At 49.8% G+C, this 277,904-nt stretch overlaps 13 protein-coding genes across 38 annotated transcripts in view; 8 read left to right on the top strand and 5 right to left on the bottom strand.

The window, feature by feature from the left end:
* Window positions 1-1,776, top strand: part of PES1 (pescadillo ribosomal biogenesis factor 1) — a 7,567-nt gene extending 5,791 nt beyond the window's left edge. Inside the window, exons 13-15 of the mRNA XM_074844258.1 lie at window positions 1-118; window positions 455-622; window positions 1,108-1,776. The exon at window positions 1-118 is cut by the window's left edge and continues 31 nt beyond it. Coding sequence (XP_074700359.1) covers window positions 1-118; window positions 455-622; window positions 1,108-1,194 — 373 coding nt within the window. The 3' untranslated portion in view covers window positions 1,195-1,776. The remainder of the gene's footprint in view (window positions 119-454; window positions 623-1,107) is intronic.
* A 5,170-nt stretch (window positions 1,777-6,946) lies between these two features.
* GAL3ST1 (galactose-3-O-sulfotransferase 1) lies at window positions 6,947-14,245 on the top strand. 3 transcript variants are annotated; one of them, XM_074844459.1, is made up of 3 exons: window positions 6,947-7,276; window positions 10,371-10,504; window positions 11,910-14,245. In XM_074844459.1, exons 2-3 carry the CDS (start codon window positions 10,380-10,382, stop codon window positions 13,057-13,059), a joined length of 1,275 nt encoding a protein of 424 aa, XP_074700560.1. In that variant the 5' UTR covers window positions 6,947-7,276; window positions 10,371-10,379; the 3' UTR covers window positions 13,060-14,245. The 3 variants fall into 3 exon arrangements, with proteins under 3 accessions (XP_074700560.1, XP_074700559.1, XP_074700557.1); XM_074844458.1 differs by lacking the exon at window positions 6,947-7,276 and adding an exon at window positions 8,652-8,699; XM_074844456.1 differs by lacking the exon at window positions 6,947-7,276 and adding an exon at window positions 8,923-9,201.
* A 5,278-nt stretch (window positions 14,246-19,523) lies between these two features.
* On the bottom strand, window positions 19,524-21,197 carry MTFP1 (mitochondrial fission process 1). The gene is made up of 4 exons (XM_074844387.1): window positions 21,084-21,197; window positions 20,474-20,601; window positions 20,163-20,395; window positions 19,524-19,742 (listed from the first exon to the last, which is right to left on the bottom strand). Exons 1-4 carry the CDS (start codon window positions 21,133-21,135, stop codon window positions 19,667-19,669), a joined length of 489 nt encoding a protein of 162 aa, XP_074700488.1. The 5' UTR covers window positions 21,136-21,197; the 3' UTR covers window positions 19,524-19,666.
* Window positions 21,198-21,356: 159 nt separating this feature from the next.
* On the bottom strand, window positions 21,357-26,030 carry SEC14L2 (SEC14 like lipid binding 2). 2 transcript variants are annotated; one of them, XM_074844385.1, is made up of 12 exons: window positions 25,902-26,030; window positions 24,401-24,476; window positions 24,252-24,295; window positions 23,983-24,042; window positions 23,674-23,862; window positions 23,124-23,219; window positions 22,797-22,857; window positions 22,634-22,717; window positions 22,335-22,441; window positions 22,114-22,253; window positions 21,849-22,018; window positions 21,357-21,755 (listed from the first exon to the last, which is right to left on the bottom strand). In XM_074844385.1, exons 1-12 carry the CDS (start codon window positions 25,953-25,955, stop codon window positions 21,604-21,606), a joined length of 1,233 nt encoding a protein of 410 aa, XP_074700486.1. In that variant the 5' UTR covers window positions 25,956-26,030; the 3' UTR covers window positions 21,357-21,603. The 2 variants fall into 2 exon arrangements, with proteins under 2 accessions (XP_074700486.1, XP_074700487.1); XM_074844386.1 differs by lacking the exon at window positions 23,124-23,219.
* Window positions 26,031-29,984: 3,954 nt separating this feature from the next.
* On the top strand, window positions 29,985-34,104 carry RNF215 (ring finger protein 215). Its single transcript, XM_074844283.1, has 10 exons — window positions 29,985-30,266; window positions 30,765-30,893; window positions 31,135-31,206; window positions 31,284-31,369; window positions 31,994-32,048; window positions 32,349-32,453; window positions 32,594-32,710; window positions 32,786-32,923; window positions 33,123-33,225; window positions 33,363-34,104. Exons 1-10 carry the CDS (start codon window positions 29,985-29,987, stop codon window positions 33,383-33,385), a joined length of 1,110 nt encoding a protein of 369 aa, XP_074700384.1. The 3' UTR covers window positions 33,386-34,104.
* An 818-nt stretch (window positions 34,105-34,922) lies between these two features.
* On the bottom strand, window positions 34,923-42,117 carry CCDC157 (coiled-coil domain containing 157). Of its 2 annotated transcripts, XM_074844280.1 has the most exons (10): window positions 41,740-42,117; window positions 40,738-40,909; window positions 38,671-39,379; window positions 38,270-38,347; window positions 37,735-37,925; window positions 37,310-37,477; window positions 36,783-36,951; window positions 36,167-36,306; window positions 35,253-35,326; window positions 34,923-35,179 (listed from the first exon to the last, which is right to left on the bottom strand). In XM_074844280.1, the coding sequence occupies exons 1-10, from the start codon at window positions 41,985-41,987 to the stop codon at window positions 34,939-34,941; spliced, it is 2,190 nt and encodes a 729-aa protein (XP_074700381.1). In that variant the 5' UTR covers window positions 41,988-42,117; the 3' UTR covers window positions 34,923-34,938. The 2 variants fall into 2 exon arrangements, with proteins under 2 accessions (XP_074700381.1, XP_074700383.1); XM_074844282.1 differs by lacking the exons at window positions 34,923-35,179; window positions 35,253-35,326; window positions 36,167-36,306; window positions 36,783-36,951 and having other exon boundaries at window positions 37,192-37,477.
* Window positions 42,118-42,420: 303 nt separating this feature from the next.
* Window positions 42,421-56,025, top strand: SF3A1 (splicing factor 3a subunit 1). Its single transcript, XM_074843890.1, has 16 exons — window positions 42,421-42,607; window positions 44,675-44,787; window positions 46,112-46,316; window positions 47,144-47,401; window positions 47,830-47,904; window positions 48,611-48,761; window positions 49,236-49,429; window positions 50,068-50,185; window positions 50,297-50,482; window positions 50,841-50,962; window positions 51,137-51,379; window positions 52,082-52,292; window positions 53,046-53,200; window positions 54,020-54,121; window positions 54,342-54,413; window positions 55,302-56,025. Exons 1-16 carry the CDS (start codon window positions 42,542-42,544, stop codon window positions 55,401-55,403), a joined length of 2,373 nt encoding a protein of 790 aa, XP_074699991.1. The 5' UTR covers window positions 42,421-42,541; the 3' UTR covers window positions 55,404-56,025.
* A 2,149-nt stretch (window positions 56,026-58,174) lies between these two features.
* TBC1D10A (TBC1 domain family member 10A) lies at window positions 58,175-69,158 on the top strand. The gene is made up of 9 exons (XM_074844086.1): window positions 58,175-58,435; window positions 61,764-61,863; window positions 64,834-64,941; window positions 65,257-65,363; window positions 66,067-66,181; window positions 66,459-66,524; window positions 66,868-67,057; window positions 67,378-67,532; window positions 67,761-69,158. The coding sequence occupies exons 1-9, from the start codon at window positions 58,230-58,232 to the stop codon at window positions 68,151-68,153; spliced, it is 1,440 nt and encodes a 479-aa protein (XP_074700187.1). The 5' UTR covers window positions 58,175-58,229; the 3' UTR covers window positions 68,154-69,158.
* Window positions 69,159-69,945: 787 nt separating this feature from the next.
* CASTOR1 (cytosolic arginine sensor for mTORC1 subunit 1) lies at window positions 69,946-74,971 on the top strand. The gene is made up of 9 exons (XM_074843999.1): window positions 69,946-70,120; window positions 70,241-70,311; window positions 72,721-72,914; window positions 73,066-73,198; window positions 73,433-73,556; window positions 74,161-74,274; window positions 74,351-74,433; window positions 74,578-74,672; window positions 74,756-74,971. Exons 1-9 carry the CDS (start codon window positions 70,008-70,010, stop codon window positions 74,819-74,821), a joined length of 993 nt encoding a protein of 330 aa, XP_074700100.1. The 5' UTR covers window positions 69,946-70,007; the 3' UTR covers window positions 74,822-74,971.
* Window positions 74,972-107,460: 32,489 nt separating this feature from the next.
* On the bottom strand, window positions 107,461-132,346 carry HORMAD2 (HORMA domain containing 2). 2 transcript variants are annotated; one of them, XM_074844013.1, is made up of 13 exons: window positions 132,041-132,346; window positions 130,329-130,419; window positions 129,317-129,461; window positions 127,380-127,443; window positions 126,330-126,366; window positions 125,052-125,072; window positions 124,286-124,312; window positions 122,961-123,028; window positions 119,929-120,080; window positions 119,117-119,370; window positions 118,159-118,264; window positions 117,016-117,080; window positions 107,461-107,805 (listed from the first exon to the last, which is right to left on the bottom strand). In XM_074844013.1, exons 2-13 carry the CDS (start codon window positions 130,377-130,379, stop codon window positions 107,701-107,703), a joined length of 1,095 nt encoding a protein of 364 aa, XP_074700114.1. In that variant the 5' UTR covers window positions 130,380-130,419; window positions 132,041-132,346; the 3' UTR covers window positions 107,461-107,700. The 2 variants fall into 2 exon arrangements, with proteins under 2 accessions (XP_074700114.1, XP_074700115.1); XM_074844014.1 differs by lacking the exon at window positions 130,329-130,419.
* A 1,344-nt stretch (window positions 132,347-133,690) lies between these two features.
* Window positions 133,691-155,216, top strand: LOC141931884 (acyl-CoA dehydrogenase family member 11-like). Its single transcript, XM_074844621.1, has 15 exons — window positions 133,691-134,111; window positions 139,678-139,910; window positions 140,512-140,611; window positions 141,487-141,604; window positions 142,671-142,813; window positions 142,915-143,064; window positions 143,552-143,646; window positions 143,922-144,021; window positions 145,512-145,652; window positions 146,434-146,526; window positions 146,936-147,043; window positions 152,546-152,717; window positions 153,684-153,750; window positions 154,053-154,225; window positions 154,939-155,216. Exons 1-14 carry the CDS (start codon window positions 133,812-133,814, stop codon window positions 154,177-154,179), a joined length of 1,947 nt encoding a protein of 648 aa, XP_074700722.1. The 5' UTR covers window positions 133,691-133,811; the 3' UTR covers window positions 154,180-154,225; window positions 154,939-155,216.
* Window positions 155,217-156,149: 933 nt separating this feature from the next.
* On the bottom strand, window positions 156,150-241,791 carry MTMR3 (myotubularin related protein 3). Of its 16 annotated transcripts, none has more exons than XM_074844604.1 (22): window positions 241,637-241,791; window positions 240,907-240,950; window positions 209,511-209,591; window positions 204,371-204,451; window positions 203,890-203,979; window positions 202,557-202,673; window positions 195,197-195,279; window positions 192,649-192,815; window positions 188,765-188,861; window positions 187,144-187,257; window positions 180,406-180,611; window positions 180,056-180,187; window positions 177,927-178,038; window positions 176,584-176,779; window positions 174,761-174,946; window positions 173,224-173,394; window positions 170,938-171,083; window positions 168,871-170,287; window positions 166,304-166,414; window positions 165,683-165,771; window positions 164,104-164,130; window positions 156,150-161,687 (listed from the first exon to the last, which is right to left on the bottom strand). In XM_074844604.1, the coding sequence occupies exons 4-22, from the start codon at window positions 204,371-204,373 to the stop codon at window positions 161,516-161,518; spliced, it is 3,636 nt and encodes a 1,211-aa protein (XP_074700705.1). In that variant the 5' UTR covers window positions 204,374-204,451; window positions 209,511-209,591; window positions 240,907-240,950; window positions 241,637-241,791; the 3' UTR covers window positions 156,150-161,515. The 16 variants fall into 16 exon arrangements, with proteins under 16 accessions (XP_074700705.1, XP_074700710.1, XP_074700717.1 ...); XM_074844609.1 differs by having other exon boundaries at window positions 241,697-241,717; XM_074844616.1 differs by lacking the exon at window positions 164,104-164,130.
* A 9,327-nt stretch (window positions 241,792-251,118) lies between these two features.
* ASCC2 (activating signal cointegrator 1 complex subunit 2) lies at window positions 251,119-277,635 on the top strand. 6 transcript variants are annotated; one of them, XM_074843775.1, is made up of 19 exons: window positions 251,119-251,213; window positions 253,433-253,532; window positions 254,629-254,787; window positions 255,120-255,290; window positions 257,009-257,138; window positions 259,032-259,099; window positions 260,786-260,896; window positions 261,820-261,932; window positions 263,998-264,072; window positions 264,619-264,726; window positions 266,292-266,360; window positions 267,090-267,164; window positions 267,431-267,617; window positions 268,174-268,388; window positions 270,026-270,145; window positions 273,639-273,863; window positions 275,609-275,720; window positions 276,284-276,360; window positions 276,874-277,635. In XM_074843775.1, exons 2-19 carry the CDS (start codon window positions 253,452-253,454, stop codon window positions 277,040-277,042), a joined length of 2,265 nt encoding a protein of 754 aa, XP_074699876.1. In that variant the 5' UTR covers window positions 251,119-251,213; window positions 253,433-253,451; the 3' UTR covers window positions 277,043-277,635. The 6 variants fall into 6 exon arrangements, with proteins under 6 accessions (XP_074699876.1, XP_074699880.1, XP_074699879.1 ...); XM_074843778.1 differs by having other exon boundaries at window positions 251,131-251,213; window positions 253,437-253,532; XM_074843777.1 differs by lacking the exon at window positions 251,119-251,213 and adding an exon at window positions 251,218-251,304.
* Window positions 277,636-277,904: the final 269 nt, after the last annotated feature.

Genomic DNA, 277,904 nt, shown 5'->3' with positions numbered 1-277,904 from the left:
AGAGGAGGAAGAGGAGGATGACAATGACAAAGAAGAGGATGAGGAGGAAGATGAGTCTGAAAAGGAAGAGGAGGTGAAATTAAAGAAGATGGAAGAGCAGAAAACTCAGAGCAACAAGGTACGGTGCCTGGCAGCAGTCTGGGAGCTCCGGGACGCGGCAGCTCTGGTGAGCTCGGTCCCTGCTGGGGCTCTGCTCGCTGCGGGGTGTCCCGGCCACGTCCCTCTTCTGGGACCACCGTGGCTGTGCTGCTCCTGCGGCAGCCACCGCACTTCGGGGTTCTGGATCCGTGATCATGAGCTGCAGCTCCCGTTCACGCTCAGGACCTGCCGCCTGGTCTGGAGGGTGCTTGGGCCTCTTCTGCGGCCCCCAGTGAATGGCGTGGAAATGTCTGACCCTGGGGAAGGGTGGTGGGTCCCTGGCATCTGGGGTCCTGAGCTCTCCGGCTCCCCGCAGGCGCTTCCCGTGAAGGTGACCGCTGGCAAACTGCGGCTGGAGGACAGGCAGCGCCTGGAGCAGGAGCAGCAAAGCGAGGAGAAGCGTCTGGCTATCATGATGATGAAGAAAAGGGAGAAATACCTCTACAAGAAGATCATGTTTGGCAAGAAGCGCAAAATCCGAGAGGTATGAGCGTAGGGCTGCTGTGGGCCAAGGACTCTTGCCTGGATCCTGGTGCTGGCTCTTCCCAAATCAGCTTGTGGCTACGAGTCACTGAAGCCGGGTCTGTCCCCATCTTGGGGGAGAAGGAGCAGCCTCTGTTTCTCACACTGTGCCCACTCTGGGCCTCTCCCTTCCGCTCCTCTGTACCTGGTGAGGGCATTGCACGAAGGTGGGCAGGGGTGAGGCTCTACAGGCCTCTTCCCCAGCATCTCCAGGCTGCGGTGTCAACCCCAACAGGGCAGAGCTCCTCGTGCTCCCTTCAGGCTGCAGCTCGTACTCAGCAAGTGAAGCTGCCGCCCCTCTCTGTGCCCCACGCCTGGCCCGGGTGCCAGCAGCAGATGGGTCCATCTCTCCCACATACAGCTGGAGGCTTGGGTGGGACCAGGGGTGGAGCAGCCCTCGGTGTCTGAAGACCAGTCTGACTGTGGGTCTTGGGGGTTTCTCCACAGGCGAACAAACTCGCTGCGAAGAGGAAAGCCCACGACACTGCTGTCAAAGAGGAGAAAAAGAAAAGCAAGAAGGCGCGACGAGCGTGACAGGGCCCAGGGGCTCCCTGCAGGGCCTGGCTGGGTGGCCGCACCCTGCAGACACCATTGCGTTTGGGTGAAAAACCCTCAGTTTTGCTCTTGGGACAGAAACGCTAAATTAAAACTTCCCGTTTGTAAATACACTTCCCATTGTGCCTTTTGCGGGGCTCCCTCGGCTCCCCTCTGCTGGTGCTGCTGCCTGGCCTGGGCTGTGACATCGGTGTCACAAGGACTGTCCCCTTCATGCTGGTGCCTCCTGACCTGCAGGAGTGGCAAGTGAGGAAGAGGAGGCCAAGGAGAGCTCTGGGCTCTTTCAGGACCCTCCGGGACAGCCTGGCGGGGGTGAGGAGCCAAACCCCCATGGTGGAGCAGGAGCTCTCCAGGACTGCCTGGCATGACAGGGCATTACAGTGTATTTTTGAGGCTTGGCACAAAGAGCAGGACTTTGCCCCAGCTTTGGCGGAGAGGAGCCCGCAGCAGAGGGGAACCTGGCCTCTGCCCAGTGCGGAGCCGCCCTCCCAGCATCCACGTAGTAGGCTGTACTTCTGTTGTATTTTTATTTTTAAATAAAGGTGGTGACGCTTCACCGGTGGCATGTGTTGTCTGTTTTCTCCTGGCCACGGTGGGGTGGTGTGACTGTGCTGTGTTCTGCCCGGTGCTGGGCACGGCGGAGGAGGAGTGGAGCAGCTCATCCGCGATGTGCGTGGGGCTGGAGATGGCTCCTCATCCTGCCCTGGGTGAGTAGGTACTTGCGAGGTGGAGCAGAAGGGTCAGAGCCCGGTCCCTGCTCCACAACCCGGGGGCACCGTGGCTGTTCCCTTGCTCCTGGTCACCTTTTGCCAGTCCTTGTTCCCAGCAGCAGCTTTGGGTAGGGTCTGCTCCGCCCCAGCTGGGTGCTGAGAGCCAACTCTTGAGTCCATTTTGTTCAACCAGGGGAAGCGCAGAGTCCTGCCTGGGGGAGGAGCAGCCCCAGGCACCAGGACGTGTTAGGGGCCACGAGGTTGGAAAGCAGCTCTGCGGAAAAGGATCTAGAGGTCCTGTTGGGCACCAACTTAACCATAAACCACCAACGTGCCCTTGGGGCAAAGAGGGCTAATGGTGCCTCGTGAGGAGTGTTGAGGGAGGTGGCCCTGCTCCTCGGCACTGGTGAGGCCGCTCATGGAGTGCTGTGTCCAGCGATGGGCTCCCCAGCGCACGGAGACATGGACGCGCTGGAGCACATCCAGTGAAGGGCCACCAAGATGACTGGAGCATCTTTTCTAGGAGGAAATGCTGCAAAGAGCTGGGACTGGAGAAGACAAGGTTCAGGGGGATCTTACCAATGGGTATAAATACCTGAGGGGAGGGTGTGAAGATGGAGCCAGGTTCTTCTCAGTGGTGTCCCATGCCAGGACATGAGGCGACAGGCACAAACTGAAACCCAGGAGGGTTCTTCTGAACAAGAAACACTTCTTCACTGTGAAGGTGACCAAGCACTGGCACATGATTGCCCAGAGAGGCAGTGGAGTCTCCATCCATGGAGACACCATGACCAGGGATGTTGGGCCAGCTGACCTTCTGTCATGGTTTGAGCCCAGAGGGCAGCTTGAGCACCACACAGCCATTCACCCTCCCCTTCCCCCTCCAGTGCTGGGAAGGAAAAAATGAAGAAAAAGGCTCAGGAATTAGGATAAGGACAGGGAGGGGTGTCTCACCCATTAGGGTGACAGGCAAAAGATAGACTGGTTAGGGGAATTAAAAAAAGACATCACTTTAATTCAAAACACTAACAATGACACTTAACAGACAGAAAGAGAGAGAGAGGAGCATTACCACATCTTAAAAACACCTCCCCCCACCCCTCCCTTCTTGCCGGGCTCAGTTTTGTTCCCAGTATCTCTACCTCCTCTCCAGCACAGGTAGAAAAGCGCTCCTCTGCGTTCTTCCCTCTGCTCCACGTTGGTGTCCCTCTCACAGGAGACAGCCCTCCACCGTGAGTCCTCCCCGCAGGATACATTCCTCTTGAGGTGCTCCAGCGTGGATCACCTCCATGTGTTGCAGTCCTCCCAGTGCTGAACTACAACGGCGGGGATTGCTTCTTCCCACAGAGTCCTGGGGGTTCTCTGGGTGGATCTCTGCTCCTCCAGTGACCCCCATGGGTGGCAGGGGGGTGGCCCTGCCCTCTCACCACGAGATACAGGGGGTCTCTGCTCTGGCACACCTCCCCTCCTTCCTCCTCCCGCTGACCTCAGTGTTCACATAGGTGTCCTTCTCATAACGCTTCCTCAAAGTCCCACCCCCCTCTCAAGTTCCCCTTCTTAAACACATTATCACAGAGGTGCAGCCACCATCACTAATTGCCTCGGCCTTGGCCGGAGCTGGGTCTGACTTGGAGCCGGGGGAGCTTCCAGAAGCTTCTCACAGGGGACCACCGCTGTAGCCCCCTCCCCTGCTACCAAAACCCCCGCCGTACAAACCCTGCACACCTCCAGAGGTGCCTCCAACCCCACTGGGACGCTGTTAGGTCGCTTGCCAAGGAACAAGGCAAAGGTTTTGGGGGCTCGCTCTCCCTCTCCCAGCAAGAGGCCAGGGCAGCGATTTTTTGCGTGAAGGAGAGGTTATTTTGGGGCTCTCGGCTAAGGTAAAGCAATGCATGGAGAAACTAGGGCGGCCCCAGCGTTGGTGGCATTATCCCCCCCCACCTTTCCCCTAAATCCTGTTTCTTTTCCCCCAAAACAGTCACCCCCATGTGCCTTTCCTCACCGGGGCCTATGCACAGCCCTGAGGCCTACTCATGGCTGTCTTCCTTCCAGGGAGAGGAGGAGGGTAATGCTTGTTTTTGTGCAAGATATGGGGGGTTTTTTTCCCTTTTCTAGCCTATTCTAGAAGTTGGGAAGGGGTGTCCCAAGGTGGGGGGACTTGCTGTGGGGTTTTTGTAGGGTTTTGGTGAGCACGGCCTGGTCGGGGTGTGAAGGTTGTGTTGTCTCATGGGCCTTACGTGAACACCCTTGTCTTCAGCAAAGGTGAAGGCTGTGGTATCTCATGGGGCTTGACAGGGACACCCTCGTCTGCAGCTGTGCTGAAAGCGGTGATATCTCACGGGATTTTTATGGAGACACCTGGTTCCCAGCTGTGGTGAAGGTTATGGGGCCTTTTACGGGGACATGCGGTCTCTGGCTGTGGTGACAGCTGTGCTGTCTCATGGGGCCTTTGGTGTGGACGCCATGTCCCCAGCCATGGTGAAGACTGGTTGTCTTACGGGCTTTTTGTGGGGACACCCTTGTGCTCCGCTGTGGTGAAGGTTACGTCATCTCGTGGGATGTTTTGGAGGACACCCTCTTGCCCAGCCCAGCCGAGGTGAAGGCTGTGCCACCTCATGGCACTCCTGTGGGGAGTGGCGGTGAACTCACCGTGAGTGCTGCCAGCCCGGGGGGTTGATAACCCCCAGCAGTGACAAGCAACAGCACAGATAAGGAACTGTCAATAACGGCCCACCTTTCTTTTCTTCTTTCATTTTTTCTTTTTGTCCCTTTCACCCTCTTTTTATTCGTTTTTCTACCTTTGGGGGCTTGGGAGAGTTTTGCCTTTCTTTTCCCTTTTTTTTTTTGCTTGCTTTTTCCATCCTTCCTTGTCTTCACATCTCAGAAAAGGAGGGGGTTTGACCACCTCTGAGGCTGCACCCCCAGAACCGGGCTTCCACCATGCAGTAGGAGACCTTGAAAGGGGCTTCCCAACCCCACGGGAGCCACTGGACCCCGCGCTGGGACAGCAGATAAGGAAAGGGCGGTGGGACCGGCAGGCAGAGACAACTGCAGGCAGCAGCCCCACTGCCAGCCTGCCTGGCCAGATGACCACGAACCAGTTGCACCACCCCAACAGCCACCAGTTCCCCTTCTTTCACCAACACTAATGACAGCTTTTCTGCCCGATAAAAGCTCCTGACGCCGCACCTGGCCAACGAGTGTCTGACGGGGCCAAGCCCTGGCCCAGACGGGGTGTGCCACCGCAGTGCTGCTGCCCGCCGCTCCGACCATCTGCTCGTGCTCCTCTCCAAATCCCTCTGCATCTCCAGCTCTGGCACGCGTTTCCCCAGCGGTCACGGTTTTCAGTGTGAGTGCTTTCTTTGGACCCCCAAATCTGGGGGGTGATTCACTCTGCCTGCTCCCAGGTCAGGGGATGGGGGACAAGGGGTGGGGGAGCCCTCCTGGGGATGGTTTACACCCCATGAAGTGTGGGAGATGGGGCGTCACAGCTGCCCAGCTCCTTTACATCATATCTCAAGGCTGTGAGCATCCCTCCATTGAGCTGCCACATCCCAGCCACTGCAGTCCTCTTCCAGCTGGAAACCCTTCACAGCGCCATCCCCCCAAAAAAGAGGGAAACCTGGAATTAAGAGGAGAGGGGGTGGGATGGCTCCTTGCCCCTGCACTGCTGTTTCCAGGGCAAATTCAGGTAAGAGGATGGAAAGGCGAGTGGCCAGAGCCAGAGCAGGTGGTGGAGCCAGGGGTGTTATTTAATCCGATGTTGTGGTTATTTCATGCAGCAACCATTACCTGTGACACATGGGCCTCTGGGGGGGCGGAGGGAAGAGATGAGTGATAAATCCCAGGCATGACTCCAGCCAGGGCTGGGTGCAACTGGAAACACGTCAAATAAGAGCTCGGGGGGGCTGCGTGCTTGCGGCGCGCTCGGGCGTTACACTGCCTCTGAGCAGTGTCCCCATCCCAGCAGCAGCCTCTGCCTTCCCCGCGGCAGGTGGGCACGTCCCGGCGTTGAATTTTGGAGGGCGCGCTCTCGCGCTTGCTTGTGCTTGCTTGCACGTTTGCTTGCTCCTCTCCATCGCCCAGAGGTGCCCGTTCCTCTCCGCTGCCCACGGCCAGCCTGGCATGGCTGGCACAGCTTCGGGCTTTAATTTTGAGGAGCCAGATGGGATCCCTCGACTGGGGCTGGGGACACCAGGGGATGTCTGTCCCGGGAACATGCCAGCGGGGACAGTGCCTGCAGGGAGGCAGCAGCTCTTCGTCCCTCTTCTTGCGATAACAGAGGATATTCTGGCTTTTCTCGTCCCCCAGCACTGGCTGGGGCTGTCGGGGGTTGCGCAGGTTAACCCCAGGGTGAGAACCGGTCCTGCCGAGGCAGGGCAGGATGTGGCAGCTGCCTGCAATGGGGCAATAGCTGCCTGCCCACCTGGGGCTCGGCAGGGTGACCCCAAGCCCTGTGGGGACAAGCTCGGAACCCCAAACACCTCCATCATGGATACTCAGGTGGGTGCCGGGCATGGCCCAGGGGTGCCCTGCGGTTACACCCCAGGGAGCAGGCGGCTGGGTCAGGGCTGTGGGGCCACACTCCCCACCCCAGGGTGAGCTCCAGTGGCAGGAGGTGACAGCCTGGCCATAAGCCGTCCCATGGGAGGAGGATGGTGGCTGGTGAGTACTGGCCCCGCAGGGAGGAGAGGAGCTGGGTGCCACCACCAAGGGGCAGCCATTGTCACCCGCTCAGCCGGCAGCACCCCGCCACCCTGGCTCCCACTGCCGTGGGTGCCGGCTTACGGGGCCAATCTGGGCTGGGGGCTGGCAGTGGCGTGGCGGTGCAGGGGAGCGGAGAGGCCGGGTGTGGGGCCGGCAGTGACAATGTCCCCGTTGAGGCCGGCACCGCAGATGGAGACAAATGGCCCCCTTGTTTTCGGCGCTGGCAGGCAGCGGGCAGGCAGCGGGCTGAATGCCTCCTCTGTGCCGCCGGGAGTGGGTGGGGAGACCGGAGGCTCGGGGTGGCAGCAGGCACCCAGGGCCTGGCCCGGCCGTCCCGGGGGAGCCGGGCAGTGCCCGGCCGCAGCCCCGCATCCCTCTCGGCAGTGGCTCATTTCTCTCATTCTTTTTTCCCCCTTCCCAGGCCAGTGATACAGGGCTGGGACACTGGTGATGCTATAAAGATCGTGGGCTGGTGGGGAGGCTTTGGAAAAGCCAGCGTTTGCGGGGAGCTGCCTGGGACGAGCTTATTCCATGTCGGAGCAGTATTGGCACCCCCGACCCGCGCCGCCCGCTCCCCCTGCGCCCCGGCCAGCCCAGGAGAGGAGAGGGACGGCTCACCGAGAGCAGCTTAAGCAAAGGAAAAGGTGATGTTTGGGGGGCGGTGGGATGCTTGGGGGGCAGCTCTATGGGGCAGGGTGCCAGGGGGCAGGTGGGGATGGGTGTTTGCACCCACAGGGGTGTACAAGGGGGACTGGGGGGTAGGAAGCACCATGGCTGTGTGGCATTGGGCACGTAGGAAAAAAAGAGCGTGGTCGTAGGCTTGTAGGGGCAGGAGGAGCAAGCAGCAGGTGGATGTGTGTTCTCTGCGGTGGTTTGGCCTTAAAGGAGATGGCTCCTATAGGAAAAACCCGAAAGAAGGCTCAGAGATGTCCCCAGGGACCAGGGGAGCTGCTGGGACATGGGGACAGGGCTGTGGAGCCGCGTGGGCCATCCTGGGGGGTGATCCGTGGGGAAATGGCTGGTGCAGCCGCGTCCTCCAGCTGGGAATTTCAAGCAGCCGGCAGAGAGCTGGCGCCGCGGCTGCCCCGCGCTAATGGGAGCCCCAGGAGCAACGCCTCCATCGCCGCATTTTTCCTGGCGAGCTATTAATAATTAAGCCACTCATTTAAGGTAAAGTCAATAGAGTAACTGGGTAGGGAACTGTTTGCCCAAACCACCCCAGGGGAGCCAGCCTGGGTGGAGCGAGACATCCTCTTGGCATCCCGGTGCGTGGGGCCAGGGTGCTGTGCTGTCCCAGGGGGATGGCGGGGTCCCCCGCCGGGCCGGGAGCTGCGAGGGGAGTTAACAGCGCCAGCTCTCTTGCTTCGGCAGCGCTGTGCCCCGCGACGCGGCGCCAAGGACAGCCTGCGAGCCGGTGGGATGCCGCTTCGCTCCCGGCTGGCAGCACCCACGCAGGTGGGTAACGGGTGTCCCCTCCGGCGCTGCCCGGCTCCTGCCAGCGGCTTTTCCAGGTGATGCCGGCGCTGCGGATGGTGACCATGGCGCGATGACGGCCACAGTGTAAGACCAAACCCTGGCTGCTCCCAGGCACGCGAAACCCTCTGGGCTTCACACCCGTGCTGTGATATTGGGGTAGGGCCGTAGCCACCCGCTGTGGTTACACCGTACACCCCTGTGTCCCTGCCATTCCTGCCACGCTTGCCAGCGGCTCAGAAAACCGCCTGGGAAGAGGTGGGATGTGACCAGCCCTGCCAAACCCGGTGGTCCCTGCTGCAGGGCAAAGTGGGGGAGTGCCTGGGCGAGCTTGGGCGCGCTTGTGGGGTGCCGCCATGTGCCCCCACCCCATCGGCATCCCCCAGCTGCCGCGCTGGGTGCCAGGATGAGCTGTGCCCAGCACCCGGCCGCAGCCCCAGGCTCCGGTTGCATTTTCCATTCATTATTCATCGAGCTGGAAATCTCAGCGGCAGGAGGCAACTGGGGGGGGGGGGGGGGGGCCGAGAGAGGGGGAGGCAGGCGGGAGCAGCAGCTGGGGCTCGCTGTGCCCTGGGCACCCTTCACGCTGGCCGGGTAACCTTTCTGCTTGGGGTTTAGCTTAGAAATCCTTGGGGGTCTTTGCTACGTGGGGGTTGGAGAGGCTAAAATGCGTCTGGGTGTAAAGCACGGCTCCCCCAGCCGGGATTTTGTCTCTCTGAATTATCTGCTGGAGCTACGAGGCTCTAAGGGAACGATGCTGCGGCAGGCTCAGGGGGCTGGGGGGTGTTTGCAGGGTGTTATTCACTGGAGCGTGGCCAGCCTTGGCCGAAGGATGCCTGGGAGCCAGAGGGGTGCTGCTAAATGGGGGTGCAAGGCTGGAGGGACCACCCAGGGCTTTGTCCTCCAGGTCTGGGGGTGCTCCCCGTTGCTGGGCTCCGCTCCCAGCCCCCCCAGCAGCAGCTGCCGTGGTCACGGGTGGCTCGTCCCCTTGTCCTGCCTCAGAGGACAGCCCTGCTGCAATGCGGTGGCTGGCGCACCGGAGCTGCCGGTGCCCCCCATATCCCCAGGCCTGCGGCGAGCGGCGGCGGCTGGGCAGGTGCTGCCGGGGGCTGCGGGGGGAGAACGGCACCGGGGAGGGGGCGGCCTGGGGGGCGGCGGGGCTGGGGCTGCCTGCTGTGGGGCTGTGTGTGCACGTGTATGCATGTGAGCGTGCATGTGTGAGTGTACATGTATGTGCATGTCCGTGTGCCTCCCCGGGCATGCATGTGTGTGTCCCTGTGTGTGCACAGAGGTGTGTGTGTCTGCCGGGGTGTGCATGCATGAGCGTGTCTGTGTCCTTGAGGGGGATTCGTGAGTGCATACGTGTGTGTGTGAACATGTGTGTGTGTCCGTGCATGCACGTGGATGCACGAACACGCACAGATGTGTGGGTGTGCATGCGGGGGTGTGCACGGAGACGTGTGTCCCTACGTGCACGCACGCGTGTGTGCATGCATGGGTGTTTGTGTGCAGGTCTGTGTGCAATCGTGCATGTACCTATGTGTATGAAAGTGTCAGCTGTGCATGGAGGGGGGTCCTACCCTGCCCCGGACCCCCTTTGTCCATCAGGTCTGCGTCCCCCTGGTCCCCACCCCGAGCCACCCAAAGGTGCGGGTGCTGTGGCCCGAGGGGAGCCGTGAGCCCCCTTGCAGCCGGTGCTGCTGGAGGGGCTGGGAGAAGCGGGCAAGGCTGCGCTGGGTGGATGTCACAGCATCCAGTACATCCCGAGCTGATGTAGCTCCTGATCCAGCCTGGAGATTTTCTTGCAAAAAGGGATCCCAACCACCCTTGGAAAGCTCCTGCCCATGTCAGTGATTTTTCGGTGCCAGGGTGCAGCCTGGTAGAGGATGTTCACTCTGCGGGCCCCGTGGCACAGCTCCTTTCTCCCTCCCATCTCCAGCCCTGCAGCCTCTCCAACTGCTCGTGCATTGGGCCAGGGAGTGGCTTTGGATTTTCTCAAGGCAGGCAAAGGGTGCACAGGGCAGCCAGAGCTGCTGCTCTTTGGCCATGAAGCCATTGCGCCCACTGCCAGGACACACATGGTGCTGGCTCACCTCTCTCCCTGCAGTGCCAGTGCCGAAAAGCGCAGTGAGAGGCTTTCCAGGACTTCCCATGCCTGTGAGATGTCCCCGTGCCTTATTTGCTTGTGATTTGGGTCTCACAGTCCCCTCAGTCCTCACTTCTCCATCCCCTGGTGCTAACAGCTCTCCTCTCTGCCGGCCACAGGTGACCAGGATGCTGCACCATGGGAAGCACTGGAGGTCCATGTGCAAGGGGCTCGTCCTGGGGACCCTCCTGACCAGCTTCATGCTGCTGCTCTACTCCTACGCCATCCCCCCACTGCAAGTCAGCGTGACAGAGTGAGTGTGGGGTCCCCACGGGTCCCCCCTGGTAGCTTGGCCATCCTGTTTCACAATGGGCATCCCCAACCAGAGGTGGTCCTGGGGCTTTCCAGGCTCTGGTGGCTTCACACCGAGAAGTCCCCTTCCTACAGCCTCCTGTTGGAGACCGCGCCCTGTTTCGTGGCAGGGGGAAAGGTGAACCTTAACTCCTTGGGGGGCAGGGGACACACCCCAGGGGGGACCCACTGCAAAATGGCAGGCAGCACTCATCTCTTGGGTGATGGAGGGGACAAGGAGGTGCAGGAGAACTCCTGCTCACCGCAGTTTCATATCCTCTGGAAGAAGGAAAAGCATCACAGGAGATGTTCCCTGGCAGCCAGGAGCAGCAGGCAGAGCAGAGACAGTTTTTCAGGAGCTCTTTATCAAAGGCTCGTCCTTCAAGAGCAACCAGAGAGCTGCCACATGTAAACTCTCACCCACAGAGATAGGCACGGGTAGGTTCAAAGCTCTCTGCTGCCTGTCATGGTGAAAGCTGGTGCTCAGCAGGGCTCAGCTCCTGGCCATCTCTCCTGGTATTAAATTTATCTCTAAGCTTATAAACAAGATTCACCTGTGGGTGTTTCATAAGCTACGTCCTGACCCGTGCTGCTGGGTGGGATCGTTATCAAGGATCAGCTTTGCAACTTCATTAACGGTGTCCAAAGTCTCTGGACACCGTGGTCTCTGTTCCCTGCTCCGGGCATCTCAAATAACACACAAGTTGTTCTCAGTGCTCCCCGAGGGCCCATGAGCTCGTCTCTGGGGCCATGCCCTAGAATTATTTCCCTCTTTGCTGCGGTGCTGGATCCTCCACGACTCCTACAAGGGGCTGAGAGTTTCCAGACCTCGCAAGAACATTATGAGCTCCTGTCCATGGAGTTATGGCCATGGGGAGCTCATCTCAATGCACGTCTCAACATCACCTACACCAGAGCCACCGCGGCTGTGCCTGTGGGGAGAAATGGGGACCCCCTGCTCAGGCTGAGCTGATGCTGGTAGGGACTGACCACTGTGAAGACCCCCATAGTGGCACATCCTCGGTGGCTGGGGTTGTCCAGAGGTGAACAAGCTTGGTTTGGTGGCTCAGAGGTTCATCTGATGTCAGGGGGCTCATGGGGGTGGTGGGCTCTGCCCTGCTCACCAAGGGGCTCCTGCCAGGTCGGTGCCCTGGTCCCACTGGGCACATGACTGGGGGTGAAGGGAGCTCTGCCCAAAGCCGGGCTTACCTCTGCTGGGGAGCTGGGGGCAAGAACTCATCCCCAGGTCCAGCACCCATCCCCAGGTCCAGCTCCTCCAGGAAGGAAAACAGCTGAGCCTTCATGGTGGCTGGGCTGCATTGGCCAAGCTGCCCTCACCATGGTGTCCTGTCTCTTCTCCCCACCAGGATCCCCGTCCCCTCCTCCTGCTCCTCCTACCCAGCCCCCGGCAAGGCGCCTGCAGTGGCCAATGGCACAGGCAGCCCCTCGGGATGGAGCTGCCTGCCCAAGCTGAACATCATGTTCATGAAGACGCACAAGACAGCCAGCAGCACCATCCTCAACATCCTCTTCCGCTTCGGGGAGAAACATCGCTTGAAATTCGCCTTCCCCAACGGCCGCAACGACTTCTACTACCCCTCCTACTTTGAGAGCAGCCAGGTGCAGCACTACCGGCCAGGTGCGTGCTTCAACATCATCTGCAACCACATGCGCTTCCACTACGAGGAGGTGCGCAAGCTCCTGCCAGCTGACGCCATCTTCGTGACGGTGCTGAGGGACCCTGCCTACCTCTTCGAGTCCTCTTTCCACTACTTTGGGCGTGTCATCCCCCTCACCTGGAAGCTGACGGGGGACGACAAGCTTGCGGAGTTCCTCCGGGACCCTTGGCACTACTATGACACCAACGGGTTCAACGCTCACTACCTCCAAAACCTCCTCTTCTTTGACTTGGGCTACGACAACAACATGGACGCCAACAGCCCACTGGTGGAGGAGCACATCCAGGAGATAGATCGCCGTTTCCACCTCGTCATGTTGCTCGAATACTTTGACGAGTCCCTGGTGCTGCTGAAGGACCTGCTGTGCTGGCAGCTGGAGGATGTCCTCTACTTCAAGCTCAACGCCCGGAAAGGCTCCACTGTCTCCCGGCTGACACCTGAACTCTATGAGAAGGCCACTTCCTGGAACCTCATCGATGCCAAGCTCTACCGCTATTTTAATGCCACCTTCTGGCGTAAGGTGGAGGCCTACGGGAGGGAGCGGATGGCCAAGGACGTGGCCGAGCTGCAGCAGGAGAATGAGAAGATGAAGAGCATCTGCATCGACGGGGGACACCCTGTGGATGCCAGTGCCATCCAAGAGTCCTCCATGCAACCCTGGCAGCCGCTGGGGGAGAAGTCCATCCTGGGCTACAACTTGAAGAAGAAGATCAACAAGAAGCACCAGAAACTGTGCCGCAAAATGCTGACGCCCGAAATCCAGTACCTGACCGACCTGGGGGTCAACCTCTGGATCACCAAACTATGGAGCCGCGTGCGGGACTTCCTGAAGTGGTAGGGGACGGTGGGTGCCCCGCTCTCCCCGGGGAAGAACCAGGTGCTTTTCTTTTTCTTACTCATGGTGTGTTTAAGTTGGACGTGAGCAAAACTGGCTGGAGGCTCCAGCACCCAGGAATGGTCGGGGGGGACCCTTCATCACCTTCCTGCAGAGCCCCAGCTTGGGCAGGAGCCTGTGAGGGGGCGTCCATCACCCACTGGCAAGGAGATCAGAGCCTCTGCCTCCACCCCAGCCTCCGAGGGGTCAAGGACTAGGGGCTTGGGGATGTTTTTTTCCAGCAGGATCCACTTCTTCCTTCCCCGTGGAGAGGCCGGAGGAGGTATTCATGAAGGACATCACCTCGTCACAGCGGGAGCAGGACACCCATTCCCACGTTGCTGGAGGCAGGGACGTGCCCAGCCAGCAGTGGCAGGGGCTCCTCCTGGCCCGGGGTGGGCAGAACTGCCAGCACGGAACCCAAACCTCAAGGGGCTCCTCTAATCACCCCATTTCCCTTGAGCCCTGGTTTGGGGGCTGCCTGTCAGAGCCTTGCTGCACCACTCCAGGGGGTTCCAGCCCATCATGTGATGAGTGTGGCACATTCTCAGCTCACCCACAGCTGTCAGCCCGTGGCAGGCTGTGATCCGAGGTCACCTGGAGCCATTTGGAGAATGGAAAACCCACCTCAAAAGCTCCGGCATTTATCAATGGGCTCATGGTTCCCGCAGGTGAAGGGCATACGTGCAGCAGGTCCCCTCCCAGCCCCCCGTCGTCCCGGTTAGAGGGTCCCGTGGCCCCAGTCCCTACAGGGGACATCCCAGAAGGCCCACGGGGTCTGGTGAGAACTGGCGTGGAGAGGAGGTGGGAAGCAGGGTCCAGCGGCCACCGTCCCAGTGATGCCATCCCCCAGGCACGGGGGGAAGGAGGCCGAGGACAAGGTCTGTCCCTTCCCCATGGTGGGGACAGCCCTTGGGTGTCCCAGCCGGGCTGGATGACACTGGCAAAGCCATGTCCTGCCGAGAGCGGCCCTGGCTGGGCATGGAGGTGGCACCCATGGCTGAGCCTCCCCGGCAGCGAATGGACCCCCGCCAGCCCCCCAGCCCGTGTTCTGCTCCCTTTGTAAAGACCAGAAATAAAAAAGCAATTCTACTTTTGTAAGATAATTGTATATTTGGCAGTTTTTAATATAAGGATGGTCTAGCTGGTCTCCATCTGTCTCCTTCTTCTCCAGTGGGTGGGGAACTCCCAGCGTGGGGCCGTGGCCGCAGCAGGATGCTCCGCCGGTGCCCGCTCCTCCCGGGGGCCCAGATCCTGCTCTGCCCAGGGCTATGTCCCGGCAGCCCCTCGGGGTCCCGGCTCTGCTCTCCCCGTCAGTCCTGGGGGTGGGAGCCCCGTGTCCCCACCACAAGCGGGGCACTTGGATCTGTCCCCACTGTCCCTGCAGAGCCACCTGCGCTGCTGGGGGCTGGCATGGGATAACCGTGGTGTGCAGGTGCCACCAGGAAGATCTGCTGGTTTTGCAGGGACACCAGACCCATGGGACAGCCACCAGGAGTGACACAACTCACTTGTGCCACGGGGTCCCAGCTCTGCCGCTGACAGGTGCACCCCGTTTTCAGGGGTGTCCCCAGGACTTGTACTGAGGCTTCTCCAGCCGAAGCACCCAGCACCACCAGTACTGGGATGGTCCAGAATGGCCAGTCTGGAGCCACCGCTGGGGCCACCAACTCAACTGCATGTGACACCGCCCAGGGACACTGGGACAGGTGCTGCGGGCACAGAGCTTGGGGCACCTCCTGAGGTCCACAAGTGTCTCCCATCACATGCCAAGGTCTCCTGCTGGGAGCAGGTGCCAAATCCCACCTCGGCCACCAGTTGTCTCTGCAGATGGGGGGTGGAAAAGCCCCTTCCGAGGCAGGGTGTTGGCTGCACAGCCCACCTGGGATGACGTCCCCGTGGGGCTCTGTGTCCCTCTGTGCCCAGGCCACCAGATCAACCCACGCAGAGGGGGCTGTGATGGGGTTTTCAGACCATCTGAGACAGGCACTTCACCAGGTCTCTGTCCTGGCTGTGACCAAACTGCTGCCCCCGACCAGGCTGCCTGCGCCCCCAGTGCTGTCTGTCCTGGAGAGCGGCCAGCAGCGACCCTGGGGTGCGGAACAGCAGCTCTTCACTTGGCTGGGGCCAAAGGGTGGAAGGGAAGTCCTCCTGCTGAAGTCCCCCATCCCAGCACCCAGCAGCCTCCTCCTATGGGCTTTTGTTCTCAATAAATGGGACAAAGCTGGGACAATGGGTCCAGGATTGTGGGTCTGGGGCTGCAAGTAGGACCATAATGGGATGGGGGTGGTGCATTGGGGACCAGGATTGTGTGATGGGACCGGGATTGTGTATGGGACCATGACTGAGGTGGGATCAAAATCGTGGTGGGCCTGTGACCTTGTGTAGGACCATGAGGTGGGACCATACTATGAGGTGGGACCAGGAACATCCATGGGACTAAGACTGAGTGGTGGGACCAGGCCATGTGGTGCCAATAGGACCAGGGCAAACTGGTTGGACCAGGACCACATGCAGGACCAAAACTGCATGGTGGGACCAGCACCAACTGGTGGACATGGGGCCATGCAGTGGGACCTGGACTTTGCTCAGGACCAGGACCACACACAGAACCAGGCTGAGTAGAGGGACTGAGACTGTGTGATGGAATGGGGACTGAGCGGTGGGTGCAGATCCTTGAGATGGAACTGGGATGGTGTGTAGGACCAGTCCCCCACGTGGGACTGCTGATTGACTGCAGAGAAAATCAAGGAACTCCTCAAAACCCGGCAGCACCAGCTGGGGCCCATTGGCACCCAACCCTGGTCTTTAAAGGCCCCCAGGTGCTGGGGGTGGAATTGCTGCTCCCTGAGGATGGGGCTGTGTTGGTGGGTGCTGATGTGTGAGGCTGTGCTGGGCATGGCAGGTGAGCAGGGCTGCTCCCCTCAGTCCCCCCACTGGTTGTACTGGGGGAGCTGGGTGGTCCTGTCTGGGTGCTGGTCCCCTCCTGGATCTGCTGGTACAGGTCTCTTTGGTGGAGAGAGTTCTTAAAATGACTCCGCACTCTGGGGATGTGTGGTGGCAGCAAGGGGGCTGGCCAGGAGCTCCTTGTGCCCCCTGGTCCCAGCAGGTCTGTAAGGACCTGGTTTGGGTAGGGGGACTAGAGCCATTGGGGGGGTACATGGCTGCTGGCAATGGTCTCCCATCCCATGAGCAGCTCCCAGGTGTGCCTGGTGCTGGGGTGGCTGGGGACACTTAACCTTGCATTTTGGGAGGGTTGCGGTGACCCTTGTGGAGCACCCCCTCCTCCAGCACCCACCACCACAGTGACTACAGTGGTCCCACCCCAAGGCCAGACCACCAAGACCAGGGGTGGCTCTGGCTGGGGGAGCTGGGGATGGAGGAGCATCCCAATGTGCCCAAACCCAGCTGAGCTCCTGGGTGCTCTTCCCTCCTTTGTGTTGCTGCCACCTGCCCTCCATGAGTCCCAGGACCATCTGAGGACCTGGATGTCCCCACTGTGCCTGGGACATGCTGCTGCACTCTCAGCCATGCTGCCTAAACCCTCCCTTTGCTGCAGGGACCACCAGGGCTCCAGCTGCTTTAGAGTCCTCAGGTCACACAGTGGTGGCTCCAGTGGTGTCCTCAGGCATGGGGACAAGGGCTGTGGCCCCAGTGTTTGCTGCTGCCACCATGCCTGATGGGGCTCATTCTCACCATGGCTCAGAGGACCCCATCATGAACTTCACCTTGAGGCTCCTGGATGGTGAGTGCTCTGTGTCCTGTGTTGGGTACCAACTCTGGGGAATGAGACCACAGGATGGCTCCAGCCAAGACCCCTGGGCTTGACCAGCAGCACCCAGTGCTTTCTGCTGGCTGGCCTCAGCCCTAGGGCCCACCACGAGAAGGTGGCCACCTCTACAAGACCTCCACTCCCAGTCTTGCAGAGGGTGTAAGGCTTTGAGATGTTCCCAATCCTGTGCTTGATGCTGTGATTGGATTTTGGGGGTCAACTGCCTGTTCTGATGGGTGATGTGCTTCTCAGCTCTAGGCGGGGGGGGACTGGGAAGGTGCTGTAGCTCTGGAGAGCAGGCAGGGAAGCCAGGATGAGGTGACAGAGCCAGCGCAGCTCTCGGCTTCCAGGGACAGGGGGTGGGCTCTGAAATTAGGGAGCTGTGGGCAGGCACCTGCCTCACAGGGGTGGAGGCAAAGAGTGGTGGGACTGGCTTGGGGATGTCGCACTGAACCCACCCTCCCTTCTTCTTCAGGGGACCCCAGTGCCATGAAGAAGCCGCTGGTGCTCAGCCCCGGCTCTGCCATCCGCCTGGAGGCCAGGGTCAACTTCAGTCCTGGTATCTCCCTGAAGATCTACGTGGACCAGTGCTATGGGACCAGCTTGGAGCAGCTGGGACACTCCAGGAGGGTCTTCATGGTGGTGAACAGCCATGGGTCAGTGCGTGTGGGGCAGGAGGTGGGGATTGCTGCTCCAGGCACCCAGAGGTCCTGCAAGACCCCCTGATGGGGAGGGATGTCCAGGGCCTGGAGACAGTCTGGGAATGTCCCTGTATTGCTCTCCTGCCTCAGGTGCCTGCATGGGCAGAAGCTGGGGAGTGTGTCTGTCCAGCATCAGAGAGGGGTGTCTGTCCTCTGGCTCACCATCCTGGCCCCCACGCTGGAGGATGAGCCCGAGGAGGAAGAGGTGAGCTTGGGGTGATGTCCTTAGTGGTGGGACAGAGGTCCCCTGGGAGATGACCTGCGGCTCCCAAAGCACCATCCCTCCTGGGGCATCCTGCTTCCTGCTGGGGTGGTCTCAACCCCACGGGGTTGGGTGGGAGGAGAGCAGTACCCCCGAGGAAGGACATGGTGGTGGCATGTCCTGCCCGGGGCTGGTGTCTCAGCAGGTCTATGTGCGCTGCCTGTTGACGGCGTGGGGTCACAGTGCCAGGTCCTGCTTCTACAGCCAAGTCACAGCCAGGTAAGCTCGGCCCCAGCACAGGCTCCCTGCCAGTGAGTGCCCCAGGACACGAGCACCCATGGGTGCTTTGGGAGCAGAAGCCACTTGTCAACAGGACCCATGTAGGGGACCAAGTCACCCCCCTGTGATCTGGATGCCACATTTCTGCTGTGGTAGCCAGGTGGCACCACCACAGATCCTGGCTCCCTCCTGGTGCAGATGAATTGTGCCCAGGTGACACCATGCACCTCCCCATCTCCTCTGGGGTGGCCAAGGTCCAGGCCAAAACCTGGAGGGACCTGCTGGCATGGCACCATGTGGGCCTTGTGGTGGAGCCTGGGGACCCCTTGACCACCCCCAGCTCTGTCCTTTCCTCCCAGCTGGCACAACGCGGAGGACCCTTCCCAGAGCGCCCTGTGCTGCTGCTGTGACACTGGTTGTTTGTCTGGTGACATCCTCCTGGGAGAACTGTCAGGTACTGGGGCTGGGATGTGGTGGCCCCATGTGGTTTTTGGGGTCTTGGGGGCAGTCTTGGGGGGCAGACTGTATTTATTGGCCATGACCTCCTGCAGGGCTCCCAGGAGAAGGGACATTCCACTGGGAGACGGTTGGACCATTGCTAGTGCAGAAGGAGAAGGCACCGTGGTATGAAGGTGAGTGGAGCCCCCCAACCATCTCCCCACGGCCCCAAACACACCATCCCAGGTGCCGAAGCAACCTCTGAATTTTTTTTTCTGTTGGTTCTAGCACCGTGCCGCACAGTGAAGAGGTTCCTGCTGGCCATGCTGGCCCTGGTGGGCAGCGCCCTGGTGGCAGCCGCGCTGGTGGGGGCTCTGCTGGGGCTGGCCTTGGCCACCTGGCACCTGGGCAAACGCCGGCAGGGACGGCGGCGGCGGCTGAGGCGACACTGTCCCTTCCACGCTGAGCTGCAGAGCGTGGTGGGGGCCCTGGTCCCCAGGGAGACAGAGAAAGGGGGTGATGTGGGTCCTGACTACCACAGTCTGGCACAGGGCTCTGCGTGAGCTGGTGACACCCCCCCCCCCCCCTCCTAACCAATAAATGGTGGTTTTTTTTCTCTAAAGCTTCTCCTGGTGGCACTATGTGGATGTCACCAAGGGCTGCAACCATGTCCCCACAGGGTGGGACCATACCACCATGCCTGGAAGCCACATCTCCTGGTACCACCCCGTGGTGCTGGAGCTGGTGGCTCCTGGCTGAGGGGGATTGGGGTCCCTGGAGGCACCACTGAAGATCTCGGACATGGTGGTAGCTCCTTGGGGACAGTCCCCAGGATGTCCCATGAGGCTGGTAGTGGCTGTGGAGGGATGGAGGGGTTCCAGTTAGGACCTGGGGGTGCTGGTGGGGTGATCAGGGCTCTTCTGGGCATGCAGGGAGACCCTCCAGGGCTTGGGACACAGCCAGGCCCATGTGTCCCACCATGTGTCCTCGCTGGCTCTGGCACAGCCATGGTGCCCAAGCATCACTCAGCACAGGGTCAGACTTGAAATGGTTTATTAGGACCAGCCAAAGGGCAGGGTGGCCACTCCAGGGCCATCACCAGAGTGAGGGTTCACAGTAGATGGGTCACAGCACCCCAAAATCAGCAGCATTGCCTCAGTTTCCCCAGACCAGGGGGGCTCAGTGTGGGGCCGGGGGCTCTCCTGGTGCCCTGTAGAGCTTGCGGAGGCTGGAGTCCATCAGGAAATCCACAGACCTGTGGCAGGAGAGGGGGTCAGTGGGGTCCCGGGGGGTTCCTTGGGGTACAATTAAATGGCTGTGGTGGTGGGGGGGGGGCTGGAACTGTCCCTCCTCCCCCTGGGACCCCGTCCCTAATGTCACCGATGCCTCAGCCCTACCAAAACCAGGCGTAGTGCAGCCTCCCCTCACTAATCCTTGGCTCAGCGCCCAGCTCCTGTTAATCTCCATCCCCACAGGGCCGTGTCCTGGCCAGACCCTGGAAAACCCCTTTGGAATGGGGACACACACACACACACCCCCCCCCCCCCCCCCAAATGTCCCGTGTCACCGCATGCTCCCCCAGGCCCCTCCTGGGAGAAGAAGCGCTCCAGGATGGGGTGGCAGTACCTGTCTGTCCCCGAGGGGGTGTCCCTGTGGTTGTCCCCTCCCGCCTTACCTGTCGATGGGGGTGATGATGAGGGGGATGGCGGCCAGCCCCAGGGCGGTGGTGGCCCACCGGCGGAGGGGCAGGGGCCAGCGGGTGAGGGCACCCAGCAGGGCCAGCGAGGCGGCGCAGAGGCGGTTGATGGTGATGCCGGGGATGGCCACTGAGGCCAGGCTCTGCCAGATGAAGGTGTCCACCACGGCCACCCCCACCCGCGTGGCCTGGGCAGGGTCCTGTGCGTGGGCCTGGGGGGAACAGGGGGGGGTCAGTGTGTGTGTGGGGAAGCAGCTGGGGAGGGGGGGGGGGGAGAGGGTGACACTCACGGTGGCAGCTCTGCGGCCCTTGTCGAAGGCATCGGCGGTCACGTAGGCGGTGGCCACGCCGTAGCTGGCCCACACCACGGGCACCGGCACCAGCGGGCGGAAGGACTCGCCCACTTCGTTGGCGTAACCTGGGGGGCGGGGGGGGGTCAGCGGGGCTGGGGACCGGCCGTGTCACCCCTGGGGTGTCCCCGTGCCACTGGGAGCAGGGACAGATCCTGCGCGGTGCAGGGAGGGGGGGGGGGGGTTGGAGCAGCTGGGTCACCTTGGACCCGCACTGCTGCTGGTGTCTGTGACCGGTCCCCACCGCCGGGACCAGTGACCGGTCCCGGGGCCAGTGACGGTGACTGGTGCCAGTACCCGCTGGCAGTGTTTGGTGCGCGCGGCCGGTGCCCAGTGTCGGTGCCCGGTGTGTGGTGCTGGCACCCGGTACCGGTGTCAGTGTGCGGTCCCGGTGCCTGGCGTGAGGTCCCGGTAGCCAGTTCCAGTGCCTAGGGTGCAGCGTTGCTCGCCGGTACCGGTACCCGGTGTCGGTGCTGGGTGCCAGCACCCAGCGCACTGCCCGGTCCCCGGTCCCCAGCGCAGTGTTACGGTGCCCGGTGCCGGTGCTCACCCAGGTAGCGGACCCACGTGTCCCGGTAGAGGTCGGGCTCCGCCGCCCCCATGGCGCGCGCGCTCCCGCCGCCGCCGCCGCCCGAGCCCGCCCCGCCGTCACGAGGCCACGCCCCCGAGCCCGCGTCACGTCACCATGCCCCGCCTCCGAACGTGCGTCACCACGCCCCGCCCCGCGCGCGAAATGGCGGCGGTCACGTGGTGTGCGGGGAGCGGCCGGGGGGCGCTGTGGGGCAGCGGGGGGGGGACACACAAAAACCAGCGGAGACCCGGCTCAGTCCATCCCTTTACTCCCCCCCCCACGCAGCAGCGGGTGGGCGCGGGCCCCCCGTAAGGCACAGAGAAGGGGGGGCCCCGCGCTCAGCCCCCCCCCCCCGCCGCCTCGGCCCGTGAAGCTCCGGGACTCAGCGCCCACTCTCCATCCTCCTGCGCGGGGAGGGGTGGGGGGGGGCACCCTGGGGGCCACAGCCGTGGGGCCTGGGGGGGGCCCTGTGGTGTGGGGGGGGGCCCCGGGGCCTTGGCTAGGGGCTGTGGTTGAGGGCCACCTCGCTGAGCCTGTCCCCCAGCTGCTGGATCTGCTGGGCCGAGGCGGTGTCGGGCAGCAGCACCTCCACGCTGTAGCTCACCTTCTTGGCGTGGAGGTAGCTGTAGGTGTTGTCGAAGCGCAGGACGTCTGGGGGAAAGAAGGGGAAGGGTGGGGTGTCAGGGACATGGGGAGCGCTCAGGGGGTCCCCCCCAGCACCCCGGGGAAGGGGGACGCGCTCACAGATGCCGGGTGTGGAGCAGGTGAGGGAGCCGTCCTCAGGCACCATGTGGGAGTTGTAGCGTTGGTTGGGGTAGACCTCGGTCATCTCGCCCGCCCGCTGCCGCTCCCCGATCTTGGTCTTCAGGTACACCCCGAAACCCACGTCAGCTCCCTCCGACCTGAACTGCCACCTGTGCCGGAAGAGCCGTCAGGGTCCCACGGCCAAGCTGGGGACACCCACCATTGTGTTGTCCCCGCTTTCCTTGGCACAGAGCCCCCTCCTCACCTGAGGACGCAGCCGGGGAAGAGGATCTCGTACTCGACCTGGTGGGACGACCCGCGGTTGACCACCACCGTGTGCTCGTACTGCTGCGCCAGCTGGTCCCGCACGTAGTAGTGCTGGGGCACGTCCCCCCCGTAGTTGATCTGGAAGGGGATGGAGATGGAAGCGGGTATGGGAGGGACCACCCGTGCACCCTTAAGGGACCCAGTGGGGGCTTCTCCTACCTTGCTCGAGCATTTGGGGTCCCCGTCGGGGTCTGTCAGGGTGCCCCCGTACTCCACCGGGATCTGTTCAGGGTCAATGTACCTCTGCAGGACCTCCTTCCAGTTGGCTGGCGGGGGGGGAGGACCGCAGAGTTTGGGGGGGGCTGTGACCCTTGTGGGGAGCCCCAGCCCAGCTGGGGACCCCCCCAAAAGTTGCAGTTTCACCCCAAGTGGAGGGGGACACAGCAGCCCCTTTTTGGCTTCCACTGGCGCCCCCCCCCCACAGCTGGGGACACCCCGGGGAGGGGGTCAGGACTCACATCCCAAGACCACGACCTTCTTGCGGGTGTCCTCACTTAGGAAGTGCTTGACGAGGTTGTAGGCCACGGGGAAGATCTTGGGGGCTGAGGGGTGGACGGGGGAGACGTTAGGGTGGGGGTCAGCACCCAGCCAGGGGGAGTGGGACCCCAGGGCTGAACTCACCCTTCACAATAAACAGGCGCTTGAGAGACTCGGGGTAATTCTCCTCAAACATGGACAGGAGCTACAACACAGGGAGAGCTTCAGGTCATCCTCCCGTCCCATGTCCCCACCTGGGCACAGGGGGGAGCACAGCGGGGCACAGGCCGGGACCCCCACCCCGAAATGCCGGGGGGGGGCGTGCAGGGCACCAGCAGGGAACTGCTCTTGCATCATCCCTCGGGGCCATGAGTCAGCCCGGATCCCTGCGTCACCCGTGTCACCGCCGCAGCCCAGGAAGGCTGCGGTCCCCAACCGGGGAAGGGGGGGGTCAGGCAGGGAGCCCCTCACCTCCCCGTATGTCTCCACAGCTGGCTTCCAGAGGTGCTTCAAGCCCAGGCCCTCGCAGTCGTAGACCATCAGCACCATCTCGATCTTCTTGCCCAGCTGGGACAGGAGGACGGGGGGCAGGGGGGTTGGGGCTCAGGCAGCGCCCGGCTGCTGTGGGGACCCGCGGGAGGGGGGGGCTCCCCACCGGCCCCGGGGACTGGGTAATCCCTGACGGGCTGGTCCCCCCCTGGCCAGAGCCTCCTCCCAAGTGCTGGGGTGGGGAGAAGGGGCATCGCGGGCTGGTGTGGGTCCTGGGACAGGGGCACAGCGGGGACGTGGGCTGGTGGGGATGGACAGGACGTGGACTTGTGGGGCTGGCAGGGACACGGACTGGTGGGGATGGACCAAGTGTGGACCTAGAGGGCTGGGGAGGACGTTGGGTTGTGGGGATGGACCAGACACGCACTGATGGCGCTGGCTGGTGGGGACACGCATTGGTGGGGACAGTGGGGAGCTGGGCGGGGGGGGCAGGCAGGGATGGGCAGGCAGGGACGGGCAGGCAGGCACCCACCTTCTGGCTCTGCTGCTCGCACTGGTGCCGCAGCACCTCGCAGTCACGGAACTTGTTCTTGAGCAGGTCCTGCTTGGAGGCGGAGAAGAGCAGTCCCTTGGCGTCCAGCGGCCCGATGATCTCGTACCAGATGGGGCTGCCCTCCCGGTCGTAGCCACACATCCCCCCTGACATGTACTTCTTGATCACCTGCAGGAGCATGGGGGGTCAGGGGGACCACGCACCCCCCCCCACCCACCCCCCCCCCCCCCCCGGTGAGGGGGGACAGTCACCTCCAGGGACACGCACCCCAGGGCTGGGGACACCCACCTCAGGGGCCTCCCAGGCGATGATGTTGTCGGCGTCCATGCGCTTGCGGACCTCGACATGCTGTGAGGGGGGTCAGAGCAAGCCAGGGTGAGGGGATTTGGGGACCTCCCCATCCCATGGGATGAGGTGCACTCCATGGGCAGGTCACCCTTGTTGGGAGAGAGGGGGTGGGCTGGTGGCCCATGGCACGCTGTCCCATGCCAGGTGACAACTGGGAGCTTGATGGCAGTGTGGTGGGGTCCCCCCAAAAAGCGGGGGTGCCCTCTCACCTTGCGGAGCATCGCCTCTGACTTGGGCAGGTCGAAGGAGCGCGCTGCAAGAGAGCAGAGAGCTCAGCCCCACCACCAGCATCCCCACCCCCCAGCTCCACAGCCTCCCCTGGGGTCTTCCAGCCCCCTGCCCCCCACCTCGGGGTTACCTCGGAGCCATTTCAGGAGGAAATAGTCGTCCTGGGAGGGCAGGGAGGGCAGCACGTCTTGTAGGTTCTCCCGAAACTGGAGAGAAGAGGAACTGTTGGCAGAGGGATCCCCGCTCCCACCCCAAAAGCCCTAAGGCTGGAGGTTTGTGCCCTCCTTGTCCCCCCCCCCAAGAAAAAAAGTCCCAGCCAGGACTGAGACTGTCCCAGGGCAGAAGGGACACCCCATGCCCTGTCCCTACCACCACGTCCAGCCGGGACAAGCGGCCGGTCTCTGCTTTCCTCCCTGGCAGGGGACTATCCCCAGGCCGGCCACCAAGCACCGGGTGTCCCCAAGCCGGTCCCCTCGCACGAGGGTGTGAGTGGGGCTGTCACCCACCCGGCACCCCCTGGGCAGGGTCCCACCATCCACCCTTGCCCTGCAGGGACCAGAGAGACCAGTCCCCTCCTCTGCCACCACCAGTGGCCTCCTTTGGGATGGAGACGATCACCAATTACTGCATGTCCCCTTGCTCTGGTGACACCCCAGCGGGTCACAGCCCCCCCTGGGCAGGCAGAGCGAGCAGGAGGGTGGCAGGGTGCAGAACTGGGGGGGTTGGGGGGAGCCAGGGCACCCTGGGCACGCGGCCCCGCTCACCCCAGCCAGGCTACGGCCCAAATCTCTGTACCAGTCAGGGACCTCCCTTTAATGAGGCTGATTAGATTATCTCCCGCTGAATTTAAGTGTAATTAAACCCGGGATTAGCTTCTTCACCCTGAGAAAAACAAGGGGCCGGCAGACGGGTTTTGCAGCTCGCCTTTCTTGCCTCCCGGTCGCTGCCTTGGCACAGTTTCGGCTCCGTGCCCCATGCCTGCTCCCACCCCCCGGCCTCTGGAGCCCGCTGGGGTCATCGCCCGCGTCTGGAGTTTGGTTGGGTTGGAAAGGCAGCGATAAGATAAAGTCCCCGGCGTTGCCCTCTTGGGGAGGTGGAATAAACCCGGATAAAGCCCGGCACCGCGGCGAGGTGCTGGTGAAGGCGTCGAGGGTGGCCCTGGGTGGCACGGCCACCGCGGTGGGTGACCGCCACTGCTTCGGCCGAGCATCCTCGGCCCCCGGAGCCCCACGGTGGGCGGGGGGGAGGTTTCCCAGCCGTCGGTGGGACCACCGGGAGGGATGGGAGAGGGATGGGGGGCTCGCCGGTGCCCAGGACCCCGGTGGGCCAGTGGCGGGGTGGTTCAGCTGGCAAGGGGTCCCCCCCAGAACGGTCCTTCCTTAGTGGGCAGCGCCCCGGGGGGGCTCAGCCCGGGGGTTGGGGCTCCGGGGAGAGGCGGGGATGAGGCAGCGGGAGCACCCCAGGACGGGAGCCGGGAGCGGGGGAGGGGGGGCGATGCCGGTCGCCGCGGTGGGGGGCGATGATGCCGGTCGCCGCAGAGGGCAGCGGATGCAGGAGCGCCCCGGGGCGGCCCCGGGACCCCGGCCCCGCTGCCCCCCCGCAGCATCCCCCGGCTGCCGGTCCCGGCTCACCTGGGCCAGCGCCTCCGCCTGCCGCGGGCTGAGGTCCCCGACGCGGCCGCTCATGGTGCCCCGGCCCCGGCTGCGGGATGCGCCGCCTCTGCCGGGCGGCCGGGGCGGCGGCAGGTTGCGGAGGCTCCGGAGCGCCTCCCCCGGCCCGCCCCGCCCGGCCGGCCCGCCCCGCCCGGCCTTGGACCCTGCCCGCCGCCCCCTGCCCGCCCGGTCAGCGCCCGCCGCCGCCCCGAGGGCTGGCCGGGGGGGCACGGGGGGGCGTGGGTATGGGGCGGTGTGGGGGCATGGGGGGGCTTGGGGGTGTAGGGGTTAATGGGGGCATGGGGGGGCTTGGGGTGTGGGGCGGTATGAGGGCATGGGGGGGCTTGGGGGTAATGGGGCTAATGGGGGGGCTTGGGGTATGGGGCAGTATGGGGGCATGGGGGAGTGTGGGGGGCTTGGGGATGTAGGGCATAATGGGGGGTTGGGGTATGGGGCAGTATGGGGGCATGGAGGGGCTTGGGGGGATTGGGGGTGTAGGGGGTAATGGGGGAACGAGGGGGCTTGGGGTATGGGGCGGTGTGGGGGCTATAGAGGGTATGGGGGGGCTTGGGGGGTATGAGGTCATGTGGAGACTTGGGGTGTATGGGAGGGTATGGGGGCTATAGGGGAGACGGGGGCATGAGGGCGTTGGGGTATGGGGCGGTATGGGGGCATGGGGGGGCTTGGGGGGACTGGGGGTGTAGGGGGTAATGGGGGCATGGGGGGGCTTGGGGGGACTGGGGGTGTAGGGGGTAATGGGGGCATGGGGGCATATGGGGGCTATAGGGTATGAGGGCATGGGGGGAAAGGGGGGCTCTGGGTGAGTACGGGGGGGTATGAGGGAGTGTGGGGGCTATAGGGGGTATGAGGGAATGGGGGGAATGGAAGCTATGGGGGAGTATAGGGGACATGGAGGGGCATAGGTATTATGGGATGTATGGGGGGGGTGAGGGGTGGGGGGGTATGGAGGGACGTGGGAGGTATGGGGGTATGGAGGGGACAGCAGTGTATGGGGCTATGGGAGGTATGGGAGGACACGGGGGGGACATGGGGCAGGGCTGAGGGGACAGCGATGGGGACAGCGCCAGAGATGGGAGATGGGGACAGGGGGCAGATGTGGGAACAGGGATGGAAAGTGGGGCAGGGGACAGAGATGGGGACAGGGTGACAGGGGTAAGGGACTGGGGCAGGGGCAGGGTGCCAGGGAGAGGGGACAGGGACAGGGCAGAGGCACCAGGGACACTGAGCTCACCCTCCCACCGCCAGTTCACGTACAGTGGCCCTCGCTCCCCAGGGAGAGGGGACCTCCTGAGCAGGGGACCCCAGCCGGGGGGGGGGTCCTGACCAGGAGATGGGGTCCCTGCAGAGGTCCCACACCCCAGCCCTGGCACCCACAGACTGACTCCAGTGAGGGTCCCTGTGGGGCTGTGTGTGTCCCACGGAGCTGTGGCTGTCCCCTGGAGCTGTGTATGTCCCATGGACCCATGGATGTCCTGTGAAGCCATCCGTGTCCCATGGAGCCATGGATGGAGAGACACGTCCCATCGAGGCATCTGTCCCACGGCCCTGTGGATGTCCCATGGAACCCTACATGTCCCTTGGAGCTGTGGGTGGCCCATGGGGCCATGGCTGTCCCACAGAGCCATGTGTCCCCCATGGATCCACAGATGGCCCATGGAGCCATCTGTGTCCCGTGGACCTATGGGTGTCCCAAGGTGTCATGTATGTTCCATGGAGCCATATGTGTCCCTTGGAGCTGTGGCTGTGGCATGGATGTGGCATGGATGTCCCCTGGAGCCATCCACATCCCATGGAACCATAAGTGTCCCATGGAGCCATATGTGTCCCTTGCAGCTGTAGGTGTCTCCTGAAGCCACCCACATCCCACGAACCTGTGGATGTTCCACAGAGCCTCCCACAACGCAGGTCCCATGTTCATGTCCCCTCCGTGGGGCAGCGCTCGTGGTAGCAGCTCCCCAGGCTCCCATTTTGGGTTCCACCAAAGCCACGCAGAACCCCACATCGGTGACCACCAGCCCCGGAGCCAGACAGGCTCCCAGGCTGCTGTTTATGGCACAACCGAACCCATGGCAATAGGGATGCTTTGCCGTGCGGTTAAACCGGCTCCGGTTGCCCGTCGTGGGCGGAGGGGCCCTGCCCACCCTAAGATTAAACCCCCGCGGTTGCAACACGGTTAGGGACGCAGGGGACACTGGGGACACACCCAGACCCGTCCCGCGGGCATCCAGCAGCCATGGGAGCTGGGATGTCAAGACACCGAGTCCCCGTCCCTGGCGTGGCCCCTGCCCTGTGGCAGCTGATCCTCCCGGCAAATCCCCCCGCTGGCACATGTGCCCGGCACACGTGGCCGGGACAGCGGCACCGGCGGGGCTGCCTGGCACCTGCTGGAATGGGGACAGTTGAGGGGTGTCAGGTGAGGGGGGGCAGTTGGATTTTGGGGTACTTGGGTGTTAGCATGTGCCCATGTCACCCAGGCGTGTGCCCACACATGTGGGGTGTGCAGATGGGGGGTGCCCATGTGTGCAGGGCTACACGTGTCCCCGTGCACCCAGGGCTGTGTCCCCGAGGGCACACGTGTCCCTGCAGCCCCGTGGTACCCCAGTGTGCCCCTGCACCCACAGGGAAGCAGAGCCATGTGGGGCGTGTCCCCATGCCTGTCCCTGTCCCACTGCCATTGCTGGTCCCGCTGCCTGTCCCGGTCCCTGCCCCTCTCCCAGTTTCTCTCCCTGTCCCACCGCCCAGCCTGGGCCCAGCCCTTGTCCCTGCCTTGGCTCCTGTCCCCACTCCCTGTCCCTGTCCAGGTGCCTGTCCTGGTCCTCGTCGCCATCCCTGCCCCTGTCCCCATCCCCATCCCTGCCCCTGTCCTTGTACCTGTCCCTGTCCCTGTTCCCATCCCCATCCCCATTCCCCATCCCCATCCCTGTCCCTGTCCCACCGCCCATCCTGGTCCTGGCCCTTGTCCCTGTCTCGGCCCCTGTCCCCTCTCCCTCTCCCCATCCCCTCTCCCCATCCCCTCTCCCTGTCCCTCTCCCTGTCACCATCCCTGTCCCCTCTCCCTGTCTGCGTCCCTGTCCCCATCCCTGTCCCCTCTCCCTGTCCCTGTCTCCTGTCCCTCTCCCCTCTCCCTGTCCCCGTCCCTGTCCCCTCTCCCTCTCCCTGTCCCTGTCCCCATCCCCGTCCCTGTCCCCTCTCCCTCTCCCCTCTCCCTGTCCCTGTCCCCGTCCCTCTCCCTGTCCCTGTCCCCCTCCCTCTCCCCTCTCCCTGTCCCCGTCCCCGTCCCCTCTCCCTGTCCCCGTCCCTGTCCCCTCTCCCTCTCCCCGTCCCTGTCCCCGTCCCTCTCCCTGTCCCCGTCCCTCTCCCTCTCCCCGTCCCCGTCCCTGTCCCCTCTCCCTGTCCCTGTCCCTCTCCCTGTCCCCTCTCCCTCTCCCTGTCCCTGTCCCCGTCCCTCTCCCCTCTCCCTGTCCCCGACCCTGTCCCCTCTCCCTCTCCCCGTCCCTGTTCCCATCCCTGTCCCCTCTCCCTGTCCCCGTCCCTGTCCCCGTCCCCGTCCCCTCTCCCTGTCCCTGTCCCTGTCCCTGTCCCTGTCCCTGTCCCTGTCCCCTCTCCCTCTCCCTGTCCCTGTCCCTCTCCCTGTCCCCGTCCCTGTCCCCCTCCCCTCTCCCTGTCCCGTCCCCTCTCCCTCTCCCCTATCCCTCTCCCTGTCCCTCTCCCTGTCCCTCTCCCTGTCCCGTCTCCCTGTCCCCGTCCCTGTCCCCGTCCCTCTCCCTCTCCCCTCTCCCTGTCCCCGTCCCTGTCCCCTCTCCCTGTCCCTGTCCCCGTCCCTGTCCCCTCTCCCTGTCCCCGACCCTGTCCCCTCTCCCTGTCCCCGACCCTGTCCCCTCTCCCTCTCCCCATCCCCTCTCCCTGTCCCCTCTCCCTGTCCCTGTCCCCGTCCCTGTCCCTCTGCGGGCTCTCGGGCGCCCCCTGGCAGCTCTCGGCGGGGCGGCGGCTCCTCCGCGCCGGCAGGGGGCGCTGCGGGGGAGGGGGCGGGCGGGCGCGGCCATGGCGGCGGTGCGGGCCGCGCTGCTGGCGCCGCTGCTGGCGCTCTGCCGGGCCGGGCCGGGACCGGCGCCTGCTGCCCGCGTCGAGGTGGCGGTGGCCGGGCCCGGGCCGGGGGATGGGGCCGGGAGCGGCGCCGGGAGCGGGGCGGGGGCGGCCGCGGGGCCCGGCGGCTCCTACACGCTGCGCGGGGCCGTGCTGGGCGCGGGGGGCGGCCGGGCCGGGCCGGGCCGAGGGGCCCCGCGGGAGGAAGAGGAGGAGGAGATCCGCGGCCGCCTGCTGCTGGTGAGCACCGGCACCGGGGGGGGGCTGTGGGCACCGCGGGAGGCAGCGGGCACCGGGGGGGAATGGGGGGGCCGGTGGGAACTGGGGGGCACTGGGAGACACTGGGGGCAGTGCGCGATGGGAGAGAGAGCGGGGTGGCTCTGGGAACTGGGGAGCGGTGGGCACTGGGAGGGAATGGGGAGAGGGGAGCAGTGGGAACTGGGGGGCACTGGGGGTTGGTGGGGAGGCGGGGACCCTGGGGGACATGGGGGGTCAGTGGGCTCCAGGAGGCAGTGGGTGCTGGGGGGCACAGGCCAGGGCAGGCAGCGAGGGGGTGCTGGTGGGTGCAGGCAGGGGTGGGGGGTAGCAGGGGCCAGGTCCCCCTGTGCCACCCCAGCTGCTGTCCCCGTCCCCACACAGTGCCTGGCTCCCCAGGGTGTCCGGGGACAATGGAGGTGCTTTGGGGTTGCCAAAGGCCATCCTGGGTCTCCCCCCCACTGACGCTGCCGTGCCCCCCAGGTGGGAGACGCGGAGCCGGAGCTGGGTGCTGCCGACAGCTGGATCGGTGTGGTGCCCGTGGGCGAGGAGCCGGCCGAGGCCCCCCGGGGTCCCAGGGAGGAGTCCTTCACCGCCACCGTCGTCAGCAAGGTGACTCTCCGCTTGGCCCACAGCGTTCGCAGGCCACAAGCCCACAGGGCACCTCCTGGGGTGTCTCCTTGCCAGATGTAGGGGGGTCCTGGCCTGTGGTTGGTGGCAGGGGGGTCCCTGACAGCCCCTCTTGGGTGCTGCCTGCTCCCTGCGGTGGGATGGGAGCTGACCGAGGGCACGGCCCAGCTGCCCGTCCTCCTGCCTGTCCTGCCCTCTGAGCCTGTGCCCTCTGCCTCCGCAGATGAAGCGAGCCCTGGTGCTGGGGGCATCAGCCCTGCTCATCCTGGCGCTGAACCAGAACGCCATCCGGGAGGTAGGAGAGTCCCGGCGGCGGGTCCCCGAGCCGGTTTCGTGCCCCGCTGACAGCCGTTGCTTTTCTCTCCGGTGCAGCTGGATGTTTCCCAGCTTCTTGCCAAGCCTGTGATTGTGATCCAGTCCTCGGACAACGTCACCAAGCTGCTGGGAGCGCTGCTGCGGTACGGGCTGGGGCAGCGGGAGAGGCTGGGCGAGAGCCGTAGCTCTGGGCCTGGTGCTGTGACAGCCAGGGGCTGCCCGGAGCGGGTCTCTCCCACAGCGCATCGCGTTTGTTGGGCTGGTGTCAAGCTTGTGCTGTGCAGGGCCGAGACACGTGTTTCCAGGGAGGGTTTGAGTCACATTCAGCCCTTCCTCAGGGCTTGAGCCCTTCCGTGGGTCCCCACGCGGCGGTAGGGGCTGACAGTGGCCTCAGCCAAGATCTTTAGGACTCAGTACAAATTAGCCAGGCGGGCTGGGTATCAGCACCACACCGGCATCCCCACGCCTGCAGTGTTAGGACCCTCTTGGTCCTTACACGTGGGAAATCGGTGTCACTGCTGCGGTGTCACAGGTGGGGAAATTTGAGGAGGACTCAGAGGTCGCTCAGAGGGCTGGGCACGGCTGGGAAGGGGGAGTCTCGCTGTCACCTCCCCTGCGTGTTCCTTTGTCCTCAGTGGCCCCCTTGCCCGTGGCTCAGTGGGGCCGCCCGTCCCTACGGGGAAGGGGGTGCTCCTTGGCACTGGGGTGCTGCAGGCCAGATCCTGCTGCGCCCACAGGTTGACACTTTTCTCATCTTTTGCTCACAGGGGGCTCCGGGCTACAGCGAAGATCACGTACCAGGCGGTGCTGCTGGAAAACCTGGTACGTAGGTCTGCCACCTCCTCCTCCTTTCTCATGGTGAGAGGGCAGGGGCATGGCTGTGCCTGACCGGTGGGGAAGCTGAGCTGCAGGGAGCAGGAGCCAGATCCACGAAGGCTGTGGAAGCTGCTGGTGCCTCAGTTTCCCCAGAGACTCGCTCTGTGGGAGCGGGACAGCTGGCAGCTGCCGGCGGTTCCTCCTCCCCTCAACACGTGTGATCCACCCAGCGCGCCGGGTCCCCCCGGCCTTGGGCAGCGCCGTGAGCCGTCGCGGCCACCGGCAATGCCGTTTCCTGCCTTGCAGGGAGTGACCCTCACCCTGTGGTCAACCTGCGGCCTCTCCCGAGGGGGCCTCTACGGGGAGTGGCAGGGGGTCATCTGCACGGGGGAGAACAGCTCGCAGGTCCAGGTACGTGCGCTGACACCGGCTCCTCATGTAGCCACGGTTACTGGCGTGGGGGCAGCGGCGATGGCGGAGCCGGGAGCAGAGTGGGGGTCTCCGGTTCCCCCACTGCGGTTCCTGGCTGCCCACCGGCGCTGTTCCTGCAGAAGTACCTCCAGCAGCTGTGGAACACCATCCTGCTGATCGCCCTGCTCCTCTGCACCGGGGTGATCGTGCAGGCCCAGCGGCAGTCGTGGCAAGACCCGTCGGAGCAGGATGCTGAGGTGGGAACATCTCCGCTCTGCTCCTTGCCGGGGAGGCCGGCGGCCGGGCTCTGACCCTCTGCCCTGCCTTCGCAGCTGGACCTGAAGCAGCACATTCGGCGGCGGCTGTCGGCGCTGAAAACCCGGCGGTACCATCCCGGCAAACCGCTCCGGAGCCGGGCCTGCGAGATCGATAGCTGCGCTGTCTGCTTGGACCAGTTCCACAAGAGCCAGGTAGGGACTGGGGGGGACTGGTGCTGCACTGGGAGGTCTGGAGCCTGTCCTGGCCACCAGCTGGGGCCACCTGTGCTCTTGCCATCCCTTTTGCCACCCGGGGTGAGCCTCCCAGCGCTGGCCGGGGTGTCCCTGCACCGCGGTCACAGTACCCTCGCCCGGTTCTGCTCCCGTCTGCCCTCCGCCTCTCTCCGTGCAGTGGCTGCGGGTGCTGCCCTGCTCCCACGAGTTCCACCGGGACTGCGTGGACCCCTGGCTCCTCCTGCAGCAGACCTGCCCTCTCTGCAAGCGCAACATCCTGGGTGAGAGCCGCACCGGCCCCCGACCGCGTCCTCCCGCCGCGAGGGGGAGTGTGTTTGTGCCGGGGAGAAGGGCTGGGGAGGAATCGGAGCCCCCCAGGCTCCCCCGTGCGATGGCCCTCCATCCTTCTCCCTTCCAGGGAACTGCCTCACGGAGAGTTAGCCGGCCCGACGGACACGCTCCAGGAACAGACCCATCGCTGCTCCGGGGAGAGGGAGCGGGGCAGGGGGTGCTCAGCAAGCAGCGCTCGCTGCCGGAGCGGGTTTGGCACGGCTGTGCCTGTCGCAGTGCCCAGCCCTGCGGGGAGTGAAGGATCTCGGGGCTCTCCCTGTTGGGTGTGAGTAGAGGGGTGGGGGGGTCCAGACGGCCAGTGCTGGGGGGCTGCGGGAGCGGGTGCCAGGGAAGGAAGCTACCGAGGCACCCATGGGTGTAACAGGGCGGGGGCACGGAGGCTGGGAGAGCCCTGGCCTGGCTGCACTCTCCCCACTCATAGTAATTTTTCTAAGTCTCTTCTTTTTTGTTCCTGTTTGCCAGTGGCTGTGGTAGGGTGGGCAGAGCCTGGCTTGGGGCTGCGGCCTGAGCCCCTCTGCGCTGCGGGGGACAGGGTGGCAGATCTGGGGGTGGGGGGGGGGGGTGGGGGGGGCTGCTGGGCGACCCGCTGCCTCGCCGCGGGAGGGCAGGGGGGTTGAACGCTTTATTTATACTAATTTATTAGAAAGGGCGGCACGAGTCAGCTGCAGAGACCAAACACGGGGCTTGTTTGAGCAAACATGGGTGTGCCCTGGTGGCCGTGAGCCCTCACCGGCTCCTGTTCCACGCGGCGGCCGGAGCTGGGCTGCAGCATCGCACGCGTCCGTCTATTAAATACAGAGCAAGGACAAGCTGCCGTGTCTTGTGTTGGGGCTGTTCCCCGAGGCTTGCGAGGTTGCCCGGGGGTTCGGGACCGGCCTGCACGGGCGGCTCGGTGGTCCCCAGCCCCTCTGGGCGCTCGTGGCTGTTGGCAGCGCGGGGAGAGCCGCTTTCCCAGGCTGTGGCGGTGAGCTAAGCGTGGCTCGTGCCCCTCATCCCCAGCTCTGCCTTCCTCTTCCAAGCAGCATGGCCCCATCCCGGCCACCTCTTGGGAACGGTTTTGGCGTGAGCTAACGCGCTGTGCCCAGGCCTTGTCTGGGTGATGGCACGGTCAGAGCTGGGCCGGGGACTCCAGCAGCAGCTCCGCTCGGGGCAACCAAGCTCCAGCACCCAGGAACATCCCAGGCCGGGCTCAGCTGACTCTGCAGGGCAGCTCTGCTCGCCCAGGGAGCGTTTCCCCCGGGTCAGCCAGCCCCAGCCCGGGCCCTGCAGCGGGGCTTCTCCTGGGGCTGCTCTGTGGAGGGAGAGGAGAAAGGGCCACACCAGCCCGGCCCTCTGCGCCGTCACCCTCGGTTTTACCCCAAACCACAGCGTTGTCCAGCGGGGAGGGACAGCAGGGGGAAACTGCACCGACCTGTTTGGTGCTGCAGGAAACAAAGCGAAGCCACAGCGGCTGGTAGCTGAGCCCAGGTCTCCCTGGGCTTCCTACGCCCACCGCGCGCGGGCTCAGCGGGACGGGCAGAGAGCGGCTTTCCCAAGGGAAGGTGCCTCGGTGCTGCGCAAAGAACAGGTCACGAGGTCCCACGGGGCAGGGGGCAGGCAGCTTCTCATTGAACGCTTCACTTCTGCCTTAATCCTAAGAACGTTTATTTGAGGTGGCCACTGGTGCAGCGAGAGGAAGGGGGACGTGCTCTGCCTCTCCCAGGTGGCTCGGGGTGGTTGAGCAACAGCCCCGCAGCCAGGAGCGGGAGGTGGGGTCCGGCCTCACGTGGGGGCTCTGCCGAGAGCGGTTTTAACCGCCGATTGCTGGGAGCTCGCTGCCGGGCCTCGCCTGCCCGGCCCTGCGGCCCCACGCTGTCCCCACTGCTGCCTCGGCTGCTCGGCTGCCTGCGGGGGGTGGGAGCGGTTAGAGGGGAGGAAGAAGAGGGAAGCTCCCCAGCTCCTTCCTCTGGGTTCTTACCCTGCGCTCTGCCGGCCGGCCTCCCCGCCGTGCTGGCTGCCGAGCTGAGCCCACAGCTGGGTCTGCGGGACGAGCTGCGGAAGAGAAGAGGGGGTGAAATTTCCACCCCGTGTGTTCAGCTCCAGTCGCACCCCTCGGCCTCTGCCCCTGGCAGCTGTCACAGATGAGCTGGTGGCGGTGGCACCGTGGTACAATGGCCACCGTGGGAGTTGGGAACCAGCCCTGGGCACCTCGGCCAAGGCGCTTTCCCTGAAAACACCAGTTAAACCAGACTGATCTCCCAGTGGCACACCCCAAAACCACAGAGCTGGACTAAACCTAATGGGGCTGAGCCAGGGGGGCTGGCCCAGAGGCAGGGCGTTGCAGCAGCCCCCTGGTGCTGCCCTGCCCGTGCCATTCGCTCCCGGGGTGCCAGTGACCCTCGTGAGCTGCCTCTGGCCACAGCCTGGCACTGGGGCCATGCTGGAGTGGGGCTGGGGCTGACTGGCAGCTGCAAGCACCGTGTGTGCTGCAGTGCCCCAGCATCAGCTTGGCCGCTCTGGCTTGGAAAGTATCAGATGGGAGCAGTTCAGCTGCCTTGAGGTTGAGATGGGCTCCTGAAGGCAGGATCAGGCCCTGGGACAGAGGAGGATCACAGCCTTCATGCCCTTCTGGGAGTGGTTTTATCCAGCTCAGCCTGGTGCAGGCTGGGGAAGCAGCTGCTGAGGTGCAGGGGACATTGTGTGAGGAGCCCCACAGCCTTCTGCTCCCCAGAGCCTTCTCTGCAAGGGTACCTAACCAGGGAACCAGTCCCCAGGGGATGTGGGAAAGCGCCAGGGGCCATGGGGTGGGCTCAGGGTACTCGGCACCCTGCTGGCACATGCCCTCCTCTCCCTGGTGGCACCCAGCTCGCCCTGGCTTGAGCGCAGCCTCACCTTCAGCACGCCCTGCTCAGCAGCCGCCTTCACCTTGGCTATCGCAGACCTGAGCCGCATGTTCTCCTGCTCCAGCATGCTGATCCGGAGGCTGTTGGCCTTTAGCTGTTTCTCCATGTCCTCGGTCAAGCTCCCGGTGCCTGCAAACAAAACACAACGTCCTTGCAGCAGGAGGCAGAGCTCTGCCCAGTGCTGCCTGCCTGCTCGGAGGTGTTGGCTGCTGCCCTCCTGCCTCCCAAGCAGCGTGGCTGCCCCTTGGAAAGGAGCCTGCCCCAACCAGGGAGCACCAGCACAGCCTGGGAGGTGGCAGCTGGGATGCAAAACAGTGCCAGCGGAAACTGCAAGGGCAAAAAAAAGCTCTTCCCATGCCCTGCCCTTGCTTTATTTCCTGGCCCAGAGGTGGGATGAACAGCACTCACGCAGGGAGGCGTGTTAAGGTGGCAGCAGCTTAGCACAGCCCAGGGCCTGAGCCCTTCCTGGCTATTAGTGGGACAAACAGTGTTGTACAAATAACGCTGGCGTGTCTGGGGCTGGCACGATCCCCTGCGAGCTCTGGGAGACCCCAAAGGCACAAGCCCACTGCAGGAAAAGCAGGCGCTGCTGCCCACTCCCTTACTCTCAAACTGTGTCTCAGTGGGGATGTGGAGCTCGGGGAAGAACACCAGGAGCCTCTCCCGCTCCTTCAGCTCCTGCAGCTGCTCCTCCAGCTTGGACACATTGGCCTGCAGCTCCGAGACAGACTGCTCTAGGCTCAGCTTCTCCCGCTGCAGCGTGTCCAGCAGCTCCTGTATGACACAGCAGAGAGGGGGTGAGGTTTGCAGAGCGCTCTCCCAAATCTCCGGACAGTACAGTCTGGGGGAGTCAGACTGTATATATAAACTTAGGACTTAGGAAGGATTTCTTTGCAGAAGGGGTTGTTGGGCGTTGGAATGGGCTGCCCAGGGCAGGGGGGGAGTCCCCATCCCCGGGGGGGGTTGAAGAGTCAGGTTGACCCAGCGCTGAGGGATCTGGTGGAGTTGGGAACGGTCACTGTGAGGTTCATGGTTGGACTTTTCCAACCCAGCTGTGTCCCACCCCAGCTGCCCCCCGGGGAGCCCCGCTCCTGGCAGCCCCCACAGCTGCGTGCTGGCTGCCAGCGCTGACCTGCTGCGCCCGCAGCTGCTGCCCGCTCTGCTCCCGGCTCTCCTCCAGCTGCTCCGCCAGCCTGGCCCTGTCCTCCTCGGCCTCTCCCAGGCTGGCCTGCAGCTCCTCACGCTCCTGGTCCAGGCTGTCAAGCTGCTGCAGCAGGGTCTTCTGCTTGGCCTGCAGGGACTGTACAGGGCAGCGAGCTTTACACAGGACAGTGGCTGAGAGGGCAGAGAAGGGGTGTGGGGCAAGGAGGGCTCAGCCAAAGCCATGCAAACCCAGGGCGAGCTCCTCAGGGATCAGCACCACGAGTGGGATCTCTACACCGTCCCCTCCTATGCCCTGGCTTAAGGCCAGGGTGTGAAGGAGCTGGCCCGAGCTCAGCCCTCTCCCACAGAATGCTGTGGGGCTGCAGAGCGGGGCAGCAGCAGGCCCGGCCATACCTCCTGGTGCCTCAGCATGCTCTCCACTTTGGCCTTCTCCTTCTCCAGCTGGGTGGTGGTGGCACTCAGCTCCTGGCCCAGGCTCTCCTGCTGGCCAGTGAGCAGCTGCACCTTCTCCTCCAGCTCCAGCACCTGGTTCCTGGACACCATCGTGGTCCTCATCTCCTCCAGCAAGGTCGTCCTGGTGACCTCTGGGGAGAGACACAGCACCTTTAGCCCAGCTGGGGTGGGGGGAGAAGCTCCCAGGTGAGATGTCTTCAGGGGGCCCCACGCCCTCTGCAGGCCTCAGCGAGGGGGAGGCAGGTCTGACAGGAGGGCTGTGGCCCCCTGAATCTCCACCAGCACAAGCCTGCTCTGGCGCTGGGTGATGTTGGGGCATCACTATGGAGGAGGCTTGTCCTCTGCCCATTCCCACCAGCGCTACGCCCGATCGATTCTGGGGGAGCCGGGTGCTACGTGGGTGTAGAACACTTGTGAGATCAGAGTGAGGCTGGGGGAGAGATGTCCCAGCTGGGTGAGCCCCAGGGGTCCTTACCCAGCTCCTGCACAGCAGCCTGCTTCTCAGCCAGCTCTTCCTTTAAGGCAGAGAATCGCTCTTCCAGCAGAGCAGCTCCTAAATCAGCACAAAAACTCTATTAATTAAACAGCTCCTCAAAAAAACCTAAAACGATGCCACAAACAGCCACACCAAAGCATTTTTCATCCAGTGAATGTATCATGCCATGCTTCAGCAGGGAGGAGGCGGTGAAAGGACATGGACAAGCAGCTCCTGCTGTCTGGGGTTAGTCTCACAGCAGGGAAAAGCCCCCAGCACCTACAAAAATCAGTGGCAAAAGCCCTGCTCATGGTGGTGGGACCAAGATTTGACCATGGACTCTGTGCTTCTCTTGCAAATACCCATGGGTCTGGGAGGGGATGCTGGGAACAGGGTTGTACCTTTCCGTAGGTCATCCTTATCCCTCTCCAGCCTGGCTACAGCCTCTAAATACTCTTTGTTCTTTACTTCCAGGCTCTGCTCAGCCTCCTTCCTCTGCTGCGCTTGGGTCTCCTTCTCTGCCTGAAGCAACCGGGTAAAGTCCTCAACCTGTTTCTGCAGCTTGTTCTTCTGTTTCTCTGACTTTTCCAGCTCAGACTTCAGAGGGTTGACCTGCTGCAGTAGCATCTGGAGGTGTTTGCCGATCCGGGAGAGGTCCTTGCTCTGCTCCGAGGCCCAGTAGCTCATGTCCATTGCAGAGAGGGTCCTTTTCCCTGTGGTCTCCTCCACCATCTCCTGGAACCTGCTGAGAGCCGAGGGGATGTTCTGGCTCTGGCAGATGCTGGTGATGGCTTTGCCGACCTCGCGGAGGCTGGCCTGGGCACTGCCACAGGTGTCACAGGGCCCCTGGGGTGACCCTGTCGTCTGCGTGGGGGCGCGGCTGCTGCTCTCGGCTCTGCTGCAGGCAGCCCTGGGCAGGGACCTGCCCACCACATCGCCGTCTGGTGCACGGACACTCGATGACAGGCACAGAGAAGTGGACTGGGAAACTCCTGTGAAAGTTCTTAACTCCAAAACGTCAGGCAAGCAGTGTTTCAGGCACTCCTTCTCAGGTTTCCCAGCCTGGGGAGGGGATTGCGGTGTGGGGATCTCCTTCCTGCAAGCTGCCTTCTGGTGGAGAGAGAGAGCACAAAACCAGGGCCCAGGTCAAACAGTCAGCTGCAAATCACAGAATCACAGAATGGTTTGGGTTGGGAGGGACCTTACAGATCACCTAGTTCCAACCCCCATGGCAGGGACACCTTCCACTAGCCCAGGTTGTCCAAAGCCCCGTCCAACCTGGCCTTGAACCCTTCCAGGGAGGGGGCAGCCACAGCTTCTCTGGGCAACCTGTGCCAGGGCCTCACCACCTTCACAATAAAGAATTTCTTCCTTATATCTAATCTAAATCTCCCCTCTTTCAGTTTAAAACCTTTACCCCTCATCCTATCATTCACTCCCTGATCAAGAGTCCCTCCCCATCTTTCCTGTAGCCCCTTTAAGTCCTGGGAGGCCACTCTAAGGTCTCCCCAGATCCTTCTCTTCTCCAGACTGAACACCCCCAACTCTCTCAGCCTGTCCTCACAGGGGAGGTGCTCCATAAGAGGCCAGATACAGAGGTGTGAAGCGTGGGGACAAGGCATCAGTGTAGGCAAGGCGTGATGAGGGCAGTGAACCCTCCTCTTGGGAGGACAGAAGTTCCTAGAGCTTGGAGGAGGACAGCTACCAAGCACTCGGGTTCCTTGTTTACTGTGCTCCATTACAACCAAAACACATGGCTAACAAGCAAAATGAATTTGCTTCCCACTTCCTGATGCAGGGTACAGGGGAATTGAATTTTTACAAGCTGCCAGGCAGCTGTCCAGTCACCACTGCTTTAGCGGAGCTGTGGTTTCACAACAGGAAGCCTCAGCAGTTAAACCTGCTCCGTCCTTCCCTTCACACCTCCTGCACTATCTCCTGGTTATGCCAGATGAATTATTGTGAGATTTTTCCACGAGAAGGATCATTCTGGGGCAAAAAAAAAAAAAGTAGGAGGGGCATAGTCTTTTTACCACAAATTATTTACTGATTTGAGCCAGCTCAGCCCCACAAACAGTGGGGTTGGCAGAGCTGCAGGGGCAGCATGTTGGCAGGAGAATATTCTTCCAAGCAATAAAGGCAACCAAACTCACCCATCCCGAGATCCTGGAGGAGGCCTGGGGGAGGATGGATCCAGCAGCACAGCTGGGAGCGGTGGTTAGAAGAGGGAAGGGACTCAGGCTGAGAGGGGACAGTGTGGGACAGATGTGTCCTGTCTGACACATGGGTCAGCACTCGGAGGGTCATGAGCCAGGAGCTCATCTGGTGTGGACACTGCGCATGTCACGGGGCGTCCCCAAGAAGGACCGTGACCTCAGCATGGTCCAAATCACAGGGGGGGAGGCAAGAGCCATTTCCGTGACCCCTGCACTCAGCTCATGGGGTGTCAGAGCCCGCAAATGTCCTACCTCAGCCAGGAGCTGCTGGTAGGAGGCCCCCAGTTTCAGCATGCTGAACCAGTACTTCCTCACTGTCAGCCCCATGGACATGCAGGGTCCCACTGTCTGCGCTGGGGGAATGGCTCGCGCACTGAGCAGGTTTTCTGTGTAGCCCGTGAAGCTCTGAAGCAGCAGGAGCAGCCTTTTTCAACAGAAATGAAACACAGCTTAGACCAACAGAGTATTTGTAATGTGGAATGGGCCCATGGCGTTTAACAGCGCAGTGAGCCTGAAGGGCCAGTGCCGAGGCAAGGGAGGTTGTCCAGCTCCCCACCCCCCAGCCAAAGCGAGTTTGGCAAAGGAAGGTGAGTATCAGTGCCCCGTGACGCCCCCCAGGTCTGAATCACTCCATGGAGCAGTATTTGGTGGGATGAGAATCCTCCTGCAGCTGCTGGGATGCAGGCTGTGCATGCTGCTTGCAGCCAACCTATTCCGAAGGCTGCAGGGAAGCTCTCCTGAAAGATTTGGAGCACCCACACTGCCGATATCAAACCCTAATTGTTAGGGCCAACAGCTCTGTGGGAATGGCTCATCTTTTAAAACAGAGTCGTATTTATTGCACGCAGATTGCAAAAGGTGCTTTTGCCTCCCAGGCTGGTAGGTGCAGCTGTGTCTGAGTGTTTCCAAGGTTTCAGGGGGGCAATTTAACCAGTGTATCCCCATCTGCCCAGGTGCTCTCATCTCCCAGGCAGAGCAGCAGCTTGCTCTGCTCCTTTGCGGCCAGCATTTGTGCGGGTAGCTCTGAGCAAGGAAAGGAGTTGGGTTTTAAAACTCAGCGTAGAGCTGTAGAGCATGAGGCTGAGGTGCCAGCACACTGCTCATCATGGAAACATGGGAAAAGAGCATCCAAAACACTTGGCCGCGTTCGACAGGCTGGAAACACAACTGCCCCCTTCCCTCTGGAGGAAGGCGCCGCTCTGCCAGCCAAGCTTCTTTTAAGAGGGGTGGTTGGGGCTGGCTTTGCCTTCTCACCTGTCTATCACCAGCTCCAGCAGCACCACATGGGAGTGCTGGGTGAATTCGGGGTCGTTCTCGGTGTAGCAGTACCGCTCCAGCAGCGCCACCAGATCCAGGTCACAGGACACTTTATCGGGGAACTTCCAGGAGGGGAAACGCACAGCCCCGGCCCGGGAGGAGACGTCAGCGATGGCGGCCTGCAGGTCCCTCAGGTCGGCCTGCAGGCTCTCCATGCAGCCGGCGTGGCCCAGCAGGTGCGCCATGCTGCTGAGGCCTGCGGGCAGCGGCCTGCGGGCTGCGACAGGGCCGCCAGGCCCAGGACGGAGGGGACAGCCCTACGGGGGGACACGTCGCTGGAAGGGGACCAGCACAGTGGCCTCCGGGGCTGGGGGACACCGGGGGGTCTCGGAGTCGCTGGGCCGGGGCAGGTTTTGTCCAGGGATGCGGCAGCAGAGACGCACCTGCCCGCGCAGCCGCCTGCTGCTATGGCAACAGCGCAGGCCACGCCCCCGGTTGGCCACGCCCCCCGTCACGCCCCCGCGCCGCAATGGTACGCTCCTCCTGCCCCCGCCTCTCCCTGCGGTGATCCCCCCTCCCTGCGGTGACCGAATGGTACTGCCCAAGCGCATGCGCGCTGCCCCCCCCCGCGGCTGGCCGGCAGCCCGCCGTGCTCCGTCACTTCCGGCGCGCATGCGCGGCGCCTCGCCCGCCGCCGCCATTTTGTCCGTCGCAGCGTCGCTTTCCTTCGGTTCTCGCTTGTCTCGGCCCAGGAGCGGCTCCGGCGGGGAAGCGCTCCCCGCCGCCCCGAGGGAGCATCATGCCGGCCGGACCCGTGCAAGCCATGCCTCCGGCGCAGCCAGCGCCCCCCGCGGAGAGCAAACCGGTGCGGGCCGCGCGGGCGGGGGGAGGCCGCGCTGAGGCGGGGGGTGGAGCGCGGGGTGCCCCGGGGGCCTTGGGCTCGGAACGGTTATTTTGCTCTCTGGTTTCTTACACTGACCCACTTGGAGTGGGTTTTTTGGGGGGTGGGCAGTTCCGGCCTGCTGTTTGCTGCTGATTGCCGTGGGCATGGCCCGCAGCTCCCCTTTCATCCGCCCGCAGCTGCTGGGGGGGCGGGTGCTACGCACGACATAAGGCCGAGTCCTTTCCTCGAAGCGGCCCAGGGTTGTGAGGGTTTGCTGTCAGGCATAGGAACAGCCCTGCGAACGGGAGAAATGCGTGGAAAAGATTAAATACACCCGTCCCAGTGTGCTTGAGAAAGCGTAGCAGTCCCATGTTTCACAGTACCTTCCCTGGTTCTTTTCTGTCTCAGCCATATTCACCTCCGAGAAGCCTCTTCCCGACATGGAAATTCAGCTCCGATGTAGCTGGAGCTGCTGTCCTGGCTGCACATCCCAGCAGTTTCACACACCAGCATCAGCAGCCGTACAGCAAGCCAGTGTAGGGAGCTGGTCTGATTGAAAATCTTGGGTGATTGGTCCAGCTAATGCAATTAGGAGGACCAATTTGCGTGATTCCCCCCAAAAAAACCCCAGTGACTTGCATGCACATAAGTTAGCAAGGCAACTCAGTCTCACAGTTAAGTAAAAACATCTCTCAAGCATGGTGTTGCCTTATCCTTTAGCTCCTCGATATGATGTTGTTTGGAGGGAGTGGGAATGAAAATAAAAATATTTATGGTACCTTTCTCTTAACACACTTAGGGTTGTATTTGACTCAGTTATTAATTAAAAATAATTTTAAAATAATGTAATAAGGTTGTATTTGACGCAAGAGCATTTTCTGCCTTGGGGCCCCAATGGATTTTGCAGAGCTAGTAGCTTTACTGGTATTTTAAAATTTCCCTGACTATCCCTGTTAATATTATAAACATTTCCCAGAGACCTGTTCTCTTTTATAACAGCTCTTCCTGTGAAAGTTGCTTGGTGAGGAAGGAGGAGTGACATCCTTAGTATCCTGCAAAGAGCAGCTTCTGGTCTTGCCAGAAGACAAAGCTGTCCACAGGGAGGGTTCTGGGATTTTAGTTTGGGTCCTCCTATAATATCAGTGAGAAAAATGCCCTGCAGAACTTTTCTCTATGAAACAGCTTTTGATACAATCACAATAGGATTCAAAGCTATGTTTTGTTTAATTGTATTTAATATAGATTCTAGTTTCTTGTAGTCCCACAGGTCTCTAGGAACGTTCATAACTTTCAGACCTGTATAGCAATGCTGAGTTATTCCTAGATGTGGTGTTACAGACATTCCCCTGTGCTGCCTGTTGGTTTGGTATTTATAAACCTACTCGGAGTCAAGGCTGAGATAGTAAAAATGCCAGGAAGGCTTGTTTTGGCTCCCATGGAGGGTCCTTCCTTGTTGTCTTGCTGTGCCTGGCCCTGCAGCGGGTGCCCTTGACAAGCAGACAAACATTATCTACCGCCCTGAGAAGCTGAGGAATTTGTTTGTGGGACAGGTGATGCAGATTGTTAAACCAGGGCTTTGTGTCAGGAAAAATTCAGTGATTGGGCTGAGGAAGAGAATAGTCTGTCCTGTGTGCCATTTGGAATACTTAATTCTTACATAGCATTCATTAAGCACAGGATTGCACAATTTTTTTAAGGTGTGTTAGAATTGTTACTCCCAATGTAGATGAGGAAAATAAGAGAGGAGAAAGATGAATTTTCCAACTCAACCACCTGAAAATAAACCTAGTCTGGGTTTGCAGCCTGCTGGGCTATTTTTCACCCCTGCTGCTGATATATAGTACATTACTCAATATTACTTGAAGTTCCTTCTCCTGTTTTCAGCTTTGATTTAGGCTATTTGAATTAATTATCTTAACTGATTGCAAACAGCACAATGAAAGATGTCTTCCTGAGCCACCACCTCTTCACCTGTTGAATAGTTGCTGTAGTTGTGCGACAGCAGTACAGAGGACTGTATATATGTGTATATATACATTTTTATTACAGCCAGAAGAGGAGCCAAAAGAGGAAGCAGCACCAGCCAAGCCTGTGGTAGGAATTATTTACCCTCCTCCAGAGGTCAGGAATATTGTAGACAAGACTGCCAGCTTCGTAGCCAGGTAAACAACACCGGCGTGGTCTCGTGTTTCCTGGGATTTTCATGCTTATCCTCTTCAGTGCTAATGTCTGCGCAGCTCCAGAAACTGAAGCAGGTCACAGTCCTGTGACTTTATGTGAAGGATTTTAAGGATTGAGTCTATACTGATGGGACTATGGAAAAGAAAATGACAATATTGTGCTTAAGAGGTGTTGTGGTGGTTTAGCCCCTGCTGGGGTCTGAGACCACGCGGCCGCTGCCCCTCCCCCACAAAGGGAGTGAAAATACAAAGCCCCAAGACTGAAATAAGGAAAGGTTTAATACAACAATGCAATAGCAACACAACAAACAACAGCAATAACAGTAATAGTGATAGCAATGAACAGAGCAAAATAGCTACCAAATACAGCAGTGGGAAGCACGATGTACAAAACCATGAGTGCACTGCGCTCCGGTGTCCGCATGGTATCTGAATAACCCGGCTAGAGCTCCCCCCCCACTGCTGGGGAAACTTAACCCTATCCTGGTTAAACCAGGACAGGTGTAAGACACACATTGCTAGAAAAACTGTGGTAGTAAATAAAATGAAGTTAATGGCAAAATCTATAGCATGTGCTGCAATAACCAGGTAGCAGTTCCTGTTCTGAATAATCTGAAGGGGAAACAAAATTCCAGGTAGAAAGGGAGCCTCGTTACGGATGCTGCATTGAGTGACAAAGCCAAGAGGAGTCATGGCTCTGTTTCACAGTGTGTAGGCACGTGGTAGGTGATGAACTTTCCAGTACGAGGGTGCTCACTTGCTTGTTGAGCTTGAGGTTAAGTCCCATCCCTGTTTGTGTACAGCAGCTGGGACGTGTGTGTGTCCAAGCCTCAGACATCTCTCTCTCTCCCCTGATAGCCAGAGGGAGAGAAGTGCATACCTGCAGAGATCAGTCCGATCCTCTCTTAGGATAGATGAGCTGCCCATCATGTGTGGGGTTATTTTTCCCCTGTCTAGTGAGTAACTTGTAAACTTCATCCAATAAACTGTCAGTCCAGTAAATGGCCTTTTGCTTGTGTGTAGCCAAATGAGATTGTGGAACACTTGTGAGTGTGAGTTTTTAGCTGTCCTAAGAAATACTCACTGTGAAGTGTTACAGGCATTTGTCCTAATACAGTGTATAACTGGTGCATGTACAGCTGGCTGCTACGGTGGGTGTGTTACTCAGAGGTAAATTCCTTCCATTTAGGAGAGAAAATTGTCTTCTGAGGGGCTGATGCATCAACACATCTTACTGTGAAAGAAACAGACATTTAGCTTGAGTTGATGCCCATTCACCTAAACAATTTATCTTTTTTCTCCACAGAAATGGTCCAGAATTTGAAGCTCGAATTCGTCAGAATGAAATAAATAACCCTAAGTTCAATTTCTTGAATCCCAATGATCCTTACCATGCCTACTACCGGCACAAAGTCAGCGAGTTCAAAGAGGGTAAAGCACAGGAGCCCTCGGCTGCTATTCCCAAGGTCATGCAACAGCAGCAAAGTGCTCAGCAGCAGCTTCCGCAGAAGGTGAGTATTCCTTTTCACTTTGGCTGAGAACTTGGCTTCTAACTGGTTGTGTTGCATCCTGATGCTAAGCAGGACATCTGAAAGACAAGGCAAATGAAGGAGTTACACATTTGCATAAACGGCGGCACTGAGAGGCTTAGAGTTCAGTGTCTGGGGCCTCGTTTTGATGCAGATCTGCATCCCCCAGTTGCTGGTAACTCAAAGTTATGTGTGAAAGAGTCAATATATTTGTTCTGCTTGGTCCATTTTAATTACATTTAGTTGCATATTGACTGATATGGCACTTACACTAGTGATCGCTCAGACTGTATGAGTTTAGGACTCCTGCCATAGGCAGGTGTTTAGAATCCCTTGGAGTTCAGTTTGGGCTTATTGCATGCACTGTTTTGTAGAAACGTTTCCTTTTTTTCTGCCGGAAGGATCAACTTCCTCTTAAAATGTGGAGTACAAAATGTTGCTGATTTTTAATTGTGCCTTTATGCATACTGGATGGGGAAAGCACACAGACTGAGTCCAAGTCTTTTACATGCTCTGCATGGCCAGCAGTCACACTGTGTGGTATTGACTGTCCGGGGGGATTATAGCAAAGTTCTGGTAGTTTCCAGTTTTGTTGGCTGTTGGAGCAATGTTGTTTTAATAATAGACCTAAATACAGATGTCCGGATATACCCTGTGGTACTAATTTTTTTAGTCCTTGCAGCTGCCAGGATATCTATCTAGACTGAGGTTGCTTTCCTGCAGCAGCTGAAGGAAAAATGGGTTCTCCCAAGCGTTTGGTAAGGGTTTCTTGAGGGCAGTCACTGATGTGTCGCCGTTCTGCTCTGCAGGTGCAGGCCCAGGTGATCCAGGAGACTGTCGTTCCAAAAGAGCCACCTCCGGAGTTCGAGTTCATTGCAGATCCTCCCTCAATCTCGGCCTTTGACTTGGATGTGGTGAAGCTCACGGCGCAGTTCGTGGCTCGGAACGGGCGGCAGTTCTTGACTCAGCTGATGCAGAAGGAGCAGAGGAACTACCAGTTTGACTTCCTTCGCCCCCAGCACAGTCTCTTTAACTACTTCACTAAGCTGGTTGAACAGTACACAAAGGTACTCTTGGCAGTTCACCTGTTGAGTTGATTTTTTTCAGCAGCCGTACTGATTTTTGAAGATTACTGCAGCCCTACAAAACAGCCAGCCTAGAAATATGTGCAGGTCCAGGAGTCCATCCTTTAAATCTTGCTCTTTAAGTAGCATAGGTATATTACACCATACGATGTTGGCAATGTGCAGAGCACTGAACACAGTGGGCTGTTACAAGTTGTGGGTTTTTAAATATGGAGGGTAGTTGGAAGGGCAAGAGTGAATATTTTTAAGTGCAAGTATGAGCAATAAGTAATAAGAGGGTTGCAACAGAATAAATGAAACATAGCCCCAGGGGTCTACTGATATTTTTATTAGTGCAGAAAGAGTAATTGGTTTTAAGGAGGCTATGGCAAAAAGAATTGTCACCAACTGTCATGCAAAATATCTTTTAGATCTTGATCCCACCGAAAGGCTTACTCCTCAAACTCAAGAAGGAGGCTGAAAATCCCAAGGAAGTCCTAGATCAGGTATTACATGAAAAATTTGCAAACTTGCTGAAGCATTTCAGTTATGTTTTGAATTTTTTCTCGTTTCTGACTTATTGGCAGCAAATATACAGAGAATAAAATGGATGTGTCCCCTGTAGTCACTTGAATACAGGGTACTCAAGCTTGTCTTTAAACTACCAGCTACTGTTAGTATTGGGGAATTGGGGATTGTGGCAGCATAGAGGCATAAATACTGCACAACACCATTTCCAAGTGCTTTACAAAGTAGAATGTTTCCCTCTCAAGACAACTTCACCATGACACCTCCGTCACTTGTAGTCCTTCCAAGCTGTTCTTTATTACTTTGACTTCCGTCTTTGTCACGAAGACTGCTTTTGCTGTGGGAAGGTGGCGTTACAGCGTTGGAATAAAGTGTCTGTGAACTGTTTGCTGGCTGTGAATCTTCAGTGATACCTGGGTCACGTCATACCTGGACGGCTTGGTCTTGGCTCAAGAAGATTGCAGTTCCAGCTTTAGAAAACTGCTTGACAAAGCTGGTGCAGTACATTACTCAATAGGCAAGCCTGTAGTTTCTAAACAAAATACAAGTATTTCTTTGTTGTGCCAGGCCTCTGAAGTGGTGCTTGTGTAACTGCCCTGAAAGTAAACTTCTAGATGCTGTAGAGATGACTGTGGTGTGATTCTTGTCTGACATTTGGTTTGTGCTTTACGTCTGCTTGTGCAGGTGTATTACAGAGTGGAGTGGGCAAAGTTCCAGGAGCGAGAGAGAAAGAAGGAAGAGGAGGAGAAGGAAAAGGAGCGTGTTGCTTATGCCCAGATTGATTGGCACGACTTTGTGGTTGTGGAAACAGTTGACTTTCAGCCCAATGAGCAAGGTACTGAAGTTAACCATTGTAACCTCTATGAAATTCTGCTCCCTTTGAGTAGGGGCTATGTCCTGAAATGCCATATTGAGACAGACACTGGGCTTTACAGCTGCATGTCCTTCAAAGCTGAAGGGGAAAGCCTTCTAGTGAGAGTGTGCAGGACTGGTTTTTTTTCTGGAGTCAGTAATGTTCTCCTTGAACAAAGTCCAGGACTGCGCTAGTGTCTGCTTTTCCCACTTCCACCAGGACAGCAGAACTTGTCCCACTTTCTAGCAGTGCTTTCACCTGTAAGCACCTTCATGTGTCATGGATGTTGGTCCGTATAGACTCTATTATATACCTTTTATATACCTTGTCTCCCAGGAGATTTTAATGCCACTGCTTTGTAAAGAAACTGCTTTTAATTCAGGAAACTGATACTTCTGTCTATGCATTGAGCAACAAAATGGGATAGAGAAACAGAAGCTGTTTTCTGCATTGTAGGGAATTTCCCTCCTCCCACCACTCCAGAAGAGTTGGGAGCTCGAATTCTGATCCAGGAGCGTTACGAGAAGTTTGGGGAAAGTGAGGAGGTAGAGATGGAGGTAGAGTCAGATGAGGAAGATGAAAAGCAAGAGAAAACAGATGAGCCCCCAGCCCAGCTGGATCAAGACACACAAGTGCAGGATATGGATGAGGTAACTAACCACTAGAATCAGTGTTCCTTTTGTCCCATAAAGTTTGTGTGGTTTACCATGCCCATCATTTTCACTGTAAGAAGTTCCTCAGTTTTTTGAGGAAATGAGATTTCCTTCTGAAGGAATTTCAAAACAACCCGTTTCTGCTAGAATACGGTATTTTTAATGTTTGCCATGACAACACAGTTTCCAAGAGAGAAATCCAGTAATTTTGTCACCTAATGGTGTGGATTTTATATTTCTGTGATCAAGCCTTTTGGGCTTTCTTCTGCACAGTCTGGAACACTGAAAGATGACTCATTTTAGACTCTTCCTCTACCCACTCTTTGTAAGCTGTTTTTCTGGTAACAAGGAACAAGAGCATGGTTAACCATAAGCCCCTGCTTGCTGTGCTGTGGTAATGTGGAAGCTGAGGAGTACTTGCTTCCTCTTCTGGGTCCACTGAGTTTCTGAATCATGATTATCCAGAGGAACCACTGCAGCATAGGTGTCCAGAGGCAAAATAGCACTGTTGTTTGAAGCTGCATGATCAGTTCTTCCAGCACTGCATAGGATTTTTATGCCTTTCTCAAATCGTGTTTGTTGATATTGAATACAGGAACTTGGTTACGATTTTTTTTTTCCCCCCCTTAAATAAGGGCTCAGATGATGAAGATGAAGGTCAGAAGGTTCCTCCTCCTCCAGAAACCCCGATGCCACCGCCTCTCCCTCCCACTCCAGATCAGGTCATTGTGCGGAAAGATTATGATCCCAAAGGTAAATCAGGGTGACAAAGAAAAACTTTTTCTTCCTGAATAATCACAAAAGCATTTGTTTCTAGGCTGCATCCTCTGATATGTTTTTAACAGTGTGGTTTTGTTTTTCTAGCCTCAAAACCATTACCACCTGCTCCAGCTCCAGATGAGTATCTTGTTTCCCCCATCACTGGAGAGAAAATTCCTGCCAGTAAAATGCAAGAACACATGCGAATTGGTCTCCTGGATCCTCGATGGTTGGAGCAGCGTGATCGATCCATCCGTGAAAAGCAGAGTGATGATGAGGTCTATGCCCCAGGTCAGCCTGAGCATTTGACATGGCTTGCAAAACAGAGTTCCTAGATGGGTTGGTTTGGTGAACGCTTAACCCTTACTCCCCTCCAAGTCCCACCGATAAGGACCATCTTAAATGTAGTGTATGGTATGGTGTCCTTAGTGTGCCGATCTTGTGGATATATTTGTCATTAGTACACTGAAGCCTTTCTGTAAACTTAAAGGCAAGAGCACTAGCTGCTGCTGACCAGCCATCGGTTGCAGTCTCTTTCTAAAAAATAGCAGCGCTCGGCCATTAGGTACCAAATAATTTAAAGATTAACAGAAGCTTGATCATCTTTGATTATACCACTTGAGATGGGAATTTCTCTTTTTGCCTGCAGGTTTGGATATTGAAAGCAGCTTGAAGCAGCTGGCAGAGCGCCGTACTGATATCTTCGGTGTAGAAGAGACTGCCATTGGTAAAAAGATTGGTGAAGAAGAAATCCAGAAACCAGAGGAAAAGGTAGAGTGGAAGCTGTGTTTTTTTTTAACATATTCCTGTAGTATTATGGATGTGCAGAGAGACAGGAGTCTCTTGAACTTTGTTCTTGCTGTAGAGCTGCTCTCTTGATTTATTTGCAGCTCGCGTTGCAGCCTGGACAGGCTGCAGTTAGTCTGATTTATTTTATCCTCTCAGGTGACCTGGGATGGCCACTCGGGCAGCATGGCCCGCACACAACAGGCTGCTCAGGCCAATATTACTCTCCAAGAGCAAATTGAAGCTATCCACAAGGCCAAGGGACTGGTGCCAGAAGATGACAGCAAGGAGAAGATCGGTCCCAGTAAACCCAATGAAATACCCCAGCCACCCCCTCCTTCTTCGGCATCAAATCCTCCAGCTAGCGCTCAGCCTATCACGTCCGTGCCTCGTCCACCCACAGTAAGTGTTTGGGCTTCCAAAAGCAAATGGCTGTGGCTGTAGTTAATTAGAAGGGAGTCCTGATGAAAGTCAAGGGTTATAACAGCAGGGCAGTGGTTTAGAAACAGATTTTAAGTGAAGTTCATGTTTCCAAATGACTGTTAAACCATCAGAGGAACCCTGTTGAACTTGTTGTTAAAAATGCAACATAAGATTTAAGTGGAGCTCTTCATCCTTAGAGGTTCCAAACAGACTTAATCAGCTGGGCAGAGGAAGAGCCTGGGCACTGAGATCCTGGGGGAAGGTAGTATGGCTAACAAAGGAATGGGTGGGGGCCTTTTTTTAGGTGTAAAAAGGCGTGATGCAGAACAAAAGTAGCCGCAGGCAAGAAACGTTCACAAGTGACTCACTTGCCCGTTGTTTCTGCCCAAGGGTTCTGCTACGTGACTCTGAAATAGCTCCTTCTTTAAGATTGTTACGTGGCTTGTGGTCTGATACCTGCGTGGTGAGGGAAGGAAGAACTCTGTAATCTGCTCGTGAGGCTTCTGTGCCCGTTTACAGGCAGCTTGGGCTGGCCATACAGTGGGCTCGCTGAGCTTCGCAGCAAGTCTTTGGCCAGCAGAAATCCTCTGTGCTTTGCCCTGGTTGTTCTAATCAGGATTGTGAACAGCAGCCGAGCATTCCTGCACGTACCAGCTAAGAAAAACTACCCTCTCTCTCCAGATGCCCCCTCCCGTTCGTGCTGCCGTTGTTTCTGCAGTTCCAGTCATGCCTCGTCCCCCGATGACTTCCGTGGTCCGTTTGCCTCCAGGATCTGTCATAGCCACCCCCATGCCACCAATAATCCATACCCCGCGCATCAACGTTGTCCCCATGCCGCCCTCCGCCCCGCCCATCATGAGCCCCCGCCCGCCTCCCATGATAGTACCAACAGGTCAGTAACTTCAGCTTTTTCTGGTTACTTGTCAGCTAATTCCTGTATAATGTGGGCTGGAGCTCTGATTCTTTTCCTCTTTTGCACCTCTGATAGTGGCATGTAATTGGGATTGTGGGCCTTAAGTCCCATCATTAAGAATTTTGGGGTGTTTGATACGACTTATCTAGCAGTACTGCTTTTGGGCTCAAGACTCCTGCAGTGTGAAATACAGAGAATTGTCTCACCCATTTTCTGTCTGTGTCCCCGGGAGCCTGCCCAGGTGAAGGTTAAGAATCTGTGCTGCTTTCCAAAAGGAACCAGAGTAAAGAGGCACTGCCAGCACCTCACTGGGTGTTACAGCTTGTTGCTGCCACAGGAGGCTGATGTCTGGCCCCTTTCCTCATAGCAGCTTCAGAGCATGAGGTGCTTTTAAGTTGAAAAGCACAACGTAAAAAACAATTCTTCCTATTTTTTTCTTTTTTAAATCGAGGTGCTGGCACTGCTGTGTGCCAAACTGAGAGCATTTTCATTTTTGCAAGATCTGCAGGAAGCTCTTATGCTGCTTGTTGTCTTTTCCTGGACTGTTTCCCAATAGATCTCCTAACGTTTGAAGTTTGCATGTTACTGCTGGTTATGTTAACTTCCTCCATGTATTGTGGCATTTATTTTCAGCCTTCACTGGTCTGCTAAAAGTTTTTTGTGTTAAGGGAGTGGCTGCTGTATACTCAGTGGATGACTACAGGTTGTGTTATGTCCCCCATCCCATTTCAGCATTTGTTCCTGCGCCTCCCGTGGCTCCGGTTCCTTCCCCAGCACCGATGCCTCCTGTTCACCCGCCGCCACCGATGGAGGATGAGCCGGTCTCAAAGAAACTGAAGAGTGAAGATAGCCTGATTCCAGAGGAGGAGTTTCTGCGCAGGAACAAGGTGCGTGTGTGGGCTGGCTGCTTGTTGAGAAGCGCCGGAGCCCTGACCCCGCTGGGCTGTTCAGCCTCCTCTGCCCAAAGGGGATGTAAAGCCGGTTCACTACGCAGAGGGCAGCTGATGTACTTCAAGGGAGCAACTTTGAGATGGCTCCTGAGCAAGCAACTGCTTTGTATTTTACTGGAAAGAGCAATGCAGTGCTACACACAGACGTGTAGTAAGATAGTACTCCTGTAATTAAGGGCAGTGAGACGTAGGCTTATAGTAATGTACAGAAGACCTAATGCTGCTTGATAAGCTTTTAAGCAGAGGACTGCGAAGCTGGAGATGCAAGGAGATTTAATATATCAGTGTCAGCATGATAGCGTGGTAATGTGGTATATCCCATAACAACGTGAACTAAATGTTAGACTGAACTCCTTCCTGAGGAGTGCCATCATTGTGGGTTGAGTTTTAAGTGCTTTAAGAAGGCTGTATGGTTTTTCTGGACATCTGCACAAAGAAGCTGTCTTCTGTTGAATGCTTCATACGTTCGCTCTGTAAGACTGTGGGTGCATGTGATGCTTGGTGAATGGCACACAGAAGGAGGGACTAATGAGAGAAATCCAACTACACGTTTTATTTTGGTAGCAGTGAAGTGACTTTCTCAGTGTTGAGGCAAATACGTTTCTGTGTGTTCCCTGAGAAGTTGAGATACGTGGCTAGTTTTGGAAATAATTAATTCGTCTGCCGCTGTGTGTCTATAAATAATTTGTCTGCTGTTCTTCTATCATAGTCCTGAGCTTCCTTGCCTGTAAGAGACGTTATCTTTGTTTCCTCTAGGGTCCAGTCACGGTCAAAGTCCAGGTTCCCAACATGCAGGACAAGACGGAGTGGAAACTGAATGGCCAAGTGTTGGTGTTCACCCTGCCGCTCTCAGACCAGGCATGTAGCTTATTAACCTGGCCTCTACCCCTTCTTGTTGTGCTGCTGAGTTTCTTTGCTTTGGGAACAGCAGCTGACCTGCATGGCAGGAGCTGTAAGGCTCTGGATGTTCCCCACACCGCAGCCTCTTGCCCAACAGGGTTGCGTGGCTGGGGAGCAGTGCTGCCTGCCCCTGCAGTCGGGGGAAAAAAGCCTGAGCAAGCTCTTTGATTCTTCCTAGGTGTCTGTTATAAAGGTTAAGATCCACGAGGCCACAGGGATGCCAGCTGGGAAGCAGAAGCTGCAGTACGAGGTGGGTTTAAGCCCTTCAGATGCTGTTTGTTACTTCAGTGCGTTCTCACACACAAACTGACTTTTTACAAGAAAAAGTTGTAATGTACCTCCTGAGATCGGAGAGAGCAGAGGCAATGTTTTTCCTGTCTGTACAGCACGCTTGGTTACAGAACTGCACACTGTTACAGCGGGACAGGCCTTTAATAGGTGGCATCAGTGGATCTTCACATTGTCACTGCTGCAGATGAGTCTTCTGAGCTTGATGGTTTTCTTTGAAATTTTATTGGGAGTTTTGACATTTAAATGCAGCAGTCTGCTCCCACTGCTCTGTCGTGTGTGCTCTGGAAGGTGGGCGAGAGTGCCCTGAAACCCTGGCAGCTCTGAAAAGAATTTCTCAAAAAAAAAAAAATGAAAGGGAAGAGATCTCTCTCTCTTTCTCTGGAGCCTGGAGCTGTTAGAAAGGCGCTGTTCCTTTTTGATAACTTGGTTCCAGTCATGCATGTGCACACACACAACCTGCTGCCTAAGCAGTGAACTTTGTGCACTTATCTCCTCAGGAGTTCATCTGTGGGGAGATACTGTGTTAACCCTTAGCAAGAAAGGAAGCTTAACTTTTTTTTTTTTTTAAGGGAAAAAAAGAAAAAGGGGAGGGGAAGAGGGGAATGGAGCCTGAATAACTTCACTTGTTGTGGTGACCATCTTTATGTGTTTGTAGAGGTATATAGTGTATATTGTCCATTTGTACTCTTGCATCATTCCCAGTTTACCCACTGGTGCCCATCTTCTGAGACACTGGGAACTCTCCAGGGTTTTTCAAAGCCAGGAGGGCTTCATCTGTGTGGGGTTTTGTGGGAAGGGAGCATTAAGATTTCTGCTGTGACTGTTTTTTCTTTCCTCCTCCCCTCAGGGCATCTTCATCAAGGATTCGAACTCCCTGGCTTATTACAACATGACAAGTGGCTCTCTGATTCACCTGGCACTCAAAGAAAGAGGAGGCAGAAAGAAATAGGAGCCGTGGAGCCCAGAGACGCAACATGGCTGCGTTGCCACTTGTGTAACCCCAACCCTTCAAATCCTCCAGCCTTTTAGGGGCTACTGCGACTGCCTGCCAGCTCTAGTTTGAAAAGAGAGACTATGAACCCCGTGTTTGCGTGGCTGATGAGAGGGGAAGTTGTTAGAGCCCTGAAATGTGTAATGTAGTGACCTAGTATGTAACTGCAGCGGCCTGTTAGTGATCCATGCTTTGCCGAGTGCTGGCTCTCCGTTGAATTCCCTCATGAAGCAACGTTGAGGTCATGCCCGGCTTAGTCTAGATCCACCTTTGAGGGATTTACACTGACCAAGAACATCATCCGGCTGACTACAGTGCTCGCTGCTTCATTTAACCTTTTTCTAATTGAAAACTTCTTCCTTCTCAACATACTTACTAAGCTCCTCGTTCTTTCTCTGTCTCAGATCTCTCTGCAAGAGCCTCTTGCACTGACCCTGACTTGGAAATTTATCCTCCCTCAGCATGAGTGTACGTGGCTGTTGCCTGCGGTAAAGGAGATCTGGGTCTGTGCACGCTGAACGGCTTCGTGCTTCTGTACAGGCTGTGATTTGTTTTAATAATAAACCATTTCGGTGTGGGATTCTGTCTGTCGCAGCTCGTTCCTTGGGTTTTAGGGTTTTTTAGACGGAGATGTGCTTGGCTTCAGCACACTTGGATGGGTTGCCGGGGAAATACATTGGGGTTTTGTAATTAAGTGGTTTACTATAGGAAATCCTTTTATTTTCCAGGAAAGCCTACAAGAAAAGGGTTTTGTTAAAATTTCCCTAGTGCTACACAGTTATTCCTGAATGTAAAGCATGTATATAGGAATGCTTATGTCTGTGGGGGCAGACAGACTGCTTTGAACTTAGTGAGATTTTTACTGGAAAACGTGTTTTACGCTTTGTATCATTCAGCTGGCAGCTTGGTTCTGGAGAGCATAGGGGTCTGGAAAACAGATTATTTCTGTATCTTCAGTCAGAGCTGTGCTGCAGTTTGATAGAAACATAACCACAGAGCAAAGTTAATTGACAGAATTAGGTGCTGAGTAAGAGGTGGGTGTCTGTGATTTGGGTACCTGTCTTCTTTCGGGATAATCCAAAGACATGGATGATTATTTTTTTTTTAGTGGCATTACAGGAACATCCTGTTTACCTTTTTCTGCTCTTAGGGGAGAGAGAGCTGAAGCAGGAGGGAAGAGCCAGCATCCCCACGGTGCTGCTCTCGTGGGCGGGAGGAAGCCCTGTTGCTGTAGGGAAGGTGCCTGGCACTGTGGCCCAGCCCAGGTGGCCAGCGGTCCCCAGCCGCAGTGGCCAGCTGCTGTCTGACAGATGCCCACGAGTCATCACACAAAGGCTGCCTGCCCCCTCCCAGCTGTAGGACAACACATTTGGAGCATCTCAGCAGGTGTGGGCAGGGGATTTGCCCTGCAGGAAGGTGTGATAATGACTTTCCTTTTCTTTTAAAAACTAGACAATAGGCATAATCTTGGGGAAAACAAAACAGGGCAGCAAGTGGTGTTTTCCAGAGCTGATTAAAAAAAAAAAAAAAAACCTGCCAAGAAAGCTCTGAAATGGAGAAGTCATGTTTTTACATCCGGTGTGGGGCCCAAACGTGATGGGACTGTATTTAAGGTCATCCAGCCTTTCTTGTCCAGCTGTGCTCGGTGCCCGAGGAGCTCCCCGATCTGACGTGTGTTTCCTTGAGGTCTGGCTCAGCGCTGCGCGGGTGCTTAGGTGACATTTTTCAGCCAAGCCCCTTTTACCAGCCTGGCAGGGCTGAGCTCCCAGCCCGGCGCTCCCCCAGGAAAACTTGCTGCTAGAAATAGCTTGCGTGGAGCCTTGCCAGCCCGTTTCTATCTAAATATTACTGATAAATGTTGTAACAGACTGTGCGTGTGTATATCTAGTACAAAACAACTGTTATCGGAGCCTTCCACTTCAGTGGGGAGGACCTGCAGGGCTCAGACTGCCAGAAAAATCTGGAAGTAGGTTGAGTTGTTGCTGAATTTAATGAGCTTGGTTCCCTTGGTCCTTTGGCAATTTACCCAGCATGTTACCCACTTTGAGACGGGTCTTGCCTCTAATAAAAGCCCAGTTCTTTGCTGTTCAAGGGAGAAAAGTGAGTGCTGGGCTCACAGCTGTGGGTGGATGGAGCTTGGTACCTCCCGTCCTGCAGAGCTGCCCGGGGAAGGCTTCACCTGGGGCAGGTCCCGATAGATCCCAGACCCAGCGCTGATAGATCCTTTTGCGCTGTATTTTTAGAAGAGCCAGGCCCGTTTTACCTGTCGGGGCTGAAGGGGACGAGGCCGCTGGTGGATGGGAGATGTCGGGGTGAAGCAGGGGTGGTCCGGCTGCAGCATCCCCGGGGCTGGGGCGCAGGTTCGGGGGCCGGTGCAACTTATAAAGGGAATAACGTCCGTGCCTCCGGCTTCAAATCATCCCCGACCGGAGCACGGTCAGCCCAAAGGCATCCTCCTAGTGCCCCGTCTCCCAATATGGGCCCAGTTCAGCCCCCCCGCAGTCCCAGTGCAGCCGCGCCGTGGACCCGGCCCCGGCGCTGCCCCACGGCCAGTCCTAGCCCCGCCCCCGGAGGGCAAGCTCTGACGGACAGCTCCCTCCCGGCCGCTCGGCCAATCGCTTCCGGGGGCGGGCGCTCCCCGTCGCCGTCCGTGCGGCTGGTTGGCGGGCTGCCCCGCTCCCGCCCAATGACGGCGCGGGGGCGTGGCGCGGCGGGCGGGGGGCGTGGCCGCCGCCGTGGCCGCGGCATGGAGGAGCGGCCGCGCCGCCGCTGAGCCGCGCCGCCATGGCCAAGAGCCGCGGGGGCGGCGGGCCCGGCTCGCCCGGCAGCTGCCACCACAGCCTGGCCGGGACCCGCGAGAGCCTGGCCGAGCCGGGCGGCGACGAGCTCAGCTCCCTCGGCTCCGACTCCGAGGTGAACGGCGGCGGCCCCGAGGAGCGGCGCGTCGACAAGTTCGGCTTCATCGTGGGCAGCCGCAGCGCCGAGGGGCCGTGAGTGGGGCCGGGGCCGGCGGGGGGGGCGCCGCGCGTCTCGGGGCGCTGAGGGCCCCGGGGAACCGCCCTGGGCCCGGCTGAGGCCGCCGCCCGCCGGCCCCTCAGCCCCCGCAGGGCCGGGCCGCGGGGCCTCGGCCGCTGGGCCGGGCCGGTAACGGCTCTTCCCGCCCCGGGGGCGGGTTGTGCCCCACCGCCCCCAGCTCCGGCCCTTCGGGGCCGGTCCCCGGCGCCCCGCCGGCAGCTCGGCCCCGCTGTGGCCCGCGCCCCGGAAGAGCAGCACCTCCGGGGCGGGTTTGCGGGTGACAGGGGCGCGGGTGAGCGCCCACACCGCTGCTCCGAGGCCGCTTTGGCTCCGTGCGGCCGCCCGGGCGCCAGTACCGCAGCGTGGGGCGGCTGGGGGCTGCTCTGTGCCCCGGTGTCTCCGCGGGGGGTGCCCCCGGGCCGCCCCCCCGCCCCCTTCCCTGAGGTATTTAAGCTCCGCCGGGGGAGCCGGGTCCCGGCCTTCGGTTGCCCCCACCGTCCCCAGGCTGTGCTGCCCGGGCCCGTACCCAGGGGCACGGCGGCGGAGGCCTCCGCAGCCGGGATGTGAGAGCCCTGAAAGCGGTTCCAGCTTCTCCGCGTCCCTCCTGCCTCGATGAGGGGGGAAAAGCTGGAAAGCGGCGGCCGCCCCGGGCGCGGGAGGGATCTCTGGGAGCTGCCAGCAGCGCCGAGGCCTCCTCGCCGAGGTCAGTGTCTGGTTACCTCCAGGCCTCTTCTGCTCCAAGCGCTGGATTCCGGCGTATTTTTGGCCGCCGTCAAATGGGGGAGGCCGGGCCGTTGTTCGGCATCCTGCCGCGGAAACCGGTATCGGTAGCCACTGGCCAAGGCACCGTAGCGAGGAGGCGCTGGCTGGTCTCCATCTGCGGAGGAAGCCCTTGGAGGAAGCGGGGCAGCCGAAAAAATCAGCTGCGAGCAGCCCGTGACAGGGCCCCGGGGCGGTGCCGGCACCCAGGAATGTGCTCCGAGCTGCCGGCGAGCTGGTTGGGCAGCGTGGTTGGTGTTTGCCTTCGTGGCCGTGGTTTTGCAGCAACACCCGGAGAAATGGGGGCTCGCAGCGGGACGGCGCGTGGCAGCGCCCTCCTCTCCAGTTGGGACGTTACTCCGCTGAGGTTTGCCCACCTGCGTGCTCTGGTGTCAGTTGGGCCCCGTGCCTCAGTTTCCTCATCTATGAGGAGCAAAGCGTTCGCCTGTCGTAAGCCTGCGGGTGTCACTTGGCCGGTGTGCGGGGAGAGAAGGCGCCAGAGGTTTGACTGCTGGTCCTGGGCAAGGTGCATCGCTCTGGGTGATAAACCCTGTCCCTGCCCTCTGGGCTCATGGCACCATAGGAGCGTGGTGGCCTCTCCTGCCCGGGGTGCTGCACCCCGTCCCGGCCACACACTGCATTTTGGGGACATTTTGGCTGTCCTGGCTGCCTGTCCCTGGGTGCTTGGGGTGGATGTCCCTGTCCCTGGGGTTCAACAGGCAGCAGCTCCCCTGGCCAAAGCTCCTGGTGCTGGAGGCAAGTGTGTGCTCCTGGGGGTGCCAACAGTGTGGTGGCTGCGGTCGCTGGGGTCAGAGCCTTCCTCCTGTGCCCTGCAGATATGCTGGGGCCAAATCCTGCCCTTCTCCAGGGCTTTTATCTGCTCTCTGTCTGCCTGGGAGTGGATCAACAGGAGTGCATGGCCTGCCTCCATGGCTGGTGTCCCTCTAGCTGGAAGGGTTTTGGGGAAGCACAGGGAGGGCAAATAGAGTGTCCCAGCATCTGTGGAGGGTCTGGGGGTACTGGGAAGGGCTGAGCTGTGGGGTTGTCACCCACACTGGGTGCGGAGGAGTGCCTTCCCTGCATAGGGCATCTCACCACCTCCCTCTCGGGGTGCTCCCACCCCATCCTCCCCGCCTTGGCCATCTGAAATGTCTCCAGTCCTTGCTCTGTGCCCGCTGCCAAGCAGCCATCAGCTGGTAACAGCTTCCAGTCTGGGCTGGCCGGGCTCCAGCAGGCTCACAGCCAGCTCTTGTATCCAGCGTCCAGCGCTCCCGAGCTTCCCACGCCTCAGAGAACCCCAGCTCCTCCGGCAGCCCAGGCTCACCGGCTCGGGGCCAGTGCTCCCTCCATCCCCGTGCCGGGCTGTGCTGCTGGCCAGGGAGCTGCCGGCCATGCCCAGCCCGTGCTGGGGAGGGTGGGGTGGCCGCCCTGAGCAAAGTGGATCCCTTTGGAGCGGGTTTGCTCTCTGAAACAATCACACTTGGCCCCGTCTGACCCGCTGCGGTGGGTGGGACCCGGCAGGGAAGGGCTGGGCAGGGAGCAGGGCAGTGCTGCCAGCTGGATGCGGCCCTGGGCTCTTCGTGCCGTTCACTTTCCAGCTCCTAATGCAGAGAGGTCTGGGATGAGACCGGGCCTGTGTGTGCTGAAGTGGGGCTGGGTGCTTGCACCTCCCTGGAAGATGTCCTCAGAAAGAATCTGGCCGCTCCTGAGATTGACATGGCCATGGGGCAGTGTGGAGCTGAACCCAGGAAGGCATCGAGTCTGGCTGAAGTTGGTCCTTCTTCACTGATGGCTTGAAGGAGCTTTTCCTGGGATGTCCATGCCCAGGGCCTGGCTGAGCTGTTTGTCACCCTGTCACCTCGCAGAGGGTGCATGGCGGGGGGTGTTCAAGGCCACGGTGATGGCTTCCCCCTCGCCGGCTTTGGAGTCACAGCAGCATCCCTGCCTGCCTCGGCAGGGTTAAATCAGATTCCCCGGCTAGGCTGGGCCGTTGCTGGAAAACACTCCCCTCCCTCCCTCCTGGGGGACCCTCGGCCCGGGCTCGGTGCCGGGCCTGGAGCAGTGCCAAGCTTTTGGGGCGCGAGCATGACTGGGGCTGTGCAGATGACACGATGCTTATGGCCTCGGCTTTCTCCGTCTGCAGCCAGCCTCTGCGGGGGGGGACGAGACCTTGCTCAGCTCAGCTAATGGCTCTGGCTGTGCTTCCCAGTTCCCCGCCTTCCTGGTGTGCCCTTCTCTCTGGGCACAGGTCCCCAGAGATGCTCAGGCACATGGTGGGTGCAGTGCAGGCTGCTCCTGAGAGGTTTTGAACTTGCTGGGGAGTTGGGGCTGCGCTGGCGTGGTGATTTCACGGGTGGTGAGCGCTTCCGGCAGCGCCAAGCAACTGCCGAAACACCGGCACTCTCAAGCGTGTCCCAGCCGGGCTCTGCACCTGCAGAGGGGGCTGTGGGGGGCACCCAGGGTGCTGGGGAGGACAGGGAGAGGCTCTGTGCTGGAGGGAGAGCTTGGCACCACACTGACCAGCTTCTTCTCTCCGTCCTACAGGCTGGAGGAGGTGCCCTTGGAGGTGCTGCGGCAGCGGGAGTCCAAATGGCTGGATATGCTCAACAACTGGGACAAGTGGATGGCCAAAAAACACAAGAAGGTAAGTGACAGCCTTGTCCCCTGAGGCTGCCCGCAGACAGCTGTGCGGGCGAGGGGGGGGCGGCAGGGAGGGACAGCCAGGTGCAGCCGTGTCCCCTTGAGGCTTTGGGGCAGTCTGCGTGTCACCAGGTCCCCCCAGACAGACTTGGTTGCCTTTGGTTGGTGCTGTGGTCTTGACTGGGCTGTTCCCTCCCCGTGACGTTTCTCATGGTGGGAGGGAAGCTGGAGCCTGGGAGGGCTGAGCCTGTGGTCCCGAGCCAGCCTGCTCCTGCCCCCATCTGCTCCCCACCGAGCTGGAGCCTTCCTAGGGCTTCTTTGGCTGCCTGCAGGCAGCCATGGGAATTGTTCGGTCATGGAAACTTCTGTTCTGAGCATCTTGTAGACCAAAAAAAGCTCTGAGTAGGAAATGTTTGAGCCTGATGTGCGTGACGCCAGTCTGCAAGCCGGGGTCCCCAGGAGACTCGTGGTGGTGTGTGCTGGGTGGCTTTGTGGCTCGGTCCGTTGGTACTCCCCGACCTCCTGAGCCTGCGAATGAGGCGGGGATGGGATGCAGCAAGTCCTGGGATGCTGCTGTGTGTCCGCTGGAAGCGGTGAGGCTGCTGGCATGGGCCAGCGGTGCCTGAGAGCGGCCAAAGGGCCGCATCCTCCTCCTCCTCCCCGCTACTGGCAGAGCCTCCTGGCACCGCTCTGCATGCAGTGCTCCCAGAGCACCGTCCCCGCTCAATGCCTGGTGAACGATGCAGGAATCCCTCATCTGTTTCTTGGCCACTCACAAAGGATCTGGGAGAGCTTTTCGGGACATGGCAGGCGGGCGCTTTGTTCTGCGCGCAGTTTCCGCTGCTCCCCGGCCATGCCACAGCGTGGCCTCCGGGCTCGGGTGAATGCTCTGGCAGCCGCATGCCTGGCAGAGGAGCTCCCTTGTGCTTGGGCTGAGCTCCTGTGGGTCTCTGTGGGGCTGACGTGCTGTATAGTCTGTCCTGCGGCAAAAATCCAGGCCCAGAGCCTCTGAGGTCTGCTCTGGAGAGCTGCTCCATGCCTGGAGCCCTGGGGCTGCTCGGGGAAGGGTGCCAGGCCTGGCCTTGGATGCTGTCGACCGTCCCTGCTCTGGCAGGAGTCTGGCTGCTTTGGTATGGGGCCACGCCGCGTGGCTCAGGCCCTGCTGCTTCAGAGGAGCTCCCTGTGCCTTTGAAAAACCCCGGTACTTTTCTGGCTGCCTCACCGGGGTTGGCTGATGGCCCGGGGATCTCTTGGGCCAGCTCCTGCCGGGCTCACTCACACCTGCACCGCTACAGCATCCCGAAACGCTTCCTCCCTCGCCCGCCTGCCCTGGATCCCAGCGGAGCTGCGACCCCACGTCCTTCGTGGCGCTGGGCTGTGCCAGCGCTGCGTGCCAGTCCTTACCCTTTCCACCCAGACTGAAGGAGGGCAGATGTGTGGGCAGCTCCCACTGCTCTCCGGGGACGGGCAGCGCTCTGGCTGCTCTTTGCTGTCAGCATCCCTCAGCCCAGACGTGCTCCTGGTTCCCTGGAAGGGCGCGGGGGGATCCCGGGGGCCGGATACCCCCAGTTCGGGGGCAATGGCAGGAGCCGGTACGGAGCCAAGGGGATGAGATGCTCAGCTGCTTGGCCCTGGCTGCCTTGAGCCTGGCCAGCTGGAGGGGCTGCTGAACCCAGCAAGGCAGCTTCCTTCCTGGCAGTTTAGCCAGCAGGAAGGGGAGCCGGCTCAAAACAGGAGCCGTCAGCAGCGGCAGAGCTGCCTGCAGCCACCCTGGGCATCGCCCGCTGCGTTTCCTGCGAGCACAAAGGCCCTGTGGGGCTCGGGACCTGCCTGGGTAAACAAGCAGCGCTGCAGCGAGGGAGCAGCAAACCCTCCCGGGGATGGGGCATTACCACCACGCTGGGCTGCTTGGAAGCACAACTGCCTGCCCCCGAGTTACACCAGCAAACAGGGAAAAGGAGCTCTGGGCAGGCAGGAGAGGCTTTGGCTGTGGCTCACAGAGCCCTGGCATGTCTCTGGCACGTGGCATGTGCCACCTGAGTCCCCACTCAGGGCTTTATGATGGGTAACTGTGCTGAAAGCACCGGTCTCGTGGGGCCCATCTTGCTGCATGGCCTGGCCAAGGACCGTGAGGAGATGGTGCTGCTGCTTCCCCCGGAGTTGGAGCGGGATGTGTGGGGGTCTCTGGTTTTAGTCCCTGCTGAGGTGCTGGCAGTGGCAGAGTTAAGCTGGCTCAGCTTCCCACTGCAGGGTAGGTACCAACGCTGCCTTGCCTGGACTTTGGTCCTGACTGGTGGCCTGTGCCAAGGAAACCAGGGGCCAGCGGTGGGCACGGAGCCAGCCGTGCGTGGAGCTGGGCCCAGGCCTGCCCAGGGTGAACTGGCAGAAAGGCTGGGGTGCTTGGCAGGGTGCATCTCCCTGCTCTCCATGGCCCCATGGGTGAGCAGGAGGGCTGGGCTGGGGGCTGCAGAGCCCTCCCCTGTGTCCCCAGCGCTTCCCATGGGCCATGCTGGGGTGGGGAGGGAGCCACCTGCTCCCCACCTTAGCTCCAGCGTTTGCTTTTCCAGTTCCCAGCAGGATCCTGCTTTGAGGCAGAGCTGGGCTTGTTTGGAGCTGTTTGCAAGCCACAAAGCCTCGGCCAGGCTCCTGGCACCCGTCAGCAGCTCCCTTGTGCTGGTGCAGCGCCGGCTGCCATCCGAGCTGGTGTGTTCAGTGCGATGCTGGGGAGAAGGGGGTGAGCAGGATCTCTGGCTGCAGGTCTCTGTTGGTCTGTACAATGCCAAGCGCCGTCCTGGGACACGTGGCTGGGCACCCTGTCCCCAGGGCTGTGGGGACACATCCTCTTGTACAGGGAGGCAGCAGGGGACCAGCCTGTGACCGTGGTGCTGGGCCTGGCTCCCGTCTTGCCCTGGGGGCCTCTCTGCTCCCCACTGCTCCCCGATTTTCCCCATGACTGCTGTGTCTCTCCCCACAGATCCGGCTGCGGTGCCAGAAGGGGATCCCGCCCTCGCTGCGGGGCCGTGCCTGGCAGTACCTCTCCGGGAGCAAGGTCAAGTTGGAGCAGAACATGGGCAAGTTTGACGTGAGTGCTGCAGGGGACCTTCCTGCGCTGCAGGGGACCTTCCTGCACTGCCGGGGAGGGTGTGCTGGTGGAGGGGGGCAGTGCTGGGATGGCTCCTGCTCCTTCCAGGGCTGGGGTGTCTGTTGGGGTCCCAGACACTGCTTGTTCCTGCTGTGGGGGGGCCAAGGGGGCTACTAGCATCCCAGCCAGAGTGGGCTGACCCCCGACCTGATGGGGCTCATGTTTGGGGCAGAGCCAGGTTGGGACCATGTACTGTAGTGGGGCTGGCACTGTACTGCTGTGGGGTGTTGCTCACCCTAACCCTCTCCTCCCCAGGAGTTGGATCTCCTCCCGGGTGACCCGAAATGGCTGGATGTGATCGAGCGGGATCTCCATCGGCAGTTCCCCTTCCACGAGATGTTTGTCTCGCGTGGAGGCCATGGGTGAGTAGAGCTACTGTGTGTCCGGTCCTCGGCAGCCCCTGGGCTGGACCAGCACTGTGGGGTGGGCACTGTCTATCCCACTTCATGGAGCTGCGGTGTCCCCCCGTGGTGTCCCCCCACGGTCTTTACAGCCCCTGGCTCACAGGGTGTCCAGGCATGGGTCAAAAACAGGATGGCTTTCCTAGGAGCTCAGTAAGTGGGTCGCAGCCCTCAGCACCAGCTCCGACACCCAGCAGGGCGGGAGTTGCCGTGGCAGGAGGGCAGAGGGAGGGGGCAGCTGGCTGTGGTCTCCGTTTCGCCAGGGAAATGCCATTCCCCATGTGTCAGGGAGCGTCTGTGTTCCTGTGCTTCCAGCTGGGTCCCTGCCCGGCCACAGCTCACCCTGAGCCAGCATCCCTGGCAGATGGTTGTCTCCCTGCCTCGCATCTCGGATCTGGGCAGAATGGGGCCTCTGTGGGCAGAGCTTCCCAGAGCAGAGCTGTGGTTATCGTGTCCCACAGCCCTGGGTTTGTGTGGAAGAGGGATCCCAGCCAGGGATTGACCCCGGCTCATGGGGGAAGAGCGGTGGCTGGTGGCCAGCCTGCAGTGCTGGATCACCATGCGATGCCCAGTGCTGATTTGGCCTGCTGGGATCCACTGGGGGGGCTGCTGGGCCATGTCCGTGCCCTCTCTCCACCTTTCCCTCCCCGGGGTGTCTCCGCAGGCAGCAGGACCTGTTTCGGGTGCTGAAGGCGTACACGCTGTACCGCCCGGAGGAGGGCTACTGCCAGGCCCAGGCCCCCATCGCCGCCGTCCTGCTCATGCACATGCCGGCCGAGGTACGAGCATGCAGCCGGGAGGGCAGAGAGACCCAGTGGCCAGAGAGCTGGGACCAGTGGGACAGTGTGGGTCACCTCGGGGTGATGCTGGTGGGTAGGGTGCTTGGCTCGCAGCACCCGTTCACCCCAAAGCTCGGCTGGTGCAGGGAGGTGCCCTTCGCCCCAGTCACGCTCTGCCTCCTCCCGCCCATTCCCGTGGTCTCTGGGAGCGGGGGGGGGCTGCAGGGACATCCCCCATGGACACCTGGGCGCTCACCCGCTGTCCCTTGGCTTGCAGCAAGCGTTCTGGTGCCTGGTGCAGATCTGCGAGAAGTACCTCCCTGGCTACTACAGTGAGAAGCTGGTGAGTGAAGGGCCGGCAGTGCCTTCGGTGGTGCCAGGGATCTGAGATGTCTCCAGGCCGAAAGCTCCCCCAGCTCCTCGCCCCAGAGAAAAAAGGGAGCTTGGGGAGATCCCGGGTGCTCCCATGGTCTCCATGTTGTGCCGTGGTCCCCAGGAGCATCCCACAGTCAGGGATGGGGGGGCTCAGCGTAGCTTCGCTGCCAGCGTCCGTGGGCACAGCTCTGCTCCCGTAGCCAGGCCTGGGTCTAGGTCTAGCTCTTCGGCTGGGGCTGGGCACTGGGGAGCTGATCCCAAGGCTGGGCCGGGGCTAAGGGGCTCCCTGGGGCTCGATGCCCTCCCTGCAGGAGGCCATTCAGCTGGACGGGCAGATCCTCTTCTCGCTGCTGCACAAGGTCTCGCCCGTGGCCTACAAGCACCTGAGCAAGCAGAAGATCGATCCCATCCTCTACATGACGGAGTGGTTCATGTGCGCCTTCTCCCGCACGCTGCCCTGGAGCTCCGTCCTGCGCGTCTGGGACATGTTCTTCTGCGAAGGTTAGAAGCTCCCCACCATCCTCATCCTCCTCCTGGCACGTGGACAGCACTCGGGGCTGCAGCAGGAGCGCTGCCACAGCTGCTTGCCTCTGCCTGGCACATGGGACCCGTTGTAGGGCAGGTTTGGGGCAGTCACGTGCCTGGGGTGGAGACTGGGCTCTCTTCCTGGGGGTTAGGGGGACATGGATCCCAAATGCACTCTTGTGCGTGTCCTGACTGCTATTGGGACTGGGACCTGGTGCCTCACAGCATCTGAGGGACATAGTGGCAGTGTCACCCTGTCCCACTGGGTGCTCGCTGCCTCACTTCTCCCCTTGCAGGGGTGAAGATCATCTTCCGGGTGGGCCTCGTGCTGCTCAAACACACCCTGGGCTCCTCGGACAAGCTCAAGTCCTGCCAGGGCCAGTACGAGACCATGGAGAGGCTGAGGGCCCTCAGCCCCAAGATCATGCAGGAGACCTTCCTGGTGCAGGAGGTGAGGTGCTGGGGAGAGTATGGGGGATCAGTGCCACCCAGTTGGCTGCCCCTGGGTGGGCAGAGCTGGTGTAGCACTGGGGGCAGTGCCCAAAAGGCTTGGATTTGGGGTTGCCTCTGCCCCAGGGGGTATCCCACACCCTGCCCCAACGGCTGCGGGGCCAAGCTGGTCCCTGGTGGCACTGGCACTGCCCAGGGAGGTGCTGATGGCACGAGTCTGTCCCCACAGGTCATCGAGCTGCCGGTGACGGAGCGTCAGATCGAGCGGGAGCACCTGATCCAGCTGAAGAAGTGGCGGGAGACGCACGGGGAGCTGCAGTGCAAGTCCCCCCCGCGCCTGCATGGGGCCAAGGCCATCAGCGAGGCCGAGCCCCCCACCCGCAAAGCGCTGGAGCCCGTCCCCTCCATCATCGTCCCCCCCGGGCCCGCTCCCGTGCCCAAGGCCCGCAAGAGCAAGGAGAAGAGCCGAGAAAAGGGCCCGACCAGCCCCGCCAATGGCCCCGGGGCCGAGGGTAACGGGGCACCCGGCTCGGCCCGGGAGCTGCTGCACCCCCAGGTCTCCCCCCACCACCAGTCCAAGGAGAGCCTGAGCTCCCGGGAGAGCGAGGACACGTATTTGTAGGGCTGGCGCGGCGCTGGGTCCGCACCCCGGGCAGCCGGGCTCAGCTGGGCTGTGCACGGACTCGGGCTCAAGGACACCGGCGGGGGCTGTGCGGGGACCGGTGGCGCCTGGCGCTGGGGGCTCTGAGCTGGAGGGGTGGGGACGGGCAGGCTGGCATGGCTTTGTGGGGACACCCTGCTCCCCGTGTGCGGGGATGCTCGCTCGGGGAGCGCTCGGAGCCGGGATGGGGCATCCCCGGGAGCTTGGCCAGGTGTGGTGACCAAAGGGGACACCTCCGGTCTGTGCTGGGTGCCCACCCCGGCAGGGTGCTGGCACCATGAGCGGTGGGAGCCCTGGCAGGGGGTGGCTGAGCCACCTGAGCTCCCTCCCCACGGCTGGGGGGGGCCGGGCTGCCCCCTCACACCCTTGTCCCTGTCCCAGAGCCCCTCGACCCGCTGCCCCCAGGGTCCCTCCCGCAGCCCCCACCCTCCTGCCCGCCCTGCGCCAGCCGGGCAGACCCAGACCCAGTTCCCGAGCACTCGCGCCTGGCGCAGGGGGACTGGGGGTACGTGAGGAGCCAGGGGGCCCCCTTGCCCCCCTCCTCTTTATCTAGTGAGGATATATCAAGCTGTAGCCCTATATGTAGTACCAAATTTACCTACTCACTGAGCCTATTTATTATTCCTCCGTGGCAGTAACCGTCGCAGGACAGGGACCGAGGTTGGGAGCTGCAGGCAGGATGTGCCGGAGGCAGTGGGATTTGATGCCAGACCGTGGGGCTAAAGCCCCCCCCGCCCTGTCCCCGGGCTCCCCGTGGCTCGGGGGGAGCGTTCACCCTGCCGGGGCTCTCCCCACCCCTGCGGCCCGGCGGAGGTGAGACGGGTGAGCGGCCGGGTGCTCCTCCGTTGTGGGGTCCCCTCTCTTCCCCTCTGCCCTCCCCAAGGGCCGGGGGTGGCTTTGTAAAATAAAGCGGGGAAAAATGGTTTTGTACAAAGGGGTAAAATAAAGCAGGATTGTGTAAAGGCACACCGTCTGCGGCTCCCACTGTCTTCCCTTTGCCCTCTGGTGCTGCAGGTTAAAGGGGGGCACGGGATGAGGGGTGGCACCTCCCACCTTGTGCTGCATCAGTGCCAGCTTTGGGGGAGCACCCTGGGTAGGACCTCCTCTCCCCTGGGTGCTCCAGCCCTGGGGGGCAGGTGCTGGGGAGGGACCTGCTGCCATCACCCTCTGTCACCGCCTCACCGGAGCCACCCCCAGTGGCCAAGCCCTGCCCCGACCTTGCTGTCTCACCCAGCCCTGGGGGGCCCCTCTTTGAAGTGCAAATGGGAGGACGCTGAGACCTGCCCCAACCTGTGACAGCGGCCACGGTGGCTGCCAGGCCCTGGGGGGGCTCCTCGGGGGGCTGCCACAGGGTGAGCACCAGCACCCAGACCTGTCCCCTCTCCCACCATCACCGCTCCTGTGGCCGAACGGAGCCAGGAGACCCCTAATTCACCCTGTGACACCCCAGAGCTCAGCTTTCCACCCACAAAATGGTGCCCCCCCTCCCTGTGCCTCCTGCAGGCAGGAATTCTGCCCAAACCTCCATTCCTCTCTCCTAAACCCCCTTGTCCCGGGGGGGTGCTGGGGTACGGTGGGGTGGGCACTGGGGCTCCCAGCGGGTCCTGACTGGTGCTGGCGGGGGGGTGTTGGGTCCGGCTGGGCCCCCTGCGACCCCGGGACGGGCACCCCGGGGCTCCGGGGGAGGGGGGGGGGGGCGGTGGCCGGGGCGGGGCGGGCGGTTGCCCCTCCCGCGGCGCGGGGCGGACCCGGGGCGGGCCGGGGCCGCGCTTATAGCGGCGGCGGCGGCGGGGGGGCCGGTGCGGCGCGGCCGCCATGGACCTGCACATCCTGGAGCACCGGGTGCGGGTGCTGAGCCTGGCCCGCCGCGGGCTCTGGCTCTACACCCACCCGCTGCTCAAGCTGCTCTTTCTGCCCCAGCGCTGCAGGTACCGGCCTTCCTCCCCCTCCTCCTCCTCCTCCGCTGAGCCCCGCACCGCTCCAGCTCCCCCCCGCCCCATCCCGGTGCCCGGCGGTGTTGGGGTCAGCAGCGACCGGTTTTTCTTCAGGTGCAAGTTCTTCAGCCTGACGGAGACCCCCGAGGACTACACCATCATGCTGGACGAGGAGGGCTTCAAAGGTACCGTGCGGTGGCTTCCACGGCCACCCCGTCCCTCGCGGGGTGGGCTGGCACCGCAGACACGAGTTGTGCACGTTCTCAGCCCACCCGAGCGCGGCGACGCCCTGGGTCTGGGCCACAGGGAGCGAGTCCTGGCTTGTAGCGAGGTGCGTGCCCATCCCTGGGGCTCCTGGCCACGGAGCTCCCACCCTCTCAGCGCCTGCGCTGGGGATGTACCAGCTTGCCCGGCTGCGGTTCTCCCAGCGTGGCTGCCTTCGCCCTAATAACCCCCTCGCAGGCAGAGCTGCCTCCCCACGGGCCTGTGGGACCAGGCTGTGAAACGTGGGGTGGGTCCGTGGGGAGCCTGGCACCAGCTGAAAGCCCGACTGCTCCGGGCAGGGGGCAGGGACCACCAGGGATGCCCGCAGGCAGCGCTCCGGGCTCCCTGCCCGCACAGGCTGCTGCTGCCAGACCTCCTGCCACCATTCCCTCGGCCGCTTCCATCTCTTCCCCCTGCCCGGCGAGGGCTGCGACCCCGCACCTTGGCAGAGCGGGGCTGATTCTGCGCCCGTCCAGGCTGGTGGGGCTGAGCCCTGCCTGGGGGTGCTGCCTGGCAGCAGGGACCAGGGTTTGGGGTGTCCTGGGGTGGGGTTGAGCCCTTCCAGGCTGGTCCTCCTCCCCGGGATGTGTCATTTGGTGACCCAGCGTGTGCCTCACCGCTGGTCCTGCCGGGGGTACCGGCCTGACGGGCTGTGCCGGAGGGTCCGGATCCTGTCCTGGCTTCCCACGCCCAAACCTTCCTGCCGAGGCCGCAGGAGCGGCCACAGTTTATCACCTTGGACGTGCCCCAAGGAACAAGGGTCAGCGCTCCGGCCGCGGGGCACTCGCCGGCCAGATCCAGCTCCCACCTCCCTCCCCAGCCCTCAGCTCGGGGAAGGGGCCGCGGGGCCAGGTTCTCCCCCCCTCCAGAGCCAGAGCCGTTCCCCATGTATTGTTTTATTTCGGGGCCTGTGGACAAATATTCCTCAATCCCGAGGGGAAGGCGGGAAGTGCCGAACAATGGTCCTGTGAGCTGGCAGCCCCGCTGCGCAGTGTGTACCCCCCTGGGGCTGGGGGGCTGCCAGCGTCCCCCCACTGTGGGACCGGGGAGGGGGCCCCTGGCAAAGGAGAGCTACCCCCCCTCTGTTCCCTTGGGGATCTGGATTAAGCCCCGGGGTGGGTGGCAGAGGGACAGCGGGGTGTCCCCCACACGCTCACGGCCTCGCCCAGGGTGGTGTTGAAAAGCGATTAAGCGGCGAGCGCTGGGACGGGTCCCCATGTCCCTGTGTGTCCCCCCCCGGCCCTAAAGCTCAGCCCTGGGCCAGAGCCGAGGCCGTTCGAGCGCTTCCTGCGCAGGAACAGGCGCTGGAAACACCCGCCGAGGCCTCCGGATCCGGCCCCGCTCCCACCCAGCCCTGAGCCGTGGTTTGGGAGCGGGATGCGGAGCCTGTCCTGTGCTGGGGTCCCCCCCCATGGATGTCAGACCCCTCCCTGGGGCGACCTCCCCTCTGCCACTGGTGTGATGAGTTTGCCTTCTCAGCTGGGCTGGGACGCCGGGTGCCCACCGAAGGGCTGGGTCTCCCGTGGGTGTTGCCTCCCACCTTTGCCAGATGAGTCCTGGGGCACCCCGGCAGCACCAGCCCCTCTCCTGAGCAGGAGGGTGGGTGCAGTGGGGGGGACATGAGCACAGTCCTCGTCCTCCCCCCCATCCTGGGGCAGGAAGGAACCGGCCAGCACTCGCCCTCCCTGCCAACAAAAGCAGCTTTTTGGGAGGCAGCCCTGGCCCCTGGCCAGCCTGGGCTTGGCCCCTCCCCGCCGGGCTGCCACGAGGTGCTGGCACCCCTGGGATAGTGGGGGGGCCCTTCCCTCGTCCCCTCCGGTGCCCCATGTCCCCCCAAGCATCCCTGGTGCTGGATGTTGGGCTGGGGGCTCTTAGGGAGCATGGGAGGAGCTGGGCAGCCCCAGGGCCGTGGCAGTACTGGTTTTGGGGTGCAGCACACCCTGACACCCCCCCTCACACCCAGCCCAGGGTGCTGGTGTGGGGAGAAGAGACACATACCGGGTTTGGGGGGTCGTAGCCTCAGCCCCACTCATCCCTGCGGCCGAATTCAGGTGCTGTCTCAGCACATGGAGCAGCTGAGCCCTGTCTGGCTCGTATCGCTTGTGGATGGGGCTGGCCTGCACCCTCAAACCAGCGTCTCCAGCCCCAAGCGTGGGGCTGATCCTGTCCTGGTTCCACCAGGCCAGCCCATCTCCCGAGGGACAGGGTGACGTGGGGTGCCTCAGCCGGTGCGAGCTCTGCGGCACGGACAGGGCGTGGGGCAGCAGATGCCGTTCGGCTGCGCGGAGCCCCGGGAGCCTCGTGCCTCAGTTTCCCCTTGTCCCTCGCAGAGCTGCCGCCCTCCGAGTTCATGCAGGTGGCAGATTCGACGTGGCTGGTGCTCAGCGTCGTCTCCAACGGGCGGGCGCCCTCCGGCTGCCAGGCCACCGGTGTCACCAAGATCGCCAGGTCGGTCATCGCGCCGCTGGCCGAGCACCACGTCTCGGTGCTGATGCTCTCCACCTACCAGACCGACTTCATCCTGGTGAGTGCATGGCAAGGACAGGGACAGGGACACCGGTGCCGTGTCCTGCTGGGGTGCTGGCTCCAGCGGAGCTGGGTGGGGACCCCGCTGTCCCTGGGGGGGCTGCAGGGGGGGGTGGTGGTGCCGGCCCTGATCCTGCACCCCTGGCCAGGTGCGGGAGCGGGACCTGCCGGTGGTGATCCACACGCTGGCGGGGGAGTTCGATATCTACAAGGAGGAGGGCGGCGAGTGCGTCCCTGTCACCTGCGACGATGTGAGCAACGGCTTCCTCAAGCCCAAGCCGGGTGAGTGATGCCAGGTCCCATGTCCCCCAGGGCCACCCTGTCCCCAAGGCTGCCCCATCCCTGCCGAGATGCTCCAGCTCCCACCGGCAGTACCCGCATCCTTGGGGGGACCCCCAGGGCCACCCCTCTGCGCCCTGAGGGATGCCGGGCTGTGGCTGCGGTGGCCACAGGGTGGCACTGCGATACTGTCCCCAAGCTGTCCCCAAGGCTGACGGGTGGCTCTCCCCCTGCCAGCCGCTAGCCCCACGCTGCACCCCGTGCAGAGCCCCCAGACCCGCTTCTGCGTCCTGACTGTGGCCCCCGACACGCTGCCCGCCATCGCCACCATGCTCATCGACGTCCTCTTCTACTCCCACAGGTGGGTCCTGGGACGGGGACACAGTGGTGGCCCCTCGCCTGGTGCCACCTGAACTGAGGTGACCTGTCCCTGCTCTTGCTCCCAGCGGCTTTTCAAGCTCTGGGTGTTTTGCAAACTGGTTTTGCCCTCCCAAGCGTGCTGGGGGGCTGCAGCCATGTGGGTGCTGGGGGTCCCACTGCCACCGTGGGAGATGGGACCCCCGAGGTGGCTGGAGGGACAAGCCCCCCATTGCAGCAAAGCCCAGGGAGGGGAGTTGCAAAAAAGAGAGGGGTGAGTTGCAACAGGCTGGTGGGAATGGTGCTGGGGCGAGAGGATGCTCCGGGCTGGGACCTCCCGCGTCCCCCAGGATGGGGTCCCTTCTGGTGGGACCCTCCTGCTCTGGAGGCACCACGGCATTTTGGGACTCCCCAAAAACCCGGTGTCACCCCTGTCCTGCCTGCGGCTGGCAACCCGCTGCCCCCTCCTCTCCCCCCTCCTCCCCTCACCCTGCAGCTTCCCAACATGGTGCTCTAAGACACCCAGTGCCCCCACCAAGCCCTTCTCCTCCCAATTTCGGGGTTATGACCTCTCCCTGTGGCTCTTCCCCCCCCCCTCTGCTCTGCAGCCCCCCGAGGGAGGCTGGCGCCGGCAGCCAGGACCTCGACTCCATCACCTTCTTCGCCTTCTCCCTCATCGAGGGCTACATCTCCATTGTGATGGACGCCGAAACCCAAAAGCGGTAGGTGCCGTCCCTGGGGCTGTCTGTCTGTCCCCGGGACGGGGGGGGGTTACACTCAGGTCCCCACCTCTCTCAGGTTCCCCAGTGACCTGCTGCTGACCAGCTCGACGGGGGAGCTCTGGCGGATGGTGCGGATCGGCGGGCAGCCCCTCGGCTTCGGTGAGTGTGGCTGTGGTGGTCCCCTCCGCTGTGCCACCACCACCCATCCTCCCCCTACCCGGGGGGTGCTTTGGGGTGATGCTCTCCCTGCGTGTCCCCATGGCTGGGCCACCACTCACCCCCCGGGTCCCTTTCCTTCCCCAGACGAGTGCGGCATCGTGGCGCAGATCGCCGAGCCGCTGGCCGCCGCCGACATCTCGGCATATTACATCAGCACCTTCAACTTTGATCACGCCTTGGTGAGCCCCTGCCCCTCCCTGCCGCGTGGGGGTGTCCTCTCGGGGCTGACACCCCCTCTGTCCCTGTCCCCCCGCCCCGGCAGGTCCCCGAGGAGGGCATCGCTGAGGTCATCCAGCTGCTGCAGCAGCGCCAGGAGAGCGGCAGATAGCGGCCAGCTGTCCCCACGCCGGGTGGCCCAGCGCGGTGGCACGGTGGGCTCCCCCTTTCCCTGCCCCCCATCCCCTATATTCATTATTTTTTAATTTTAAGGCTCCCCCGGGTGTGGGGCAGAGCCGGGTGCAGCATCGCTCCCTACCTGCTGGGGACATGGTGGCTTCAGGGATCCGGTGGCCTCGTGGCAGTGGGACAGTGTCCTGTGGGAGGGGGGAGCAGTCCCCACCGTGCCACCCCACGGGTGAGGCCACAGGGCAGCCCTGTGCCATCCTCTGCCTCCAGCCCTGCCTGTGCCAGGCTGGGGTGGGGGGCTCAGGAGGAGAGTGGGTGTCCCCAGGGACCCGCTGGAGGAGGGGACATGGGGGGGGACATGCCAGAGAGCAGTGATGTGCCACCACAGTGCTGGGGGTGACAGCCTGGGGTTGGTGGGATGTGGCCCCATGCCCTGTGTGTGTCCCCACAGGGATGGGAGGGGGGGGGTGGCTGTGATGCTCTGGGGCACCCGTGGACAGGCCCAATGGGGGGTGAAAGCATCCCTGGAGCTGGGGTTCCCCCTGACACCCCAAAAATCTCCAAGCAGGGGTGGGGGGGGGTTGAGGTTCAGCCCCAGCCCTGTGTCTCCTCCAGGGTGGCCCCATGCCCCTCCCTGGGCTGTTGCCTATTGTGGGGGGACAACAGTGACCAGCTGTATTTTCACATAGTTTTTAATAAGTCAATAAAAGTCCTATTATTTTTATTCCCACGTAGTCCCGGGGGGGTGCCTCAGACTGGTGGCACTGGGTAGGATGGGAGCAGCTGGGATGTGACAGGGGGACGTGGCACTCCCTGTGACCCCGCTGTGAAGTCGCCAGGCTGTGGCCAGCTCGCCTGCCACATAGTTTGGGTGAAAAAAAAAAAAGCAAAGGCAAGTCACCAGCCCTGACAAACCAGGGAGGATGGTCCCCACCCCTACAGGTGGCCAGCAAGGAGAGAGGATGTGGGAGATGGTGACAGCATGGGGGCTGTCCTCTCCTGGGGTGCCTGGGGGGTGCTGTCCCCATGCGGGTGCCCCCAGGGGTCGCACCTGGCCACCGAGCGAGACTCAGCGGGAGCACGAGTGCAGCAGAAACCTCTTCGGGGTCCTTTCCCCCAGGGTGGGCAGCTCAGCGGGGCTCAGGCCAGTGGGTAGTGGGTGACCACGGCTCTGCTGCCATCCTGTCCCCAAAAACCGGCCCCCACTCCCCCAGGCACCAAGCGGGGAGCGTGCCCAGGTCCTGGCCGGGTCCTCCCCACGTCAGCTCCCACACGCTTGCAAGCCGTCGGGTTCTGCAACCTCCCCGGGCGCTTTCTTTCCTGTCTCACTCTCTTGTCCGGAGTCATGAGACGCTGGTGACGTGCGCCCAAGTGATGAAGAAATTGCAGCCGGCCCATGCGGTCACCGGCGCTATTTTTGTCCCCATTGGGTATTGCACAGTCCTCTGCCACCCACTTTCCTCTGGTGGAGTGGCCATCGTGGTGGCCTCCTCCCTGCCCGGCCCCACACGGACCCCACGTGGAGCCCTGGGAGGTGATGGTGCCATGCGGAGGGGCCAGGGCCACCCGTGGCCATGGGGGGGATCTGAGGGGGGGGTGCGCTCTGCCTGCATGGTCCTGCTCCCCCAGCCAGGGGGCCTGGGGGCCTGTCACGGCACCGCACATGCTGGGGGTCCCACGGGGTGATGGAGGGATGGGTGGATGGATGGAGGGATGGATGGATGGAGGGATGGATGGATGGAGGGATGGATGGATGGATGGATGGATGGACAAGCAGATGGACAGACAGATAGACGGGTGGATAGATGGATGAGTGGATGGATGTAGAGGTGGTGAGGGATGATGGTTCATTGTATGGATGATAGATAGATAGATGGATAGACAGGCTGACGGATGGCTGGACAGGTGGATATATGGACGGATGGCTAACAGACTGTCTAGACAGACAGATGGATGGACAAAGTACTTCAAGTAGTGGGGAGAGAAGGATGTTCTGGCTCCTCCACCCCTCCAGGGCTGCCCTGGGCACAGCCCTGCCCACTGAACCCAGCCTGGCCACCACCTCTGCTGGGGGATGCCCCGAGGAGGAGGAGGCAGCTGGTGGAGGAAGCAGCACTGGCCTCACTCCCGCAGCAGGGAGTCCTGCAGGTCATGGGGTGGCTGGGAAGGGGAAATTTTGGGAAAAGAAAACATTTCTTCTTCTGGAAGTGAGTCATGGACACGCTCTGCCGCCCTGGAGGAGATGTCATTTCTGGATTGTCCCCCCGTGCTGCCACCAAACCCTCTGAATGCACAAATTTGGCACGGGGCGGGAGCTCCTCCTGCTCGCTCCAGCAGTTTTTGATGGTCACCAAAATCAACCAGATTGCAACGCATCTCAAAAAGCTCATAAAATATATTCAGTTTTATGGGGTGGAAAAAGCTCCCACTGGTGCCGGACTCCTGGTGGGCTCCATCCGCCGGGACAGGGGGGATGAGGGGGGCAAGGGGGTTTGCGCTGGGTGCTGCCGGCAGCACCGAGCCCCACGGCAATGCCAGCTGGGGCCGTGCAGCCGGTTTCTCCCATGGCTGTGTTGCATAAGCCTGTCGCCGCAGTGAGGGCAGTGCTGCCTGCACCGCTGCCCGCGCCAGGCTTCCGCTGCCCTCAGCCCCCGCGCCCTTGGGCAACACCCAGGGCCCCGTGTGGGTCACAGCACGGCTGTTCGGCACCGGGTAGTTGCGTTTCCTCCCTGGGGCACCCTTGGGTGCTGCTGGACAGAGGGGCTGAACCGTGTTGCTCGGTGTCCCCCACTTATCGCCCGAATTCATCACCCAGAAGGGTGGGGGGGGCGAGCAGAGGGACAGACAGACAGAGCATCCTGCAGAGCATCGCCGAGCGCCGTGGCTGGGCACAGTCCCCTGCCATGCTGGGATGCTCCAGAGGCACCTCCTGGGCTTCCACCTCCCTCCCTCCCAGGCCAGATTTTCGGGTCCCACAGCTGGGCTCGGGATGCGAAGCCCCGTGATGGGACACGGGTATCCCCGTATGGCTGACGTCCCCATCCCTGGGTGCCAGCCCCGCTACTGCCGCTGCCCTCTTTTGCATTTGAGTTTCGGGGCAGCTGAGGCTGGTTTTGGTTCAACCAGCCCGTGGGACGCTGAGCAGTGAAACCGGGGTGACTCAAAGCAGCCCGTTCCCAAGAAGCTGGGTTGTGGGGATCCAGTGGCACCGGCACGGCCGGATCCAGGACGAGCAGCGGGACCGCGGGCTCCCCGGGCTGGACCCACCAGGACTCCCTCGAGGAACTGAATCGAAGAACAACCCCATCGGCCGGCCAGCATCATTTCCTCCCGCCGGGGCGGCTCACCCTGCTCATTGGCCCCCGGGGCACGGCTTCACTTCTCGCTGGCTTGCCGTTGGGTCCGGGTGCCTCCTTCGGAGGTGGGGGCGAATGGGTGCACTTTAAAAGGCGAGCTTCCCCATCGCCGAGCAGTTAAGGAAGTCGCTCGTGCGCCCGGCAGCCCCGTGCCGAAACACCCTGCCCCGGCCATGCGGTGCGTCGGGCGGCCCTTGGGCGTGCTGGCAGGTAGGTGTCTGCCGGCGTCCTCTAACTGCCCTCTCGCTCGCACGCCGGCTGCGCCGAGCCGGCCGGGAGCGGCGGGAGGGAGCGCGGCGGCGGGGGCCCGCGTGGGGTTGGGTCGGCGCGCCGCGGCAGATGTCGTTGCCGAGGCTGTCCCCGCCGTGCTGTGGCGGTGTCACCTCCCAAGGGCGCCAGTGGGGGACGGCGACGTTGCCCCCTGTGGCACGTGGAGCACCGTGGATGGACACCCCGTGGGGGCTCCCTTCTTCCCCGGGGGGATGGTCAGGAGGGGACATGCTTTGGGATAAGTTTGGGGACAGATGGCAGAGGGTCAGGGCTTGCTGGCACAGATCCTGCACCCTGCCCGAGCCCTTCAACCCCCGCAGCGCAGCCGGGCCGGGGGCTGTGCACCGCTCCAGTGCCACATCCAAAGTCCGTGGGTGACGGGGGGGCCAGGACAGGGTCTGAGGGCTGGATCCGGGAGTGTCACTGCTGTCCCCTCCTTTGCGGTGGCCCATGCTGGCGGGAGGAGCTGCTGGGGCAAGCTGGGCTGTGCTGCCTGGCTGCTCAATGGCACCTTCATCCTCCTCCTCCTCCCCGCTGGGTCCCCAGCAGCCTTGTGGCACAGGGACTGACTTGTCCCTGTGGCAGGACCAGGAGGCTTTGGCGCAGGGGATGCGTGTGCCTGGCACACATTGTTCTTGCCTCCAGGCCTGATGCCGGGCTGATGGGCACACGGGGCCAAGCTGTCCCTGCAGCAGCTGTCACCGTGGCACCAGGGCATTGATGCCCATGCGCCAAAACTTGTCCCTTTCTGGCGCAGAGAGGGGGCTGACTCCCTGCACCCAGCGATGTCCCAGTGTCCCAAATCTGCCTCCTCTTCCTCCCCAGCTGTCACCAAAGGGATCTTCATCCTCTGGGCGGTGCCGGGCCAGGGGGGTCGGCCCCCACAGGCCCCCACCCTGCAGCAGATCCACGCGCTGGTGAGGCACATGGCCGAGGACGCGCAGGAGCTTTTCACCTTCTATGTGAGTCCCCTTCCCGGGGCGAGGGGTCATTCCTGTCCCCTCCACTGGGGGACACGGGGCTGGGCCGGCGGGGGGGGTGGGCGGTCCCCATGCTGCTCCCATCTGACATCCCTGACCTTTCCCTGCCATCCCTGAGCAGGAGGAGAACCAGCACCTGGCCATCAACAATCTCTGCCGCACCAACCGCCATCCCGAGTGGCTGCGGGGAACGGTGACAGGGCCCGGGGGGCTGCGGGGGCTGCGGGGGACCATGACCCGCATGGCCCAGGAACTGCAGGACATCACCCGGCACCAGCGCGACCTCAACCCCCCCGGTGCCGAAATCCTCCGTCGCTTGGCCAGCACCCACCTGAAGGTGCGAGGGCTCCTCAGCAACCTGGAGGGGCTCTTCCCACCCTCCAGCCCCCGCCCCAGCCGCCGGCCCCCGCCCGGCCCCACGGCACCCACCAAGGTCTTCCGGCAGAAGCTGGAGGGGTGCCGGATCCTCTGGAGCTACTCCCGTTTCATGGCCAAGCTCAGCGCCCAGCTGGAGGCCAGGAACCGCCGAGCGCGCCGGGAGAAGCAGAGATTGCGCCGGGGCTCCCGGCTGCTGGCACGCTCCTAGTGCAGCCCCGCTGCCACCAGAATTGTCCCTGTCACCATCACCATCTCCATCCCATCCCCATATCCATCTCCAGCCCATCCCACCCCCAGGATGGAGACTCTCCGAGCGGCCGGGATGCACCGCAGAGACCCTTTAAGCTTGCCCGGGTGAGGACAAAAGCGCGCTCAAAGCAGCTGCCATCACTTTGGCTTGTCGTGGGGACCAAGCTGTCCCCGTGCCACCGCTCGGCTGCAGGACAGCCCCGCTCCTCTCCTGGCAGCTCCCCCACATCCTGCCCCACGTTTTGGCAGCCCCGGTGCGGCGAGGAGCCGCGCACTCCGGCGTGCTCGGGTGTCCCCCAGGTGCCCAGCGCTGCAGGATGGAGCCGTCCCTTGTCACCGAGCCCTGATGGATTTTCCAGTGATTCAATGGGTCCGGTGACCCAGCCTGACTAAGAGCCGCTCACCCAGCACCCGCCGCGCTGCCGGCAGGGTGCGGCCCTGGCCCACGGAGGCCACTGCTGGCACCAGTGAGTGCCACCGGTGTTGTCACCCCCAGCCTGCCCGTCCCTGCCTGCCCTGCAAGCTCAGTGTCCCTGTGTGCTTGGTGTCCCTGTGTGCTTGGTGTCCCTCCACAAGATCAATGTCCCTGTGTTCACCCCTGTCCTCGTTCCTACACCCTCAGTGTCCCCAAGCCCTCAGCATCCCTGTCCTTGTCCCTGTGCTCTCAGTGTCCCCCTGTGCTTGGTGTCCCTGTGCTCACTCTTGCACTCTTGGTGACCCTGTGCTCTTGGTGTCCCCATGCCCTCAGCATCCCTGTACCTGCAGTGTCCCCCATGTCCGTGAGCCCCCGGGGCCGCGTCGCTGCAGCCCTGACTGTGTCAGGCAGGGGCTTGGCTCTGGCCACCACACTGTGACGGTGGGTGGTGGCACCCACTCCCTCCCCACTAATTTATACATTAATATTTGTGTGGTTATTGTATTTATTGAATCTTGGGGTTAATTTAATACATCCCCACAGTGGGGAGAAATATTTAAGGACCTGTTTTTAATATATAAATATCTATTTTTATGATAACTTTTTTTGTATGGTGTTAAACTATGAATGTAACAAGGGTTTATTTATGAATATCAATATTTTTTGATACTGTGAGAAGGGTGCCTGCCCCGGGCATGTGGCACCCCCGTATTTTTGTATAACAGCAGAAGGAAATAAAGTGTCGACCTTGGCCCATGGGCCACTGAGCAGTTGTGTCCCTGTGTCTGGGTGTCCCTGTGTCTGGGTGTCCGGGTGTCTGTGGGCAGAGAGGGGCTCTATTCAGGTGGCCAGGCTGTGCCCGTTGTGCTCGCCGGGGCACGTGGCACAGCGTGGGATGGCAGCATGGGGTGGGATGGGGCCTGCTCTGCTGTGGCACGTGGTGTGGGATATGGCACAGCACCGTGTGGCACGCGGCGCGGCGTGGGATGTGGCACAGCACGGTGGCACACGACGGGATGTGGCACACGGTATGGCACAGGACGTGGCACATCATGGCGTGGCACGTGGCACGGGGCGGTGTAGCCACACTGCATGTGACGTGGCAAGAGGTGGCATCTCATGGCATGGCCCGGCACCTCCAGGCGTGTGGCACAACACTGCATGGCACCACGTGCCATGTCACAGCCCTGGGTGGCAAGTGACCCCGCACGGGCCAGGCCATCGCCGCAGCCAAACCAGAGCGCCACATCCCTGCCGCCTGGCCAGGGCCACCGTGGGGACCAGGCCACCCCGCTGCCACCGCTCCCGCTGAGTCAAAAATCCTAAGACCTGGTCATGTGGCACCGCAGAGTCACTCGTTCCCCGCCGTGTGCCGGTGCCCGCTGGGCTGCCCGGCACCGCCACCGGCACCACCGCCTGAGTCAGTCGTGGGGAGCATCGCCGTCGGGACGGCCACCGCCACGCTGGCACCCGCTGCCATTTGGGGACCCTTGGGGTGGGGACGATGTCACCATGAAGCAGCCTGGGCCGGCTTGCCGTGCCGTGGGTGACCGTGACCGTGCCACCACCCGCCGGCTGTTGTCCCCCACCGAGCTGCCCGCCCGGCTCCGAAGAGGAGGCAGCTTGCATGGGCTGCGGAGGGGAGGGCGCAGGTATGTGACCACCCCGGGACCGGCACGGAGGGGTGGGGGGACCCCCAAATAGGGAGCGCACAGCAGGCTGAGTGCCACTGGAGGGGTGCTGGCAGTCCTCGTGTCCCTGGTGTCCCCGTGGGGATAGGCTCCCTCCTTGCAGGGCCACCCAGGGGGACCCCACTGCCCACCCCCTGCTCCCATCCCTGGGAAAAGCCACCCCACAATGGGGACATCCCTTGGCCACGGTCCCCAAGGCTGCTCACCCCGCCATGGCCAGGGGTCCTCCCACCCGTCTGGGATGGGAAGCAGCAGAGTGCCTGCCTGTGGGGTGACACTGGTGGGTGACACCAGTGGGGCGACACCAGTGGGGTGACACACCTGTGGGGTGACACCAGTGGGGCGCAGGGGCAGCAGGGAGGCAGCTCCAGGCAGGGAAACATCGTGAGTCAAAGGGGAATTCGGGCCCTGCCGTTATTCAGTTATTTGCTGTTATTCAGTCCCGGGCTTCCCCGGGGAGGGGGCACGGGGGCACTGGCCCCACTCACCCCCTGGCATGGCCCCCCCCCGGCCCCAAACCTGCGGGACCCCCCCACCCGGGGGCTGCAGTGCCGGCTGAGATCTCGGTGTGTCCCCCTGTATGGGGACAACATGGGACAAGGACCCAGAGGGGACTCCGGGATGGGATGGGATGGGGATGGGGCGGGGGGTCAATTATGGGATGGGGATGTGGCAGTTCTGGGATGGGGATGAGGAGGGGGCAATTATGGGATGGGGATGGGGCAGGAGGGGGCAGTTCTGAGATGGGGAGAGGAGAGGGCTGGGATGGGGCAGGAGAGGGCAGCTGTGGGACAGGGATGGGGGGGGGGGCAGTTCTGGGTGGGGCAGTTCTGAGTGGGGATGGGGCAGTTCTGGGTGGGGATGGCGGGGGGGGGCAGTTCTGGGCTGTGGAGCGGCCAGTTCTGGGCTGTGGCAGCAGGGGGCAGCATGGGGACAAGGATGGGCGGGGGGGTCCGGGCTGGGGACACGTGGGGGGACACTTCTAGGGGGGATGGGGCACAGGGGAGGGATGGGAGGGGGGGTTCGGGCTGGGGACACGCCGGGGGACACTTCGGAGGGGATGGGGCGCGGGGGGCAGGGATGGGAGGGGGGATCCGGGCTGGGGACACGCGGGAGGACACTTCAGGGGGGATGGGGCACAGAGGAGGGGGGGCTCGGGCTGGGGACACGCGGGGGGACACTTCAGGGGGGGATGGGGCACGGGGAGCAGCTATGGGGGAAACAGAGCATCAGTGTGGCAGCGGTGGCCTTGGGACGCCCTGGGCTTGTCCCCATGTCCCTGGCCAGGCTGGTGGTGGGGGTGGTGGGGACAGCAGGGACAGCGGGGACAGCGGGGACAGGCTGCCTCCTGCCCAACCTGCCCCAGCTCCGCTGCTGGATTCCCCAAACCGGGGACACCCCAAGGGCACCCCACAGGTTCCCGTCCCCGCAGCCCCCTGCTCCCTCCTGGGTCCTCCCCAGCCAGCCCCCTCCCGCTGCCTCCCTGGGACCTACTGGGACCCCCCCACCCATGTCCCCACCTCGCCAGGCTCCTGCATCACACCGGGGCAGGACCCACGGGGGGACGTTCCTGCTACCAAAGGGGATTTTCCCGGGCATCTCCCATCTCCTGCATCTCCCCCACCCAGCTGGAGCATCCTGCAGAGGGGGAACACCCCCCCCTTTCCTACCCCCCCCAGAAAATCTATTATAAATGAAACCCCAAAGCCCTGCCCAGCTCTGGGACACTGGCCTGGTCCTGGGTACAGATTTTTTCAGGGAAAGGGCAGAAAATGGCAAACCCATGGCAATCCCTGCACACAAGCCCCCCCCACCCCCCCCCAAGGATGTTTCCTAGTGCTATTAATTAAGAAACACCAATTCCCCAACTAATTAAGTGCCATCAGGCCATCAGATATCCATCATGTGCTGCTCACTGCACCCCAGTAAAACCAGGCATGAGGCTGGGGGGGGTGGGGGGTGTGTGTGAGATGGGGCTCGTCCTCCCCAGCCCCCTCGCTTCCCATCCCCATCCCCACTCGCCTCCCAGTAAGGCCAAACTGGGTTGAAATGGGCTTTGGCTGCCGGGGCATCAAAGCCACCTGGCAAACCTGGTCTCCTGGTTCAGGCACGGGGAAACTGAGGCAGGCAGCAGCTATGTGACCAACCCCCCCCACCCAGCACAGGGGGGTCCTCGTGTCCCCGCTGGATGTGTCACCCCCTGCCATGGGGGACAGCCAGGGTCATGGCGGCTCTTGCATCACCGTTCCTCGACTGTCACCCAGTCGGGTTCACGCTGCCAGCGTAACCAGGGCACAAACTTGCTAAACCTGATTAAAAGTTTCAGTTCAGCCGTGCCCCTGGAGAGGAAAAAAATATATACAAGAAAAACAAAAATCCCTTTAACCTCTTTTTCCCCCAAATCGGGGATCAAATGGCCCCACAGCATCCTGCCCCCGCGGGACCCCCATGAAGGGTTGACCCCCACACACACACTCAGGTGTTTGCTCCCACACTGATTTTTGCACCTTGCCAAGCAGACCAGCACCCTCCTGCCTGCGCCCTGCCTGCGCCAGGCAGGGGGACAGCCCCGCCAATGGAAGGGTTAACCCTGGGGGGCCGGTCCAGCCTCTCCCTGCTGGGTGGGTTTGTCCTTTTTCCTAGAGAAAACCCACCCTTTACTTCTAATATTTTTGCCCAAAGGGATGAGCCGCCAGCAGGCCAGGGGACATCGATGCCACCGTGTCCGTCCCACTGTGACCGGGGGTCCCGCACCCCTCAGGGGACCCTGCCACCACCTCCCCGCACTTTTTATCCCTCCAAAACCCCGCAAAACCCCCAAATCATATTCCACCCCCCCCTTATTTTATTGACTGCTCCGGCAGCCAGCGGGGAAGCCCTGATCCGGGGAGGGGGACCCGGGGGTGAAAGTGCTTGTGGCTCCATGAGTCACGGCGCGACGCGTTCGCCATCGCGCCTCGACACCACCGCCGGCACCCGCCACCCCCTGCGACGCCCCCAAACCCCACGTGCTGCCGCTCACCTCCCTTCGGGGGGGCTTTAATTCATATTTCCCCCCCTCCCTCCCCACCCACTTCCCCAGCACCTCCCCGACCTTGTGCGTGAAAAAACACAAAACCCACAATCCTGGTGACATCAACTTTATCAGAAGTTTATTTCTAAGAATCATTCAGGATTTCCAAAGCCCTCGACTTCCTGATTTCCAGTTTCAATAGAAGTAACGATAGTGGTGCTGCTCCCCCCCGCGTCCCCCCCTCCTCCCCTTTCTTACAACACAGACTGGCTGCCGGACCGGTATATAAACCCCGAGAAGTCCCCCAGTATGAACATGAATTTCTGAAAACTTCCTCTGCCAACACCAATCTCTATTAAGTCACTCCCGGGACGCGGCTCACAATGAAGTTCGTGCCGGCAGGTAAAAAAAAAAATCAGCTTTGGGGAAATTATTTCCCCTTCTCCCCGCTTCTTTCCTCCCCCCCCCCCCCCCCCCCCCCTTTTCCTGGTGATGCTCGGGCACAGGCGGGTCCCAGTTCATCGCTGCCACCAGAGCCGGAGCGAGGGCTCCCGCCGCGCTGCGTCCCCCCCCGGGATGAGCATCTCTGGGAATTGGCAGCAGGGAGCAAAGCGCGGCGCTGGCGCGGTGCAGCCAACATCTGGACACTTATATAACTGGAAATGCTTCCAAAAAAAAAAAAAAAGCAAGCAAGGGGGGGGATTTTTTTTTTTTTTTTTAGCTTTTTTGGCTTTTTTTAATATTCCCCCCCCCTTCTGCTTTTCCTCCTTCTGGGTCTCTCAATGCCGCGAGCCGCTGCTGTATCGGGAGCACTGGAGGGATGGGGAGGCTGCCAAGTGCAGGAGGGGGGTTTGGAGGGAGCAGCCGTCACCCCAGCGGCAGTGCCAGGAGCCCCATGGGGCAGGACCCACTTGGGACCCCCCACCCACCCAGCCCCTGGCACATGTGGGTGCTGAGCCTCGCTCTGCCCAGCTGTGAAATGGGCAGAAGGCAGCAGCCAGGGAGGGGCGCAGCAAGAGGGGCTTATGGGGGGTCAGGGCATCTACATCCCGTGGGAGCACCCAGGGCCCTGGGGGCGCGGGGAGGAAGGGTGTCCCCCCCCTGCACAGAAGGGGAGCGGCAGCGGGTCGGGAATCGCAACACGCCCAGGTAAGTCCTTTCCCACCTGGGCAGGGTAAATAAAGGAAGGTTTGGATTACCCGGCACCAGCGGCGTGTCGGAGGCACTGACAAGTGCGGGCAGCTTCGGCGCTTGTCACGGCCTGGGGACTTCGCCTGGCAGCACCCCCACAGCATCGCACGGGGCCCCCACCCTGCCGGGGTGCTGCCAGCAGCATCCGGGTCACCCGGCAGTGGGGACCCCCCCGGGGTACCCTGCCCCAAGGATGCAGATCGCGGTAGCAGGGGTCCGGAGGTGGTTTGGCCTCTCCGAGCAGGGATGCTGGTTTGGGGGGGTCCCCAGAGATGGGGGGTTGGAGCACCCCGCTCTCACCCCGCCGGCAGGAGGGGGACGCCAGGGTGACCCAGCTGCTGGTGGCTCAAGGGTCCCCTTGTTCCGCATCCAGAGATTTCCTGGCCGGCATCTCTGGCAGCTGCAGCGTCTCTCCCCAGGGCTCCTCGGCGCTGCGCCCACTTCACAGACAGGGAAACTGAGGCAGGCGGTGGGGCCGGAGGCAGGGGGCGGGGAGGGTATGCCGAAGGCAGGTTTCCTTGCGGGCGCCCCCACTGAGTCAGCTGGGGCTGGGGTGGGGCCTCGCTCCTGCAGCGCCCGGCCGAGGATAACGGAGGGGAAAGTGCTTTGCATATTTGATCAAACCCGACAGGTCGTCACCGGGCCAGTTGCGAAATGTGGGAATGCCGCGGGGCGCCCCGCCGGGAAGGGAGGCTGGGGAGCGCCTGCCGGGGGGCAGGTGAGGGGGACAGGAGCGGGATGGGAGCCTCGGCACAGCCAGGATGGCAAAATGGGGTGGTCTGGGGGCTGGACGGCCTCCTCTTGGGTGTCCGGGGCTGGGGGCATCCTCGGCGGGATGTTCTGCATCATGGGGGTATCAGCACCGGCTCGGTCCCCACTGTGACACTCTCCTCTCTCCCGCACAGGCGTTGTGCCCTTCGTGGCCCTGCTCCTGCTGCAGCGGCGGCCGGTGGCCGGCCGGGCCCTGCTGGTGACCGGCCCTGGCTGCCCTGGTCACGGCTTGTGCCGCTCCAACGTCCAGGAGCAGACCCGCAGGCAGGTCGCGCTGCTCAACGCCACCGCCCAGGACCTCTTCAGCCTCTACGTAAGTGGTGCTCAGGGACACCCAGGACCCCCCGGGGCTGCGTGCTCCATCAAGCGCATGAAGTGGGAGGGCTGGGGACACTGCGGGGATGGTGGCAGAAGGTGCCTGAGGGGGGACAGGGGACATGGGGGTGACGCTCGCTTCTCCTCCCAGCTGAAGTGCCAGGGAGAGCCGTTCAGCAGCGAGACCGACAAGCTCTGCAACCCCAGCGGCGTCTTCTTCCCCGCTTTCCGTGTCAACCGGACAAGCGAGAAGAAGGAGGTCATGGTGGCCATGTACAAGCTCTTCGCCTTCCTCAACGCCTCGCTGGGGAACATCACGCGTGACCAGGAGGAGCTCAACCCCACAGCCAAGGAGCTCCTCGACCGGCTCCACAACACCACCAAGACCACCCGAGGCCTCATCTCCAACCTCACCTGCCTCCTCTGCAAGAACTACAACATCTTCCAGGTGGACGTCAGCTACGGGGAGAGCTCCAAGGGCAAGAGCACCTTCAAGAAGAAGCAGCAGGGCTGCCAGGTGCTCAGGAAGTACGTGCAGGTCATTGCCCAGGCGGCCCGTGTCCTCCTACCTCATCTCAGCCCTCCGTGAGTGCCCGCCCCAGCTCCTCTGCCTCCCCACCACCGGCCATCCCCCCACCGCTGCCTCCTGAACTCCCGCCTTCCTATTTATTACTCCGGACCCTATGCTGGGCCCATCCACCCTCCAGTAATTTATTTGCCCCTTGAGGGGTGAACGTTGCAGTCCAGTGTGTCCCGGGTGGAGCAGAGCTGGGGCCAGCATCCAGCATGATGAGGCAGCACATCCCCAAGGGGATGCCAGGGCCCGGGCTGGTCCTGGGATGCATCTCGGCCATCCCCATGCTCCCACAGGGTGCGGGGAGCTGTGGGTGCTGCGAGGGGCTGGTGGCGGGGCCGGACTCTGTCCCCCATGGCTGGTCTCCTCCATCATGGAGAGCAATCTGATGGACATCCTCGAGCATCGTCCAAAAGCCTCCACTTCCCTGGGAAAAAGGATTGGGATGAAGGACACTGGGATGCTGTGGCTGGTGGCGACATAGGGACACGGGGACATGCTCCCCCTGCGTATTTTGAGGCTGGGCTCCCTCACAGAGAGCCGAACTGAGGGTACCAGGGTGGCTGTGGCGGCTGGGGCTGGGTCCTGCCGCTTTGGACAAGGCCACTCGCTGGGACAGAGCCAGTGGCTGCCCCACCGGGGAGTATTGTCCCCCCGCGCGGGTACGGCGGGACGTGGTGGGCCGGTCACTCCCCTTTGGAAAAGTGCTTTTCCTATCGGAAGGGCTCTGAATGTACTAGCAGCCAAGGGCTGGGCTTCGCACAGCCGAATGCAGCCCGGGCACGGGGACGCAGGGACGCGGGGACTCGGGGTTGGGCCCCAGGCCGGTGGCAGGAGGCGCTGGCTCGCTCCTGGCACCAGAGCGGGCTGTGAGGGTTATTTATTGCCTCGGTGAAAAGCCCAGGGTGCACTGAGTGCTCTGACCTGACTTTTAATAATGTTATTAATAATAATAATTAATAATAATTATTAATAAGATTTGTGGTAATATATATAAATAGAATTCTATTTAAATATTTATTTTTTTATACTTCTTTTCCCCCTTTTTTTAAATAAACCAACAGAAATGGACTGTATTTGGCTCCTCTTTGCTGGGTTCCTTTTGTGCTCACCCTCAAACACTTCTGCTTCTCCCCCAAAACACCCTTGGGGCTGCCCTAAAAACCTCTCAAGCATCGCTGTGGGCTGGGGGTCCCTGTCCCATGTCCCCTTGCTCCTTCTTCCCTTCCCATCTCCTACGGGATGTTATCTAACTGTGAAGGCATTTTCCCCAGGGGATGTTTAAATCACACTCTCCGGCTGCTCAAGAGCCCTGGGAGGGTTTGGGGACCATGGTGCAGGGAGCATCATGGTGTGGGGACCATCGTGGTGTGGGGATCCACGCTCAGGCAGTGCCTGGGGATATGGGGAAATGCTGAAGCCGGCTGGGAAGAGGCAGAGGGAGGCAAGCAAGAGTGTGCAGAAGGGGGGGCAGATAAAATCACAGCCGCTTCCCAGGCAGCCCTGGGAGAGGCTCAGCAAAGCTTCGCCAGGGCCAAGACCACCTAAGGCTCCACCAGCGCCTTGGTCCTCTGTGAGTGTCTCGGATGGGGCTGTATTGGTTAACAAGAGGCTGATTATACAGGAGACGTTGGAGCAGGATGATGAAATTTTCCTCCTCCTCCGGAGCCCTCGGGCCTCTGGCCAAACCTCCCAGGCATGAGACAGCAAGCGGATGAGCTAAGATCCTGTGTGATCATCTCTCGCGTCTCGGAGGAGCCCCGACCAAAAAACCATCGCAAAAATTCAAAAATCTCCCCCAAAACCCCTCTTGCTTTGCCCTGCTGGGTCGCACTGCCCGGTTGTGTCCCCCAGCTCCTACAGGAGGTTTCACAGCGTCGGTTTGCCCCCCCAAAACAGCACTGCTGCGGGCAGCCTCGTGCCTCCAGCAGCCTCGTGCCACGCCAGCGGTGACGGCAGGGGGAGTGGTGCCCAACTCCAACCCAGCCCTGCTGTCCCTTCATGGCAGGGGTGAGCCCCAAAATGACGCCAGCTTCCCTGTCCCACGGCGGAGGCACCCAGGGACATCCCCGGATGCCGTGGTGGGTCCCCAGGCACGATGTGGCTTTCTTTCATCTTCCCATCCTGTCACCAGGGAAGGGACCCTGGGTGTCCCTTGTGCCACTGCCCTGCTCAGGGTTACAGCCCATCCGTGGGGCCCGTTTCCAGCCTGCACCATGAGATAAGATGTCCTCAAACTGATACAAACCCCTCCTAAATGCACAGATAGAGCAGGGCATGGCGACAGCCTCAGAGGGGAAAGTAGTGTCTATTTGGGACAGGCACCGTGCAACGGGGCCAGGCCCTGCAGCGCATGCCAGCACCATGATGGCTGCCAAGGTCACCGTGTCCCCATGGCTGGGGACACGCCGGTGTCCCCATGGCCATTGCTGTCGGGCCATCATATGGCCAACATCTCATATGCTGGAAGCTCAGGGCTGGACATCCAGGCTGAGCCCGTCTACGTGTAAATATCCACATCTCATCCCCACCGGGGACGTGGCAGGTACCTGGGGGTGCCACCAACTGGGCTCCGGGGGTTCAAGGGGTGGCAGCAACTGGAGGGGCTCAGGATGAGCTCAGCAGGGCTGGGAGCTGGGCTGGGGACAAGGTCCTGCGCGGCAAGCACAGCAGCGAGGAGCTGTGCACATCTGGATTTCTCACGCTTGCGTTCAACGTCCCTCCTCAACCAGATGGCAAAAATAAATAAATAGAATAAATCAGAGCCTCCTGACATAAATTGGGAACTCACGCCCGGGCTCTGCGTTTCATGAGTCTCCCTGGAAGACAGTCAAACACAGGCGAGGACAATGGGTTCACTTCTCCCCTGTGTCGGGTCATTCCCAGTTAAGGCTCATTAGCGGCGGGCGGGGGATTAACTCTTCCTTCCCTGGAAAAAGCCAAAGCGTGGATGAGACCCTAAAATTCCAAAAACTCCATCGTTCACCCTCCCCCGGGGTTTTGGGGTTGGGGCTGGAGGCAAACCCCAGCTCTTGCCATTGCCCTGGCTCCTGGGAGCCAGGATGCGTTGCCCTGCTCTCAGTGTACGTCCCAGACTCGAGGGAGATGGAAAAGGGCTTTCAATGACCTCAGCCAGCGGCCGATCCCACCCAGCCGGTGCTCAGTGGGAGCGGGCCAGCCCAGCGAGCCGGCCCGCAAGCACCAGGGGGGAACCGGTGCTGCAGCTTCCCCAGTGGGACCGCAGGACCCCGTTAGTGGTTCTCCTTCAGCCTCAGGACTGGAGAAACGATTTTGGCTGGGACGAGAGCCAGGGGGGGCTCCGGGGAGCCATTCGTTGTGATGGGAGCGATGCCTGCGCCCCGATAACGGAGCGGTCTGACCATCGGCGCGCAGCCCCGAGCGGCGGGTCAGCACTGCCTTCGGGGAGCACAGTACGTGAGGAGCTGCTCCTGCCCGCAGTGAAGTCAGTGCCGCTGCCTGGGTGTGACTAACTGACCTCAGACCTTGGCCCCGCGGCGCGGATCATGTGCTAACTGACGCCGCGCGCAGCCCGGCCGGACGGGTCCGCGCCGCTGCCCCGAGGCCACCAGCCAGACCAGACTTGCCGTCCGTGGGCTGCAGGTGCTGTGCCGGGGCACCGCCAGCTCCGCATCCCCCGCAGGGCGGGTGGTGGGTGCCCTGTGCTGCATCCCCAGTGCTCGAGCCAGCACGAGCATCCCAACCAGGGCTGACCCCGCGGGCAAAGCCAGGGATGGCGGTTGGGCCATTCTGTGAAAGATCTTGGTTGGAGCATCCCACCTGCCCCTGTGTCCACCCGAGCTGGGGTCAGACCTGCTGGTGCCCTCAGTGGAGCCCCTTCCCCATCCGGGAGGTCCCCCCAAGGCTCCGATATTTGGGAGACACGTTCGGCTGGTAACAATCTTCCTGTCAGGCTTCTGACCCCACACAGGGTCCCAGCGGGTCCCCGAGAAGGGGAACATCACATCCAAAGGGCCGGCCAGCAGCTCTTCCTCACCGTCTTGGGCTGGCCACTGGCCCGAGCACGGAAAGAAGAGCCGAGCCCATCTGAAACGCATTCGTCCCCGGGCACTGTTGCTGCAATAGCAGATGCTCCTGTGAGTCCCCAACCACATCACAGCTCGGCGGCGCGGGAACCGCACGTTCGCATGGGAAGAAACAGCCCTCGCCTCGAATGGCTCAAACTCCTAATTGGAGACCAACCGTAACAAATAAACAAGACAATGGGCTGGAGGCGAGATGAACGCAACCTCTGTCGCAGGACCCGGCTCCGAGAGTCGCCTCCGTGCCCGGCGGGGGACTTGGCATGGGCCAGCAAGAGCCAGGGGGAGGGCAGGGCTGGATCCGGACCCCCCCGGTGGAGTCACTCACTGTGTGACACCGCTGGAGCTCGGGGCTGGCTCGGGAGCTGGATGACACATCCCCAGTGTCCCCCGAGACCCTTGTCGGCAGCTTTGCTAAGCAAGTGTTTAGTCTCGCGGTGAGGCACAGGGCTTCGGGGACCCTTCTCCATCACGCTGCATCAAGGACGAGACGTGCCGCTTTGTCTTTTGCTAGAAGTGATGCACGGGGGCCGGATCCAGGTATCTGATGGTGGGGGTTATCTCAGCACAGCTATCGCCCTCAAACAGAAGAAGGGGAAACTTCCGCAGCCCCGGGTGCTCTCACCACCGATGGAGGAGCCTCGATAAAATGCTCAGCACCCCACCAGACCCTGATAAGACACATAGCATGCAGAGCTCCCAGCCGGCAGTGTCTGTAAGGGAGCGAACATCCCAGCTCTTCCATCCGCACTCTGCTCAGGGTCTCATGCGACGCTGAGTCTCCCTTGCAGCCTCTGAGCCCAAAGCCCAGAATGTAGCAGGACCTGCAGGGCTGAAGCTATTTGAGGTGCATCTGCTTAACAGAGGCATTTCAGATGGCCTGAACTGACATAGCCCCCGGCTGGGGAGGGGAAAAATCAGGGCTCAGGGGGCAGATCTCACCCAAGGAAAGGCAGAGGACTGGCAAGGGTGAAGAGTTGGGAACCAAGCCCTGAATAGGCTCCTAGAGGAGTGGACATCACTGGGAGAGACCCACCAGGACGGTGGGGATGGTGGGGAAGGACCAGACCTGGGACCAAGCAGCAGGTCCCCGGGGCCCCCGGAGCCAGGGTGGCACAGCAGGGCTGAGTGGGACACACCGCTGCAGTCCCCGTGCCCCTCCTGCTGCCACAGCTTGCGGCCCTTGTCCCAAAGAGCAGAGCAGAGCAGGTTGTACCACCTTTGGCTGCGTGGCTCTGTGGGAAGATGAGTCCCTGCCATCATTTTTCCCACTCAGAAAATTAGCAAAAGTAGTGGAGATTCCTGGAGAAACGGGGAAAATGGAAAGCAGAAGATTTTTTTCAACGTTAAAGGGAGATGGCAGAAAAGACCGATCTGCCCATCTCTGAAGTGTCCACTCATTTGCTCTCCCCAAGCTCTCTGACCCCAGGGACTGGCAGCAACTCCAGTCCCACGTCACTGAGGGGAGAGAGGGAAACGCTCCCAGTTAAAACTGGGGGATGCCCGACCCTACAGCACCCTGCTCATCACCGCGTGGCACCCAACCCCAGCAGGACCCCACCGCTGGGGACCGCAGCCCACTGCAGCATGAGGGCAGGATTGAGCCCCGATGAGCACCCTGCCATCCCCACCGAGCTTGGCTGCGCCTCCCTCACCTGGGTGCTAAGCTCGCTGCAAGGATGCCAAGCATCTCTCCCGGCTTTAGCTGCATCTGGGATACTTTTTAGGGCCAAAACAGTTGACATGTTAATTTATTGCAACAAAATGAAATGCACTGACAGTGCTAACCCGGCACAGGTCACGCTCTCCTTTCCCCAGCAACTGGTTCTTTGAGTCTCGGTTCCTAAGAAAACAAGGTGTGCGTGCAATCCCGCCGGGCGAGCGCGTGCGCGCCTGCGGCTGCCAACCAGATTTGACTAAGGGCCTGAGGCTCCAGAGATAGGAGGTTCCTACAGGTCTTGTGAAGACAGGAGCTGGAGAGTAGCAAGACCCAAACGAGCCCCCACGGCGGTGGAGAAGCTGCAGCGTGAACCCAGCCTTTACCAGCCACCGGAGACTCTCCTCCTCCGCAGCCGGGGTGCCGCGAGGCACAAACCTGCTGGGAACAACGTGCCTGACTCATTTGTCTGCTCCTAGAAAGATTTCTGCTAACTTTTTTCCCAGCCTGGCATTTCCCACACGGGCTCCGCGCATGGCTGTGGGGCAGGGAGGGCAGCACCGGGTGGGCGAAATCCGTCTCCTCCCAGCATCCGTGGTGAGATGCCCGCTGGGCTCCGCGATGGGGCTTTCCACGCGGAAGCTGCAGTCACCCCACCTTGGTGCTGCCAAACTCTGCTGCCAAACACCCCATCTTGGTGCTGCTGTACGTCAGCCTCGTGTGGGGCAGCAGTGGGTCTCCCCAGTGTGCATCACCCTGGCACCACTGGTCCCCATCACCCTGGCCCCACCAGTCCCCAGGGCACCAGGAGCCACAGTCCCTCGAGGACCAGGTTTTACCATCCCCTGGGGGCAAAGGGAAAGGTTCTTTCCTTTTCTAAACGTGATACAATTAATATTAAAGCTTTCTTCACCCCTTCCAGCGCATCTGGGCAGAGGGGACCAGCCTGTCTTGCAGTGCTGGTGCGGAGAGCTGCACAGCCCCGACCCCGAGCGCATCCTCGTGCGCATCCTCGCATGCTCGCCTCGCAGCCAAGCCCGGGAGGAAACAAGCCCCAGCTGTGCCTCTTCGCAGCTACTGTGACCGGGCTCTTCCCCCAAAAGGTCTCGGACAAGCAGCGGGAGGGACTTGCCCCATCACCCCAAGAGCCAGGGCAGAACAAGCTGCACTTCACGGCTCGGAGGTGCAAAGTGCAACAGGCTCCTCAGTCCCCACCCCGAGCCGGCGGCATCGCCGTCCCGCTGCGCTGTGACCTGTTAAAACCAAAGATAGTGCAGGTCCTGTCCCACGTCCCTGGGGCTGCTTTTGCGCACAGGTCTGTTTACATCTCCCCGTGTCAGCCTGCATCTGTGTTTATGTGTGTGTTTCCGTATGTGTGCGTGTGGCTCCGTGTGTGTGGCGGGGTTTCTGGGTGTGTATGGGTGTCTTTGCGCATCGGGCTTTCAGCTAACCTCTTAGAAAATGAAAACAAGCCTGGAAGCCTGGCAGCTGTCCCCTGGAAGCCTGGAGCTGTTCTGCTCCAGCACCGCTTCCAGACAGACAGTAACCACAGGGATGATGACCGAGCACACACGCTTCCCTTCAGGCCTTCTTAATTGCGCCGTCAGATATTCTGAAACAAAGGAAATTAAAGACTGTACTGATAGCAATAAATATGTCACGGGAGCAAAAAGAGGCAGTCGGCTCCCCGGGCGTCTGGGAACTGGCGGCAGCGGTGGCAGTGGGAGAAGGGACTCGCGGAGCCGCCGCAGCCATGGGCACGGGACCAGGCTTGGCTGGGACTCTACCAAAAGTTGGGTGGGCATTGGCAGCACCGCTGACCCTGGGAGAGGCCTGGGAGGGCTCCAGCACAGACGCAGGCCGGCGATGGCCACGTTGGATTTCTCACGGAAACTTGCGTAGGATCTTGCCAGGTCCCAGGATTTTTTTTTTCCCTTGTCTTTGCCCAGATTTTCTCTAACCAGCTCCTCTGATGTCCTCCAGCTGCCTGCATGCGAGTGCTGCGCAGCAAACGCCCAGAGCGAGCTGGGAGGAGAGCTGCTGCTGTTGTCCCAGCGGGCACGCGGCCGGCGGCATCCAGCCGGAGGTAACCACTGGGCACAGGTTCAGTTACAGGTGAAGCCGGGAGACAGCAAGGTGTCGGCACATGGTTAGGGGCCGAGATGGATGGGGACCACCAAAATGGTGCCAGAGGACGGGAGAGCAGTGGGAAGAAAGGCTGGTGCAGGCAGGTTTTGGAGCAGGGATGAGTGTGATCTGGCAGTGACCCTGGGAGCAGCTGGTGGGGCACAGGAATCCCTCTTCTCCCAGCTGCCAGCTCGTGGGATGATTTGAACACTTCAAGAAAGCCCTGACCCAGCTGGCATGGGAAACAACCTGCCAGAAAGGATGGAAAAGCTTGGCACTCGTTTAGCCTGGAAAAGGTGGGGTGGGAGTCGCAGGGGCTGCGGCGGAACAGGGCAGAGCAATCTGTTATCAGTCAGCAGAGGGTTGGACAAGAAACTCTGGGCTTCGACCACAGCGAGAGGTGTTTAGGGGAGGTTTTCTTACAGCCAGGCTGGGGATGCGCTGGGTTTGCTGCCTGTTGGAGAGCCCCAGGAAGAGGCAGGACAGGGATGCAGAGCAGACAGCTCACTCCCGCAGCATCTCCAAGAATCGGTCCCCAATTCCACGGACTTTCTCCCAACCTCAACCTCCTGGCTGGGATGTGCAACCGGCTTGGTTGAGAGTGGACGGAGGCGAAAGCCACTCGGAGACATCCAGGGCGAGGCGCTGAATTCAGGCAGCAGAATGGGTTTGCTGGTCTAAATCCCTTCTGGAGCCGGAAGGTTTTTCTGGCTTCCTTACAGCAGTGTCCAGCCTATTGTGGGAAAGGACTGAGCACCAACCACCACTTTGCCTCCGCTAAAGGCAGTGTCACAAGGCTTGCAGAGAGGGGCTGGGGAACCAAGTCATTTTTGGCTGAAAAACATCTTTTCATAACCACAGGAGAGGAGGGAGCCAGCTGGGCAGAAAACACAGGCAGGGCAGTTCCCTAGAAATATCCAAACTCCTCCAAAAAATAACCTGAGGTAATAACTCTTCCCACCCAGCCCTCCCCAGCCCCACACACACCCGGCTGGCTGGCTGGATTCAACCTACAAAAATCCCCTCGCTCTCCCGATCCTGTTATTCACCCCTTTTGGGGCAATTTCTGCAAAGTTCCTTCGGGGCTGGTCCAAAAGGCAGCGAGGCAGATGCGGTGCCCCCGCGCAGCACCCGAAGCCTTTTTGCTGATGAGCACGTTGCTGGGGCAGCATTGGAGGGCAAAGGCGCTGCAGCTTCCCTTCCCGGGAGCTGGAGGGGAAGGAAATACGGTTGCCCAGGGCTGGTGGTGGCCTACGCCGCTGCCAGGAGCGGTTCGATGTGCCGGCAGCCACTTCCGCTGCTCCGAATTGCGAAGCCGCTTCCTCGAGGCGCTGCAGGCAGCTGGCGGGGAGGGACAGGCCGCCACGTGCGGGCAGGCGGCGAATGCTCCGTCCCAGCCCCAAAGGTCAGCCGGTGGTGACCTACCATCCGCGCTGGGATATGGGGATGCCAGATGCCAGCGCAGCCCCATGGGGTCAGCCCGCAGCCCAGCATGCTGGGAGACATCCAGACCTGCTCACGAGCTGGTGCTGGCACAGTTAACTTTCAGGCCCTGAGCCTGGTCTAAAGGCCAGGATTTTGGTCTAAGCATGAAGCATGACACTGAGTAAGTAGCAACCCTGAGGAGGAGCGCGGGAAGGAGGCACCATGTGAAACCCTGCTGTTGCCTGGAGCTCGGGCATCTCTCGGCCCTGAACTGCAGTTGCTTTTGGGGAAAAGAGGGGAGGAGGCTGCTTGGTGCTGCCCACCCTTGACACAGGGACACAGCCGAGTGCCCGGGTCCATGAGGATGGCTCCCTCCTGGCAGCGTGCCACACCGGGAGGAGGATGGCAGCTTCTCCTCCTTGACTCTAGATAGGAGAGCACCGGGAAGCAGAGCAGCTTAGGCGAGGGAAAATCCAAGGTCCTCCACCCTCTTTGCAAAGTTGTTTGTGCATTTATGTCCCTGGGTAAAATGTCTAGCCCAAAAGCCCAAGGGCACAGAGCCACCTCGCTCCCGACATACCAGGGAAGCCACTCCACCGCTGCCTGCCGCAGGGCTGGACCCGCTCTGCCCCATCAATGGAGCAGGCTGCGGCTGCGTGGTCCCAGGCAGCCCGGCGATTTCCATATTCCCCTTCTTCTTCCCCAGGTGAATCTCCGAGAAGGGACTTCCCACCAAGAACAGACTTGCCTTGCTCCCAGCGAAGGGGAATCTGCACCCTCGCTTTGCTTAAGAATTTGCTCTTACTCAGAAGGCATCAAGGCTTCTTTGTAACCTCCTGCCTACCAGAGGGGCAGCTGTTGTGGCTGGCCTCCCTCTTCCTCCCAGCCCACGCAGATGGGTTTAGTTCCTTGCAAAGAGCTGCCTGTTCATGCGTTTCCTTAGCAAAGGTATGTTCCTTGGCTGCAGGAACAGCAGCAAAAGAGCAGGTGGGCCCCCAAGAATGAAGAACATTTTTTCCCTTCTTCCTCAGCTTAAGTAGGTCAGCGCAGCCTTCGCTGCATCCTGGAAGCAGAAGCCTGGACCCAGGGGAACTTTATCACCCTCCTTAGCCCGCCGTCTTCTTCAGAAAATGCCAGTAAATAAGGCTCAAAAACCCATCCCACACGTGCAGCGTGGCTCCTGAAGTGCCTCACAGGAGCATCCTCCCACAAATTCTCCATGAGTCAGTTTTTTTCACCAGAAAACTGCGTTTCTGAGGAGTGGGAAACAGTCACCAAAACCACCCAAAGACAACCCACAGCTCAGACTCCTGAATGATTCCCATACATTTCCATTCCATCTTTGCTCTGCTGCCATGTGCCAAACCATCTCGCCAGCCCCGCATGCACCCGATGAGCCTGCCCAAGGCAGGCTGCGCTCGCAGGGGACGGGGCAGGTGGCCCGTACACACCTCCCAGGAACGCTGTATACACTGCAGGATTTCTGGGGATCAACTCTAATCTCCGGGATCACCAAACCCAAAGAAAGTGACTCTGTTTCTCAAAAGGCTGCAGAAATACTAAAGTCAGCAACATTTCTGTCCTTCCTGCACCAGTAAGTGATGGCTAAACCTTATTTTAGATCAAAGGAAGACAGGAATGGCTGGATCAGACCTAAAGCCCATGCAGCCAGTCCCTGCCTCTGGCAGTAACTCACACCAGATGCTCCAGAGGAAGGTGCAAAGCCTCCTTGGTGCATAGAGGCAAAATAATCTGCCCGTGCGTGACTTCTCATCATCCCATACAAGGGCACAGCAGCAAGTCCACTGGCTCTGCTAGTCAAGACCAGTGTGATGAGGATGGGTATTCACACCAGCTCATTCAAAGACCAATGTTAGGGGGGAAAAACGTCCCTCTACAGATAACAGAAAAAGAGAGATGAAAGACTTCTTTCAGAGTGATTCAGACAAAGAGTCCATCTCTGCTCTGAATCATCCTGGAAAAGAGCTGATCTCTCTTCATTGACCAAATAGGGAGTTTAGGGCCACTGGCCTTCAGCTAGACCCCTCAAACATCTCAAATTAGGGTGAATACACCATCAGAAAGTGTTTCAGCTTCAGCAAAGTACCCCTCTTTAGGGACCTCTCTTAGATGCCTCCCTCAAATATAAAATGTCACCAGAACACACAACTAAGGTGCAGACCCCAGACAAAAATGAGATGTCATCCAGCAAAGATCTGAATTTAACAAAAACTTTATATCACAAAGCCCTGCTTCACAAGGCTCTCTAGCAAAATTCCAGATTAACAAAGAAAATTCTCAACAGAAGCGTATGCAGTATCAGAAACTCCAGATGAGCATCTGATGGCAGCACCTTGAAGAACCGAGATCTCTGCCACATCAGAGTGTGTTAGTCTGGAGAAGAGGAGGCTGAGGGGAGACCTCATGGCCCTCTACAACTCCCTGAAAGGAGCGTGCAGAGAGGGGGGATGAGCCTCTTTAACCAAGTAATGAGTGATAAGACAAGAGGGAATGGCCTCAAGTTGCACCAGGGAAGGTTTAGACTGAATATTAGGAAGCGTTTCTTTCCAGAACGGGTAGTCAGGTGTTGGAATGGGCTGCCCAGGGAGGTGGTGGAGTCCCCATCCCTGGAGGGGTTGAAGAGTAAAGTTGACATAGCACTGAGGGATCTGGTGGAGTTGGGAACTGTCAGTGTTAGGTCAATGGTTGGACTGGAGGATCTTCAAGGTCCTTTCCAACCTAGACGATTGTGTGATTCTGTGATCACTCCTGGCAGAGTTGTGTGACCTCAGGAGAGTCACTTCCAGTTTGAATTTAAGCTTCTCCCTCTTTACAGCAGGAACAAAGATGTTCAACCTCCTTTGCAAAGAACCTTGTGATCTTCAGATGAAATAAGTACTGATGGACTAATGGAATTACTGTCGGAAAGCAGAGGAAATACCAATTGCAGGACACTGAAAACTCCAAGTCTGCCCACAGGCAGCATTTCCTGCCACGGTGATGCACATGGGGCTGACTACGACACAAGCAAAGCCCTCGTGACGTAACGACAAGGAGCTCTCGGCACGCTACCGTGAGATCACAGCAAGTCCGAACAACAGCCACGACGCTTCAGTCTAATACGATTTCCTCAGCTCGAGAAACCCAGGCGGCAGGGCCCTCGCGGGGTGACTTCAAAGGCATCCTGACATCAGCAAACCCACCCTTCGCGTTGCCACCGGCACGGCCGGCTGCGTTGCAGGTTTGTGGAGTTTCACACACTGTGCTCCAGGAGCAATTATCAAAGCACTTGAGTCATGAGAAGCCTCACTGACCGTTACTGAGTACTTCCTTTGTCCAACGTGGAAGGATGCCCAGGCAGAAATATCTGACTTTCACATCTAACTCTCTTTCCTAACAGAGCTTCTTACACAGCAAGCTCTGTTGCTGGGCTATAGGGAATTTTTGTCTGGGCTTCTTGACGTGATCCTTTTCAGACAGAAAATCCTGACTCATGAAGCCGTGACGTTGAATATATTGATGTGTAAGGCCTGATACAATTAGATACTTGGCACCAGTCAACTCCTAATCCAGCCAAGGAGAATATATGCATTTTTGAGAACTGAATATTTTTATTTTCTACTTTTAAGCGAAGGGCAGAGGACGGAAGCCTTAGCAATGCCTTAGTAATGAGGGTCACCCAAATAGAGTCAATGTCTCCCACTGGAGAGTTAAATAAGTGAAATGGAAAAATAATGGTTTTCCCTTTTCCTTTGCAATCAGTGGCCAAATATGCTGATTCTCTTCCGGAATGAGCAGCTGCCAATTTCAGAGAAGAAAATCTCCTGTAGCCAAGTAGCTCAGCTCTTACATGCTCTCAAACAGCCTGGGAAAAGGAAAGCTGGCCAGCCAAACGGCTAAATAATTTCTGAAAATAAGTAGGTAATGGCCCTCCGAAACACCACCGACATGGCAAATTTACTTGCAAACTGACATCTGTTTTAAACCAGAAAATCGACGCATCCATGTCAAATCCTTGCTCGTACTTGGACCTCCTTCACAGAAACATTGTAGGTTGACTGTGGGTTTGATTTCCAAGTCACCGGAAGCTTCTAAACACACAAAACTTCCCCAAACTTTACACAAGCAGAAAGCATCTTTGGATGAGCCCATCAGGCCTTATCCAAAACATATAGAGATGCTGAGAGTGTCTGGGGTTTTTTTGATATTCCTGCCCCAAAGCCTCAGGTTAAGCTCTCTCTGCAGTACTTTGAAAATAGAAAGTAAATGCTGTCAGGCAACTGGCCTAATTCTTTTTTTACTTCAGTGTAATTCCACTGCATCTGCAGGGAAACCAGGTAACAGCCAAGCAACCACAAGCCAAAGGAAATATTTGGTTGTGTACAGGCAACTATGCTTTGTCTAGATGTCGTGCTTACCAATATCTTCCACGCGTCTGAAGTCTGCACTGATTCAGAACCTCTTTACCATGGAATAACACCGAGACTGTTTCAGGGGAGTTTTGCCTTGTGCTGTGCTGCTACAGTCTCCTGCTCCTCTTGAGGTCGGTCTACGTGGAGGTTGGTGCCAAAGCCAGAGGTCCTCTGAGCTTGTTTTCACCATTCTCCTCGCACCACCATGAGCCCGTTGGCCACAGGATGAGCCAGATCAAGCAAAGGTTCTTCTGGCTGAAAAGTAACCCAACAAATACGTAGTTGACCAGGAGTTCTAGGAGAATAGACAGGTAACGCAGCAGTCGTAAGGTACCTGTGCTGTCCCTTCCCAGCTCTCTGCTTAGGAGACACAGCTAGGAATCACCAAAGCCCTGCTGATGACTGATCTTATGGACTACTAGGAATGGCAAGTAATTGCCTCCAATGAACAAGATCCAGTCTTCAATAAATGGGGGGGGGGGAAAGATGCTGGAACTGGAGAGCTGTAGCAGAGGACAGTTGGAGATGTGTGAGCAGAGCTCAGCAAAGGTCTCAGATGCCATGGGGGAACAGCAGAGAGAAAAAAAAAAATAACCTTTTTTTGCATGTAAGCAGAGCCCCTTCACTCTGGAAATACTTTAATGAAATGTCACTCTGGAAATACATTAATGAAAAGTCATTAATGAAACTGCACCCCATTATGCTGTTTTATTAATGCTGTGGAAGTATCTGAAACATCTGACAAGATCAAAGCCCTATATGACATCTCCTACTAGAGCTCATGAGATGTGGTTCCTGTCGCCAAAGGCCAGTGCTCTCCACAGAGCGGGAAGAGTGGAAGGGAGGGAGGCCTTCAACAAAACCACTGAATGCCCCCACTGGCCCACGCAGAGAGGTCTCCCACACCCCAGTGCTGTGCCTCACCCGCAGGGACAGGCAGTTTCAATTTACTGGTTAGACTGAACTTTTAAGAAAAAGTATTCAGGGACAAAAAGCAACTGTCCCCCTGGCTCTCCTGACAAGTCCCTGACCCACGGCTGCATCTCTACCACCTGCTCGGGCTGACATTCACAGTTCTGAGGCTGGCAAAGGCTTGGGGAGATTCTAGCCAACTCAAAATGCCACTTTGTTTTCTAGAGACACCATTTTCCTGTGTTTTAGACAGTCTTACCCTCTGTTTCTGAAAAAAAGGTCTGTGTGTGATTCGAGGTCAATTTACTGCACAAAGGACTTGGTTTCCTGTTATCAAGCCTAGACTTTCATCAGAACAAACATCCCCTCACTGCACGTCCTGTAAAGAAATACAAGTAATATGAACAGAATATATCATGACATGCTTGTAAAAGAAACCAGTACCTTGTATTTGCCTACCACATCCCCCTTCTCCCACTGGTAAGTGCCTTCTCAAAGTCCTCCAGGGCAGGTTTTGGGTGCTTTCTTGTAAACCGAAATAACAGGCCTTGAACCTTCCTGAACTATGCTTAAGGGTATGTCTTCTCTATCACAAAGATCCTTTCCTGAACAAGGTGTTAAATACAGAGCTAAAACCCTTAGCTAATCAGGCAAGAAAACATCAGGAGGCTTGCACAGGGAATCCTTAGCCCTTCCAAAACAAACCATGCCAAGTCAATTGGGACAGTTGTATTATTTCTGTTACAACCTGACCATACCATCACTCCGTTGAATCCACGGATATTTTACACCTCGAGTATCTTAAATTCCTATTTTTCTAGCATATAAATGACAAACTCCACAGCAAGGTATTTAAAAGACGTCACAAGGTGGCCAATCGATTCTGCATCAGAACAGAAGGTCATTGATGCTCCGGGAAATGCCATACAGGCATGTCTGGCACACAGATACCCAGGGCGGCGTTTCCTATGGAAAACTCCTGTTTGGCTTTGGAATCTCAGCCTCCGCTTAAAGGAAAGATATACGTGCCAACCTGACTTAAATTAGCCTTGGAAACTGCTTATGGAAAATGTGCCAGCTCAGATGCGAATCCCTCTTACTTACCTCGTGATGACAACAAAAGCCTGATGAAATTTTACTCATCCATTAACAAAAAAGACTTTGCCCAGGGACACACGTGGGTGGGATTCCAGTAGGGTGACATTATGCTTTTGGCACGAGGCTCTTGGCCCCCAAGAACGGCAACCCTGTGGCATGACAAATGCAGGCACTCCACTGCAGCAGGCCACAACCACATACTTTACCTGCTGACTCAAGAGGAAGAATGCAGAACCTACAAAAATTAAAGTTCCAGCCAAAATCCCGAGATGGTAATCTCACGGAACAGTTCTTCAGGTAAAGATTTATGGTTAGAATTATACTTGTGAAAATACTAGCTGATTTCTAACCACATTTATAGCAAGGTATATCCAAGGTATTTATTGGTATCACTTCAGAAATCCACTGGAGGTAAAAAATGATCACTTAGCTCATTTGGACAGAGTTACAATATGATTTCTGTATTACCACCATGGATAGAGGTCCCTCCACGCTCCAGGGAAATCAATGCAAAACTCTTTCAATTCTGCTGTTTTAAGCATGAAAGAATTTTCATTTCTCCTACTCCTGTGCTGTGTTTCATTTCTTCTCTCTGCTCTACTTCCAAAACTGAAAGCAGCAGCAATCAGATCAGATGATTTCCTAGATCACACGCGGCAGTGGAAATCCCAAAAGAATCCTGTTTTCAGGTGAAAAACGAATGTTGACACCTGTCCATACTGTGCAGTACCAGGGGCTGGGGTTATTTTCTTGTTGAGGACAGTGTATTTAAGGATGTGGTTGAGACAATGCACTTTCCGTTTGACTTCAGTTTGACTTTCAGTTTGAAACAGAGATACTACTCTTCTTGTTAAACACTATCCCAGAAACAAGGAACGATTTTCAGAAGCACCACCAACCTGTTTGCGGCTCAGCAGGTTAAGGATATCCACATTATATCTATTAAAAAGCCTGTGGTCACAATAAACAAGAAAGGGTTCCCCTTCTTCTGTGATTTTCTGAAAACCCCTGTGAAGCATTCACTTTCCCCTCACAGAATGTTCCCAATATTCTGGTTTTTAAAGCGGCCTGCAATTCTAATTGCTGCTCGTATCTTTGGGAGATCAAAGGGAGGATGTCTGTGATTCTTTGTATTACTCACTGTTGCATTAGCACAAAGATCACATATTCATTTATTTTGGTTTAAGAGGTAACAGTCTCCTTTCACTGCACGCACATAATTACTGTAAGCATTCAGGGGACTTGCCAAATGATGCATGGGGGGAGGAGGAGAATCTTTGAAGAAAATTGTTCAAACGTAATTTAGTTCACTAATTGGCAAGGGACCGTTACTAACGAATTGCTTCTGTTTTATGTCAGTAGTGAATCAGGTTGATGATGTGTAACATACATTAAGTCAGTTAATGAGTATTAACTAGAAATGCGACTGAAACACAAGAAAAAGGTTTTTTTACCTTTAGCTAGCCCAGCAGAATTGCTAATAAATAAAAGGATATGTGTAAGTGGCTTATGTGATTCCAATCTGCAGTGGAAAGGCTTTTCTTAGAATCTGATGGTAACCACAAGTTTGTGGGAAAGAAAAATCAGACGCTTACTGTGGCAGTTCATCACAAGTTACTTTATTTCTAACCAAGCCTGAAATGAAAATGACTACAAGTCATTACCGTAAACTAGCTGATTAGAAGCCAATGTGAACTGAGACAGTGAGTCTCTGGCCATGGCTACAAGACCAAGACATCGTGCAGTCAACTAAGCTGTGGATTTACTTCGTGGTGTCTGGTGCACACTCTTACTCTGTGGTAACACAAGATAATTTGCTTCACTTTCATTGTGGGACGAGACACTTTGCATCTTAAGCCAGCGTGTCCCTAAGCCCCGCGGCGTCATGCGCACAGGCCAAAGGCCTCTGGTGGGAGTAGCCACAGTCATAGACATGTTTGACTTTCTCCTGTATGCACGATGCAACAACACGACAAGGCTTTGGGTGCAGGCAGGAGTCAGTGGGCTGAAGGAATATGGAGGCCACACACCCCAGCAGTGCCAGGGCAGAGCTTTCAGGTCAAGGCAGGTCCTGAGCTGTAGCTGTCCTGCGAAGAACGAAAGCCTCCCGTGGATGTGCAGGCGTGAGAGCAAATATCATTACAAAATCTGGGCAGAAGGAAGATTTCTGGTTTGCTCTGGCATGTGAACAAACTGGCTTATTAGGCCACAGGTGCAAAAATGAGAACACAGGACTGAAAGTGAGGAGAAAACGGAGAACTCTCATGTCCTACAAGTTCTGTGAAACAGGCATCAAGCCATGAAACCTGCCAGACACTGCTGCAGGCTCAGGGACAGTCAGTGGTCTGTCTGCCCTGGGCCGAGTGAGGACAGCTGTGGGATGAGCATTAGGATCACAATGCATTACTCAGCTACCTGGAGGTTGACTGAACATCTAGGGGCGTTCTGTTTCAGCATTATCTCTACTCAGTCAGCCAGTTCCAGTCGGGCTTTCAACTCCTTCTGGCCAAAGTAAAAGCAGAAGAGAGATGCATTAATCCCTACCTCCTGGTAGCTTTTATCTAGTCAAGGAAAGATCGCTGTGTCAGCAGTGAGGAAGATCCCTGATGTCTGGAGCCAACCTTAAGCACTGCCACGGCAGAAGACATCACCCTGCTAATGGCAACGGGGAACCCGCTGTGCCAAAGGATGGCACTGGTGGCTGAGGCCCTTCAATCAGATTCTCTAGACACTACGGGGCAGATACTTGTCAAGGGATCCTGGCTGCTTTCTACAGAGCTGTCTGACATACACCACAAAAGAAACACTTGACATCCCAAACCACTGCTGCTCTTCCAGTCCTATCTTGAAATCCCTTTGTTGTGTATTTGAAATGTCAGGGATGCTGCTACCCTACCGGGTGCATTACTCTGTTGTGCTCTAGTGCTTTGTCACCATAAGATTTGAACACTTCAGGCAATCAACATTACGTTGGGAAGAGGGTGCTCTACATTCCCTTCTTGACTGTTTCAAATTTCAGAATCTCTTTTGTGATGTGTCTAAATTAATGCAAAGGCTATTCCCTGAACATATTTTATAAAATGTCTAAGATCAATTAAGACCATTTTACTCCTCTCCCTCCAGTAATAGCCACTGGGCCTGGACAGAGTGCCTGCCAGGCAATCTACATGACACAAAGCACAGCACTTTTGCTCCAAGGGGTACAGAATTTTTTTCTTTTGTTGCTGTTGCTCTCCTTACCTGTACTTGCAACCACAAGGTACCTTTATTAAAGTTAGGTTTTAAATGTGGTGTATTGCAACACAATTTATATCGCACAACTGCCTAAGCCCCTTGGTACATGGTGGGTTCCTGTTTTAGAAATAAGCTGATAATACAGTCATAGCAACACTACTTGCAGAGTCAGAAAAAAAACATTCAGCACCAGCAGAAAATGTGTATAGATTACTTTATCTCTGTATTCAATATAGATAAAAACCCTGCTTTGAAAAAAAAAAATCTATGCTCCGGAAACAGTAGATAGGATGAAGGTAAACAATCTAGTGAATCATGAGACTTGTTGCTTGCTGGCATTGCTACCTCAGAGTTCATCCTGAAACAGTGCCATTAAATATTGATGACATATTGGCAAAGGACAGTCCAGCCACAGAGGAGGAAGTTTAGCCCGTGGGAGGGGAGGGGTGTGAGGGAGAGAGACAGAGAAAAAGAAGCACACAGACACCGTTCACATGGAAACATAAATCCTCAACTTTAGAACATCAAACAAGTGCTCTTGGTTGACATTGTCATGACAATCATGGTGCTTGGTGTCTCTTCACAATCCAAACTTCTCATTAGACAAATAAACATGCAGAAATACATGCGGTATGTGGAAGAATTAAATACTGGATGACAGTAAAGGTCTTTACTAGTCAGATGACAATGCAAACTCACACCTTCCAAAATGTATTGTGTGTCAGAATGAACATCATTTCCTGCCTTCCAGAAGCAGCTTCTCTGGTTCACTGACCTTCCTTTTCTTCTTGGGTCCTATCACCTCTTCCTGGCTAAACGCAAGGGTCAGGCAGCTTATCTGTAAGAACCACCAGAAACAGTGATCATTCTCATGGTACAGGCTCCTGTTAGATGATTCAAGAAATACACCTTCCAAAACTACAATGTGTTTTCCTGGATCCTCTTGGGTTTGCTCAGTGTGATCCTGTTCTCCAGAAAAGCAATTGGGCAAGGAATCAAAACTGGAATACTGGATAGGATTGGGACTGTAAGATTTGTGAAGGCAACAGGTCCAGCTGCAGGGACAGAGAATGGTTTTGGTGGCAAAAAGGAACAGTACCCATCTCCCCACCACCGACAGAAAATACCAGAAGCAAGAAAACCTTTGAGAAATATAATAGCTTACAGGGCACAGCCTGTTTCACCAACCTCAGATAATCATAAAAGTACATAAAAGAAGGGGGGCACTTATGTCAAATTTGCGGTCACTGGAAACAACCCTTCATGAGGAGACATGCAGTACCTCTCTTTGTACATCAGGGAATTTCAGCGCAAGTTGGTCAATCCCAGACTTCAAAGACTACCTGTGAGTCTGCAAAAAATAACTAAGCAAAGCAAGCTTTTTTCCAAGAGGCTTAACTTCCCTCTAGAAAGACACAAACCTCCCTCAAAAATATTGAGGGGCCTACAAACCAAAGTGTTAAAAACCCCAGATAAATATATGTTAGAGTATAAATGGGTCAATGGTACAGGCAACTCAGACCACAGAGAGATGGACAGCCAGAAGAACAGCTGAAGTGTTGGCTGTGCCAAGTGACAAACTCACTTATCCCCATTATCACATAACATATTTGCATTTTTACAATAATAATGTGGAGCTGCAGAGAGTAACGTGTGTTGTCGCCCACCCAGAAGGCACAAAGCACACAGTCTGGCAATGTAACCTCTGTTGCTCTCACTGGAACTGAGCTGAAGGGACACACCACAGCACACTGCTTCAACTTTGCCTCCAAACGAAAGTTCATTTGGATGAAAATAAGGTGAATGAAGAGGGAGAAGAGTGCTAACCAAGTTCCTGCTCCAAAACAGGAGTACCTTACTCCAGCTTCACCATAAAGCATGAGGAAGGAATCCTGTAACTGAAGCAGGATAAACACAAGGGGTTAATAAAGAGCTATTCCAGAATGCATCCTGGAGACAAGCACAAGGTCTCTAGATTACAAGATGTGGTCATTACAGAATTCCCCACTCACGTCATCAAGGCTTTCTTTCTATCTGACCTTGGTATGAGGCTTCGGTAATCTCTACATAGCAATGGTCTTTCCAATGTGTGAAATAACTCTGATTGTGGATTAACAGCAACGTAGTTTGAAACAACCTCACTTCGCCTCTCTATCATGTTTCAAATTGTTTTTCCTCCCCTCTTCCCTCCTCTTCATTATGAGCAAGACAATATTGCTTAATGCAGAAAGTACAATTTCCTTTCCATAAAAACAGAGAAAACAAGAATCTGCCGCAGTGGGACAGGCAGGTTCTCCTTTATCCTGCACACTCAGGCTGACAAAACTTCCAACACTGCCCAAGGCGTATTTGCTTGAGGAAAGAGTGATGAGTAGATCTCTGTGTTACAGCTCCTGACCTGATATCCAGCTGCTCAAACTGGCATTTTAGGCAGTTATTTACTTTCCTCTCCCTGGCATCGTTTTAACCTGTCTGCTTCCTTTTTTGAAGTAAAGGGCCCAGAGGGGGAAACACTGCATCCAAAACCTCTCCAGTGCTAACACAGCTGCAGGGTTTGTACCCTGTCCTGCTGGCCACACAATAAAGCAAAGCAATGATCCCCAGTCTCCCGGCCCCCAGTCACCTGAATAAGGCAGCTCTCCTTCTATTTTAGCCTAAACCACATAAAAAAAAGCATCAGCGAGAGTAGGTGCTTTTATTTCCTCTATTGAGGAATGAATCTTCTGCAGCACAGACAACTACTCAGTAAAGTTTTTACCCCTTTGCCATTCCTCCTAAATTTTCTGCATGGACAGGATACTTTTGAGGAGGAAGAAACAGCCACAAGGAGCAGCTGCTCACGCAGAGTCCCCTTCAACTCTCCGACAGTTTTCTTCCCCTTTACCACAGGCAGCATGACCACCTAACAGGAACCTGAGAAGAGTAAAAACATCTACGCAAGCCATCAAGTGCTCTAGACAAGCACTATTCATCTATTGAATGAATGTCAACTGTGTGAGGTATTTCACCGAAGCCAACATGTCTTGTCCTGCCCCTGCCCAGCTACAAGTTCACGTAGGAACTCAGCGCCAGGAACAGACCCCAGGTCCATCTTCCAGGTCCCATCCTTAACCAAACACTCAAGCTTCTTCCACAGAAATGTTGCTCTAAATGGGATTAAGTCAGATGCTACGTATGTTTATTTGACTTTAACCAGAAAGTAAACCTCTTAAACGGTGTGGTGAAAAGCAGGAAATCCCTCCCATTGACTAAACATACAATCAAAGCTTCCAGAAGTTGATTGATTCTGATTTTTCCCATGTACTGGGATGCTTGACTTAGAATAACTGACGGGAGAGCTTGCGCTGTATGAATGTTGGTTTTTTGTCTTATACAACCACTACAGGCCCTCGGCTCCACTGATGAGCCAGGTGCTATAAAAGCACCCAGGACCCGGCGCAGGCCCTCACATGCTTACCCTGCGAAGGGAACACGCTGACCACGGGACAGGTGGGACAAGTCCAGATCAAGTAGCAAAGACAGGAACAGCTCCGTGACCTCCTGACTCTGAGTCCAAGGCACAGTTCTGGGTCTAGGTCATACCAGGAACACACAGTGAATTTGAATCTCCTGTTTTACAATACTGAACTACGTGTAAAAAAGTAGTATGTTGCCACAGAATTTTTCTGTAAAAATACAGCTAACTTGTGAATCATACAAGTGTTACTAATTTCTGGCATAAAACTAACAGGACAGCTGCATATTGTCTGGAGAAGATATCAGGCTAAAAATAGATTAGACTTAGATTAAAGCCTTCCCAAGGCAGACTGGTGGATGAAACAGAATGAGCAGACCACAGCTACACTGCTATTCTTAGATAGACAAAATCAGGACCTAGTTTTGTGCTCTGCAATTTTCAATCCCCAGTGTCCCCACATATTCCGGCCAAAAATTCCCAGCATAAATCGAAGCAAATTTACAGCTCTTCTGACATGTGTTTTGCTTCCCAAGGCATCCTATGTAGAGAATTGCACAAGAGCATTCGGCTGTGTCCCTCTTTGTCCCTGGCCTGCCCCATGCTGAGGTTTGGCACTTGGCAAATTTTATGCCCTCAAAAGAGCTCCCTTTGTCAGGGACACGGAGTGTTTAGTTTGGTACCTTGTAACTATCCTGACAAATTCAGAAGCGCATTAATGTCAAAAGAAGTCCAGTTCCATCAAGCGAGCTAGAAGAATAAGGACTGAGACTTCACTGCTAAAATAAGGCAAAATGCTCCTCAGGTGTCAGGACAATAAACAGTATCTGCAGGGGACGTCTATCCTCATCAGGAAACTTTAATCTGAGAGAGCCACTGCCTGATGTATCCTGTGATTTCAGCTGCAGCTAACATTGACTCGATAGCATGGCAAATGCTTGCCACTTTCAAAAATCAAGCCAGTGACTAAATCGATCCCCTAAGACCTGAGGCATCCCTGTGAACAGCCATTTCTCTCCGGTTGAAGGCAGTAACTCCCATCTACTCACTGACAGCTGGCTGCCCCATGCTCTCCAAGCACAGCAGAAATCGAGGTTCACAATGTACATCATGGTGCCCAGTGAAAGGACAAGAGGAAATGGACACAAACCGAAATGCAGGAAATTCCATTTAAACATAAGGACATTTTTATTTTTTTTACTGTGAGGGCAATCAAATACTGGCAAAAGTTGTCCAGGGAGGTTGTGGAGTCTCCATCCCTGAAGAAATTCAACACACGACTATACAAGGTCCTGAGAAACCTGCTCCACTTCACTCTGCTTTGAGCAGGTAGGTCGCACATGACAATCTCTAATTGTCCACTCTGACCTCAGTGATTCTGCAAAGGTGGCACAGGGGTTAAACGCCCAATGCAGGGCTCAGCACTGGTCTCATATCGGTTTCCAGTAAAGCCATTGCACTGACATCAGTGGAATTAATCCTGATTTTCATCTGTACAAGTGGAGGACAATCATGCTGGTTAGCATGAAAGCCAATTTACGCAGGTGGAAGAATGAAAGACACTCACTGTGGTGCTTCTGTGGAAACTTGCCACATTTTTGTCTCCAGGAAGCCATGCCAACACATCACTGACTACCACTGGTCCTCTTCCTTTTCCATAGCTCACTGTTAAAATCTTTGACATTCAATGCAATTTCTTTTTCATGAACTGGAAGTTTCACAGGCCTACTCTGTACCTCATGTATTGAAAGGACTTATGAACAGATTTTTCCAGAGTGTAAAAGAATTCTTCAAAAATACCTGTTAAAAAAATATTTATCAATCTCTCTCCTTACAATCTCTTCCAGGGCCCTCAATCACACTGTACACTGTCGTGCCAGCCATTCTGACTGCTGGATCACAATCCAGTATGCTCCCAAAAACCAGAAGCCTTCCCCATAAGATTACAGCATTGTAACCAAGGAGGCGAAAAGCATTGGACACTCCTTCTGCCTACTAGGCTGCTACCCAGCTTGGGCCCTCATGGGATCCCAGACCCGTCCAACATTAATTTATGCAGATTTCTTTAGAGGGTCTGGTTCCTAGCATGTACATTATGAACATATGCAAAGGCAGCCAGCGTGGAAGCTCCACATCTTCCCGTGGATGTCTCTGGGGTAGCTGTCAGGGAATCTGAGGGCGCAAGGGTTAAATCTCCCCGGATCCGCAGGGTGATGGGCCTCACCTCTGAATGAAGAGATCACTAGGAAACCGTTTCCTGCACACTAGACTGGGATAACTCATGCAAGGGATGAATGGCCCCAAGATACAGCTAAGGATCTGACGTGAATTGAGAGAAGCCAGGAATTTCCTGACCTCCCTGTCTCACTCCTCCCAGAATGGCCTGAGCTCACAGGAAGGAGAGAGGCAAGCTCATCTCTGAATCTTTCTCTTCATTGTTTGGGTCTGTGTAGCCTCAGCTGGTTTGGAGGAGAAAATGTTCTGGGAACTTCTCATCAGATACAGCTCTCTTGATAGACAGTTAGAGATAAACCTTCCTTTTTTTTCTTTTCTGCAAAAGTTCAAGATAATGACATTGCCACAGAAAAATGCTTTTCTATTGCTCTGCAAATGGCAGGCTTCACCCTTCAACTGCTTTCTGTCATGGCAATTTTAAAAGTGGTTTGCCTGGGAAAAATCAGACAACAAAGGTCTTGATCTCCAAGCTGTTATTCTGCAATTGAATCCACTTGTGCTGACCTTCACTTTCAGACAGAAGCTATGTACAACACGGAAGCTCAGCAAAGGCACAAGAACCTCCATCAGGGTACCCATGGTCCTGGGCACCAACAGGACACTGATCTCTGGCAAACACAACAGATATTACTCACAATTTGCTATCCATGAACGACTGCGTTCAGACCGGCTTCCATCGCTGCCACAGTCCCTCGGAGAAAGAGGACATGGCCAGGTAGCCAAGTCTTCTACGTGAGGAGCAGCAGCTGGAGGCCAGACAGGCTGTCCTCTGAGGTCTAAAACAGCACTGATTTACAACATTTAGGTATGAGTCTCTCCCTAGACATCTAACTTTCAGACAGCTCCTGTTAAGAGAGCTAATCCGCATGGCAGGAGTATGCCTACAGCAGGCAGTGAATCGCAGTGCAGAGATCCCTGAGCTATCACTGATCCAAAGTGGTATGTCCACACAATGCCAAGTGTCAACACTTCCTCATGTCCCACAGCAATCTAGTAGCATAAGCAGTGTCTGGAGCTTAGTTAATGAAGCCAGAAACTTGGGAGGCAGAGCTGACTTGTGTTGTGCTGATACGGCCACACCATTTCCAGCTCTGGCGCAGGCTCGGTCAGGGGCGATTCAGGGCTCTCTGCACGGCTGCGTCACTGCAGTGAGACTCTGTGCTCTAAGGACCACCCCAGAACTTCAGCCCACAGCTTCCTGATGGGAGATAAAACCCTGCAGAGGCGTCCACATGGTCAGATTTTACTCATCTTCTAGTTCTGTTTCATTCCAATCTCATTCCGCTGCAACGTGTTTGCTCACATGAAGACAAAGCTGACCAAAACCAATTTGCAGACCAAGAACACTAAAGGATTCACAAGTGGATAAAGGAGTATGCTGAAGAATTCAAAAAACTATCTTAAGTTCAGTGCAGGACCCCATTCTCATCAGCAGATTTCTATAAGCTAAACCAATGGGCAGCAATTCCCTATTTTACCCAACTCTTCACAACTCCTAGAATGCCAGTGGAAAGTAGCAAGACGCATAAAGACAGCACACCGAGCCAAATCCTTGGCTGATGCAATCAGAAAAACTCTCCCGAAGTCAGCAGAGGTAGGCTAATTTACATGCTGGTGTCTAACTCTGGATGATTAAGTACAGAGATGCTTTGCTGGGAAAGGGCAATCTCTCATTTGATCCTAAGTATCATCAATCATGAGATTGCAGATAACAAGCCAGTTGAGTACATGTAAATTTTTCTCCAATCTGAAAAGCCCTCTGTCAGAGACTCTGCGTGGCCATCGCTGAAGGCCAGTCACAGTTCTAACTGGACAGGAATAGCTGCTTCTCTTTTGGCAGATCCGCATCCTTTGACTCTCCCATGTCGATTAGATAAAAATAAGCCTTTAATACCTTCATTCCTGGTTTTCCTGAAGAGCTATAGGTCACGAAGATAATGACCAATAAACTCAGTTCCAACAGCACAGTTTTTATTTTTGAAAACCAAGGAATCAGAAGGAATAAAGCAGTTCAGATGAAGAGCAGGAATGGTCTCGTTCACATTTCCAAAAGCAGCTTGTGACTGTGGGTACCATTTCTGAACTCAGCACTTCTTCAATATCAAGTCCTTGTGCTGATATCAAACTCTGGGACGCTCCAAATTGTTTTATTTAGTTCTGAAAATCTCGGCCTGAACGTTTAACTGTACAGAGAGCACCTTTAAACCCAAGTCCCTGAGGTCTGCCCCATGGACAGCTGAACAGCTAACACTGCATTGCCACCAGAAGGGCAGGACTCCCTCCCAGCCCCTCTTTGCCCGTTCCTCGCCACCCAGTCTTGCTCGCTCCCTTTCGGCAGTGCTGGTACGTGAGCGATCACTCCATCAGCTAGTTCAAAGGGATCTTCTGGTAAAAACCTAACACTCAAAGTCACACGCTAGCACAGCAAGTCTAAGGACTCATGTCCGCCCCAACAAAGCGACACCTCCACAGCCCAGGCTACGTTGTTCCCCAAGGCCCCTCACAGACCGGGCTAATTAAACTCTGAAATCCAGGAGAAAACAAGAGACCTTACAGCTCTTTAAAACAGAGAGCTTCTCTGAACACACCTAGCAGTTGGAAAACACTGTTTCTTGACTGCACTGTAGTCTGGATAGCAACAAGGTGTTTGCATTCATACCCCAACAGGACTACTTCTACCCACCTTACCTGTACTTGACCCCGTTAGATAACACCTAATTCAAACTTCCCATCCACTCAAGCTTGTCCTCATTTTTTAAGACAAACTTCACTCACCAGTTTGGCTTCCTGATTCAAGTGGAATAGACAATGGTCACTTGTTTTAACCACTTCCCTCAGAAAAGAAGGGAAAGTCCCTCTCATATGGAAAATAGTGTCAAATTTTTATTAGTGCTGGCTTTACAATGATGATCTGCACTTTTAAACTAGTGACTTAACTGCATTTTTCCCTAAACTGACTGAAATATTAGCCAACTTCTGAGCGGTGATGGTTTAAAAAACAGTATCAAAGAATACATTAAAAAAAACCCTCTGTCATGCAGAATCTACCAGGCAGAGGGCCTGGGATTATTTTTTTTAAAGTCTTTGGAAACGTACAATGGATAAAGTGACTCTTCCATTTTTCAGCAACTAATGCTGTTTCCACCACCTTCAGACACTCTCACTATTGCTACTGTATTCTAATGAAATTCACATGCTGCAAGAGAGAGGTGTCTGGTGCTCTGCTTACAATCGTGACAGACCCGAAAGAATGTCAGAGCATGAATCAGTGGGACAACCATGAGTTACAAACAAAAAAGGCTCCTGTTTTCACACAGACAACAGAATAAACAATGATCAGAAGGAAACTGGAGGATGTGACACAAAAAAAAATGTGGTTAAAGTTTGAAAAATACCAGCCTAGGCACAGAAGTTCATTTCTAAGATCCACAGTCAAGGCAAATACTTCACAGATGCCTTTTGAATGACACGTTAAGTTGTAGTCTCCAGTTGCTGTCTGGGTTAGACACCCCGGGATTCTTTTCAACAGAGGCGGGGAAAATTTTAGTAGCAATTTCCTACTCTCATTAACTTATCCTGTAAAGATTCAGTTTCTGAACATTCAAGCTCACACGATTTTCAACTAATTTGAATGGGAGGAGGATCAAGTGGCAAGTCTGGTGGTATTGAAAGATTTGCCCTGTCACTGAAAAAAACCTCTGCACAAGCCCATGAATTCAAGTTCTTGATTCTGACTCAGGGTTTGGGCTGGGCAGCCTTCAGGATGGAATTAATTTCACATAACTTTACTTATCTAAAATTAAGTCTGGTCTACCCTAGTTCTTTGGGTTGCCCCAACAACCACTGAAAAAGAGATCAGCACCTCCAGGGGATAATTCTTTCTATCCTAGAGAGGTAGCCAAAAAGGGATAGGATCCAGTAAGTACCTGTGACTCACACGTAAAGATAGTCTGGAAGCAAGAAAGGAGAAGTGAAGACCATGTTAGGCAACAGACAGACAAACCCTTCAAACCTAAAACAGGGTGGTGATTTCAATACAAAATTTTAATCCAAAACCATCCCGGTTGGGACAGCGACACATTTAGTCTGCATGTGTAAATCACAAGGGCCAACTCCAGAGAACAGTACAAAATTCTTGTACTGGATGCATGAAATAAGCTGACTGTGGAAAGTTTCTTCCTAAATGCTAGTTCATGCTTATATCCCTATGCCCTAATACTTTGTAGCCTCTCTGTATTTTGCTACTGCACAATAAATGCACTGTTAGTTGAATCTTGTGCCATCCTAGATGACATAATGTTCCGTGGCAATGAATTCCACCTTGCCTGGTGTATCTTAGAGCCACTAAAATTTCCTCACCTGTTGAGATGCCCTTGAGCAAGACATCCTGCCCATTTCCTTTATTCCTGTCGTCTTCTTTCCACCTACAATCCAAAATCAAAATTAGGTCCGAAGTTAAAACCCTGTATTTGATTGAAAAAAAAAATAATCCAGAAGCCTGACTAAACCACTGTAGCAAAATCCCATGCCTGACCTGAAATAGCATAACCATTGCTCTCGAGCACTGCCAACACTGGCAGTTTATTCCTGGAAATAGATTTCAGAATAAAGTGTCATCTGAATGTGCAACACATCAACTTGCAGCAGTTCCTATCAATTATACTTAAACTCCATTTTAACCTGGTTTCTAAGAAAACAAAGCTTATGCCTGCATATGCTCTGTCCAAGTGTGTGTGCGCATGGGGAAGGAGGGGAGCTGTCCTCTGACTAATAACTATTGACCTTATTAGACAGTTTCAATAAAATTTGATGGGGGTCCCAAAGCGCCTCAGTTTCATGAAAACAGGCAGCTGGTTAGAGGAGGAAGATGCAGTTAATATCCCCAGAGTGGAAAAGGTGACAGTATGAGTTCACCCCTTATTAGTCATCGGAGAATCTGCAGGACAAAGACCTGGAAAGGTGACTTCATAGGCAGACAAGCTTCTTTATTGCACTGCTTGGAGATCTCAGGAATGCTATTTACCATTTTGTCACTAGATGGTATTGTTCCACAGGCTATATCTGAGAGGCTCAAAGGTCAAATACAGCATGGTATATCAGAAGCTAGGTTGACTGAAGTGAGAGAAAAGGCTTTTTTTCATGTATTTGCATGTATGTTTTTACATAGGGAAGTCATTAGCAAAATCAAACTGTAACTGCTAAAGGAAAAGAGCTTTGGTGAAAACGTAGATAATGTTACTCAGTATTGATGAACTGCATTTCCTCCATATCTGAAAAAAGCTGCTGAGATAAAGAGGAAAGATATTGATAAAAATTTGAATGTTTCTGTTAATAAACCAAGCATACAACAAACCCTATTACAGTTCAGTCTGATCTGACACAAAATTCAAACAGCCTAACAAACTCTGTTCACCCATTTCAAACTAAGTGAGAAAACCTAACTATTATGCTAGATAACAGTCATGAGCACAAGCTCCTTCAGTTTTGAAACTAGGCCTTTACCTGTATCTTGAAGGTAAAAAGATGATTCTGGTTTCCAGCCTGGATGGGTGTCACTTTTGCCCTCTTCACGCTCACTTGAATCTGCTCTGACAGGGAGGGGGTGATTCTGTAAAGCAAATGATGTTTTGTCTTAATAGCATAACCTAAAAACTATGCCCAGGGGGTAAATCCATAAACCCATCACTAATAGGGATGAGATTTTCACAGCTCCTCAGTGTCCAGGCCTTCCTTCTCTCAAGCCCATGGGTCTTTCAAGAGAGAAACTTTCTAAGACAAGAGACAATTCTGACCTAAATGGCTTCCTGTTTTCAGGAGTTAATTATGTTGGGGTTTATTCCCTGGTACTGACCACCTAAAATGAAATTCTCAACTCTGAGCTACCAGTCCAGGCTGCCCCTTCTGCCAGTTTGAGAGAGGCCCCACCAGAGGACCCTACCTTGGTGTCTAAGGAAACTACCCGAATCACCTGCTAAAGCTGCCTCCTCCTCCACTAAGCGCAGAGGGGGGGCCTAGAGAAATTAGACACAACACACAACTTCTAGATACCTAGAGGTAAGTGGAAGGAATCCCATGTAACTACACAGCGGAACGTGGCTTAGTCCTGAGAAACACCAAGTGAAAATGCAAAATTGTTTGCAGTTTTCTCCATTTTGTGCATGTCTGTGTATAAGTGCGTGTGTGTGTGTGCACGCGCGCATGTGTCGGGTCTCTCTGTACAGTCACTGCCCTCTTCTGGGAGAGCACACCAGACTCAGAAAATCGGTAGGTACCCTGGAATGAAATTAATTTTATGTCTATGGACTTCCAGCCTCAGCGTTCAATCCGCTGTAGCGCTGCTGTCCCACACAACCTGAAACCCTTATTAAACAAGGATTCAGAGAAAATGTTTCTCTTAAGGAGAGTTTTGCTAGATAAACTCCATTTTTCCAGTGAGAACTGAACAGAGCTATTTCTGTACCTTTGTGCTCCCCTCCTCTTCCTCTTCATCACAGTCTAACCCTTGATGGGAGATCTCAGTAGGGCCATTCTTCTGGATCAGGTTGCTCTCAACTGTTCCCATTCTCTTCTTTTCAGTTGTCACTCTCACTTTCATGAGGTGGAAGCCAGTGGAGACTGACCCCACTCTCAGGTTGACAGGATCGCCATCAAAAAACAGGTCACCGGGGCTGCCATCTTCCTTAAAGCCAGGGGGCTGGTAATCTTTGGGAGTTACTGCACAGGGAGAAGGAACCCACTGATGTCAGAGAAATCGAGTTCCATCTCTCCTTAATCTGATTTATAAAGAACAAGTGTATACCAGCCTCGAGTAACATCAACTACTAAAAATATTCTGGGGTTTTTTTCAGGAAGAAGGGAGAGAACGCAAAGGAAAAAGTGAGCTGATCAAATGTTATCAGGGAGCTCAAAGAAAGAATGACTAGGATGCTGAGATACCACTAATGTGCTCAACTTTCTGAAGCAGAACCTGACATTGCCTGTTCCTTAAAAAAACAAAACCAAAACCCAACAGTAAAGGAGAAGGATGTCTCCTTTTCACACTGCATGGCTGTACTTCTTACATGGATTGTTGAAACCTTTCTTAAAAAGTATCTGCCATCCCCGTGTGTCAGAAGGCTTTACTGTGTTTTACACCATTTCTCACTATTATCAGCTAACAGCTTCTACCATTTCACCTCTCTATGCTCTATTTACTTTACAGGGGCTCACGATTATTATAGAAAGTGATGGAAAGGGAATTTTTCCCCACAGCACACACTGTTCTCCACCTACCATCATTGTAGTAGAGGAGTTTCATGGTCAGGGTAATGTCATTGGGAAGTGGCTCGAGGTTTTGCATTAACAGGTACAGTTTACGGATCAGGAGCCTGCTGGCCTGTTTAACATCCTCGCTGCACACCCCATTCACAAAGTTCATTTGGTTGCTACAATCAGAAGAAGAATAACAGATTTGTTTTCCTCAGTCATGAATATTCACGATCTCATTACAAATACAGAGCACCCACTGACTCATCTGAATCCAGCAGTGACAAAGCTACAATGCCTTTATGTAATTTCCAGATAAACAGGGAAGTGAAACAGACTCCAGGGATGGGGTGGCATCAGCAAAACAACAGCTCTAAACTAAGAGACATGCCATTTACATTTGAACAGACTCTGTAGCTGGGGCACTGGACCCCATTATTCAAATGTCATGACTCACTTGTTTGAACATGATTAAATTGGATCAAAGGACCATAAAACAAGTGCCTTTCACCTAAGCAATTTCAGGAATGAGAGGAATGAGGTGAGAATCCCATATAAAGCCGATTCATCACAGGGGCTATTTTCAAGTCCATTTTGCAGTTTGAAGAGAAGTGAATTGCATGTTCTCACTTCAATTCCATGTAAGAAAAACTAGCTCAGAAGCACATTTTTTAAAAGTGACTAAGGGGCATTCCTCTCACCTCCTTCACCCATCCAAATGTCAGCTGGCTAGTCTAAGCAAGCAGACTAGACTGAGATAAACGTCTAACAGAAGTGGGATGAATCGCCCTCTGGAGGAGTTTGTTCCTCTTGACTACAGAAGTAGATGAGATGAGCAACTCAGATCAGCCAGCTAACTTTAGACAGTAGAAGATGGACTAGATGAATCACTGTGTGACTAAGGAACCTAAACTTCCTTACCTTTCTATGAGAAGGGGCCATAAAAAAAAAAAAAAGTAGGTCCTTCATTACGTCTCTGGAAGACCACTGGCTGGATGGTCCCTAACACAATCATCCCAAGTTGCTTCAAAAGCAGTACATAAGCTAAGAGAGCAGAAGATTCCAGGGCTAAATGTGACTGATTAAACCACTGGAAGGTACAGTGTCGCTTCCAATTGAAGCTTCTTGGTTTGTCATGGAAATGGAGTGGCTGTGGAACAGCCTGACCAGGATCCTAGGGTACGCAGGGCATGGTTTGGTAGGCTCCAAACTGCCAACAGCAAAACTGTGCTGAGCACACTGTGCTTTTAGATGAAATCCTGTATGTTCAGAAACGTACATCAAGTGAGAGGACAGATGCTGGCAATGCCTAAGGTGGAGTAAAGAGAAGGTAGGCCTTCTCTTACACATCACCTTCACAAGTCTCGGGATTAGCAGAGTAGAAATGGTAAGGGGAAAGAGTATAAGCAAAAAAAGAGGTGAGACTTCCATTGGAATTAACAGGTCGAGTACTGGTTCAATACAGGAATAACACCGTGGATTTGATGCAGGCATGTGTCAAAAGGTAGAAGGTGAGGAACTGAACCTCTCTTGAAGGACTGGGATCCATGGCAAGGAATTCCTCCAAAATCCATCTAAAATAAGGCAGGGATCATTTAGAAAAAAGTTTCCATTTACCCTTCAAATATGATGATGCAGCCCCACAAAACATCTCTCCCAGAATGATTAACTCGGAGTTTGCACATGACAATAAACGCTGCAGGTGTATAAAAGCAGGGTTATCAGCTGAAGGAGCTGATAACAAAGATGACACAATACTCTGATCAATGCCAGAACGTCAGTTCACTAATGACTGCAGGCACACGCATGATCCTGCGATAGCAGTGTCAGTCACTGAGGAAACAGAACAGAGCTCAGGAATCCGATGCCACGGGCTTTGAAGCCTCGGAGCAGTAATGAGATTTTGATGGAGCAGATAGAAACACAACAGCAAGATTACTTAGCCTCTCCTCGGCCAGCACGATGGACACCAAGGGATGCTGAGTTCTATCTGGGGACTGTTGTTACTTCTAGGAACTAATGACTGATCTGACTACGGCTGATTAAAAAAATCAAAGTAGTCAAGAGCCATCTATTAAATCCCAAAGGTCTCCTCTTCCCCTCAGTGTAGTGAGGACAACTGACAGCAGCTTCAAAGCAGAAACAGAAGGTACAGCCAACAGGACACTCTAGACTCAGACATAGTTCAGATTTTCCCAACAGAAAATCATTTTGTCACATACTACAAATTATTTCAATGTGTTTAGAGCAGCAAATGACACACTACAGGAGCTTTGCAGAGGAGTCTCCTGAGAAGCATCCGAGACAGCAGAGCTCTGTTGCTGTACAGACAGGATCCAAGGCCCAAAGATCCATCTTTCACCAACGGCAACTGCAGAAGCAAACTAGAACTGGGTTAATTATTTTTCTTTGCTTTGGTTATACCCAACGGCCTTTGATAGTATTTATTTTAAACTACACAGGATTATGGCCTACTAAACACAGCTTTAAAGTATCTAACAGACAGAGAGAGACAAAAAAATGCAAAAAGCTGCTGCTTCCTGCCCACATTTTGCAGCATCAACTCAGGCACCATAAGCGAAAGTTCTCTGAGGTCACCCACGCAAGATTGCTCAAGAAGAATACGTGTTTGCAAATGCCCAAGGAGAAAAAAAATCCTGGGTGCAGGATCATGGTAAAAGGGATCAAACCTGAAAAATCTTCATTTGAAAGCACAAGGCTCTCTTGTGAAAGTGGAATAACACTGGTTATTAGTTGAGACAGTAGCAAGCTCAACAACAGTGCTGGTTTCTGCATCGCTGCCCTGATTAGGCACCATTTCTATAAATTGTCTTTAACTCAGTTCTGGTGCACTTTAAGTGCCTCACGGTGCTATGTGACAGCATTTCTGCTCATCAGCTCGGCAGTTCATATCCTGTAGGGTGACCGTCCTCAGCTCTCATGATATTTACAGCTGCTTAGCAACTCAGACACGCTCTAATCATAAAGTGTAGTTTCTTCTTAATGCTTCAAGAACATAGTTTTCAGTGTAATTCTGAGAAATAAAACCAAAGCATTACCTGATGATGTCCATCTGGGGCACCTCCTTTTTGTACTTGAATTTGAATTGATACAGTTCAGTCACTGTCTAGAGATTTAACAAGAGAGGGGAAAAGAAGAAATGGGTCTCTTTCAATAACAAGTTTAAAGACACATACTGAACCTAGCAGTTCTTTATGCCAGAGCACGTCATTAATTTAATGACACAATGACAGCTTTAACTCTATTATTGCTTGCACAGGCTTTGGCAAATTTTCTTAACCACCACAGCTTACCTAGCACTAAAAGAATCACAAAAAAAGACAAACTTCCTGCTTCTTCCTTCCACTTCCTCTGTGGGCCTAAATCTCTAAGGAGGCACCGGGGCTAGCCAACCATCACAATGTACGTACGTCCCCCTTACTAAAAGGAAGAACGTGAGGCTTCACGGGTGATGCAATGTCAAAGAAAGCCTGGCCCAGAGTTCTGTACGGAGACAAGGGCCTGAAGGACTCTTCCTGCTAGGAAATACAAACAATGCTGCATGGGCAAAAGTTGCTGAATTTCACTGGTCTCAAGAGTTTTCTGGGGGAGATAAAAAAAAACTAGATGATTTTCCATTTAAAAGGAAAGGATTTGCTATGATTTCAGAGAATAAAATAATTAGGAAGAACAGACTGCTTCACCACAGAGAAAGGCTCTATTGTAGTCCAATTCCATGCCTATAATTCAGTTTTTCCAGAGGCAATGAGGTCAATTAGTAGGAGCTGAGCTGAGCCCTTAACTCTGAGCCTTCCTCGCAAATCCCAGCCTTGGTACGGACTAAACTCTTGCTCTCTCCCCAGCTCTGTGGAGACAGCATGGATGCAGAACCTTGCTTATCTATCACACTACCCAGCTCGATCCAGACAAAACAAAAACACTGAAAGGATAGGGACAGGCGTTATGCAACACGTACATCCCAGGTCTGAAGTGATTCCTAACTTCTGTCCTAAACCTCTCTGCATGAAAAAACAGCTCTCTTTTCAACACTGCTGTTAAAAACGTGGTTCATAAAAGAATTATTTTGAACTTCCTGTTTCTTCTCTTCGGGAAAGAAAAACAAAATTGTGAACATGCCCATTAGTTGCCTGTTAACATCCCTGCCTGAGGCCCTAGATAGGCCCACAGCCTAGTGCCTGGTAGGAGCGTTTGATCACAATCCAGCTCACTGAGCTGTCATTCTTGAGTGAAGGCAGAAGAAGAGAAACAGGGTCACCAAGCAGCTATGTGAGGGTAGAATTTAAGCCTACAAGTCCACTCTGAATACAAATCTACTCACCCATGCCTTCAGTTGCCTCAGAGATTAATTAAGACTCTTTCTTACCTCCGGTTCCTTGGGATTGGTGTAAATCTGTTATAAGAAAGCACAGTGAGGGCATTCTCCCCTTGGATAGCTTGAACCAGTGAAAAGTGACTAAACAATGATATTTTCATTTTACAGCAGAGTTTGTACTATCTTTAGCATGGGATTAGAGAAAGGAATGGCTGAGAAACTGCCCTCCTCTATCAGCAGTCAATACTTACCACTTCAAAGACAGGTAGAGGACACTCATCTGTGTAACTGTGGAGGAATGAGGTTAATTCCCATTCCAACCCTCACAGGCAACTATGGATGCCTGAGATTTAACTACTCAGATTATGCACGGAATAGATGCATAGCATAGCTCTTGGTGCTCTACAAAGGAGCAGGGCAAAAGACTTGCTATGTAACGGCCAGTGTGCGGTTTCTTCAGGATCAGGTTAATAAGGAGGGCTCTTCTGCAGGGGAAAATGGAGAAGACACAGCAGCTTCCAGCGGGGGAGACAAGAGTTTAAAGGAAGTGACAATATGAAGCACATGAAAGCACTTCTAGGAGTTTAAGGATGAATATAAGGCCTCCGTCAGAAGTCTGACATACCCAGAAAAATATTCCCACACAGCCTAGGAAGTTCGTATGTACCATATTTAAGAAAGGTCACCACTCTATTAAAAACCACATACATTTTTGACTTCCCCTTAAAAAAGGCACAAATGGGTTGACACAACCTTGACTCCATATCTCTTTCAAGCAGGGTGGGGGAAGAAAACCATGTTGTATTTGTTTACTTACTGCGAGGACAGCAATGTGTAACTGTGGAGGGAAAACCAAACCAAAACACGAAATCAAATTCTAACCTTAGTGAGCAAGGGAAAGACAGACCTATCAAAATCTAACTGCCTACATACAGTGAAGGAATAGATACATTCAACAAACCAGGAGCTAAAAACCTTTATGCAGATTCTCCATAGCACAGCATCAGCAACACCTAGTGGCCAGTTCGCTTGGCTTTACTTGCAGTTTCCCAAGAAAACAACTGCATGTGCAGACTTCTCTCCTGGGCCTCTTTCTAAACAGATCTCCAAACGCTGTGCCTATTTAAAACTCTCTTACAAGAGCACCAATCCCTACTGAAGACTAGTATTTGCTCTCTGCTATGAAAATCCCCAAAGGTATTTTATTTATGCTACAGCAAGAAAATGCACATGGGACTACTCTTGAAAACAATCCTAGAACATGGATTAAATATCTCTGTCAAATAACAATTAATTTATGTCTTTCACACATAGCAGAGGACTAAATAACTCCTAGAACTGTCAGCAACCAATAAACCGAGTTCACAACATTCTGAATTATCTTATGCACACTGACAGTTGTACTGATGCACAAGAGCCCATCTGATCACCAGTGCCGAAACTAACACCACTTCATCTGATCGAGATGAGAGTTGGTCTGATGAACAGTGCTGATAGCGATGACAACAGCTGGTGCTTTTTCCTGTGCAGAGCAGTTTTTATGTGAGAATCAGCAAGGAATATGATTACTTACTAGCTGATTTTGTCCCGGAACCAGTTATATATGTTACTTGCATTAATTACTTTCCAAAAAAAAGTAATAAATCCTGAACCCAAGAGGAAAAGCTAGGAGAGTTAGAGAAAATGAGAAGGAAAAGACTAGGGGAAAGGAGATGAAGGAAAGCAGCAGCACAGAGGAACCTCTCTCAAGAAAACAGGCATGGAGATCAAGATCTCAGTTCTGACTGGCAGTGTCTCTATCCAGACATTAGAGAACGCAAATGTAGAACAGAGAGCTAAGGGAAATCCATTTCAGGCTGCAGATTAGTTCACACACCATGTACAGGCAAGCTTAGACAGCACCAGCGGTCAGTATTTGGGTTCAAGGAATAAAATTCCAAATCTCACATGTCTTCCCCCTGTCCCACAGCTGTACATGTGCATTGTGTGCATGCAAGATCCCTACAAAAATATAAAGCAGGAATGGAAAGACAGTTTTGTCCGTAATTCATGAAGAAATAGGAAACGCCATTAAAAAATGTGAAAAAAAACTTACATACTGCCTCTCCAAAGCATCAAAACAACCTTGAATCCTGCCAGGGAAAAACATGTTAATATTAACCAGCAATATTTATCTCCTGATCTGTAAACACATTAGATACGGTTTAAAGTGCATTTTTTTCTGGAATTAAGACAAGGCAGCTAGCAACATTTTGGGCTTGTAAAGTCCTTTTCAGGTCAACCATCATAAAGGCACTGTCCTCCCTTCTGCATTTGTGCATTGTTTATACTTCTAGGGCCATATCCTGTCAGCCTGGAGACCACTTAAATCCAGATGAAGACAAGGATTCGAGGCTTAAGGCTGGCTCCAAGTGGCTCTCTGCTCAGTGCTCTACTTTGGCTCCCCAGCTTGCTCTCCAATGGCTCTTTTCCCACTGGCAGTGTACAGAATTTGGCTGAAACTTCATTCTGAACAGAGCCTGACATGTCTGGTCTTGTAAATTTTTTCTATCTGATGCATAGTTTACAGATACAGATTTTCTCAAAGTAGTAAATATTATTTGAGGTCGCAATGGTCAGATATTTACTCTGAGTCAAAGGATGTGCAGCCAGGTATCTCCTTAGCACATCAAAGTCAGACTCTGCTTGTTGGGAACACGCCAACTCTGAAATACATCCTAAAGGAAGTTGTAGGGTACTTAGACACGCAATATCCAGGGAGATAAAATATTGTACATACTGAAAAACAAGCTACAAGAATCCCTATACAAGTTAAACTAGGAAAGACTAAACAACAACAGAATCAATCTCATTATTTTCTTTACCCTCTGTACCTACGCTGCCTGTGTGTGCTCTGGGGCCTGACCATGACCTCACTACAGCCAACACTTCAACAGACCTTGGACTCACATGATCTTGGTCAGCTAATTCTGTCTTGCTTACGCACAGGGCCAAGCACACACGCTGCGGCAGTGGGAGCTGCACTGGCACAGCTGGTAGTGCTACTGGGCACAATATTTTCAAATTCAGGAAGAAGAAGAATGCGAGGGGTAGATGTCTTGCTATTCAGCACAATCTTGTCTTAGTTTCGCTGTTACTCACTTACCACTTGACTATCTGCAATGATCCCAGACAGCTTTTATCTTCTCGGAGAATTTTTAGACAGAGGTCTGCAAAACCAGATTTAGCACATAGTTACAATCCTTATCACAGTTGTTGGGCAAACACTGGAACTAAGCCAGTCACCCTCCCTTTTTTGGATAAAATGCATTATCTGGAGGTCCTTCCTGAGCGGAAATGTTGGTTTTCCACTGAGTCCCAGGTGGGCTGACACAAGCTTATTGCTGCATTTTCAAATGTCAAGACTTTCCTAAGATGCTCTGTGGCTCTCCCAGAAAAAGCACCAGACTTATGGCTTAATTTCGAAACACCAGCAGCTTCTGTCCTCTCTTCCCTCCTCTTCTCCACTCCCACATATTCCACCATCCCCTAACAACACCTTCACTTCTGCATTCAGACGTCACCTACACGCATACAACATAAATGACTGTTCACAGAATAAATTATTTCTGTTAAGCTCTTCCACACAGTTCCTTCTACCTCTGTTTTCAGGCATTCAGAATGGCAAGGGGAAACCCATCCTGCAAATCAAGAGGTGAATTAATAACACCTTAGGATTCAACCACAGAGCCCTCAAAGGCATGAGCAGGCCAGATGTTAACATTCCTGATCAAAAAGGCACTTGAAAGACCTGACATTTGAATAGAAAGACTAGTGGCTTTTCAGGGTTAGGTGATCAAGAGCCAGTTCTGGATTTCCTGTGCCCTCAACCAAGTCCACAAAGTACAGTGACCATGTTTCAGGACAACTAAGTGCATAAGTGCAAACATGGAAACAGATGGGAATGCATGGAGACATTTCACACCTTACCAACACATCTTGAATGAACACAAAAATATCGATGAATCAAAGTATCACTAAGTCTTGTGATGATATGACAAGACTTTAGTTCTCAAAGTTCTTTTTTTTCTTAAAGTTCCGATGCCCAAGCACATGTAGGTATGTGAGATTTTAAGAAAAAAAAAAAAAACAAACACAATAAACCAAACAAATCTACTTTCAATCTCACAAGGAAAGCTGAAAATGTGAATCTCAAGGACTCAAAAGTACAAAAGAAAATAAAACACACCAATCAGAGTTAATTTTTTAAGACTTACTGATTTTTAAGTCAATCTCCCAACTCTGAGACCTGATTCACAGAATCACAGAATCATCTCGGTTGGAAAGGACCTTGAAGATCATCTAGTCCAACTGTCAACCTAGCACTGACAGATCCCAACTACACCATATCCCTAAGTGCTATGTCAACCCTATTCTTAAAACACCTCCAGGGATGGGGCCTCCACCACCTCCCTGGGCAGCCCATTCCAATGCCCAACAATCCGTTCTGCAAAGAAATACTTCCTAATATCTAGTCTAAACCTTCCCTGGCACAACTTGAGGCCATTCCCTCTTGTCTTAACGCTCATTACTTGGTTCAAGAGGCTCATCCCCCCTCTCTGCACCCTCCTTTCAGGGAGTTGTAGAGGGCCATGAGGTCTCCCCTCAGCCTCCTCTTCTCCAGACTAAACCCCCCCAGTTCCCTCAGCCGCTCCCCATCAGACCTGTGCTCCAGACCCTGCACCAGCTCCGTTGCCCTTCTCTGGACACGCTCGAGTCATTCGATGGCCTTTTTGTAGTGAGAGGCCCAAAACTGAACACAGTATTCGAGATTCATGGGCCTGGAAATGCCAAGCAATGATCATAAACCAAAAGAAACACTAACAGAAAAGCCACGAGTTGCCAACAGCTCTAGGTTGTCTTCTACACTGTCCACCTGACGCAGAAGCACCATCTGCATCCAGACTTGAGAAGGCCTGTTAGCTAACTTCCTAATAAACTGAACTCAGATGTGCATGAGCAGCTGGAAGCTAAGATGTAAAACAGGTTATACCTAAAATATAGCAAGGAGAAATAAGAATTCAGCACAAATTGAAGCGTTACCATCTAAATAGCGAGTTCCATAAGAGCTCTCCGGGAACAGCCCTCTCATGTATGTTATACAGGATACAGAGATGGCCAGAAGTCTTTTCACCAGCACCACAGACTGCTGCTCAGTAGCAATTTTGTTGGGAAACAACACTGATTCCTGAAAAAGAAAGGCATAGCAAAAAATAGCACCATTTTAGTGTCACAGGGATTGTATTTACAAACAACTCTCAGCAGGTGGAAAAAGAGGGTAACTTAGAAATGTAATTTTAACATTTCTCTGGTCTTCATACTACACAGGGAAGACTCAGGTCTAACATGGGTGGGATTAAATGTTTTAAGGATAGTTATCAATAGATCTGACAAGATTTACTCAGATGCAGACTGCATTGGTCGATCATTCCCTCCTCTTTTATCATGGTTGAACATTCCCACCCCCTCCACTGCACCAATGCTGGCACTTAACAGACAACCACCCCTAAAAAAAGAAAAGTATATAGTTTTCTGCCAGCTTAGCTCTACAGAGTTAGCTGTGGAGCCAAACAAGTGCCAGTGCTGGTGTGGTGTTCTCTGCTGTACCAAAGTTCACTGCCTGTCACAGCTTTTTTTGAGATCTGACAGCAGACTGAGCCTGTCAACGCTGTACACAGACCTAGTTTTTAGAGTGATTTTAACTCAGAGTTGTAAACAGTACATGTCTATGACTGGAGCTAATGTAAATACTAACCACTGTGTGACTTTAACATGAACAATCTCAGAAGAAAGTACACTAAATTTAGTTCCTCTATTACTTCCTTGCTTTTCTTCTTGCTAAAAAGCTCTGTGCACACCTAATGAGCCTACATTTATTTAGTCAAATACATGTCAAAGCCCCGTGCTGTATCTTCCTGGACTCATTAAATTGGAAATAATCCAACTGAGAACAGTGCAGACAACAGAGAGTGTTCCAACCTCACCAGGCACAGACGTGCCAGGTCCAAAACTGAGAGCTAAGATTGTCAGTACCATCACATTTCAAGGTTTTTACCGTAGAGGACTTTTTCTTTTGCTTAGTCTGTAAAAGCTGATGAGTAGCCATCCTGTATTTCAAAGACCTGCCTTCCACTTGTAATTAAAACCTGAAAAAAGACCCAGAAGATATGAGACACCTGGAAAATACGCAGTCACTTCTATTGCTCATCTTCCTTAAACTAAGAACAAGATTTTTCAGCTTATTCAGGTCTGAAAGCTAATTGCCAGGCAGGTCAGCTAAAGCAAAGCAAACCAAGGATATTCCATAGCACTGTCTGAGAGTCTGCAAAGCAAGAAAACTCCCTATTCACTGGTAAACGATCAATAGTATTTGAAATTCAGGGCCACAACTGTACCTGGTGTCAGCTGGTGCCACTTCAAAATGCATTTCTCATATTCCAAACCACAAATGTTAATTCCTACAGCCATTAAAAAGTGCGAAGGGGGAATGTGAAAGAACTGGAAGTCTGCCAATAGCAGCCAATATTTTAGCAAGGGTAAGCAGGAAACGCACTAACATCAATCTTGGTGGGAATAAAGGAATGATTCTTCTGGGACACCTTGAAAGGAAAAAAAAAAAAAGAAAAAAAAAGGAAAAAAAAAGAAGTCCACATTGTTTCCAATGAAAGCAGGCCCTGTTAGACAAGCCTGGATTAAAGAGGAAAATATTCTTTTTACAAGAATGGAAAGCTAATTGATAAAGGCAATAAGTGGACATTACATGTTTCGCACTTCAGTGAGGTGCTTGATTTAGCACTGTCTGGCATCTTGATTAAAAAGTTCCATTAGATGGAATTAACAAGGCACGCGTTAACTAGTTTGAAAAATGGCTCGCTGGGAAATCTCAACATGCAGTTGCTAACAGGGAGACATTGATGAAAGGAAACACCACAAACTGGTCCCCAGAGGAGCACTGCCTTGTCCGCAGCCAGTCAATATTTCTATTAACGAATAAAATAATAGCATAAACATGGTGGGTGGATTTAAATCATGACCTAAGGCAGTGAGCAACGGACTTTTATCAAAACAGTTGATCTAATCTTGTTCTGCATTTGTACCTTTTCAGCTTTTTTTCCATGAAATCCTAATTTCCATTTGTTGGCAGTCATTAAGACATGTTGATTGGAACATGTTGACAGCTTTTATGCTAAATTTAGCACTTCATTTAGTAATGAGGACAGATTACAGCTACAAAAGTATATTTAAACAAATATACACCTGCAAAATTTTTAATATGTTAAATATTTTAGGAAAGTTTATTTTTTTTTTTACTCATGATTGGCTAAGCACTGTGAACAGGACTAGAATGCAATTAAAGCAGACAAAGGCATTACTCCAGTGTGAGGTTATTAGCTAAATAAAGCTGATTTAAGCAAGTCAGATAAGAAAACATGTTTCCTACAGCATACCACACTTATAATTGATTTACTGTGCAAAGGAAACATCACCTAGATTGAGTTTATCTACTCCGACCCGGGTGTTTTGGTACAGGGTAGGCTCCAAGGCTTCAGCATCACCATCGCACCCTCACCAAGCCTGCGCTTGTTCCTGGCCCGCGAGAGAGGGAAGAAGGTGCCCCAGCTCCCCACAGCCCCACCCTCACCCACTCAGGAGCCCCTTTATCACCGAATATCAGGAAATAAGTACGAACTAGGAAAAACCAAACCTCTTCCCCAGGCACCCGTCCCCCTCTGGGGACTTCACCCCCTCAGCCCTGCGCCCACACACCTGATGCCTGATTTCAGGCGATGTGAGGCTACAGCCGGCCCTCAGAAAGCAGCCACGGCTCCAAACGTAGTTTTAAGAGATTTGGGGGTTTTTCCTCCTGGGGTTTGGTTTGGGGTTTTTTTTGAGTTGAAGCTCAGGCCCGGCCGAGCGCCCTCCGGTGCCGGGTCCTGCCGCTCGACCGGCGGCACCCGCCGCTCCCCTGAGGCGCGGGGGGTCCCTGAGGCGCGGCCTCCGCCTCCTCCCCGCCGGGGCCGGGCCGTACCGGTACCTGCGCCGGCAGCCCCGGTCCCGGGGGCTCCCCCCGCCTCGGCGCGGTGCCGCGGGGCTCCCCGGGCCTGCGCGGCTCTGGGGGCGGCCGGAGGGCGGCGGCGGCCCGGCCCGGCGGCCTCGCCGTGAGGCGGAGGCCTGGCCCCCTCCTTCCCCCCCCCACCTCCGCTATGGCGGGCCTAGCGGGCGGGAAGGCGCCGGCGGGGGCCGCTGGAAGGCGGCTGCGGGTGTTTCGCAGGGCTGGTGTGAGGGGGGACTCTCGCGGGGGGGTTTCATGTCCTTCCCCAGGCCCTGCCAAGGGGTTTCGCGCCGCAGCTGAGGCAGAAGGAGGTGACCCCGGGGAAAAGCGAGCTGCAGGGCCATGGCGGGGGCGGTGGGTGCTGCAGCGCAGCCACCTCGGCTGGCTCGGCCACCGCACCAGTGTCAAGAAAGGACTGAGATGCCACCCAACGAGAACATGAATATTGAAACGAGAAATCAGCATGGCCTTGTGAGACTGGGCTGCCCAGGGAGGGGGGGAGTCCCCATGCCGGGAGGGGTTGAAGAGTCGGGGTGACCCAGCGCTGAGGGATCTGGTGGAGTTGGGAACGGTCAGGGTGAGGTTCATGGTTGGACTGGAGGATCTTCAAGGTCTTTTCCAACTTTGATGATTCTGTGATTCTGTGAAAGCTGCCTGGTTTTTGCTTCACTAACTCACTTCCAGCTCATCTAAGTTCATGCTGGGGCTGGGACACGTCCCTGGGTTTCACCCCATGCTTCAACAGCTTGGAACAGCTGTTTGGTATCATACTCATTTAAAACTGTTGTAAAGCAAAATACTGTTTTTATTAGCAGCGTATCAGCCTAAATCAGGTGCAGGTTTTAAATTACTCAAAGCCAGAAGACAGGTTCTTAGAATATTCTGGTACTTCCCTAGGGAAAGGGAGACTTTGAATATCATCCCGACTCAAAGACATCAGGGACTTAATCCAAAACAGATTATTTTGGAGCTAGCATCACAACCCAGGCAAGGAGGATGGATTCTCTTATTTCACCAGTATCTTAATTACAGAATAACCCACCTAAACCATTTCATCCCATTTCCAGGCATTTTATTATCCTTCAGATAAGGAAATGTATTTTTTTCCTTCTCATCTCTCCCCTGTTATCATCCCAAGCAATTCAGGAGGATGCTGGTGGGAACACTGCCCCGGTTCCCCCAGCTCTGGAAATGTCAACTGGTTATGATGGTTTGCCCGACTGGTAGGAGAGAACACAGTGTTTTCTGAAGAGTACTTGTGTTTTTCTAGGCAGTTTTCTGATCTCTTTCCAAAGACCTTTCCCCTAGTTCAGTTGACAACAGCTGCTGGAAAGCTCCTCCCCGCGGGAGGGGAAAAGGCATAACTGATTTTTTTAGGAATAACTTCACAACATTAAAACAAAACAGGATTGGTGCTGCTATCAACCGAGGAAGGGTCTGGCGCTGAGAGCTGTTGGTGTGACACACTCCGGGCTTTGCAGGATCATGTTTACCTGTCGCCTGCCTTGGTGGGGATCCAGCGCTACCTGCAAGCTATGGCAGCCGGGTGCCTTTCTGCCTCGCGTCTGGGAGAGGTGCCAACCACCAAGTTGTAAAGGAGTCAACACGACCGTGGGGCAGGGGCAACAGGTTGGCACGCAGGAGAAACAAGTCTTAGAAGATCTGGAAATGCCTCTTGCAAGGAGAGAAACGGAGACCCTCTTCCAAGAGCAGCCCGAGACTGGGAACCAGTATTTGGAAGATGCGTTGCTTCAGAGTTACTTGAAGACACACCTTCCTCCCAAGGTCTGGCGTGCATGTTTGTGTTTCTGTGTGTACTCACTATGGTTCTGGCTAGGTCACTGTTTAAGACTGTGAATTGAACATTTCTCTGAGCCTTTTTGTCTCTTCGAGCATTTAACTGGGGGGAATTTATCAGCATTCTTTAAAACCTGTTAGTTTTGAATCAGTGCAGGGGTGAAAAATATTACCAGGATGTAAACAGAAATAGAAGTGGCTTAGTGATCTCCTGTGACTGGTCTGGGTGTTGCAACAAGAGTGTTGTTTTGGGATTGTCAGTGCGGGCATTTGTTGTCTGGTCATCCAGAGAAAGAAATTTCAGAGAAAGGGAAAAAACTAAGGTGCTTCAAACTCTGCTGTGCTCTTCTGCTTCTCTGCCCCCAGGGAAGAGGGGCTTTTTAAGGAGGTTCCTCTCAGAAGGAACAAGGCTGTTCTTAGCTGAGTGCTCAAGAGGATGCAAAGGCCCGTTGGGGTTTGCTTGTTCTTAGCAAAGGTTGTTGGCTTTTCTGGGTTGTTTTTCAGACACGGAAGGCTTTGTACAGGTTGCAGGGGTGCAGAGAGGTGGGGTAAGACCCCGAGCTGTGGGTCTCCGTTTTGTGAGGTCCAGTCCTACAGGAACCCCTGGGAGGAGGCAGCTCGTCTCTCTGGCTGTCCTCTGCTGTCACCCCAAGGACTGCAACTGTTTCCCACTTTTCAAGGACCATATCTCATGGAGCAGAGCGTGACCTCTCTCCGTGATTTATTCCAGCAGAAGCAATGCAATGACACCTAGTGAATAAAGGGGCAGAATCTGGTGTTCAGAGATTCTCTTCCTGCCACTGCTTGCTCTCCAGGTCTGTGAGGCCTTGCAAGAGTGTGGTGGCAGCACTGGGAGCTTGCTTTTGGCACAGCCATCATGAAAGATTGATTAACAAAATCCCTTGGGAGGCTGCCTTGAAGGATATGGGAGTCCAGGAAGACTGGACATACTTCAAGAGAAAAGTCTTGAAGGCACAGGAGCAGGCTGTTCCCGCGTGCCAAAAAACAAGCAGGTGGGGAAGGAGACCTGCCTGGCTAAACAGGGATCTCAAGAACAAAAGGAGAACCTATGACCTGTGGAAGAGGGGGCAGGTCTCTCATGAAGACTATAAAGATGTAGTGAAGCTATGCAGGGAGAACATTAGGAGAGCCAAAGCGCAGCTAGAGGTCAACCTGGCTACAGCTGTTAAAGATAATAAAAAATGTTTCTATAAATTCATTAACAACAAAAGGAGGATTAGGGAAAATCTCCCTCCTTTACTGGATGCAGAGGGAAACATGGTAACTAAGGATGAGGAAAAGGCTGAGGTGCTCAACGCCTACTTTGCCTCAGTCTTTAGCAGTGGAACTGGCTGTTCCCTGGACACCCAGCCTCATGAGCTGGGAGATGGGGAGGGGAAGCAGAATGAGGTCAGCACAATTAAAGAGAACGTGGTCAGAGACCTGCTGCACCACTTGGATGCTCACAAGTCTGTGGGACCGGATGGGTTACACCCAAGGGTGCTGAGTTGGCAGATGTGCTCCCCAAGCTGCTTTCCATGATTTACCTGAAGTCATGGCCAACTGGGGAGGTCCCATTGGACTGGAGGGTGGCAAATGTGACACCCATCTACAAGAGAGGCAGAAAGGAGGATCCAGGAAACTATAGAGCTGTCAGTGTGACCTCGGTGCCAGGAAAGGTCATGGAGCAGGTCATCTCTAGTGCCATTAAAAGTCATATAATGGACAACCAGGGGATCAGGCCTAGTCAGCATGGGTTTATGAAAGGCAGGACCTGCCTGACAAACCTAATCTCCTTCTATGACAAGATGACCTGACTATTGGATGAGGGAAAAGCTGTGGATATTATCTACCTGGATTTTCAAAAAGCATTCGACCCAGTTCCCCATAGAATTCTCATAGAAAAACTGGCTGCCCATGGCCTGGGTGAGCGAACGGTCTGCCGGGTCAAGCACTGGCTGGATGGACGGACCCAGAGAGTGGTGGTCAGTGGAGCTCAATCCAGCTGGCGGCCGGTCACAAGTGGTGTTCCTCAGGGCTCGGTGTTGGGACCATTTCTGTTCAGCATCTTTATTGATGATCTTGATAAGGACATAGAGTGTATCATCAGTAAGTTTGCAGATGACACCAAGGTAAGCGGGAGTGTCGATCTGCATGAGGACAGGGAGGCTCTACAGAGAGACTTGGATAGATTGGATCAGTGGCCAACGTTAGCGGGATGAGCTTCAACAAGGCCAAGTGTCAGGTCCTGCACTTGGGCCACAACAACTCCCTGCATGGCAACAGGCTTGGGGAGGTGTGGCTGGAGCTGTCTGGAAGAGAAGGGTCTGGGGGTTCTAACTGACAAGCAGCTGAACATGAGCCAGCAGTGTGCCCAGGTGGCCAAGAAAGCCAACGGCATCCTGGCTTGGATTAGAAATAGTGTGACCAGCAGAAGGAGGGAGGGGATAGTCCCCCTGTGCTCTGCACTGGTGAGGCCACACCTGGAGGGTTGTGTCCAGTTTTGGGCACCTCAATACGAGAGAGATCTCGAGGTGCTGGAGCGAGGGCAGAGGAGGGCAACGAGCTGGGGAAGGGCCTGGAGAATAAATCCTGTGAGGAGCCATTGAAGGAGCTGGGACTGTTCAGTGTGAGGAGGAGAAGGGGAGGGGAGACCTCATCACTCTCTACAGCTCCCTGAAAGGACGTTGTGGAGAGGTTGGTGCTGGTCTCTTCTCACAGGTGATTAGTGACAGAACAAGAGGGAACGGCTTTAAACTGCAACAGGGGAGGTTCAGACTGGACATGAGGAAAAAACTTTTCCCAGAAAGAGTGGTCAGAGAGTGGAATAGGCTGCCCAGGGAGGGGGTGGAGTCCCCATCCCTGGGTGTGTTTAAGGGTCGTTTGGATGAGCTGTGGGGGGATGTGGGGTAGGGGAGAACTTTGTAGAGTCGGGCTGAGGGTTGGACTCGATGATCCCGAGGGGCTTTTCCAACCTGAATGATTCTGTGATTCTGTGAAAGATGGGAATGAGGCCTCCCTAAGCAGCAGCGTGGCCTTCTCGCCAGAAGAGAAGATGGGGGAAAGGGTGGATGCCTTTGGGCAAGCATAAAAATCTTGCTCCTCATCTGCACCTTTGGAAGTAGGTTCAGATCTCCTGAGGACTTAAAAGGATCAGTGATGTCTTTTGCCAAAGCTGAGAGCTGCTCTCCACTCCTTCCCCAAAGAGACAAAGCAGCTGCAAAATCTACCAGAGCATCAGCAGCATCTCCCTTACGTTTCTGTGCTTGGTCCCAGCGGGGCAGTGTTGCCTCGCCGCTGAAGAGGAGAGCCCAGTCTGCTGGCTGCTTCACGCAGCACCCGCTTGGCTGCAGCCTGAGAGCTAGCTCTCCCTACGAACACCTCTCCAGGAGAGCAGGAGGAAGCTTTGTGTGTCCCACTGGAGCAGACACCACGCTGGAGGTTGATTCCTGTTGTACTATTCACCTGTGCTCAGCGGTGGACAGACTCATTTTCCTGGAACGGAGCAAAAGATTTCTTTCTTTCTTTGAAGCCGATTTCTGGAGAACACAGAGGAAAGCACCTGCTTTTTCTGAGCACTGTTGTGGAGAGGTATCTGTTGGTCTTTGATCCCCCTGAAAATATGTCCTTTAATATAAAGGATCATCTGTTTGCACTCTTAATGTGCAATAATTTGCACATTTCCAATGTATTAATCCCTGGGACATCAAAGGACAGATTAGGGTGAATGAGCCCGCCCAGCAGATGCTGTGAGGTAGCAGCTTCAGCCCTGACCCTGATGGTTTACAGGTGCCCTCTCCATATCCTGGTGTACGTTTTTCTGGTGCACCCAGGCTGCATTCAGCAGTCACAAATGTAAGAGCTCTGATTTTGTTCTTTTGCCATGAAAATAAACACATTCACTTGGGTAACACGGTGGTTTGTAAGGCTGCGTGTGGTCAGGGCATGAGCTCACAGCTAGGCAGTCAGGGATTTTTTTAGAAACTGTGGATGAGGTAAAGGGACTGTTGTAGTTTGAGTTCCCTGTAGTGTGCTGACCAGAACACCTATTTGGTAGACTCATTCTTCTGCCCACAAAAACCCACCAGGTAAACAGCTCAAAGGTTCTTGTGCTTCAGGGATCAGCAAAGGCCATGAACCTTGGATTCTTAGGTTATGCCTCTAAAACAACCTTCAAATTGTTGTCAAGATATGATAAGCACTGGAGGCGTACATCCATCCCAGCTGAGCTCTCCTGAGAGCAAACAGGAGTGCAGTGGGACCTGTACCAGTTGATGGGGCTCTCATGAATGGTTTTGCCTTCTTTTGTGATTTTAAACACTATTTCACTGTTCACCTGAAGGAAAACTGGCTGGTCTGAGGATGGAGACTTCCAGAGTAGGAACTGGAAGGTGTGTGTTGGATCCCCATTACACACGCTGAACGGCACAGGGATGAAAGAATCTTAATGAAAAGCCAATACAGGGGGAGGCAGGGAAAGGAAAAAGCAGTGTTTGTTATAAACAGCAAATTAATGTGTTTTATAATTGCACCATTTTGGGTACAGCAAGTACAGTGCTCACCTCCACAATTGCTGTATTGAGGAGGAAACGAGCATCTCCTGAGGGGCAGAGAACAGCAAAAAATACTCCTCTGATGAAAGCAAATCTAGATCAGGTGCCTCTCTGACCCCCAATACAGTATTGGATGTATTTATGGTAATGAGGATCCAACACTGCTAGAGGTTGAGTCCACCTGGCCTCATTTTAATTATCTACAAGTCAGGTTATGTAAGTCAGGGCAACTTCACTAGGCTTTGGCCACAGACAGTGAAGAGCACTTGCAGAAGGCGGTTCCTGTCACCTTGAAATAGGTGTCTAAGAGGGTTGGAATGAATCACTCCTCGGTGGGTGCTGGTTTTCCTCCTTCAACCATGGACAGACTACTCCGTCCAAGTCAGCCGAGCCTGGCTGAATCGAGATTGAATCCTTACCCAGGGCCGTTCAGGAAGCTGGATGCAGGGTGGAAATTTGAATCTGGACACCCTGGGTGCCAGGCTGGAGCTCAAATGATTGCTCTGTCCCTCCTTTTCTAACCTGATAGGCAGGTAACTACTGAGCCCAGTGGAAGTTTTCCTATACAGATGAAGGCTTTCCATTTTTGGCAGCTCTTCCCCTGGCATTCTTCTCCAGCAGTAAATCACAGAGCGACTGAGGTTGGAAGGACCTCTGGAGATCGTCTTGTCCAGCCCTCCTGCTCATGTGCATCTGTGTCATTCTCAGCCCTGATACAAAACCTCTCCTGTCTTTCGTACAATCCAGAGATGCTGCCAAAAGTAACTTGAAAAAATGATTTTTTGGGAAAAAAAAAAAAAAGTGACAGCTGAGCACAGCTGTGCCAGCAGAGGCTAAGAGACGAGCTGTCCTGCTTGCATTACAGAACGCATGGAAGGGCCAAGTGGCAAGAGACCACTAGCACTGCAGGACAATACGGTCAGTCCTCTGCCTTTCCAACGAGGACCGAGGCGCCTTGCCTTCCAGGGGCGTGCTGAAGGGCTGCTCTTGTTGCTTCACAGGTACTGGAGGAGGTGAATCAGGATCTGGAGAGATTTGGAAACCGTCTGCTAACCACGATCAAACCTCTAGGATGGGAATGCGAGTTGAACCCCCCTGTGTTTCGGCAGTATGATGCCTGGGGGCGGCGGGTGGATCACATCGTCACCTGCTCGGCCTGGAGGAGGATGAAGGAGATTGCAGCAGAAGAGGGGCTGATTGCCGAGGCCTATGAGAGAAGATACTCCAACTGGAGGTAACTGGGGGACAATGGGAGTGACTTGGTGCCTTGCTGGCTATTCTTAGCAGGGTAGGACTGTTGTTGTATAATGGGTAACAGATGATGCATGGACAAAAGCACACCTACCGCTGTACTGAACAGCAGTGTCTGTCCACTGTAATGTTCCACTCCGGCAATGATAAGCCGTGACTAATGGCCTACAGTTGATCATAATATTCTTTGATGTCACCTTCCTGATTCTGGGGCCTGGCAGTTCCCTGCACTGCTCCAGCTTTACATGCATTAACACAGCTAAAGGTCTGGGATTCTACTTACAGTTTCATTGCATCCAGCCTCTGGAGATAGACCCATATTTCTTATTTCTAAAAACTGCATTTAATGTGCACCAGCTGGCAGGCAATGCCTTCCATCCAGCCTTGCACTGACAATCCCTCTGGGACTGAGAAACTCTGCTGTTCCTCTTCTCTCTTCCTGACTGAAACAGTTTTTTGCCCTCTCAGAAATGAGTGGTCTCATTCTCACCTGGTTTGGCTGTATTTTGTTCCTCTCTTCCTCGTTCCCTCCTGCTGTTGAACTGCTGCATAACCTGTCTGTTTTCACTCACTCTCTTTTCTAGCCGTCTACATCAGGCTGTCAAAGTGTACTTATTTTCAAGCTTATCTGGAGGTTTCAGCTGTCCACTGGCCATGACTGATGGGGCAGCCAAAGTCATTGAGGTATGAGCTCAGCTGGTCTCTGAGGGCACAGCCCACGTCCTGGCAGCGCTGGGTAGGGGCTGGAGCACTGGCCAAGGATGGAGGAGAGCTCATCTGCCATCTGGCTCTGGGCACGGCCTTCCTTGCTCTGTGACTCAGCTCCGGCTCCCACTGCCTTTCTCCTTTAGTCACAAAGTCTTTGTGCCAGGCTAGCTTTTATGTTCACTTACAACACCGTGTACAATAAGGCCTTTGGTGCACATAAAACCTGTGGCGCTGCAGGTAGTTGGAAAGCTGTCCCATATGTTTTTACTACAAGATAGTTTGTTGTGCTGTTCCTTGTGTGGAGTGGCAGTTAAATGTATTGGGCCAGATCCATACCTGATGTAAATTAAACAAACTAGCAAGAATTTCCCCAGTTTGAAGATTTGGCTCTGCATCTTAGTGACACCCTTTGCACTATGCCAGTAGTGCACTATGTAAGATGCAGAGAAAAGCTAGTTCTTAAGTAGTTACCCCAGCCATTATAATTCAATAAAAAGAAATATGAACGTAAGCCAATACCCTGGCACGTGTACTGTTTTGAAAGCTCTCTGTCCAGATGTCTAGCGGGGCAGAAATCCGAGGGGTGTAGGGATGCTCAGGGCTCTCCTTTGCAGCACAAGTCTGCACCTTCTGTCTGCACGGTGCTCCAGCAGCCACGCAGGAGCTGGGCAGGTTCAGGAACTCTCGACAGTCCCTGCGGATGCACGGTGGTGCAGGACACGCAGTGCCCCCTTGCCTGCTTGGGGACCGTCTGTTCCAAGCCTGGGACACACCAGTGGTAGTTAAGGCAACTGTGTAATTTCATCTGCTGTGTTATGATCATCTTAGTTTCTTTCCCTCCCCCAAAATAGTCACTAGGTATTCCTGGATCTCTGAAAAACGCTTTTGACCACCTGACCTCCCGTGACCCCAAGAAATTCTGGACCTCTGGCCAGTGGATGACTGAGCGCAGGGGAGGCTCTGATGTTGGTACGTGCTCTGAGGTGGGAAGCAACTGCAGCAGCAGCAGCTACATGTGTTGGTGAGAACTGAGAAAATGAAGGCTGTGGGGAACTTACAATGCCAGGTAGCTGTTTTTTTATTAGACTAGATATTAGGAAGTATTTCTTTACAGAACGGGTAGTCAGGTGTTGGAATGGGCTGCCCAGGGCAGGGGGGGAGTCCCCATCCCTGGAGGTGTTCAAGAGACAGGTTGACCCAGCGTTGAGGGATCTGGTGGAGTTGGGATCTGTCAGTGCTAGGTTAATGGTTGGACTGGATGATCTTCAAGGTCCCTTCCAACCTAGATGATTCTGTGATTCTGTAGGAGACTTTCACGGGAATCATCCAAATCCTCTGCATAGCTCTGCTTTTTAGCCAACAAAAGTCCCAACTTCTGTCCACTGATGCACGCAGTACACACAGGCAGGTACAGAGCTGTGTTCCTTGCACAGATAACACACTGATGCCTAGCTCTATATTCTAAACCTTGAGCAAGACAGTCAGACCCATCCCAACTGGGACCCAGAAAGCATTCTTGGCCTTCAACTTCTATTCCTTGGTTAGTAATAGCGTGATGGGCCAGGAAACCTCAGAACTCCACTGTGGAGACAGAAAGGTGGAAGGGGAGTCACCTGCATCTGATGAAGCTGCAGTTTGTTTCCTGGTGGAAGAAGTGAAAGGGTGAGCTGTGGAGTGAAAGATGTGCATCACTGCAGGATTCTGTAGCACCTTTTGTTGTTCTTGGTCATGGTAGCTCCTGAAGAAATGGAGGTGTTGGATTCCACACTGCGGTGCATGCTCCTTACAAAGCACTGCTATTACCAGCTGTTAGTCTGGAGCAATTGCTGGAAAGGCTCACAGTTAAACAGAGCATATTTCCTTTCTAGGGCTTAACTCTGGCTGCATTTCTTATCCAGGGTCAATGCAAGAGATTAGCAGCTAATCCATACTCCATCTTGATAGCAAGAGGTGACTTGAAAGAGCTTTTGCTTAAACTGAAAATCAGCATACAGAAGTTCCTGTAAAGCCAAGATGATCTTCTCCTTTCTTGCAGCGAATGGCACCGAGACAGTGGCCAGAAGGCAGCCAGACGGTACATACCGTCTCTATGGTTTTAAATGGTTTACATCAGCTGCTGATTCTGATGTGGCGTTAACCCTGGCCAGGGTAGTGGATGCTGAAGGAGAAGTAAAGCAGGTCTGTTTGATGGTAGAACCAGGGGAAGGAGCAGGGGCGTTCTTTTTCTTCCTTGTTTCATTGTAATGAAATTCTCTTTGCACGCCTTTCAATGGCCCCAGGGTTCCAGCGGCCTGTCCCTGTTCTTCCTGAGGGTTCGAGATGAGGAGGGGAAGCTGAACGGCATCCAAGTGCAAAGGCTGAAAGACAAGTTGGGCACGCGGCAGATGGCAACAGCAGAGCTGTGGCTAGATGGAGCTAAAGCAGAGCTGGTACGCAAAGGTTTCACCTTCCGCTTGGGACTGGGCTGGCCTGGCACTCGTGGGGGTTTTGGCAGTGATACCAGCTGGAAAAGTTCCTCTCTTCCTCCTCGGTGTCTGGCTGTTCACTTCGCAGAACGCTTCACCAGTGGGGCTGTGTGTGGGACAGAGCTGAGAACAGCTCAGGAAAAGACAGGAGGGAAGAAAAAAAGAAAAGTAATTTTAGGCTGGTCATTTCCCTAATCCAGTTGCATTGACCCAGCTGAGAGACAGTTCTGTGTAGCGTGCAGGTGGGAACAAGCAACAGGGACCAGAACTGATCGTGCTGACATGGTCATGCCACAGACTTGGCTGAAATGATCTTTGTGATGCCTGAGGACAGACAGAGACGGAGTGGACAGCCTATATCTGTCTGTTGACACAACTTTCACTTAGATACGCGTACACTTCAGGGCTGTGCGAAAGGCTCACGTCAGCCTTTGTTCTTTGATGCTTTCAGATCTCTGCAGAGGGTCACGGCGTGGCCTCCATCTCCAACATGCTGAACATAACTCGGATCCACAATGCCATTGGTGCAGTAGCTTACATGAGAAGGTGAAGGCAGCACGGATCCCCCCAGAGCTGAAGGAGGAGCTTATCGGGTCAAGGGGACTTTGCAATGCTCAGCTTTGCAGCCAGCTGACATTTAATGCCTTTGCAGGCACGGGTCTGGAGGCCAGCAGTGCTGGAGAGGGTTGGCCTGTGGAGGGGGGACCTAGGCTGGTGTGGTACAGCTGAGCAGGGCTCTTCCAGTGGGGGTGGCTGGGAGGGAGAGCTCAGAAGTGGGAGGTTGCTGGTCTGACTTCTTTCCCTGGCTGTATTCTCTCTAGGATGATCAGTCTGAGCAGGGAATATGCCCGTAGGCGGGTTGCCTTTGGGAAGCTCCTCAAGGACCATCCCCTACACATGCAGACAATGGCCCGGATGGAGGTGAGACTTTTGGGAGCCCAGTTGAACCTGTTGGGGAGGAAAGAGGGCAGAGATCCTCAGCTGCTAATGAGCACAGCCAGCCTGTGTGCAACAGTTAGATGGAGAAGGCTGTTCCTGCTACAGTGAGACATATGCTGCAGGGCAGTTGCCTTATTCTAGTGGGATTTGATCTGACGATAGACCTAGCTTCTCTGCTAGGTTATCCTAAACAACAGTTACCTGGGAGCTGTCCTGAGAGGAGTGCCAGAGTTCATGCACACACCTGCTATGATATGCCATGACCTCTGAAGTTGGTTGTTAGTATCAGAGTCCCAGCATGACACCAGTCTCCTAAACTGCAGTTAACAGACTTTTGTCCAAGACTGGCAGAGACTCATCCAACTTCCCTGGTAGTTCATGCACCAGGAGATGGGCTGTTCCCAGCAGGCTTGAAGAGTTCCTGAGTAGTCACCATGCACTTCAGCTTCTGAGAAGTTTGTCTTCACTGTGTACCTGCACAGTGCTCATCACCACAAGGTGCTGAGCTTGAGTACAGCCTCTAGATGTGAATGTCATCTAAGGCAGTAACAGGCAATGGAGGAGAGAGCAGCGTGAACTGGCACTCTGGCTCTGGGCTTTGGGAGGAATTTCACACGTGGGTCTTCGCTCCTGGCAGAATGTCTCACGGCTTTGCCACAACGCTGAGCTGTAGCAGCTCACTAAATCCACAGGACACGGGTGGCTTCCCACCCCTACTAAAACTTCAAACCAGTGACACACAGTTCTCCTCTCACCCATCCGGGCACTACTTCTTTTAAGTGGTGTAACATCAGAGCTTGCCCTTGGGCTGCAGTAGGTTCATGCAAATTTTTAAAACAGTATTTAAAAATCCTCTTGCAAGGTGGGGGAGAGGGAAAGTGGTGAACATCTGTCAAACATAACTTAAAGCTCCAGCGTCTCTTAGCCTGTGGCCAGAACCCCAACTCTGAAAGAAAGGCCAGATCCTATACGGTCCCACAGCACAGGGGCTGCAGAGCTCCATATCCCAATGCTTTCCAAATCACAACTTGCCAGGGAAATAAGTTGCTCAGCAAGAAATCTGTCAAAGACCTTGCAGATCCTGGTGCTCAGAGGTTGGCCATCAGATGTGTGGTCTCGTGTCCCTTACCCATGGAAAGGCTGTGGATTTGTGACCTGGATGCCTGATAGGAGCTTTGATAAGGCTCCAAGGAGGCCTGATGAAATGGCATTGCCCCTTTCCTCATGCTAAATTGCAGTGTCCAAGAGCGGCAGCTCCAGACTACCTTTAATATTTCATGCTTTGTGCCTTGGCTGGTCAGTGGTCTTTGTCTCTGAAGCTGTGGGTCTGTACAGGCAGGGGTGGCATTTTGCCCGGGTCCAAGTATTGCACATCCCTTTGAGACAGTCTCACGGCACTTCAGCAGACCAGGCTGGAACCAGCCTGAGTCAAAGATCCTTGCCAGTGAAGCTCCCCACTCCTCTGTTTGCAGGTGCAGACGCGAGGGGCCTTTCTTCTGATTATGGAGATCGTTCGTCTGCTTGGACTTGTAGAGGCCAACATGGCGAGTGAGCAAGACCAGCTTCTCTTGAGACTGCTGACACCAGTCGCCAAACTGTACACTGGGAAGCAGGTATGGAACAGGCAGTTTGATTAGCCCAGAGTGGGGCTGTGTGGCACATCAGCAACCACAGAGCTGGAAAGAGGAGTGGTGGACACGGCCAACGTGGAGGGCAGCGATAGCAGGGGGTACTGGCAGTGACCTCTACCCGCAGGGCCTGCAGCGATTATTGCTCTGCACCGAGGCTGGACTTTGTGGGTAGGAGACTTGTCCCTTTGCTCTCAAGGCCACAGATCAGCCATCTGATCAGAACAGATGGAGCCAGCACTGTCTGTGAAGTACTCCACGGGCCACAGAGAAATGCTGCTCGGGCTGCCCCAAGACCAAGGTCAGGCACTGAGCCACAGGGAATATCATTCCCCTAGTTATGAATACGTAGAAGAGAAGGTGTTAGTGGCTTAGCCTTGACTTCAGGGGTCTGTCCCTCTTCTAATTGCTTAAATACACAGAAGTTGACAAACCATAAGCAAGCAGAAGGTAAAGACTCTCCTGGACTAGAGACACATACTCCCATGTACCAAACAAACCAGAGTTTTATCCTTACCTAGAGAGGACTGTACTGAGACAGACTCTCCCTGGATCTTCTCCCAAGGTCTGACTGCTCCTGCAGGTCCTCTCTCAGTGTTACTCAGCCTTCATTCCCCAGGCTCCTCCTCCTGCATATGATGAGCAACCTGCCTCAGGGATCTGGATCCGTCCCATCCCAGCAGGAACCGCTGTGTGATGTTGGAAGTCTCTGGCTGCTCCTTCCCCTCGTGCAATGTGGATCGTGTCAGCTCTCTGCATTTTGCAGGCTTCTGCTGTTGTTGTTGAGGCAATGGAGAGTTTTGGAGGACAAGGCTACATGGAGGACACAGGCTTGCCGGTCATAGTCCGTGACACTCTGGTAAGAAGGCAGCAGGAGAAGCAGAAGCAGCTCCTGTGTGTCACCTTGTCCCTGGCACAGCACTCTGTGGCTGCTTGCTGAAAACACGCTCAAGAGAAAACACGGTCCTCCCCAGACTCACTCCAGGCGTGGCAGCTCTTTCCTAGTTGCCTTCCTGCCGAGCCCCCTCCTCACCAGGGAGGGGATGTGATTCGTTCCTGTGCTGGGGTTGTTTCCTAGCTCAGTAATGGTGCTGGGCTCCATGCTCTCATCACCACTGCTCCTTTCCACTTGTGGAAGTCATCTCTGGAGATTTCCTTGATGTCCCTTAGCTCTGCCCCATGTCTTTGTTCCCTCACGTTCCCCTTTCTTTATTGCAGTCCCTCCAAAAGGCTCTTCATGCTCTTCCCCAGTCTCTTCTACCCCACAGGTGCTGTCCATATGGGAGGGAACAACAAATATCCTGTCACTTGATGTCCTGAGATCCCTCACCAAGAGTCAAGGACAGGCGATGGCTGTGTTCTTCTCCACAGTGCAGGTGAGCCCACCCCAAAAGCACAGGTCAGCCTGATTTTTCCCACCTTGGCAGAGTCGGGTTTGGTGTTCGTGCTCCTGGCTGGGACTGGCAGGGAATATGAACAACTGAAAGCTTTAGACAGGTATTCAGAAGGTGTCTTATAATTCTGCTCTTTAAATAGCACTTACAAAAGCAGAACGCAAACAGTGCTCATTTTGGGATCCTTGTGTGCTACAAAAAATGCAGATACTTTCATCTCAGCAGTGAAGAGTTTTGCATTGTCAGAGTTCCTCATGACAGGCACCAATAGAAGTGTATTTTTAACGTGAAAGAGTCACCTTCCTGAATCCAAAATAATTTTGTGGTTTTGTTTCTTAACTGGAAAAACACCACAAGACTGCTGAATATTAAACCTTCACTAGGGCTTCCTACTGCATTATGACTTTCTATTTTTATTCCCACTGAGAAGATGGAAAGAGCCAAAGGAATTCCATTGCTGCCTCTTTAGATTTGCCCTTCTCTGGCTTTACCTACAGGCTGCTCTGTTAAAGGTGCTTAGATGACAGGCAGTCACGGAGAGGTCAAAGCAGCTCAGAATTTCCTGAAGGTAAACGAGCATCAGCTGGCTTGATACATCCCATAAAGGGAGACCAGAAGCAGCCTGACCAGCCTATCGGAGGGTGTTCTTTCAGAGGTGACATTATTAATCCAGGCAGAGCAATCCAGATTACGTTAGCCCAGATACAGTGAGGGAATCCTGGAGTACTGGATGCGACTGTGTGTAGCTGTCTCATCCAGATGCCACGAGGAGGGAGAGGTCTGGCTCACCGCACTCCCTGCAGCACTGGCACCTGGATGGGTCTTTCAAAAACACACCAGCAAGAGCCTGACTCCTTCTCACCAGTGGCTGCCACTGGGCAGCTTCTGTTACATCACAACCCCCCAGCTCAGCTGTATTCTGTACAGAGCACCTCTCCGACCTCCAGACATGTCTTCTTGCCATCCTCTCAGACAACTTTGGATAAAGGAAAAATACCTGAAACAATTTGACTACTAAACAAGAAACCCAAATCTGCTCATAAGCAGGACTGAGCACACCTGCTAATTAAAAAGCCAGCTGGGCCAGCTGTTGATAAAAAGCAGCTTAGTCTGCCACGGAAGGTAATGGAGTGGAGAAGGAAAGGAGCCAGTGGTAGGCTCTAAAAATAACTGGGAAAGAAGCTGGCCTCCAGAGACTTACTTACACTTAGGGTAATTTAAAGGAACACCCCACACAGGGGCCGTGCTGCAGTCCCCAGAGCTCCTCACTGGTGTAGCTGAGAGGGCCCCCCCAGCAACTGCATAATCAGAGAAGCATTAAAGAACACAGCGATGCGATTCAGAGCAGGTACCTGCACAGCAGTGACACCGAGTATTGAGATTTATTAATTAACAAGCCCATCATTGCTCTTGCACTCCCACAAATCATGCTGTAGATGAGACTGGAGGGCGAACAAGCGAGCACTGACCTTAAAATAAATTCCAGTAAGCGCCGTTGCATTTGCTGCTTTCTGTCACACTGGGGCCTCCTCCATTTGCACAGCGAGTGCCTGGACCAGGCTGAGCCGGGAGGGCAGCGCTGGGGCACTGATTCCGGGTGTGATAGATCACACCCGGCAAATTCAACCTGGACACATCACAAAGCTTCTCCCTTACGCCGTCGGCAGCCGGGCGCTGGGAAGGCAGACTGGGAGGTATTTCTGCAGAGTGCCTCTGCAGCATCAGGCAGGAACGTGCCGAGTTTCTACACCAGCATCAGGGTTTCACTCGCAGGTGATAACCTCTTTTGGAGCTCCAGGTGTCTAAATTCCTTCAGTCTCTGAGAGTCTGGCTCGTTTTGAAACATCCTTCCCATTCCCATCTAGTGAGGAAATCATTTAGCCCTTCATAAAGGGATTTTTACTGCTCTGATACATTTCCTTTTTATTGATGCACACAAAACTAGTACAATTGATTTTATGTTTGCCCACCAAGGTTCTCAGTTTGCAGGATTTGTGCCCAGTGACTACTTTGTTAGCACAGCATAACACTTTGTTCTCTGAACAGAGAACAGAGTAACCTCCCCCCTGACCCCACTGCAACCTATTTTTGCTTTTATCCAGTGTCAGTTGCCTCTGCAGATGGTGGGATGCCCAACGCTGGGGCTGCTGTGATCTAGAAGCAGGAACCCAATGTTGTAATTATCCTCAGGAAAAGGGAAATACAGAGAACTTCCTCATCCTTGCACAATGTGATTATGAGAAGCTGAATTTTTAGCGTCCTTGATACACAGGCAAGTTTGTTACAAACAGCCTGTCCAGAGGTAATTAGTGTGCAAAGTCTCAGGGGAACACGTGGCAAGTGTGAGAGACAGCCCTGGATTCCAGCTCAGCCGCTGGCTGTTCGGGTGGCAACTGCACGGGGGTGGTTACTTCATGTTACGGCTAAAAAATTACTGCTGGAATTTTGAGCCAGAGCATTGGGTGTACTTTAGAATTCAATTACAATCTGCAAAGTGACTCTAAAATACCACCAGGGAATTATTTGATTATTGCATTTTAGTGGCTTTAGGTTAAATCTGGGCACGTTGTGTTTCTGAGCGCCAGTCCTGCACGCACCTTGCAGAGGTCAGAATCCACTGTCCTGGGCATCAGGAATGACTGCGCAGGGCTGAAACTCTCGCTGTAGATCAGACATACAATCTAAGACACGTGATAGTGTTTTCAAGTCCTTTTCAGACCATAACCACAATTTTAACACAGCAGGAAATAAAAGTAGGTTATTAAAGTGAGACTACATATTTGCTTGAAGCATTAATACGAGCCTTGTGCTTCCAGCCCTGTTTTGGAAACTCTCCCCGTTGCTGTACTTTTAAATACTCATGATTAATCTTTTAAGTAAAAACCATTCTGGCACTCTTGGTAGCTAGTGAGAGCAAACGAATGAGTGGCATCTTGAAATTCCTCAGTAAAAACCGAAGGAATCAGAAATATTGGAGCTCTAAAAGCTCTTTTGCTCTCCAATGATTTCAGCCAGAAAAGGGCTGTACCGCTGGCACAGCGATGCCGCGTGCGTGTGCCCCTGCGGTTACACGCTACAGGAACTGGAGCAGATCAACACGCAGGAGAGAAAACAGGAGCTGCTTCTGCCTCAAGCATCGTCCCTGAAGCAGCTCTACAGCCTCTCGCTCTCAAATGCAGGGGAGGATGTGGAAAAAACCAGCTTGATCTCTCAGCAGATTCAGTGCTTTTGGTTAGAAAAAGAATGAGTGTAATCTGGAAAAAAAAAAAAAAAGTAAATTACTGGAGAGCAAAGAGAATGCAATATCTTTTTTTTTTTTTCCCCCAAAGGTTAAAATGATGCTTTTATATTCCTGGTCCATACTAAAAGGTCTTTAAACCTTAAAAAGCAAGGCAGCGTGGGACGGAGCTGTTCGTACCCCAGCCACGAGCACGAGGGTGCTGACAGAAGCGCGAATGTTGTCTCTGCGCTTGGCCTGTGTGATCTGGCTTCCACCCAAGCTGCTGGGAATATGTTTATGCCTTTGGGGTCTTTGATCCTCGTTAGCAACAAGCTCCAAGCTACTTTTAAAACCTCTTATTAGCATTCTGTGGGCTTGGAGGGTTCTTTGGACTTTATCTTGGCACTAGACCTAACCGCTTTAACGATGGTGTTTTTGTATTTGTACAGCATATGCTGTCAGTATTTATGTACTGCTTTGCCTAGAGCACAGAATAGCATCCATTGAGGATTGTGTTTTTCTTGTATTAATAGTCAGAAAATACAGGGCAATGGTTATGCAGAAGGTTGTCAGGCACAGACATACTGCCGAAAACAAAACTGGGTTCGGCTTGTGCAGTCTGGAGTCCTACTGTGCAAATAAGCTGCATTTTCACATACTACCAAGAGGAGCTGCTTGAGCACTTAAGCACTGAAAGCCTCAAAAACATAAAAAATTTGTCCTGCGCAGCAGATACTTACAGACTTCAGCTTCCTAAATAACCTGCAAATGAGGCTAATTAATGAAAAGCACCTCCTACCACCTGCTCCACCACTTAAATATTCAACGGTTCCTTTTTGCGGTTCTGTCCAAGGTAATCCTTGGGTTCTGCTGCAGAGACGGGTGTGAGCGTTGTTAGTGCAGCACCCGAGGTCCCGGGCTGAGCCCCCAGGGAAGGCAGGGCCTGCCCCGACCGCAGGCAGCGCAGGCAGGGCTGGGGTCGGCGGCAGCAGAGCTCAGCTGCCAGCGCCGCGGGGGGACGCAGGGCCTGGAGGTCGGGGGTGGCCGCGAGGGTGAGAGCTGCCTCCACACGTGTGACTTCGGGGGGACCGAGCTGTGCCCCCAGCCTGGCAGCTCTATGCAGAAGGCACACTCTTCCCAGAATCAGAGAATCACAGAATCGTCTAGGTTGGAAAAGACCTTGAAGATCCTCCAGTCCAACCACTGACCTAACATTGACCGTTCCCAACTCCACCAGATCCCTCAGCGCTGGGTCAACCCGACTCTTCAACCCCTCCAGGGATGGGGACTCCCCCCCTGCCCTGGGCAGCCCATTCCAACGCCCAACAGCCCCTTCTGCAAAGAAATCCTTCCTAAGAGCCAGTCTGACCCTGCCCTGGCGCAGCTTGAGGCCATTCCCTCTTGTCCTGGCGCTGGTTCCTTGGCTCAAGAGGCTCATCCCCCCTCTCTGCACCCTCCTTTCAGGGAGTTGTAGAGGGCCATGAGGTCTCCCCTCAGCCTCCTCTTCTCCAGACTAAACCCCCCCAGTTCCCTCAGCCGCTCCTCATACGACATGTGCTCCAGACCCTGCACCAGCTCCGTTGCCCAATGTTCCCGTTTGATCCTGCCTAAGAGGGAACGACATGGGAAATGCAGATTAAAGGCAGCCATGTCAAAAGAGCAGCTGGTTTAGATTCTCTCGGCAGAGCATCACTTGTGCTTTCACAAGATATTTGGGACACTGGAGAAACAGCAGCTTAGCTCAACCAGGGGAGCTTTTGGGTGGTGCTTTTAGGCACAGTTAAAGGCCTGACATCCATCAGAAGAGCCACTCTGGTCCTGGGCCTTTCCCACTGGCACAACTTGAGGAGAAAAGCTTCTTTAAATCTGCATTTTCCTGCCTGGACACAGCCCCAGCATCTTCCCAGAAATGAAAATATAAAAATGGGGGAGATAGCGTGTAATTAGAACCTGATACAGGTATGTGATCGGAGAGAATTGGGGATGCGATCTGGTCCCCGTGTGCGGCTCTAAAGCCAGCAAGGAAACAGCCCCGTGCTGGGTCTGGCTCCCAGGAATGCTCCAAGGCTGTGAGCTTCCTTTTGGCAACGTCCCCTTTCCTGCTGCCGTGCTCTGGCCGCTCCCCCTACGGCAGCGCCAGTTACAGACACCTTGATTTAAGCTTTTTGTTAGCGGTTGCTGGGTGTGCTCAGGATTTCACCAGCCCCGTTTCCTTGCAGAAGGTAAATACGCTGTCATTTTTCCTGCGATTGTTTTCTTTGCAGAAAAAACTGGAGTTGGCTTCGAGCACTGCGAAGCTGGAACCCGCCGTGAAGCAAACGCGGGACGCCCTCAGCAGCCTCGTGCGGTTCGTGCAGGCAGCTGGTTCCAAGGGGGCAGCAACCATGGAGCTAGCAGCAAGAGACTTCTCCTACACCCTGGCGAGGATCTACACAGGTAGTGGGGAAGACAAAAATGATGGATTTCAGGCCAGGAGAGGGCTAGGAATCACAGAATCATGTCGGTTGGAAAGGACCTTGAAGATCATCTAGTCCAACCGTTAACCCAGCACTGACCGTTCCCAACTCCACCAGATCCCTCAGCGCTGGGTCAACCCGACTCTTCAACCCCTCCAGGGATGGGGACTCCCCCCCTGCCCTGGGCAGCCCATTCCAACGCCCAACAACCCCTTCTGCAAAGAAATCCTTCCTAAGAGCCAGTCTGACCCTGCCCTGGCGCAGCTTGAGGCCATTCCCTCTTGGCCTGGCGCTGGTTCCTTGGCTCAAGAGGCTCATCCCCCCTCTCTGCACCCTCCTTTCAGGGAGTTGTAGAGGGCCATGAGGTCTCCCCTCAGCCTCCTCTTCTCCACACTAAACCCCCCCAGTTCCCTCAGCCGCTCCCCATCAGACCTGTGCTCCAGACCCTGCACCAGCTCCGTTGCCCTTCTCTGGACACGCTCGAGTCATTCAATGGCCTTTTTGGAGTGAGGGGCCCAAAACTGAACCCACTCATCGAGGGGCGGCCTCACCAGTGCCGAGTACAGGGGTCAGATCCCTTCCCTGTCCCTGCTGGCCACGCTAGTGCTGATACAAGCCAGGATGCCATTGGCCTTCTTGGCCACCTGGGCACACTGCTGGCTCCTGTTCAGCCAGCTGTCAATCAACACCCCCAGGTCCCTCTCTGACTGGCAGCTCTCCAGCCACTCCTCCCCAAGCCTGTAGCCTGCTGGGTGTTCCTAGGATGGTCTGGTTTCTCGGATTCTGGGTAAAGGGTGGAGTTTTAAACCAAGCTCAGCCCCCGCCTGCTTTCAAACTGAGGCAGCTCAGCCTGGCGAGTGCTGCGGAGGAGTCAGCACCCCCCACGCTCACCAGCGCTTGTTTTGGCTGGAGCCCGGGAATGCTGATGTCTCCTGCTCTTCCACAGGGGCTCTTTTAATCGAACACGCAGCACGGCCTGATGCTTCCTCCACCGACATCGCCACCGCTCGAAGGTAAGCAGAACCTCCTCGAGCCCTGATGGGTTTAGGCGATTTCTCATGCAATGCAGCAGGCTGTGCTCTGCCTCTCCGAGCGATCTGACCCCCGGCCGTGGCGAAACCCAAACCTCGTGTCACGATTGATGGAGACAAACAGACTCTGGGTTGGTTGCTGTCAACATCGTGGCTTTTCCCTGCCAGGGGGAATTGAATTCTAGCAGTGGTGAGAGGGACCCAAACCAAGCAAGACCTCAAGTTGAAACCAGCACTGTCTGCGTTACCGGGGCTCGGATGAACGGTTTGTGTTCTCTGTTCAGGTGGTGCAACCAGGAGCTGTGTCCCGTGGCTGCGGAGTCAGAGAACAGCAGCTACGAGGCCGAGGCAGCGCTCACGGACAGCGCGCTGGCGTACGAGGGCAGCCCTGCCCGCCGCGCCCCGCTCTGACTCGCCAGAGGCGACCGGGAAGTCCCAGCCCCTGGGGAAACCAGAGGTGGGTTGAAATCCCCAAAAAATCCAGAAATCCTCAGCCAACCGCCAATTACAGGGATGGTGGGGACATGCCCCCAGGGGCCAGACCAGACCAAATCCTTTCCGGAGTAACCCCCCGCTCTGGGCTGAAATCCACGGATTTTGCGCCGATACCTGCAAGCGCAGATGCAGCCGGTGAAATTCAGTCTGAAATGCTGACGTGCTCTGCCCGTGTTTTAGGCAAAGACTAACTGGTCAAATGCAGATAATGACTTGAAGCAGCAGCTCTTCAAGTGCCAACTGGTGTTCTTTTTAAAGAAAAGCTACCGAAATCAAACTGAAAATTATTTGAAGCTGATTAAATACAGAAAAAACACTGTTTTTCCCCGTTCACCTTCTTGCTTTCCAATGCTCACATGGTCGTCCACCCTGGCACCTGCCAGGGATGAGGGTTTCTTCCAGGACAGCCTCTTACACCCAGCGTGGCTGTGAGGGGGGTACGTCCCTTCACACACCGCTGTGCTGGGCTTGGGACACCCCCAGCTCAGCGCCTGATCTGGGCAACTCGCTGGGTAAAACAAGGGCTTTGTAACCCAAACTTCCCGTTTTCCCAGCCAAGGCCAGCGTTAAGCAAGGCAGGCACGGGGCACTGCTTAGTCTAGCTCGTGCTTTTGGTTTTTTCCTTTTACCTTCTACCTTGTCTCCAACAAGCTTTGCTTTTTCCTTTAAATTAAGCTGGAGGAGAGGCTTTCCCTTCACGCACCATGTCCCTGCTGAAGCTGCTCACTCAGCTCCACAGTCAGCCGAGACAGGCAAGAAAAACGTTCTCAACCCGCTGCCTCTGGAACACGGGACACAGGGAGTTGCTGTTTGCAGCCCCATAAACGGTCAGTGTCAACGTCAACGCTGCTGTGCCAAGCTGTTCTGTAATGTCATTTCAATTACATCACTCAAACTACATCAAAACTGTATAAGTTGGTACTAAAATTAAAGAAAAGCATTCATTTTCTTAATTTTTCTTAAGAAAGCTTTATTCTCTATGACCTCCAGCAAGCTTATTCATTCCTTATGTGTGTGTCCTAACGATGCTGCAATTCACACTGACATCAATTCTGACGTAAATTTTAGATTGAAATCCAGTAATCCCCCACCGAAGCAAACACCTAAATATTGTGGCTTCTCTTCACCCTCAGCCCATCAATCCACCTGCTTGGTATTGCCCTGATGACTAAAAGTTTTTAATTAATAAGTTCTAATAATAGAAGAAAAACAATAATAGAGCAAAACCAGTTGGAATATAGAGCTGCGAAGGGCCGCAGCAGCCAGGATACCAGCGGGAAGCGAGGAAAGGAGCTGTTTGCTGAGCTTAGACTTGTCCAGCATTTCCCTGAGGCCAAAGCCCCCAGACTCTGCTTCTGTTAGGTGCGCATGTAAGTAAATATTTGGGTTTGAAAATCTCCTACGTCCCTGTAGTTGTTGGGTTTCAAGGCCTTACCAGGTGTCAAAGCACAGGAAGCCGTCGTGCTGTGTAAAAACGGGGAAGTGAGAGAACAACCACGTGGCTCTAATCGGTGACAGCAGCGAAGTCCATCGCCGGATCTGCACACGGGAAGGGCAGGAGGGTCTGGCAGCACACGGCGAGTGCAACATGAAGGGGAAGTCGTCCTGTTGGAATGGTTTGTGGAGCTGCTGATAAACCATCGGGATCCCACGTTCTCACCAAGTGCTCGTCTCCAAAGCACGGGGCTTTGGGAAGCAGCGGTGCCTTCCACGCTCGCTGCACGTCTGGGAGTTCAGATCACCTCTTTCCTAGGTCTTTTCCATGTTCTTTTGAACGCCTGAGTTACTTTTTCCTAATACATGAGCTATAATTTACCTAAAGATAAGCCCCACAAACTGGGAGCCCTGCAGATCCACCGAAACAGAAAACACAAGGGACTGTAAAATTGTCACTGTGTAGGAAAATGACAAATTTATTAAGATCTAGATATTCACTCTGAGGCTACAGCAGAATAAATGCTGTTACAAACAAATAAGCACTAGGGTCTAACACTTTATACTGCTGCTAAACAGCTCTCTGCTCTCATAGGTTTGCATGTTTTAAAACATTTAATGTTCTTGAAGTAATTAATCAAGACGTCTGATGTCATTTTAATACAAATTCCACCAAAAAAAATGTACAATCAAATGCATCACCTGTTGCCACTGCAAGGTAAAAATCATTTAATAACATAACTGTGGGAAGTCAGTTTAAAAAACATATTTGTTAAATAGTAAGATAAAACTTTAGCAGCATTTAAAAAATTTGAAAGTCCGAAGAATATCTTAAATCCCGAAATGCAACAATCCGAGCTCCGCTGCCTGTGTTGTGTGGGTAAAACGAAGGGATGGGAATTCCTTATTCCTCTGCCCAGGAGATGGCCTGTCTGTATGGCGTAGGGACAGCGAGACAGACAAACGTTTGTACAGACGTGGCTGTATCAAAAGATTACGTTTCTCTTTCTGCATCCTTGCTCTAGTGCTGGTGGATTCCCTCTTTAACCAAAAACTGAGCTGAATTGTTACAAAAGAAACTTCAGCTGCCTGGGTCCGCTCTGGGCGGCCTCCTCCTGCGAGGGTGCTGTGCTGCCCCTCAGAAAAAAAAACCCAGGAGCAAAGGCAGTGCCTGGCAGCGCAGACCGCACTGGTCTGATGAGCAGAGGCTGCATCACCCACCTTCCTCGCGACTCCAAAATGAGCCTAAATCGCTGCTTTTGCTTTTTAACCAAGAAAGGTAATTCCATGGAGCTCACGAGCTGGTTCCCAGCGATGGAATCTAGCTGAGGGCAGCTCTAAGGATGGTGTAAAACCTGATCTGGATCCTGCACCTGAGCAAAGGTCAGAGACCCGGCCTTCACTCAGCACAGCCCAGGAAAACGCCGTCTTCTAACCGACTCTGGACAGTTTTCTCAAAACCTCATGCTGAGTAATTCAGGATCTATTAGGGGGACAATTATAGACTAACAAAAACACCTGCACCGCCTGTTAAATGAGCTCTGAATCTGCTCAGCTTTCCTGCACGTGGCTATCACCCTGAGAGCTCAACGCCCCTCCCAGCGTGGGCTCCGGCCCTTTCCCAGGTAGCCGAGTGGCTCCCGGCACCGTCTTCCCCTTCACCACCACAGAGCCTTTGGTTTTCCATCCTACCTGCTGCCGCCACCGAACCTCACCCGGACAATTAAGCTGTGATCACCTCCCCGCTGCCCAGCCTGCAAGACGGCTGCTGCTGAACGACTCCTGTGCCACCCCTGCAGCGCTTGTGCCACGGCCACGGGCCAGGAGCAGCTGGGCTCGCTGCTGTCCTACCTGGGGACCAGAGGGGCCGTCGGTGCTCAGAGATTGTCTCGTTCCTCAGCCACTAACACTGTGTGCAAGACTCCCCATAAGCGTCACCTTTGCGTAAGGAGATTGTTCTGCAGCATGTAGGACAGCAGCAAAGCTGCCTATCGCGATAGTAACGCTGCCTCCTTTGAGGCTCTTGTGCTGTTTGAGAGCTGTAACAACAAAAGAGAGGAAAGGACGTTCGTTAGGAAGAACTGATCACCGGGCAATGAGCCCCTGCACGGTGTCGGCCGTGCAGAGCTGCCAGGCCGCTGATGCCCCCGACGTGAAGCCCTTCTGCACAATAATGGCTTCACGCTACGTGGAAATTAAAAAGTTCTCTAACTCCCTCCGACAGCGGCAGAGGAGACCCGCGGGGTTTTGCTCAGTGTTTCTGAAGCAGAGAACATCCAAGCAGGGTGGTGTCCGGGGCCGGGAGTACCGGTGTGCACATAACGTCTGCAGCCGCCGCGGTACAGAGTAATGAGTTACTGAAAAAGCACTTAGAAGTAACTCAAGTATGAAAGGAGCTATATAAAATCAAATTCTGGTGTATAATTGAAAACCTGCTGTTCCTTGGCATGTTCTTAATAGTGCAAAACATTATATATGCTTTGCTTTTTTATTCTTGAAGCTGTAAATACTACCACCAGCTGTGATCGCAGCTCTGCCCAGAATCTGCAATTTTGATTAAATAAATACCATGAGATTATAAAGCAATTGTGCACAACGTCTTGTGATTAGAACAGGCCTGTCCCAAAATAACTCGCAGTTGCTCAAGGAGCTCTTCAGTCCCCCTGAGAATTCAGGGCAAATCCTCTCTCTCGACTTCAAATATGTAAGAAAAGAAATAAGTGATGGCGTATGAGCTTATGTGATGGGAGCGCACGCAGCCAAGCGGCTGAAACGAGCAAGCAGTCCTAGGAAAATGAGAATAATTGGACCCTTGTGCAGGAGACTTTTGCAGGACAAACAGCAGTTGAGTTTTCCACCTTCTGGGAAAAGATTGAAAGACGTTAAACCTGAGTGAGTTTGGTTTGTTCCCAAAGAGCCACGACTCCACCACCCAGCACTGAGAATAAGGCAGAAAGGGTGCAAATGAGAACCGAGCTCTGAGCCCCCTCCCCGCGCTGCCGCGGGAGGGGAGGCATCGAGCTCCCTTTTCCAAACGTCACTGAAAGCAGGGCAAAGTCCCTGCATCTGGGCTAACATCATCGGCTCAACGCTTTGAAATATGATGGTCGGTTAAGGGGAAAAAGAAGAACGAGGTACCGAGGAAGATGAGACTCTCAGGCAGCTCTCCAGCCTCAGAAACCCGTGCTGATTGTACTGACAGGACCTGGTGGTGCACGTGGTTTGTGTCTTTTCCCCCTCCCTGGGACTCTTGCACCAGGAAAACCAAGCTTAATATTTTTTCTTCTAAGTTTAGGAGCAACAGTTTGTTGTTCCTTGCAAAGCCACACAGTGGAAAAGAAAGCAAGAGGAGGCCTGCTGCAGCCTCCTTTTCAAAGGCCTTGGTGTTTCTGCTGAACCTCAAATATATCCCCTACGAAGGACAGGAAAGAAAAATAAAAAATTAGAAAGTGTGTTAGCAAATGCTCCCATGCAAAAGTCTAAACTTTATTCACTTTTATTTATATATTTAACAATTCTAAAGTATTTACTTCTTGCTTTGACAAAAATGAAAAATATAGGAGCACTTTACTCTCTTTAGGAGAGAACGGTTATATATACAGCTATGGAGAGATACTGCTTCCTCCTTTACATACAAAGAAAAATAATATTAATAAAAAAAGTGCTTCATCGATCAAAAAAAGACTAAGAGCTGCAAGCATTTATTCACACTGTACATCACAGACCCCAAAAACCCGTATCATAACCTCTTGGCACCTGTCATTAGGAACTGCAGAATCTTAGACTTCTTTTTGACTGTCTATTTGCACCACAAACCCACACAATGTTAGTGTGCAGAACTACACCATGTCCCCTAAAGTCACACCTCTACTCACCCCCTCCGCGGGGAGCCGGAGACGGGAGCTGTGTGTTACCCTCCTCCTGCTCCAGGCGTCTCCGCCTCCCACGGAACGGCAACGCCTACAGCTCTATTCCAGATACTCACTGCACTGGCTCACGAACAAATACTTCTAGATACAACTCGACTGGAGAACCCGTCTTTATCTTTGCTTTTCCCTCCTGATGGTTTGAAAAAAAATGTTTCAAAACCCGTACCGGGGAGATCCCAAGATGCTTCGTCCCCAGACCCCCTTCCCGTTAGGGCGCAGGCTGCTATGCCAGACCAGCCTCCTCGACATTCATTTTTGTCTTGTGAATCTTCAGCTTACGCCGCAGCAGTGTAATGATTCTTGCAAAGGGCGTGGGAAGTTCAAAGTCAAAAATAACATACCTTGACATTTCCCCATCAGACCTAACAAATATTCTGAGATGGTTTTCTCTGTGTGATTCTCGGTTTGGATTATGTGATGCTGACATTCCAGGGAAGGGAAGCGCTCCTTTCCCAAGGTCTCTTAGATTTTGAGCCTTTGTAGCTAGAACTCTCAAATACTCCAGCAGGATTCTTGAGAATATCACAAGAGAAGTTGGAACTTTCTCTAGGTAACACACTGCGAAGCAGGATCTACATTTCTTCCTTGCCAAATTGCACTAAGCAGGCTCTATCAAAAGGAAAAGGGGTTGGGTACCTAACGCTCATTTAAAAACATATATTCAATAGCTTCACACTTTAATGAGGTGACTTTAAAAGCGACTCAGATTGGGACAGAAGGAAGAAGAGGAATCCATGATGTATTTCAGGTCTTTGTAAAATCCTCAGGCAGGTTTTTCCTATCTGGAGTATACTGAATACAGACTGAAAAAGGAGGAGACATCCCATGAGTATTACAGGCACCAGTGCACTCCTCATGGGCCGAGCCCAGCGAAAACACCCGCGTTATCACGGCTGCTCTTCCGTTGGTTTGGATAGTCTCATTAAAGTGCGAGTCTGAACCACAGCACGGCGGCCTGTTTGCATGAACCATGACAAGTGCACTGCTCCAAAAGTAGCTTCGCATCGAGTAAACCATCCTACAGACGGGGCAAGGATAGAAGTTGAAGGTCTTCTACTTTCCCACTGGGTTTTAAATAATGAATTGCATTTAGAGAACTTCCGAGAGGCGCCAGTGTAAAACCCATCTCAGCCCGGCAGCCTGTTCAGTGCCCCCCCTGGCCTCTGGCAAACGAGCGCTGCCCAGGTGTGGCCACTCGGAGCCGCAGCGGCAGGGCTGGTGGCCACACCACACCCCGACGGCGCGGGCAAGCCCAGAGCCGCCGAGCGTGGAAATCCGCGACTGGTTCCCCCTTCACGCAGCGAGGATAACTAAGCCCACTCTAAGAACAGAGAGGGAGAGTGCTCTCTTGGGAAAGAGATTCCCATTTCTTCTAGCAGCAACAGGTTCCCAAACAGCAGTTTCTTGTTTGGAAGTAACAGGAGTGATTGAAAGCACTAGCACTGACGCTACAGGTATTCACGCTTTGCACACTGGCTGGACTGATTCCCCTCTTCTTTCCTCCACAAAATTGTCTGTCTGCAACAGTTCAGCAGTGGGACAGTTAAATACAAAAGGGAAACCTGGTTCTGGCGCCAGGTCCCTTCCCACTTCCACAATCTTCCAGCAAACAAACATATATATATTATTATATATACACACACACACGCACGCGCGTAGACACATACACACAGATAGGACAGAAAGGAAAGGGGAGCAGCTGGAAAAGGAGAATCCCACAATCCAGCGGTACGTCCTCGAGGCCTGTCCCGCCGAGCAGTGTTCCACGCCCCAACCTCCAAAGTGCACGGCTCCCGCAGCCTCCCAGCCTCGCAGCCCACCGAGAATCCGCCTGTCTCTCGGGGAAGAGTCGGCACGGCGGCTCCCCCGCTGCTTCGAGGCTGGAACTTTTAATTTGATGTGGCAGTGATGGGTTTATCCAGTTCGAGATCAAGGCTGGAACTGCTGGGGTGCAAGCTGCTGTAGCACGATTTGCAGACTCTGCTGGGTTCAAAGAGCTGCTGACTGGGAACGGGCACCTTCTGGTTACAGCAGCTGGAGCAGAACACGTTTCCACAATTCCTTGCATCGGGAATAGAGGAGAAATGGAAAAAAAAAAATATTAGAAGCAGTTGGACAAAGTTATCCACGCTCTAAAATTATATTATTCAGAGTGTTGTGACGGGGCCAGCCCTGGAGACTGCAGCTGCTCCTCCCCACGTACCAGGATGCGTGCAAAGACAACCCTCCAGTGTCTGCACCCTGGGCTACTCACTTCTAAAGCTGAAGCAGAGCTCTAGGGAACGGGCACCAGAAAGGAGCACAGATCTTCTTGATACAGTACAGAGCTGCAGCTCATTAAACGTCTCTGCAGTGACAACTCTTCTGTACAACACTGTCTCGTGTCAAACCGGAGGGAACTGACCCCCCATGGAACAGGGGTAAGCTCTCTCCCAGGTCTGCAGGAGCTTGGGCATGCTGCCACTGTCACTGCTGCCCTGGGGGCACGGGGCTAAGAGGGGGGCTAAAACGCAGCAATCGAGGGGCCTTCCCCCACAAGGATGTGGGGAATGCGGGGTTCTGGCCCCTGCTCACACCACTGATCCACTTTGTGTTAGAGACAGATCGGATACTGCAGTCCTGGGAGGAGGCAGGAGTCTGCTCCTTTACTCTTCTAAAAGTGGGTGCTGGTAAGTACCAGCACAGAGACATTTTCTTCTGTTTCTTTCCAGCGCACTGCTGGAAAGTTTAAGCGTGGGACAGCTGAAAAAAATTAAAACCCAGTTTCGGTTGATGCAATCCTCCCGTTGCCCCAGCAGCGCGGTCCCTTTTGCAGCGTTCCCGGCAGGCCCACACTTAAAAGTAAACTGAGTCAACAAGGATCATGCAAAGCCACGAGACGGGCAGCCAGGTATTTCATGCTCAGAAACGACAGCAACGCTGCGGCAGGGTGAGCAGTCTCATACGCATTCTTGTCAGATGTCAGCTGGTGGAGGCACGCTGGCGCATGCACCTCACAGGAGCCAGGGATAAAATTTAAATCTTGAAAATAATTACCTTCCCTTCTTGCAGCCCCCCTCAAAACCTGCTGCTGCTCTAGCTAGCTGGTGTGCCCTGTCCTCCAAGCTCATCAGTTCTTACAAGGGGTTTGGAACAGCACTCCAGGGACCTGAATCCTGCAAGTTTACCTCATGCCTGATGCCCTTTTCATTAACTCTTTGGCATCAGGATTTTGTGCCATTATTATTTTGTGCTAGAAAAGATTTGCTGCTGCCAACAGACTGACAGAGAATTCTGCCTACACCCAGCAGCTTTGATTAATCCTTCATTGCCAAGAGACAAGATTTCCAGATGCTGGTCACTGATGGGGAAAGAGTCAGCAGAGAAATCCCATTTCTCACTTCAATGGGCTAATTTTCTCAGCTCCACACAGCGGCTCCTGGTCTCAAAGCTGTAACCCCAGCACTAGGAGGCTCACAACGGTGAGCCTTTCTGCAGTGGTTTTGAAGTCTTCTTAAGGGCCCTGTTTTCTGATAGAAATTACTATCAGAAAAACAAGCAGGAGCGAAAACAGTCCCATGAGGTGTTATACAGAAACACCCTGCAGAAAAGCAGTTCTGACAACCCACAAAGAACGATTATCCAGCAGAAGGTTGCTGTTGACAGATGAGGTCAAAAAAGAACCAGACTGATTAAAACAAGTATCTGTTTGTTGTAGCTCACCAGCTTCCTACCATATGCTTGGACTCTTTTGTTGTTTTATCCTGTGATAGATAATAGTGTTCTGTAACTGTTCTCCCCCGAGCTTTCAAAAGCTCTGAACAACTCATTCTTTCTACCCTGGTGGTCCTCTGCTTCGCTTGAGATTAAAGAGACATGTTAAAAAACACACTGGAAAAGCAATCTTGCTCCTCTGAGGAAGGGTGAATTAAAATCATGCTACCGACACCTCCTCTTCTTACTGAGTCACAGATGTTTATCCATTTTTTGTGATACTAACCCTCGACCAGCTCTGCGTTACCTGTTACTGCCACAGTATTTTCAGTCCTAAAATAAGCAGTAGGTTTTTTGTCAACACACTGCACAGCAATATTGGAGTCATTTGATAACATGTGGACCTCTCCCAAAAATAAGGCAAAAAAGGGAAAGAATCAAAAATAAATGTATAATGGCTAAACTTGAAGGACAGTCTCATCTGAGTTAGAAGTGAAGCGTTCTCAGTTACTCAAACACACGATTTACTGATGGTGAGGTGTTAGTGTGATCCACATCCCAGTTTAAGCTCCCAAAAGCCAAGTCCTAAATGCCTTTCTGTGAAAAGAGAGGCCTGTTTATACAGGATCTAAACATCCAACAGATTGTGCTAGCCACCCACAACTTACTTCTAGTGATTTCTAGGCAAGTGAAAAACAAAGAGGGGGAAGAGACCAAGTTAGTTTGGAGAAGTTACCAAGAAAACGCAGACAGACAACAGACAGAGGCTGTTGTAAATGCTCACCAGACTTGATCAACACGTTCAGTGTCCCTGCAAGGAGGGGAGAAAGAGCTCAGAGGGGAACGAGCGAAAGCAGCAAACAGGGGCAACGAAGGAAGCCAGATGTTTTTATCCTGCTCAAGGCCTGTATGGGTTTCAACTCATTGTCACTCTCAGGGAAGATGTTGAGCAGACTGCCACTGATCACGGGGATTTTTGAAACCGTATGCTACGGAAACACTTGGTTTTCTTGTTGGTTGCCATTCCTTAGTGGTCTCTACCATAAACAACCAGAGCCTACGTGGACAGCCCGGTCAACCCAGATATTAGACATTTGAAAGCTGAAGAAACAAAGACACTCAAGGGAAACCCTGAGTCAATTTTAACTTCTCATGGTCTTGGGGGTGCCCTGTGCGCATCCATGCACTAGGAGTTCTCCAGAGCCCAGGCCTAGGAAACCATAGATGCCAAGTGTCAGTCAGCCTAGGGAGGCAGGGCGACAGTGCTGAGTGGGTACACTTCACAGCAGGTACCTACCTCCTAGGAGGAGGACAAAGGAAAACACCTCTTTAACTCTTAGAAAACCCTTCAGATGTGTACAACTGTATGCTTAGTAATTCTATTTTTCATCTGAAGCCTTAAGACGTATAAATTTGCACAAACACAATGGGCATGAAAAACAAAAAATCAAAGCCATTCAACTTCTATTTATTCTTCCCTGAGTTTGTTTATCTTTACAAGAAGACTAAATGGAGCAAAATATACAATGGATGTAAACCAAGAAAGATGTTTATAATTCTCTATAACTTCAAAAAGCAATGAAGCATCAAAATGTGGTAACTCATTTATTTAAATGAAGGTTCTTGTAATAGTTTTCTCATGTCTAGAAATTGGGAATAGGAATTTATTTGAAACAGAACTTAGAAATCTGAGATTCTCCATCTTTAACTAGAGTATGATCTAATCAAAAGGCCTCTGCCACCTGTTCTTCATTAAGTCCCTGATGTCTGCATTATCTGGTGCAGCCTCTGCTGGCAGTATGTTTGGCAAAGAAAAATCCAGAAAACTTAAACTTGTATTTCACATAGGTGTCCTTTTCACATTCTCTTACAAGAGCAATTTAATGAAAAGGGAAAAATGGTTAAAGAAGGAAAGGAGCAGATTTACAACCAGTAATGGGAAGAAGATGCTATTCATGTATTTGCAGTATTGAATTACTGAACGCTAAAGAAGACAAATCAGTATTTTTTTTTATTACTTACACCCTCTTAAAAAGCTAAACAAGCAGCTGCCTCCAAATTGAGTTTGAGGAAAAAAGGTGGGATCTGTTTAGGCTGAGGTGGAACAGATACCAAATGTGGCTTTTTAAATATATACACTGCATGAACTGGAACCGAACAGGAGAAACTGTTCTGTCCTCCCAAAGCGCTCGGTTCCTCCAGGAGCTGCACAGCTCGACTCTGAAACACTCGGTCTGACATCCATCCTTGGGAAAGGAACCACGTGTCAAAAGAAAACCCTTTCCTGGTTTAAGAGGAGAGGGAACAATTCAAGCCGTGGCCATGCCTCCCTCCCTCCCGTCCTCTGCCGACGCACAGGTTACCTGCAGTGGTGCTTCCTGCTGGCAAGCCAGAACGCACTGTCACAGCCATAGCAGTGCGCAGCCAGGTGGTCTGGAAGCCATCGTGTCACCTGGGAGAAAGAAAAGCCAAATTTATCAAGGAGAGGGCAATTAATTAGAAACAAACCCATCTCGTTTGCGTTCACAAATTCAAAGCAAAGCACCACGAGGGAAGTGCTGCTTCTATTTTAAGAGCACCAATTCAGTGTTTGCAACAATTGAAGACAGACGACAGAAACCTTCCCTTTGAGAACAGATACACTAAATTCCCCTTAGACAAACAGAAATTAAGTCATGAAGTCCAATTCCCTGGTCTTTTTCCTGTGCTTTGAAAGTATCCAGGCCAAGACTCTTCACCAAGCACGTGTCCACCTAAGGCTCCTTCAGCTAACCATCCCTTCCACGGCTTCTCAGAGAGTTCATACACAGACAGCAGAGGGCTCATAGGCACAGGTACTGATATTTAAAGTATGAGACACAAGTGAAACGCAAGGAAGATAGTTCACAAGAAGTGGCACATGACCAAAGGCTGTAGGATAATTTGAATTATGAATATCCCATCCTACCGGAAGAATAAGCGATTTACAGGGATTTAGTCTGTACCTCTGTGTCCTGTTTATCCACCTGTTCCCAGCTGGCTTCAGAGAAAATCTCTGTGCTGCAGCGAGACAAGCAGTTCTGATCCAGATTGCTTTCCGAGTCGGGTATAGAAGTCTGTTGGCAAACAAACACAGCTGAACAGAACCTTCCCATATTCCTACTTCCATACAAATAAAAACTGGACAGTCGTGGGGAGGAGTGGAGTTTCCTGATAAGAAAGAGCACGCTATGTTTGCACTGGAAGGGCAAATGTCATAACCAGTCACCTACCCACAGTGCACACGTGGCAGCAAAGGCCAGAGGACCTTTCTGAATGGGACTATAAATGCCACTCGTTGAAGTGGTTTGTGCACCGATGAACTGCAAAAAAATAAAAAGCCCCACCAGCTAAAAAAAAAAAACCCTAACAGGTCAATTTTTGGCCCTCTGACGACAGGATGATGTGAGGTAGAATGGATTTAAAAATCTGTTTTCTGCGGTGTTAGCACAAAGTTCTGGCAATACTTTGGGCAATTAACCAAAAAAAAGCTGCTATCTGTGGCTCCAATTTCACGGTCGCATTTCCTTTCCAAGGTCGTTTCACTTTCAAAACTAATATTAGTAATACACGTATCCTTTTTTCGGCAAAAATACAAGCCAAATCACACGTGGGAAACTCAGAATTTGAGCCATATATATTCCGCATATACGTTGTTTGGAAATAATGCTTCCTTAATATAGTCTATCCAGGTAGAGTTCTATTTCAACTGGCTTAAAACTCAGCCAGCCCTTAAAATACATTAAAAACATCAAGAAATCTGAATTTAATGTCTTTTTGTGCCTGAGGAATGGACATCTCTGGAGCTCCAGAAGAAAACCTGTTACTCCCAAGCTGAGGCACAAACAGAAGGTAGAGATTAAATTCTTAGAAATGGTTAATTTTTCTAGAGGACAGCGTGCTCTCACATCCAGCCCTACGCTGCAGTTTGTGAAGGCCCTTTAAAAATGGGAGTATAATAAATTAAGCCAAAGCACCAAATTTCTCCAAGGAATCCAAGCTTTTGCCAGTGACAGAAGCCACAGCCAATTGAAATGACGCCGAGCTGAAATGGATGCCCAAAAGGAGCACTTAGTGCTGGTGTCTCCAATGTGAATAGCCAAGAAGGCTCTGAGGATTCCCCACATCAAATGTACCTGGGACTATCCAGCACCTCTGCCACTTCTAAACAATATTAAATTAAACAAACAAAAGTTGGAAACCTCCTATAATTTTTTTTTTAATTTTGCAGGCATATAAAACACATTACAATGTGTACGTAGGAAAAGAAGATTTCTGATGGGTGTTACTGTCAACAGCAGGAATTACAGGGCAATGCTCTGCTCAGCACTCAAACCCACAGGAAGACACAAACTCTGTTTCAGACATCCCAGGTCTCCTCACCTTCCCCTTCACGCCCCTTTCCTCCTCCTCCTGTGCCTGCCTGCTTCCCTAAGGAGCTCTCCCCTCTTCATTTATTTTACTTAGCTAATAATACTGGGCCTTAATCTTTGCAGCAACCTGCAGAACCGCTCAAAGGCCTCTACAGAACAGGACTCCTGTTTGTTCTCTGCTTCAGTGTTACATTCAAGCAACAGTGTAAGGCCAGTGACTGTATTTCTTTTGACTTTTTATTATTATTTATTAGTCAAAAGAGGAGGAGAAATTAGGAAAAAAACAGGTAGGGGAGAAGCAACTTAAAAATCCACCCAAGACATACAGAGACATATAGAAAACTTGCTAGCTACTGAGATCTTGAACTTGGAATTACACTTAATTTCCGATTTTAAAATTTCTTTTGCAACCTGGACTACATAGATCATTTAATCACTACAGAAATTAGCGTACCATATTTGAATCACACCTCAAACTTAAGTCTCTACTTTTATGACTTTAAACACTTTCAAGTAAAAGCACAGTTTAAAAGCTCCCTTAAAATTCTTAATTTATTGAGGAAAAAACCCTCATTGACATAAGGCTGTCACACAAAAGCTCTTAATTTATTCCAGTGAATGAGCCTTGAGCAGGCCAGCCATCTGAAAAGGGGACAGCTTGATCTTCAAGGTTTTGAGTGAACAGAGCAGCCACTGCTGCATCTTTCTTACCCCGAGCATGCAAAGCACCAAGAGATCTGTCCTATGCTACTGTCCCAATAAATGACACATTCACATCCTTAGAAAAATATCTTTGCCTGTATATGAAAACAACAGTAAAACAAACGTGGGGGTTTTTAATACGGCAAACAAAGGTGTTTTAAGTATGTCCAGGTACGTGCGAGTACACTGTGAAACACCCATCTTGAAATAAACCTCTGGTACATTTACGGTCAAACTGAAATACAGTGAAAATATTAGTCATCATTAATTGCCACTTGCCACGTACTCATTCGGTCGTTCGACCTCTTCAGAATGACCTTGGAAGTTTCACAAAAGCCTATATGGCCAAAAAAATCACTACCTGACCAATGAACCAAGAGCTGAGAATCTGGTAAGATCCAGAACGTGCCTAACTAGCCCACTGTTTCCAGCAGTGGCCCAATTACCATTTCACTTACCACTTCATCTCCATAATCACCATTGAGGTGTAAGGAGCTATTCAGGAACTGGCTCTCCAACCGGCTCTTCAACTCTTGCACTTGCTTCTTCAAGGTCTCCACTTCTTGCTGATGGCCAGTTTCTATCTGGCGCAGGCGCTGCTGGATAACATCAGTGTAGACAGGCATCCCATCGTCGTCCAGGTGACTTCTGGCAGGTTGGTCTGGGCTGCTGGCTGCCTGCTGCTTACCAAGATGACTAAACATCCATTTTTGGTGCAAGTTCCTCAAGTGAAACTGCGCAGAACTACAGCTAGCTGTGGAGACCTGCCGACTCAGAGAGGCTTTGGTCCGACCGTCCTCTCCGTTCACACAGTGTCCGTTTGTCGCATGGTATTTCTGGGGGATACTAAACCCCGCGGGCTTCTCTGTCATCTTGTTCTCAGGCTCCAGTTCTCCGTTACACACAATCTCATCTTTACATTCAGCTAAAGGCAAGGCACAAGGGGAAGGCATCGGGATGTGTGTGTTGCTGCTACCAGAAGTCCTGTGTAGTTTTGTTCCCAGTTTTTGAAGTTCTAGCACGCTCTCCCCCTCTGGCCTATTTTCAACAGTTCGAGAAAGTTCGTCAGCACTGCTGCTGATCAGGTGAGGTCTATGGCAGGGACCCTTCGGAATGAGCTCTTGCTTCGCTTCATTCTCCGTTAAGGTTTCTGTAGAACTTTCAATGTTGGATGTTCTTGCCTCGTGCGGGATTGTAAGAGGTAACGGAAGGCCGGCCTGTGCTGTATTGTACAGGCTCTCTGCTTCTCCTTCAAGTTTGCTAACACCTTCTTCCTCCGTATTCTTTTGCACATCCCTATTTACAAAGCCCTCCAAAGGAGCAGTCTGTAGTCCTTTCGCCTGAGGTAACTTCTGGATGGTGTTACTGAGATCAGTATGCTCATCCTGGAGTCCTTTAAGCTCAGAAGCACCTTGTGAAACTGGATGTGGATTGGATGCTGGATTGTTCACTGCAATACCTTTATCCGCCTCAGCTTTCTCAGAGAGGTCGCTGACATACCCATGTAGGTTTTCAGTTCTCTTCTTATCCAGGGCAATCTCATCCCCTTTGCCTGCTGTCTCTAGGCTACCCCTTAAGTGCTCCTCCAGACCAACATCATCTTTAGTGGCCTCTTGCAAAATGTTCTCCATCTGTCCCTCTGCCACACCAGCTGCAACAGAGAGTTCTGCTCCGACTGGAGCCCTGCCTTGTTTACCCAGGCTGTCTCCATCAAAGGGATCATCCCCCGGGTTACCGAGGTTGCTCAGCTCCAGAGACCGACGGTGCTCTTGCCACTTTTCATTGAGGCTGGGGTCGCTGCTACGTCGATTGGTTGTAGGCACGCTGCTGTCACAGGCTGTTGTCAGATTGTCAAATGATCTTGTCTTTGGTAACCTGTAAAGGTACAAATATTCAGAATCCCAAGTCAGGGGATTTTTTTTTTTTTTTTTTTAAAAGAATTAGTTACTATGGTTTAAAAACTTCTTCCCCCAATTAAGACAGTAACAGTCTGCTAACTAATGGACTTCTGTGAAGTCTTATCTGGGAGCACATTTTGACCATCTGTAGTGCAGAGCTGCTCCAGTACTTTGTTTGCCATCAGGAAAATATGTTCAATCAGACTTCAAACATTCCCAGAATAATCCCTTTACCACAAAGCACAAATGTTTACAGTCTGGTCACACCTCCTAATTACCATGTGCTCAGAATCATTGTACAAAAAAGCAAAGGAATAGTTATGCAACACCAAAAAAACCCTCAAATTCAAGACAACGAGATGAAAGCTCATACCCCACAAGGATATAAGGAATCCTACAAGGCTATGCAATACCCAGAGCTTGCTACTCTTCTCTCTGTTACACTATCACCTCTGAAATGTAACAGCTTTCAGAACTGAAATAATGAGAGACTGCTTTTGGGCAGGTCAGTCAAACAGTCCCACAAACAAGCCTTCCCTCCCACCAACAGTATTCTCCTCTTTATATCCCACAATATTCTCTGTTGATCTTACTTTACAGGATGGGATTTCTGGGCTCTAGGCTCACCTGCCCAGAGGCTGATCTTCAGGGCTAGAGCCTGGAACAGGGTATGGGGCACAGGTGTCATCAGCGGGTGTAGAGGGGGAAGAGCATGGCAGGTAAACAGCACTCCAGAGCATTAAATTACGCACATGGCACACTGGATACAGCACCTGAGAGGGGAGAACACACAACGTTCAGTAACGGTAAACTGCTCACTCCCAGAATGCAGAGAGGTGTTCAAATCTGATTGTGGTAGCCTGGGTTTATTAAAATTCAGGTTTGCAGCTGGGAGGCTTTGCTAGATCTCTGGATAACTCTGAAGGCCAGTGAGCAGCTATGGCATTTTTAATCAGCTACACTTGGATATGTAATTATCTTTTCTTTCAGAGACAGAGGCTGAGGCATAACAATGCCGGCTTTCAGCTTCTCATGAATGAATTACTGCAATGTGCTCTGTGTGAATCTACACCTTAATAATGCTTCTGAGCAATTTAAACTGCTGAAGAATTCAGTGGCCCATTGTTAGTGCAGAGATCTCCTTGTACTTTGTATTATACCATGCCATATGAGAGCTGAACTAATAACCTCCTCCTACAGGCTCCAATTCATCAAAGCTAACCCTGTCTTTAATGGAAGCACTCATATGTTAAAAATTAAGTACATGCAGAAATACTTTGCTGAAAAGGCAGCTTGCTCTTAAAAGGGATTCCTTGACCGTGGAATATGCTTTCTGTTTCAGTTTAAAAACACTTTGGTTCATTCTATCAATTCTACTGTCTTCCCAGGCAAGTTTCTTGTGGAAAAGCAGGCAATGGCAGAGAAACAGGTTTCCTCGCCGCTGAGCAGAGGGAGGGCTGGGGGGTGGCTTGCTTTGATGGATGCTGCTCTTTAACGACTGGTTTTATAACAAATGTGGCTACATCACAAAGGCACCTTTTAAACACTGAAGTAAAAGCACAAAAAGAGGAATACAAGACAGGAAGTTACCGAAACTCCCACGTACAGACAAATTATCCTAATTAGCTCAGTAGACTACAGTGTAGTATTTACTGAGAACTGAGGTCAAGTCACCTAGACCACATCTATACTGCGGAATACAGCACAGAGGGGCAGCCCAAGGACAGAACCTGTTGGCACTGCCCGCTTCACGAGCGCTCTCTAAGCTCCTCCTGGGCAAACCTGCTGCTATTCTCAGGAAATTTAGAAGTGTCCATAGCTTTAGAAGTCCTCACAAGCCGTATTTATCTGCAATATCTCATGCTTTCAGCTATCACATCCACTCTGAGGATGACAATGTCAGGCTGAAAAGTCTTGAAGGGCTCTCTCTGACGTTGCCTGTCGCAATGACAAATGGGATCTGCACACAGTCTGAGCACAGGCTGCACATCCAGCGTCCAGGGGAGACAGACAGCCACAGAGGGCTGATGTGAATATAAAATTAGTCTTTTTGTAACGAACGTAGGCATAAACTCTTTCCTACTAAGCCAGGTTTTAATTTTACTCTAAAGAACAAATGGCTTTCATGTCTATCATATGCAAAACCATTGCACAGTCCTTACAGGTACCTTACGGTATCTGATACTTCTATAAACAAAAAGAGTTTAAATATTTATAAAAGTCTTTGCTGTCCTAACCATGATGACATTCGATGATTGCCTGTTTGTTCACATGCCCACCACACTGCATCCCTAAATCCCTTACGTGCCCTTTTATCAAATATACAAAAGGTAACTGTAAGTCCCTTCCCAGAAGCTTCAGTGAGCTATTACTACAGAAGAGCCAAACTGAAAATGGGAAAGTATTAAGAGAAACAGAGATATACTAAATAATCTGTGTTACTTTTTCTGTTTAGATTTAAGATGAAGATAGACACAGTGCCTAGGTTTGTATCAATTTTATGACGCTCCTCTGACATAGCTTAGTTCTCTAGAAAGGTCCACTTGTCAAACACTGAAATGTTTTCTGTTACAAAAAAATAAAGCAAAACATTTAGTTACAGAAAACACATTTCCAGCATAGAGAAATTTCTGAGGTTGCATTTGACATTCCTCAAATATCACCAAACTTAATGCACGACTTGAAACCTCAGACTGAACACACTGTTCGAAGGTAAACATCGATGAGGAGAGCTGGGCACACTTTTCTGGAAATGCCTCTCTCTGCGCTGTATTCACAGTGACAGTTAAGCCATTATGATGTCCCACTGCTGCAAGCTTGGGTATTTTCTTAAGGTACACACTTTTGAGAACATTGTACCTGGGAGCCCCTAAAGGGACTCTCCCCGGGTGGGGGGGAATGGAGGATACATACAGATTCGGACTGGGAGGAGTAGAGCAGGTTTTTGAAGGCTTTGTTTGCTGCCCGCAGCAAAGACCAGACAGAACAGGTCCGTTCCTGAGTGTGTTTTTCTCCTCTCTCTTTCGCATTGTTGCACAGGAATGTACCAAAGAGGCAAGAGTAGGTGTGCTGCACCAATTTGACCTGCACAGACCAACAGAAATATTGTCACATGGCAGAAGACATCAGCTTAATGTGAGAATCAACATTCAGGCTTAAGAAGCAACAAATCCTTCCTCTGCAGGGCAGTACGCCCGCTCCCTGAACACCCCCTGAACATCAAATGCACCCAGCATTTTTTGCATACCTCCTTACAAACTAATTTCAAAAGAATTCAAGCATAGCAGAATCTTTTAAAATCGTAACTAAAAAAATTCAGGAAAAAAAATATAAAGACAAAATATTTGTTCATAACCAAGTACAGAAGTCTTGCTGATTCAAACTCACAGCCCTGTAGGATAGGCGAAGAGAATCATGATACCTCTGTTACAAAACATTACTGCAGCACAGAAATTCTGATCATTATTCACTCCATGCTGTGGCCCCAGTCTGACAAAACAGCTTAATACGAACTTAACTTTAAGCATGTAAATGACTTCCACAGGATTATTCAGACGTTTAAATGAAGACAAGTACTTCAATACTCTAATAAATTAAGAGGTTTACTCTAAGAAGGCCAGAATACTAAGAGTATGTTCACACACAGCTCCGGTAGATTAGCAGTGTGCTGTGAAGCCAGTTATAACCTTATGTATCTCATTTCACAACTGAGCTAAGCTAGGGCTGTACATATACTCGGTTACATGGCTGAGCTGGCAAGTGGTAATTCAAGTCAACCACAATCACAGGAATGCGCTTTAAATCTCTTAGTGGATCAGACACTTCATAAAAACTTTTATTCTTCAGATTACCAGTCCCGCAGTCCAGTGACTGCCACTTTCTCAGAGACCTGCTTTCTGGCCTTGAGAACGGATTTTGACCATCCTAGGCAAATTCCTAATAGGAGCGCTGTTCACTTCAAAAGAAAATAAACCACCGCTCGAATATCCCAAACTTTTTCAGCAAAGAAACAGCAAAAATGAATGGAAAGGTAAGGGGCAGGTTGTTTTTAGAGGAGTCTACAAGTCAAAACAAGATCAAAGTAGTGGGAAGTTTATATTGTCAGTAATTATGATTTTTTTCATGCTATGTAGATGTATTATACCAGAGTTATTTCAGCACCTCTTAGGTGAGACTATTAAATTTGTATCATTTATTTGTTTCTTTAAAAGTCTAAAAGAAGTCCTTGACAGTCCTGCTTCTGTGTTAAGAGTGAACAGAACTCGGGTCCCATGAAGCATACAAGTACTTTTGTCTTCTCTATCTGGGCAGTTTTCCTGTTACCGTTATCAGGCTGTAGCATATCACAGATGGGAAAATCAAAAACCCCTTGGAGCTCTCTAGTATGTTAGTACTGGGTACTGGTTTAGAAGCAGTCTATAAAACAGCAATCTCTCAAGCCACAACTCACAAGGAATGCTTCGTTAAACTCGAAAGAGCAAGGGAACTGCCTCTGGAGCTGATGGACGCAGTCCAGCCACTGTAAAAACACGGGGCAGCGCTCATTTAGGTCATCCGAATTCTCACCATGGCCACAGCGATCTGCAAACTTGTGGCCAAAATCCAGCCACTCCGTCTCCACTAGCACCTGGAAACCCTGCAGAAATGAAAGTACAAATGAAAAGTTCCTATTTCTCTTGAGTTCAATTTTCTAAGACGGTCTGAGACTCATGGGAATCACCTTATTACTGTGTCCTCACTCACTCCTATTTCCCTTCAGCACTGGCCTCATTACTTATCTTTACTGCTTTACCTAATGCCTCTGTGTTCTGAAATGCTGCACAATGAAATCAGGACAGATATGAATTCCCAAACCTACGTGAACAGGAAAGGGAATAAGGCAGGTTAAGTCCTCAGTGATTGGCAGGAAAGATCCTGACATGAGACCTATCTTGGCCAGACAGGGGAGAGGAGGAACTTCATCTTGATCAAAACCATCTGGACCATGGTAACCAACATTTGGACAGGAGAGGAAATTTTAAAGCTCTCCCTTGAAAATGATGGGCAGGTCTGTCTGTCATAAAAGAAAACAATTCATCCACAACGGGACACCCATGCTCAGAGAGAACGCTTGCCTGTGTGTACACCAGATGCAGCACAGCCACCAAGACTGATTAAGGGTTGACCTGCATGATTTCTCATGCAAACGAAAAGGGCAAAGAACATTTTAAAACAGTATCTAGCTGAGCACCTGAATGCGACACCTCATCTTACAGGACCTAAACCCCATCACAGGTTAGGAAGGTTTTGATTCTTAGCAGAAAGAAAAATTGTAGACCATGCTTAATAAGTCAATGGCTGTAATTAGAGCAAAAATAATAGCTGATAGTTGAAAAGCCTGAAATGTGACAATGCTGAAGACTCATTTTCCTAAACATTTCTGGTCTTTGTACAAACAGCCACAGTTTATGGTTTCCTCTGATGCAGTGGCGATAAGAAGGGGGGCAAAGGGCATGTACAGAAGAACTCTGCACTTTGACCAGCAATGACAGCACTCTCAGAGCGGACCAGGAGGAGGTTCGGTGCCAAGGGCAGAGCAATATATTTTGACCTGATGGATGCCAACTTCTAGAATACATGTGAAAAAAGGATCTGAGAGATCTCCACAATTTCATCCAAAAGACATTGCTGGCTACAGTTTAAACTTATGGTCCTCACGCATCCAAGGCTTTAAGCAGCAGTTTATAGCACAGTGTTCAGACATATGCTTCTGTTCGAGACAACAAAGGCATCTTGCATGTGGGCTGGCAGATGGAATCCAGCCATCACATATCACACAACGCTGAAAAGTGATGGGGGGAAAAAAATTGGGCTGAAAAACCAGGAGAAATATAACTAAGTGACAGAGGACAACGAAAATGTGAAACTGGAAAAACATGCAGTTGGGAAATCTAGAAAAGAGAAAGGCTTTGTTTCAATAGTTGGCTGAGAAACTGCAATGGTGTAATGGAAACTGCAATATGTAGCACTTTGTACTACGTATTCCTAAACTAAATATGTGGAAGCATAGACCATGACTGTGCAGTTACAGCAAAGGGGGAAAATATAATCTGCTCTTGAATTACAGACTATATTTACACCTATATGTAACTGTATCTGCAGACTACTGTTTGTAAACTCCTAGCTTTAGTGCCCTCTCTAGTGGAAAAAACTGAAATAATTTACAGACAAACTTCCTCAGAAAAGGACCCAAGCCCAGGAACTACCTCATGCACTACCAGATGGTTTACAAACCTCTGTGGTCCTGTAATATGGATCTAGCAGCAGTTTGGCCAGCGCCACTATCTGGGGGGTTCGGTCCCAGCCGTCTGAGCAGTGAACCAAGACTGGTCGCTGGTCTCGGTCCACGGCGTGAACTACGAGTAGCGCAGATTTTAGAAGCACAGATAAGTGCTGCAGCCATTTGGTACTTTCCAGAGCTGATAACCAACTAGAGGAAAACAAAGGAAGACAGTTTTTGCTCTTTTAAAATGCTTTCAGGTTTGGATCTTTGAATTTATCAAGTCAAAGCTCCTATTTTAATAAGCTGTGAATGGCATTCTTGATTATTTTTTCATTACGTCTCGTTAACACTTTCCCAGATTTGTAAGAAACAAAGCCACGCAGTCCACCTCAGGAACAGCCAGTCTCTGGTATGTGCTTTGCTGCGTAAGACTTGCAAGCAGCTTAAATAACATTTTCCCAGACAAGAGCATAACATGTCACTAGCAACGGACAGTGTAAGCGCTACTGGGAAATCATTACTTTCAGGAGCTTCTGCTGTCTCCCTTCCTCTGAGCTGAGGATTCAGATCACACAGCAGAACCAGCACCACTGGCTGTCTTGGGACTCTGCCATACGCCCCTGACAACTCTGCGCTTCAGTATAAGGGTGGAGCCTGAGGTGCCTTCGAAATCCCCCGTATCTCAACTATTCCCAGGCTTTACGAGGTGCGCTGAAGGTATCTTAAGAATCTCTACCCTCTGAAGATACACATATCCAGTTTAGCAAGGGTGGCCATTCTGGATCTACTCTGAAACCATGAAAGACTCTTAGCAGCAAATTCAAACCAGGGAAGTGGTAGGGGAAAAAGAACTGGTGCAACTACAGTGTCCTAGTGAAGACCCAACCTCAGAAGCTCCCGAGATGGTGGGCCATTAGAGGCTAGTCATCCCATAGCATTGCAGGGCTATGAAATACATCTCCTGAAATGACACTATAAATGAGTGAAGTACATGGAACACCATTAGAATTTTCTGGAGAGCCAAGCTGTAAAGATTAAAGAACTGGGAATGGCAGGTAAGCTTAAGTGCTAGCACTTAGAAACCCACCTGAAAGTAGTAACATTCTTGTATCAATAATACTCAAGGCTACGGTATAATCTCAGATCTCATTTTCTAGGTTTACTTCAATGATAATAAACTAATGGCTTCTTTTAGCTCAAATTCAATGGAAATTAAAAAAATACAGCTTAGTGTTATTACACAGGAAAGTCACCAAGGGAAAAAAGACTGAATTTCAGTTTACAAATCAGCAGCAAAAGAATGCAGTTGCAGAAACACGTAAACAAAGGCAAAAACCACCAAACATCCACTTACTTTCCTGGATCTGGCATTTGTGTGCAGAGCAAACGCAGTGACTGAAAGCTCTTCCGGATAGAATGAATGTTTGCCATCCCCATGAACACTACTTCACAGTTGGGATAATATTCTGTAGGGAAATATCAAGAAAGAGGGAAGAAACTAAAAACTAAGCTAAGTTTAATTTCTAAAAGAAGCTTTTTCATAAAACCAAGCCACTGTTGCTGTGGACAGATGAAATAATCTGTTTACGAATATTCTGTAAGGAGAAACTAGTACTTGGAGTTCGGTAGGTATTCCAGACATTACAACACAGCACAGCAAAACAGGAAAGAGTTAGCAAAGAGTTTGTGTATTTATTTTCAGTGTTTCACTTCACATTACAAAAAGGAGAGTACAAACTTATGGGAATAGTGATACTGCTGTGCTTGAGGTTATAGAATGTTTTTTAAAAGGCTGAGAAACATTACAAGAGACTGCGAAGCATAAACAATACTTAACTGGTAATTATTGATGTTCTTAAATGTGGTAAACTAATGTATATAAGTTATACACTCCTTTTCCTAACCACTCAAAAAGGCTGAAAGGTTGCTTCATTCTGAGTTTTTCTATTATGAGGAACAAGCACCACACGTGTGAGAAACACTCAAAGCTCAGGAAAACAGACAATAGAATTGCTGAGCCTGCCTTCAGACGTTGCTATGGGATGTACTCAAGCAACTCTGCTCTACTGGGCAGGCAGCCTCTGTACAGACCGGGTCTGCTACTCAGAGGCAGCACCTAAGAAGATGCAGAAAAATAATAAAATCGATAGTCTTTGCTAGATTTAGTTTTCCTCCGTCCTGATGCTTCTGTCTGTACAAAAATGACAAATGACCTTTTCCACAAGAGGAAAAAAAATTAATCAAGATTCAAAATAGGGGATATGGAGCGCTTGCACAAGAAAATGCAGCAGCCTCTTAAAGAGCATGTTTTACATTATTTGATTTCTTAACTGTTTATCAGCCCAACAAATTCTGGCCCAAACCAGAAGATCCTGTCAGTGATTGGACTATGCACCTCCAGTCAGAAGTGACTGGCAATATCAGACAATTCAAACATTTTTTTGTCTTTTTACTGAATTATGTTATATATAAAGCACAACATAAATTAGATATTTTTATAGAGAGAATGATGCAAACTTGGCAATATCTGAAGAAAACTTATCAGCAAAAAGGAAGCACTTAAATGCAGGTCAAATTTATTGAAGGTGACAAGCTGCTCGGAAATTTTCTACAAAGAATTCAAGAACCAATATATAGGAAGAAAATTAAACTTCCTGTATACTCAGCTTTTCTGTTTTGAAATTTTACTCTCTGATGATGAGTTATTTAGTAGTTTTGAAGTGTTAAATGGAAAATTCATCTTTTCTTACTGGTGGCTAGATACCAAAGTGCAGCTACTGCAGCAAAGACCAGAACAAGAATATATGGTCTTGTTATCTTATCTGTAGTTTTTCTGTCTGGTATTTTTTCTAGACTCTCCACCCATGGAATTTTAACAGGCTGCATTCATATCCAATAGTGACCATAAAATAACATCTTGTTTATAATACCAACAATTTACAAATGCCAAAGAACACAGAAAGCGATAATTGCAAGTGTATTACAAATACAAGATGAATCAGGATTTCAGATGCTTCGGGTTATGATACAAATGCTGAAAAATGTTTCAGCTGTAGAAAAATTGCTGAAAAGTTGTACTGTGCAGAACCATTCTAGAATATTATTGTCCTCTACAGTTAGTGAATTTTTACAAGTTTGTTCAGGAGTTTTTTTGACATTTAGCACACTGGACACCTTTGTCTCACTCTAGTTTATATATTTGACTCAGCAGGGGAAAGCTAATCAGCATATTCCACACAGTTCAGCATTTACTGAACACTGTTACCAGCTGGTTTTATGCTCTGAGAAACAGACTTAATTAACAGCTAAACCTGTCCTTTTGAAGGGCTGTGTGATAGCTGTAGTGATCCAGAACTTTCATATAGATGAATAGTAGTTGCATCCACGCAGTCTGTTAAATATGCAGTACTGAAGTATACCAGTATAATTATATTTGAGCAAATCCTTTTGATTAATAGAAAACTAAGAAGAAACATTGCTTACCTGGGCACTCACAGCCTCCTCCTTTGGCTCTATTTGCCACAGCTGCTGCGTAAGATCGTGCGTCTAAGATCAAAAGCTTCTGAGGCTGTATTGCCAAACTCTCTGCTCCTGAAGCATTAGAGATTGAGGAGTCTGGGGAAGAGGATATGAAACTGATGAGTAACTAAAAAGGATATTTCTGACACTGATTGCACCAATGATTCATTCAGGCCCCACAATGCATACGCATTGCACATACAAAAATTGGAGAATGCCTGATTAAATACGAAGGATTGGATCTCTTACAGTACATATAAGAGCTTTTATATAAAGCTCTGCCCTTTACAGAAAAAGAACAGTGACAAACTTACCAAATTCCACGTCAGAGAGGTCTCCTCCATTGGAGAAATCTCTGGAACAATTTCCATTCATTAATTTGTTACTGTTGGACCTTGAATCTGAGGCACAGGCTTTGGCGACAGACTGGACAAGGTGTTCATCATCTGCATTCCTCCAGCCCCACCAACTGACCTCAGGCTGTCCACAGCGGGAAATAACTGCTCCATTGCTCTGGTGCCTGAAAAAGAAAAGAATAAAAAGAACAACGGTGCATGACTTGAAGAATCGGGATGAAAAACACAGAGGGCATGAAAAATTAAATGGTGCACTCCAGTAGTTTAATTCCCATTGGGGATCTCTCTACCTTTAAGCAGTTATCTTCAACCTGTGGTTCAGTGGCAATGTATTCCACATGCTTCCCTTCAAAATGCTGACTGTGACCCACAGTCACTGAAAGGTAGAAGTCAAAGCTGAGGTCAGTAAGAGAAAACAATGCATTTTCTTGCTCAATATTGTTGCCTGTTGGCCAGTGAAAGCTGGGGAACATTCTGGAACAGCAGATGAGGCATTAAAGAGGTATTCAACACCTGCTGGCTAGTCAGGTCTACTGCTGTAATACCAGTGTAAATAGGAAAGTTCAATTTAACTCATGCTAACCTTAAAGCTAGAAGACAGGAGTAAAACCACAGATTAATTTTTTGATGAGATTTTTAAAATCAAAACATACCACTAATTAAATCTGAAGAATGTTACGATTTTGGTAGGAAATACTGGCAGAATGGGGCACACCTTTTGTCCGATGACGTCTAATGGTAACCCAAACCCTTACTCTTGTACATCGATGGTATCTATTTCTAGGCATCACCTAGAAATCACAGGAGGCGACCCTTGAACACTGCAGAACCGTATCTAGAAGCCCGTGTATTGCAGGTGTTGTTTCACTAGCAAAAAGGATGCTAAACATCTGCAGTTCTACTCATTCTGAAGTTTGGTATTAGCATCTGTTGGAAAGGAGTAGCTCTAGCATCCCCTTTTCAGCTCTACGTGGGGGTCTTCTCCATCCCTCTTCCAGAACCTCCCTGGGTGGTGTTTCACCTGCTGCCTCTCGAACACGGATCGCATCTAGCAGAAGAGCACCAAGGAGCTGATGAAGAGCAACAGCAGCTCTTAGATGTAAGCACCAGTGGGGTGCCAGGCGTAAATAACAAAGTCCACAAGCAAGTAAATTTTGCTACAGACAGCTAAGTAGCACTAAAAAAGGATATATTGTTTATTAACAGAGTTTTTTTCTTCTAAAACATGATATAAATTGCAAGCACTCTATATACTGATAAAACTTCAGAGGACTGGCAAATGGAGTAGAGAGATGAGTCTATCAATAAAAAAATATGTCAAGGAGATAACTGAAGAATGACCTAACTTGACCGTAGCCATCTTCTGGGGAGTGACATTAAAAAAAAAAAAAAATCAATCAGATTTTCTTTTTTAAATGTCTGAAGAATTAGTAGTCATTTTCTTAAATTTCAGCTAGCTTCTTGTACTACACATAAAGAACTGGTTTGAAATAATTAAAGCATATCCAACCATTGCAAGTATACTCTAAAAAAGATTTTAAAACTCTCCCCTATAATCTACTATAAAGAAAGAGTACTGAAACATATTATCATTGTAATTTCACTTACTGCCTCCATGCTGGTACATCCCACTGCTGCCAACAGAAATGTAATTCCTCATTCACTGAAGTGTATACATCTGGAATCAGCAATGCTCTCCTTGACCTTCACTAGCAGTACCCTGAATTTAGAGGACCTCAGCCACGGCAGGAGGTCAGCCATCAGCAGGTAAGTAAGCAGAAGCCCAGCTGTCAGTAAGAGGAGCTGCAGGTGGAGTGGCCGAAGCAGAGGAGAGACACAACTTCTCTCAGGCCACATGGCAAGTCAACAATGCTGAGGAATGGGACACCCAGAAAAGTTTACTCCCTGCCTCATGTCACGTCTGAAATACCCTACCACTTATCCACACAGTGCTGTTCTCCATCAGATACACATCCCTTTATGCAAAGGCGGTTCTAGGCGATGCTGCCCTTGCTCAGGAGACCCACCAGAACCCTGTATTTATAAAGAAGGCACACACCAATTACAGTTCCTATATGTTATGATGCAACAAAGGATTTCAGAGTCTTCCTGCAAACAAACTGGCCATCCCAGCTTCATTTCAACCAAGAGTTGTTTAATTCTCTCTAATAAGACACAGAATGGTGAGGGTCAGCTGAATCTTTAAGCAAATTAAGAATTCAACTTGGACAGCCCTGAACAGGAAGAAAGCCCGCCCAAACCTATAAATCTTAACTTTTTTTGCTCTTACCACTGTAACAAATGTTTATGGAGGTGTGACAAGCTGGTTTATAATTTGTTGTCAGAGCTGTCAAGGCCCCGTCAGGTGCTGAGCAGCACCACCTCTGCAGTGTCACTGCAGGGCACAGCAGTAGGCGGCAGCGGCTGCCTCGTGCTACTCATTCAAAAGCAACACTTACATCGGGTTAAGGCTCCCCGTTGCAAAACTTGGAATTATAAAATAGGTTGTGATATGGTATTTTAAGTATTTTTCATAGCTCTTTTGTAACTGGTTCATATAAAATTCCTTCACCAAGAGGAAGCAACTGACACACTGCATTAACTGAACCAAAGGAAACACAATCCGAATGCCACGGCACTTACACCAGGTGCCAGCCGACTGCATGCAAAGGAAAATGTATTTCTGCTGAAATGAATAGCCTTCCAGAAACAGCTCTGTTGATATCAAATTAGTTCAGAAAAAAATACGTGCCAATCACTGAAAGGCCACCTAGTTCCCTGCTATGCTTGCACAAATAACAAAAGAAAATAGAACATCATTATACACATAAGAAATCTATTTTGAACACTTGGATAAGCTCATTTATTTTTCCGTATGTTCTCCCAGATTTCATTACTACCTGCCAGCAGAATCATTTTCATAGCTTCATAAACAGTTATATTTTCACCTCCAGGTTCCTGGCTCCCATTTATACCTCAAATAATAAAGAATCATTAGGCCAAAAGTTGAGTTCATTGATATCTATGAAGCCCTAACACTCCTAAGCCTCCGCAAATATGCAATGTTCAGATGTACCAGCAGAAATCAGCAAACAATTCTATTTACGGTAATGTTGGAGGTCTGAGGAATCATACTCATTCCAACTGGTCATGGGAACGAAAAATAGCAAATAGTTCAAGTGTGATTCTGAGGTCCCTAGAGATAGAGCTGGGGATAAGATGGTGTCACTCAGATCTCAGCAACCAAAAAAAGATTAAAAAAAAATTTAAGCAAACCCACCACTGAAAATTTCCTAACCCTCTAGAGACAAAGCAACATGCAGCCTCCCTGCAGAAACAAAATAGTAAATCACCATTAGATAACTCTAAAGCCCTTTATAAAGCACTGTGTAACTCTGTGATGTACGGTACACCTCTGCACATGCTTAATCTTCCTTGTGTTCAAGCAACCTTTTGAGTACAACAATAAATCCACCAAGTCCTTGTAACTGCAAAGACAGGGAGGACTAATGAAGGTTTGAATAGCTCCCTCCCCAGCACGACTTAACTACTAGCACTTGCAACTGAAAAAAATCATTGCTGCAATTCACAAAGATAATTTAGCAAGCACGGTACGTGGCAATTTTCTGTTTACCTTTGCTTCCTGTGCTGGCAGAAATGCTGCCTGTGCGGGTAACCAACCTTCAGCAGTGGGCAAGACAAAAAGACGCCTTCAACACAGATATTTTGCAAGTAGGTTCTCATGAGTTTAAGAGGCTGTTTATATAATGTATGAAGTCCTCTCTATCGTCTGGCCACAAAATCCAAAAAGGCTTCTCCCTAACACTGATATTCTGGGACCAAAACAGATAAGCTACAAAAAACCATGTTACAAGACAGATTTATCTATGTAAATATGTGCCTAGACTTTTTTTTTTAAAAATTATCTACATAAATATATGCCTAGATTTTTAAAAATTGTAATCACAGAGAAAAACCACAGAAGCTGAGTGTGAGATTTTTCTAGAAATCTTATCATAAAATAGAAGCAATGTTCCTGACAGTCCAATCTCAACTTGAGTATTTTTGAGGCTTGCCTCTGAATTCAGCCCGCTCATACTGTCATAGCTCTTGAATGCTTTACAACAACAGACAATGAGTTTTTTGTTGCCAAGTTTCTGTGTCTCTCATCTCTCTCTGTCCCAGTGTTCAGTATCTGAGACAAGTTATTGGACAAATTTTAAAAAAATCATTATCACATTTTTTTCCCCTGAGGTAAAGCAAAAAGAGCAGATTTTTAAAATGTGATCAATAATGAAACTAGCAGTCCCAAAATCACCTTCAACAGGTAAGAAATGCTGAATGAGCTTTTGTCCCTTACTTATCCAAAAATAAGAAAAAAAGCTGGTTTATGGCAACATATACTGAGAGAAAACTATACGTGGATTTCCAATCACACGGATCATCAACCACTAGCTGATGTGAGTTCTATTAGAGTACAGAATGATGAACTGGATGTCTTGAAAAATCTATTACTAAATGTCAAGATAAGGAAAAAGAGAAATCAAAAGAGAGAAGAATGTTTCTCCCCCTGATTTTAAGATTACAAATGAAAAACTATGTGGTAATTTAACATACATAGTCTCATGAGAACCGCAGAGAACTGAATGCCAGGGATTAAACAATTTCGGTCTATGAGGTCTTTTGAACACTTAAATCACTCCCCCATAACGTCCCCAGAAGGCAAGCTGTACCCAAGAACGCAGAGGGAGTGATTTGCTTCTCCTGTACAGCCATGAAAGGAGGAGGGATGCTTCCCTGTGTTAAGCGTGCTTGCAGGTGAGGTGTCCCCCAATTATGTGACAACTGCATACAAGGCACAAAATGGCTTGAAATGCAGTGTTCAAAGTTGAACACAAAACCGCATATAAATTACACCCTCTTTTATACATATATAAAATACACATTTTTATGTACGACCATAATAATAAAATACCTTAAGTCTTAAAAAATTAGCATATGCTGGAAAGCACTTTTCCCCCCTCACAGAGCTGAACAGAGGATGGAGCAATTCCTTAACATTCAGAAAAAGACTGTGCTAACCCCTTTATTATTTGGAATAAAAAGGAGAAAAGATAGGAGGATTTAAAGATAATGGTCTGCTGCCACCAGCTAATTTGTTCTCCCTTCATAGAACAAGAACTCTTAAGCTAGGTAAATAATGTTTTGTGGCCCACTCTTAACTCTTGTACACTTGCTCCTCTGACCCAGGCCGTACGAATTTGTCAGATTTGCTGCTCTCTAAATTTAGCTTGCCACTCAGAGAACAGCTTTCCTTTCTGTCTGTTTAGAAGTAATGGGTGGCTAGGCAGCCTTAATGGAATTATCAAGTATTCATTATCTTTTTAATCCCTTTGTCATCTGATTTTTTGAAGAGATTTTAAACATTTATGGGAGGATAACTACACCAGGAAAATGGCCAAGGTATTAAATGACAGGTTCCAGAATATTTGGGAAAAAAAAACCAACACAAACAGACACTGAAATATATTTCTTAGTAAAGAACTGCCAAAACCAGTCTCTCAGAAAAGCAATTTTGTTATGAAGAATTGCTGGACTCAATCTAAGGAAGAGATGGACTGATTAAAACTATCTAAAATATCTAGAGAGCTAGCATGTACATTCTTTTCTAATTTGAGTTTTTATCTCCCTTAAATAATTTTGGTATTTGTCCTTGTTTATACTGCAGTCTGAATGTTAGCCAGATGACAATTAGAGAAAAATCAAGGAGCACCTAGCCAGAGATGCCATTTATCATTTCCTCTGCTGTTTTGATGTCTTCATCTTACATTTTTTCATTTTCATATTAAAAAAAATAAAATCAATCTTAACGGAGGTGACTACCCTAGGAATGACTTGCAAGAGATGCGAATGCTGAGTGCTCCTACAGTATGTGTTTGGAATTACAAGAGACAAAGCATTATTCCCACTCAGAATGTGAATGTGTAGTCAGTCTGCCTTACCTCACTTATGGCTTGACAAGGGCCAACATGTGCTGCTGTCTCACACATTCTTGGAGTTTTGAATAGGTATAAAACAACACATACAAAAGTAGCAAATACAAAGACCCCAAGCTATCAGGCCTAACAGGTCATACTTTGCTGTCAGTTAAATGCAGGTCTGAATGTTTTCTCATGAGAGGGGTTCCCTGTCATCCTTGTTCAATATCTAAACCCTTAGGGTGGTTTGTGTTTTGTTCCAAGGTCCTGTTCTCCACACCACTTCTGGGATCCTTCTGGAGTGGAACAGCAGGACCTCACCCCAGCCAGGGTCCCAGGGTGGATCAGCTTGGGTACCACTCCACCGGACAGCACGGAGGAGACTGTTTTGTTGCCTCTTCCCAGCCTAGTTCTCCAACTCTACCCTAGCAGGTCCTGGGCCTTCACACAGCATCCCTCCACATCATGTTATACATGGAAAAACACAGCAAGATGCAAGCCAGGCTGCTCTTTACTTTGAATATATTATAAAAATATTCTTTTCAAATACCTTTAACACTTTTGCTGAAGTCTGTCAGGTTCAGTGAGGGGACATCTGGGGCCCAGAACACCTTTCATTACAAGCCAAGCTTCCCAGTCACAACTTACTTCAGCTTTTATTTGCTAGAACACTTCATTTACAGCCTGCTGAAAGCTGTTCCACCTACAAGAGCCTCACCTGTACACAACAGCAGGGATGCGCTTCCAGGACCGAAAGCTTGCCACGCTCTCTAGCTCTTTATCCGTGATCCAGGCAGGAACTATGATTTCCTGGGGGTAACTACCACAGAGCCTGTGAGAAAAGCAGTGCAAAGGGTTAAATGTAAGTGATACAGAGCAGTTACACGCTTCCCAGACAATACACACAAATAAGCAGTACAAGCAACCTGACAGCTGTTCATCTCAGCAAACTGCCATTTTGTTAATTCCTGTTTCACTGTATGTTAATAAACTCCTCCTTCGAGTATACAAAAGCACTGTGAACATCAAGGTGCATACATGCATTTCAGAATTAGAAGATTCAACCTGGTGTTTTCTCAGGAAATTCGCATGTAGGTGGTTTTTAACTCCAGCTGCTGAAATAAACTGGACCTCAGAAAAGAAATTCCACACCTCTCCATGCTAAAATACAGAAGCAGAGCCACCCTGGCTACAGGATACAGGACATAAATCTTGTGTAAGTGTGGAAAAAGTCCATTGGCTAATCAACCCTTGCTGAAGGCAGGAATCTGAGTGCAGTGGATCATATCTGACTGGCTAACTGGAACTTTCTTCTACTAGATGCATCTCCTACTCCACTACTTAACTAATAAAGCCATGACTGCCAATGAGAACAGGGCAAGCAGTCAGTAGTGACTGCAATACATTGCTGAATCATAAACTACTTCATCCCCAGTCCATCCCCTTAAAGAGATGCATTTATTGCACAAGGACAGACATGAACACGTGTCTAAGACTCTTCCATTCAGAAAAATGTATCAATCATCCTGAAAAAATGCTCTTTCCTCAAGTGCTGGCCACAAGAAGGAAAGGAGTTGTTTGTGTTATTCTGCTTCCATATGACATGTAAGGTTTTTTTTCCTTTTTCTTCAGTATTAAATATGTAAGGGATAGCTATTTTTTCCCCCTAGATTTTTAAAGACCGAGACAGCTATTCTTCTTGCAGTGACACCAACCACCATCTGCAAGTCATTATCCTGCAAAGAAAGAGCAATGAAACATGTTTCATCACAAAGTGTTACTGCTGGTTTTGCTCTGAACTGGATTAGGGATCAGCCAGTCCACTCTGTCCTAGCAACCGTGAATGGAGGAACACCTTCCTCCACTCCAGCAGCTAGAGAAGAGGACATCTGTCTATGCTTTCAGGACCACAGGAGGTGTTTTCTCTTATTTTCAGGATCTACAAGCTTAACTCTTCCAAACCAACTTTTTTTTTTTTTAATACAAGTCTTTGTCATAAGAATTAAGACACAATAAAAAAAACGGTTTTTAAAAGTTCAGCCAAACCCCACTCTTTGCTCACTTAAGGCTTTCATTTCTTCCATTAGAATGCTTATTCTCTAAGAAGCCCTCCAGCAAGCACATCAAAATCTGGTATTTCTAAGCCCACAAAAATTGTAACAGCTAATATATTAAACTTTACGGCACATTTTTTTCTATAAAACAACAAAAAAAATCATAATTCTAATTGTCCCTTATTAGGGACTGTAGAACTTGGAAAAAGTTCCAGTAATCTGCTACAACAAAATTGGTGTTTTGAGATGTCATTTGGCTGTGAATCAGCAGCCCACATAACTTACTTGTACTTCTCATTGATGTTGGAAATCCTCCAGGCATTGTTCATATCAAAACCCATCCGCTCCACTTCATTTTTAAATCTTGAAGTTACATGTTCTCCTGGGTATCAAAAGCAGAGAGAGAAAATAAATGCAAAATCAGTAGTAAGAGTCTTACCTTTCAAAATAGTTAGAGAAAAACATCACTGCACTCATTAAAAACTGGGGAAAAAAAAAAAAAGAATAGTCCAAAAACACAATCTACATTTCAGAATCCTATTCTGAAAATCCATATCGGGAGAACCACAGCTTGTACTGTGGTCAAGTCTCCAGAAATGTCAAAGTCCATCAAGGACTTTTTTTCTGAAATGACCAGCTTCTGTAAATTCGTATAAGAAAGAATAACGCTGCAGACCGGAACCAAGTACATCAGCAAAAGCAATTTAGATCCATCAGCAGTCTTAGTGGGAAAACGCTAGTAATTTCTCTTTTCTGAAGTTCAGAAGAATTTTGTATCAAAGACAAGGTGAAGCTCTGGACTGACCAATACTTGGAAGGGGTAATATATGGAATGTGGTCTGGAACTTGGGTGATCTCCATTTAGTATGCAATTTCAGCCACAGGTTTCCTGTATGACTGTAGGAAAGCCCTGTAATTTAACCTTCATCTCAGTTTTCCATCTGTAAATTGGACATTATTCCTCCACGAGTCATGTGGAGATATGAAGATAGATGCATAAATGATTGTTTGGCACGAATATCAGTCACAAGATCCTCACAAATTCCTGGATTAATATATTAAAGGAACTGGAATGAGCTCCATTTATTTCCTAAATGCTTTTTTAAAAGTATCAAAATACAACTGAAAAATATACAACGGCAATAAAGAATATTTATTCTGATAGACAGAAAGTCTAGAGAATTAGAAGGTACTCAATCAACATGTAGCAGAGAATAACGTACAAAATTTCCAGGTTCAGAGCTGCAAAATGTGATAAATTTAATAAGCATGTGAGCACCACGAGATAAAAAGATTCTGAAAGTCTGTCCATTACTTGTCTCTTTAAATTACTGTATCATTAAATCACGAGGCAGAGCATCACCCAACAGGGGAAAAAAAACCTGTTGAAAAATTAATGCTTTAAATATTACATCTTTCCATTATATATTACAGAAAACTCCTAAAGTTTTTCAATACCCAAGACATATGTAGATACATATTTATGTCAAAGATGTAAATGTACATGTCTAAAACAATTTTTTATGTGATATTACAGAACAATGAGACATAAATATAGAGAAATAGGTAAATTAAGAATAAAGATAGCAGCCTAACTACAGGACTTAAATTAACTGTGAAAGAAAAGCTGTAATGTTATTCATTCCTACCGGTCAGATCATACACCGAAAATGGTACTTTGCAAATCCAGACATGCTTTACAACATGGACAATGTGCAAGAGATCTGCATAATGAGATTATTTTTCTTACTCTTTTTGAAAGGTAAAATGTGAGAATGACACTGTGTGCAAATGGAGAACATTCATTCTTGAAGGCACATGGCGGTAAAATCTACGGACCTGAGTGACCTTCATCACTTCTTCCCCTTACATTATGCCACTGGTACAACAGTACCATAAAAAAGAAATAGTTCTGCCTCCTGTCTCATGCATTTTCTGCAGAAGGCTAGTCTCAGTATTACACAGGCACTGTAGTTCTGCTCTACCTTCCCTATCACCAGATCAATTAGACTGGAGCTTGCCAACAATTTCCCGCTTCTCCCATGAACTCTGCATGAGCTTGAATTTATTATCTCCTAGCCACCTACTCAAATAGATCAGCTGCTCGAGTCCCTGTTTTACAAAAGCTGGAGAGATGGCAGCTCTGTGAGGAGCCCTTTGATCCTTTGTCAAGTGCAGAGGTGAAACTGGGACAATACATTCCAGCCAGACAACAACCGCTGTCATGTTCTTCCTTAGCAGTGACTTTTTATTTTTTAAAAAAAAATCCTTTTATTGGAACAGCAGCATGCTCTTGCAGCATGTGAGGATGGGGTTCATTATCAGGTGCTTTGAGGAATGGCCATTAAAACTCTGATACATGCTTAAGGATTTTTCTGGATAGCAAATGAGAATACTGGAACTATTCCCAGTCATCAATGCTGCAGACTGCTAGTGGGTTTTAAGAAAAACACATAGAACTATATGAAAATGAAATATTCTGTTTGATTTCTCCCTCTTAATTTTTTAGCTACTGTGCATGTCATGAAATCATACATTTTCCTCTGAGAAATTAAACCCTAGCCTTGCTAACATTTTGTCTGTTCCTCATGAAACACTGATATTTTAAGAGGCGTTTTGAGCCAAGATGGAAAATATTTTCGAAGCATCCCTATCAACTCTGAAAAGCAGAGAAAAAGCAAGCCATACATTCTGTGGACTTGTGCCTTCTGACTATAAAAGCTGATCTTGTGAGCCTCAGTTCATATCTCCCATTAAATATGCTGATAACAATTTACAGTTTTTCCCTAGAAGTTGATACTTAGGTAGATTTTGAAGCAATTTAGTATTTTGGTCTGTATCGACCAAATATTGGGCTCCTTGGATGTAAAAAAATAAATTATGTCTTCGGACTCACTTCTTCAATTACATAATTACATTCCCATAGATTTATTTCAACTAGAATTCAACTCTTAAAAGGAGAATGCCTACCACCAGAAAAAAGCAAGCTACAGGGAAGAAAAAGTTACTACGTTAAAAAAAAGTTGATAGGCACACCTACAAGGAAAAAAATTGATTGCTAGAAGTTAATTAAAAGTTAAATGCTGCTTCTCATCCTAACCTCGTGTTAGGGTGAAGCTCATCTGTTTCAGTGAGGAAAAGGACTAGAAGGAGACTTCGCAATCCACCTACATGTCTGCTACCTTCCAGCTCCTGAATTTAAATAGGAGGGAAAAGACCTGGGTTTCACATTCTGCTCTGAGGATTTGTTTGCCTTTTTTCAGTAACTACTAACATAAGTACAGCAACAGGAACCAGAAACACAGAGCACCTCCTCCTACTTGCACACTACCTGTTGACTGCTCCTCCTGAGGCACCAAAGAGATTATAGTCTTTGGTCAGCCCCAGACCAGCTTCAGTAATAAGGACAGAATCACACTAACATTCCTCAACCTCGTAACTGGGACACTTTTCCCAGCAAGGTGAGTCATGAGTGAAATGTGAGTGGAGAGGGCCTGGAACTCAGATGTCCTTATATTCAAACAAGTGCTATAAACACCAGCATCCCAATTTTTGGCTTTCATTTACTTGTGGGCTTCTAAAACTTTCCAGCAAGGGTGGTATTTCACTAAAATAGGTCGTTGTCTTGCAGCTGTGAATGAACCTCAGGAGCAGCTCAGGGACTTCCTTCTCCTTCACCTCCTGCTCTTCAACATCCATGTTGAAGACCACTGCTCTAGGCAATTACAGAAACGTGGGCACAATCATTACGAAACGTTTTAGATTGAAAGTTGCTGCCACAGTGAACAAATCATTATTAGTATCATACATGACTGATTAAACTAAATCCACCACAGTAATTTCCTCAGGATGTTCAGGTACTGCTTTGCATATTGACCCCAAAGTAGCTCCTTGGTTCAGCCAGAACAAAACTCAGTGCGGCAGACATGCAAGACATTAAAGGACACTTTGCTGTAAGTGAAGGTGTAAATTACCACATAAGGTATATTCACCAGCTAGTGAAGAAGTGCAAGAACTTATGTACAAAAAATATTTCCATACTGGAATATTCCAGGTTCAGTTTACAACAGCACAGACTGAATTTGTTTGTAACTTTTTTTTCTAAGTTCTGGATTTCAGCAGTTACCAGTCAATGCATTTGTGATGATCCCCGAAGTGTCTGCACGTACCTGGCCGACACAAATCCCCGTGCTGTTCCTTTTCACTAGCATATACCTCCATACACCAAGCGTGATAGGCAAATGAGAAAAGGTCTTCTATCTTCGAAGGAGGGCGGATGGCATTGTTCAGTCGCTTAAGCCAATCTTGACACTGCTCAAAAGTAGAAAACTGACACCTGTCCCAGAAACAAACATTTACTGATTAACTTTCAGTAAAAGATGCCAGACTATAAGATCTGACAGGCTATGAAAACATCTGTGGAAGCAAAAAGTGAGAACATCTTAGTGATAACTTAGTTGTGCTTCCATGTACGTTCTAATGGATAGTAAAAATGAAACCTTTGGATATTAGTAAAGAAATACACACTTCGGAAGCAATGTTCTGTGACTGTGAATAAACCAGCAGCGTGCCCTACTAGTCATGAATGATGAAGCCATTTATGCATACATTCATTATAAAAACCAAGGACAGCATCACCGAGTTTGGTCTGCAAGTTTCACACAATCAAATACAGGAATGTGTTCCAGGGACTTGCTGACTGGTGGTCTCACATGGAAACTCACAAAACCATCACATACATTATAATCTATGCATCGTATTCCCGTAAACAAGAACACATTTTTCATCAGACACAGGAGAAATATCTATTTGATTAATATACTTCATTTGAGAATAATGAGGACAAACTCCAGTATCTGAAATCTTACATTATTCCCCTATCTCACATGTTAAGATTCTCCTTCTGGCCTTGGTGGGAAGCACAATGTTTTTGAAAGTGAGCTTTGCCTAACATTACAGACTAACAACAACAGCTAGTGAGAACATTCCTTGCACAGGAGAAACTAATCTTCAGAGCAGTGTATTAAAGTTACATTAGCTTGTCTTTTCAAAGAGGATTCCTGGACCCTTTAGGATAAAAGGATGGAAGAAAGATCGGTGATTTATTTTGCTCTGACAGATTTCTTCAAGATTTTATCATTATAAAATATTCACCAAGTATTTACATTCAGCCCGGTCTGTGTTCTACTGCATTCATAGTTAATGACAGCATCTGTATTCTCTAAGGGCAGGATTTATTACCCTTACCTGCAAATATCTTCAAGTCAGTCAGTGGAAGGAAAAAGACATGTTCGACTCACGAAACGTGTCTAAATAGCTGTGAGGAACTGCAGCCTGGAGGTCTTTATTTCCCATCACTGACTATAAAGCAAGCCGAGACTACCAGCTTAGATGAGATAATTCTCTATTAAATATCCAGAGTCAGACAAGATCCCATTTTCTTTCTAAATTCTTTTAAAGTTAGTGTTGCAAATAACAAGCACTATCTTCACTTGGGCCCTATTATTCAAAACACACATTTCATGAACTACCTTGTTCATGAAAAAGAACATGAACATGTTCTAAATCCAGTATCTCAACCCCACACTTCATGATCTTCCAGCTGCCAGTGTCACCAAGTACTGATTCTCAGAGATGCAATTCTGAAGGGCAATTCATAAAGAAGGGCATAAATACAAATAATTTGTATTCATTCTACAATTGAAGACAAATAACAAATTAATGTAGAGAGGAAGGGTGACTTTTTTAAATGTCAAGAGCTACAAGTTAAGAGGAAGTTAAATATTTAATTCAAATTAAACTAAATATTACCTCTAAAGTAAAATCAGTCCTCATCAAAATACAGCATTTCAGGAAGCAGCTGGCCTGTTAAACATTCTGAGTGCTTAGATATGACTGGGGCTCATTTCATTATACAAAAGGTACTGCCAGCAAACATTTAATCAAAAAGAAATGTTCCTTTCTTGTTAATTAAAGTTTATAGATCAAAATTCATTTCTGCAGCAGAAAAGTAGGAAATAGCTGTAGCTCAGGCTCAGCAGCTCAGAGACTCCTGGGGCAGACTCTGAAGTCTGCTGAAGGACAGACATAAATAAGTGCTCCCTTCTACATGACGCTCTCTACTTCACTGGGTTATAGAGTGGGTTGCAGACCCGGCTTTACCCTTCTTTTCCAAAAGGCTACTATGTCTTAAGGACAGCAAGTGTACCCTCATAGCTCTTAAAAATGCAGGGTGGCTGATGCTACCCCAGACTGAAGGTTTCACACTGAACTGCACAAACCCATCTTGTGCAGATGAACCTTAACCCTCCAAACCCCAAATCTTGATTAAACACTCTTCCAAGAAGTATGCGTTTCAGTGGTTTTATCTAGTTCTGCATCTTGTAACTAATTAAAGCAATACATTATAACTGATTGTAAGGCAGGGAAAACTCAGTGAGAATAAAATTAATTTCAGAATAAGATCAAGATTAGCCACTTAGGCTGAGGCCAAGGTTTGCTGCTACACTGTATCACAGCAAGCGAGAATGCAGACCCTCTTGCTCCCATCCTCTTTACAAAAATGCCCAGCTATCACACATGAAATCAGACAAAAGAAAATCTTTGAGGGAAAGCAAGTCCACTAAGGAAGAAAAACCATTTCCTTAAAACGTTACAGCTGTCCACAGCATATGGAAAGCAAAGTTACCCCCCATTCAACATTCAGCCTATTCATACCTTATAACCTTGCAGTCTTTGCAAGTCAAATGAAGTTGAAATATATCACGGCACTCAACACTTTCTATAAGCTGCAATGGAACCTGCAATTAAAAAGATTATATAATTTCATTTCAGACAGTACTAACACCGTAATTTCTTTGCATATCTCACAAGGGTTTATTATAGGACTACATGGAATGTGAAAAGACGGAGATAAAAACAAAGAAAAAGTAAGTATAGCTCCTTCAACAGCTCTGAAGTACAGCACCACGTATCAAGTAGTTTCAGCTCCACTACTGTATAGCCCAAAAACCTTAAGGGATCACATGAAAACAGCCGAGAAGACTGCAGCACTAGTGACAAATGTGAAGGCAGCAAAAGCAGCAGAAATGCACAAGCTCCCCTCTCATGGAAGCATTTTTCTCTCTCGTAGGTCCAAAATTTAGGGATCTTGGGAATATCATTTTAGCTGTTGGTGTCAAAAATGAACCACTAAGCAAGATCCCCCTTAACAGACTGCTGCAGTCTAAGTGCTTGTTGTATGGAAATATCCCCTATTTCCTCTTCAGGGAAAAACCAACACTCACGATCCAAGCAGCCATATTTAGAGTAATAATGCTGAATCATTCATTTTGAAAGGTGTAGTTACACGCACTTATGTTTTATGGCACATGTAACTAGCACAAGCTTGGACACGTAAGCACCTTTAAAGATAAGAAGAAACCACAAGATGAAAATATTAGTTTTCATTCATATTTTTGGACCTTTACCTGAGACAGGCAAATCTGTGTCATTAGCTTAAATGAATAAAAGTTAATATTTAACTACCTCATCATAAATGTCTAAATTCCAAACACAGAGTTTTAGCTACTGTAATAAACATAAAGTGTAAAACTGTTTGAATTGTTTATTAGATTATACTGAATATTACACAAGGCAACAAAACCTCTGCCATTGAGATCCTTCAATACAAAGGCTATCAGAGAAACATTCAAATGCTCTGTTACCTTCTTTTGCCATCAGAGGAGTATGATCCAGCAGTTTAAGTTCTGCCTTGGGGCTTACAAGATGTGGCTGTAAGACCCTGCTCTGCCAGTGCCTTTCCATATGACTCTGGGCAAGTCCTTGAAGGTCACCTCCAATCAAGGATCTGGGCTGAGGAATCAAGATAGCTTCTACTCAGGCACCACAAAGCTTAAAAAGTACCTGATTTCAGTGGCATGATAAAAGGAAAGGGAACTAAAAACAGCAGGCAAGGGCAAGAGGCGTCTCAGAAATATGAACCCCAAGAAAACTTACTTTGAGCATGAAGATGCCTAGTGAAAGCTAGTGGTAAATGCTGCGCCCAGGGGAGTGATCAACACTCCCGTGTCTCCTGGGAAGGCAGGCACACAGCTCCCAGCTACACCTCGTGTTTCCCTGCCAACTCAAAAGTCCAGAGTCCTTTTCTGAATGCGAAAGCATTGCCCAGAGCTCACAATCCCCAAAATACAACAGGCAGGTATTGTCTTAATACTCAAACTTTATCCTTGCCCCTGCCAGACCACAACCAAGAACAGTGCTGGACTCTCCTTAGCTGGAGAAAGTACTAACTCTCATCTCCCATGATCAGCAAGGCTGGTACAGGTAAGTTATTCTTTGTTCCATTAAAGAACAGAAAATTCATGCACAAGGAGACTTGACAGCCCAGTAGTTTGAATATTCAAATAAAGCTGGAACTTGAATTTTGGTCCATGTTTTCAGTATTATTACTGTTTTAAGATCTGCGATAGTCTGATATAAATTACCTAACTTAGCAACATGAAGGGGCACATGAAATGAGGATTCCCTCCTGCAAGATAAGCCCCCTCTTTATTTGCCATCCTTAAGCTCAACCTGACTGCAGAGAGTATTTAGATACCAACGTAACAGATATTTAAATGCATTACAGACAAGATCAGATGTACTGTTGCTATAAGTTAATGTTTTTATTTTAACTGCCAATTTCTTCCGTGCCTTCTCCTACTTGACTCTAGCCTGCAAGGTAAGTTGTTGTGATAGTTTTGTCTAATAAATTAAGGGACTGGAATGGACCTGACTGGAGAATCTTCCATTCTTTCTTCCCAACTGGACAGCCTCACATACACCCAATGAATTATTTAAATCTACCACTGACTCAGGTGACACCAACATGGAAAGTAAGGTACCTTTCCCCAGTTAAAAGAGTTAAGACTCTAGAAGACTTGCTTTTTTAGTCAAATGCAGCTTTTTCTGTTAATATTCTTTTTTTTTTTCAAGCCCGCTTTTATTGCAATTTTTCCCATGTCCATCTTCATTTAAGCAGTTCTTCACCTTGCTCCCTCCTCCTAGCAGTCTGGTTCTGGTTCCTCCTGCCTGCACTCTAATGACATACTAAGTATTCTTCTACTCCTGCATTGTTTTTAATTTTCTTCTTTCAAAGTCGCTCTTTGTTCTATGACCTTTCAATTTGCCCTCTGCTCAACAACCACTCTTTTTTCTCTTGACAGTCTACTTGCAGCTCACCATCTATTTCCTTAGAATCTGCCCATTTTTCTTCAGGGCAAACTTCCTATCAATCTTTTTAACTTTCTTTTCCGGTCATAAAAATCTGTCCTCTGATCCTCTTCAGTTTTCAATCTCCTTCCTGCCCATTATTCTTCTCCCAGTAAAATTCTATAAAATTATCTGCCTTCATTCCCCATTATTTCCCACTGATAACCTTCCATTTTCATTATGTTTTTCAGGCTGATGCATGCAGCAAGTCAGACACCCAGTGCAGTTAGCTTATTCTTGAAAGAGCCATCAATTCCATTTGCAGGCACTTCACCATGTAATAATGGCTATCGCAGTAAAGCAGTGGAGAAGCAGTAATTTTTGCTTTTATAAGAATAAACATGCATTGTTATCCAAGGCCAATCATATCGCATTATAGAGAGTACTAGAGCATCGTGCTCTTGCAGAATCTGTCTCTTAATTGTCTCTTCTTTAAATTTATCTCATTTTAAACAATAGCAACATTCTACAACACAAACTTTTTCCTTTTGAACATTTTTTATTATTATTTTAATTACTGGAACTGTCTGTTATCTAACAGCAGTACAAGATATATTTAGAGAAATATACCTCTGTAATTAGAAAAAGCACAAGTTGTGTTTATGCTGCTGAAACAACCCACCCATGGCTCAACCCTTGACCACAAAGCCAAGCAGTATGCAGTGGACCATGGCCAGGCTGCTCTAAGCCAGCCCTTTCACGAGGGACTATGCTATACACTCTACCCCGTGTACCACTTGGCCTGACTCTCTCCAGGATACCATGTGGCACCCAGGGGCCATGAGCTGTAATTAGTACTTTCTTCTTGTTTTCCCAGTTCTGAGTCTGAAATAATGTCAGGGTTATGTTACAGACTGGTTACTTTAAACAGCACAAGGCCAAGGCTACGTGCTGTACGTCCTGAAGCATGGTATAATAGGACACGTGGAGGAACTGAGGATGCAAGGTCAGCTCAGAAGGTCTTCAAGGACTCTCCCAAGTGGAGGGAGTCACATCCCTCCAGGTGTGATCTATTCATATAACCTACAAGGAGTACCTGAGGCAAATTTTGCTTTTAATTACAACTACACTTAGGTTTTGTCTTGAAGGCAATCATTTAGTCCCCCTTCTGCTTTCACAATTAACATGCAGGCAATGTGAACAACTTGAGCATCAGGAGCCGAGAATGAAACAAGGACTAAGCTACTGTTCAGCACAGACGAAGCACAGCTGTGCTGCATATGTAAGGAAATTACCAAACCAACCACTTTGCCATTAGAGGCCAAACAAGGGAAAGCTCATACTAAAACTCACCTAATCACCAAGACTGAAAGTCTCCCTCAGCTTGCCAGTGTGACTTTTTTTTTTACTGTGTCCAAAATCTACTATGTGAAAGAGGCTACATACAAGCCCATGGTTTCATAAACTACACTAAAATGTTCATTCTCTCATAAATGCAATGAGGTTACAGGGAGAAAAGTGTTTAGACAGAAACACCAGCTGCAAAGTTTGATTTTTCTTAAGGAAAGACAATCAATAGTGATCAGCCTGGGAACCAAACTTCCCATGTGCCCAGAGATCACTGTTGAGTCTGCGTTTTTATCCCATGGATAAATGTAAGTCAACACTTTTGAATGTCATAATCCCTTCAATTTATGCATGGTCTACTGGATCTTTTGTTTTTGCATTTAAAACACCATGTTCCTGTTACTACTGTGATCTAGGAAATTATCCATGGAAAAGATTTACGCATACAGCCGTTTTCTGCAGTGTTGCAATGTGAGCATTAGCAACTTTAAAATGTATTTATTTTCAAGCACAGGTGCAGCAAGTGATCCAGCAGCATTGTGCTACTTACTGAGGTTTCACAAGCATCATTTTGACAGCCAGTCTATTGAATTGTAAACAAAAAGAGAACAGTGAGGTAAAAAACCAAAGACCAGGAATCCATTTTGAACTGGGTTCCATTTCCTTCATGCAGTTGCCTTTACTAAGGGGCAAGTAGTTGACATGCATCCTGCTTTCTCTGGAGGACCATTTCTACCATGAGAATATCCCACCTACTTCAAGAGGAGATGCCTACACAGAACAGCTGCACATTCAGACACAGGGAATCAATTTGTTTTGCAAGTACTGTAATACAGGTATTTGCTAAGAATCCTCTTTCTTACACAAAAGCACTTCTCTCCGCTGAGGTGACAAGGTCATTAGTGTGGCTGGACTTAGGATAGTGATTCTTATGAAAATCATTCAAAATAATAAAAACCCAACTCCTAACATTAGTAAACATACATTTCTACAAAGGTCTTCTTACAGGTGTTTTCTGAACAGCTCTAGCTATATAAAAACAGTAGGAAAGAATCAAGATGAACTCAATCAAAAATTACTCGGTGAAGACTTAATTTAGAAAAATCACCATCTGATCAATAATTTTGATCAACGATAACCAAAGTGATTATTACTCCAAAATTTAACATTTTAAATATGGTTCCTAATTATTGCAACTATGTTCTATCCTTAAAGAGACTCCAAATCCTGTCTGCCTTGGATTCCAATACAGTTCAGACTATGTTACTAGTAATCTATATTCTGCTCTTCCTCATACACTATCTAATTGAATCTTTCTGGTTAATGATGGCATATGAAGCAGGACTAACAACCTTGGAGACATCAGACAGACCGAGAGGGCAGAATACTGGATATGAAATCAGGGAAGCAAAATTAACTTGGTAATACTGACAAAACTTTTATGGACTGTTTCCTGAACACAAACAAAGAATATTATTTAAGAAAACATCAATTCTTGTTACTGCTCAACAATATTAAACTGAAAATTCTTAAAAATTAATACCCCCAATTATCCTAAGGACAGATATGACAGTAAGTGCAGTACATGCATTAGTGGCTTCTCTAATAAAGTAACTCTCATTTATTCCTCAGAACAAACTCTCGATTTCTAGGGCTACTCTTGTTTCTCATGTCTCAGCAAGTTGTTTTTAAATATTCAGTCCTTTGTTTTGTCAATTCTAGTGTCAATTTCATACAACATTCAGATCTGAATTAAGAAAAAATCTAACAGTAAGTAATAGAATATATAGATTTATTGTAGCAGGCCCCTTGGCAGAACCCAGCCCCAGAATTCATGTTTGTATCACAAAGCAGCAAAGGAATCCTATAAAACACATGCCTCGTAACACATCTTTCTCTGTTGCCAGCAGCATGTAGAGATGCATCTGGCTGGACTGCACTCGAGGCATCCCAGCACCTAGCTGACCCCTGGCCACCATTCCGATGTGTGGTGGCACCTACCGCTTAACTTGTAGGCCTCCAGTTGTACTTCAGGATTGACTACGGAGTCAGAGAAGTGAAAAGTAAAGTTATGCTACCTCTGCATCTGCACATACTTCTATCATCTCCTTTGTAGGGTCAGCAGTGGAAGACAATAGCCCTTAAATTTCCAGTTAAATTTTTTGCCATAATTCTGAATAATTGCCATGTTCAGAAATAATACCTTTATTTGCTGAAAAACACCACATCATCATGAACTTCAGCACTTTAATGCTGTACACAGATGTTCACCAGCCTAGCAGACATGCCTATTCAGCCTACTACATAGATAATTCATGAACTAAAACAGCACTTGAAGTGATTAATAACTATGACACAGGCACATTTCAAAGTCTGGAGATAACATAACTATATGATTAGAGACAACATAAACCAGTAAAGATTGAGTTTCAGTTAGTACACAACATTTTTAGAGAGTTAATAATTCGGTTCTGACACAAAACAATCAAAAAACAATTTGAATTTAAGATCGACATGGCATCAAAAATTAAATTGGTTAGGTGCACAGGAGATCTCACTGATGTTCCCAACCACTGTGTCACTTGTGTCTCAGTCATGTATGTGTTGGACTCTTGCCAATTCTTGTATTTTGTTTCCCTTGCTTTTCTCAGCTTTGGAGTAACATGCAGTCTTGGTGTTTTACACTTAACTCACCACTGCATAGTTCAGGATTTGTGACTGACATGTGGCAGTTGTGAACTAGGTCAGGACTTGTCTTGACATAAGGAGACTAGTAAAAAGCCCATCATCAGGGGGGTGGAAGCTTTGATTCTTTGGATTTTATTTTACTGGGTTTATTACAGATATCCACAAAAGTACTTCTGTGCCATGTATAATGTCCTATCAAATTCTATATAGTTCACACATGGTATTACAACTAGCAAGACTAGTATACATCAGCATTATACTACTGCAAAGGACTATAAAATGTCCATTTATGTCTACAATCTTGAGTAGCTGGATACATAACAATTTTTAAGACTGCATACATAAGAGTAAAGCTCTTGAAAGAAATGGCAGGCATCTGAAGATGAGGTCCAATTCACAGATCTCTTACGTCAATATCCAACTCACAATATCCAACTTCAGGCATGTAACTTCAGTAGCTGGACCTACTTCCACCTTTTGAAGCTCCAAGCAAGGCACGAATCCAGCTTAGGTGCTCCAAACAGCTCTTTGGAAGACCTTTTGTTTCTCTACTGAGTATATATAGACATTAGGGAGAAAACATGGCTGACATAACCAGCTGTAAAAAGAACGTAAAGTTGAGTGATGTGAAGTTTCCTTATGAAGCCTGATTTTCAGAGGTGCTGAGTCATCTTTTGATACCTAAATACATATCTGTTCTCCCTGAAAAATGGGATTTTGACATCATAAAGAAATTTTTCATTACCACTAACCTTAAAAAGGCAGGATCACCGTACTCTTATCCTAAATTCTCTTATTTGGATTGCGTTCAGAATACCTGTATTACCATAGTAGCATGAATAACACTTACATTCACAACAGACTCCTTGAATTTGATGTGAAGCCTGTAATTAGATAGCGCAATGATGGCATCCTCTGCTCGTCCTACATACTCCGTACTCTCACCATGAAGTTCAATGAATGGGACCTTCAGAATGGGAATAAAAATCTTTCAGAAACCATTTACCAAATACGTACCTCCGGTAAGCATACACTCAAGCACACAATATCATAAAATCAAAATGAAACACTGCTGAGGATTCAGCCTAGCTATTACTGCTGAGAAGGAAAGTCTTGGGTAAGGTTGGTTCAGAGGTTAATTGTAGCCTTTTTAAAAAAATTATTCCTCATTTTCTCTTAATTTTCCTGAGTAGTAAGTGCTTGGTCAGGGAAAACAATGAATTTTAATGAAAAATCTGAGCAAAATATCCTCAACATTTTGGCAAGCAGTCTGACCAACCCCTTGGTTTATGCTCTCATTCCTTACTTAATGGAGAGTGACATTTCCATAATGTTATTAAAATCATCCTAAAGTAGGCAAAACATGTAAGATGAATAATCTTATATGCTGTTGGTCCCCAATATTCACTAAGCAAGCTCAGGCTAACCAGCTCAGACTGGATACTTAAATCCCACACAGATGAAGTCAGTTGGACAAATCATACTTTTTGCTTCATATTTCTCACTGCAAATATGAAAATGGACGACATACTGCTGTTTTATGAGTCAGAAAACCTGCAGTTGTATTATATCACACGTAGAAATTGCAAGTGTTTAATTAAAATGTGACTTAAGCCCAATTTAGCTGAGCTGGGTGAAAAGTGTATATGCTCAACTTGAAAATAACCTGGTTTTATACCAACTTAGCTTAAATCAATTAAAATATTTTCTATTAAAATGAAACAAACTACCTTTTCAGTTGATATAAGAGTGTCTACATGGATAAATCATTTGAACTAAACTGACTGCAAAAGGAGCTTTGGAAAATTATGAAACAAAAAAATATCTATTTTGTGCAACATAAGACTTTTGGCTTCTCAGTAACAAGAAGTAATGGTAGTATTTAACTAGCTTAGTATTATTCTTTTAAAAAACAAAGAGCTCTAAACTATGGAATAAAACCTAGCACCTGAAATTACTACACAAGTAATGGCTATATTTTTCAGACACTCTAAGGAATCTCTTGTAATATAACGCACAAGTTCTCTGTCCTACCAACAGTATGTGAGTATTTAAAAAGAAAATGTGTTTCTCCTATTACTGTGCTCAGTTGCCAGTGAAAATTCTATGGGAGAGGCCAGAGAATACATAGGTCAACTAGAGATATGGTGAGCTTAACTGGCAAGGAGCCGTGTGGTGATTACCTGAAGGTTCTCATCCTCTCGGATTAGCTGCTTCCTGGGAAAAATCTGATTAGCCTGGATGCATTCAAGGCTGTGCTGAGTCTCTTCATCCTGAGAAACAAAGCATTACAGTTAACCTCAGCACTGTCACTTGCTGCCTTCTTCACCACATAGCAAGCTATAAATGACCAATGAAAAGCTCAAACAGGATGAAGTGCTTAGAGAATTCATGTATCAGTAACTTACTAAAGTTACTAACCTTACAAAGACAAGCACTCAAAACAACTAAATATAATATTAGAAACTGGTTTCCCTCCTGCAGCCCAATTAGTAAAGTCATAGAAAAAAGACGACTTGTAATAGTATTAGAAAGAAAGCATTAGCTAGCCTGGCACTACACTTAAAATTCAACAACTCCCCATGTAAACATTAATTCTCTATTGTTTTTCAGATTTTAGCCTACTCTGCTCTGTAACAGACCCTACAAACCCCTTTTGCTTACCATGACAGGCCCTGGATAGGAGGAGAAATCCTCGTCTTTACTCAAAATACTTTGAGGCTCTTCTTCACTTACTATTAAAATCTAGAAAACCAGAAAAGTATAATGATGAAGTTAAATTCATTTTCTTTTGGCAAAAAAACACAAATTAACTTTCAAAGACTGAGAATTCAGCTGTTAGAAAACTGCAAGCAAACAGTAATTACGAAAAGATGAAATCCATATAAACCAACTCTCCTGAGAGACAAAATTGTTTCAAAATGTGTCTGGCTCCTTCTGTTCATTCTGAAAAATCATCTTTGAATGTAGTGCTGGGAGAATACCCATCTGAATGCAGCAATTAGACCAATGTTTATATAATTTAAATTAAAACATGTTCATCTTTCTAGATCACTGTCGTGGTTTAACCCCAGCCAACAACTAAGCACCACGCAGCCGCTGTGATCATTTAGTCTGACCCGTTATGTAACACAGGTTGTCGGATCCCCCTGGAGTAATCTTGTTTCAACTACTGCATATGAATTAGAATTCATGTACGGATAAAATTCCTCATTTTACAGTTATGACTCATCTTCTACATCCATGAATGTATCAAAATATTTGCTGCACCAACCTTTTCAAGAGCTCCAGATCACTATACACTAGCAACCTGCTCTCCCCACTATCGAACAATCCCCTGATCTTTTATCATCTGCAAATTTTCTGAAAATATTAAAGAGCATACAGTCTTGAAGTTTATACAACTGACCCTATTAGGAACTTAACGACTGAAGTGGATACTGGAGTTACAATTTGATTTTGCCATTTATCTTATACTCAGTTTTTTAAATTCAGATAGGTTCTTTTTTAAAGAATAGGATTCATTCAGGTATTTTATGGGTTTTGCAGTCTACAGCACATAAAAAACACAAATGAAAACACATCAGTAGAGTTCAGTCAGTTCTCAGTTCATACGTCACCCTAATTACAAAAATATTACAAATTATCAGTGTTGTGGTTGACAGAAAAAATACTTCAAATCCATCAGCTCACAAGCACACCACCACTGCAGGAAGCACTAACTACATCCTGTATACTGTACAGAATATTTACAAAGGGAAAAGGAGCAGTAGATTTTAAAACATATTCTGAAATGAAAACACCCCACTGTCTAAAAATGATCGATGAGAAGAAAGCATTACACTGTCCCCCAAATCCCTGTTAAATAGGAACGTCACAATAAACTGCCTGTATGTCCCCAGAGTAGGGGAGAAACAGCATATAAAAGCTTGCAAGTTGGTTCAAAATCACACAACTTGCAGAAGGACATGTATGTGTATATATATATATATTTATATAAAAGGAGGGAATGATGAGCAGAATCGAGCTGGAACTGGCAGCAATTCACTAAAAATTAATGCAAAAAGTAAATATAAACCCCCAATTTTGAACAAGCAAGAAAACCTAGAAGACTTGATAGAAGTCTGAATCTATCAACTACGGAAATCAGTAAGGAAGAATTAAAAAAACAGCACAGAAGTTTCCACACCTGCAAGAACAATGGAAAATAGAAACATTCTTTTAAGTTATCAGAAATGAAGGAAATCGAGAAATGCTATCTACCAACAGCAAGATGAAGATTGTACTACTGTTAATATTGATTTTAAAAAGGCAGAATTATTTAACGTTTTTGTTTCAAAAGAAGCAGAAGAAAGATGGTCCATATGTAACCCACGCTGTATCCGATGAGAGTATTCAAAGAATCACAATGATCAAAGCTAGAAAGGACACAAATTCATCAGGTTTGATCTTTAACGTATCAGAGGCCATAAAATTCCAGCCCTTGTATTCAGAATAAGATCTCGTGCTCATACCAGCGTGACTTGGTATTTTACGTACGTTGTGTTTGGGTACACTTATCTTCCAAAAACACGTCTACTCTTCACTTGAAGATACCGGGAAAGGAGGGGTTTAGCAGGTCTCTCAAATGCATCTGGTTTCAGCTTCTAACCTTTGGTTCTCACTGGATGTTTTTCAAGATTACACGATGCTCCATTCTCCTTGATCTACAAGATTTAAAAACTGAGCCTCCTGCTCAATCAAATTTAAAATGATGGCTGGCTAAGCAACAGGCTCATTCATCCAATCCACCTCTATCTTACAGCTCATCCATCAAGAAGGGTGCAGACTGGATTAACTTTAGAGTATACCCTGATACAATGAAGACTAATGATTCAAGAGAAGATGGGTTTAAAAACTGTAAGGTTTACACAAATCTCCTTCTCCATCCTTAAAATAACGATAAGCTTACAGATTCAGCTCTCAGGTCTAGAGCCAGCCAGCAGGAAGAGCGATGAAGAGTTCGGGCATGTTTATATGAACATTTTTGAGGAGGACATCTCAGCTACCATTCCTGCAGGCTGGTGGCACAACTGCCTTCTGCAGCCAACTACCTCTTCACCAGCACCAGTTCTGCTCTTCCCGAATAGCAGCCACTATTAAAGTCATTAAGACCAAACATTTCCAGCTCAATTCTAGACAATTTATGAATAACTTGAACAAAGCTTTAAACATTAATAGTAAAGCCTTCCGAATATGAAAAATACCTTGCTATTTCAGAAAATTCCTTCAACTTCAGGCACAATTATCAAAGAAACATGGACCTAATTAAAAAGATGAGCTTTATTACAAATCTAAAGCATGCTTAGTATTACTGCTGAAGTTTTAATATATTAGGCACTGTGCTGTAACAAAATTGTTCTTTTATACTTCAGATTGATTAGATATATTTATTTTTAAAGTTTACTATATAACCATATACACATTAATAAAAACAGTATTAGCTTAGAAAATTAGGTCTTTTAAAATTTCTTACAGCTGTTCTCCTAAAATCCAGCATAAACCATCAACAGAGACTATCCAAATTACTGCAGAACAAGTTTATTATTCTAATTGCTGCATTCAGCTGCAAAATAGCTTCTATTATAATACTGTGGCTTTTTACATGAATGTGAGAATCTTCCTTTTTAGGGCGAATTTTGGGAAAGCTGTGTGAAAAAAATATGTCGGTTTCAGTTTTAATCAGGATTATCAGATATAAATGGTGATGTTGCCAAGACAAATGGTACAAGAACTTATTAAGACAGTTTCTAAAACAAATAGTTTGCAGTCTCACGCTGCTCCTAGGTATTAGTGAAATGCTTCACCAACTCAACTGCCACAACACAAAAGTACTTCTAAAAATTGCCAGCAAAAATAGCAAGAAACATTGAATTGTTAGAATGAAGTTCACTGATCTGATGGACAGTGAGTATACCAAAAGAAATAATTCATTTCCCATCATGTCAACTAGCTGATTCCACTCCGTTCGTGATCTCACAATGACTGGATTGAGCACAAAAGAAAGGAAATACACCACGGGGACCAGGGACAGGGACCACACACTATTCTCAGCAGCAGCCCATACTGAGATTGTGTGAATTAACTCTGAAACCACACTTTCAACCTCAATTTCGTTCTATACCAAAGCTTTCTAATCCATTTCCATGACTAACTCTTCCAGGTTAGTCATGTGAATAGAAAAAGGATCACAGTGCTTGTGTGACACCTAGTAAGGGGGTTTCTGGCCCCCACTTTAAGAGCACTGCCTTAGAAGTGAGAACACGAACGTTCTTCATTTCGTCAACTCCAGCAAGCCACTCTGTTGGATTTTACCCACGATAATTAACACACTGTGCTGCTCTGAAGGACAGCTTGATACCAAGTGACACTAGCACAACTGGCTGACTTGCACCATTCGACCAGTTGACCTGTATCATTTTTTTTTAATTAGTTGCAGAATGGAATCAGAATTCTTGTTTTAACTGCAGCTGGCAAATAATCAGCTCTTCCATGACAGTAAAAACCATTTCCCAGAAATGAAATGGAAATGTTCAAATACAGCTTAGATAATAACTGACCAAGAAAACATCTTCATAAAAAGCATCCGCAAATTCAGGCTCCTACTTATAAATAGAATCACATATAAATAGTAGATAGCTTATATGTAGTGTAGTGAAACTTGCTTTTATTGTTAGAAATAGGGGTTTTGTGGTCAGGACTGAGGACAGAAAAAGTCATCAATCTATTGTGCTGCCCTTTCAATTGTAGTTTCATATATATTAAATTACACCAAAAAAGAGGTTAGTCTTGTTAATTCACCGTGCTTATGTTCCGCTTGAAAAGACAAATGATTAGTAAAGGTTGTAACCCTCAGACTCTGTTCAGCCAGTATGGGAACATCTTAATTACCTTTCGTTTCAGATGTGCCTTCTGGCCTAAATTATGTATATAATTAAGACTAGCAATAACCATCTGTCTGCCAGTGATTCTAAACAACAAAGATTATATAAATAAAGGATCACTTAAATTCAGATATATTTAAATGTAGTTGGATTTATGGCAAGGGAAAGAAAAACTGAAGGGGAAAAGAAGGAAAAAAGAAGTACCCAATCATTTCACTTTGTTCCCCTGACTTCCCTGTCCAGATCCTGAATTCCATTTATTTTAGTATCTAAATCGAATTGAGTTGACCCTCAGTCTCAAAACATAGCTATTTACATGCTGTATCACAGTTGCCCTGTAAGTTTTAGATAGGAATCCAAAGGTTTTGACAAAGAAGCATTAGAAAATTTGAGAATTAAATACTCAAGAATGTGATCTAGCTTTAGCAAAAGATGCTTCTGTTACAAACTGAAAACACTTCCTCCCCTTTCACAGGTGGAAGGAAATTATTCTGAGATAAGGATAAACACTTAGTTTCCCACGTTTCAATCCCTGACAGCAAGGTTTCCCTGCTCTTTCCTGGCACCACACGTAGAAGTAACTGAATAGTTTTCAAAAGTATTTACTGGGGAAGTAGCTAACAATATGGACATTTGCACGTTACTCGGGAATACGAGCAAGATAGACAAAGAATCACGCTGTGTACAGACTGTGTACAACTAAGAATCAGAAGTCGCTTCTTTTATATAATTAGAGGTTGCAAATTCCAACTCAGTAAAATATTGATTTTTGTTTTACATCTTGGAAAATGCTTTATTTAATTAAGAGAGTAATCAATGATAACCATAGAATCCACCTTCAACAGGCAGTTCATTTTACCAAAGTGACACAATTAGCTTACCACAGAATGAGAGGTAATAAAACAATCCTCTTTGTCCCAGAAAGGTTCAGACGATACTCCTCCAATACTTCACATTGGCAACTGCAAATAAAAGGACAGTACTTCAAAACATGAACCTTCATTTAAAAAAAAAAAAGCTTCTTAAATAGCTAGCAACTTATACAAAGCTCAACTGTTATGTTAGTTTGTCTTAATTAAAGAGGAAAAGTAAAAAGTACTAACTACTATGTAAGTCATAACTACTGAGATCTTAATGCACCCAAAGAAGGGATTCAATGATTGGATTCTGACAGGTACACGTGTGCTGGTTAAGGCCTCTTTCTGGAAAGGAACAGTTCAGAAGTGGTGGCCACAAAGCCATTCGAATTTTTTTTTAAACTTCTTTGGTACATAAAAGTGAAAAAAATTAATTAGCAATATAAGCTACAGGAGAACTCTTTTATAGGAGATTCAACTGTTTTTCTATCGATCTTCAAAAGTGTTTTTTAATTTTACACTAAAACTAGCTTTGTTGCCCCCCAAGAAAGCAGATGAAAACCTCCAAACAGTGGTTATTGCCTTAGTACTTTTAGACAAAGCTGCAAAAAGGCCAAGGTGAACAGCAATGCTCATATGATACCATTCCTCCCAAGCCCTATCTTTTTGACTTTCTAAGTGCTGCGCAAACATATATTTCCTCAAAAATAAGTTTAAGTATTGTGTCACAAATATATATTTGTGAAAAAAATTATATGGAGAAAATATCTGATTTGCTTCATTCCTATGCAGTCACTTCAGTAGGTATTTCTGTAGCATATGAATGAATGCTGGGACACAAAGTTCTATGCTAAAATACCCCAAACCCTAGAATTAAAGTTCCAGACTAAACCCAAGCATTCCCAAAGCATGCAAGCAGCCAAACTGATGGAATACCACTCCCTTGTATCCAGTGTACCAAAAGATTTGCTCTTCACAGTAACTTGGAAGCTATCCCAATAGCATGCTGCATGTGTATGTGCCTGGAAGGTCTAACTTCTATAAACATATAATCCTACTGCTACAAACAGTTTGCTTGTACTCTGATGTGCCACAACTAGTGATAATTTTTCCATTTAAAAAAATAATTCTCTATTTTGCTTTTATTATGTCCTTTAGTTTATGGCTTATGACAGGGAAAAAATAAAAAATGCCTTCAGTACACAAAAAAAGGATATGTAATTTCAGGACTGACATAGTAGAAAGAAATAGTTTTAAAAGTACAAACTTAAATGCATCAAGCAAAAGAAATTCTAACATGTCACGCAGTGGACACGCTTTAGGGGAATCTCATAGGTACTGACATTCAGCCATTATTTTAAAAAATTGTGACATTAGAATGCTCTGCTTTAACAGAAAACACCCTATGAATGATCACAGCTGTTAAAAACCTCAACTAATCATCAATCAAAATTTTGTAAAATAGTTCTAAAAGCAACATTTGGTTACCTGCAACAGAGGTCAACTTTTTAAATTTTAAAACCTCTCTCAACTAACAAGCCAAATACCAACTCCAAGAGCTTTATGGGTTGATAATTAAATCCAACACACGAAGCAGAAAGGACACAGTTTTACTTTGAGGTACCAGTTTGATCAAGCAACAAGTTCAACTTTACAGCTGCTTGGTTGTACAAAGTCACCTTTGACGGGAATACTTCGCAAGCTTATTAAACAAAAAAAAAGCTATGAAAGCAGACTACGCAACTCTAGAACTACTCTTCAGAGACAGTTTTCTGGCTAGATCCTTGCTTTTTAAAAGGCAAGATACACATTTAGGGCAGCAGGAGGTAGACTTATTTTGCGTGTTTTAGGTCCAAGAAAAAAAACCCTTCACAAAATCTGCAACAAGCTTTTTATTGAATTTAATGAGGTTTGGAAGAAGCCACTGAATGTCAAGCGTTCTGTAGAGAGTTTTAAAAACAGGAGAAAAATGTTCCAATATAAGTGTTAATAATTCCGCTTTATTCCTGCCAGTATTCAAAAAACACTTCACGACACGCTCATCAGCATTCCTCTTGCAAGGCTGCTAGTCACAGATAAGCACCTCAAATGTTATCACTTCCTAAGTCAACAACTTGTGCCAAAATAAAAAAAAAAGCTGACTGTAAGAAGAAACATTGCTCTGAATTCTACTACCATCTCAAAAACACTAATTACTCCAGGGAGGAGCAATCCCAAGTACTGGTGTATAACTGTTTAATTAATACAGCTAAGCACATCTAAGTTTGCTGCCGCTGAGGAGGGTGACGCAGCCTCCCCCTCCCTGTGCTCCCACCATTTCCTCTGCGTTAGCTCTTCTGTTGGATCCACAAAGAACAGATTCAGCACCATTAGGAAAGCAAAGGAACAGGACGGTTTCAGTAAATCCTACAAGTCAAACACATCTAGTAAAGGAATTAGCTCTGCACCATCTTTCTTATTATAATGGCTGTCACATTCTCATAGCTGGTTTGGTTTAGATTTTTATTTAAGCACAGGTGCTCAAGGACATATTAACATTGCCCAATTTTTAACAAATTCTGCCACAAAGCTCCAGTACTTCAGGTGATGTCAACACGAACACTTAAACCAAGATTTTGCTCTGAACCATCTTCTTCAGATCCTTCTCTGTTGATTATTTCAGGAACTTGGGCATTAGGTGAACACTAACTACCACACAGGTCGTGGCTCCATTGTTTTCTCTTAGAAGATGCTATAGAGAAGTAGTGGTGGGATGAGATATCAGTCATACTGTAACAGTAAAACAAGTATAATTGCAGGGGAAAATTCAGAATAATGGTTGTGAAGGTGTAGAACTTTCATCCCTGAAGGTGTTCCAAACCCGAGCAGCCCTTAAGCAACACAATCCAGCATCAAAGTTGGCCCTACTCCGAGCAGTGCTGGACTACATGACCTCCAACCTAAATTATACCATGAGTCTGTGACCATGCTTTGCTTGACATTTATTTAAACAAAACATTGGCAAATAACTAGGAAAAAAATCTCTTGAGAAGTTTTAATAAACATGTTTGTTTAATTAGGAGATTGGAAAGTTGTCACTTCAGTTTCTTAGCTGAAAGGCTCTATCTGGCAGGAACAGAAGAGGTGTGATTTGACAAGCATAAAGTGGAATGACAGAGGAGAAGAATAGCTTTGGAAAACAACAAATTCAAGTTTTCTCTAGCCACAAAGCTATCCTCATAAAGATGCATACAAATAAAACCAAACCAAACTTCTGGCAACTGACAATTTTGAAGGTGTATTTTTTTCTTCCCTTTGCTGAAATACAGCATTTCTGCATTGGTTATGCCACACCATGTCACAACCTTAATATTATGCAAGTGCAGCTTCTAATCAGAAGTTCTCTATTTCTGTTTACATTTCTAACTCCGCAGTATTACTGGTCCCATATAACCAAGCTCTGCAGTGACTGAACCTCCTTCTGCACCATATTATCACACACTTACCATTTCGTCACCTTTTGGTTTGGCTGCTTTCTGCTCAGCTTTAGCTTGAAAATATTGGCTGTAGATTGTTCTCCTCCTCTTTCCTTTTTATGTTGTTCTCAGTGGATTTTAGCTTGCTTCCCCTCCCCAACTAATTTTTACCCCATTCTTGGTGTGCTAAGGAACAGGAACAGAATGCTACTATCAGCTGCCTACCACTTGGGGTGACGTGGTTAGCTTGTGGCTGAGTTCAAAACCACAGAGGGATGAGAGCATTGGGACTGCTACCCTGAATACAGTCACTCCTGAGGCTGGATAGTGCAAGGTTACCACTTAATAGAAAGTTTTAAAACGTACACAGAGAAGGGGCAATGCTGATCTTCAGGGAGGTATTTTCTGGTTTCTACTGCCATGTGTCTTCTCTGTCATACACTTCCCCAGATGAAGTTACATAATTTCCATTTTGGAAAGCAGCTGAATATGGAGTGTACCCATCAATACTCAAACGCACAGCAGAGTAAGCAGAGATCAAGAGCCATACTGAGTATCTTTCTTTCCCTCACCACAGATGGGAAGTGTCCTATGTAAGAGCATTTCAAAAGCATCTTAGTCCATCTCCCACTATACCCATGCTTCTGTGAGTGAAAAATAAGAGTCCAAAGCATCAAAAAAGTTTTGTCAACATCTGTCACTGCACTGACTCATCATTAATGGTAGGGAATTTAGTTTCCTGTAGAACCCTTTACAGGTAGGCATATTAGCTTTCTTCGTCTTCCCACTCAGAAGAGGCATTCATCTGTTTTTAAAGCAGTTGAAGCTGATTATCTCTGCATACTAGTTAAAAAAGATCACTTATTACACTCTTCAAAAATTAAATACAGAAGCAACGGTTCAAAGTTAAACCAAAAAGCCATCTCAAGCAGTAAGCAAAGCTTGAAATGGCAGAAGAAAGCAGTATGGAAGGCAGTAGAAGCACTTCTGAGACTGCACCTATACAACAGTTAATGGTAGTAAAAGCAATTTTATCTCGCATTAGGAAAGGTCCATTTTTCCATAACTGATGTAAAGAATAAAAGTCAGTGTAACTTTAGGTAGGATTATAGTATTAATTATTCCAGTAAGACTTTAAGGAAAGTTTCTGAATAAAAGAGTATATATTAATATTCTGCTTCACTGATCTCAAAACAACACAGGTCAAAAGATCACAGGAAGCTTGAAACCGAAGTCTGAAGAAAATGTTACTTTCTTGTAAGATTTCAGGTTTTTAATTCCTTTTCCATCCAGATAAAGCTGAGATCCAAATGCTGCAGTTGTTCATACATACGCCAGGACACAATTTACCCATCAGAGATGTTCTGATAAACCACTGGAAGTTTAAAGCTCAAGTTAACAACCCATTCTATTATGTTCATTTTATTTCAATTACTCCATATTCTTCAGTTTTATGTGCATGACAGACAAGTAGTATCTATCAAGAAGGACCAACAAGCTACACACATTGGTCTGAACTGCAGCCAGAGCTGCAAGGATGGGGGCTGAATCAAGTAGTCCTATATAAAAGCTGACGGGATGCAGAACACAGGCCAGGGCCTGAGCTGGTGGAAACTCAAGACTTGTGTAGGGTCTAAGCTAGGAAGGTGCCCAAGTGTGCTGCGAAGGGGCTATTATGTGAAAAGGCATGTGAAACAGAAAAAGCAAGTCAGCAAGACTGAGACCAGGCAGCAAAGTTTCCATTTGAAGTGGCAGAACAAAATAAGAAGGGAATAATTTTACTCCTCATACTTCCCATTTTTCCACTGAGGTCCTCGCAGCCCCTTTGTCATAAGTCACCCTCCCTCCCATATTTTTTCCTTTCTAGAAGAAAGGCAACAAACAAGGATAAGAGGCTGTTAATCACAGGTTTTACTCATCCTCCAAAACCACCTCTTCATCCCCCTTGCCTCATGAGGTTACATTTTGCTTTAACCCAGGCCACTCTGTTACCTGGATGACTACTGGAAGAAGGCAGCTGCTGTTCCAGAAGAGCAGCATTACACAATACCCATCAAGACAGGCTCCTGACATGTTGTATTTTATTGAAAGTCAATGCAACACTAAAGAAATCTACAATAAAAAAGTTTTGAGAATAGGAAGAACCAAGAAGCAAGTTTGGTTTGAAGACTCCTTAGGACTTTCAAGTTACACTTCCATGGGATTATTTTTTCTCACCCTCCTTGAACCACTTTAGGACAATGTACACACAGTTACAGTATTAGCTCCCAAGTGTAAGTTGACATCATTTTCACCATACTTTGGTCTGGCACAAAGCTTTTAAAACCTCTTCAGCAAAATACCACTCAATGCTTTTGTCATAAGAAAACTATTGAAATACCAAACACCTGTTATGAATAAACATATATTTCTTAATGTATTAAGTAGGTTAAGTTATTACAAGGTGTCCATAACAGGAAACTCAGCCCCCCACAGACTCAGAGCAATAGCACTGATGCGCTACACATCTAGGAACAGGCAGGACACAAAAAAGTCTGTTTTCTGTTATCAAGGCCAATAAGACACTTTCTTTTATTGCACACCTTGCACAGTGTAATTATTGACTACTGTTTTAATCCATTAACTCTTAAATTGCACTGAAAAAACCTGTTCTGTCAAGGAGGTCATTTGAGTAAGATGCACATTCACCTCCACCATCTTCATCTAGGAAGAGGCAGCCATGAGACACTCAGTGTTCAATGACTTACACCAGACTATCTTATACAAGCATGGAAGTTAATAGTTTCAAATGCCCTAGCACTTGGTAAAACTGTGGCACAGTCCAGAAGTGCTTTAATGTGACACTTAGAGTGGTTTTGCTCTAAACTAGACTATGTTTGCATTCTCTGAAACATGGTGAGCCATCAGAAAGAGTACTGCTCCCATACTCCACCCCAACAAAATGCTCCCCTTATCTTACACCAACTCTGACATTTCAGACCCCTTATGACATAATCTAGCTCCTAGATACAAGAGAGAAAGAAATCAGATTATGGAACCACTACTCTACAGTGTTGTACATGTTGTTTGCTTCCAGAGCAGATGCTGGTAAAAAGCATAGTCTGAAAGCAACTGCATGACATTTAGAATTTATAGTTTGAGGCAGCTTAAGAATCATTTCAACACTTGCAGAAGTGACATTTTCTTTACAGAACTGGTCAATTAGCTTGCTCATCTCAAACTATTTACACATTTATTTCTCCAAGCATTAAGCAGACTAATTTTAAATGGCAGAGTTTACAGTTCAAATACCAGTTACCCTCAAAAATTCAGCATATAACTGTATCCTGTACCAAGAGGAACTCAAGTTGTCTTTGGGTATTAATACACAGAGGGATTTCTGTCAGTATCTGTGAACTCAGGGATGAAGAGCTAGTCTCTTCCAACCAACCATGGCAGGGCATAAGTACATCTGATGACAGCATTAGTACTACTAGTTACAGTACAAAATAGTAAGTTAATTCAAGAAAAGCACTGTTCAGGTATTTATTTAGTACATGCAAAGCAATCAATATGATTACTTGATTTGATTGTCACTAGGAAAGAGCTGACCTAGGTAGAGAGCCAGGTTTTAGTCACAAGAGTCCCCTTTTTATGAACTGACCACCTAAATTTCACATTTCAGGAGTTAATCAAGGATCAGGCTAGCTTTTCTAGGATCATAAACAGTATGTTTTCTGGAGAGCAGTCCAAACACTTGTTTGGGCATCATCCACAAGACTGCCAAGACATGAACAGCACTCAGTGACTGTTCAACCAGCCACTTAATGCGTGTAAATACTGTAAGGCAAAAGTTAAATTATTAAGAGATAAGACCATGTGTGCTTGTGCACGATAAGGAGACCAGCAAGAGATGGGTAAGGAAACACTAGCAGCTTCAGTATAAGGAATTTTCTGCTAGCTCCTATTTAGATAGCAAATTCCAGTTTAAAGCCAGACACATGACTTACCAGAACAGGTTACTGCCTTCCTTACATCTGAGCAGCTAAGCCCTTCCAGACTAGAACAAACAGGTTATTGCATCAATCCATTTCCAGTATCAGCTTCTCCAAACTTTCTGCAGTACACTCTGTTACTAGTCAAAGTTTCTACAGAGAGAGAGAAAACTCACACTAGGATCACCCTTCAGCTAGGCACAAGTGAAGAGCTTTGGCTCTCTACGTGTATTAAGACATACCAGAACTCAGATGCCTTTCCCAGTTAAGGAGACTCCCTATATTTAGATCACAATGGGCAAACTGGTTTGGTTGATCTACCAGCACACTGCCTCCAAGAAACATGCAACTTGATGTCCTTCCTTTGGTCAGCTGATTCAATTCACTGAAGGAGAAAAAGCAGGAAGAGCAAATACCTTTTCTCCTGTAGTTACATCACTTCAGTGTCTTCCAAATATTAAGACAGTTGTTTATTCTCATCTTTTTCCATTCATGGAAAGTAATACTTTCAGAAGCAGGAAATGTAACTGGCAAAATACTACTTTCCATTTGCAAGTTGTACTTAAATAAGACCTGAAGGTGGGACTCCACAACTAAAACAAAAGGCAAAGATAGTCTTTAAAACATATGCAGAGAAAGCACACTGAGCCATCTGCATATCCAGCTAGTGAGGAGCTCTGAACAGCCAAGACTGCATCATCAAATCCCAAGGGTTTCAGCAGCATTTGTACATGGCCATTCTTTGATGCGGGAGGCAGGAGGCACACTAAGCAGCCCTGCATCTCTTAGTATCACCTACAGAAATCTGAAGCTAGTCTTAATGTGTTTCAATTTCCATAACTAATTTTGAAGAGCAATTACATACAAGTATCTAGTACAGAGGTCTTCAACAGACTAGTTAATTTTGTCACACTGCAAAATTTACTCCTCTAAAGGCACAGCACTCGTGTTTTGGAACTAGTTGGCTCTATTATGTAAATTTAAGCTTATTTAATTCCAGTACCCTCCAGCTACTAAACTGAGGTAGTATGCTATGCAACCATCTTGTTCAAATCTAACATGTCAAAGGCAAGAACAACTACAATTTCTAAAGTCATGTTTCCAGACAACCCAGGGAAACTGAGTTCGGGCATGACAGCTCCCTAAAAATCTTTTCTCTATGTAACAACTTCCATAATACTGGAAGTATACAAGCTTGTCAGTTTACTCTGAAGTTACACAGACATTCAGAGCCAGGAAAGAATTTACTTGGATTAACAGAATATGCTTATTCTAAAAAACTAAACAGCATGAAGCCAAAGTTAAATATATTTAGGCACTCAGAGAGGCACCAAAGAAGGTTTTGTGGTTGTTTAAGGCACATATGTATATCAAAACACTGAGTTTCACTTCGACTTGAAATTAATTTCTGCAATAGACTGCAACTGATAGCAAAACAAGGTTTGATATATCCCCAGTTAATATTTACTAGCCACAGTCTCTCCCCCTCCCTACAGTTAAAAATCCATTGACCCACCAAATGTTCAAGCTTCCTCAGGAGGATACCAGCAGATATTTGCCTTACATGGAAAAAGAACTCAATCCTGTATAGTTACTATATCTCCTTTGAAATCACTGTTTTGATGGCAAGATCAACCAACATGAATTAATTTCTCTAGGGAACATGAAGACTTAAGTCTGGATTTCCTACCTGCTCACTTAATGAAATTCTAATTCTAGAATTAGACTAGTTCACACTAAGTTCTGTACAGATGGTCAGTTTTTACCAAAAAGAGGTACTACTCCAGTATCCTACTTGATACTAAATGCCCTTTTAAAGAAATTGTGACAAAATAATGCAAGACTGTAACAAATGTCTGTATATACAGGCAAATGCATTGCTACAATTCAACACTAGAAACACTTTATCTACAGCAATCTTTGCTTCTAGTGTTGAATTGTTGTAGCAATGCATTTGCCTGTATATACAGACACTTAGGTCCTGGTGAACTCTAAGGGAGTATCCAGAACACACTTTTCCCCAAATTTGGTTTAGTGTGGATTCATTCAAGTCAGGCAAACCTGGATTTAAAACCTCTCTCAATTATTTTCCCTAGAGAAACTCCTTCATATTGGTAGATACAACAAACCCCGAGAAGGAGGAACACTAATATACAAAGAACATAAGTCATTTAAGTGTTTTATCCTTTAGAGAACATTCATTCCTTCCCTGTGTGACTAACCAAACCTAGCTTACTAAAAAAGACTTTGTTGTAATTAAGAGATAAATCATCATCTTAAAGTACCAACAAGTTTGGGCTCTTCAGCAAGTTACCTAAACACAATGCATCCACATCCTTCCCAGAGGCATTGTAGAACTGAGTGCAGTTCAACAGCTAATTCTGTTACTGATGCATCGGGTAAGGTAATTTTCATTTTAAATATGGTTTAATCCCAGATTTTAAAAAAAGATGTACATCAGTACACAGGAAACTTCAGTTATCCGCTTTAATTTTGTTTTGCATTTGAATCAGCCAGCAAGACTTAACCTTCCTTTAAATATAAATATTTATAACCATCCTTACAGTAAATTTAGCACGTCCTCTTCAAGCTGTATTTTACAGACATGCAAGAACATGTACATATTGGTCCACGAGCTTGCTTAAAGATGTGAAAATAGCCAAGTTACACATTTGTAACACTTCAATTCTTACCTGTGACTTGCAGATATCAAGCTTCAATTAAATACACAGAAGTAGCATTTCACAGTAAAAATTAACTGGATTAGTCTATTTTTATTCTTTATCCTTCAATTTGAAGTACCCTCTGGTAACCAACTTGATATCAAATCCAAGTCTGTACATACTGAACACAAACTCAGAAATGTCAGTCTTAAACCCACGAAGGTAAAATATTCGAGTTGATTTGCTTAGATTCAAAAAGTAATTGAGAAAAGTTTTGGAAAAAAGTAGATACAATGTAAATAAGGAGCAATAAGAGGCTTAGTACTTGAGGTTTGGGTCCTATTTATTGCTTTGCTCTTGATGGAACCAAGTGGCAAAAAACCCCTGACCTCAACTGAGAACATCTTGCTTCACGATGCATAAGCAGGAGGAAGCTGCTGACAACGTAGGAACACAATACTGAAACTCAGTTTGCTCAGGTACTCAAGGATCTCCTTAAAGATCTTATGAGGTGTCAACCTTGGTCAAAGTCCAAACCAAAAAAGGGCAGGAATTTCTCTCCTTCCCGTAACTATAAAAATAAAAGCTGCCTGCAGTAAAGCTTGCCATCAGGTCCAGGAGGACTGAACTTTACAGAAAGCTTTCCTTCTGAAAGAGACGCAACACCAGACATTTGTGCTGTTAACAGTCACAGGAACAAGATTCAATATTCAATTACAAAAAAAGCAGAAGTCACTCTGCTCCTTTAAGTCCAAACAGGAAAGTATAAAGAACCAGGATAGATACACAAAAAAATCCAGAACAATTTGGGTTGAATGGGACAACTGAACACCAGTTAGTCCAAGCCCCTATTTGACACAGTTCCAATCAGATCAAGTTGCAAAAAAAGACTTGTCCAGCCAAGGTTTGAATATCACCATTCTTCCCAGACAACCTGTTCCAATATTAGGGTTGGGATCTTAAACTAAGTTCAGAAAAATACTCAAAGGCAAAGGAAGCCTTCACACTCTGAACAAAAACAGGGAAAAAAACAAGGATAAGAACAATATAGTTCAGAGTACGTACATCTACCTCACTTATTTCAAGAGGTTATGCAGTTGGTGCAACAAATCGACATGTGAAGACTGTTACTGATGCATCAGGTAAGGTAATTTTCATTTTAAATATGGTTTAATCCCAGGTTTTAGAAAAGATGTACCAGAAGCTCAGAGCTGAGATGAAAAAGCGTTTATAATTTGGATAAACAACAGCTCGCTGTACGAACAACCTCAGCATTCAGGCCTTGTCTTTCTGAAAACTTGCATACAGCTTTGCACATCTAGATCCAAAAGCCAAAAAATAGCCAAACTCCTTTCCTGGATGAAAGACTACATCTTTATGTAGGAAAGCTTACTTGGCAAGCTTAAATTAGTCTGTCAATCAAGTACAAGGATCTAAGGCATGTATGTTTTAATTAAAGTACCACATCTGTGCCATTAGCTTGGAAATGTTAATATCTCTGCATCAGTTTCGGCTCCAGCTGACAGAACTGTTTTGAAAGTCTTCCCTGATGGTAGAGGCTTCCAGAATAACCAACGACATCCATGAACCAGCACTTGCACCCAGACTTCTATGTTCAGGCTGAACAGCTTGACATGAACCAAAGATGATCTTTTTTCCAGCTCCCATTACCACCGGTGCTAAAAACAGATCTTCCAAAGAACAGGTAAGAGATAATGGCTTGTTCTGGCATTTTACTGCTTCACATACAAGAGCTCAGGAAGTCAGAGCACTGGTGTGTAAATGCTGCTGTAAAGAAGAGATCCTTGACAGGGCAGGCATGCTTTGGTGATGGATTTTTGGACTAGGTTGTTACATGCAGTTGCACAATAAAGTAAACAAGGGAGGCAAAGCTGACAGCCCAAGACCCATGTACTAATGATACAGCAGATATTCTCACCACTCATACATGCTGGGGAAATCAACTTGTAACTGCATCTTAAGATGTCTATAAATACAAAGCATGGAGTGAAGAATTACACATTAGGAAATGCAAGCACTAAGGTCACCTGGGAAGCTTTTAGTTCAGCTTCTCTTGGAATATATATGACCCCTAATTCCCTTCTCCATCCTTTCCTTCCCATAAACCCCCATGCTCAGCAAACTAGGTGGACAATACTCCCTGAATCCGCAACTTCTACTTATATTCATTTTTATTAAATCTTGTAGCCAGTGGGGAGTTCTGAATCAAGTCAATCTTTTTTTTTTTTTACACTGCTCATTTTATAGCACCTCTTCTTCTAAAGATCTACAGTGCTTACCACAGTTTTCACACTGTCCCATATGGTTAAGTGGTAGTAATGTATTTTTAAAAGGTTGAAAAACTACGCATAGTAAGAGTTCAAGGCACCAGAAGAATCTTCTAGCTTTGGTACCCAGAACAGATGCCTAAAGTCTAGTTCAAATACTTCCAATTTTTACAGTATTCTGCTATGTATTTGGGAAATACAACTCCACTAGCTGGGGGTCTGAGCTGCAGAAATGAGCACTCAGGTCTGGAGCTGTGTATTTAACACCAAAGCCATAACTCTACACACACCTGTAAGAGTTTCCAGTAACTTCCTAGCCCACACCACAATCCACAACAGGGCAGGGACACAGCTAGTTCCCCAGGATGGCTGTCACCTGACTCACCAGTCCACCACCTAGAACTTCTTCCTAAAGTCACTATTCCCTCACACAGTGCTTCTACAAATGCTGGGTAATTTAAGATCTTACTGGGCCACCTAGAAGTTCTAGATTTCTTCAGGTGTCCAAGCCTACTGCAGCCTCTTAAGATTATCTCAGTTATTACCCACGGGGATGAACTACTGATGCCAGTGCACTCACACCAACAGTCAAAAGATCAGACAGTTTGTTAGGCATTTGAATATCCAATCATCATTCCTCCCACAAACAGCTTAATCTGATTATATTAGTTTATTATCTCAATTGCACAGTACACATAAACCTCTTTTGGAGGGAGATGAACTCCCTGGCTAGCCATCAGAATAGAACAGTACTCATCTGGTGTGGTAGCTCAATCAACAGCTACAGCCATATTTATCAGGAAGCTCAGGTCATCAAGGACTCACATTAGAGCCAAAATGAGTCAATACACTTAATTCCCATAGAGGTCCTTTAAAACAGTCAGCCCTAAAGCTAGGGGTAGAGTTGTCCAGTTTTATTATTCTGAACATAACGTCAGTGAAAATCCCTTATCAAATTAGGTTATCTTTCTCCCCTTTAAAGTTTTCTTGCAGAGTAGCATATGGCAGTTTAAGCTGACAAAACTGCATACATGAGGGGGAAGCGTGCATGGCACTAACACTTAAGGGATATTCAAATTTTATACATGCTCAAGCTACATTAATGCTAAAACTAGAAACCCAACAAGGTCCAACAGGCTCTTGTACCAAAACAGGAGCAGCTGTCCTTCACTAAGATGTTTTCCCTCCATATGCTTTTATTGTTGCAGGTCTCCCAGTTTAATTGTTGGGTTCCCACACCTGCCCTGAAGCACTGCAATGCTGGGTTGAACATCACCTTTCTGTACAACCAACCAGGTGCAGCCTCCATGCTAAGACCTTCATCTGGCTTTGGGCACTAGTTATTTCTCCATCAACTTTAGAAGCAGGCTATTTTCTTTAAACCAAAAAAGAAAAAGCCATTAAATTAGTTTTGAAGTCACTACATGCCACCTGCCTCAGTGAGGCATCTCTGCCATGCTTAAACTTTGCCATAGCTAACTCTTGTTTATCTTATCGAAAGGATGTCTGAAGTCTTATGCAAGTTCACCTCTAACATGCTCATTATCCTCTTAGGAGCCACTGAATGAAATGTGAGTTAATGAATAACACAGTAGGAATTATTTCATTATCCCCATGGTGAAAGAGAGCCATCTAATTCTTGGATATGTCGTCAGACTTGAGAACCAGCCAGTGATACATACTCAGGCTTCCACTGCTCAATCAAGTGCTACACCAGCAGCGTGCATAGTGAAAGGCTTGCAGGCTGCACTGGCAGCTCAAGCAGGACTGCCAGAGCACGAAGTAGAGCTACTCTGACAGCAGCCTTAGGAAGAATTAAGCATCAAGAATGAGGAACTGAAGCCTGTCATTTTGCTTCCACAGAAGGGACTACAGGAGGGGGAAGTTTTTAGTAGCATACTTGTAATGTACAGGCCTTGCACAGGTACGGAAACCAATGCAGTAATAGTGTAAGCTCTTCACATTTTTCTCTTGCCTCACCCTCCACTTTTACAGTCTCAACCGCACTCCAAGTTACCATCTGTCTCTAGTACTACCTAAGTCAATCTGTCTATTGAACTCCATCAGAAACCCAAGACACTTACAGGGAAGTGTGAAACAACGTATAGATCCTCCACCAGTCATTGGCAGTCCTGTCTTCTGGCATTCCAGGCTACCACACTTTTACTTAAACTAATGCTTTTCACTATAGAACCTAATGCCTTATGACTTCAAGCAGATGTTCACACCCGTCTCCTGCTAGTATGGGTAGCAAGGATGACCACTGCAGGAAAGATTTCCTCAGCCTACCAAAGTTCTCCTTCAGGTCATCAAGACATTTGCCTGCAATTAAAAAAAAGAGCTTTAGATTACCTGAAGAGTTTGTATGTTTAAAAGACTGTCTAGTTCTGCCAAGGAGACCAGGCAGTTTAAGACAGTGTTTAGAGGTGGTATTTTGCATATTTCATAACCATGAAGTCCATCCTCACTGACATCAGGACAGCTATGCTGGGCAGTGCCCTTCAGATAGGTTGACTCTTGGGATACATGTTCCTTCCTGTCTAGAACACCCCCAAACTTCCTTTAAATTATGCAGTCTGGAGCAAGCTCAGAGACAAGCAAGCAGCAGACGTTTGCCCAGTTCATAACAATTCATCACAGAAGCTTGCAAGTATTACCAGGTAATTACTTACCCTTTAAAAACTTGACTGATGAGGAATAAACTAGTACACAAGCAAGCTAAAAACCTAAGTAAGAGTTAAAAACAGAAAGCCTGCAAGACCAAAGCTAGAAGGTAGACATCATGCAGATGGAAAAACAGAACTGTCTTCCTGACACGTCATACCCAGTGAGAGCACCCAATGCAAGCAGGTTTCTCTGCATGGACTGCACAAACTGAGATGCATTCTCTTTTGAAAGAGTCAGATTTTCCCATAACCTGCAGCTTGCAGTCACTTCTGAACAGCCACGCATTACTGAGTTGGCATAACACATCAAAAGCAAAGGATAATTGTACCATACTCCAAATCATTCTGAAGGAAACACTATCTTCAAGCCTAGCATGTGCTGTTCTGTGGTTCTCACATGAGTGTGCACATGTAAGATGTATTCAGATTCAAGTCCTGGCATCACAACTACTCTCTCAAGAATGCAATGCTGAAGTATATTTAGCAGGGTTCTGTTAATACGATAGCTAGCTTCCATAATGCCATTAAGGTATCCTAGACTCTAAACCACTATTGTTCTATAAGCATTCATCTTAAGTTCTTGAATAATTGCTCAAAATACCTATATTTAAGATACAATACTAATCCCATGGTGGTATCTGTAAAACTGATAGAAAATTCAGTAAGCTGAACTATCAAAAGGTGGCTTTGGGGCAAGTTTCTATTATATTAGAAGTTTCTGAACTGGTATGGAACAGCACCTCTGCATGTGAAGAGCATCTGCTGCATGCAGGCACCGCCTGAGCCTCTGCTCACCACCTCCACACAGGCACTTCCTGCCAAGCAGAAGGTCCTGAGGCTCCCCCAGCAGCCAGAGCCCGTTCACCTTTCAGCAGCCCAGCAGAGCACAGCTGGAAATCAATGCCTAAAGGTAAGCACAGTAGTACAGAGTGAGGTAAGAAACAAGTTTGAGATAGCATGCAATTTAAGAGGGTAATGGGACAGAACCAATGCCCTCACTTGTGAGGCTGGAAGCCTTAACAATTCTGACTTGTACAGTGATACTGCTTTGAGTTTAATCATGTGTTTACATCCCCCACTGAGTCAGAGCCGTCCTTACATAAGGCATCAAGACAAAGTTCTTCAGAGCTTTCCAGTGGGGTCTTAAGAGGCTGTATCTATACTATTTCTACAGCAGCATTGGTTAACCAAATCTTCATGCCAAGAAAACTGCCAAAGCCATCTGCAGCCAAAAGTGATTAATGTTTACTGGAAGCATCCTCAGTACCACATCCACACCAGCTGTACACACGAACTGCCCTACAGGCCTTAAGTAAGATTCTTCTCACCTAAAGCCAGATTTTGTGTCTGACCTTGTCTCTTAAAAAGGCCCACATTCTATCACTTGGTGAGCAGTTCTTTTCTATTTTGGACACTCACTTCAGGGGACACACATGTTTGATTCAACTGTGTGGTTTAGTGGAAGGACAGGACAGCATTATCCAAGTGTCCTGACACTGCAGTTTCCAGCTTAAATGCATCTAGACAGAATCACTAGAAGGAAGTAAACAATGTCATCCAGACTGTCTGTGGAAGCATGGAAGCATCAGTAATTAAAAAACATACCTGCACACAGCATTCTTTGGTGTTCAAATGGGAAGGACAAGCAGGGCACCAGACATTCCCCGTATTAACATAACAAACAGCTGTTAATCCTCAACAGCTGTAAAGCCACTGCAGTTCTTCCCACAGACCCCAAGCTTTTCACTAGCATTAAATAGCTGCTCCAGTGAGAGTCAGTTACAAAGTCATTCTATCACCACCACTATTTTCTCAAAGCTTAAAAATTAAATCAAGTATTCCACTCCTGGAATTTTCATTACCAGGAAGTTGCAATAGTGCTTATTACATTATGGTTATTGGTTTGTTCTCCCAATACGATAACTCAATCAGTTCAATGCTCTGAGTTAATTATTATTGCTTAACTAACATAAATGCAAACAGAAACCTGAAAAGCATGAAATACACAGTAGGAAACCAAGCTCAACTACCTAAAGATAAACTGAATACTTCATGATCACCTGGAAGTGTCAGGAAAATTCTCACACAGCTCTAACATGCACAAGAAATTTAAAGCCCTGATGATTAGCTTCAGAAAATGACCACGTGAAAATTAAACAGCAACGTAAAGACTCAGACTTTTTACTTTATCTAGACACTTGGGATCAGCAATGAAGAAAGGCTTATAATATATAACAGAAAGTGGATGCAATATTTCCAGGATATTCTGTAAGACTTTGATTCTCTCAGCAATAAGGCACAAGTAAGTATGAATGATTCTCTGAAGAGTCCACCAAAACTCCAGAGATACTGGTTCTCTAGAGCTTCTTCTGCACTGATCAAAAAGTACTTTCAGTCATACTCTTCTCATACAATAGAGCAGATAGTGTCAAGGATGTGATGGAAAGCAGCAGTAAGATTCAGCCCTGGCACAGCCTTATTTTACAGAAGGGGCTACCAGTTGTCAGAGAAGTTTCACTGACTTACACTGACAAGGCTGAACCTGGAACTGTTCAAACAAGTACCTCATTTGAAATTGCCAGTATGAGATGTTCAGCCTATAGATGAAAGCCTCTGAACTTAGAGAGTGGAAGCGACTTCTACAAAACAATGCCCTTCACTCAGCAAGAGCAGCATGCTCAGAAAATAAGTGAATAGACAACTAGAAAGAGTTATTTAAGTGTCAGTCTTCCTGAGACTAGCCAGGACAAAGCGCTCTTTGTTTCTACCTCTGAGATCTTGACAAATCAAAAATAGATTAAATGTGCTAGCAGACTAGCTTCTACCTCAGACTGATACATGATCTCATGGAAGAGATCTGCCAAAACTCTGAAGTAACTTACACCAGAGCAAACACAGCAATGCATATGTTCTATTTTCCTTGTAAGTTTGAAGCAAGTCATGCCTTTTCGGCATTACAGTAAGCTGACAGGTAATGAGTAAAACCTCAGAAGTAAGAGCTAGAGGTCCTAACTGTATAGGTATTAAACAACATTAATAACTTTGTCTTGTTAGAGCCAAAAGGAATATTTGCTTGAGCACAGTTACCAATGAAGGCTTTATTACCCCTAGTAACAAGCTCTGAAATACATACATTTGTGATTTGAATGTTTTTCATTTAACCTTGCCAAGTTCACCAGCATTATTTTTTGCAGCTCAGTGACGAAAACAGAGTTACTGAATAACTTTCCAGTATGAAGTTTCAGTGCATTAGCTCTCACTACTGAATTAAATACACAGCCACCTTAACATCCACAAATCCAATAACCCACTACTCCATAACCCACAAGGACTAAGCACATTTTATCTGCAGAAAACACATGAGCATATCAAGTAACATCAAATCTTACCACAAATACTAAACAAAAAACAGCAATTCAGCTGTTTCAGTTAACAATTAATAAAACAGTTCTGAGGAAAAGGAATGAATCTGCTTCCACTGGCTACATAAATCTCAAGTACAACTCAAGCAGCACCACAGGCACACAAGCCAGCACCAGACAGCAGGAGAGGCAAACCCTAGGAGAGCTGCTGCATGCTCTGCAGGTGACACTTTCAAACTTAGTTTGACTGAGATACAGAACACTTTCAGGAGTTGCATTTTTGTGAGATAATTTGAAATCAGTAGTAAGAGCTACCCTTTCAGCATTTAGACCTTCCTGCACCAAAGTTCAGCCCAACACCCCAGTGCCCTAAGGCAAGCCCCGTACCCTTAGCTCCAGAGTTGCACAACCCACAAGGCTCCTACTACGCCACATCCAGCCTAGACTACAGCACACTAGCAGCACCCTACCTAGTGAAGGCTGCTGTAAGTCAGCAACTTTAGGATAGGGACCATTTTACCTAAAGAAGCACTTGTTTAATGCCTTACTTGCAGCAACCCTGGTCTAGAAGCACTATATTAAAAATCCCCCTTCAGAGCAAGTCAGTCTGGTCATGCTGAACATGGCACTAAGTCTGTAAATTAGAAGATGCAATGGGCTGATGCAACACTGAAACAAAGGTTAGGTTGCAGATTTCTACCTCAAATCTGACTGCAAGGAAGACTGTCACTTCTGACAAGGAGTTAAAAAACTAAGGAAGACAAAGAACCACATTTCAGTTGTGATAAACTTAACTCACCCTAACTCCCATTCCACCAGCTCAGTAGGAGCAACATTTCTGGGAAAAGTTTACACCAAGCTACCTCAAAATACTAAGAAAGGATATAATTCAAGCCTACTGTTTTCCACAAAAAACTCCTACTTCTCCCTTTGAAAATTCAGTGAGACTTGAAAGTGGGGCAAACCTAACTAGACAAACTAGAAAACTTACTCCTTACTTCAGAATTGAAGCCTTCAGACCCTTCCATTCAACCAACTTCATCATCAAGCACTTAATTTTTAAGATATTCCATACACCCAGTATACATTACAGTATTCAGCCAGCCTATTTTGTTTAGATGAGACATTAGTAAGGATCTTTCCCCATTCCTCCCAAAAAAAGAAAACCTGTAAAACTGACATCAGATACAACATAAAATACATCACTTCCAAGATAAAGGTGAGGTTAGACACTTCAAGTATCTGGACAAATCTCCAGGATTTCACAGGCAAAAACTCACCCTCAGACCAACTCCTAAGTCCTAATTTAGAAGTTCAGCACTGTACATAAACAAAACTAAAAAATGAAAAAAGTGTAACCAGATAGGCACAGTTGCTTGCTTGCTACAGGTCACATTTACTTCTTTCTGTTAAAGGAAACACCTACCCAGTAAGTTTAGAGTGACACACACCTTGGTATTTAAATAACTGAGATCTAGAGATGTAGGACATAGGTGAGTAAGTAGGAGCTAACTCTTTAAACAAATGCAGGTTTTGACAGGATAAATTCCTATTCTATACTTGAAGAGTTTAAAGGTTACAAAAAGCTCTGTGTTGGAGGAACAGATCAGCACCAGGCAACAAGCTTATGGCAAAGATGCTCCAAATTCCTTGTAGAGGCTGAGCTGTCACTTGCGAAGCACGATCTATTGATTCCCGCTTCAAACATCCACAACTTTCTCTTCCACATTCTTATATGCAATAAACTATCAGTATGTTGTTTAAACTCTTTATGAGTTCTGGTTAAAGTGTTATTAAAAAAGTAACCAAATCAGCATTATTTTTGAGGGGTTACAGGTAAAGCAGCTCTTCAGAAGTCAGCTAACAAGCAGCAGATTCTTCAGACAAGTTTCAAGCCATCATATTTGTTTCAACATGTACAAACTCTGCTAAGTCAACTCTTTCAACAATACTTAGCATAAAGTCACCTAGGGGAGAATACAATGGCAAAACCTGACTAATTGCTATTGAAATATGGTGCTGATTGTGTTTTCTTTTGCAAGCATGATGGATGCACCGAGTTGTTTTACCACACTTGATCTTCACTCAGCTGAACGAGCTTCTCTGCATTGCCCCCAGGGTATTTCTTCACCTTTTGTATTTGAGTTAGCTACAAATAGTTAGGCAGATCTTAAGAACACCAACCCTACACAGGGACCCTTCCTCCTAAGTTTTCCAGAGTCTTGGAAGTTGGAGGCTTGAAGTTCTTGAAAACAGGTGCTACAACACCAGTTTAAAGTTCACTGTTCATCAATCCATGAAAGTTCAAAAGCTGACCTTTTACGAGCAGTAAAAAAACCCAGCTGGCTACATCTGCAACTGTGCCACATATGTGCTTCACAACAACATCTTCAGACTCCTAAAACTCCTTCCAGCAATAAAACCAAGACTCACCAACCTACCTGAACAGACCTGAGTGTCCTCTGCACCTGCAGAAGCAGTATTGCACTCCAAACCCAGCCTGGAAATTCAAACTAGCTCTAGGAATTCTTTAATTGTCTTGGCAAGACTTAGTATAAAAACTGTGGAGTTTAAGCACATAAATTAGTTTCTGGAAGGTTTTTTGGCATTAGGCATTTCTTTTAAACTGTAAACTTAACCAGATACTCCCCAGCCCACCTGCTTACTTCTAACATGGTAATTCTCACCAAAAATATTAAGTCCGTTCTTGCCCTTTTCGTTATACAAGTCAGTTAATACAAACTTCTTTTAACAAGGCATATTTTAACTTATCACTCCCTGCCTTTGGTAACTAAAGTCAGTTTAGCTCAATAACAAATGTTACTGATCTGCAGCACGTTTTTAGAAAAATTATTTCTTAACCAGTATAATACTTGGTCTGCTGGGATTGACACACAGTGGCAAGTGTTTATGATGAGACCAAAAACTGAATTTTGTTGGAAGAACCAGAAAAAAACAATAACAGTTGTTATAAACACTTAGAAATTGAAAAGAGATGAGGTGGATTAAACCATATTGCAATTTTGGGGCTCTTGAAGGATGTTCAAGTACACAAGGCTTAGCCCTACCAGGTGTCTAATTTCAATGCCAAACAATTTGAGTCTAGGAGCAAGAAGTATGCTAGAAGCAGTAAAGGAACTGCATTCAGCAAGGGCTGGCCAGATAATCACTACCTCTGTGTGAGCAGTGGTCCAGTCTCAGGCAGTTATACATACTACTAAGACAGTTTAGAAAGCTGGACAATAACCTGAAATAGTAATGTTTAGAAAAATAAGCTATGGGGCACAGCAGCACACAACTTACTCTTTAGTGAGCTGCCAAACCGTTTCCTCCCCAACCAGAACAAATCAAGTTGTCTTATGCAAGAGGAAAAGTCTTCATACCTTAGTGCTGAATGAGAACATGGCGGTCTAAGGAATGATGCAATAGCACTATTAATTTTAATAGGACTGCTCTCTGGGCGTGACCCTCAAAGGACAGGAGCACCTAAACTTGTACCTTATACAAACAGCTTAGGAAAAAACTTGTCTTAAAAAAATGAAACCAAGAAATAGCTCTTATTGTCCTTGTTATACTAATCTTATACTTGTCAAATCAAGCAAAATCCTTTCATCCTTTGTCCACAACTCCCCAGGCTGAATCCTCCACATGACCACCACACCCACCCAGTTCAGGCATCAGCCAGGGCAGTGACAGTAATGAACCTAACCACCCTCCGCAGGTGAGCATCATATCAAGCAGGTTTCAAGATTGCTTCCTACTCCAAGCTGATTACAACAGCAGGTTTGGCATTGCTTTTCTCTCAGTGAATTACTAAGAATTCCCATCCTCAGACCCTTTCACTGTTAGATTATTGCCAGCCTTTCAAGAGTTCATACAAACCATGCAATAAAAATACTGCAGAGGAGTTAGAATGACCTAGCAATGGAAAGCTAGACAGCTCTTAAACCAGCCTACCAGTCAACACTGGAGAAGCAAAAGATAATTTGCCTGGAGTAATGAGCTAAGTATAGAGCCACTATGACTAGAGCTCCCTGATTATTTTTGCATTTCTTTCAATGCAAATGAAACAGCTTGGGAAGAAGCAGGCTTCAGCTGCTGGTAGAATCAGTTACTGAAGCTACTCCAAGCAAAGTTTGATACTTAAGGTACCAAATTCTACAAAAGTAGCACCAAGAGTCAAGATCAGCATCTTCTAAATTACTGGAGATTTTTTACCATCCTCAGTTCATTATCATATTTCAGCATTTTAGGGAATCTTACTCTATTTTAGAAAACCCCAACAACATACTCATCTAGTCCTCTCACTAGATAGTGTTCAGCAGTTATCCTTATCAAGTACCAGCATTCATCCTGTCATTTAAAAGCCAAAATTCCAGTTTAACATGTGGAAGACATTTTGGTTCCAGATAGTTCCTGCAGAACTGAAGGAGGTAAAAAGCAACGTAACAGTGACCAGGCACATTGGTACTATTATGCAGCTACACAAGAAACTGCTATCTTCTGAAATGATCTATTAATGAATAATAATGATTTTTTTACTTTAAGAAGGCTTTATTAACATTACTTATACAGCTATACCTCCACTGATGTCCCATCTTGTCACAGATTCTGAAAGAAGGACCCATGATTACTTGTACCACCACAGTTTTCTTGCAAGGAAATTTCCATACAAATACCCTAATACATGGCTTGAGCATTTTTAGTTATACCAAACATATAGATAAATTATTAGTATATTGAAGTTGTAGTCCTTTTATCACGAACTAAGGAGTTTTAGAGTAGAAATCTGATCTCCTTACTAGAGGTCTGATCAGATGCTTCCCCTTGGTTTTGCCAGAACACGACCCAGCAACAAAATATACAACACTTAAGACATAGAACTCCAAAACTGAAAATTTCCACGTGGCTTCTCTCTGCAGTCCAAATTTACTCATCAGTTATGTACAGGGATGCTCTGCAGCGATGAAGTACACTAACCAAACACCTCCAAATCATGTGATACTCATGCTTGAGTCTGAAGAGATTAAGAGATTCCAGCCCAGAGTAAAAGAAAACAAGCAAGCTATTGTATTCTGCATTAGCAAACAACTATGCCTTGACCATAATCCATTAGCCAAACCTACAAGGAAAGCCTAGCAGACCTCAAAATATTTACCTTGTTCCATCTTCCTCCTTTTTCCTCAGAGAGTTCAGATTTTCCCGAAGTGCAAAAAGGTGCATTCTTTTGGAAGTTACTCAAAGAAAGGTTCACTGAACATAGACAAAGATGATAATTTAATAATAATGGGTATCCAACCAGAATATAATGCCCTGTTCACAGCAAATTCCTGCTACCAGCAGTGAGAGAAAATGAAGAATCTGAATTCTCAAATGCACTCATGACTAGTATGCCCATCAGTCACCATACAATTAAAGAACAGGAACACTTAATCATAAAGATGAACACTTGTTTGATAAGGATTAGTCATTAATTTGACGAAAATCTTATCCACTCTTAGAAAAACATACACAGTGTTTAGATGGAAAGAAGTAAAAGGTCTTGCAAGTTTATTGCTTCTGCCTGCAGTCTACATTAAGTACACCTCACTTGCTTTCAGCTTCCATTTGTTAAAGGAAAATAATCAAAATAACCTGAAAATGAAACCTGTTTAGACATTTTAGTCAGGTTTACTGGATCAAGAGTTCAAGAATGCCTACATTACACTAACATATTTGTTCTCAGAAGTAAAAAAAGGAAATAAGGAAAACTCAAATAGAACAATAAAATCAAAGCTATCAGCTCACAACACGTAGAAAAGGCGTTTCCACTCTAGTCAGACCATAGCAACCCAACTGCAGACTGGAGAGCACTGTCTTCACACTGATTTTCAAGCAAAGCTGCTCTGCAACATGACAGATGAGTTTTCTTCTCATAGCCTCTCGTTTTGGCTCATCTGTTCCTTATCAGGAGATAGACAAGTATTTTAAAAGCCTGAACTTACAGAGGACGCACAGGACAGTAAGTCAGCTTTGATAACACTAGTTTTGAAAGTTAGAGAAGGCTGGAGGCAGGTAAAACTGAGGACAGTTTTCAGCTGCAACAAATCCAGAACTAGGTCTGAAAAGATCTTAAAGCAAACACCCTATCAAGGATGCAACAAACAGTATAATTACAAACAGAACTTCACAGCATCTCATTTTATCTCAGGTTTAAGTTTCAATGATAGCAATTACAAGCTTACAGATAGCAATGCAATAAGTAAAGCTTTCACAGGTACACATTTAGGTCAATTACGGCTACGAGATGAAATCACACTTCCAGGGCAACTGGCTTACTCCCTTTCCTGATCTACTTGCAGAGAGAACAAGGAGAGTCAGGCTCGCTGGTCCCCTTTTAACTACCAGATAGGAAATTCCAGGGAAACGCTTTCCACCAATTCCAAACCTAGCTGCAACCACTTCCAGAGCAGCTAGGAACTTAAACTCATTTTGAAAGCACACAGTGGTAACATAAGAGTGATAGGACAGAGCTTAATACTAGATCAACTAGTGAACTGGATCATTCTAACATTTTCTGTACAACAAAATTGAGGCTTCATTCCAAAAGTACTGAAAGTTATCTTAACCATGTAACATCTACTGTAAGATGTTAAAGGTATTAAGACCCCACAGTCATAAGCAGTTCCAGTGTTACAGTAGGTACAAATAAATTGTTCCTAATCTCTGGGTGTTCAGTCTTTTTGTTACCATTTCTTTAATTCAGCCTTCACTTTCACTCAACTCTTCAATACTTTCAACTACAATTTCTAGCAATTAAGTAACTGAAATCAAAATTCTAGTAGTCTACCCTTGATCCATGAGGTGCTAAACTCTACATGACAAAGGCTCAAGGAAAGATCTGCTTTTCCATCTATTTTCTGAAATCCTGCCACTAGCTGTACAGAAATGCCCCAAAAATAAGACTCCTATTTGTGCAGGACAGTCAAACCACAGAGAAACTGAGGAGTCATACTCACAAGACTTGGAAGGCTTGTGATCCACATCTCCCCTACATAAAAGGCTGCTCAGAAGGGTGAGCTGGGGAGATGGCAAATGCAACATGCCCTGCAGGCAAGTCCTGCCTTTGCTCCACTCTCCAAGGGTAGTCAGAAAGCCAACCAAGTGCATCTTGTCTTCACAGACTGGATTTCATCCCACGCCTTTCAGCACACAGACAGGCACTTCTGTCCTCTCCTCACACAGGTGGCTGAGAGCTGTCTCCCCCAGGCACTTCCACGAGTGGAGAAAGCAGCACTCCTGAAAGCAGTCTCATTCTGTCAAGAGCCTGCCCTTTCCTGGTTGATAGAGAAGTCAAAACCTTCTTTTAAAAGGCACAGCAAACAAGAAACTATTTTTATTTCTTCCTGAAGCTGTCCTTTCAGGTAACGCTACAGAATTAATGCTTTGATTATAGCCCTAGTTTCCAGTCCCAAAGTTGGAGAAGCAAATGAGGCCCACAAAAGGGCAACAGAAAACTGTTCTAACAGTGTTTCTATAAATAATGTCTATACCAGTGCACAAATCTCTGGTATTAGAAAGAAAAACTACAAAGACTTAATCATGGCAATGCAGCAGCCTTTTCTCCACAAATTCAACTTGAAGTGCATTACTTCTCCCCATACTGACTATATATTCTAGGAACTAAGCATTACAAAGTAGCAGAACAATCAAAAATACTTAAGAGATTATTAGAGTTGTATATGCAAAAGACCTCATCATACAGACAGGCACCCTAGCTAGAGATCTCTACATCAAGCTATTTAGTTTTCAGAAATCTCAGTTAAAGCATCAGGTATAGCTTTTCACAGGGTTTTCCTGATGAAAATCCTTCCACGCTCTTAAAATAGAGTACGAAATACCACAAATGAGAGCCTTTGGTAGAAGTCTCATCCATGGGGATGGTGTACTCACAGCATGGGAGAAGCACATACAGATAGTAAGTTATTTTGATAATGCTGTTTTATTGAAAAGTAGGAAACTGAGATTCTAGAGAAAAAAAGTCTTTTCCAATTCTTTTCCCAGTAAAGGCTAAACAAATTAGGAGCTGAGAGGGTAGATCCTGCACATCTGCTAGGGGTAGTCCCAAAGCATAACTTTAGTTCTGACATTAAACCAAGACAAAAAAAAGCGCAAGATATCCAACATTCCCCAAGTATGTTCAGCCTTGAGTACCTACAGCTGTAGATCCACGCACCTGCAGAACTGCCCCAACTCAAGAAACCAAGTACCTAAGTCCTGCTTCTACCTCACAGGATCTAACAGTATGCTGATCAGCCCAAGCCTTCTCAGGGACCCAATCCAGCAGGCAGAAAAGCACATTGAAATTGATTCTTCCTGTAACCAAGTCAAAATGCAATCACAGCTTCTTACTTTAAAGCTCTTCCAGAAGATAAAAAAAGACAGTACTGTAAGAGCTTTGACATTCATGTGCTTGCCTATGAAGAGCTGTCCAGCTCTCCTCACGCTGGAGGCTTCCACTTATTCCCCCCAGAAGTACGCACCAGCCACCACACCAGAGGGGCTTCTGTGAGAAGCCCTGCCTAACCCTGCAGAAACTGTCACTCTGCAGAAAGTGCAGGAGTGGTTGGGCTAAAAATCAAATGGAGGGGAGCACAGAACACACAGCTTGAGATCAACATACACAACAGGAAGAAGTTAAATATCAAAGTTCAAGTACCAGAACACAAGTCTTTCCTACATGGCTATTCACTGTCTTCTAGGCCATGTTCTGGAAGCCCAGAGGCCCGTGGCAGCCTGCCTTGCCGTCCAGTCTCCAAAGTTCAAACATTTGAACAACCCCCATCTCAGCTCTCACTATAAAAGACACACCCCAGTCAGGGTGGTGGGCCGTTCTGACTGCCCTTCCAAAAGCTCAGCTCTTCTTAAGTAGCCAGGGACTAACACTAAGTTTCTGATTTCATTCTCACTTCAAGCTAATTCCACAGGTGACAGGATAATTTTCCAAGCTAAGCTCAGGCTTCACATCCAGCACTAGTTCTAATGCTTCACAAGATACACAACAGCTCAAAACCCTGAAGGTGACCACTACCATGCTATTCGCACACTGGACAACAATTTGATGAAGAATTGATGTCACAAAAGTCAGTAAAAGCATCAGCTGGATCAGCATCTCAGATGAAAGCCGTCAACAGCATACCCATCATTTTCATCGCGGCTAGTCAGTCCATCACAATGAACACTGAAAACAGCGAGATGTGCTGAGCAAGGCAAAAGACGACTTGCCTTGCTTTTCACCTTCCAGCACTTCTCTAAGGCTTGGTTTCTTTGATGTTCTGTCCTCTTTCAACTAACACTGAACTGCAAAGTTCTATTTTAAAGTCTTTACAATGCAATATTTTTGGTTTAATTTATCTAAAAAAGGGGTTTAATGCTACTTAAGATCTATCAGCACATGTTACTGAGGACACATTCCATTACTGGCATGACTGGTACAACAGCCTGCCCCCAAGCCATCCTATCAATGCTGCTTTACAGCTTTTCACTTCATTCCTAGTCAAGAGGAAAAATAACAGACTAATTTCTCTAAAATTCAGTTCCACTAAAATCTTATTCAAAGTATTAACTTTTTCAGAAGTGGTAATACTTCAATACAGCAGCTTGTACAAGTTTAGTTACAATATCACTTAACAAAGGCCACCCAGCTTCAAGTCTTCTGAAATCCAACTCTCCCAGGGAAGGGCAAGAACCACCTATTTAGGGACTTTTTCAGAGTTTGGGGGGTTTTGTTCCCCCATGCCACCCCCCCCTTAACAGAGTTTGGAAGGGTTCCACCACCTACATGATGGCTATTACAGTGTCATTACTTGCCTCGCTCATGGACATACACACACAAATTTCAGAAAAACTTCAAACTGGATCATACTAAGCTTACTTTGTTGCAACTATTTTCAGAGGCATTGTTCCTCCTCATGGGTGTTAATGCTGAGGCACTCAGCTGCCCCCCAGTAAGACCACAGAGCATATTTCCAGTTAACAGCTTAACTTGCAGTCGCATTCACATGTCAAACCAACTGCTGCTTTCTAAACTTTGGATTAATATTCTGTCAGAGGTGTTTCAGAAGTTGAACCAAAGCCAGGAATCAGCAATTGTGTTTTAAGCTAAGCCTTTAAAAACAGTGCTTTTGGATGGATATCTATGACTCCAGAAATAGCTTATCCATTTCAATTAACATTCCAGAAAGCCTTCTGCTTTGCTCTTCCTCCCTAGCTTGCTTTGCATGGTGTGGCACTGCAGTTCCAAGCTTCACTTCTAGGCACATATTCCTGCTTAGTGAAGGTGAACAGAGCACCTCTAGCTCAGAGCAACACAACCCAGGCACTTCGTAACAGACTAAAGGTGAAAGATATCACTGGTTTCAACAAGATAATGCCACACTTCTCCTCTGCTACTACAGGCTGTTCTTCTCTCTAGTTCTGATCAGCAGGGACTGACCTAAGGCCTTCCTCATGGGATAAAACATTACCTCCAGAATCACTACAGCCAGTTGGTGTTCACCTCCTTTACACCACCACCAGAAACTACTAATCAGACAAGGGGAAGAACAGGTCTGGGCTACTCATGCTCTAGCTTACAATTAGATTTCTATGGTACCATATCCTGTCAGGCCTTCTCAACTGCTCACCCCAAAGCAGGGGGACAAAATCTTGGCTGTTTGTTACCAACTACATTCTGAATATGGACAGTTGGCACCAAACGATGCTGTAGCTAGTGACCTCCTCCCATCCCACAAGCAGCACATACAAGGAGCTGACATGCATGCAACTCAATACACCAGTCGGGATACAGCAGCCCTGCACCGTTCAGGATTACTGCATCCAGGGCAGAAGCTGTGATGCATTAGGAGTTGAGATCTTCAGTTTGTTATTGGGCATAGCAAGCCTCAGTAAAAAGTCAGTATTTCACATTCCTGAATTAGCACTAACTTCACTTCTAGGATTTCATGCAAGCCACTCAGTCACCCTGTAAATGTGAAGCACCACAAAGATAAATAGTTACCTTTTAACAATCCCATTAATTCATAATAATTACAGCATGAATTGAGTGCTAGGCATATTCCTAAAGTTCTCCTAACAGCACTGGGAAGTTGTGGCACAAATGTTTAGAAGCAGCGAGGAATTACAAATCATGAAGCTCATTTCTCAGAGTTAAAACCCATATGGCATCTAACAGGCAGATCTTTACATCACCAGTTACTCGAGCTCGAGACAAATGCAGAACAGTTGCATGTTACGGCTTAAGATAAATTAGTACTTAGAAGCTTATTTTTGAAAGAAACATATATTACTTTGATTCAGCCAATGAAAGCAACTATGAAACAAACACATATTTAAGTATCTGGACTTTTCATCCTGGTTTACAGTATTTGGTAAGTACTACTGCACTATCTGAAGTCACATGCTCCAGAAGACACCACCAATACCAAGTAGAAGAGTCCAATCTCATATCCAGTCACACATCCCAGTAGGAAGCTACGAGAGCAGGAACAGCCATCACATTCCTTTGACCTCTGCAGGTGAAGAGATCTCAACCTTTGTGCTGGATGCTAATCCAGTTCCTCTAATTCACTCCATGAAGACAATTTCTTTTTCCTTGCTACAGTGGACTTGTCAGACTCCTGCCCATTACTCAAGCAGCGTAACAATACCCTCTTCCTTGAGTTACTCCTTTTTTACGGGTTAATTGCCAGCAAAGCACTGCATAGCCACGTTCCTCCTACTCTTGAAAGGCTGACAACATACTTCGCTCCACCATCCTGGGTTGCATGTAGGTGGAATGAGATCCGAGATAAAACATTGTATCTATCTTCAGAAGCTTGGGCATGCTCCTTTTCCATCTCTTCCAGCTGTGGATGGCCATTTTTATGAAAAAAAGAGAGCTTATCAAGCTGACCTATTCCACCTACTTGGTATCATCTGTGGGTTGCACAGCATATTACTTCAGTAGGCTGACATTGATTTCTAGCACAGTTTTTGTAATGGATATTAACAGTATCCTAGATAGGTGCCTATAACACTGCCAGCAAGAGAACTAAACTTGATTCTCAGTATATCACTCCTATGAGTTAAGCAGGACAAAAGTACCCTTAAGCACAACCACTCAAAAGCCCACCACTGCTCAACATTACTCTTTCTGCACATTTGCCCCTCCCCAAACTCCAAAGCAGGCACACACAAACACTTGTCACTGAAGCATTTTAGAATCCCATGACCTGCCTTTACTTATCTGCAGAAAGTTTCAACACTTACAGTTCACAGTATTTCCTGTACTAAGAAAACATTTTTTCTATCTTCCAAAACCACTGCGATCGGTAACCGCTGAAGCAATGCGGATATCAGATGTCAGCCTCCTCCCCTGAAGTTATCTACGAGCACTCCTTCATAAAGATTCTTTCACCTGCACCAAAAAGTTAATTTTCAAGTACTACAGCACATGCTTAAATAATAGACAAAAGGCACCTCAGCCCTTTATCTAGAGCTTAAAGCATGACAGGTATTACAAGAAACCTGCCATAGTTCCTTCAGTCACACTACCATCCCTTCCCAATGGACTCACCTCGGCATTTAAATATGCCTTTATATTCATCATAAAGCCAAGCTGTACCACTACACTCAGCACTACTTGACATGATTCACTAGACTGGCTCTTTTCTTCTAAAAGAAAGCCCATAGTTACACGGGCTCTTCACATCAGAAAAACAGGTGAAGCACACAGGAGAAGAGCACCTATCAGACTTGAAGTCTGCAAGAGTTAGAAGCTTACACTCAGCCTTCCCCCCAGTGAGGAAAGTGTGTATGGAAAGGAAAGAAATCAGTTTCCGGTACAGAGAGATGTGAAGGAACACAAGGTCTCATCTGTTGATAAAACAACATTCCCTAAAAGAATGAACAGCAGAAGGAACAACTTCAATGCAAAAACTTAAAAATCCACGTTGGGGGGAATGGCAGGAGGGGGTCGCAAACCACTACTTACCAGAGAAGGGCAACATCTGCTCAGTTCCCATCAAAAGAATAGGACTGTTAAGAGGAACACGGGGAAGAGGCACAATTAAAGCCCCAAAACTACGTAAATAAAAAAAGCCTTAACAAGTCTCACTTATAAAAGGAAGGGAAATTTTGGCCCCATGCACAAGGACAGTTGAACACAACTGATACCACGGCCAAAGCAGCAGGAGAAGCCGAGCACGGGACCACAGCTGCCAGCGGCATGAGGCGATCCCTCAGCTCAGCTACGCGGGCAGCAGGGAGTCAGCCACCCCCGCGGGAAGGGCAGGGAGGGGGCTGGCGCTAGGTGAGGCCCACAGGGCCACGGACACCGGCAGCGACCAGGCAGGGAGCCCGCCTTCCCCCGCCCGAGCCCTGCGCGAAGGGACGCGCCGTCAGCCCGCGGCCCGCCGCCGCCCGGGACGGCATCCCCGCCTGCCCGGGGAGGAGGCCGCCACCCCCGGCCGCGGGGCCGGGCGAGCGCCTCAGCCTGCCGCCTCCTCCCGCGGCGGCCCCGGCCCAGCAGAGCGGCGCGGAGCAGAGGGAGCCGGCGCCGGGTCCCCGCCGCTGCCCCTCACCCCGCCGGCCGAGGGGGCGTGCCGGGCCCGCGGCCCCACAGCTGACAGCCCGGCCGCCCTCCTCCAGGCCCCGGCCCGGCAGGCCGGCCCACCCCCCCGCAAGACGCCGGGCGAGCCCGGACGCCCCCGCCGGCTCCTTACCGCGGGGCAGGGCATGGCGCGGAGCCCCCACACCCCCCCCCGCGGGGCGCGGCCTCCTGCCTGGGCCGGGGTCGCTGGGCTCCGGGCTGCCTCCGCCGCCTCTCACAGCCACAACAACATGGCGGCCGCACGGCAGCGCCAGGCGCGCGCCCGACACCGCCCCCTCCTCCCCTGCCCGCGCGGGGCGGGGCCGGGCGCGCGCCGTTCCCGCCCTCCACGGCCCAGCCGCCGCCCTGAGGGGACCCAGCCCCGCCACCCGGGCCCGCTCCGGAGCGGGGAGTCGGGTGGGCAGCGCCGCTCCCCGCCGGGTTCGCCAGAGCCGCGGCCATCCCCACAACCCGGCAGCTGCTCTCCCTCGGCAGGTGATGCTGACTCCCCCCTCCCTCCTTTTATAACCCTGGGGGGGTGCTTAACCGTCCGCAGCTGGCCGAGGGCGGCCCTCGGCCCGGCCTTGGGCAGCCCAGAGCCCCGCTGAGGCAGGAGGTGCGATGCGGTGCTACAGACGGAGCCTCAGGAGAAGGCTCTGCGGCCGCTCCGGCCAACCTGTAAGACAGGTAATAGGTGGAGGCGGGCTGGAGTTGAGTGCTGAGGGGAGGTGCGGGAGCCGAGGAGCTCTGCAGAGCCGGGGGCTGCCCACACCCCGCAGCATCCCCGGGCAGCGGGGCCTGCAGCCCTGGGATCCTCCTTAGGAGTCCTCCAAAGCCCACGTGTCCCTTGGAGAAACACCCTGCCTGACTATAAAAGCTGCTCTTGCGCACCAGGTCGTCTGGCCGAGGCTTTCCTCCTTTGCTTTTGTGACATTCAGCTCAGCTGTAAGAACATGTGTGGCCCTATGCCATCAGTAGACACACCGTCCAAGCCACCCTGAGCAGCCTGCAGCCCCTAGAGCATGAGGTAATGGAGAGCAGGGAGCCAACGTGAGGCACAAGAGCCAAAAAATACATGGAAATTGAGAGACAAGTGATAAAAGGGATATGAGCGTTAAGCAACAGAAAGGCACAAGAAAGCTTGGGAGGCAAAGGCAGCAGTGTCGGAGGCAGCAGGGTACAGTTGGCAGGAAGCGTTGCAGCTTCCAAAATGAAGCTGTAACTAAGCCTTGTGCAATGGAGTTCCTTTTCAGCAGCAAGATTTATATCTGGGTTTTGTTGCAACTGTGGTGGATCATTAATGCTTTATTTTTATACATATCTTTAATTTACAATAGTGTATGTAGGTCAGGTTGTACTTTTGAGAGATATTTTCACCTGCTCCTCATGTTCGCCTTGATCTGAAATGAAATGCTTGCTTGCAAGTAACTATAAAACGCACTCCTAAATTATCCACAGGACTCTCCCTCTGAGTCCAAGGCTAGTCATTGTAACAGATGGACTTCAGTCTGTCATTAAGTCATGTTTAAGCTAGAAGTAGCATTAATGTTCAGAGAGAACAATACAAAATACAGGATCCCATGTCTTTAAACTCAGATTTAAGCCACGCAGTGAGTTGTTTTCTAGTTTTGCTCCCTTGGTCAGGGACAGTAAACATCTGAAAGGAAGTTAATCAGCCCCTCTAAAGGGATTTTTTCCAACAACAAGCCATCATCTGAATGCAAATGTGATCTGAAAGTCAATATGTACCTTCAGAGGAACTTTGGAAGAAATACAGGTAACTGAAGGGAAAAACAGGATTCCTGCCCTGTTTATACCCAAAAGCAATGAAAAAATGTTCACCCAGTATAGCTGTATCTGAAAAGGATGTGTGTTGACAGCATTAGGAAGCAGAATATGAATTTTGAAAAGTCCCTGTTAAATAGTTGCCTTTTGCAGTATGCCTGGACGGAGATCAAATGTGACCTACTTCAGGAAGTCAAATCCTGGAGACCTGGGGCTTTGGTGCAGCAGAACCTGCTGGTCACTCTGTCTGGTTTTTAAAGAGGGGGAACTAGCCAGAGTGCCATCACTGTGACAGGAAAAGCTGTGCACTTCCAGCTGCTTATTTCAGTGACACAAATCGTCATCTTTGGCATTATCTTTACCAATACAGTTAAACACATTGTGTGGAGACTATCCATGTCTGAGTGTTCGGAGTCTCCATTTCTTGTGTTCCAGTCTGTTTTTTAATAAATGTTAGGTATGGCCCTATGTTAAATTACTTTTGCCTCTATTTTCTATGATGAGCAAAGGATGATAGCTAATAACAATTATTTTATAGAAATGGAAATTACAGTACCCAAAGGGGGAGTGAGGCCTGGGAGAGTCTGACACGCTGCTCAGGGAACAAGGTGTTCCCCAGCCCGTGGTTCCGACGGATCTGGAACATATCCTCATTCATCCAGTACAAAGTTTTTAATTTGTCAGGTTGAGGGTGGTTATGAATTACCGGGGAACTACTGAATCACTAGTTGTTGTTAAGCAGGAGGGAGAAAAACAATCCAGTCATTTAGACACCAGTTAGTCTGACCTCAAGAACAGCAGAAGTTTAGAAAAAAATGGAAAGGAAACAGTAGTTGGGGACAGACAAGTGGGAAATAAAGTAAAAATGTGACATAGCTTTACAAAAGATAGATTGCCTTTAACTAAGATTATACCTTTGTTTTCTAGACAATGGATGTATAATAGATTTAATCTAACTGGATTTAATAAGATATTAAAAACAATGCCACATGGGAAATGTATCTGGGGAGCAATGTGGTAGGTAAGAAGCTAGCTACTACAGACGGGTGACAATAGTTGGGGTGGAAAGGTAGACTCTGAGGGTGGAGCTGAGCTCCCTAAGAAATGACTTGGAGACTATTGGCAGGTTCAAAAATTCAATAGATTAATAGAGAGCAGGTCCATACAAAAATAGCCATGTGGAAAAGTAGGGAATTCACGTCAAACAGACACCACCTGTGGATGTGCGGGGAGTGCAAAGGGAGGAGAGAGTGGGAAGTGGCTGGGCTCCGATGCTCGCCCTAAACAGCATCACTGGCTGCCCCTCTCAGGGATGGAGTGCTGGACCACAGGGAGCACAGGCTGACCCTGCGAAGTGTGTCTTCTGTTCTTTTGATCTTGCACAATATTTTTCAGGCAGGCCTTGGAACAAAAGGTAGGAGTGAGCTGATGGCACAAAGTTGGGTGGCACCAGCAGTGCAGAGGGAATAGCTGTATTGCTGGAAGAGGTGGATAACGTTGAGTGCTGGCACATTGGAAATGGGATGAAATTTAATAGTGGAAAGTACAAGGTCACGCACTTGGGAATTACTAATGAGAATCTCTGCTGCAAGCTGGGAGCTCATCGGTTGGAAATGACAGAAGACAAGAAAAATCTGGGTGTATTTGTTGATTTCAGGATGACTGCAAACACCCAATATGAAGCAGCTCTGAGGAGAAGCAGATATCAACTGAGATACTTCCAGGAGAAGGGGAAAATGCTGATACCATTTACAAATGGTATACAGAGCTCTGCTGCAACCTTCTCTGGAATTATGCACGCAGCTCTGGTCACTTTTAATCAAGGGAGACAAACTTAAAATGTGACTGGAGAATAATGACAGGGTAATCCTGGTTTTTTCTTATGTAAGGATCTTGAAATAATTTGTTTAGCCAAAAAACTGAATGCTGAGAAGAGATACAGTTGTTCTCTATGAAACTTCAGGGAGTAAACACAGAAGTAAACACATCTCCCTTAAGAGCAAGGGTGATGTTAGTGGAAGAGAAAACAAGTATCCGATGGCCATGAAAAGTCTGGGCTGAAACATGAGAACACCAGAGCTTCCAACAGCTCGAGTCCTGAGGCTCTGGGTCATCCTTCCCAGAGCTGCCTTACCCGGATGCAGTTGCTACCAACAGCTGAGAACTGACCCGAAAGACCCAACAAGTCCTTTCCAAACCTCTCTTACTGTCCGAGACGCAGGCACTGAGTTACTAGTTGGCTTCTTATGAAAAGGGGCACCTGATGTGGAAAGATACTCTTCGGGCTGCAGTCACAACCCAAATGTCATTGGAGTTACTGGCTGCATTCAGCAAGGACGCATTTAAAATCTGCGTGTGGTCGTGGTGGAGGCTGACAGCGTCCTGTTCTGGATCATCCCACCCTGGTGCCCCAGGTCAGCTTCCCACAGAAGCCGGCTCTTGTGCCCACCCCGTACGTGAGACGCAATCCTTGAGCAATCTGCACCTGGCATGGCGAGAAATGGTGAAAACAAGCGTGTCTCAGGTACTTTCCTGCCTGTTACCATCCAGTAACCTTTGATACACTTTATTCATGTGATCCAAACAGCCAAACTCAGACTTTGTGGGCTGTTATGATGAAAAACTGATGGTAAGGTCAGATATGTCTTTAAAAAAACACACACCAAGTCCTGATTCTGTTAGAACAGTCAGACCATGAAACGCAGGGTAGTTTCCTTTCTCAGGACTCCAAACTGACTTCTTTGGCCAGTTTCCTACCCAAAAGCAGCTCTTCATCCTTTCTCTCCCATTTTGATTTTTCATCTTTTACCTTATTTTGATGTTTTACTCATTTTACCCTCCTTTTGTTTTACGAACGCCTGAACAGGATGCTGCGCTCAGACCCAACTCTGACCACTGTATTTATACTGTGTTCCTCGTTGTGTAGGTGCTTCCATTGTTTCTGCTCCCCTCAAACAAGCAGTTATTTCATCGTGCATTTAATCCAAACGGCGGGTGGGGGGGACATCAGGGCAGCACAGCATGAGGCCACCCCCTGATTAAGATGTGCCAGGTGAGAGGCACCCACCCTGTCAGTCATCCTGATGGGGCCCAGAAAACTGGTGCTCTGACTCATTCCCTTGAAAAGTAGATGAATAATTTGAAAATAATGAGATTTTTATTACATATAATTTTTGTCAGAACGTTGTGCCACAGTCTCATTTTAGGATTTTTTGTCTTGTAATAACCCTGTTTTAAAACAAGATTAGTGACGCTTTGCTGAAGGGAAGCTAGCACATGGCTACAGCTACACATCAAGATGATTATTACAGGACTAATCAAATACGAAGATTTGCAGGACCCTGAGAACTTCAAACCCAGGGGAACAGCTACAACATTTTTGAGCAAATACTGGAAACGGCTCTGGGGGCAGCATTTCCAGGTACACAGCGAGGACGCGTGAGCTGGTTGGCCTGTGAGAACCCAGCTCCATCCCCCAGATCAGCCAGAGACATGATACACCCGACTGTGGAAGGCCAGACAGCACTTCATTCCAGAATTTATATTGAACATACTAGTTCTGCTCAGGTCCTTGAGCACAGAGCATTGCTCTGCGGATGATGGATGACACCTTGTTTGTGCAAGGCATTTCTGTACCTGGAAGTGAAAGCTGAAGACATCAATATTGAAGATATGCCAGCAGTTCGATGAGGGCAGCATGTTTGGAAGCCATGTTTTATGTCTGCTTATATTATTTTCTTATACTTAAAAAGACTAATAATCCATACTGTTTGCCTAGTGAGCTAAAAATAAGTAAAATGTTCAAAGCATTTAATGCTGCACGTCTTTTCTTCAGAAAAGTTAACTGACACAACTTTAAGCTGTGTTATGTGCTATGTTGCTACAACAATGCTGCCTGAAAAATGTTTTTAATAATAAAGCATATATATTTTTCTTAATAAGCACACTTAAGATCCTTCCTTGACAGGCTGAGTTGGAGGTGTTCAGTCTGGAGAAGAGAAGGCTCCAGAGAGACCTTAGAGTGGCCTCCCAGGACCTAAAGGGGCTACAGGAAGGATGGGGAGGGACTCTTGATCAGGGAGTGAGTGATAGGATGAGGGCTAACAGTTTTAAACTGAAAGAGGGGAAGATTCAGATTAGATACGAGGAAGAAATTCTTTACTGCGAGGCACTGGCACAGGTTGTCCAGAGAAGCTGGGGCTGCCCCCTCCCTGGAAGGGTTCAAGGCCAGGTTGGATGGGGCTTTGGGCAACCTGGGCTAGTGGAAGGTGTCCCTGCCTGTAGCAGGGGGGTTGGAACTGGATGATCTCTACCTCCCAGCCCAAACCATCCTGTGAATTCTATAGTAGTCTAATTCTCCTGAAGTTGGGTAGTTGTTACTATCCTATCATTCAGAAGAGAAACACCAGGCAAAGAGAGGCTAAGAAGCTGCCTGCTCAGAGGAGCTGCTTCAAGTATTGTTAGAAAATGGTATTATTTTAACTGAATATCTTAAGTGAAAATTCTCTACTGTAGAAATAGGCTGGTAATCCACTCAGGACGCCGGCTGTGGTGCACAAGTGTCAGAGGAGGGAGTTCCCACCCACAGGAACTTGCGCCGTCAAAGCTCTGAGAAGTTGAGCAACTCCTTGGTTCCGGGGGCCAGGCGATCGCTGTACCCGCAGCCTCTCGGAGGAGGAGAGAACTGGTGTTCCTGCCCCCGCAGGCGCAGCGCCACGCAGAGAATGAACTAAGAAGTATATTGGGCCATCCCTGGTGTCTTTCATTAGTGACCAAAATAAAAAGTATCCTACGATGACACTTTATGCCGAGAATATACTTAGAGGGGTTAATTGGAGAACAATGGGAAATTGGGAAAATAGTTAATAATTGTAGGATCCATCAGGTCAATAGTTTAATGATAACAACTCTGTCTCTATGACTATCAAGAACATGCTGTGGAAGGGTTATAACTTCCATTAGTCCTTGATAAGCTAACATATATATCACTAAAATAAAATGTAAAGAAGGAAAAAGTAGAGCTGGGTTGAAAAATTGCAAGCCCAAGGCTATACTGATTCATCATTTTTACTGTAATTGCACTTCAGCTGCTTAGAAAATATAATGGCCAATTTCCACAACTTTGCAATTTAGTACTATGGTTATGTCTTTTTTTAGATTACACTGACATTTTCCTCTGGTTATTTCATAACTCATTTTATTCTATTTTTTAAATGTGTTTAGAAGTGACGGTCCTTCAGGGTTTCCTGCGCCGTCAGACCTGCGTGTAAACAGTGCCTGGGCAGGCTGCTGGCTTTAACCCCTCTGTGGTGGCCTTTTGGAGGAGAAGAGGGGACAGCAGGTGTGCCTCGCCTGGCTTGCGTGCGGGGAAGAAGGTCACGGGGCCCATTAACCGCCGAGACTGCTGTGCGAGGAGGGGAGAAACAGCCATCCTCCGTGACTGCCCTGAAGTGAAGCAGATATTCTAACCGGCCCCCGGGCCATCCGCTGGGACTCAGATGGAATTTGAGAAAACACAAGAACTGTGGAAATCTGGGTGCTGTTCAGGAAGCAGAGTGCCACATTGCAGCATTCGTGACAGACGGACAAAGAGACCAGACTGACCTCCAATAGCACATTCCTGGGGTCGCTCCAGTGTTTCAATCCTGCTCTTGGTGCTTTTTGTGCTGCTTGAAATGAAAAAGCTGCTTTTGTGTGTTATCACTAGCCGAGCCGGGAGCGTTCTCAGCGCAAACAGAGGCCGGGAGGTTATTGGTATGTACTGTCAAGCGCTGACCGTGCTGCCGGAACCAGGGCGCTCTTCCCAGGCTTTGACTTGTGACATCTGCTAATCTGCACTGTTACATTCAGCACTGAACAACTTCCTCCTGCCCGTGAATCATACCAAAGAAGCTTTTTTAAATAAAAGCTCCTTTTCCAAAAGCTTTTTGTCCGGAGAAGTTCTCCACATGGGATCTGATCCGAAGCCTGCTTGCCTTCGGACCTCTCTGGGTCAACCCTTGAAAGAGGGATTTTTCAGCAGAGCCCAGCAGCCTACGAGCTGCTTTTAATGCTTTGCCTGATCTGTGCAAGAGGGGCCAGCAGTTGCCCTGTGTGGCTGGGATTGGAAAGATGTGATTTGCTTTACGAGTTCAGATTTGACTTTTACTGTCGTGAAGTGTTAAAGGTCTCTGGCACGTTTTACACAGATGAACAGATGCACTTTTGGTTTGCCAGATTAAACTTGATTTGTACAAATAATGTGTATACATATAATTATCTAACTGGGTTATACATACACAGTTAATATCACCAGTGTTTTGGACGCTCCAACAGTTCACAGTGCTTTAGGAAATCAAGTAGGTAATACACAATTGGTAAGGTAACAAAAAAAAAAAAAAAACAAAAACAAACCAAAAAGAGGAATAGTGATTCAAAACAGCCCGATGACAGATTCAAAGCCCACTGAGTCACTTGGAGTCTTGCCAGCACTGCTCTGGAGGAAGGTTGGCACAGGAGAGGAAATAAACAGATGCCTTTGCAAGGGAATCATGTTTCAGTTGCCAAATGTTATCCTCCGCTAAACAATCGGAGCAAACCTTGGGTCTGACATCATTACTAGAGTTCTGTTCTGGTAGGTCGTTCTGCACAGCGTGTTGGTGCTGGGGCGCCAGTCCGAGGGCCTGGCTCGTGTAGTGATGTTTGAGAAATAGAAATAACAAATAGTTTATGTAAAACTTAGTAATTCAAAAGGTATGGCAAAGGAAGGGTGAAAACGGCAGGTTCCGGACAACCTGTCATGACATTTAAAGTGCAAATCAGTAGAACTCCACCAAATGTGACGGCCACAGAGCTTACCCGCGTGTCGGCCGGCGAGTCAGGAGATGTCGGCCAGGGCAGCGCTGGGGAGGAGCAGGGAGCTGCGGGAAGCCCTTGGGGGGTGTCCCCGTGCCCCTCCTGGGGGTCACGGGCACCCCAACGCCAGTGCACGCAGCTGGAAGGCGGGAAGTCAAAATACCGACTACTTGGATTGGGGGAGCGGGAACCTCATTACAGCCCTAATTAGCCACGTGCAGAGGGCATGGTGTGGTTTTTCTTTTAGGCTACTTTACCATCTAAACCTGGACTCAGGCCTAAGTTTAGGAGGAGTTCCCTGAGGTCAAATAGGAGAACCGAGACCCTTCAGAGCACCCAAATTAGTGACAGTCAGATGTGTCCGTGCCCCCGCACCCCTCCGTCCTCCCGCCAGCCAGGGAACACCCGATTCCGGGGTTCCCATGTGCCGCAAGCGTCACTGACCGCATCTCTTCTTAACATCCACGGCGCTTGTGTTAACGGACAAGAATCATCCTTGTCCCGCAGCCTCACACCCACACGCGGTAACCTCCCCGAGGAGAAGCCAAAGCTGAGGGAGCAGGTGAGGGGGCTGCGGGGGCTGTGACAGCCCCCCTGTCCCCCCAGAATCCCGTCCCGGGTGTCCCTCCCGCCTGCGCACCGCACGGGTCGGTGCCGTGGGGTTGGTAAGCCCTGCTTTCGGGAAAAGGTGACTTCGTGAGCCACCCGGTTTTGTTTCAAAAGTCAGCCAACCACCTCGCAGGTGGAGCCTTTCTTCCCCTCACAAAACAACGCCATGGACTGTGACTGCCATCACAAAACCAGCGCTGTAGCCGGGCACAGACAAGCGTGGGATTCGGGGCTAAAACCGCCTGGTTTGGGTACTGCAGCACCACCTGGTTTAGGCGCAGTCTTGCTCCTGTGCCCCAGCCCCAACCCTGGCTCCCGGCTCGCCGGGGCCGCGGCGGACCCGCCTTGCGGGGCGGCCCCGGGGCCCGGCGGGACAGGCCGGGGGGGCGGCCCCGCCAGGCCCCGCCCGCTTCCGCGCGGCACCGGAAGGGCCGTTTGGCTGCGGAAGCGCCGTGCTGGCGGCGGAGGGACGTGGCTGCCCGGTAACGGGGACTGGGGCACCGCGGCGGGGTGGCTGGGCCTGGAAGAACGTGGCTGCGGCCGGGCGGGGCGACAGGGCCCGGGCAGGGCCTGGTAAAGGCGGAGGCAGGGCAGGGGGACGCGGCTTGGGGGGCGGCGGTGGCAGCAGTGACCCAGAGCGGGGCCTGGAGCGACAGGGCTGGGCTTAACCGGCGGGGGCGGAGAGAGTGTCTGGGGCTCGCGGTGGGGCTGGCGGGGCCGGCAGGCGGCCCCGGGCCTGAGGCCGGTGGCAGCGGCCGGCGGGGCGCTGGGGCAGGGCCGGGCTGAGCCGAGGGCGCTTGGGGCTGGCGGCGGTGGCACAGAGGGGAGGCGCGGGCAGAGCTCGGCTCGGAGCCTGGCTTGGGGATAGGCGGGGAGCAGGGCTGGGTGCTGCGGGGGCTGGCGAGGCCCTAGGGGGGCAGTAGCAGGGGGAAGGTTAGGCCTGGAAAAGGGGAGAAGGCAGGGCCTGGGCTGGCTCTTGGGCCGTGCCCCGCTGCCGCGGGGGGGGGCTGGGGGGGGCTCGGGTGGGCGCCCCGGCCCCAGCAGCGCACCCCTGGCCCTGGCTGGCCCCTTGGCTGACCCTGGGAAAAGAACTTTCCCTGGCAAAAGTCGGGTTCTTTGTATTCTTTGTCAGGCCTGTTTGGCTCTTACACTGCGTGCCTGAAATCACAGAGTACAACAAATTAATCGTGTCCCGGGAGTTTACACCAAAGCTCTTGGGGAGAAAAGCATATGAGAGTGGTGGGGGATAATTCTCTGCGCTGAGGCCGTTCCGTACTCAGGTTTATTCTCCAGATGAATAAGCTTTTGCCCGGGGGGCCTGTCTCTTCCAAGATGGTTTTGACTTGGACAGGAGGTTTTGATGCTTGGCATGCTCGAAATGAGACACTTGATGCTTTTTTCCTTGTTGCAAGCACACACAGTGTTCAGAATGACTCTAGAAATTTTAAAAGCCAAACTAAATATATGACAAGAACTAAACAGCTTGGCTTATTCTACTGAAAAGCTGTTTGTTGGGGTTTTTTTTAATTGTTCATAAAAAAATTGAAAACACTCTTGTCAATATTCTAATCTTTAAACTCCCTTGGAAAGACATAATTATTTTAAGCTTTCTAAGCTGTGTGTATTGGCATTGCTCAACTGTAATTTTTTTCTTTTTTTTTTTTTTAATTGAACTCTAAAAAGTTAGATGGCATAATTTTTGCCTAAATCCATAGGTGACAAATTCTCTGGAACTAGACAGCAAATGAAAGAGTAACATTTTTAAACTGTGATCTTGCTCCAGAATCAGTATTATCCAGCTATAGAGACACTTTTCTTGTTTTAATTGTTATTCTGCCCAGGCAATGTGTATGTAATTAAACATGTATATGAGGAGACTTGTGATCTTAGACCTGAACAAGAACATAACTTCTAGTGCTGTTTCGCAGAAATCATAATACTATAAATTCCCCAAGAAATTAAAAGCTCTGTTAACCTTCAATTTTGGGGTTTTGTTAATACCTGAACTTTTTTAACAATGCATGTAACAGCATACTTTCTTTTGAATTACTCTAATGTTTGACTTACAGTTAATTTCAGAAAGTTAATTGAATTATTTCTGAGCCTAAAAATGTTGTTGCAGATTAAACCATGGTTTTGTGAGCATGTGGGAGTTGGCAGGGGAAAGGAAGGCTGTGTTTTGTAGGCTCACCCTGTGTACCTTATCTGGATGAGTCCTGAGTGATTCTGCCACTTAAGCACCAAAAATAGTCTTTTAATAGTATGTTGTCAGGATGTGTTTTGATTGCGTCTCCCATTTATACTGTCAGGAGATGGAGTGCAAGCGTTAAAAAAGACTGCAAAAGCAGAGAGTTCAGCCTAACTCTTCAGGAACTGGATTTAAATATCAAACTTCCATATTAAACTATGTCCCAAAATGCTTTTTGTTGCCCTGGAAGGTGTCTGTGGCCTCTCAGTGAGGACCAGGGATGAAGGTATAGCACCACATTACAGGTTACTTCTGAGGCACGTGCAGGTGGCTCCTGGGTGTTCCCTCAAGGTTTGGCATTTGAGTGGTGTATAAATTGCTTTGTATAAGGATATTTCCAGCTGCTGTGCGTATGTGTGTTACACTAAGGCTGTAGCCTCTTTTGTTATGGTTTTGGTTGACTGACCTTGTAAAATGTATCCTGTGCTGCTTTTGTTTTTCTGTTTGCTGAAGACAGGAGTAAGTCATCACAATGCCAGCATTGCCTCTGGATGAACTCCAGCTGACAGAAAGGGATCCCAAGACAGGAAAGCTGAGAACTTTACCGGCACTGGTGAGCTCTGTTTTTCCTGAAAGCCAGACAAAACCTTTAAGAAATAGTTGTCTTATGTTGAGGCCTGGGCAAAACTATCCCTTGGTCCAGGATATGATGAAATTTGGTTAGCTTGCCTGTTAGTGAAATTTTCTTTGTGTTTTAGTGCATTCAGATAGCTGACATTTAATTTACCTGCCATTGGAAGAAAAAAACCCAAAAACTTTACTGTGTTCAAAATCTGTAGTAAACTGTGTTCTCCCAGAACTACTTACTCTTCTGAGGAGCAGCCCGATTAGCAATATAAACTTTGCTGCAATAGAGAGAATGCTTTGGGAGCTTTTGCAAGCTCTGTGTGAAGTTTAGTCTGAGCTAAAGCACTGGGATAAGTCCATCCACTTACTGCAGCCTGTGACCTCCTGCCCTGTGGCTTCAGCTTGGTGAAATCAAAAAATTAAATCCACAGTAGCCCTTTTCTCCCAGAAATAAGAAGGCATGGAGAGAGCCTTCTGGGCGTGTTGCAGAAGAGAGACCTGCCGTTAATGCTGCTTGCTTGTGAGGAGGTTTACCCTGGGCATACGTGTGGGTTGAGGCAGAGCTCAAAGCTGCTGCTCACTGCTTGACATGATTCTCATTCTAGGATGGGAGTATTTGGGCAAAGCCTGTTCAGTAACCCTTGGGAAGGGCAGTGAAATGTTTCTTCTCCGTTTTTGGTGGTCAAGTTGGTTTGACTTCATGAAATGTTGTGCAAGAACCAGTTTGGAGGAAAAAGAGAGAGTGCAGGCCACATTTCAAAGGCATGACATTAAGCTGTTGCTGTTTGTTTTGAAGGTGTGGGAGGATTGCTTTGAAAGGCTTTTGGCTAATAGAATGCAAGGAGCAACGTGTACCAAATTATGAAGGTCTGAAACTATTGCTGATAAATAAGGGTACAAACCCACTGATCTGCTGCCTTGAAAGATCAGAAAATGGGAAGTTACCAGGGAACTGAATGTCAGATTGTATTAAAATGTGATTTTGTGTTGGTTTCCTAAAATTCAGTGAGCAGTGCAAACGGTAACTGGGCATTCTCGTCACTTGATCTGTAGTTTTAATACAGTGTTTTGGCTTTCTGCAGCACCCAGAAATAAAAGCAGATCGGTCTTTTGTGCTATACAGACCGCCACCTGTTGTCAGAGACCCTGCTTTAGTGGAAGAATTCTTGGAGCGAGCAAAATTCATTGCAGATGACCTGAACTGGCTTCTGGCTTTGCCTCATGACAAATTTTGGTGCCAGGTAATAATTGTTTTGTGGACTAAAGACAAACCATGAACAATCTAGGTGCTTGTAAAAGCCACAAACTTTAAATCATTTTCAGAAACACTTGTATATGCTTATCATGTCATTTGTCAAGCATTTTAATTTCGATTACTGCACCTTAGATTGCAAAGAAAGTTGTATTTCCCTATAGGTTTTAGGAGTTTGCTTGTATTTGATACATGTGTGAGTCCTTTTAGCACTCTTGAATGGTTTGGATTGCTTTTAAATTTCACTGGGCTGCCCATGAGCGCAACCTATGGATGTGTGATGTTCCCTTCTTTCCATTTTCTTATCTTTTGTTGTGCAAGGTTATATTTGATGAGACGCTTCAGAAATGTCTGGATTCCTACCTGTGCTATGCCCCTCGCAAGTTTGATGTGTTGTTGGATTGCCATCCAGAGGTGAATGACATGCAGAAATGTCTTCATCGGAGTGTCTTCCTGACGTTCCTCAGAATGTCCACTCACAAGGAGTCCAAGGTAAATATTTCTTTGCCTTGCAGGTGCTCCGGGCTGTATAGCTTGAGAAAAAAGACAATTAGAGAAATTAATTGTGTTTCTTACTTGCGTGTCCAACTGCATTCCTCTCCCTGGCTATTTTTATCAGTCTGTTTCTCCGTATGGAGATGATACTTCAGCTCTGAGTGGTGATTTGAACTATGCAGTGATTTCTTAGGAAGGAGATCCAGGCAATCAACTAAGTAATAGCAGTTTAGCCACGCGTGGTGGTGTGATACATCGCTGTAAGAGAAGAAAGAGCAAGTTGGCTGCATGGAACAGAGGCCCTTCAGGCCACCAGGAGCTGAGTGTTTGCTCCCTCAGTGCCGCTTCCTCTGTGCCATGCAGGGTCGCGTCATGTGTGCTCATACTTGTCTCTCCTTGAACTTTCCCCAAGTTTTTGGACACACAGTGAAATTGCTCTAAATTACTGTTTTCTTGGCATCATAATTGAAAAACGTACTCAGCCCTAATTGTGTGAGTGCAACTCCCATCAGGAGCTGTGGAATTTTCACAAGGCCTTTGGGCAGGATGAGTGAGGCACCTTGTGTTTTAGCAATTACTCCCTTCGTATCCTCGTTGGTTCATGATGTGTTATTTACTGATGTATTGATTCTCTTGATTATCACAGTGGTGACATTCAGGACATTTTGAGGAAAGGTCTTGGAGCGGGAGTTGGCGGACTGGGGTGGGAATAGGTAGAAGGAATGCTGGAGCCTGCAGCTGGCACCACTTCAGCAAAAGTACTCGACACCTCTATGGTGTCTTTCATTCCAGGATCTGATTAAATCTTACCACTCCAATGAGGCAGACAAGCATTTGAAACCATTTTATAGTTGAGTAATTTGAAGAGAATGAATAGTCTGTTGTCATGCAGGCAGTCAGCAGGAGTTCTAGAAATTGAATCTAGCCAGCATAAAGCCCTGTCCCTCTGCTTTAGCAGGGAAAATGTGCGTACTACCTTTCACTGTGATTGAAAACATTTGCTATCACAGGCAAATGTGTCTTTTGAAAATCCAAAATCACATTTTAGCTTGCTTGTTTCTCAGTGTCAAAGATGATGGAAATTTTTGTCATCCAGAGTTTTGGAAGAAATTCCTTCAATGTTACGAGTCACGTGTTTTTGACAGAGTGTTCTAGCAGTCAGGGTGTAGAACTGCAGTTCCTGGGGTTTTTTCCTACTTGTCGCTGGTGCAGTCGTCTTCGGTGCCTTGATTTTACTCTTCCAGGGTACCAATAACCTCGGGCTGTGATCTCACGTGTATTTTTTCAGTGTCAGTGCCAGTAAAGCTGTGCCTATGCCTGGTTACTCATTCCTGCTCTTGAGCTGAGCTGTTCTTGTGTCAGCTCAGCTGTTCATCTGGCCATGTCACGAGCCAGGTCTGGGAACTGAACACACTGTAGCTAGCTTTTTGCTTTAACGTTTATGTCAGTTGGTTCAATTCACGGGGCAGACTGGCCCTGCAGGTGGTGTGAAGCCAGTGGGGTGGATGGTGTAATGGCAGTGACAAGTAGCTGGGAATGTGGAGTTGGAGGGCTCTGCATGAGCTGGTGTAAGCAGAGTTGCTGCCTTCTATGAAATGAAATCCTTAATACTCCTTTGAGAGATGTTTTTACAGGTGTTTTTATAATGCTGGAGTTCTTGTCGAGTAAGATATGGATCATCCTTTAAATTACTTTTTTTTTTTTTTCCTTTGTAGGATCATTTTATTACTCCCTCTGTCTTTGGAGAAATTATTTACAATAACTTCCTGTTTGACATCCCTAAGATTCTGGATCTCTGTGTGCTTTTTGGGAAAGGAAATGGTCTCCTGCTCCAGAAGATGATTGGTTAGTTAAAGCCAAGAAACAACTTGCATTTAGGCTTTTACTTTCTCGTATAATGGCAAGTGATGTTTTATACCAGTGTTACCGCTCTGAAAATGAATTGTTCAGTAGCAGCAAGAATCTGTAATTTCTAGATCAATTTCTAGGTCAGATGACTTTTTTCTTTTGAACTGCATTTATGTCAAGGAAAGCATCGTGTCTTGCTGCTTAGCTGTCCTGAGCTGGGCTTGTGGCATTAGGCATGATCCAAGGCTCAGTTATGCCTCAGCAGTTGTTTCCCATGCCAATTAAATGTGTCCTGAGCCACTGTAAGAGGACGGTGAGGGCTCTGTAAAATTCTGGTAGAGATGGGAACTCAATTCCTAGGCAGGAAGGGAGGAGGGTTGGAAGATGGGGCACAGTCCAACTGCTCATATGAGTGCTTTTGTTCCCAGAGTTGGGAGGCAGGTGAAACGTGCAGCATGAGGTAATCACTGGTCTATGATGTGGGAGAACTTGAAATTTCAATGCAGACATTGATTTATATAGTGCCTCCAAACCACAAAGCACTTCAGAGCATTGCTCAAGCTGTGCTTATCCCTGGATTTCTCTGTATCTATACAGGCAGTCTTAGTGGCAAGTGCATATTAAGTAACACCTCAGTCTTGGACGCTAGAACCTGCGTAATGAAGACAGGGCATATTGGTTTAGCTTTTGTGTTTATCCTGTGCTCTCTTCACAAGAGAACCACTTGTGATCTTTAACATCCACCTGAGCACAGATGGAAGAGTACCTAACCTTGGATTGTGAGCTCTTCTTGCTAAACTCTAACCCACTTTGCAGCTCACATAATGAAACTTTTTCTTTGGTAGTTATTTTTGTCTCCTTTCCAAGTTGACTAACATGAGAAGCATTAGAGATCATGTGACGCAGCCAAATTTCCAGACCAGAAAATCTTAGATAAACCTTTGCATTTTTTAATCGCTTTATCCTTTTTTCAGTAACTTCCACTCTAAATTCATCTGTCAAGCCTCAGAGGTGGAAAGAAGGCATGACAAGATTGATAGTTCTCTTTCAGATGTGAAGCTTAGATTATCTGGATCTTAAAATATTCCAGAGAAGACCTGAGTGTATGAAACCTCATTTGAATTATACATATGCTCTGGAGTGCAACACAGTAATGCTGCACGCAGGTGACCAGTGATTTGCTCACCTGATTATTTGCATTATGTTGTGACAGTAATGGCATGAGCAGTTCTGGTGTGTAATTCATAACTTGATAAACTTTAGGTTGTTCTCAGGGTATAAATTTTTCAGAAACGTCGTCTTGTAACTCTTACCTTTGCTCTTGCTGGAGAACTCTGTTAATTTTCGTTGTTGGAAGAGTAATTCACAGGAAAATAGGCAGCCTCTGTGCTTACTTGGTGAGGATTTATGGTATGCCGTTACTCAGTGAAGTATTTTGTAAAGATAATGAAGTCCTAGTAATATAATAGCAGGTATTACTAAAGCCTCATTACCTTTAAGAAATATTCTGCAGAACATTTTCCAGTGTATGCTGAGCTGTTATCAGTAATTAAAAGTCAACTCCAGTTGTCAAATAAAGGAACTAGGAATGTTTAGCGATAGTATTTGCATTATTCATTGATTCAGCCTCTGGGGCATGAATGATCTAACATCTCGTTTGCTCTGCTCTGATGAGCATATTCTCATTACCAGTTCTCCAGTTGCACTAAAGAGTTGATGGGCCAGCTTTATAGAAGTGAGCCCGTGCCCATGTCCTAAATGGTTATTAGCTCTATCTGCAGGGGGTGGGGGTGTCAGTAATAATACAAGTACATCTTCTGGTGCAGACTTACTTGCTGGCATGAATGCCTGAACTAATGGCAAATGGTCTCCTTCCCCCTCTCTTCTCAGAAAATATCTTCACTCAGCAACCAAGTTACTTCAGTGACCTAGACGAAACTCTGCCCACTGTCCTCCAGGTACTGCTTTCCTGCTTGGCCCAGGGCTCGGATTTCATCTGGAAATGTGGCATGGCTTAGAGGGTGGAAGGGAGCAGATGTGGTCATAGGCAAGGAGAATCTATTTGCTATTGCTTACTTTCTCTAGTTCACGCTAATGTGTGTCAGCAGGTTTTGAACATTTATCTAGAAGTGATTTCCTATTACCTTCCTTCAGCTTCTGGCCTTCTCTGCAGTTAATCTCAAGGAATTTTCATTAGGTGGTTCCAAAAGTATTCTTTGTATCCCCTCCCCCAAGCAGGGGGAGCATTGAAACTTAAAACAACAAAATAGAGACCGTGAGAGGTAGCGAAGACTTGATGTAGTAGAGTGGGTTAGCGTTAACACTGCAGGTTCTCAGGAGTAAATGAAAATCTGTTGGAAGGGATGCATTGTTGCCATATAAAAGGTATTTAGCACCTCTCCATGTCTAAGCTTTCATTTTTATAAGCAGCTTTTATATTCCCCAGACTCGGTAAGCAGGATTCACATTTAACATGAAGGGGAAATCAAGGTGCCTTGACATCTTTGTACCCTGAAAACATCATGTTTACGTCATGTTTGTGTCCTCAAAAAGCTCACCTATGCACGAAAGTAAGCAAACCCATTTTACCATTTACCCCAAGGCACCTATAATGTCACTTCACTTCTTGGAAGCCCACATTCTTTTTTTCCCGTGTGTTAAGAAACTCTTAGAGGTAAATCTCAGAGGTGGTATCACGTTTAAAAAATATTCTAGGATGCAAGACCAAACCTTCAAATGAATTACTGGGGAGGAGAGCAGAGATTCCATTTGCTTTTTGTGATGTACCACGTCAGGGCAGTTTCTCTGCAGAACACTGATTTCTTTACTGTGTTTTGGTAAGCATTGCAGGGTGATGCCAGCGTGTCTCAAGTGTATGGATATAACAACTCAAACAAAGACGTGTCATTACTGGTCCATAAAACTATTTATGTGCTTACACTGTCACTGAAAGGAGTCGATACCTGTGCAGGTTTAGGAGCTTTCATGCCCTGTAGAATAGTAACATTAATCTCAAGTATGCAACTTCAGTACCTTTAGCCACCTATTCACCTACCTCTGGGAGGAGGGTTTGACAGATCTCTCAAGGTCCAAATGCGGAGGAGTTGCTTTTAAGGCGGTCCTACACCAAAGGTTGTTAGCAATCCGGAACCTAATTCTGTCAGCTTCTACCCACGTTCTTTGTTCCTAAACAAGAGCCACAAAATCTGTCCTGCTAACTCAGGGGAGAGGGCAGGAAGGCTTGGGGACTAGCTCATAAGCAGGAGGTGGTGTTAACTTCCCAGCTGCCCCAGTACTCCTTTGCAAATAGGGATCCCACATGGCCTCCCAGCATTGGCCTTGCTGGCTGATTTTTCTCACATAGCTAAGGCTTTGGATTAGCTGCAATCCCTGTCTCAGCCCCACAAGCATATGCAGCTCCACTTACATGACTTGCAAGTTGCATGGTGTTTCAGAAGCGCAGCGTGGCCCTTCCAGCTGTAGCCTGCAAGAGTCTGTTGCAGCTTTCATCTTACACAGCTCCGTGATCTATGGAAATAGTCCCACATTGCATATGTCATCATAACAGTGATTGCTGACATGATAAAACATGTCCCACTGCTTTCTCCCATCTGTTTTAACACTGTTCTGTTCTCTTGGTTTAGGTGTTCAACAATATTTTGCATAAGTGTGGTTTGCAGTGTGAAGGAGCCTCTGCTGAGCCCCAGAAATTGGAAGAAAAAGTCAGTGTGACCCCGGGGAACATGCCCCTCCAGGTAGAACCACTGCTTCTTGCACTTTACTGTTTGTAGTCCTGCAGGCTAAATGGCCAATGGAGCAGTAAGACCAGAGGGTCATTCTCATCCCAGGTACCTGTGGCTCATACAGCATGTGGTTCCTTGTCATTGTCTCACTGTCGTATGACTTATGATAAAGCCTTTCCACCGTGAGCTGGTTGCTTTGCTCGTGTGCATTTCAGCCATATCCACGTATTGTGGGTTCTTTTTAAACTTGGCATCTTTTTTGCTTAAACAGCTTATAAGTAATGTAATGGAGTATCCAGCAGAAGTCTCCATGTAACCCTGACAGTGAGATCAGAGTTGACTTTTTTTCTTCAGAAATGTTTGTTTAACAACAGTGTACTCTAGATAATCAAGAGGGATTTTTTTGTGCTGGGTGCTGTATAAAGACAGGCCCCATGTCAGTGAGCATGGTCATCTACAAAATCTTAGTCATACAATTTGTGTGTGGCAGGAGTTACAGCCACCCTGAAAGTGCATCTTGCACTGAAGCAGACCACAGAAATCCTCCCTCTAATTCCTGTATTACTGCTATGCAGTGCTTCCAGCTCGATGGGGAAGAATACTCTATGTGGAATATATATTGAGGACAAAACCACTGTCCAAAACAGGATATGATGAGGATTCTCATAATTTCACAGAATCTTTAATGAGAGTGAGCAGCTGGAATTGCATTATAGCTCTTTAAAGGATAGAAATTTTAGTAGAGGTGTTGTGTCTGCCTCTAGACCCAGTAACATGTGTTTATAATTGGTATCAGTCTCTTTGTGCAGTCAGGAAAAAGACTTGGTCTGAACATGATGTGTCCCTGTTAGTGACTAGGAAATGTGTTCCTAGGAAATGTGTTCCTAGGAAAACTTGTCTGGCTTTTCTCTCAGTAATTGCTCTTTCTCTCTCAGGAGCTGAAGGATATTGTGCTGTACTTATGTGACACTTGCACGACACTCTGGGCATTTCTTGATGTCTTCCCGTTGGCTTGCCAGACCTTCCAAAAACATGAGTTTTGTTACAGGTACATCTTGGACTGCAGACAGAGCTTGTCTTGGCAAAGTAAAAATACTGAATGTGCTGCTGTGTCCTGTCCAAGTCCCTTCATTGTTAAAAGCATAGATAGATTTAATGCAACTAGAGGATGCTAGGTTCACGCTGACAGGAATATAGAATAATAAAAAATTAATATAGGGATGTCTAGAGTTTGTCTGTTGTATGTTCACCCTCATCATTATGTATGAGTGATCCTAGAGCCAGCAGCCGTGACGATTTCAAAACCCAGCTAAACAGTACTTGGTGTGCTTTGGAAAGGGTGGAGAGGGATGAGCAGAAGAGTTGTGGACATAAGGAGCTTCCTGCTGTAGGACCCAAAGCAAGGGAAGTAGAAAGTGTTTCAGAGTGATAGTCCATCAAGGTCTGAAAATAAACATTTTTGTTTGATATTATGCCCAAGTTTTATGCTAGAGAATATTATTGAGGTTTGGCAAAAGCTGAGTGTCTGGGAGAGGATGACAAGCCAGCGCTGTCACAGCTGGGCTGACAGCTAACTCCCTGTCTAACTCTGGATCATGGTGGTGATGAGTCAGGATGGGCTCAAACACCAGGCAGCAGAGTGTGTTCCCACAGAGGCTGCGAGTCCTCAAGTGGCACTTACCCGGCGTGCTCCAGGTGTTTTAAGCCCCCAGATCATCTTGTAGAGTCTTGCCATAGCAGCCTTTGTTTAGGACCAAGTGGAGTGTTAATTTATTGTCCTTATTTCCCCTGTTTTGTTTGCTTGTTAGTGTGAACGAACACACATTTGTCTCTTGCTTTTGTTTCCAATCGTGTTGCAGACCTCTGAAGTCTTACAGCTGCCAGTGGTTTAAGGACCACAGGTTGAGTAATGCCGCTCTGGGGTGTGCAGGTTTCTGTCCTCTTTGGATGTTGTTGAGTTGGTTATTGAAAGAAGAGCAGATTGGTGGACTGCTGGTGGCTGTTTGGATTGGCAAGCAGCACTGCTTACATGCTTGGTTACTCAGAGGAGGAAAGCCTTTTGCTTTTAATTCTGCTGTTGATGTCAGAGATGTGCTAAAATAGTCTTGATCTCTGTGCAGTGGGACAACAGCAACCTTTTCATTACTTCTCAATATGGACTAATGGCTGGGTCTTTGGAGTGTGGGGAGGGAAAACTGATTTACGTGTCATCTTTTTGGAACCTCTGAGTCTGAATCAGTCTGCTGGCACTTGCTAATTTATCCCCCTGACTAAAAGTATCAACCAGCTTCTGCTACATTTGCCTCAAGAATACTCATTTAACATATTTGGCTCTTAATATGAGACATGGACATAATGTTCCTAATGGAGCCCCCGCTCATCAGTTCAGCTTGGCTTTTGTGCAAAGTCCTGTAAACCCTTATTTGTAACATCTAGCTACTGATGAAGCAGTACTGGCTGTTACTCTATGAGGGTGTTTCTCAGCATCTCTTGGTGCTCCATCCCTGATGGAAAGGGTCTGCGTGGGCTGCCTGGCACGGAAAATGTGAAACTAGAGCAAACTGACTTTCTTTGTTGCCTCCCTGCCCCATCCTATTGAAAATTCTCTCAGGCTTTCTGCATGTTGGATCCCTTCATCTAAATGCCCACCTAGAGCAGATCTGAATATCAAGACCGGTAGGACTTTATTGGAAATCATACCCTGTTTCATACCCCCTTTTTAACATACAGCAAGATAGGCCCATAAGGATATTGGAGCGGGAGGGGCTTTTTCAGGATGGACTCAAGCACATCAGCTCTTAGCAGACTACAGATTTGTGTTTGGGGTGTTTCTCAGGTGGGCAGGTTGTTCTTCCCTTGGGTAGCGTGGCGCTTTTCAAATGCGTTTCTTTGCCTACATCTTCAAAGATACCTTGATGGTTTCCTTAGAGTGCTGCTCTTTAGTGCACATTTGCTTGCTTGTGTTTCAGGGAACAAATAACAAAAATGGGGTAATGCTAATGAGTACTGCTAGTGAGAAGAATTTAACGACGTTAACCGTTTGATTTGTCTTTTTACCAAATGATTTTTGAAACGTCAGTCGACAGTTACTGGTTTGTTGCCTCTTTCTACAGATTGGCTTCGTTTTATGAATTGGCAGTTGCTGAGCTGGAATCTGCAATTAAGAAGAGGCGTTATGAGGATAACAGGTGAAAATGTCTTCAAAGGCTTGCCTTTTCAGTAAGGCTCTCCCAGGGCTTAGTTAAAAATTCACTTCATGGTGCTTTACCCACCTCTGCGGAGTCTTTCAGTCTTTTTTTATGCTGCTTCAAAGAACTCTTTAAGAGATGGCTTTTCTAATTCTAAATTTTCCTGGGCAGTAGGGTGACTAATGATTTCTTTCACTGCTGTCTAAGAAGAAATTTGATGGGAGATGCATTCAAATTGTAACACTGTGAAAACATGAGTGATATCTCCACGTATAGATTGGTCTCATTTTAAGGCACAGACTGTCCTGGTACAGTTGAGATATCATGTGTCTAGCTGTCAGGACAATTGGTGATTGAGACCAACTTTGTTTAGAGCATGGATTTTCCTTAATTACTGTGAAATGGCTCTAATCTCTGGTCTTTACAGCAAAGAAGTGATTCTGCTAATGAAATTCCTCCTCTAGAGTGTTAACTCTGGAGTGAAGGTGTGTTGAAGATTCAGATTTCTTATGCTGACACCAACAGTGTCTTTTACTCTCTCTGAAGTGTTTTTGCTGATTTGTGGAGGAGAATTTCGCATTCCAGAAAGAAGATGATAGAAGCTTTTCACATCCTAATAAACCAAGTCTGTCTGCAGCCCATCTTAGAAAGCAGGTATTGGCACTTGGGCTCTGTGGTACTAGCCAGTTATTTGATTGCCGTTGTGGGGGAGATTGTTTCCTCGTTTTCAGATTTACTGGAAAAAATGAACAGATACTGTTATTTGTTTTGGGGTTGTAGCCAAAGACTTTGGCTCCGATCAAAGCAGGAATGTTCCAGATGAAGCTGTATGATTTAGAATTGGTGAGGTGAGCTGTGTGTTGACCCCACTAGAGTGGGATAATGCTGTGGTCCAACGAGCTTTCTAAACTCAGTTTATGACAAAGATGCAAATTCTAATGGTGTGTGTAGACACCTTGACTGAGATGCCATGATAAAAGTGATGCAGTGTTATAGATCACTGAAAACAGTCATTTAAAGTCTAGATAGTGGTGCCTTGACCTAGTTCTTCCCCCCTTGCTGTTGTGAAAATGGTTAACTGACAGATCTATGAGTAATCTCAAAAGGAAGGCAAGTATAGCCATCCTTATTTTAAAATAGAGAAATGAACTGAAATGACCCAAAATCGTGCTGCATATCGGGGACAGAGCCAAGAACCTGGATCTTGATTGCAAGGCCAGTGCTCCCTTGGGCTGGTCTCTCTTTGCCTGTACTCGTTACAGGTTTTCTAGATTACTGGTCTCTGCAGCTCTTGTTCTGCTTGAATATTTTCCCTGGTTTGATATCAGTAGAGTTGTCCGAGAAGATGAGGAGGGTCTGTTGGTGGAATTTCTTATGAGACCCCTGGATTTGCTTCCTTGACTTCCTCTGAGACCTGAGCTCTTACCACCCAATCTGTCTGTGCTGTAAATCCAGGCTGTAAAGGAGCAGTAGCGGTCTTGCCTTACCCTCGCTTACCTGAGTATTGCCTTTTGGTACCCACCGGAATATTGAAAGTATAAATGAACCAAAGAGTGTAACGTGTTCAGATTCCACAGTATTAAGGACTATATGTACTTCAGAGGTAGGAAAGGACAGCTCCAGAAACTCATTGCCAGTTTGACAAGAGCTAGGGCTACTGTGAAAATGTGTCTGGCGTCTAGAGAAATACGTTTTTCTTAACGCTGATCTACTGCAGAGAGCATTCTGGCTTGCTGTGAGGCTTGATGCATCAGCAGCAATAGGAGGTTTAGGCTTTATAACAGAAAGGTTGCAATAGGAGTTTGCTTGGCATGTGTTCTTACATAGGTGAGCACATACTTTCTGGGACATTCACTGGTATAATCGCAAGGCGTATAATAAGAACACAATTACAAGAGCGTTACACACCCTTTTCTGCTTGTTGCAAGTCTGAGGCATCAAACTGTGATTTGTAAAGTCTGTCTCAAGTTTTGTAATACTGTGATACAGCTTTAGATCTAGCTGGCTGAAATGTTTGCTGAAGCCATAAAAGAAACTTGTTTCCATTTGACCCTTTGCTCCTGTGAAAGCCAAAAAGTGGTCTGAAATCTATTTTCAAATGGGATTTTCCTTTGATGTATAAATGGGACTAGTTTGGCTAGTGAGACAGAATGGGGAGATTGTGCAATGTGGTAGGCTTACCACTGCGTGTTTCACTGTTGTGCCATTGTTTTCTGCAGCTGTGAGAATATTCAGCCTTTTATTGAGGAATTTCTACAGATCTTCACTTCGGTGCTTCAGGAAAGGAGGTGAGTCTGGCTGAAAACAGGCCCAAGGGAGGGTCAGCTTGCCTTCCTCTTCCATTCTTTACAATAGAACTGCCCGAGACATTATTATGAGGCATTATGATGCATTTGGGAGTTAGAAATCATTCTAACTAGTTGGGAGAACTGCTGCAAGAGGATTTCAGACTGCAGTGTAGACTTTACTGTAAAGGTGAGGAGGATATTGCATGACGCTGGAGAATGTTATTCTTCACTCTCTTTAATCCAGGCTTTCAAAGTGGAGGATAGCAATTTAGCTATTAGCTACCTTGACAAGTTAGACTATTATTACTGATCTGTGCTTTTCAAGTGGGGTGACCAGACCAGAAAGATATTAAGTGCTAATGCTGAGGATGCAAAGTAAGTGGCAGAACTGGGAATTTGATCTTGTCCTCCTGACAGTGCTGTCATTCTGATCATGTTCAAACCATAAACCATATTTTCTCTGTAATGCAGCACTGGGTTACAGGTCTTAACATCATGAGGAGTGTTGCAACTGGCTCTGATGGCTTGGGGAGAAGTGTTGCTGCAGTATAATGGGAGCAAAATCAGACATGGCAACACACGCTGGAATCCAGTATTGCATGAGAGGTTATATGTCTTCCTCCGTGAGCAGTGAGGAAGTCGAAGTGGCATGGCAGGGATGGTAGTGTGTGACAGGTCTGCTGGTAATTTATTAAGTTCGACTGATTAAATTTGCTTCTGCGTTTTCAGATTTCTCCGTGACTATGATGAGCTGTTTCCTGTTGAGGATGATGTCAGTCTGCTTCAGCAAGCATCCTCCACACTGTATCCTTTGCTGTCACCTTGGGGCTTTGCAGACCTGGCTGCTCTGAGATTCCTTCACGCCTGTGGCATTTCCACTGTTGCTGCCTCTGGTTAAGCTGCATGACTGGCAATGGGTGATGGAAAGTTTTCTCTGAAAAGAAAAAAAGGGGTCACGGGGAGAATGTTGATGTAGTCACAGTCTTGGGCGTCGCTGCAAATAGCATAGTTACCTCAAGGCAAGGTCTGAATATGTGCATCTAGAAATGTCCTTAATGCTGTCCTCTTAGAGATGAGACCAGGACAGCCTATATCCTCCAAGCAGTGGAAAGTGCGTGGGAAGGGGTAGACAGGAAAAAAGCACAAGTCGTTAAAGATCCAACACCACCAGCAGCATCTAATGGAGCATCAGCAATAGCAGAGAGCACTGCTGAGGACATGGAAGAGCTCGGGGCTGCATATGCATCAGAGGATGAGGTGAGTAGAGCTGGGCTCTGCTCTTTCAGTCCTTCATTCGTCTGTGCAGAGAGGATTGGTTTGCTTGGTTCTGGGGATTACATGAGATTTAGTCTCATTTCTTACCTTTGCTAGACTTCAGTGCAGCCCATGTGCCTTGTGAAATGAAAAACAAAGCTACAACTGAATCCTGGTTTTATCTTTGAGCAAATTGCTTCTAAGTCCCATTTGCCTGGGATTCCTGTTGCTGTGGCTTATTCAAATACTGTGCTTCATCACTGTAGTTCATGTGGGTATTTTTTAAATGCACAGCTCATATGTTACTTGAGGAGAGGATTTTCCAGAGTATCCTTGCTGTCTCGGGGACAGACAAAAGTAGTTGTATGCCCAAGTCTGTGTCATAGGCCTTGTGTAGTATAAAAAACTTAGCTGATTTCTCTTCTTTTGACTTCAGTCTTTGACTTCTTTGTGTTTAAATTCTGATGACCCAGACTGCTGCTTTCCCTTTTGTTAACGTGCCTTCCCTCAGCTGCTGTCTCTTTCCAGTAACGCCACCAATTCTCTTTGGTACATGTAGTGTGCTGGTGCAGCTGCTGCGCCCATTGCCAAGGTGTCAGGGGTGGAGCTGGACTCTCTGATCTCTCAAGTGAAAGACTTGCTGCCAGACCTTGGTGAGGGCTTCATCCTGGCCTGCCTGGAAGAGTACAGTTACAATGCGGAGCAAGTGATCAACAACATTCTAGAAGATAAGCTGGTGCCATACTTGGATAAGCTGGATCGAACAATGCAAAGGTGTGGGACAACTTCTGGCACGGCTTTGATGCCTTTTGTTTGTGGGTTATCATTTAACATCAGTCTTACTGAAGGTTAGATGCTTGTAGAGCTCTAAGAAGTTGCATGTGTGTTTTCTTGGGGTGGATAGCTGCAGCGAGAGCTTCTCATTGCCATCTGCCACTCGCTTTCTGCCCTGGTTGTGTCCCTGCAGAGAACTGGAATGTTCACTGCTCAGCATTTCAGTAGAGCAGGTGCTGGGTTGTGTTTTGTGATGGGGACAAAAATACTTGTACATTAAATGCTCAAATAAGGACCATTAAAATTCCATCATGGGGACACTGGCTTAGCCTGGGCCAGGCAATAGAATGTGTTGCCTTCAAAAGTTATTTTGCTGCAGAGAACAGGGTCATAGGTGTTAAAATCCCAGCTGTCCTGCAGGAAAGGCCATCTTCAAAGCAACTAATTCAGCTGAAATTCAACATGCAAGGTCAAATCCGGTATTTGACAGGCTACTGTTTTGCTGTTGAAGTTAAAGCAGAAAGAGATTGGAAACAGCAATTCAGATCCATTTTTATCTACCCTTTGACAAACCTGCCAGGCTTTTGCTTGCTTCTCTGGGTTGTACATGGGACGTAGAGTTTATAGCTGGCAGTGGAATTGAGTTGTTTTAGTTTGTCTGCAGCTGCTAGCGTGTGTTTATGCTGCAACAGCAGTTTCTGACTGAGTGTCAGGATGTGAATGTGCTGTTTGTTCACATTTCATGGAGGAATGAGCAGACTGTCTCATTGTTGCATTAAAAAAGGAATGCATCTTTATCAGAAAAATGATGTAAAAAATCTTAGTTTTGCAACAATCTTCATGCTTTCACAGTCAGATCTGCTGACTTTGGCACAAATCACGTGGGGTGGGCTTTTGGAAGGGCTGGGGTTTTTTCTGCACAGCCAGCAGTTACAGAAGATGGAGTTGGATTTTTTTTCCTGCCTTTTGCATCTTGAAACAAAACTGTCAGTTCAATAGCAAATGTAGAATTTTGATCACTGCTGGTTTTAGAAGTGAGCACAGCAGCATTTTCAGATGCCCAGCTGAGCGAACAGCACCAACAAAATGAATGTAGAAATAATGGTCTTTTGACTTGTAAGTTGAACAAACATAAACCTGGAACCCTGAGAAAGAATTAAGAAGGAACCATAGGGAGATAAATATCCAGAAATCAACAACGGCAAATTATTGGAATTTTTTCCAGCGTGTAATTCATCATACTTAGTGTTTGGCTTTACTGAGTCACTGTTTTGAGACCAGGCAGTCTGTTGAATATTCCATGCTGCTGTACAGTTTTATTCTTAAATGAACAGAAGAATTTTCTTTTTGATTTCTGTAAGTTGCTTTAGTTTCCCCACAAAGATAAGCTTTGAACACTGTGCCTTTTATCTTAGACCAGTGCCATGTAGTGGTTGTGCACGTTCTATATGAAATGAAGGGATTGGAATCCGTGACCCAGTCAGCCAGCACCACGAAGAGGATCTTGGCGTGCTCTGGATGACTTTGAGACTGGCAAAGAATAAATCAAGGTCTTAGGAAGGAGAGGACTTGGTCTTCCTTAGTTCACCCTTGCTTTTATTCTCTCTTTTTTCTTCTTTTTTTTTTTTTTTTAACAGACAGCTGAAGCCAGACCCTACTCCTCTAGTCACTTCTCGCTATAATGTTTTCCAGAATGATGAGTTTGATGTTTTCAGTAGGGATTCAGTGGATGTTTCTCGGATACAAAAAGGCAAGCGGTGAGTATCATGCACCCTTAATTAACCCTGTCTGTCAGGAGCAATAAATATCTGCAAACCTGCAAATTCATTTCTCGTACAAACCTCCCGCAGGAATTTGTTGGCAGGGGGTAAGGCTTATCAGAAACGTTTCCCACCTGTTTCTTCTGTTTCTCTGAGAAGGTAAAATGAAATATTATTAGGGGTTTGGTTTCAGTTAGTGTTTTTCCTAATTGGCTTTCCTCTGTATGCTGCTAGAGATTGCTCTGCCAAGCTCATTTGTAATGTCAGGCACTCGCTTCTTGGTCTTAATGTTAAACCTGTACTGAACAACAAACCTTGAAAAGTAACCGTCTCTATGAGCCTGGGGTCGTGACTCAGAACTGAGAATAAATAATGATTTGGTTTAGATCCAGGTGAAGCTTCAACATCTATCTACTTCAAAACCTGAAGACACTCAGTGGCTCAGACTACTTTTGTTGTTCGTGCTGCTGTAGGCTTCCTGCAGAAAGGCTTTTCCTTTGCCTTCTGCCTAGTTTGGCATGCTGTGCTGTGCCACGCTCCGTGCGAATTTCGGTTAGGGCATTGCCCTACTGGCTCCCACTGGTGTCAACTGTATCTTTATAATATGGTTGACTTGTTTCAGATTCTTTTTAAACTCTTTCTCTAACCAGCCAAGTGTGATCTTTATATCTGTACGTATTTACACAGAATGTAAATAAAAGTCTGGCTGGAGACTGAGCCACGTGACGCTGGGAACTCCCAGTTAAGGTTTTGGATGCAAAGCTGTATCAAACTCTCAGGAGAAAACCACTTTTGTCCTGAAGTCCAGACAAACAGCTTCTCGGCAGCTTTGCTATAGTGTTTATACTGGCTTGGCTAGGCAAGAAAATAATTTCTCTCTGGCCAAGGCAATGACTTTTGAAGTGTCCATAGCTAAGAATTCATAGACACGATCTCTGTCCTCATCGTGTTGCCTTGCTCAGAGTGCAGGCAGGCACCTTGTCAGCAGGACATTGTGCCCAGGTGTGCTTGGTTATTTCCCATCTCCCCAAAGTCTTGCCCATGTGGGTAACAAAGCCCGAGAGCAGCACAGTGCATCCAGTGTATGGAATAACCCTGCTCGGAGCTCTCTCTGCAGATCACTTGGAGAGCTTTGAAAGCTTTTAAGTCATCCCTGAGTTGGGCTGCGGGACCCTGCTCCCGTGGCATTGTCCTCTGGCTGCTGCCAGGGAGCCTCTGTCTCCTCTCCAGTGGTAACACCACTCCTTGGGACAGTTGTCAGCTCTTCTGCTGTAACTGTTACGTGACCTCTTGGGATTATCCTCTTACTGCTGCTGTTCCTGGTGTCTCTTGGCCTCCCTCAGGCTATGTCTTCATTTCAAAACAGTTCTTATGCTGAGAACACTCTTTCTGCAGGACTCCAGACATGTTAGTTATGTTTTGAGTGGTTTTTAAAACCTGGAGGTGACTGGCTGTGATCTGCAATGTACACCCTATGCCCAAAGTTGACCATACCTAAGTCAAAGGATAAGCTATAGTACCTTGCTCTCTAGGATTTAACATTCACAACTCCATGAATAGAAGAGTGTCCTTTCATCACTCAAAGTGCAACTTCCTCAGTAGTCCTTGTTCTACAAGCAAGAAGCTTGATGCTTTACCCAAGCGTCGGGGTAACAGGGTTCTCCTAGTTAGTTTGAGATCTGCTTTGCTTTCAAATTGTATCAGTATTTTTTTAAACTTTTTTTTTTTCTCCTTCTTAAAATCTTTTGCTCATCAAATTCTGCTTGTGTTTATAGTGCTGCTGCTGCCTAAGCATGATGTTACACTAGTGCTTCAAGGGCCAGATCAGGTCGGGTCCCATTGCGCTAGCTGCTGTGCGGATAAGTGGAAGCAGTTTGGGGCAGGGACTGTTAATGTGAAAGAGAAAGCCACACCAGGGTGAGGAGGGACAGAAGCATGAGGAAATGAACGTACTAGCATATAAGTGATTCTCTGCTGATCCTGAAAAGTGATCACGCTTGTCTGTGCCTGTCCAGCCATAATTGCTAGGTGAATCTGTCTCTTGAAGTCAGAGCGTGTCCTGAACCCCACGGGACTAGAGGAGTTATTCCACTGTTTTTCCTGGAATTGGTGTCTGAAACACTTCATTGCAGCTCTTCTGCAGTCATCAGACCAGCTCAACAGGAAACAATTATCTAATACTTAGTGCAGTCTCATGCTGAATACCACCAGAAGATGTTATCCCAGCCTAGGTATGTGTGAACTAACCCCATGCCTTGTAGGGCATTTTGCAGCTAAATGCAGGTATGTAACAGAGTGAGTCATGGAAGAGAGGGGAACCACATCTATCTGCAGTGTTACTTTGCTTTGAGATTCTTAATGAAAATCAGGCTGCTTAGATCACTTCCCCAGTGCTTGCTAGTATGTCACGTAAGCCTATCCATTCTTGAGTCGCTGACAGTCTGCCTTGGATGGGTTCTTTCTCTGATAATATCCAGATGCCAAATAGACCACTGATGCATGTTCCTCCTAGACTTTGAGGGCTGCAAATTGTCCTGTGACTACTTGACGGTGGAATCCCTTGTTGCTTTGCTGTAAGGATGTACTTGGCTGGTCTGAAAAATGGGACTTCAAAGAGTTTATGCTTGTGCAGCTTGAGACACAGCATGTCGGTGGCTGTTTTTTAATACCTCTGGCAAAATTCTGTTTCTTGGTCTTCCCTTCTTTAAAATGACTGTAATTTACTTGCCTCCTAAATTTCTTAAAAAAAAATTGTACGTGCAGTGCTTTGAGATAGTAGACTAGCGATTGATTCAACCTCTGTTTTGTTCTTTTCATTGTTAGTTGTGCTTATTCTAATCCTTACTTGCTGCACTGGTAAATTTTTGGCTCTTCCCATCTACATTCCTCTTTTGCATCTCGCATTTCTAAGCTGAGGTTCTTGACTACAGGAACATACGTGTCTGTGCAGCAGTTACTCTAATGCAGCTCTGGCCCGTGATTTGCAGCTGTGCGTGCTACCGCAGTGAGACGATACTGCAGCATGGTGTTAGAGGGCACTCTGGGCCTTGCAGAGCTGTCTTGGAGACTGGAGTCTTAGCCCTAGCAGCTTGCCATTCAAGATTCATGGGACTTCTTGTGTTGTTTGGATATTGGCCAAATTTCAGCTTGAGTATAATTGCATTTGGCCTCCTGTAAAAGCTTCCTTTCTGTCTCAGATGACAGTGGCAGTCTCCAATTCCTGTTCTTATCTGCTGTGTAATCTTGCTGGGCTTCTGTTTAAAAATGACTTTGTTCCAAGCCAGGAGTAGACGGTTTTAGTAGCCAGACAAACAGCCCTGTTATAAATCAGAGGGGAAATAGGTAGGCTTAAGTAGTGCTTGTGGAGTTTGAGATGAGACTTCTGTTGCTTCACCTTCCACTTTGAGAAAAAAAAAAAAGTAACTTCTGTAGAAGATCTTTACACTGCCTTTCTGTGTCTGCCCCTCTGTTCCCGTGCTGTGGAGTGCAGGAGGGAGAAGGACACGACCAGGAGTTTGCTGAATGACAAACGCCTGGTTGCTGAGCAGAAGGAGCGCTACAGCCAGTACAGTGTGATTGTGGAGGAGATCCCTGTGCAGCAAGGGGAGGCTCAGCTCTACAGAGAGGACTATGAGGACGAGTACGACGACACTTACGATGGAAACCAAGTGGGGGCAAACGATGCTGACTCAGATGATGAGCTGATCAGTAGGAGGTAGGTGCTGTGGCGCCAGGGAATGGGAGGTTGGTGGGAATCACCACCTAGAATTGTCTGGCTCGCACAGACCTGTTCAACACTGGGTTTTGGCTCTGTTTCTCAATGAGGACGTGCATGCTTCAAACCACCCCTTTTTCTGCTGCTTTCTCTGTAACGTTGGGTCTCTAATATTTGGGTCTCTGTTCTCCTGTTGGTAGGGAGTGTTGCCATGGGATGCACCCAGGCCCTTCTCAGGCTTCCACTTTCTGTGTCTGCAGGACAGCCCTTGTGTCAACTAATTAACAAATCTAAGAGAGGAATTTGCCATTGTGTTGGAACCTGCACTCAGCAGTGCTTCTGCTTACAGAAAACTATCCTGCAGCAGGGGAAAATGGACTATCTTGACTAATCAGGATTGAGTGTAGCTGGGCAATGTAAAATGGCGGGTTAGCAAAGGAAAACTTCAAAATTTGGAAAATTGTAGAGACGGACTACTTCTCCTTGCCAACCCCCTCTGACATCTCAGAGCGCCCATGCCTGGAATTCAGTCCTTGATGGACTGCACAGCTCTCTGCACGATGACTGACAGCTGGAGACAATTAACTTTTAGGAAGCAAAGGGTTAGTTTGGGCTGGGGGTTGTAGAATATTTTAGAAATAAGAGTTGGAGATAGAAAACATGTTTTAAAAGCTGGTTTAACATTTCTGAAAGTGGCCTTTTGAATTCTGATGTATTATGAAGATGCCACCATTTCTAACCTCAAACCAAAATGCATCTTTGGGGTTCCTTTGTCCGTTTTCCTTTATTTTTTTTTTTCCTCCTAAAGCATGGTGAGGCTTCAATTTAAATCCTTTTTGCGTTTGCCTGTAACAGTGTGGCACTTGCATCTTTTCCCCTTTTTCAGGTGCTCAGTGCTCACTGCTCCTAGAGAGGCAGTAGGAACAATTAGTGGATGTTACTGCTAAAAGCTAGATCTATAGGTTTGAAGTAACAAAGGCTTTTCTGCTTTAACATTTATTTCTTTGGCAGTGGAATGGTGGATCTGAATTCCAACAGAATTTAAGCACACACACACACCTGTATATATTAAAGAAGAGCTACAGGCATGTGGTAAATTCTGCCTCCAACCCCCCAGGCCCTTTGCTGCTCTGTGTGTTCAGGGTGATTCATAAAGCTTGATGGATTTCTCCAAGTATTTCCCCTTGTATGAAACTGGGGCACAGCAATGAAATTGGGGCTCCATGGATAACCACTGACCAGTCATGGAGGATTTAGAGCACAGCACTTTTCAGAACATTAATGTTTCTGTCTTGAGTTTGAGCTCGAGGTCTGAGGGTTTGTCTTTGTACAGTAGATGCTCCCTGACTGGTGAGCTCAAGCCTAGCAAAGTATGCTCCTTACTAATGCCTTGGGGCTGTGCCTGGATCCTCTTCTACCAGAGGAAGCAGTTGCTTCCTTGGAGAAATTCCTTGTGAGGTTTCAGGTTTTTCCTGACCTGCTCCTTTTTTTAACTATTATTATTTTCAGTAACAACTTCATAGTGAACATTCCCCAGTGAAGAACATGTATTCATTAATTGCCCATAGTAAATGTGTCATTAGCTATTAGGTCTCTTTTTTTTCTTTTTTCAGAAACAAGTCCATGAAATTTGTAGATTCTCACTTTTGAAAGACATGATGCAAACCGAAAAGGATATGCTGTTCAGTGAAATGTTTGTGGCTGTACTGTCTTCATTGCTGACTGGTTTGTGTCTTAATTCTCAGGCCGTTCACAATTCCCCAGGTCTTGAGACCTAAAGGACAGGAGGAAGGACAGGAAGAAGAGGAAGAGGATGAAGAGGAGGAGGAGGAGGAAGCTGAAAAGGAAAGAACAAAGGTGACATTCAGTTTGTGGTTGGAGCTGCGTTAAGATTTACCATATGTCTTATCTGCTTCACTTGCAGAGCGATATGGAGCAGATTTCCTCTTTCAGAGAGTGAATCTTTTAACAGCAGTGTGGAGAGTGAGCTGCTTTTCAGAGTGGCTACTTCTGCGGTCTGCTGGACTGTGAAATGTCCCCTGAGTACAGCCATCCGCTGCTTCCCAGGCTAACCATACTGGAGCAATGACACTTACTCCATGGAGAGGTTTAATCTCTTTTATTCCATAGGCAGATGATGCCAGCAGAACACTTTGAGGGTCACTAATGCTCTGTTGTCATGGATATACTGAAAATAGTGATGTTGATGGTGTTGCTGGCAGAGGTAGGATGTGGGAAGAAGTCTCAGGTTTTCTGCCAGGTTTTGTGTTTGAAGTCACTGACACCAAACGCTGCTGGCTCATCTGGAAGAGATAATGAACAATGACTCTGTTCCATGGTCCAACAGGATCACCTCCTGCTCTAGCCTTTTGCACGATGCTGATGAGTTTACTGACCTCTTTCGTTCCTTCCCATGGCAGGACCATTTTGTGCAGGACCCAGCTGTGCTGCGGGAGAGAGCTGAAGCCAGGCGGCTGGCCTACCTCGCGAGGAAGGGGTAAGTAAGCATCTCCCTCTGCGGGGTGAAACCATGGCTCTGCAGTTAGCAGGTGTTTTGCTGCTGACTGGAATTGTTGAGGGTATACCTGTTCCTTAACATTCCTGTATATCAGGGTCACTACCACAGTGGTGGTAACTTCCTCACCCAGCTTTTACTTCACTGCTGGTTGTTCTATCCCATCAAATGGGTGGGCTTGTCCCTTTATCATAAGCAGCAGAACCCTGTGTAAGATAGGATCTTGGAGAGCACAGCTTCCCAGAGCTTGAACAGCTCCCACAGGGATTTCAGGACAGTTTAATAGCTGGTTTTAGCTGCCAGACTCAATGTGTAGAAGGATGCAGTCATTGTGTGGCTAATGCTGATACTCAGCTATTGCAGAAGCCCTGCAGAGCCAAGGCTCAAGGCCTGACAGCTGAACTCCTCACACCCACTTGTTTCGCAGGATCGGTGTATTTTGCCCCCCAAACATGCAGTGTGCTTGTTGTGATGTCCTTTTTCTGTGTACCCCAGGCACAAGCACGACAGCTCTGCTGTTGTTGGGAATGTGAAGGGCCACGGGCAGAACCGGGAAACAGTGCAGGAACGAAGGAAGAAGGAAGCAAACAAAAGCACAAGAGCTAACCATAATCGGCGAGTCATGGCTGACAGAAAGCGGAATAAAGGCATGATTCCTTCCTGAAAGACTCTTCACGCAGGCGTTGCATCATCCCCAGTCCTCTGCTTCGGAGGAGGCAGCTGCGCTCCGTTCCCTCGGCACTCCCTTTGCTCAGGGGACTGGCTGTTCAATACCTGGCGCCTCGGCTCCTGCGGAATTGCAGGCCCTGGGGGAGGGCGAACGCCCCTCCAGGCAGACCCTGACTGCTCCTCAGTTCGTAGAGACAGTGTGGGTGACGGCGTGGGTGACAGCGGGCTGCGCCGCCATGCCTCGGACAGGCTGCGCCAGCTGGTTCTTTCCTTTTGTACTATTTATAATTCTGAGAATTTTATTTTCATAGTGGCTCCTTGCGCCCTCTCTGCAAATCAAGCGGGCTTCCAGGCCCCGCAGCGGGCAGCTCTGAGATCAAGGCTTCCCTGGAACAGCCCTCACAGCTTTCTGCTCCACTGAAATGCCTTATCCTGAAGTCCAACCTGAAGGTTGAAGGAAAACACTCAGGCTGTTTCCGTTGCCAACAGACACAGGAGTTCGGGCAAATAAAACCTTATCATAAATTTCTGTCCCTTGAGTGAGGCGTGTGAAAACAGAACGTGCAAATAAATGATTTAAATCTTTTAGTTGGTGTTTTAGGCTTTTACAAACCATATTGATCTTGAACTTGGAGGAATCTCAACAAACCTTTTAATGTGCTGTATCTGCAGGCAGTGAAATTCAGTTGCTGTTTTGTGTTGGTTTAGTGTAATGAGATCTAGCCACAGCCACTGAGACTAAAGACACTTGAAAATCAGGATCAAGATGACAATAATATGGAAATCAGAGTTGAAGGCAGCAGGGTCAGAGTCCCTGGGGGGCTGCCTCCTCAATAACCACTTGTCACACTCTGTGA

The sequence above is a fragment of the Strix aluco genome, chromosome 18 (assembly GCF_031877795.1).
Source record: "Strix aluco isolate bStrAlu1 chromosome 18, bStrAlu1.hap1, whole genome shotgun sequence".
Lineage (NCBI taxonomy): Eukaryota > Metazoa > Chordata > Aves > Strigiformes > Strigidae > Strix > Strix aluco.
The sequence above is the reverse complement of the archived record's forward strand: the minus strand, read 5'-3'. Positions and strand labels throughout refer to the sequence as shown.

Excerpts from the sequence above, each read along its gene's own strand:
- GAL3ST1 (XM_074844456.1), top strand. The coding sequence starts at position 8,938 with ATGCCTGGGAGCCAGAGGGGTGCTGCTAAATGGGGGTGCAAGGCTGGA. Across the intron at positions 9,202-10,370 it reads GAGCGGCGGCGGCTGGGCAG|GTGACCAGGATGCTGCACCA; the intron begins GTGCTGCCGGGG and ends TGCCGGCCACAG. Across the intron at positions 10,505-11,909 it reads CTGCAAGTCAGCGTGACAGA|GATCCCCGTCCCCTCCTCCT; the intron begins GTGAGTGTGGGG and ends TCTCCCCACCAG.
- MTFP1 (XM_074844387.1), bottom strand. The coding sequence starts at position 21,135 with ATGGGGGCGGCGGAGCCCGACCTCTACCGGGACACGTGGGTCCGCTAC. Across the intron at positions 20,396-20,473 it reads AGGGCCGCAGAGCTGCCACC|GCCCACGCACAGGACCCTGC; the intron begins GTGAGTGTCACC and ends TGTTCCCCCCAG. Across the intron at positions 19,743-20,162 it reads ATCATCACCCCCATCGACAG|GTCTGTGGATTTCCTGATGG; the intron begins GTAAGGCGGGAG and ends CTCCTGCCACAG.
- SEC14L2 (XM_074844385.1), bottom strand. The coding sequence starts at position 25,955 with ATGAGCGGCCGCGTCGGGGACCTCAGCCCGCGGCAGGCGGAGGCGCTG. Across the intron at positions 22,858-23,123 it reads CTGTGGAGACATACGGGGAG|CTCCTGTCCATGTTTGAGGA; the intron begins GTGAGGGGCTCC and ends CCTGTGTTGTAG. Across the intron at positions 22,019-22,113 it reads TTCCCCGGCTGCGTCCTCAG|GTGGCAGTTCAGGTCGGAGG; the intron begins GTGAGGAGGGGG and ends CTTCCGGCACAG.
- RNF215 (XM_074844283.1), top strand. The coding sequence starts at position 29,985 with ATGGCGGCGGTGCGGGCCGCGCTGCTGGCGCCGCTGCTGGCGCTCTGC. Across the intron at positions 30,267-30,764 it reads TCCGCGGCCGCCTGCTGCTG|GTGGGAGACGCGGAGCCGGA; the intron begins GTGAGCACCGGC and ends CGTGCCCCCCAG. Across the intron at positions 32,711-32,785 it reads CGTCGGAGCAGGATGCTGAG|CTGGACCTGAAGCAGCACAT; the intron begins GTGGGAACATCT and ends CTGCCTTCGCAG.
- CCDC157 (XM_074844280.1), bottom strand. The coding sequence starts at position 41,987 with ATGGCGCACCTGCTGGGCCACGCCGGCTGCATGGAGAGCCTGCAGGCC. Across the intron at positions 39,380-40,737 it reads ACCAGCAGCTCCTGGCTGAG|AAGGCAGCTTGCAGGAAGGA; the intron begins GTAGGACATTTG and ends TCTCTCCACCAG. Across the intron at positions 35,327-36,166 it reads CTGAGCAGGGCGTGCTGAAG|CTCGTCCCGCAGACCCAGCT; the intron begins GTGAGGCTGCGC and ends TCTCTTCCGCAG.
- SF3A1 (XM_074843890.1), top strand. The coding sequence starts at position 42,542 with ATGCCGGCCGGACCCGTGCAAGCCATGCCTCCGGCGCAGCCAGCGCCC. Across the intron at positions 46,317-47,143 it reads AGCAGCAGCTTCCGCAGAAG|GTGCAGGCCCAGGTGATCCA; the intron begins GTGAGTATTCCT and ends TCTGCTCTGCAG. Across the intron at positions 47,402-47,829 it reads TGGTTGAACAGTACACAAAG|ATCTTGATCCCACCGAAAGG; the intron begins GTACTCTTGGCA and ends AATATCTTTTAG.
- TBC1D10A (XM_074844086.1), top strand. The coding sequence starts at position 58,230 with ATGGCCAAGAGCCGCGGGGGCGGCGGGCCCGGCTCGCCCGGCAGCTGC. Across the intron at positions 58,436-61,763 it reads AGCCGCAGCGCCGAGGGGCC|GCTGGAGGAGGTGCCCTTGG; the intron begins GTGAGTGGGGCC and ends TCCGTCCTACAG. Across the intron at positions 64,942-65,256 it reads AGAACATGGGCAAGTTTGAC|GAGTTGGATCTCCTCCCGGG; the intron begins GTGAGTGCTGCA and ends TCTCCTCCCCAG.
- CASTOR1 (XM_074843999.1), top strand. The coding sequence starts at position 70,008 with ATGGACCTGCACATCCTGGAGCACCGGGTGCGGGTGCTGAGCCTGGCC. Across the intron at positions 70,121-70,240 it reads TTTCTGCCCCAGCGCTGCAG|GTGCAAGTTCTTCAGCCTGA; the intron begins GTACCGGCCTTC and ends GTTTTTCTTCAG. Across the intron at positions 74,434-74,577 it reads CGGGCAGCCCCTCGGCTTCG|ACGAGTGCGGCATCGTGGCG; the intron begins GTGAGTGTGGCT and ends TTCCTTCCCCAG.
- HORMAD2 (XM_074844013.1), bottom strand. The coding sequence starts at position 130,379 with ATGGCTACTCATCAGCTTTTACAGACTAAGCAAAAGAAAAAGTCCTCT. Across the intron at positions 117,081-118,158 it reads TTTTTACCTTCAAGATACAG|GTGGAAAGAAGACGACAGGA; the intron begins GTAAAGGCCTAG and ends TTTGGATTGTAG. Across the intron at positions 107,806-117,015 it reads GCTCAAGGGCATCTCAACAG|ATAAGCTGCCTGACCCTTGC; the intron begins GTGAGGAAATTT and ends TGGTTCTTACAG.
- LOC141931884 (XM_074844621.1), top strand. The coding sequence starts at position 133,812 with ATGTTTACCTGTCGCCTGCCTTGGTGGGGATCCAGCGCTACCTGCAAG. Across the intron at positions 147,044-152,545 it reads TGTTCTTCTCCACAGTGCAG|AAAAAACTGGAGTTGGCTTC; the intron begins GTGAGCCCACCC and ends TTTTCTTTGCAG. Across the intron at positions 152,718-153,683 it reads CCTGGCGAGGATCTACACAG|GGGCTCTTTTAATCGAACAC; the intron begins GTAGTGGGGAAG and ends GCTCTTCCACAG.
- MTMR3 (XM_074844604.1), bottom strand. Across the intron at positions 180,188-180,405 it reads CCTCTCTGACGTGGAATTTG|ACTCCTCAATCTCTAATGCT; the intron begins GTAAGTTTGTCA and ends CCTCTTCCCCAG. Across the intron at positions 176,780-177,926 it reads CAAATGCCAGATCCAGGAAA|TTGGTTATCAGCTCTGGAAA; the intron begins GTAAGTGGATGT and ends GTTTTCCTCTAG.
- ASCC2 (XM_074843775.1), top strand. The coding sequence starts at position 253,452 with ATGCCAGCATTGCCTCTGGATGAACTCCAGCTGACAGAAAGGGATCCC. Across the intron at positions 260,897-261,819 it reads CGGGGAACATGCCCCTCCAG|GAGCTGAAGGATATTGTGCT; the intron begins GTAGAACCACTG and ends TTTCTCTCTCAG. Across the intron at positions 268,389-270,025 it reads CTGGATCGAACAATGCAAAG|ACAGCTGAAGCCAGACCCTA; the intron begins GTGTGGGACAAC and ends TTTTTTTAACAG.